This window comes from Puccinia triticina, chromosome 4A, assembly GCF_026914185.1.
Source record: "Puccinia triticina chromosome 4A, complete sequence".
Lineage (NCBI taxonomy): Eukaryota > Fungi > Basidiomycota > Pucciniomycetes > Pucciniales > Pucciniaceae > Puccinia > Puccinia triticina.
Window position 1 is genome coordinate 3,005,197 of NC_070561.1, and position 284,598 is coordinate 3,289,794.

General features: G+C 47.1%; 31 protein-coding genes across 31 annotated transcripts; 16 read left to right on the forward strand and 15 right to left on the reverse strand.

Annotated features, from left to right (window-relative positions):
- Positions 1-1,694: 1,694 nt before the first annotated feature.
- Positions 1,695-3,177, forward strand: PtA15_4A368 (uncharacterized protein; the record flags this gene model as incomplete). The annotated part of the gene is made up of 6 exons (XM_053168244.1): positions 1,695-1,772; positions 1,913-1,924; positions 2,026-2,313; positions 2,406-2,444; positions 2,526-2,783; positions 2,890-3,177. 6 exons carry the CDS (start codon positions 1,695-1,697, stop codon positions 3,175-3,177), a joined length of 963 nt encoding a protein of 320 aa, XP_053019473.1.
- Positions 3,178-15,120: 11,943 nt separating this feature from the next.
- Positions 15,121-17,763, forward strand: PtA15_4A369 (uncharacterized protein; the record flags this gene model as incomplete). The annotated part of the gene is made up of 7 exons (XM_053168245.1): positions 15,121-16,088; positions 16,167-16,237; positions 16,320-16,678; positions 16,749-16,882; positions 16,959-17,090; positions 17,166-17,505; positions 17,599-17,763. 7 exons carry the CDS (start codon positions 15,121-15,123, stop codon positions 17,761-17,763), a joined length of 2,169 nt encoding a protein of 722 aa, XP_053019474.1.
- A 1,280-nt stretch (positions 17,764-19,043) lies between these two features.
- PtA15_4A370 (uncharacterized protein) lies at positions 19,044-20,997 on the forward strand (the record flags this gene model as incomplete). Its single annotated transcript, XM_053168247.1, has 6 exons — positions 19,044-19,145; positions 19,213-19,300; positions 19,374-19,864; positions 19,929-20,267; positions 20,337-20,642; positions 20,707-20,997. The coding sequence occupies 6 exons, from the start codon at positions 19,044-19,046 to the stop codon at positions 20,995-20,997; spliced, it is 1,617 nt and encodes a 538-aa protein (XP_053019475.1).
- A 241-nt stretch (positions 20,998-21,238) lies between these two features.
- PtA15_4A371 (uncharacterized protein) lies at positions 21,239-21,490 on the reverse strand (the record flags this gene model as incomplete). The annotated part of the gene is made up of 1 exon (XM_053168248.1): positions 21,239-21,490. The coding sequence occupies one exon, from the start codon at positions 21,488-21,490 to the stop codon at positions 21,239-21,241; it is 252 nt and encodes an 83-aa protein (XP_053019476.1).
- Positions 21,491-24,279: 2,789 nt separating this feature from the next.
- PtA15_4A372 (uncharacterized protein) lies at positions 24,280-25,414 on the forward strand (the record flags this gene model as incomplete). The annotated part of the gene is made up of 6 exons (XM_053168249.1): positions 24,280-24,422; positions 24,488-24,518; positions 24,586-24,688; positions 24,812-24,949; positions 25,044-25,157; positions 25,266-25,414. 6 exons carry the CDS (start codon positions 24,280-24,282, stop codon positions 25,412-25,414), a joined length of 678 nt encoding a protein of 225 aa, XP_053019477.1.
- Positions 25,415-26,075: 661 nt separating this feature from the next.
- On the reverse strand, positions 26,076-26,947 carry PtA15_4A373 (uncharacterized protein; the record flags this gene model as incomplete). The annotated part of the gene is made up of 5 exons (XM_053168250.1): positions 26,076-26,127; positions 26,254-26,467; positions 26,572-26,715; positions 26,789-26,804; positions 26,945-26,947. The coding sequence occupies 5 exons, from the start codon at positions 26,945-26,947 to the stop codon at positions 26,076-26,078; spliced, it is 429 nt and encodes a 142-aa protein (XP_053019478.1).
- A 938-nt stretch (positions 26,948-27,885) lies between these two features.
- On the forward strand, positions 27,886-28,282 carry PtA15_4A374 (uncharacterized protein; the record flags this gene model as incomplete). Its single annotated transcript, XM_053168251.1, has 2 exons — positions 27,886-28,117; positions 28,197-28,282. The coding sequence occupies 2 exons, from the start codon at positions 27,886-27,888 to the stop codon at positions 28,280-28,282; spliced, it is 318 nt and encodes a 105-aa protein (XP_053019479.1).
- A 25,667-nt stretch (positions 28,283-53,949) lies between these two features.
- On the reverse strand, positions 53,950-58,493 carry PtA15_4A375 (uncharacterized protein; the record flags this gene model as incomplete). The annotated part of the gene is made up of 3 exons (XM_053168252.1): positions 53,950-55,733; positions 55,809-57,988; positions 58,075-58,493. The coding sequence occupies 3 exons, from the start codon at positions 58,491-58,493 to the stop codon at positions 53,950-53,952; spliced, it is 4,383 nt and encodes a 1,460-aa protein (XP_053019480.1).
- Positions 58,494-58,569: 76 nt separating this feature from the next.
- On the forward strand, positions 58,570-59,181 carry PtA15_4A376 (uncharacterized protein; the record flags this gene model as incomplete). The annotated part of the gene is made up of 3 exons (XM_053168253.1): positions 58,570-58,748; positions 58,824-58,986; positions 59,062-59,181. The coding sequence occupies 3 exons, from the start codon at positions 58,570-58,572 to the stop codon at positions 59,179-59,181; spliced, it is 462 nt and encodes a 153-aa protein (XP_053019481.1).
- A 12,210-nt stretch (positions 59,182-71,391) lies between these two features.
- On the forward strand, positions 71,392-73,833 carry PtA15_4A377 (uncharacterized protein; the record flags this gene model as incomplete). Its single annotated transcript, XM_053168254.1, has 10 exons — positions 71,392-71,412; positions 71,497-71,580; positions 71,770-71,851; positions 71,942-72,016; positions 72,091-72,173; positions 72,273-72,431; positions 72,500-72,958; positions 73,036-73,331; positions 73,409-73,685; positions 73,771-73,833. 10 exons carry the CDS (start codon positions 71,392-71,394, stop codon positions 73,831-73,833), a joined length of 1,599 nt encoding a protein of 532 aa, XP_053019482.1.
- A 1,988-nt stretch (positions 73,834-75,821) lies between these two features.
- On the forward strand, positions 75,822-77,543 carry PtA15_4A378 (uncharacterized protein; the record flags this gene model as incomplete). The annotated part of the gene is made up of 5 exons (XM_053168255.1): positions 75,822-75,992; positions 76,091-76,277; positions 76,373-76,706; positions 76,799-77,243; positions 77,406-77,543. The coding sequence occupies 5 exons, from the start codon at positions 75,822-75,824 to the stop codon at positions 77,541-77,543; spliced, it is 1,275 nt and encodes a 424-aa protein (XP_053019483.1).
- Positions 77,544-78,105: 562 nt separating this feature from the next.
- PtA15_4A379 (uncharacterized protein) lies at positions 78,106-80,190 on the forward strand (the record flags this gene model as incomplete). Its single annotated transcript, XM_053168256.1, has 7 exons — positions 78,106-78,168; positions 78,262-78,365; positions 78,458-78,484; positions 78,584-78,611; positions 78,687-79,249; positions 79,351-79,781; positions 79,877-80,190. 7 exons carry the CDS (start codon positions 78,106-78,108, stop codon positions 80,188-80,190), a joined length of 1,530 nt encoding a protein of 509 aa, XP_053019484.1.
- A 3,563-nt stretch (positions 80,191-83,753) lies between these two features.
- On the reverse strand, positions 83,754-84,119 carry PtA15_4A380 (uncharacterized protein; the record flags this gene model as incomplete). Its single annotated transcript, XM_053168258.1, has 1 exon — positions 83,754-84,119. The coding sequence occupies one exon, from the start codon at positions 84,117-84,119 to the stop codon at positions 83,754-83,756; it is 366 nt and encodes a 121-aa protein (XP_053019485.1).
- Positions 84,120-89,582: 5,463 nt separating this feature from the next.
- On the reverse strand, positions 89,583-89,891 carry PtA15_4A381 (uncharacterized protein; the record flags this gene model as incomplete). The annotated part of the gene is made up of 1 exon (XM_053168259.1): positions 89,583-89,891. One exon carries the CDS (start codon positions 89,889-89,891, stop codon positions 89,583-89,585), a length of 309 nt encoding a protein of 102 aa, XP_053019486.1.
- Positions 89,892-91,619: 1,728 nt separating this feature from the next.
- On the forward strand, positions 91,620-92,445 carry PtA15_4A382 (uncharacterized protein; the record flags this gene model as incomplete). The annotated part of the gene is made up of 4 exons (XM_053168260.1): positions 91,620-91,712; positions 91,797-91,850; positions 91,949-92,131; positions 92,320-92,445. The coding sequence occupies 4 exons, from the start codon at positions 91,620-91,622 to the stop codon at positions 92,443-92,445; spliced, it is 456 nt and encodes a 151-aa protein (XP_053019487.1).
- A 256-nt stretch (positions 92,446-92,701) lies between these two features.
- PtA15_4A383 (uncharacterized protein) lies at positions 92,702-92,890 on the reverse strand (the record flags this gene model as incomplete). The annotated part of the gene is made up of 1 exon (XM_053168261.1): positions 92,702-92,890. One exon carries the CDS (start codon positions 92,888-92,890, stop codon positions 92,702-92,704), a length of 189 nt encoding a protein of 62 aa, XP_053019488.1.
- Positions 92,891-102,786: 9,896 nt separating this feature from the next.
- PtA15_4A384 (uncharacterized protein) lies at positions 102,787-104,226 on the forward strand (the record flags this gene model as incomplete). Its single annotated transcript, XM_053168262.1, has 2 exons — positions 102,787-102,811; positions 104,063-104,226. The coding sequence occupies 2 exons, from the start codon at positions 102,787-102,789 to the stop codon at positions 104,224-104,226; spliced, it is 189 nt and encodes a 62-aa protein (XP_053019489.1).
- Positions 104,227-108,886: 4,660 nt separating this feature from the next.
- On the forward strand, positions 108,887-110,215 carry PtA15_4A385 (uncharacterized protein; the record flags this gene model as incomplete). The annotated part of the gene is made up of 3 exons (XM_053168263.1): positions 108,887-108,931; positions 109,010-109,927; positions 110,021-110,215. 3 exons carry the CDS (start codon positions 108,887-108,889, stop codon positions 110,213-110,215), a joined length of 1,158 nt encoding a protein of 385 aa, XP_053019490.1.
- An 8,418-nt stretch (positions 110,216-118,633) lies between these two features.
- Positions 118,634-121,558, reverse strand: PtA15_4A386 (uncharacterized protein; the record flags this gene model as incomplete). The annotated part of the gene is made up of 13 exons (XM_053168264.1): positions 118,634-118,693; positions 118,792-118,933; positions 119,060-119,101; positions 119,193-119,222; positions 119,319-119,336; positions 119,419-119,499; positions 119,573-119,655; positions 119,744-119,883; positions 119,960-120,186; positions 120,286-120,511; positions 120,599-120,658; positions 120,753-120,909; positions 120,983-121,558. 13 exons carry the CDS (start codon positions 121,556-121,558, stop codon positions 118,634-118,636), a joined length of 1,842 nt encoding a protein of 613 aa, XP_053019491.1.
- A 1,441-nt stretch (positions 121,559-122,999) lies between these two features.
- Positions 123,000-123,924, forward strand: PtA15_4A387 (uncharacterized protein; the record flags this gene model as incomplete). The annotated part of the gene is made up of 2 exons (XM_053168265.1): positions 123,000-123,048; positions 123,134-123,924. 2 exons carry the CDS (start codon positions 123,000-123,002, stop codon positions 123,922-123,924), a joined length of 840 nt encoding a protein of 279 aa, XP_053019492.1.
- A 1,121-nt stretch (positions 123,925-125,045) lies between these two features.
- Positions 125,046-126,484, reverse strand: PtA15_4A388 (uncharacterized protein; the record flags this gene model as incomplete). Its single annotated transcript, XM_053168266.1, has 2 exons — positions 125,046-126,238; positions 126,334-126,484. The coding sequence occupies 2 exons, from the start codon at positions 126,482-126,484 to the stop codon at positions 125,046-125,048; spliced, it is 1,344 nt and encodes a 447-aa protein (XP_053019493.1).
- A 6,509-nt stretch (positions 126,485-132,993) lies between these two features.
- Positions 132,994-133,676, forward strand: PtA15_4A389 (uncharacterized protein; the record flags this gene model as incomplete). The annotated part of the gene is made up of 2 exons (XM_053168267.1): positions 132,994-133,178; positions 133,253-133,676. 2 exons carry the CDS (start codon positions 132,994-132,996, stop codon positions 133,674-133,676), a joined length of 609 nt encoding a protein of 202 aa, XP_053019494.1.
- Positions 133,677-141,714: 8,038 nt separating this feature from the next.
- PtA15_4A390 (uncharacterized protein) lies at positions 141,715-143,226 on the reverse strand (the record flags this gene model as incomplete). The annotated part of the gene is made up of 9 exons (XM_053168269.1): positions 141,715-141,792; positions 141,874-141,931; positions 142,002-142,039; positions 142,148-142,244; positions 142,317-142,468; positions 142,593-142,650; positions 142,739-142,770; positions 142,890-142,974; positions 143,102-143,226. The coding sequence occupies 9 exons, from the start codon at positions 143,224-143,226 to the stop codon at positions 141,715-141,717; spliced, it is 723 nt and encodes a 240-aa protein (XP_053019495.1).
- A 1,772-nt stretch (positions 143,227-144,998) lies between these two features.
- On the reverse strand, positions 144,999-146,470 carry PtA15_4A391 (uncharacterized protein; the record flags this gene model as incomplete). The annotated part of the gene is made up of 2 exons (XM_053168270.1): positions 144,999-146,242; positions 146,320-146,470. The coding sequence occupies 2 exons, from the start codon at positions 146,468-146,470 to the stop codon at positions 144,999-145,001; spliced, it is 1,395 nt and encodes a 464-aa protein (XP_053019496.1).
- Positions 146,471-147,183: 713 nt separating this feature from the next.
- Positions 147,184-148,503, reverse strand: PtA15_4A392 (uncharacterized protein; the record flags this gene model as incomplete). The annotated part of the gene is made up of 2 exons (XM_053168271.1): positions 147,184-148,277; positions 148,371-148,503. 2 exons carry the CDS (start codon positions 148,501-148,503, stop codon positions 147,184-147,186), a joined length of 1,227 nt encoding a protein of 408 aa, XP_053019497.1.
- A 595-nt stretch (positions 148,504-149,098) lies between these two features.
- Positions 149,099-150,494, reverse strand: PtA15_4A393 (uncharacterized protein; the record flags this gene model as incomplete). The annotated part of the gene is made up of 7 exons (XM_053168272.1): positions 149,099-149,470; positions 149,536-149,606; positions 149,696-149,752; positions 149,850-149,921; positions 150,056-150,201; positions 150,291-150,352; positions 150,462-150,494. 7 exons carry the CDS (start codon positions 150,492-150,494, stop codon positions 149,099-149,101), a joined length of 813 nt encoding a protein of 270 aa, XP_053019498.1.
- A 350-nt stretch (positions 150,495-150,844) lies between these two features.
- On the forward strand, positions 150,845-152,326 carry PtA15_4A394 (uncharacterized protein; the record flags this gene model as incomplete). The annotated part of the gene is made up of 6 exons (XM_053168273.1): positions 150,845-151,090; positions 151,231-151,377; positions 151,483-151,583; positions 151,662-151,740; positions 151,903-152,039; positions 152,125-152,326. The coding sequence occupies 6 exons, from the start codon at positions 150,845-150,847 to the stop codon at positions 152,324-152,326; spliced, it is 912 nt and encodes a 303-aa protein (XP_053019499.1).
- Positions 152,327-161,183: 8,857 nt separating this feature from the next.
- Positions 161,184-162,597, forward strand: PtA15_4A395 (uncharacterized protein; the record flags this gene model as incomplete). Its single annotated transcript, XM_053168274.1, has 6 exons — positions 161,184-161,286; positions 161,359-161,509; positions 161,641-161,825; positions 161,901-162,013; positions 162,127-162,264; positions 162,385-162,597. The coding sequence occupies 6 exons, from the start codon at positions 161,184-161,186 to the stop codon at positions 162,595-162,597; spliced, it is 903 nt and encodes a 300-aa protein (XP_053019500.1).
- Positions 162,598-165,638: 3,041 nt separating this feature from the next.
- PtA15_4A396 (uncharacterized protein) lies at positions 165,639-167,484 on the reverse strand (the record flags this gene model as incomplete). Its single annotated transcript, XM_053168275.1, has 8 exons — positions 165,639-165,810; positions 165,914-166,017; positions 166,134-166,600; positions 166,682-166,747; positions 166,821-166,890; positions 166,974-167,000; positions 167,078-167,188; positions 167,314-167,484. 8 exons carry the CDS (start codon positions 167,482-167,484, stop codon positions 165,639-165,641), a joined length of 1,188 nt encoding a protein of 395 aa, XP_053019501.1.
- Positions 167,485-266,746: 99,262 nt separating this feature from the next.
- On the reverse strand, positions 266,747-267,431 carry PtA15_4A398 (uncharacterized protein; the record flags this gene model as incomplete). Its single annotated transcript, XM_053168276.1, has 4 exons — positions 266,747-266,781; positions 266,898-266,927; positions 267,022-267,220; positions 267,363-267,431. 4 exons carry the CDS (start codon positions 267,429-267,431, stop codon positions 266,747-266,749), a joined length of 333 nt encoding a protein of 110 aa, XP_053019502.1.
- Positions 267,432-277,246: 9,815 nt separating this feature from the next.
- PtA15_4A399 (uncharacterized protein) lies at positions 277,247-279,755 on the reverse strand (the record flags this gene model as incomplete). The annotated part of the gene is made up of 9 exons (XM_053168277.1): positions 277,247-277,320; positions 277,417-277,803; positions 277,894-277,955; positions 278,032-278,129; positions 278,227-278,336; positions 278,423-278,445; positions 278,519-279,151; positions 279,238-279,423; positions 279,517-279,755. 9 exons carry the CDS (start codon positions 279,753-279,755, stop codon positions 277,247-277,249), a joined length of 1,812 nt encoding a protein of 603 aa, XP_053019503.1.
- Positions 279,756-284,598: the final 4,843 nt, after the last annotated feature.

The window sequence follows — 284,598 nt, forward strand, 5'->3', positions numbered from 1 at the left end:
GTCCCACCATTGAGTGGAGAGTGTATCCACTCACTGACCGGGTGCGGCCATTGAGTGTAGTGTGTAGCCACTTGATGACCCAACTGGGTCATTGAGTGGTGAGTATTGGTTACAATTGGTTACAGTGAGCTGTGTATCCACTTGATGAGGTTGGTCATTGAGTGGGGTGTATGTGTCAGCTGGCTACGCAGTGCAAGCCAGCCTAACACATACAGCCATGTTAGAAAAGCTTGCTTTTGGGCAGGCCCAACTTCTGGGCTGCTGACTTCAGCCTCAAAGCCTGTATGTCAGGAATGCCATTGGAAGAAAAAACCTAGTTTCTTTGTTTTCCACTTTGGGGCCTTGAGGGCCCCACCATTGGATTCCTGGAGCAATTTTACTTCGATCCGGCCCTTCGCCGCCCCTGCCTCCCTCGCCTCTTGCCCGGCCCGGCACCCATGTCAAGCAAAACCGGCTGCCCAAACGGGTTTTGTCTGCCTGTACAGTGAAGCTGTACAGGCCTGTGGCTGAAATGCTGAAATTGTTTCAGCCACACGAGCTGGCAAGCTTTTCTAACATGGCTGTAAAAGCAATTATAAATAATAATAAATTAATATATCACATATGAGTGACTAAGTAACAGTTTGATGACAGATATTGTGAGCCCCCTCCCAAAGTGTCACACAAATATCACAAGACACAGCGGGAGCCATATACTCCCGGCTCCTCCTCACCTACATATTGTGTTTTGCTTAATGGTTGGACTTCAAGAGTGAAGTTGAGTGCTATAGTTATGGGGTTGTCTGGCACAGCCCCAGTTTAATCTCCATCATTCTGCCATACAGAGCCCGCCTGTACCAAAGTGAAAATGATCATGATGATCTTTATTTCACAATGCAAGGCAAAAACAAAAAAAATGGAATTATGGAATGCCATGATTTGTGCACAGCAACAGGACCATCTGTCCAAGCATTCTACAAAACACAATATGTCTTCTTTCTCTCTTCTCATTTCTCCTTCTATTTTACCTCAGTTGTAGATAGGAGAGATACTGATCTCTCAAAGCTAGCTCCTTCCCCTTTTGAAATAAATCACAGTTGGACACTAGAAACATCAAGACAAGTTTCTCAGGGCCTTTGCAAGTCTTTAGTGAAGAGTCCAAACGGGACTCTTAGTTTTTTTTTCTAGCCCGCGAACAAAAATCAGATCATTTTTCTTCCTTCTTGGCTGTCGTCTCCTCCCCTTTCGAAAGAAACCAATCAGCCTAATTAGCCTTTTTCTAACATTGATTGTCGCGCCTTGTGCCTTTTGACCTTCTCAACACTTCCTTTCCTTTTGACCCATTCAACCCTTGCCTCCTTTTTCCTAGCCACTCGAATATCAGTCGCCATTGATCCGTTGGATTTTGGGTATGACCGTCCCTGTCTCGATTCTATCCCATCAACTGATAATTGTTGATGCTGGAATCAATGCCCGAGGGGGAGCTGAAGAACCTTGAGAACACAGCTGTAGGATGCAGATAATTATCCGGCTGGTTGGTAAGAATGCTTCTGCAAGGGATCTGGTAAACCGTAACGTCACGGGCCAGGATAACTATTTCAACCTATTTCAACTCCGCCTCCTCCAGGGGTGATGACATCATCGTCCTGAGCCGAGCTTGCTACATACACTCCGCTCAACCCTAAAAATCGAAATCGTCAGCAGCCCTCATCATCATGGTCTCAATCCAGTCTGAGCATCCTCACAAGTTCCTCAAGAAACCACGCGTGGCAGCGGTCATTCCTTGTCCCTTCGTCAGTCAATCATTCATTCTGCTCTGGGTGACGGCCGGACTAGGGTCCAGGGTTGTTGTCTAAAGGATTCTGATTCTAAAATTACATGCATCTTATGTTTTCGTTTCCCGGGGCCGGGTTCAATGCTCTGCGATGAATAGAGTGGCGGTCAGGTTGAGTCTCTTCTCCGCATCTTATTTCTCTGTTTTCTCCCTGGACCTCCTATATGTATTCGTGTCCCCTGACGGCCGATTTGATGATCGTTACATCACAGCCACGAGCGGGAGTAGACCATGGACCGAGCCATTTGATCCAAGACGGGCTGATCAAAAGCATCGAATCCGTAGGCTACTCGACCGTCCTTGACGAGCTTAACCTGTCCACGATCTTGAAAGAAGACGACTTGGATATCGGGATACTCAAAAACCCTCGGCTGGTCTCAGAGACAAACAAAACCTTAATGAAAATAATCGACTCTCACACGGCGAATGGTGAATTTGTCGTTACCATCGGTGGCGACCATTCTTTGGCCATTGGTACTCTCAGCGGCACTTTGAATGCGGTTCGTGTTTTTTTTGCTCTTCAAATATCCTGCCGATGGCTCAAAGAATTGATTGTTTTGTTCTCACCTCCGAAAAACATGACTCTATGTAGTTTCCGGAGGCTTGTGTGATATGGGTTGATGCGCATGCAGTCAGTCCTACTAAGCTGCCATTTTTCGTTTTGTTTCAATCATTCATGATCTGACCGATGAGTCTTAATGCGCATCACCAGGATATAAACACACCCGAAACAACTGAGTCAGGGAACATGCACGGATGTCCGGTATCATTTTTATTGTCGACCTTGAAAGCGGGGACAGATCTTGAGCCTTTCCAATGGATCAAACCGTGCCTGCAACCAGACCGATTGGTTTACATCGGCCTGAGGGATATCGATATGGGCGAACGGAAAATCTTAAAAGATAACAACATTCGTTGTTTTACGATGCACGACATTGATAGACATGGAATCGGGAAAGTCGTGGAAATGGTAAGCTAAGAGTCTGACCAATAATGCCCCAGCCTCCTTTTTCATGCAGCAATATCTAGTCGTTGACGGGTCAACCCACCTTTGCACAAAAAAAAAAACCACCAAGGCTTTGGAAAGCGTAAATAAAGATTTGAAGCGACCGATTCATCTCTCGTTTGACGTTGACGCCTTGGATCCCAGTGTGGCACCATCGACGGGTACCCCTGTTCGGGGAGGATTAACTTTTCGCGAAGGCCATTACATCTGTGAAGCGATCTACGAAACCGGATGTCTGGTGGCGTTGGACCTCATGGAAGTTAATCCGACTCTCATGTCAACTCAAGCCGATGTGATTCAAACCCTGAGCGTAGGACAAAGCTTGATCCGGTCTGCTATGGGCGAAGCGTTAATCTAAAAAAAATAAGAAGGACATCATCCTTAACCGCATCATTCATTCGAAAAAAAGGCCGGCACCCTTTCGGCCATGTATCTTACATTAGAAGAAAGCATCTCTGTAACTAGCCACTCAAGCACTTCTGAAGCCTCGTAATCTGTAGCTTTCCTCTTTTTAAATTTTGCTAATATTTTCAGAATTAATCACATACTGTGCAGAACAAGGATGCTAATATAAATACGTAGATCTTCCCTGTAATTAACTCTGTCTCATTTTTTTGTAAGGGGAGAGCTGTCTTGGGAATCGGGACGTCAACCCCGGCATTTATTGTCATCAAAATCTCTAGCTGCGTTGTCACATATCTGAATGATTGGGCTTCATCCATTGTACTGATTTGTAAGGCCCTATCATGCCCACAATCTATAAAGATAGTGCAACAGCGGCCTCCGACGCCGCCATCTTGAACGCTATACTTTACCTAACTTGACAAAGTCCACGCTGGTGGGAGTAGCACTGGCGCTGGTGGCCAACACTCCCGCGGGGAATGAGTTTGGCCCAATGTGGGGGCGCTTGCACAGAGACCAGTTTTGATGCTAGCAAGTCCAACTAGGGATGTAAACGGGTCGGGTTCGGGTCGGAAAATGGTGCCCAAACCCGACCCGACGTGAGCACCGGGTCGGGTCGGGTCGGAACAAAACTGCAAATGTACTGCCCAAACCCGAACCCATTAATGAAGAGTCGGGTCCGGGTCGGGTCCGGGTCGGGTCTCGGGCCGACCCAAGACAACATAAGTCGTGCTAAATGCACACCAGATTTTTACGCCATCCTTGAAAAACCTGTGTACACCATCTTTTTTTGGCGTGCAGGGACATGTAAACCAAGACACCCTGGACAATTGACCCAAGTCCAGCTCAGAGAAATACATACCTCCCAGCAAGCTGGACTTTGTCCAGGTCACCGTGAGTATTCTTCCCGGCAAGCTAAGCTTTGACCAGCTCGCCAAGAGGACTACATACCTCTTGGTGAGCTGGTACAAATCCATCTCGCTGAGAGGTATTTATCCCTCTTGGCAAGCTGCTCATAAGTCTAGCTCCGGGAGGTATGCATTCCTCTTGCTGAGCTGCTGACAAAGTCCGTCTTGCCAAGAGGTATGTATTCCTCTCGGAGAGCTGATCAAAGTCCAGCTCGCCGGGAGGTATGTATTCCTCTTGGCGAGCTGGTACAAATTCATCTCGCCGTATCCCTCTCAGCGAGTGATTGAGCATGATGTACATACATACATTTTTGGTCAGACTGAAGCATGGATAGCCTCATTTTGGGTGGCAATTGGGTTCATGGGCCGACCCGAATGGGAAAAACCCTGCCTGAACCCAACCCGATTATCTAATTGGGTCTTGATGGGTTGGGTTGGTTTTTTAAAGAGAGGCCTGAGGGCTGCCCAAACCCAACCCAGAACCCATCGGGTCTTGGGTCTTTCCGGGTCGACACAACCCATTTACATCTCTAAGTCCAACACAGCTAGCAGAGCTTCAATGTAAGCTTGCTTTTTTGCCTCTTTCACCCCTTGCTTTTTTGTTTGATGGCATGTAGTAGATAATTGGGTCATGGGGAGGGAAGCCAGATGCATGCGCGTGTTCCCTCCCACCCTCCCACTCACAATGTTCCAAGATCTTTTGCTGCAAGCATCCACTGAATACTTAGTTGCAAGTCACTTCCTACAGTTGGTGGAACTGTTTTCGTTGATCAGCCCCACATAGGGCGGGGGGGGGGGGCTGTTAAGTCTGATGCTTTAGTTAGTATCTTGTAAAAAAATTGCATAAAAAAAGTAGATATATTAAGTATATACTGAATAGGTGAACACTGAGAACTCAGCAGCAACTCAATTTTGAAATCTGGTAGCTGTTTATTGAAAGAAAGCATGTCAGCTTTTGAAAACCCTAGTAAGATAGACAGCTGATCTCTTGATTTCTTCATTGATGTATCCTATTTCCACTTCCTCTTTGATGAAATAATTAATTTTTTCAAAGGTTTTCAAGCATCCGCAGTCCTTTCTTTTTGAATGATCAGATAATATGGAAAACTGTTTTTGCAATTGAGGAATTTTTGATCTCAATATTTCTGTGTAGCCTTCAACAGTTCTTGCAATGTGAGCTTGTGTTTCTGCTTTGTGTATTTGGACATCCCTGATTTGGAAAGAGTTGATATTTTCAAGCATTCTATAAGCTCCAAATGTCTCTGAATGCCACAATATCAATTCTTTTCTAGCTCTGTATGGCTCAAGAAGATTTCCAGGAATGGTGTTTTCTTCAACTTCTTCTATAATCCCTCTGAAGTGATTTTGGGTGAAATTGAGTAATTGACATATGGCAATGCGCATGTAATCTTCAGAATTGTATCTGATATATTCTGTCTTGGGAAAGAAAATAAACTGAACAATATCAGTTAATCTTTTGGCTCCACATTCAACCTTCTTTCTTGAATCAAGATCTTGAATATTGTCAATTTGGAATATGCTTTGACCATCATGAGATTTTGATTCAATCATGATCAGAGCTTGTAAATTATTGACGTAATCTTTAATCAAATTTAAAATCAACTTTATTTTCTGTTTCAATTTTTTTGGTGTGTTGGGCATTTGAATATTTAGTTGTCCAAATTTGATGATTTTGGATGATAATGAATTAAGTGTTAGACTCATTAAAATTTCCTTTTCCTTGCCAATAACTATATGGAACACAATATAAAAAACCAAACCATAAATTATTGCTTTTATCCAGAATGAAATAGAAAATATGACAAGCTGGAATTACCTTTGAAGATCCCGGGTAGTAATTGCCAGTACCAGTGCTTGGTAACAGATTCTAATACATCAAAAATAAATTCTGGAGGTTCATACATGTTGTATGTGGAAGTAAAATGCATGCATGAATCTTGCGCATAGATAATTGCTCTGTTTGCTATCTCATTATCATGAAAGTAGTTGATCAGGCTTTCTTGCTGAAGGAAGCCTTCCCTGTGGAAAAATTGCATTGATTTGAAGAGGTAGTGCTCTCCTGTAACACCATCTTGATTTTTATCACAGAATTTCAGATATTTCAATTCAGATTCATCATCAATCAAGATTTTGATTATCTCATCCAAAATTGAACAGCTGAATGCATTCCAAGCACTCCTTAATATCTGGCGTAGTGGATCTTCAGGAAAATATTTCAACCAATGCGGAATTGGAACCTTTTCATCTTCAATGGTTCTTGAAATAATTGATGCAATGGTACTTTGTTGATGTGAATAATAATAGAAACCCCCTAACTCTAGAAGCCTTAAATCTTTTAAAATTGAGATCTTCTCTTTTGTTCTTTGAAAGAGAGACTTGGTCAAACTAGCTTTCACCCTTGAATCTTCATCCCAATCCATGTACTTGGCATTAAAGGGATAAATCCTATCCCTCAGTTCAATTTTCAACAATTTTTTCACATCTTTATCGAGAGAAAGGACTTGATCTGAAAATCCACACATTTTTATCTAAATTCAGGCTTTACCCTTGAAGACTCAGGAAGCTCAAAACAGTAAACTTACCATGATTGAGCTCCCAGAATTTCAATAATAGTGAAGCTAATCATCAAATTCATTTAATTAAACAATTTATCCCAAATCAATACATTCCAATCTCTGGATATAACTTTACTGACCTTTCTCTGGATTTAAATTCTTTAGTGAAGGAGATTCCTGGATCAATTTCTGAAACACAGACTTGCAGTGATCTCTTTGTTTGCAAGTGCAACCAAAGTTGGAATCTTTCACACACTCAGAAATCCTCTGTCTGCATGAGCCAATTGTTTCCATATTATTACTGCCTCCTTCATACTTTATAGAGTGAGAAATCTTCTGTATTTTTGGCACTTTCTGTTCCATGTTGCCAGTTAAATCTTGATAATGCAAGCTATAACTTGAAGATATCCCTACAAGCAGTTGTTGTTTGTAAATTAGTCTCATGTAACCATTTTTTGAAAAGAATTGATCAGCAAAGATAGGTGCATTTTCAGATATAGGCTCTGGATATATTGCTCTGCGTACTGATCAGGAAAAAAACATGTTCACACCCTGGATATTCTTTGAATCAATTTCATCCACCTCTGGCTTGATGAGGGCTTTTGTATACCAATTAATTGTGGAAAGTCCAAAAATTACAAGCAGCAATTGGGTTTGAAGTTTAAGTAATACCATATTGGAAATTTTGTCAAGATTGAAGAATTCTTTGGGGGTATTTAAGCTATTCAGGCCCACCACTTACATATCCATTCAAAATCATCCAAATCATACTGATTTGCCTTGCTGAAAATTTACACAAGTTTTTTCTCCCCAAAACCTGATTCTAAAACTTATTTAGTTTGTCTCAGCTTTGCCAGCTATGTTGAATCCAGTATTTTTGAAGTTCAGTTTGTGAGAAGACACCAGAACAAAGAATGATGAAATTCTGTAATGTTTCATTCTTTGTAGGTACTGGGATCAAGACAAGTTGAGATTAATTTAGGCCCAGAAGCAGCTGAGCTTTGGGACATTAAGGTTGTGGCCAGGATATTTTTTCTCAGTAAAATTTTCCACCCAGTCTTTATTAGATACAGCCATTTTGTTGGGCCAAACCCTGTTGATGTAGTTTTGGATAGCTGAGTTCTTTACTGAGGCTAAGCCCCCCTCACAGCTTTTTATGTATGTATTTAAATCTTGAGCAGAGATTAGGGGATTTCAAAGTAGACCCACATCTGCATATATTACCATGAAAAAATTGATGTGAATAGGTTTCAGGTGATGTTCAGTAAAATATGCTGAAATTCAAGTGGTACTCCAGCATTACTCCCCTTGAATAAAAATGGCCCCTTTTTCATCATCAGGGGGTTCTACCACTTTTCCATAAGTGTATGGTTGTGTTGATATGCTTATACCTAGTACATTATGCTTCTACTATAGTTATGCTTTGGTGTTGTATTTAGTCTGTCTGATCTCTGATCCTGGAGCTCTCTCCTCACTGAATACAACCCACATTGTCTCTACGTGCCAACAGCTCCCTGTGTCACAAGACTCAGTCCGTGAACCTCAGTACTGCGACCCTGTGCCCCTCAACAGGTTGGAGTTCAGGCTGCAGTTAGCTTCATGTCACCTACAAACCAGTCCCCTCAGGTTTTTCATGGTTTAGTTCACTTTTCATAATCAAATTTGGCTAGGAGACTTGCATGCAAAAATGGCAAGTTAAAATTCAACCTTTGAGTTGAACATTGGCTTGCCTTGCCAGGAAAGTTTTCCTTTCTTGCCGCTCATCCATTTCTCATCCCCCTTTACAGCCACTAAACCATAAAACAACACAAGGTACCCTTAGCCATTTTCATCAGTTAATCCTTTGCAAAGACATAAAAACGGGCCAACTTGCCATCCTCAAACAACTACTCACCCTTCCTTTGGAGAACAACCTGGTCAAATTTGGGGAGCCATGTGGTGGTGCTTCTTGATTAAAATGAGAGCAACAATGGCATCATCTCAGTCACTGTCTCAGGAGTCAGAATTGGAATCATCATTTAACACTGATTTGATGATAGCTCCCCAGACTTGACCTTGGCTGAGGTGGGTCAATTTTTGGATGTTTTAGGCTTGGTCTGCGGGACATGGCATGGTTGAAGACAGGTGGATGGGTGGGGTGTTGGGTGTGTTGGGCGTTGTTTGGCAGTCTTGTGTGGTAAACCTTGTGTCAAGGGTGGGCAGTTAGGTTACATTACATTACAGAGGGCTAATTTGGATGCCGTAAATTTTCTTTAGTTATCCAAATTAGCCATTTGGGTAACATAACAGTTTTTCTAGTAACGTAACATAAAGTAACTTTTTTCATTTTTGAGTTTTGGAGGTTCTGGATAATGTACCTTTTTGGGGTGAAAATTGTTGTTCAATATTTTTCAAAAGCACTAACAATGAATTTAGCATAATGGTTGGTGCTTGCCCCTTGTATGCTTTGCAACATGCAGGTTGCGGGTTCAATCCTCACTGTTCACCTATTTTGACCTGACACCCTGGGCAGAACCTGGCATCAGTGGCTGTTTTACATCAACTTGAGCCCAATGTGTACTCATATTGAACAAAAAAACCCACAAATAGTCATTTCCCTTGGAAAGTTTTGGCTAAGTACTCAAATTTGGGCAAACCTGTAACTTAACCAATTTTGTTGAAAACTTCTGGGTAATGTAACTAGAAAAAAATAGCCCTTTTTCTGTGGCAGATATTGCAACTAAAATTAAGATATCTGTAACTACCAGGTAAAGTAACTTTAAAAGTTACGTTACAGTTACCTTCCCAATTACGGGTAACGTAACGGCCCACCCTTGCTTGTGTTGCATTGGGTGGGAAGTTCTAGAATGAGTCTATCAAAGTAAAACTCAGTGCTCATCAATCAGTTCTGGATATACACACTTCTTAATTACATCAGCTACATGGCGGGCGTGTTTTGCCGTCAGGAGGACATAGATTTCCCGTACTTGGGACTCTGTTTGACCCACCAGTGGTTGACAACATGATGGTGGGGCGCACAATGTTTGCCAAAGAGCCGGCAGGCACACCAGTCGGATGGCCGGTGTAATAGCAGTGTCAATGACAGCAAGCAGATTTTCCACACAACCAGGGCTATCTTGATGAAAACAGAATGGGTGGCATTTTGACAAGCCCCCCACATGCCATAACCTCAAACACCGACCCCCAAGGTCAGTCATAGGCGGCAGAATACTGGCGCTCAGACCCGGGCGGGCCACAAGCCCAATTGGCAGTCTTATTGATGGACAACAATGATTTTTACTTTAGCAGATTGATTTTATTATGCAAACTCAACAAGCAAAAATATATTTATGTACACCAAGCTGATTAAAAACTACAAACATGACATATAGACTACTATTACAAATTTTTTGAGCTTATCATCCGCAATAATGGGCCAATAGGCAAACAAAAAGAGAGCAAAACAAGAGCAAGAGAAAAGGGGAGGAGCAACGGTGGGCCAGCTACGCTAACTGTAGCGTAGCGGAATTCCGCTAAATTTTAGTGTAGCGTTAGCGGAATTGCGCCTTCTCTGCGCTAACGCCACGCGCAAAGGGTGCGCAGCTAATTTAGCTGTTAGCGTAGCGTTAGCGCAGATGCGCGCAATTGCGCTATCGCTACACACGCAGGGCGCAAAAGAGCGCGCGCTACGGTGCGCCACAGTGCTTATAGCTGAAAAAAGGCCTTTTTTTCCGCTAAAAGCGCTGTAGCGTAGCATAGCGTAGTGACTGTAGCGGCGCGCTAACACTAACAAACAATTGGCGCGCTGTTAGCGCCGCTGAAAAGTAGCGCAGCGTAGCGGCCCTAACAGCGCGCTAACGCTACTCAAAATGGGCGGGCGCTTTTTGCCGCTACGCTAACGCTAAGTGGCCCTGTAGCGTAGTGTAGCGTAGCGGCCCACCGTTGGGAGGAGCGAGCAAGCAAGGAAAAATGGAGGAAGGAGCAATAGAGCAATGAGGGGAAGAGCAAGAAGGGAGGATGGAGGAGGGAGAGAGGGAGGGAGGGAGGAGTGATGAAGGGAGGATGGAGGACCGATGGAGGGAAGAGCAAGGAGGGATGGAGGGAGGAGTGAGAAGTGATGGAGGGAAGAGCGAGGAAGGGGGGAGTGAGGAGGAAGGATGGGGGAGAGGATGAGGGAGACTTGATACTTGGGAGGACAAGAGCATGCCTTTGTACTCTCAAACTTAAAGTCAAGAAGCAGGTGATTTCACCCCTGCTGTTCAAAGCTGCCCCAAGGGCTTGTGCACAGGACCAACTACCATCTGCTCGGGAAACTGACTGAGTTGAGCAGCTCCCAACAGGTCTGGCATCATGACCAATAATATTCAGTCATGATGCCGGTCTCTAGCAAAGCAGACGTGGTTTTGCCAGGGTTGGGTCCGACCTCACGTACTTCCATGACCACCTGACATGACTTCCATGACCACCTGACAGGACTTCCATGACCACCTGACAGGACTTCCATGACCACCTTACAGTACTTTCATGACCTGAAAGGCATAAAGGACCACACAACCTGTATGCTTCTCATGACCCCAATTCTTGCGGGGTGTATGCTACAAAATCTATGAAATGTGAGAAACAAAAATAAAGATCTGTGGTAGACCAAACTTGAGAGACAAAGAGGAGAAATCAGAAATGCAGCTGGCTAATATAGCACCAATGAATAGATATATTTAATCAAAGGGTGGGCAGTGAGATTGCAGCAGCAAATATTTCATGAAATCTGGAGCTTGTTAAATTAATACATGTGAGCTTTGGACAGTCCTGTTGACCTGAGTAAGATGGACAGAGGATCTCTCTATTTCTTCATTTATGTATCCCATTTCCACATCCTCTTTGATGAAATCAATAATCTTTTCAAAGTTTTTCATCCAATATCTCAAATATACATCTTCCTGTTCTTTTGAATGACCATATAATGTGGAAAACTGATTTTCCACTATGGAAAACTGAGTTTGCAATTGAGGAATTTTTGATCTCAATATTTCTGTGTATCCTTCAACTGTTCTTGCAATATAAGCTTGTGTATCTGTTTTGTGTATTTTGGAATCCTTTATTTTGAATAAGTTGATACTTTCAAGCATTCTATGTGTTCCAAATGAATCTGCGTAAAACAATACTAATTGTTTTAAAGCTCTATATGGCTCAATTAGATGCTGAAGAATAGTACTTTCTTCAGCTTCTTCTACTATTCCTTTGAAGTGATTTTGGGTGAAATTCAGTAATTGACATATGGCAATGCGTAGGTAATCTTCAGCATTGTATTTGAGGTATGGTTTCTTGGGAAAAAACATGAACTTCATAATATTAGTTAATTTTTCAGCACCCTGTTTGACCTTGTTTCTTGAATCAAGATCTCTAATGGTATTAATTTGGAATATCATTTGGCCATCATGAGATTTTGATTCATTTGCAATCATGGATTCTAGATGATTGACATATTCTTGAATGAAATTCAAAATTGACTTGATTTTTTGTTTCAATTTGTTTGGTGTTCTGGGCATTTGAATATTGAGTTGTCCAAATTTCAGTATTTTGGATGATAATGAATTTAGTGTGAGAGTTATTTCCTCTTTCTTGCCAATCACTGTGTTCAAAAAAAGAACAAAAATTTCAAAATCAGGTGCTGATTTTATCCAAAATACAATGGAAAAAATGAAATGGAATTACATTTAAAGATCCCAGGGAGAAATGGCCAGTACCAGTGCTTGGTAACAGATTCCAATACATCAAAAATCAAATTTGAAGGTTCATACATGCTGTATGTGGCAGCAGAATGCATGCATGAATCTTGGGCATAGATAATTGCTCTGTTTGCTATCTTGTCCTTATGAAAGTAGTTAATTATACTTCCTTGCTGGAGGAAGCCTTCCCTGTGGAAAAGTTGCATGGATTTGAAGAGGTAGTGCTCTCCTGTAACACCATCTTGATTTTGATCACAGAATTTCAGATATTTTATTTCAGAATCCTCATCAACCAACATCTTGATTATTTCATCCAAAATTGAACAGCTGAATGCATTCCAAGCACTCCTTGATATCTGGCGTAGTGGACCTTCAGGAAAATGTTTTAACCAATGTGGAATTGTAACCTTTTCATCTTCAATGGTTCTTGAAATGATTGATGCAATGGTAATTTGTTGATGTGAAGAATAATAGAAACCCCCTAACTCTAGAAGCCTTACGTCTTTTAAAATTGAGATCTTCTCTTTTATGCTTTGAAAGAGAGACTTTGTCAAACTAGCTTTCATCCTTGAATCTTCATCCTGATCCATGTGCTTTGAATGAAAGGGATAAACCCTATCCTTCAGTTCAATTTTCAACAATTTTGTCATATCTTTATCAAGAGAGAGGACTTGATCTGAAAATTCACACATTTGTTATCAATAGTCAGGCTTTATTCTTGGATTCTCAAGAATCTCAAAACAGGAAACTGACCATGATTGAGTTCCCAAAATTTCAATAATAGTGAAGCTGATAATCAAAGTAATTTAATCAAGTTATCAACCAAAGGTCAAATTAATAAAGCTCAATCTATGGATATCTTACTGACTTTTCTCTGGATGTGCATGCTTTAGTGAAGGGGATTCCTGCAGTAATTTCTGAAACACAGATTTGCAGTGATTTCTTTGTTTGCAAGCACAATCAGAATCAGGAGCTTTCACAGAGGCAGAAATTCTCTTTCTGCTTGGGGAAATTTGTTCCTCATTGGCAGTCCCTGTTTCATACTGTGTAGAGTAAGAAACCCTCTGTCTTTTTGGAGCTTCTTGTTCCATGTTGCCAATTGACCCTTGACAATCCAAAGTGGAGCTTGAAGCCATCCCTATCAGAAGTTTTTGTTCCAAGTTGGTAATGTGACCAATGTTTCATGAGAATCAATTAGCAATAGAGCTTTCTATGTGATCAGAAGAGCTTGTGCACACCCTGGATATTCCTAAAATCAATTTCATCCACCTCTGGCTTGATGAGGGCCTTCACACACCAAGCGGTTGTGAAGAGGACAAGAAGCAGCAATTGGGTCATAATTTTGAGGATGAATACCATATGCGAAATGTTGTCGAGATCAACGCATGGGCTGGGGAGTATGTAAAAAACTATTTAAGCCCACCACATATATATCTTCTCCCTTTCAACCTCCTTCAAATCAGTCCTTGCTGAAACTCTCCACGATTTGTTTCTGCCCAAAACACGAGGCTGAAAATGATTCATCTGTCTCAGCTTTGCCAGCTACATTTAAACTCCAGTACATAATTTTGTAAGTCAGTTTGTGAGAAAACGTCAGACCAAGGAAAGATACCATTCTGTATTGTTTTTGTCTGAATCAACACTCTCCTTTGGCTAAGCAGCAGCTGGGATTCGGGGCATCAAGCTTTTGGCGGGAATGTGTCTTGGTAAAACTTGCCATCAAGTTTCTAGTAACATACAGCCACTTTGTTGGACCGAACCCGGTGACCGCAGCGAATAGCTGAGGTCTTTACTGATGCCGAGCCGCCGTCCATCTATGTACGCCTTGAGTCCCTCTTCAGCAGAGATGCTAAGAATGCAGCGGGCAAAGCGAGCACGTTGGACCCAGCTATTGTTGTGCTAGTTTGATGGATACGGGTTGACACTTGAGCCGAGTTGGTCCCGCGGAACTAATGTTCGGCTAAAGCTTGTTGAGGACAAATAATCATTTCCAGGAGAATGGCTCGGCTTGGTGGAAGCGAGCCTTCAAAGGTGTGCTTCATGGGTCTGCTTGCGGATGGCCGGCATGAGGCCGATCTGCCACGATGGCTTCTTTCCACCATGCCTCCGTCGTCCGTCATGAGCAGAACATCGACTCGGCCATGCAATCCCCCAGGGAATCTTCGACGGGCGGAGTTCGTCGCCTCACCGCGTCCAGCTGCCGAGGCATCAGCTGACAGAGCGCTGCTCTCGCACTGGCCACTGGTCACTGGCCACTGCGAGCGACCAAACAATGAAGATGAATACTGTGGGGGTCCTAGCGCGCCGCCAAACCTGCTTCCCCCGATCATCCACGCCATGAGAGGTCATTCACAACTCTCCAACGTTGCAATGTGCACTTCAGCCCTTGGATTTTCCTAGTATCGACGCTCATGAAGTGTCTGTACATGAACAAATACGTGGCCAGATTGGGCTTTGGAGATCGAATTCAGCCCAAGCTCGGGGCACGTTCAATCCTGGCAGTGGGCATGTGCGGCGTGCGGAGCTATAGAATATTAGAACCTTTCTTCTGATCTGGGTGTCGTGAGATCTTGAACATCGTTATACAGTTCATTCAGCCTGATCTCACAAGACCATCCAGGCCACTTCGTCGCTTTGTTGCATCCCGTTATCAGGCCATCGAACCTTCAACTCCGACCCTCCCCTTGATCACACAAAGTTACTCGCTCGCATGGATCAAGAACCACCGCCGAATCACCGCCCCGAACCCAGTCCGCCCGGTAGCCCGGAGCAGGCTCACACGGGCTATCGAAGCGTGATTGCGTCATCGATCAATCTGGTGCAAAGCTACCGCCGGAGCCAGCTGTTCATTGGCGACAATCTGCCGAACAGCTTCAGCGAGTCGAGCTTCAACGCCAACTACCTCACCTCGCGCCAGCAGCACGGCGTTGATGACGGAGATGAGAGTGAGAACGACGAGGACGGGCGTTCGTATGCGACCTCCTTCAACACCGATCGCGACGGGCAGATCGAGCGCACTGAAGACGACGAGGAGTACTCGGATGAGGAGGAGACCGACCGGGACCTCCCGAGTTCTTTCCTCCCTCCGAACGCCTTCGGCAGCCGCCGCCTGCTTGCCTCGCGATGTTCACGGGCATCCCAGGGGAGCTTCCCGGGCCAATGGGCGCGCCGACCGTCCGGCTCGGTGCGCTCCTACCCGGCCCATCACGAGGGGGGGGATGTCCCGCCCCACTCGCCCCGGTCCACGCAGCAGCAGCAATACAACCGGACCCTGGAGCGGACGCCGACGGCCGAAAGCTCCCAGCTGATCACCCCGCACCTCGCCTTCCCCCGCTACGGCAGTCTGGCCGGAGCGGACTCCTCCGCCCGCCGCTTCTCCACCGCCCGCTCCTCCTTCAGACGGCCTCGGGAGCGCCCCGACTCCGAGGTCGGCTCGGCCGCCGACTCTCACGACACCCGTCAGCCTACCCCCTCCCACTCCTCCAGCATCCATTCCCGCGCCGACCTCCGCCATCCTCCTCCCGCCCTCGGAACGAGCACGTTCGGCCAAACTCTCTTCAATGCCTTCAACATCCTCGCCGGCGTCGGGCTGCTCTCCGAACCCTTGGCTTTCTCCGCCATGGGATGGATCGGCGGCGTCCTCCTGTTCATCTTCTGCGGCCTTTCCACTAACTACACGTCAGTCAAAAATCTCCATCTTCATACAGATCATTATTCCCCTGTGAGATACTGACCGACCTGGCCGACCGTTCGTAGAGCTAAAATCCTCGCACGTCTCATGGCCGAAGATCGATTCCTACTGACATACAACGACATTTGCTACAAAGGTTTCTCTCAAAGACTGCATTTTCCTTATTGTGAGATCAGATGAGTCAAACTGACATGGGGTTTGATTGTTCTTTTTGAAAGCATTTGGCCGGTCAATGCAATATCCGATTGCAGGCCTATTCTGCCTGGAGTTATTTGCACTATCGGTGGCCCTGATGGTGATATTTGGCGACTCACTAGCGACGATTTTCCCGGGGGTGTCAGCGGACTCGTTCAAGATCCTGGCCTTCTTTCTGGTGCTGCCGACGGTGTTTATGCCTCTGCGACTGCTGAGCTACGCGAGTCTGATCGGGCTCCTCAGCAGTCTGACCCTCGTCGGCGCGGTGGTGCTCGACGGCCTCGTCAAGAAGGACGCCCCGGGGAGTATCTTCGACCCGGCCAAAACTAGCCTCAGTCCGAGCCACCGATGGGGCTTGAGTGCTGGCCTCATGATGAGCGGGGTAAGATGCCTTCCGATCCTCTGCCCTTTTCTCTCCCTTATTGAGAATGAATGTGTTTGGATTCAATTAGTTTTCCGGACATTCGGTCATGCCAAGTCTCGCCAGAGAGATGCGAAACCCGCAAGAGTTCAATCGGATGGTCGATTATGCCTACGTTGCCGCCGGATCAATGTACTTGATCGTCGGTCTGATTGGCTACCTAATGTGTGTTCCCTTCCTCATTCTCTAAATCAACATCCGAATTCTGGCATTGATGGTATACTATATTTTTTTTTGTTAGGTTTGGCGATGATGTCAGTCAGGAAATCACGCAAGATCTTCTCCGGACGCCCGGCTATCCACCGTTTATCAACCGGTGCATGATCTGGATGATAGGCATCAACCCGGTTGCGAAGTTTGCACTGTGTACTCGGTTGGTGACCATCGCACGCTCCATCCAAGGTCGAGCGCTAAACCCGCGTCCCTTTTTTTTACCCCTCCTTTGCAGTCCTTTGAACATCACGATTGAGCATTTGCTCAACCTGACTGCGCTGGACGACATGTCGGATCCGCATGCGCCCGCGGCCCCGAAACGGGCCACGCCCGTGCCCCCGAGCCACACCCTTCCCAAGAATGCCGTCTCGAGCCACGCCAACCAGCTCAGCCCTCGCTCGACCCACTCGGACCTCCGCAGCTCGTACCACGAGGCCGGCTCCGCGGGCAAGAACAAGCCGGCCGTGTTCACTAAGGCGCTGGGCAGGACGGTCTCCCGGACTGTCGTTACTTGCTTGGTCGTCATCGTCTCGATATTGATGCCGAACTTTGAACGAGTGATGGCGTTTTTAGGGGTGAGCATTTCATCTCTAATATTTATCCTTCCCCTTGTTTTTTTTTCCAGTTTTCTGATCCACTCACTTCTTCTCGCCTGTTTACAACCATAGGCGTTTGCAGCCTTTGTCATATGCACCATCCTGCCCGTCTCGGCCGAGATGATCATGACCAGAGGCCAGGGAAGAAGCCCGACGACGAAGATAATCAACATCGGCCTGCTGGTAGTGTCTGTGGTGATGGCGGCCATCGGCACCACGTACTCATTCCTGCCCTGATGTATATCTTATTATTTTCAACCCTCTTCGCATCATCAACCAGCCTCGAAACGGGCGCTGGGCTCTTGTATTCTTAGTTACTCCACTTTTTTTTTTGGTGTTTGTCTTATCAATCTTGTGTATGCATCGAGCCGTCGCTGCTTTGCCCGATTGTAAATGAAGTGGTCTTTCCTTTCCTTTGCGAAGTGCCAATCCAGTGAGCAGTATGGAATGTATTTTATTTCTCCTTCCTCCCTGCAACCATAGGCCGCAACTCACCCAACTGGCAGGATGACTGTAAGGAAGCACGTACAAAGGCTGGTGTAAACTAGCACTAAACATTCTTTTTTGTTGTGTGTGAAGGACTTGCCAACAGACACAGTTCTGGCTTGCAAACACAGCAGCAGTCAACTGGTGTTTAATTCTGCCTGAACATTGGGTTCATGATCTCCCAAGCAAATCTCACCATCTATTTTGTGAGGGAGGGAGGCTAGCACATCAGAGAACAGGAAGACTGTCTAGTACATAGTAACAATGGAAGCGGACACGTAATCTTTTGTATGGTATTTCTGAGAATCCACTGGCCAGCCGGATGAGATGGGAGGCCGGCGCCAAACAAAGCCAACCCGGCCATTGATATGAGTGTACTGTATGTAGACAGGGGGATTGTCAGCACAAGCAGCGAGATCAGGCTTGTTGCGGGGAAAAGGCCGAACTTGATTAGATACTGCAAGGATTGCATGTATTTCAAAACATTGTACTGTAAAAAGATGAGAGGAAATGAGCCAGGAAGCCAGCGCTTCATGGAGGTAAGATGAGGGGAAGGGTTGATTTTTGGAAGTGAGATGGTGTTCTGCTTGTTCGGTGCCGCGGGCTTTGCTCGGTGTTGTACATATGTTCTGGGGGCGGGGCCACTGGCGGGTGATGAGTTGAGTTGAGTTGATGAGTACATATGCTTGTACAGTGTCAGTCGTTCTGCGCTTGATGTTGAGTAGGCCGGCTTGAGTGGCTGAGATGAAGATGAGATGAGATGAGTTGAGTGGGTGAGATGAGTACATACATTCCCCTTCATCGGGTTCCCTTGCATGACACAAACAAAAGAAAAGAAAAGAAAAGAAAAGAAAAGAAAAGAAAAGAAAAGAAAAGAAAAGAAAAGACTGCCCCCATCCCTGGCCAGCGACTACAAAAGAAAAGAAAAGACTGCCCCCATCCCTGGCCAGCGACTGCCACACCCACCATATAAACCCACCCCCACCACCACCACCCATCCCCCCCATCCCCCCCATCCCCCATCATCCACGATGTCCATGATCTCCATCGACGAGTGCTTCAGCTGCCCACAGCCACCCAACATCAAGTCTGAGCGCCTCAAAGTCAAGGTCAAGAGCCAGGGGGCCAGCCTCGTCAGTCCCCCCCCCCCCCCCTCTCCCCCCGAGCTCCACCCACCGCTGACTGTCCCATCCCATCCAGACCGTCGCCGAGCTCAAGAAGGCCATCGTCCGCAAGGGCTACCCCAGCCTCTGCGACCCATCCCGGATCACCCTCATCCTGCCCGTCGGTCAGTAGCACCACCCCCCCCCCCCCTCACACTCACACTCACACTCACCCCCCTCATACCCCCCCCCTCCCAGGCCGCGGCTTTGTCCTCGACGACGCCATGATGGCCTCCGACCTCGAGCACGACGCCTCGCTCCTCGCCCTCATCTCCTCCTCCCCCCGCGAGACCAGCATCCTGCACGCCGACGCCGGCCTCAACATCCCCCACATCCTCTACGTCTACCACTCCAGCAACCTCAAGACCTACATGAAGTTCCCCCTCGGCCTCATGGTCCCCCAGGCCGGCCAATGGACCACCTGGCAGACCCAATGGGCCGCCTCCATCCCCGAGATGGTCCACCAGTTCACCACCATCGGCTTCGCCCACTCCCTCGTCGCCCGCGAGGTCCAGCGCCTCGAGCACCGCCGCCTGCCCCAAGACCTCGTCTCCTCCTCCCACCGCGGCCCCGGCATCCTCGCCCCCAGCCTCATCCTCAGGCTCTGGGACGCCGCCGGCCTCAACCGGCTCGTGGCCTCGCAGCGACAGACCCTTCTGCGCAACCTGACCACCCCCTCAGAATTCGAGGTACGTTTCCTCCTCCCCCATCCCCCCCATCCTGCTGGGTGCTCATCGCCCTTTCCGTGCGCAGGTCTACAGCGCCTCCTCCAGCTTCTCGGTCGACAGCGACGCCACCGAGGGCACCGTCCTCGGCGACCACACCCCCCCATCCTCCCCGCCCCGCCCCAGCACCTCCGCCAGCCTGCCCCCGCCCGTCCCCAGCGTCGTCATGGCCTCGCCCAGCGAACACGAGTCTGCCTACGACGACGCCTTCTACCAGTCCTTCGCGCCCCCCGCACCCACCGTCCACGGCAGCGACTGCTCCTCGGACTCCGGCCTCAGCGAGCCCAATGCCCGCATGGAGTGGACCTCCGGCCACGCCGACTTCGCCCCCATGTCCACCTCCTCCCGGCTCAGCAAAATCATCCGAGTCCGTCTCCCCTCTCTCCTCTCTTCCCTCCCGCATCTCTTTCTAACCTATTCTCTCCATCTCTTGCAGAAAGTGGATGACTGCACTCGGCAGCGCGACCGGCTGGTCACCGACTCGTTGTCCGTCAAGCAGTCGGGCTGCACGGACGCCGACCAAGTGGTGGCGATGCTCGAGCGGCAGGCCAAGAGCTTCGAGGCCGAGCGGCTCCAGTACTCACAGGAGCTCTCCAACCTCACCTCGGCGAATGCCGCGCTGAGGGCCGAGGTCGAGGCCGAGGTGCGCACCGTCAGGGAGGTCTTTGAGGCCGTCGACCGGATGCGCGATCAGGACGTGGCCAAGCAGGCCAAGGAGGACACGCTCAAGACCCTCCAAGAGGTCCGTTCTTCTCTCTCTCTCTCTCTCCCACTTCCTAGTCTTACTCACGGAGGTGTGTATCCAGATCAAGGACAACCTGTCGAACGTGCTCACCTGCTCGATATGCTGCGAGCGCTACGGCTCCCTCTCCGACAACGTCACCCGCCGGCCCATCCACCTTTCCTGTGGACACATCTTCTGCGCCAGCTGTCTGCACAAGGACTGGGCCCACCGCACCGCCGCCGGGCTCGAGCCCAACGCCCGCTGCTTCAACCGCTGCCCCAACTTCGACGTCAACAGACTCGCCGAGATCTATCTCCTCGACGACGTCAAGGAGGTCTTGGAGCAGCTCCCCGATACCGAAATGGCCCAGTAACCCCTTCCCCCCCCCCCCCCTCCCTCCCCCTCTTCCGTGATTTGGGTTGTTGTCTCGTTTCGCCTTTCGCCCCGGCCTCCTCGCCTCTTGCTTGCTTTTGTTTAGTCTTATCTTGTCTCAGTCCTCCCCAGAAGTCTCTCCTCCCACCCAAAAGCCCCTGCGGGGTGGTCTGTCCCGGCCTCCAGATACGTTGTGTTGCATAGTAATAGTAGTTTGTACGCGAGTCTTTTAATGCCCATCCCTATCTTGAATCCCACCCTGTCTCGGCCCGAATCGCGCCACCCTGAGCCCAGTCCTGCTGGCGCACCTCCTGCGTGGCGTCGCATAGGGTCGCCCGCAGGCGGGCGAGGGGCGCAGTGGTGCCATTCACGCCCTCGCCGCCGCTTGGCTGGCGTGGGGGAGTCAGAGGCTCCTCGGCAGCCCTGGAGCGGCAGCGGACAGACGAGGACACCGAGCCTCTCCTTGCCCACATCTCCTCTCTCGGACAAGACATCCTCTGCTCCTTTCTTAGTCCAATTAGCACTGTTCTAATCAACTGCCCCTGGCCTCCTTATCCACAAGGAAATTGTCTAGAGATCACTTATTTGTCTGAGAATATGCGCGCCTAGGGACGCCTGCTAAAGTGGCCAACGCATGGCACCTTTGGCTTGCTATTTTCCTTTTTTTTAGTCTTACAGTACATGTTTTGATCATCACAAGCATCAGATTTCAAGTCAAGTCAATACAAAAACGCAAAACTGATTAAAGGTCAGGCCCAAAGATTCTTTGGGTCCCAGAACTGCAACAGCAGGTAGTTAATTTTTCAGTGATGTACTTTTTCTTTGATGATCTGTAACTTTAAAATAAAATTATTTCCATTGGCCAAGTGAACAACTTAACAAGACATGAATTTTGCCTTGAGGTTGGAAAAACTCTTTACCAAGCAAATTATCCCCCATGTTGGATTTCATGGCCAATTTAACCGCTGAGTAAAGTAACTGATTTTGGCTTCTGTTCTTGGATAAAAGGGGGGACTCGGAGAGCCCAGACTAGCCTAAGCTAACTGAGAGTGAAATAAGCTTATTGGAGACTATGGGTGGGAAGAAAGTTAGGCAAGCTGGGAAGTAGGTAGAATGACAAAGGGAAGTGAGACTCTTACTTCTCTTTATCCTTAATTAAACTTAATTTAATTTGCTATTTGAATTATTGGTAAGAGGGAAGAAAGTTGGAGTCAAGGTAAAAAAGGAATGGAGAAGATAAGGATTAAGATTGATGTCTGAAAACCCAGTTGTTGTACAATATCTATTAATGGGTAAAACAAAGGTTGGCAGGCAACTGAGGAAAAAATGTAGAAAGACAGCTCTCCCAAAGAAGAGAGCTACATTATATAGGTTTATGGGAATGTGTCTTCTGCAGGATTAACTTAACAAGATTACCTTGATTCTAAACTATAAGCAGAAGCTTATCTTTTTAGACTTGGGAATATAACTCTCTTTGGAGTTGGACTCAAATCAAACTTAATCTCAGTCCTTAGTGCTGAATTGGCATGCGGGCTCCCCTTTTGCGCAAAGCGCAAGCCTCCAACGGAGGAACTTGGGATTAAGCAGTGAAGCTTGGGGTTAGAGCTGAGGACCACCTCAGCCCATTTGACTGCTTTCCAACTTTGACAACACATCACCAAAGCATCCTGTGAGTCAAATAGGCTGCCCATGACCCATATCAAAGCCCTGCATCTTGTCTTCAAGTCTACATAAGCCTTTTTTTTTCACCCAAACTGTCTTAAAGCTACAAATATTATAACATCATGTCTCTCACTGCAAAAGGGGCTGCATTGTTTTGCAGGGAGGCAGACCTAGGATTTGGGACGATTGAGCCGATATTCCCCTGCAAAATCTGGAGAAGTCTGAGTTACTAGACTGACAGGAAATCATCCATTGGTAGTCGTACACAAGGTTTTCCCAATTCTGTGAGCTCACACATTAGTTGGGATAGACGTAAGCTCAGGCCCCATTTGGCACCGATATAATTATAGGTGATATAATCACTGATTAATTCAATAAAAAATAGAAAATTCAACATAAAGCCTCCAAATTTTTTTTGTAGGCAACCTACAGTGCTGGTCTCTTCAACTGTGAACCCAGAATCAACTTATCCCGCCATCTTCAGCACCATAATACCATTATATCACTTCATATCGGTCAAAAGTGATATAATGGTATTATGGTGCTGAAGATGGCTGAATCAGTTGAATCTAATTTCACAGTTGAAGAGACCAGCACTGTAGGTTGCCTACAAAAAAAATTTGGAGGCTTTATGTTGAATTTTCTATTTTTTATTGAATTAATCAGTGATTATATCACCTATAATTATATCGGTGCCAAACGGGGCCTCAGTTGTTTCTGATACATACAATATCAAATTTTTAAGGTGCCTGTATGGCCTAGCAGCTACCATCACATAAGTTTGGTGTCTCCCCTGCAAATAGTATAATGATGACTTCCTATCACAATCTGGGAGCAATCTGGGAGGCTCCCAGATTCCCAATGCCTAGATTTCCCTGCAAAATTTGGCTCAGATCTAGGTCTGGAAGGGGTTCTCAGATTGACAGGATGTTGGCAAGCACAACCCCTGGCACGCCACAACCCCTTCCCACATGGAAAACTGCACACTCCCTCTTTGATTTGCAAACCCTTTATTTGTCCAATTCATACAGAGAAGGTTAAAAACATCACCCCCCCCCCCCCCCCACTGTCACAACAGTAGATCAAACTGTCCTACATTTCTGCGTATCTACAGAACTTTGAGCACTGAAAAATTGTTACAAACTTCAAAAGATTGTGGTAAAACCTAAAAAGGCAAAACTTACACTTTTTAAAAGAAGCCACTATATACAGTCATTCCGGCAGTGGCAGCCCCAAGAAATCGAACGCAGCAAACAGATAAACTTGGTAAGAGGAGGACCAGCACCCGCATTAGAGTTGGTCTGTGTGAGGAGCTGAAGCAGCTATCAGTTTCATCAGCCGACACCGGTCGGTAGAAGTTTGTTTTCTGTTGCGATCAACGCCATCTGCCGGACGATGTCGGCATGACCCTGGCCGATATGCACCGCTTGGAGTGGCACTCCTATCGCCCGGATTCCACCCCAAACAGAGTTGTCCACGGGCGGGTGTGGATTTTTTGGTTGTGCGGGCTGGGGTTGGCTGCGCTGCGGGCGCTCCAGTTGCGAACAACCTCTCAGGAGCTACATACCCAGACCTCCCGTAGTCCGAAACGGAATCACTTTCTCAACGTTGTTTGTTCCTCATGGGCTCTGCTTCCACCATGGCAGACGCGCTCGAGGGCCATGATCAAGAACAGATTGCGTTGATGGAGGAGAGGCTGATACTCTTGGACGAGGATGACAATGCGATCGGAGAAGAAAGCAAGAAAACTTGCACGTCGTTTCTGTCTTACTCCCTCATTCAGCCACAAAGAGGGATGGATTGCTGATAGATTTTGTTCCGTGATTCAGGTCATTTGATGGCGAACATCCTGCCGCCGCGGTCGCTGCTACATCGCGCCTTTTCTTGCTTCCTCTTTCGCCCGACCGATGGGAAGCTTTTATTGCAGAAGAGGGCCGCCGAAAAGATCACCTTCCCGAGTCTTTGGACCAATACCTGCTGCAGCCATCCACTAGCAAGGGAAGACGAGATGGATCTCACAGACCATATCGGTCAGTAAAATATATATACTCCAATCTTTTTTCATCCGTTATGCCTTTCCTTACACACAGCTCCCAATCCTTCTGTTCGACAACCTTTTCTTCCTTGATTCTTCCCTTCCTTTTTTTTTCTAGGTGTTCGACGGGCAGCTCAAAGGAAATTGAATCATGAACTTGGAATTGATCCCGCACAGATACCAATCTCAGATTTCGTTTATCTCACTCGAATCCATTACCTGGCTCCGAGCGATGGACTGTGGGGAGAACATGAAAGTGCGCACCCCACATTCAGAGACCATGAAATATAACAATCCTCCGATGAACGTACTGACATGATTAAAATGTTGACCTCACAAAACGATGGAAGTTGACTATATCCTCTTTTTAACTTGTGATGTCGACTTGAATGTCAATCCGAACGAGTGCTCAGAGGTGACATGGGTATCACCAGCTGAGCTCAAGTCAATGATAGCCGATCCAAGTTGAGTGTTGCCTTCACAGAGTCAGAACCGATATCGGGATCTTGATCAAGTCTATCCATACTAACCACTGTGATGCTGTTTTGCCACGCTTCACCAAAACAATCCAGATAATCACTTCACGCCGTGGTTCAAGCTGATCGTTGATCGGTTTTTGTTCCCCTGGTGGAACGATCTCTTGGATCGATCGAAAGACCAGCGCGTCAATGCTCACTTGATCGCCGACGCTAAAGATAATGTCATCCATCGAATGAATTAATAATAATCATAATCATGTTACCCATTTGTTCGACCCAAAACGGCACTCTTTGAAATGTTAGTCTGCAAGCAGTAAGATACAGCGTGGATCTTGGGGCTGCTCTATCGGTCCGTATCAGGGGGCGCCAAGGCAAGCCAGGGACCAGCAATATACGGGGAAGCAGTTCAAGTTTAAGCAGAGTTTGGCAAAGCGTTTGCTCCATATGATGGGCCGTTTAGGGCCCAACTTCAGCTGAGCCCAGTGAGTCTGAAAAGTCAAGCGCAGGAAGAGTGCAAAGCAACCAACACAGTCAGGTGATTAACCATGATGCTGTCTAGTAGTGACCGGATGCAGGGGGAGTAGTCAAAACAGGCGATCAGGTGGCTGGTCGACTTGAGGCTTAAGAGCCGAACAGTCAGAGCCAGCATCGGCTCTGGACATTAATTTTCTTGGGAGACTGGCACCGGTGTCCTATTGCGAAGGGCAAATACCAACGTCTCCCTAGTCACAGCACATGGAACACGCTAAGATGATTAACAACGCAAATATGTACAGCTTTCAGATGCAATCCATATTGAGGGAAGTGTGGGACGACATAAATTAAATTTCGGCGTGAAGAGGCCTTGGAGTACAATAGCGTAGCAACTCTTGGACTCCAGTGATGGAAGAAAAAATGGCGCGGTCATTGCTGCAGAATGCTCCTGACGAATTTTTCGTAATCGATGTTGCCATCACTGTAGTTGATGTCAATGCAAGTCTAGTTAGTACGATACTCACAAAGCCGAAGCCTCCAGAATTGTTCAAATGTTTGCAAGCGTGGTAGATCCGGCTGTGGACCTTGCAAGGAAAGAAAAACGCACCCTCCGATCTGGACACCTTTCATCAGCTCGTCCACTTCTGCATCAGTCAGTTTTTCTCCTAAGCTCGTCAAGACGTATCGAAGTTCGCCAGCTCCAATGTACCCGTTTCCATCCTTATCGAATACTCGAAAACCGCGTATGAAGTCTTCAGCCGTACCCGCAGGAGAAAACCCTCCCGGTCGATTGAGGATTGACGAGAAGGTCGGAAAGTCAACTAAGCAGATTTCAAGCATATGGGCAGAGTCAGGTTCCAAGTTGAGTCGCCAAAGATTCAGCGTAGGTTTTTTTTTTTTTTTTGCTTAAAAGGTTCAAACTAACTGTCAGCCGGCGCGCAGGAGGCTAGTTCGGCAACCTCGGCTTGAGTGGGATTCTGACCGAGCGCTCTGAGAAGATCGCCCAAACATTCACGACTGATAGTTCCGGTGCCCTTCTTATCGAACAGGGCGAAAGCCTCTTTGGTTTCTGTTATCGGGATTTATGGGTTATGTCAGTCAGGGCTTGCGGTTATCAAGAGCAGTTGGAAAGAACGGCAAACCGGCTTCAGATGCGGGCTACAAAGATCCGATCGAGAGCATTTCCGCGATTGATGACGTCGGATAGCCGTGTGTGTAAGGCAGTGGGGAGGGGAGAAACACGTCAGGTCCGGGGGCAGTCAGAGACGTGTAGTCAAGCCAAGGGTGGTTGTGCTGACCATGTTGGATTATCCGATGGATGCGATGAAGAGGTGCGAGGCGTTTCTTGGGGAGGAAGTGCGAGGTGGTGGTTGATGGAAATGGGGCAGTGGTGCCTTGCACACAGGCTGGATTTAAACGGCCAGGGCTACTCGAACCGTCACACCGGTGCACCCGCGGGTGCCTCGATCAAACCGAGGCCAAGCCATCTCAGCGACGATCTGTCACAGCCACCTTCGCCTGCAGCTTTACCATGAGCGTCCTCACGACGTCGGTCCCCCCAGGCTGCCAAGAAATTGAAGCTCACTCCGGGGTTGTGGCCTGGGTCATGAAACGTTTTCAGAGAAGATGTATTGGTCTACGGGCCTCCCAGAAGTGCTCTAAGACTAGAGCCCACAAAGCTAGATTTCCCTGCAAGAATGTAGACTTTTTGGGTATACACCACGGGCGCACAAATTTCAAAGTTCGTCGTCAAACCGCCCAAGGCGAAAATTTGACATCGAACCGCCGCAGGTACGGCAACTGTCAGTCCCCATCAGGCAAGACGGCCGAAAGCCATCCACCGACGGGGCTAGGCCAGCCTGCCCCAAACAGACCTTCTAGCCCCGTCGGGCATAAATTGCCGTCGAGGAGCCGGCAATCTGACCACATCACGACGGTGTCGCAATAGAGTGCCCGCCCGCCGTCCAAAACAACATTGCCCGTACTTGTCCCGGCAAGAATACCGCCCCACCACGGGCATGGCTTCACGACACAGCCCCTCCACAGGCACGCATCATACCACGGCCCCATCACCGGCATGGCTCCAGGCCACGCAGTGGTCAATGGTGGGAATGGCTCCCCCGGGGCCGCTGCCTCCCCTGCGGGCTCCCCCGGGCGCCTACCCCCAAGGACCGCCCCAAGCACCACTCACCCCTCAAGCCAGCCTCTTCTCATCTCCATCCGCTCATCCGCAACCACCATGGCCACCACAACCTCCTCCTCAGCACACTCCTCCTTCGCCCACCACCGGCCATCAAACCTCTCCATCGACATGCCCATCGCAACATCCTCAGTCGTCAACAAGACCGCCTCCAGATCCGCATCCCTCTACCATAACTGTCTCCAAACCAGGGCCCTGCTCAGAAGAGTCCCGGGCTTCGAGCAAGGCCCATGGATCACCGAAACGAGAAACCCAAACAGTCTGCTCAATGGTACACCCACCCCCTTCCTCACACAGAAAAAACAAACAAACAAACAACTCACTGACTCACTCACTCATCCTTGCAACAGACTCGCCTACCGACCCCAACACCCCGCACTCCAAACACTCCTCCAATCCACTCGATCCAGTCACCCAGACCCTCGAAAAATTATAGGAGATACTTTCTTCTCTCAGCTGGATGCGGACACCATTCGGCCCCCCACTGAGCTCGAAGTCATGGCAAAGATGGCCATTCTTGCGGAAGAAAGTGCAGTTGCTGCTCTTGCTTCCGGTCCTGCAACCCGCTAAGCGTCCGCTCTCATGTTTCTGGACTGTTTGACCCCCCCACCTGTACATAAAAACTCCTATGTACATATTTCTCTTTTATTTCTGTGTTGCTGTTTGACTCGTGTCCATGTTTCATCCCCCCTGTACACAAAACTCCTATTTCTCTTTTCTTTCTGTTTCATTTGTGTCTATAGTAGCTTTTTTGTATTTTGTTTGTTGGGGCAGATTGCTTTTCTATCCCTGATATGTGCACAATTAACAACTCACTCTTTTGTACTTGTTGGTGGCACTGTGTCATCTGAACACTTTGTGTGCCGCTGCCGCGAGCAAGCGGGCAATTCAACTGAGATTTTTGCAACCTTTATCTTGCCTAAGACGGTCACACGCCGTAGCTGAAGTACAATGCCGTACATATGGCGTGCATTGGTTTCGGCCATTGGACGTCTGGTATGGCCAGCATGTTTGGTTGACGTGATCCAAGCAGTTGGGTAACGTCAGCTGCTTGCGTCTTGTGACGTTGGATTCAGACAGCGGAAGATGCGAGGGGGTGGAAGACGGCTCCACGGAGCCGTTGTGGGGCCTGGCACGGGGCCCGTAGCTTGGCCGTATGTCGTTGCAGGGGAGGTCCTGTCCTGAGACGGGAGGATCAGCCCGTCCCCAGACGTGCTCGTGCGCCCGGTGTGTAAACCGACATCTGCGGGGGTACCAGATTGCATGGGAAGTCCTCCAATCTCACTGCATACAGCAGCTAAGAAGGCTTGCATGAGAGCACCTCTCTTTAGTTGTACTAGAGAAATCGCGGCTGCGCCGCGCAAAATGTCAATGATTGTTAATTCAGAAAATGATATGAAAAAATTCCATTGCAGGAACACTGAACATATCATTATAGATACACAATAACATGAATTCAAATAAAATGAAAAGGTATTTGCATAAATGATATGTTATGAGTTCATTTGAGTCGCAAGCAAAGTTTTGTTCACAACATTGGTGGTCTCTTCAGAGGCTTCCTTGGGTACATAAGCAACTCCTAATCCTGCTACAGATGTAGCCCTGGAAATGGCGACATATAATTGGCCATGAGAAAAAACAGGCCTTGGCAAAAAAAACCCGACATGATCCAAAGACTGGCCTTGACATTTATTGATAGTCATTGCGAAAGCGCTGGCGACCGGAAACTGAAATCGAGTAAAGGTACATGCGAACTCCATATCCGGTTTGTATTTCAGAGTTATTCAAGGCAAAGATTTAATTTTCCCTGCTGCAGTACCTCTCAAAACCTTGACACGTAAAACGGTACGTCCAATGTTGAGGAGGAGAAGCTTTGTTCCGTTGGCTAGACCGTCGGTTTTGCAATAATACTAAAGGCTGCCCAACTTTCAACTCCAGGCTGCATTCAAGAAAATTGGGTACATCAATCTTGTTCAGGATCTCTTCAGGTAAAGCTTTTTTGGAAGAATCAGTCATCTGATCAATCGCGGCTGAGATATGGAGTTTTGACGGCAATAGCCTCAGGCACTGCTTGTTAACCAACTTCACATATTTGTTCAAAGGCATAATTATTGCTCTTGATTTGTAATACCCTGACAGAAACTCTTCCAAAAAGTCCTGACCACCTATGGCCAAACCACCGTATACAAAGTTGATTATGTTGGACAACAGGGCTTTGATTGAATTGTTTCTGAACAAAGTCCCAAAACGCAACGGGATTTGTTCTACAAATTCCTTCTGAATTGTACCTTCACCAATGTTGAGCTGCCATTTGTTGAATTGGACAGCTCCATGTGGGACTGGCACAGACTGAGGGCCCAATAATTGAACATTGTGACACAAGTGATATTTCCATACTTTGTTCCATAATGTAGAATTTAACATGCATAATTTAGATTGCAAAAGCATGTCTCCCAACTAACCACAGGTAGAGTTTGTCAAAAATCACCACCAAAAACAACTTAAGTCTGGCAAAACTTAAAGGATTTTCCTGGCCCTTCAAGTCACAAAACAATCTATCCACTGCTTCTACTGAGAATTGGTTCTGCATTGAAGTATTGTCCCAAACAATTATTTAAGTCTATTTGATACATGTCTTGACGCAGAGCTGATTGAGGTTCCCATGTGCATACTGAGCTAGAGTTGACTTTCAGGGGAATCTTGAACTTTGCATGAGCTGTGGTTGGGTTATGTAATACCAGAGAATCAATACCCAAGGAAGCTACTGCAGCTAATTGGAGGCCTTTTGCTGTATAGTGATCAATTGATGTATTCATGACAAAGGTATTCCAAGTCCCGCCAGGGCCATCTATATAGGCTAGGCAAGGGCCCTGTCTTTGGAATTTCTTGATGATATTGTTGACAATTACCCGCTGGTCTTGGATCAGTCTCTGGTAATTCTCTTGATACCTCTCAGCTGGAATTTAGCTCAGGTGGGTCTCCAATGACAAAGTTTGAGCAAAGTCTGGCCATGAATTATAATCAGGGCAGGTTAAACCAACATCCTGGAGATACTTTGAGTTCTTTGCAAGTTGAGAATCACCAGGAAAATAAAATAGTCAGTTGATGACAAGCGACATCACACCAGCTCCAGCCAGCTACCCAACATCTATCCAAGATCTATCCACTATCTACCCCAATCTCCCAACTGTCTCCTCAACTTCCAAAATTTACCAAGGAGGTCCTGTTCAGTTTTTGATGAGCCCAACTGATTGTAAGCTCTCAACAAGGAGAGCTTCACTGTGTGATGACAAGGGCGAGGGGACGAGGCTGAGGACAAGGCTGCCTTGGGAGGACTTCTGGAACCAATGTTTCCTTTGATTGCGCAATCCTAGCTCAGGAGAGATGGAAGGAACATCTCTGTTAGACTATGTACAAGCTGAGAGGAAAGGAGAGAGAAGAGGAAACTGGGCGGACTCACCTAGCTCAGGAGAGATGGAAGGAACATCTCTGCTGAACTAGGAGGGGCGGGGGAATGGTTGGACTAAGTATGGGTCTGTTTGGGATCCTGTGATCCATCTTGTGACACCCCAAAGGTGGGGGGTTACATTCTCCCCCCCTATAAAAAAAAGGGAAGATAACAATGTTGTGCATGGGGATGGGATAGCCAGGTCCAGAGCTGCTGCCCCTCAAGCTCTCTTTTTGAGGGGCTGGGTACCCAACCGCTTAAGTTTTAGCAGGTGAAAAGTCCCTGGGGTGGGCTATCGGGGTAGCAGTGCTTTTTTGAATTAATATTATGATTTTTTTTTTCATCACAAGGACACCTCCAAAAAATCCAATATGTTTTGGAGAGGGCAGTTGGGACGCCCTCTTTTGATCCATCAAAAAAGAAAATGGGAAAAATACCCTCCTTCTTTTGGGGGAAGTTGCTGTGTGTGAAGTATTTTTTGGCTTGCATGCACAGCAGGCTTGACGTTGGTGGACGGTTGATTCTGTGAGATTTCAAGCCTGAGTGAACGGTACTCTTCAAAAAAAAGTAGAAGAGTACCGGGATCCAAATTGGCTGCGGACAGAGGTAAGCTAAGCAAACCAATTTCCGCAGTCCAAAACCAGCGCCAAGGGATGAAACACTAATCATCAGAATTGATGTTAGCATGAACTTCCCACGGCAGCAAGAACATGAACGTGCTTCAACCATTGCTGAAAGACAGAATCTCTGGAAACACCAAAGGTGAGTGATAGAGTATTTGAAATAAGTCCAGGCAAAGAAAAAGAAAGCTCAAAAGCTAAAACATCCTACGATTATCTTTGGGCAGACAAAGTCAAACCAATAGAAATCAGGAAAGCCGAACTCTCCCTTGATCAAGGTACTGAGAGCGGTAAGCACAAAGAGAATAGAGATAAAAAAGAAATCAGGCTGAAACTGATGTCACACTTGTGAAAACAGTAGACGTAGCGGCTTTGCTTAAACAATTCTCAAGTGCAGCATCAAGCAAGCTTGTGAGCTAGATACTCAACGTCTAGCAATATCGTCAACGGGAGGACAAGGAGCAATCTCCTCAAATAGTTATTTTTATTAAATTAAAACATTACTCAGAATAGAGCAGCCTACAGCCTGCTCCTAGGTAAATCTCACAACAAGATAACATGAACAGAATTGTTTTTCCTTTTATCTTTCTATTGTTTTCTGACTAGAAATGCATCCTAGTCTTCTGCATTCTTTCAGATTCTGTGCGCAAGGAGTTTTCTGCTGCTGCGCAAAGTATGTCTGTAAAAATATATATCAATTTTTTCACTTATAATCATACTTTCCATCCCCCTTCCTACCCCACCCTGCATACACCAGGAAAAAAAAAATAGTCACTTGATGGCAAGTGACATGATGCAGCTTTGTTTTCTGCTCCAGAGCTATTCCAGTGCTGCTCCAAGTCTGCTCCACCAGCACTTGTAGAGCTTGCAGGACTGCACCAGAGCACTCAATGTGGCACAGTCAGCTGATCCTAATTTTTTCCCAGGAACAGCTGATGCTCATCATAATCTGAGCAGTAGGCATTGACTGAGCCTGGGCCAAAGCTGAGCATTGGCTGAGCCTGGGCCACAGCTGAGCATTGGATATTCCAAGCCTGAAACAAATCCAAGTGTCAGCTGGACCAAGAATATTCCAAATCTGAGCATCAGCTTAGCCAACAATGGTCCAAAGCTGAGCATCATCTTGGAAAAGGCTTGTGCAGAGCTTAGGATCAGCTGGGACAATACTGTTCCAAAGATTAACACCAGCTGGGCCAAAAATTTTCAAAAGCTGAGCATTGGCTGAGCCAATGCTGGTACAAAGCTGAGCATTGGCTGAGCCAAGGCTGTTCCAAAGCTGAGTATCAGATTTTTTGAGACTATTCAAAAGATTAATATCACCTGAGCCAAGGCTGTTCCAAAGCTGAGCATCAGCTGAGCCAAGGCTGGTCCACAGCTGAGCATCAGCTGAGCCAAGGCTGGTCCACAGCTGAGCATCAGCTGAGCCAAGGCTGGTCCACAGCTGAGCATCAGCTGAGCCAAGGCTGGTCCACAGCTGAGCATTATCTTAGCCAAGGTTGGTCCACAGCTGAGCATCAGCTGAGCCAAGGCTGGTCCACATATGAGCATAAGCTGTTACAGGAGTGGTCAGACTCAGAATCTGAGCATTGGCTGGGCCGAGATTTATTCAAAGCTGAAAATCAGCTGAGCCAATACTGGTCCAAAGCTGAGCATTGACTGGGCCAATGATAGTCCTAATCTGAGTCTAAGCTGAGCCATGACTGGAATAAAGCTGAAAATAAGCTGGGCCAGGACTGGTTCTGATCTGGGCAACAAAGCTGAGCATGAGCTGGGCACCAAAGCTGAGCATAAGCTGGGAGCTAAAGCTGAGTATCAGCTGACCAGAAATGGGGATCAGTGGTGCCCAGCAAAAACTGAGGATCTCCTGTGGAAATTCTTAAACTGGTTAGATGGTGGGTAGATGATGGGTAGATGGTGGGTAGATGGTGGGTAGCCCGCTGGAGCTGGCATGATGTCACTTGTAATCAAGTGACTATTTTTTTTCCTGGTGATAGCGTTTATTTTAAAAAACAAATTGATAAAGTTGAAAAAACAGAAGTTTATTTATCTTTGTTTGGTCAACTGTGTAATCAACAAACATACTTATTCTTTCTTATCAGCCCCCGCAGAAGCCATGAGCAAAAAGCTAGAGGCCCAAAAGTCTATCTTGGGCCTCAAAAATGACAAAATGGTGTGTCAAGAATTTCTGCAAACACACTGTACCATTTTAGAATAATTGCTCTCTTTTGAGTGATTTGGTGTCACATTTTTTTCAGATTAAAATTTTATGATATCATGGTGTTGTGAGTTTATGCAATTCACCTTTGAAAACCCCTAATAGATAAAATCAAGGGTTTGTCCCAAAATTAGCCAATTCCTCCCTCCTTGGTGTGAAGCAGCCATCTCAAAGCAGGTACTTAGGCAAAGCTGGCACTTTGAGGCAGCATGACATGTTTTTTGAGTTTGTCTAGTAAATTTGGATTGGTCAGACTGATACATTTTGAACTTCAAATGTGGATTGAATTGAGGGACAATGACAATCCAAGACATAAAACCTAAAACAATAAAAGGGGGATTATTCAATGGGTTTGGCTTTAGGCACCTGAAGTATGTTGCCAAGGTTAAGATGATTTTCAAGAAACTCCTTCTCCAAGGGAAATCCTGCAACAACATCAACACTATTGTTGATGAGAATATATCCTCAAAATCCCTGAGCCGTTGGAAGGACATGTTCATTCAAACACACTTGGTGGTACAAGATGCCTCTCTATACGGCTTATGATCTCTGTCAAAGAGTGGGAATTCATCCTGGATATTATTGGTGTGGACCTGGCCTTGTATCTTTACAAGATACAGAAGGCAGTGCTTGAGTCCTTGGGGGATCTGTATGCCATATTGACCATCCGCAACAACTTCCAAAGCCAACTCAGCCTGACACTCAAGGTTGCGCAACACATAAGCCCATCTCAAGACTTGGTGAAGGGAGAAAGATGGACATCAGGATTGCCAACATGCCACCTGAGTATCTTGTCTTTGTTGGTAAGTTTAATGTCTGTTAAATGCACTTGGTGCCCCGCAGAACATTTTTATCTATCTATCAGACGAGTCCTTGATTTTTATTGCCACCCAGCACCAGCAATTTGTACGGGGGTGCAAGGTAGGCCTACCAAGCAAGTGTGTCAGGAGTTTCAAGGCCCTAGGTTCATGCTTCTCCCGGGGGTGTCAACCAAAGGTCTCATAGGTGTCATGTGCCAGCAAGGAGTTAAAAGAAAAAACTTTGAATAATTCCTTGATGAGTTCTTAGTAAGTGTGCCACACTCCAATGGTAACACAGTTTGATGATCCTGATGGCAAGACCGTTCAGTTGCCTTTCATGAATCAGTTTCCAGGCCCCAGGAGCGTTGTTGTAATGGAAAACTGCCAGGTCCATCACCACATCCAAGTTGCCCACCTGTTTGGATGTTGCAACATGCTCCACCAATACCTGCCCCCTTACAGCCCTGATTTTGGTCACCAGAGGAGTACGTACTCCTCTCAAGAATGACCAGGATGTCCGGGTCATTGAGAGGAGTACGTACTCCTCTGGTGACCTGGTTACTCCGGTTGTTGAGACAAGTGAACACTCCCCTCAATGACTGCGTCTGGCAACTTTCCCCTTGCAGGCAGTTGAACCAAATTCATTTTGGGTGCCAATCAAAATCATTTCAAAAACTTCACCCGTGGTGTAGCCAGCCGTTGCTACAGCTACTGAGGTGTTGGGGGAGGGCTTGGTTCTGAAGCCCCTGCCTTCTCAGGCATTGTTCCATCTATAGTGTTGGAAACTTTTTGGCCCCCTAGTCCCCGTCTCTGAGGCTTGGCACCTCAGGGGCTAAGGGGGGCCGCGACGCGACGCAAGATCTGTTGCTCCATGTATCATCCATGGACCACGTGAACTCGCTGCGCTCTGGTTCTCTCCCAGGATGGCACCCAACAGGTGGAGCTGGAAACATCGGAGCCTGTCGGGAGGGCGGAGATCCTGAAACAAGGAAAGGCCCAAGGCCGTTGGGAGTATAGCGGGGTGCTATAGACTACGCAAGACAGGTGTGTGAAGCTGTGAAAGCTAAGTGACAGGCACAAGAAATGACAGTGAAAGCACAAATGTATATATATATTTGGACTTACTTCGCGCACTGCGAAAAACACTTCGCGCACTGCACAGTGCGCGGATTCCCAAACACTTCGCGCACTGCGGGTAAACTACACAACTTTTTGAAGATTTTTCTTGACAAATCAATAAACAGGCTTCTCATTGGCCTCTCTGAATTTTTTGGAAGTTTTTCAAAGCATTCTTCTATGTTTAAAAAAATCATTAAAAACCAGAAGAAATGTAGGATTTGGGCGCCTAAAAAACAAGGTTCCTATAGCCCAAAAATTTCAAATAATTTTTTGAGTAATGAGAAATGTAAGAAAAGCTACTTCAAAACTTTTCAGCCACTTTTTGCAAGCATACAGGTCTGAAAAATGAGGATAATTTAGATGCAATGTGCTAATATGTGTTTATTTTTCAGACCTGTATGCTTGCACAAAGTGCCTGAAAGGTTTTGAAGTAGCTTTTCTTACATGTTACATTACTCAACAAATTATTTGAAATTTTTGGGTTATGGGAACCTTGTTTTTTAGGCACCCAAATCCAACATTTCTTCTGGTTTTTAATGATTTTTTTAAACATAGAAGAATGCTTTGAAAAACTTCCAAAAAATTCAGAGAGGCCAATGAGAAGCCTGTCTATTGATTTGTCAAGAAAAATCTTCAAAAAGTTGCGTAGTTTACCCGCAGTGCGCGAAGTGTTTGGGAATCTGCGCACTGTGCAGTGCGCGAAGTGTTTTTTGCAGTGCGCGAAGTAAGTCCGTATATATTTGCATATATGTAAAAGCATGAGGAGAAAAAGGAAACAATGGGCCTGCAGGGTCTATTTATACCCTGCGGCCAAGAAGAGATCACAATTGTAAAGAGGGTGCTCCCTCAGGGAGAGCCCTGAGGGGCTTGAGAAGTAACAAGAAGAAATGGAAGTAACCGGCGAGGTATCTAAGGAACAAGCCAGGATACAAATCATGAGACGGGCCTAAGGCCCAGACAGAGAAACAGCAAGGGGAAAATAGAAGGAAACCATGTGGCGCCCTTGTTGTCTTGAGGAGAGGCGCATGTGTTGTGAAGGCACCCAAGCCCGGTGCAAGGGCCGAACTTAACCCAAGTCCCTCCCTCACGCACACGCTAAGGGAGGGACTTGCACCTAAAGTCAGCTTACAAGGGGGAGAGCTACCAGCCAAAGGGTGTGGAGTTGATCTCACCCCCCTCTTTTCGCCAGTAGCTCTTGTATAAACCTCTGGCCCTTGGCACCATTAGAAGCGCAAGGCGTCCAGCATACTGATTCCAGCTTGAAAAGCCCAAATATCTCTATCCCCTCCCAATAATCCATGTGTAAATAAAATAACATTGTAACCAATCCGGCCTCTTCAAGCCTGGATATCCCATTAAATATATCCAGTGCTGAATGCAACATACATATTATATTCAATCTAGCCTTTTGCCTATGTACATAAATATGTATATATCACAGATTCCAGAATCTATGGATTTAACACTACCAACTGGCTGTATTGAGTCAAAAGCCTGTGAGAGGGTCCATGGACCAATGATCCAAATGAATCCACACCTGTCAAACTCTACTGCCTAAAAAACCAGGGGATGATGGACTACGAATCACAAGCCACGGGCTATTTTAGGCCAATTGTTTCCAAAAAAAAAAAAAAGAAATACACCTGAGAAGCAAGGCTACAGCTTTGTCTACTCAGAATTATCTTTGAGAGGTTCTGTTATTTTTAAACAGAGGTTGAGTTTAAAAAATGTGAAAATCAGGCCAATTTCTTTCTCAAAGTGCTCAGGCCGCGCGGCCAACTTTTGTCGTAAGCCTCTCCTACGGAGAGTCCCCTTGGGACCCCCGTTTTAAGACTCAAAAGTGTTCCTGAGGACCTTTTGCTGAATGGAGAAGGGGATGATGGAGGTGCAAACTCTGCCCTTCTATACTATCGGATAACAAGACCCACCAAGGTAAGCTTGGCAAGTTTTAATGAAGTGATAGGGTTGGTTGGTTCAAGATGAGCTTGTTGATGACACTGAATAAATTTTTGTTATTTTTAATGTAAGGTTTGTTATGTATGTAGGCTGTTAAGTATATGTAAGATTGTAAATGTAAATGTTGGGGTGACTGTAATTTGTGAGTAATGAACTGAGGAAACCACCACTGAGGGAGGGGAGAGAGCTCCTTATATAGACAAATGTGAGGGAATTTAGCTACAAGGAAGCCCTGTATGAGGGATTTTAGCTTCAGGGGAACTGAATGAGTGAATGTGGTAGGTCGGAAATGTACATGGCATGTAGAGGGTACAAACATCTGAACGAGTGACTATGATTGGTCAGAACATGAGTGATTTAGTGTGGTACTTCTATGATGTCACCTGCAGCTGCCTGTTGTGAAAATCCACTAATTTAGAATGTATGTACATACTATGCAGTGTAATTAAGTATGTGTAACTGTCCAGCAGCTGGGTTGTGTATGTAAAAGTGAGGTTGTAATAGGAGGTTGGATGTATATGTACATGGCCTGTGATGTATATGTAGCCTGCAAGTGTAGCATCTAGTCCTGTAGGGTCCTGTCCTTGCGCCATAGTCCGTGATTCCTGATGAATATTATGTAAAGAAAAAGAAAACAAAGAAATTTTTTATTTTTGATGTAGTGGAACCTTTCCGTCTACCACACCGTTTGAGAGGCTTTGTTCAGCTCGTGCAAGGGCGGGGGTCCAGATCAAAACGTCGCAGGGCCGATAGGCTGAAACGTCCGGAAGGCCCAAGCCCGTTGGGAGGGCGAGGGTTGGGTAAACCTTGGAGCCGGCGTCCGGGTGTCACGAGCCCGGCTACAGGAGGACGAGGGTCGGGTGAATCTTGCGGCCGGTGTCTGGGTGTCACGGGTATCTTCCCCCTGGCAGTGGAAGACCTCGGGTTTTCTACTAACTTAACAAAGTCCCTCCCTATGCGGGAGGTCGGAGTTCGGAGTTCGGGTGGTGGTACGGGGGATAACTCATTTGGGTGGAGCTTAAGTTTGGCTGGTGGCGAAGCCACCCCCTCCCGCAGGGAGGGACTTACGCCTAAAGCGACTGTTTGGGTGGCAGAGCACCCACCAAAAAAGGATGAAAATCTACATTTTGATTTTTCCAGCCTGCAGCTTCAACGCTGCCCCCCCCATTGTCGGGACTTAAGCAGCTATATACATCATTGAATTTTTAAGCTCTTCAGCTCATCGCAATAGCATCAAGGGATTTTTTGATTGGTTTTTGAAGAAAGAGGCAAGCCTCAAGACCACGCTCTTCTTGTGCGGTGCCTGGCCCCGCAGGTCCGAGCGGGGAAATTTGCTTTTCCCTTTATTCTCCTTTGATTTTTTGTTCGAGTGATTCTCTTCAATAACGGAGTCGATAGAAAGACAGACAGGATGCATTCGCATCCATCGATGGTCGGAACCTCATATGTAGCTCGCATAAAGAGCGAGCTACAGCCTCTCAAAGTTCAACCAGATTTCCGCCCGATGCTCTCAGGCGAGCACCCCCGCTTTGGGTATAAGTCCCTCCCTGCGGTCGGCGCCCCCCCCCCCCCCCCAGCCACACGCAGAGGAGGGACTTAGTTAAGTTAGGGTTTTCTAGAGCCTAGGGCCCAGCGCTTCTAGTGTGACGGGCAAAGGTAAAGTGCAGACGCTACCGCCCACGAGACATGTAACAACGCTAGCAGCCCAAGGCCCAGTCCCGATGAGATGAGGCAGGATGAGGCTGCTGGGGAGAACGTGTAAAAGGAGGCGTGGTCGATCAACACTTCTTCACTCATCTACTTTGCCTTACTGCAATCTGAACCTTGGGTAAGGTTCATTTCCGCGTTGCGTGTAATCGTTCCATCACCATTAACATACTATGGTTTTCTTATCTAGTTTTTTGTTTCTCCTACCGACACCTCCCGAGACACGACTTCATCCACCCGAATCAGAGATCCCGCCGATAATTTATAGAGCTGGTACAAAAATAGTTAACACCTCTACATCGCCAGAAATATTCACTCGACAGATCATGCTTTCCCGATTCTTGGTTGTTGCTCTGGTTTGCAGCATCGCCCATGTCTGTGGGATGTATAATAATGGCATCCATCCAACCGAACACGTCCCGCCGATCGTCGAGATCGATCACGCCTCTCCGAACGTCGAGAGCACTCACTTCACTTCGATCGGTGAGGTCGAGAAGATCAGGCCATTTCCATTCATGATGGTCCGCAGCGCGCCCAAGAATGAACATCTCGAAGTTCATTACTCGACAACAACCCCAACTTGGCACAGTCAGGATGTGAAGTATAGAATTTTGAACAAGCAAGCTGTGATCACCGCCTTGGAGAACGAAATAGACGGGGAAAAAGCTATCACAGCACTGAAAATCGACACAGATCTTTGGCTGGTGGTGGATCAAACCTCAGAAACATTGAACAAAATATCTAAGCACTGGTACAACTGGAACGCTAAAGTTGGACTCCGCGGCACTCAATCTTCAGAAATATCGGACTTGATCAATAGGCTCTGCAATCAGCAACTCGCCGCCTAGCCAACCATCATCCTCCTTCCCTTCATTGTCAAGAACCATCTACAGATTCAACACCCGAAGACCGCCCCAAAAAAGAAAACAGAAAGACAATGAACACATGTGCAAACCAAAGAGCTACTCTCCGCCTTGAGCGAAATATGTTCCGATGACGCGACGCTGGCTTTCAGAGAATTTTTTTCGGCCGCCTTTGTAAACTCCGAACGCTGTGATTGTTAAATCTTAAATCTTTGTTTTGAACATCTCAGTATTGGTCATACCGAAATACCGACATCGAGTTTCTTGAGATGAATGATTGCTTGGCAGAAGTAGTCCGTCATTAGACACCACAAGGGGTTCTGGCCGGGTATGCTACATATGATGTGTGTACCATTACGGCTGTACCTTGCCATCTGAGGGGTGTTTCACGCGCCCTCAACCTGGGCAATGCACGGAGACTAGAGATAGACCTCTAGATCTGCACTTTCTCAAGTGTCTCTCAGCCTACTTGGCTTGTTGTTTAACTTGTCAGCTCACATTTTGAGAGCCCCAGAAGCCTGCAGAGAGTGGCTTCCGGCTTCCCAAGACTCTCGTGTGCGGGTCAGGGGGAGTTTGATCCCCAACCCCCTGTACGGGTCTGTCTTTTTAAGTTCACCTTGCATAAGCTTCTTGTGAGGTCAGACTCGTCAGCGAGAAGCTCCCAAGGGATGGACAGTGGGGTAGAAACTCCCGGAGCAGAAAGACACCCAAGGGTGGGAGGGTAAAGGTGCTAGACCCATAACTCCGGCCTCAAAAGCACGGAGCCGGGAAGATGAGCTGTTGCTATTATAAATTCCTGACCTATGGGAATGAGCCCGACAGCACGTTGGTTTCCCAGAATAGAGTCAGGGCAAACCCAGCCATGGCTCTTGGGATGTGGACCATGTTTCCAGAGACACAATCTCCGAAGAGAGAGGTGTCTTGACTTCCAGCGTCTTGGATCATCTTGAGGTATTTCTTAGCGGCAGAGTTGTAGCAGGATAGGGAGCTCCACTAGTCGCCAAGAGAAAAGTGCGTCTGTTGGTAAGTAAGCTATTGGGGTTGAGATCCCCTCCCCACAAGCGAGGTTAGATTGGAGTGCGTGTGATGGTAAGTAAGCTCTTGGGGTTGATGTCTCCTCCCTGCGAGCAAGGTTAGATTGACTCATTTGTCTACTAGAGACATCCAAAGAGGGAAGGAATGTTGAGCTAGACTGGGCTGAGGACAGCGGACACGGTGTGGTGAGCGGACGAGGTTCGTGGAAAGATAAGGTTCATTACACGACAGGATAGTGAAAACATAAGTGGAAAGGAAAGAAGGAAAGAGACAGGAGAGAAGAGAGAGAAAGAATGAAAAGACCCACCTGAGGACAGCGGACACGGTGTGGTGAGCGGACGAGGTTCGTGGAAGGATGAGGAGAGTTTCCTTCCACGTCCGCTGCCTCAGGTACACTACATACAACCTGTGACATGTAAGTGAACTGAGAAGTGTAGAGACTGTAAAATGAAGATGTGTCTGGTGAGAGTTGAACTCACGACCTCAGCTATGTTGAGACACATACTAGAGTGCTGCCTTTACCAACTAGGCTACAGACGCTTGTGGCTGCCAGCTGGGTGGTTGGTTGGTAGTGGTCATGGGTCGATCCAACAGCCCTCCATACTGTGGTGATACATCATGGTAGCAGACTAACAGACAACTCAACAAGAAGGAAATGTGTAAAGCACAGAAACAGAAAACAAGAAACCTGAGTGAAACTCAACAAGGAATGCTTGAGGTTCTGGAACCATTCTTGGGAGTAGGAGGATCCTCCTTAGACGTCTGGGAGAGCGGGGAGCTTTTATTTATTTGGGGAGAGCAAGGTTGAAAGCGCTGCGCTGCACCAAATTACCAATTTTTTCAGCAAAGCACAGTGTTTACACTGGTTTGGGCAAATAACTCAACTCAAAGTGTATGCTTTGCGGCAGAAAGCCCAGCAGATTTGGTTTCTGCTTTGCTGCGCTGAAAGTAGCAGCCCCGGCCGCTGCGCTACCACTTTTTGGGTGAGAGAGAAAGCGGGGACCCGCTTTGGTCTCAAGGGGTCTGATATGTTCTGTATTTATTCCAATCTGGTGGTCTGTCAGCCACAGAGTACATATCACAGTACCTTACATGTATCAAGTACCTGCAAGCGTTCACATTACATATAGTACATTTCTTTTACACCTTTATTACATATGTATATCATTAGATACAAGCTCAAGAATGAACTCTTGTTATACATTACATTACAGAAAACCATAGTTAAATAAAGTTACCATAATTTAATGTTGCTATAAGATTGAAGTTATGTGCAAACAGTAAGATGACAATATACTGTAACATAACTGTACACGTGAAATACCCCCAAGACAGGTTTCACTCATTTATACCCTGTTACGCCTCATTCCCTAATCTATTGATTATGACATAGATACATAAAAAATACATGATGTAATCTAATTCAAAGAGCACTGAATGGAATCACTGATCTCAATGATCAACTAGGGTACACAGCTACTGATCTAGGATCAGTACTGATCATTACACTGCCCTAATCATTTCCAATATTGATCCTCATGAGGATCTGCTTCCTCTGAGCGCTTCCAGTTCCCCGCCTGGTCCTGAAGCGCTGTGGTATGCTTTATGGTCACCCATCTAGCCCATTTCAAAATTTCTTTTTTTTTCTCATATGTACACTCTCAAATCAACCAATATGGCGGCACCACTGGATTCTACGGCCAAAACTACACAGGACACCATGGACAACACACCTTACACCCCTCTAGATCAGAAGATACAACCCCTTCAAGACACCATCATTCAGTTACATACACACAAAACACCATCCTCAGGTCATGTAATCCGTTACATGAACCACACTTACCCAGGACATGTAATCCGTTACATGGACCACCCTGACAACTTGTCTACCCTCTACATACACTTTACCTCATCAGCTGCACTCATTACATTGTGTCATGCAGTGTCATGCAGTGTCATGCAGTGTTATGCACACTTGATGCAGGCTTATGCAGTCTTATGCAGTCTTATGCAGGTGCATGCAGACTAGTGTAATAGGGGCTGCAGTCTGACAGTTGACAGATGACATCATGCAGGTGTCAAGATAGCAAAAACCCCTCATGCAGCTTGCAGATGACATCATTTGACAGGCCAGGCCAGCTAAAACATCTCACCTCCTATCTCTCACTAGCTAAATTCCCTCATATGACATCATGAACTCATGTGACCTGTCAACCACCAGCCAAAATACCTCATTGTAGCTTTCAGGGCAGCTAAAACCCCTCATTCTCTTGTTCCCCTGGAGCTAAAATATCTCACTCTTTTCTATTTAAGGAGGCTCTCCTCCCCCCAGTTGTAATTTCTCTCAGCAGACTACTTGCACTCAGCTTACCCCATAAGAGTACAATACTTGCTCACTCTACAGTATTAGCCCCACTCTATATTGTGGTTTTACACCCTTACATACAAATTACAACCTCATTACAACACTTACACATCAGCTACATCATCATAACCCTTAAGCCACCTGCTCAAAGTAGGCTATCTTTTGATACACCTCCACTATCACTACATTAAACCTTCCAATCATAGATTGGGGGGCTTGTTTTAGTGTCTAGTGACCCAGGAAAGGCAGAGGTAACCTCATTCATCCCTTTCCGCACTCAGCAAAAGGTTCTCAGGAACACTTTTGAGCTTTACAAGGGAGTCCCCAACGTGATAGAGGATTTCTATTTTGAACACATGGCTTAACATATCTCTAACCACTGTTGCGAATTTTATAAGTACTCTTAGTGAATCTAAATTAGTTGGTGGCAGGAAAACTTACCTGTTACATTAAAGTGAAGAAACATATCTCTGTCAAGACACTTTCTGATATCATTATAACAATCAGTCCTTAACATATTCCTAGTAGAACTCCAGATTAATTAGTTAAATACTTGAAAAATCATTTATAAGGTCAGGAGACAAGGACCAATTAGAACTGACGTATTTGTTGTGAGGGTTTAGGATATATATTCAAAATACCAGGTGGTAGCCGGTATAGACTCACTGCGGACAGATTTTAGTTGTGATAACCCTCTACGCATCTGAATATTTGAACAACGTATCATACTATTTAGTTTTTTTAGTATTATTCTTAGTTTAGTATAGTATAACCCCCCCCCCCCCCCCCAACTTGCCCTGGAAGAAACCCAGAGACCAAACCCCTCAGGACAACTACTAGAAAATATCAACCAACTCATCTAACATAAAGGATCAGAAATCAGTTAAAACTCAGACATGGCTTTTCCACAGAATGAAGACTTGGAAAATGTCCTACCAACAAACAATCCAAATCCACTTGGACTATTCAATGGAACTCAAAACAGTCAGAACACTAGAATGAATGTTGATCCACTACCTCCACCACCTATGTCTCACACTCAAACAAGGACATATTGTGGACGGCTGGCCAACAATAGAAATACTCAAGAAAACACTCAGACTCACCCTCCTGGAACCAGCGATGGGTAGTTACAATACGCTACGATAACCAGCGTTATCTGCGTAGCGTAACTTCCATCGTTACTACATAACCCCGCTAACAGTACTAGTAACGGTGAGATACCTGCGTAGAGGCTATCGTACCGCGAAAATTATTTTCCCCCAAGAGAAAAATGAGTACCGTAACTTTTTTGATGCCGGTTAACGCGTTAACCTCGTTAACTGGTAACGTTTTAAGTGCGATAACCGGTAACGTGTTAACCACGCGTTACCCGCACGTTACCCACTAAACAGGGGTTAAAACGTGCCAAGTGCCCGCTACTTTCTGCACAGGGGTGAAACACTGAAAGCCACTGCCTGTCCTGTACAATACCGCCCTTGGTTTCCATGAGTCTGGAGCATTGTACTGGCTCCTTTTTCTCGGTGCAACTTTCAAATTTTTGTCTCATCCTTGGCCCCCATGGCCCCACAACCAACTCAGTCCAACCTCAACACAGCGATTCCCATGCCGGCAACCTAACCGACCGCCAATCGCAGACCCAACACCGCCGGTCAAGACGATCTTCCTCAGTAGTCATTGCACCAGGCATGGTACCTGCACCGACTGACTCTCGTGTGAAACTCACCCGGCCAGCTCCTTCCAAAAGGGTTGTAGACTCTTCGCCTTCGTCAAGTTTGGAGGAATCAACCGTCCAAGGAAAGAAGAAGAAAAAAACTAGAAAGCAATGCAAACGCAAATCTTCCCCAAAGGAACATTTGCAGGCGTTGGATCCTGAATCAAGTGCTAAGACTTCCAAAAAAAGCGGGAAGAAAAAAACTAAGAATGTGGGAAGCACCACAAAAAAGGTTTCAGATTTTTTATCCGCCCACTTTTGCATGTTTAGCCAAGCTCAAGATGCTGATTTTTACTTTGGGATTCCTTTGCATTTCTTCTCTACTGTAGGCAAATCACACCGAAGAAGGTCACGACTACGACCAAGAAACTGATGAAGGATCAGCTGAGATCAAATCCAGAGAAAAAAAGGCCGAAAAAAAATCTTTATACGATGATGTTCTCCTTTACTTTAACGAGCCTGTGTGCAATGAGACTGACAGCCCGGAGAACCCTTTGAGCTTCCAATGCAAATGGTGTCCTGCGATTTGCCGCGGACATGGATTGTCACGAGGAAATCTCAAATCACACCGAGACGGATACACCCAGAAAGGCAAGAGTGACAAAGGTTGCCCCAATCGCCAGAAAGCCATTCTTGCGGGGGACAAACTCCCTCCTTCGGTCGCCGAGGTCCGGGCCGCCACCGTCAGCTCTGTTGATGTAAAACAGCGGGGCATTGCCGCTTTTATGCATGTTGGGACTGCTTTCGACATTAGAGTGCTCAATCAGTTAATCATACTGTGGCAAATTCGACAAGCCTTGCCCTGGTCTTGTATAGAAGACCATTATCTTCGGGCCGCCTTTAAATACTGCAATCGGAAAGCAAATCTCTATAGTCGCCGATGGGCTGCGGACGAAGCTAAAAAACTTTATGCTTTGCTCAAGACCTCCGTCTTCAATGAGCTACATGTGAGCTGCCTCTTCTTCATGCAGCTGAAAGACTAATTGGTTACTAACTCCCTCCCTTTTAAACAAAAAACAGAATCTTGACACAAAGTTTACCCTGATCCATGATGTATGGACCACGAAGGGTAACCGCTTTGCCTTCATTGGTGCAGCAGTTTCCTACATCAATTCCAACTGGGAACATTGTGTTCGTCACTTGGCTTTGAAGATGATACCTTGGAAGCATCATGGGCATCTCTTAGCTCGCCCAATTGCAAATCTTCTCAAGAAGAAAGACTTTCATCATAAGATAAGCTCCCTTTGTTTCTGGTTATGCCTGTATTTGGAATACTCTCCAAAAAACCTATACCAATATTAGCTATTGATTTATCTACATGCTCGCCCAGACCACGGATTCGGGGTCTAACAACAACACGATGGCCAGCCATATGCAAATACTTTTTCATGACACCCCCAATGGCCAAGCTCGTGTCGATGCGTGGGACCCAAGCAACAGTCACATCCGGTGTTTTTGCCATAAGCTTGCTTTGATTGTCAATGCAGGCTTGGCAGCGTTGTCGCTCAAGACCCTCCCTCCGGGTAAAACAAAGGAGTCTATACTAGGGTTTTTTCCTGTCCTCGGTCGGCTAGCTGAGGAACCGGAGCCAGACGAGTCAACATTGACTGTTCCGCCGGCCGATAAGATTGTAGCTGTTGGCGATAGTGATGTGGACCAAGAGCTTGATTCAGATAGTGACTATGGGAATGCGGATGATGAAGACGACGAATCACTTGAGTCTGAGACCGATGCGACAAACAAGACAGACTCAGATGCTACTGCTTGCACGACACCGAGTATACATCTGAAGAGCTTGAAGCTTCAGGAAATATGCAAAAAGGTGCGTTCACTTTCTCTTTTGTTGAATGGCATGCGCTCCCAGTCATTTACTAAAACCTCTGATATGTAGCTCGACACTGTTATAAAGCAAATTACACGATCGGCGGCTCAGCGCGCGAATTTCGAGAAAACAGCCAGAGAAATGAATATAAAAGTTGCACCCTTGATTGCCGGATACGGAATACGCTGGAATATAAAATATCAAAGTTATTGTAAAGCTGTCGATGCCCAAGAGGTCATTGACCGCATATTAAAGGATGATCAACAACCAAATGCGGCCGGGCTATTTGAAGATGCTTTTTTCTTGCCACGCGAGTGGAAGGAGATAGACGATCTCAACTGCGAGCTGGAGGTGAGTCTGGCCATCTTCCTCCCTTTGGGAGCCAAAAATAAACATTTGGATTTCCTCATTTTTTCTACAGGTGTTTGTCAAATTGACCTCCTTCATGGAAGGCAATCAGCCCACCGGAGCTCATGTGATTCCGAAATACCTCGAGCTCAAAGAAAGCCTGACCGGGAAGCTTGATGGGTCCCTCGAAACAGATTCCCTGTACCCAATGTATCACGCAATGTTGAAACGAGTCGATAAATATCTCAACGAGGCAATGCAATGCCACACACTCATCCTTGCAACAATCTTACATCCGTGCTACAGGATACACTTATTTGAGATTGCTTTTGGACCGGACAGCTCCGAAGTGGTTGAAGCCATGGAGTTACTGAATGAAGAATTTGGATACACAAAGGAAAGAATCGAACGGAACCGGCCAGCGGCGGAGGTTGTTTCTGATTCCGACGTGATGGCCATTGAGAGACCAACCAACGCTCCGCCACAATCACTCATGGCCCGACTAGCTTCGCGCATGACCCATCAAACACCCCAAGAAAACGAGATTGACACTTACATGAAGGCCAACTTGACATTCAAGGAAGGAGCAATTGATCGTCATCAAACCCCATTAGAATGGTGGAAGGTACAGCCTTTTTGGTCCTGCTTAAATTGTTCTCTTCATTCTATTTGCTAATACCTTTTTGTTACTGCAGTTCAATCAACAGGCGTATCCGACTTTGGCCGTCATGGCGCGAGAATATTTAGGATGTGTAGGCTCCTCCTGTGCAGTTGAGAGACTATTCTCCGCTGCTGCGGATGTCTGTAGTAGTAACCGCGGGCGCTTACTTCCTTCAACAATGTCCCGCTGTGTCAGTAGCCTCATGTGGCTTCGGGAGGAAACCCCGCTAACTGGTTCATTCGCCGAAGCTGGTAGTTTTTTAGCTACAGTCCTACCCGGAAAAAAGTGATACATATAGCCTATATAGTTTTTTGTTACTAGTAACGCCAAATACCCCCAGTCCTGGGTAACGTAACGTAGTAATTTGACTGTTACCAAGTACCGTAACGGAATCACAGTTACACACCTGAGTCAAAACCTGTAACGTACCGCGCCCGCATTACGGTTAGCGGTAACGGTAACGGAGAAAAAAATGTTACATTACAGTTACGTTACCAATAACCGTACCGTACCTACCCATTGTTGCTGGAACATATGGCTTACCTCAAGAACCCAAAGTAAACAACCCAACCAGGACAAAACCTAAAAGAAAAGTGATAATTATCAAAGCGGCAAACTTATTATATGATGGCAAAAACTTCAAGGAATTTCTGGACCAATTTGAACTGGCAGCGGAATTTTATGGAGCAGAAGGATATGACATGGTTTGACAGATTTGAAGCTTTGTTGGACCTGAAGACCTGAAGCAAGAACTGGAATCGATGGACGGATACGAACAACAGGACTGGAACATGCTTAGGTGTAGCATGAAGGAAATATGGGGTGACACCCATGCAAAAATTGGATTCACCATTTGGGACCTGCAAAACTTTGTGGAAGAACAGGCAAAGGCTGGTGGACCTAAAGGATTCAAAGAATACAAGAGCTACAAATCAAAAAATTTATTAATAACAAAGTATTTGGTTGCTAATGAGCACATTAGAGACCAACAAGATGTTACTCACCTGTTTTTTATGGCTTTTTCTAGAGAATTACAGAAGTCAATCAGACACGAGATGGTCAAACAGGACCTGATTCCTTACGGCAAAGATGGTTATCCTAAGACACCCCACCTGGAAGACTTGATGGATGTGGCTGAGGATGAAGTCCAAGCTGCAGCAGACAAAACATTTGTAGGAAGCGGGTTCAGTGAAGCTAATCAAGCAATGCAAAAGAAGTTAGACAAGAAGAAAGGCGCCAGCAAGAAACAGGAGAAGATGGTTGAAGAGAATCCCCCTGAGGTGCTTCAGAAGCAAGTTGACAGTTTGGCAAAAGCAATCAATGCTTTGACTGGAAAGCTAGCAAAGCCACCAAAAGCGGAATACTCTTGTGGAAATGAAAGGCCAAGTGGACAACTATACAAACCCCAACCTTTTACCTACTGTCATTGAGAAGGACATTCAGCTTTTTCTTGTTATGAAGCTCAGAAGGACAAAAGAGAAGGCTTAGTCAAGCGTGACGGACGTGACTTTTGTCATCCCAGTGGACAACTCAAGACCTATTTGTGCGGTGGTGGCTGCGGACTCCGGGAAACCTAAAGCAAAAGTAACGGCAGCATTCAGAACCAATAATCCAGCAGTATTTTCAATCAACAGTGAAAGAATTCAGCAAGAATCCGACTGTACCTCTTTGATGCACAAGATCGACTGGGAACCTCCAAGGCTTGGATCAGCTAACTTTGAAAAAGTGAAATTTGAATCCAATGTTGCAACAACTAGAGTAGAAGCGCTCCGTGTACAACAGAAACCTCCAGCACAAGCGGATGATTCGGCAATGGACGTGGATCAGGAAGTCGGACCGGCAGAAGTCATTTGAGAAGTACCACCAACTAGGAAGACTCCTGGACAAATCTTGGACCCTAACAGGAAATCAACACCATCAAAGAAGGAAAATTCAGCAGAAACGGCTCTAGTAACTGAACTGGACAACTTGAAGATACCAACTACCTTTTCTCAACTTATGGCAATCTCTCCAACCTACGCTCAAGAAGTAATCAACAAAATCCAAACTCTGACTCCTGGATACAAAACCACTACAATGTCATACGTGAATGGAAACAAATTGGAAACCAAGGTTTCAGCTTTGATGTTACTTAACAAGGAGGAAGAAGATTTGGAATACAACTGTTACTATAGTTGCGCGTTAGGATTTATTGACACTCAAATCTCCAGACACAAAGTACCGTTCATGGTGGACTCTGGATCAATGGTCAATGTAATTCCAAGTCAGGCAGCTATTGATCTGGACCTGAAAGTAGTTAAGGTGGAGATCCCAATGAGAGGCATTGGCGGAGAAAGATGTGATATCAAAGGAGTAGTGGAAAACTGCACTATTGGAATTGGATGATTCTCTGGACCGGTACACCTCTTTGTTTCACCACAAGCTCAGGAATTTATCCTCGGACGGCCTTTCCTTTTTGACTACAATTGCACTTTGGACTATCCGGGAACTGGCAAATTTTTATCCTTTCAAGGGGATATTGGAAGAAGGATTACGGTACCAATAGCTGAAGTTGGACAAGGACAAGGATGGAATCAGTTAAAACATTTAGGACCAGGTCCCTCACAGACTGCACAAACAACTGCTTACATGACACAGCATTCAAATCAGTCACGCTTTTCAAACGACACGGAATCGGTCAAGATTCAAACCAAAATTTCAAAGAAGTTGGGTTGGGTCAAAAACATGTGTTTACATCTCCAGAAGAAATCAGAAAATGAAAAACCGGTACCTCAGATTGTGACACAACCACCAACCCTGGACAAAGATTCACAAATGAACAATTTGTTAGCCACCGGGATAGGCGCTTCAGCACAGAAAGATCTCTGTAAAAGCTGGAAGGAGGAAAACTTGTGGGGTATGATGAAATACAAACCAGCTGCCAAGAAAGTTTGACCTATCAATCAACCCACCTCTTCAACGACCAGCTTTATCACGGCATCCTTACAAAACACCTTTAGCACCTAATCCACCAGAATTTCAACCTACAGCAAAAGGTGTTCAAGTTAATTCTTGAACACTGAGTTGCAAAAGTGCATGCAAGTCACACTTTACTATACCCCCCAACCCTGCTTGAATGTTTTTTTGAATTTTGGTGTTCAAGAAAAGCCTTGAACACCAACTTGCAAAATTACATGCAATTCATGCATGGCAAACTTTGAATCCCCCTAATAATGAAGGTTACTGGCTCCATGGTTTCTCTGCTGCAACATTTGTTTCTTTTGTTTCTCACAGCTGTTTTCCTTTGTGTTGTTTTGCATTAAGGATTGCCAAGTGATACCCTTTTGGCAGTACCCGGCACCCGCCAGATGGTGTGGGTGCTGGGTGGGGTTGCGGGTGATGACATTTGGTGGAAAAACCACCAGCTACTCAGGTACCCATGGGCAACACCTGCCACTCGAGGTGGATAAATGTGCCGCAGCACCCCTCTTAATGAACAGCTGGTGCTGGCAATTGAGAGGATTCATCCTTCTTGATGATGTGTGCAGACCAGTCATTGAGAGCACGCAACCCTCTTGATGACCAGTTGGTGCTGGTCATTGAGAGGATTCATCCCTCTTGATGATGGGTGCAGACCAGTAATCAAGAGGACTTGATCCTCTCAATTACCAGTCTGTCCCATCATCAAAAGGGGAGGGTTTCAAACCAGTCATTGAGGGGATTGAGTCCTCTCAATGAACAGCCTGCACGGTGCACCTGTCATTGAGAGGGTTTTTTCCTCCCAATGAACAGCACTGACTGGTTGTCAAGGGGATCAAGTCCTCCCAATGGCAGGTTTGTAACAGTCAGCAAAGTCAGCAAGAGGATTATTCCTCCCAATGACTGGTCTGTACTGGTCACCAAGAGACTTAAGTCCTCTCCATGACTGTTACAGACTGGTCATTGGCAAAAACAAAATGATACCTGTTGTACCGCCAAAAAACACCCGCGGTACCCGCAAAAAACACCCGTGGTACGCGCAAAAACCACCCACGGTACCCACTGGCAGGTGCCGGCATCTGTTTTGGACAAAAACCCTGCAGGGGGTACCTGCATCCACTACGGGTACCCGGGTTCACTTGGCAATCCTTATTTTGCATGGCAGTTGTTGTGAGGTCTGTGTGATTGTCACGTACAAGGAGAGGATAAAACCTCCCGTACATGTTCTGCTCAGAGTCCAAGTGTGATTCCAGACTTGGAGGATGGGTTGGCAAGGGGAATTTTCTGATCCACAGAATAACCATCAAAGTTTTGATTGATCTTCATTGTTTTTGAGTATTGTGGAGTCTGCTCTGCTGTTGTTTCTTTGTTTCTGGACCTCAACAAACCACCCAAACTGCCGCCGGGCTTCCAACCTTGGTGTATCTCTTGAAATCCAACCCAACCCAAGCTTTCATCTTTGATTACTTTTGTGCATCATTCAAACCATCACAGAGGGCAGCCTAAACAGCACTTTCTTCCCCTCTCCCAACTGCCTCCGCCAAGCACAGACAGAGTCCCATATTTGGTCCCCGGAGCTGGGATTGAACCAGCAACCTCAAGATTTACAGCCTGTCTTAAGATTTCTGAGACAGCTGGCAGTGAAAAGAGGATCTGCTTTCTTCTGTTTTTTTTTCACACTTCTTCTCACCTGTGTTAGGAACTTTGTATTGAGCAGTGCTAGTTTGACACTTCAACAGTGGTTGCTGATCTGATGGACCAGCCAGAAGTGATGAGGATTTAGAAAATCAATTTGAACCCCTTGTGTAAATTTATGGTGTTCAAAGTTGGTTTGCATAATTTTATGCATGCATAAATCATAAAATCATAAAATCTTTTTTGCAGGTGATATGACTGTCTGATTATGTGATACAAAATTTCCTCACCAAAATATTTTTATGATTTTATGATTTATGCATGCATAAAATTATGCAAACCAACTTTGAACACCATAATTAAGATGCAGAAATTTCAGCTTTTTCTGGTATATGTAAACAGGCATCTGTGGGGCCCGCAGAACTAACATGAAGTCCTCAAGTCCAGTGAAGCTGTATAGGCCTGTGGCTGAAATGTAGAAATCATTTCAGCCACACAAGTTGGCCAGCTTTTCTGCTATTGCTGTACCACAGACGAACTTCAAATCCTCAGGAATTGTCAAGTTTCTGTTAGAATGTTTGGAAATCATTTCTGAATCATTGAAAGAGCACATCTACTGTTTTTTTTTCTTCATAAAAATCAAGAGAAAAGAAATCACATTAAGCATAATTAACACAGTGAAAGGACACGAAAAAAAGATATCATGAGGAAGAAAAACATTGAAGAAACAATCAAGAAGCAGAAAGAAAAGATAATTGATGAATTGCGAAGAGAGAAAGAGAAAAAGACAATAGAGGATGCTTGAACAAGAAAGAAAGAAATGGAAGAGGTTTCTCAACGGCCAGTTCTACTGATAAGTTTTTTCATGTGATGATCAAGAGATAAATTAGGGAGCGGGTTTGCAGATTTTGAGGGCGACGGCAAGAAGCCGACTTGGATTAGCCAGGCAAGATAGACAGCCAGGTCGGCAGTCTCGACCGAGCGATGATCCATCAGCTGGTTTTTCTTCAAGAGCAGGGTGGTGTTGAGGTCATCTAACTCGGCCGATTTGGTACTCGAGGGGAGATCGGATAAGACGAAATGCAGCAAAGGGAATAATGCGTTATCTTGGGGATCGTTCTTCATGATCGATTGTTCTAGTCTGATCCTCCACGTGAGGTAATCTTCTTTGCTGACCTCGTACCCATAATGACTTAATGTATCGAGGAACGAGCTAAACCGTGGTAGGGGTCGGGCCGTTAGATGGTAGACTTTCAAAGGGTCTCGACTTTCAAGCGAGGCTAGAACCGTACAACTTGCTACATGATTGACTGGCAGCATGTTGATGGTGTTGTGGATATCAGGTATCGAGCCGATCTGGATACATCCTTTGACTAATCTCCATAAGAAATCATCGGTGTTGCTGACGCCAGTTTCGGTATCCCCCAGCACGTAGGCTGGTCGAATGATTGCGCCTCGCATGCCTCGTCGACCAGCTTCTGAGACGAGACGCTCGGAAACCCATTTGGTCTGGCCGTAACCGGTGGTGAGACCACTTGCCGAAGCTTCCAAATCATCCGATTCCGAAATCCCCTTCTTGCCCCGTTGGATGAGAGCATCGGACAGACTGACGTAGTGATCTTTCTCGAGGACAGCGGTACTTGAAACAAACGTCAGCGCTTTCGGTTTGCCGATTGCCACGAGCTCCATCAGAGTCAAGGTAGACATCACATTGGCGGTTCGCAACTTCGAGTATGGGTAAACCCAGTGCACCAATGCGCCGTTGTGAACTACGATGTCAACTCGTTCGCTCAAGTCATTCCACGCCTGATCACCAACACCTAGCTGTCGTGATTCGAGGTCGCCGAGGACTACCTCGACCAAGTTTTCTGACAACCATTCCTCCTTCCAAAACCCTCGACTCTGACAGCTCTCCCGAAGGCGCGTAAGGCCTGCGTCCTTGGTTTTGGCTCGCAAATGGCAGATCACCGTGCCAATGGTGTCGGTTCGGTTTAGGAGTTCCCGGAGAATGAACACCCCCAAGAAGCCGGTTGCGCCAGTCAGGAGAACCGTTTTCTTGTCGCTTGATTCGATCGGCGCCGAGTATTTTGGCTTCAACGTCTTCATCAACGCCTTCGCATCCGCAGCATAATCAAATGCACTCTGGGGTTGACCTGGAGCAGCCGAGGATGCGCCAGTGGGCTGGGCTGATGGGCTTAAATGGGTGCCATCTTGAGTTTGTTCTTCATCCTCTCTGGCTAAACCAAAGTCGTTATTCTTGCACATGTCGACTTGCTGAGCTAGGGAGCCAATGGTTGGGTACTCAAACACCAATCCTAACGGGATGTTGACCGCGAGAGTCCTTCGGATTTCAAACACCAAGCGAGTAGCTAGAATTGAATGCCCGCCAAGATCGAAGAAGCTTTCGTTTTTGGGAATCGTCGACTTGCTGTAAATATTATTGGGCAGCAAAGTTTTCCAAATCGTCTGGATGGCTGTTTCGGTCGAAGAAAATTGGTGAGGAGTTGAAGACTTTTTGGCTCGGGAAGATGGTTGGAGGGCGGTGTCTGGGAAGGGAAGAGCCGGTTTGTCGATCTTTCCGTTAGGATTCAACGGCATTCGTACCAATGGCACGAATACTGCAATAGGCGGAAGCTCGTCAGCTCACTGCAGACATCAGTAAAATCAACCAGGTTCGTACAAGGAAGACTTACGGGTTGGAACGCTGTAAGCGGGCAGCTTAGTTTTCAAGTATTCTCGGATGTTTCTGATCAGCTTGCGATACTTTCTGATTCCCTTCTCGACCTCACTCACGGGCTCCTCGTCGTCTTCCAGCTCGCTCGCACTAGTAAGGGGGACCTCGGGTGATCCAGATTTAGGCTGGTTGGGTACGAAGTACGTGATGAGAATTTTCTCTTCATCCTTGTCTCGTCGAACCAAGGTAACATTTTCCCGGATTGAGGGATGCTGGGAAAGATGAGTGTCGATTTCGCCAAGTTCAATTCGGAAGCCGCGAATCTTGATCTGGTCATCCGATCGGCCAACACATTCGACAGTTCCATCGGGCAGATAACGACCGAGGTCTCCCGTTCTGTACAATCGATCTCTGAGCCCAAGCCATTTACCGCCCATATCGGCATCCACTGCTCGTTGTTCCGATGGGATGGAGTAGAACCAATTGAGCATGAACTTTTCAGCGGACATCTCCGGCGTTCCAAGGTATCCTTCGGCCAACCCACTCGATCGGACGTAGATCTCGCCCAACTCTCCGACGCCGCATTGTAATCCTTTTGCAACCCGGTTGACGACGAGTAGTTGGACATCTTTCATACCTTGGCCAGCCGGAACAATGTCTTTCTTGGTTTCGAGATAGATCGGATCTTTGGCAATCGACGGAATCAAATGATAAGAAACCGCACGTTGAGTCTCGGTGGTGCCGAACATGTTGATGATATCAACGTTGGGGGCAATGTGTTGAAGCCGAGAGCAATCTCGCTTGGTGAGGACATCACCGACAAAAAAAGCGTTTTTCAGAGAAGGGATCTGTCGGGATGCTTGAGCGGAGAGTAATTGACCCATTGCGGGTGTGAGATGGGTGACCGTAACTTGCTGATCGTCCATCCATTCTGCCAATCGACCGGGGGTTCCGATATCTTCAGCTGTGGGGATGTGTAATTCGGCGCCGAGGAAGAGGGGAGTGAAGATGTCCCTCTGGATGGGATCGTGTGCGATACCACTCAACATAGTGAACTTGCTACTGTTGTCCAAGTTGAATTGTTGGGCCATCCATGGGAAAAAATGAGTGAGACTGAAGTGACGACCTTGAACACCTTTGGGGATCCCGGTCGACCCAGAGGTGAATGAAAGAGTACCGATCGAGTCGGGTCCGATCTTCACTGAAGGCAATTGAGGCGCCAGATGCTGGGCATCGTGCAAGACATCGACTCCGGTTGCGTTTCCGATGTGGCCACCTTTGAGATCGCCAGTGTTTTGTAAAGCGAGGGCGGGGACGGTGACCTTGATGTCCAAGTCTGATTTGATGAAAGCCTCGACTTCGGGAGACAGCTGGCCAGCTCTTTCGAGGATAATCAAACCGCGGGGTTTGGAGACTTCAAGATAAATCTTTTGCCTCTGAGTGGGATAGGCTGGATCGATGACGCTGAAGGTAGCGCCAGCTTTGAGGATTCCCATGATGGCGATCACCAAATCGACGCCTCTGGTTGAGTAGACGGTAACGACTTCCTCCGGAAGAATTGCGTGTTGAAGTAGGTGGTGAGCCAGCACGTTCGACGCCTGATGAATCTGAGAGTAGGTGAAGGTGCGCTCGAGAGGCGGAGAGTTGAGAGTCGAAGTGGGTGGTGTTGTTCCGTCGTAGTGCTCGACCACGCATAGCTTGTCAGGATGTTGCTCAGAGTTTCGAGCAAAGATCTGGGTGATTGGGCCGGGCCATTTTGTCCAATGTAAATTCTCACAGGGATCGGGTAGATAGGGTTGCTGGAGTGGCCCTAAGAGTGGGATGGTACTGATGCAAGATTCAGGTTGAAGAGAGGCCTGGATGATGATCGCCGAGAGCTGTTCGAGGAGGGTGTGTATCCTGTTGGATGAAAACAAGAGGGAATTGTAGAGGATGTTGAGCGAGAGGACCCCGGGAAGTAAGGGTTGGCGGGAGGAAGGGGTAGTTTTGGAAACTTGAGGGTCATCGATAGACTTGACGATGATAGTCAGATCGGTGGTCAGCGAGGTTGAGTGAACGAAGTCTTGACCGGTAGGATCGGTAGCCTCCAGGAATCGAACTCTGAAGAGGGGGGCATAGTTTGACTCGGCTGTGTTGGCTTGGTTTCGGCCGATGGCCTTGAGTAGTTGATCGAATGGGACATGATCAGCTTCGGCCTCGCTGCCAAGTGTTAACATAAAATAAAAAGGGGGGTTAGCAAAATCGAGATATGGAGAATAAGGGAAGTTGAAGCATTTCGGACTGACGCTTGGAGGCTGACGATCGATTTGAGCAAGCTGGAGAATGACTGATCTGAGCTGAGAGAGACCCTGAGTAGAAGTGGGTCCGGATGATCCGCCGACGGACTTGAGGTAGCAATCAGGATATCCGTCTCGGATGTATAGCGATACAGTAGGATCACGAAGCTGGTGAGCAGCAGATGGAAAGGACTCGGCCGATCGATGAGGTCGGTGTCGAGCAGCGATAACCTTGAGATGGCGAGGGATGCCTTCTGATTGAGCTGAGAGTCGATGGAAGCTTGTACGACCTTCTGGTTGATGGACTGGTTGACTGGACGCGGGTGGTCGGTGGGCAGGGCGATGGACGGCAGTGAGCTCAGCCGGTTCGAGATCCTCTGCAGCTTCTCGCTTTGGTTTTCGGTCTTGTCCGTGAGTGGGATGGCCATGCTGGGTGGTGGTTGCTGTTGACCGTGGGTGCATGTCCGCTGGGGATTGTCGAGTGGGGAAAAGTCGGCTATGCATATGCATCTCGCCCGGAGGCGGGTAGCCCAGCACACCTGCTCCGGAGCCTCCCTCCGACCCACCGGTGACCGGCACACCCTCAAGCCGACGATGGCCAACATCCCTGCGCCGGGCTTGCTCCGCTCGATCGACGGCTTGGATGACTCGGACCTCAAACTCAAGCTGAGGACGGCGGGGGTGTGAGTGATTCTTGAATCGCGAACTCCGTGGTTGGTTATAAATGTCTCAACTGACCTGCGCTTCGCTTCATCCAGTGTCGTCGACAGATCGGAAAGCCACTCGAGCATCGTCTTGCGCTCCGATTCAGCATGTCTGATAGTCGATTGCACCATCCCAATGGCAGCTGATTCACTATCAAACTATCTGCCTCGTCTCACCAACCGACTAATTGTCCTTGGTTATCTCCGTCTGGCAACCGTCAGTCCATCTTCTCATCTTCATAGGCTTAGCTGCTTCTAGTCATAACACCTCATACATTCCACTCCACCCCAGAACGAGGAAACCAGACGACATAAACCATTTGCGTGTAAGTATTCACTGGAGGCTTTGATTGTCAAACAAGCTCCAGGACTCAACCTACTGGCCTGGGAGGAGAGTCTTGTCGTAGATTGACCTTGCATCTGGAAAGATCATTAGTTACATGGTCTCAAGGTCTGTATATTAGAAAACACCACGGTAATTCAAGCTAGATTATCCACTTGCAGTGATCACCCCCAATATGTATAACTTGAGCTACCAGTCATGCAGGCTCATACCATCCTGATCACCTCCATCAGCATGTTGAATGCATGAAAGGTATCACAAGAATTGTTAGCACAAGAGGCATAGTTGAGCATCTCATTCTCCATGAACTGTGTATCTCAGGAGAAGCACAGTCAGAACAAGGATAAGAAAAAACAAACCATCCCTGCTGTTCACTCACTAAAGCACACTCCATTATAGGGATCTTGGGGCCCCATTTAGTGGTATAGGGATAGTGCCTGTGGTGGAGTTTCTCTGATGCAGTCCTCATATCCAAGCAAATCCTAATGCAATGCAGCCTGCTGAAAACTCATCCACTTTCTCAAGAGTGTTGAAACTCGTGCTCCTTGCGCTCTCTGCGCGCTCTCCGCGCACTTGCAGCTGTCCTAACTCATGTAGACGCAGCAGTCAACTGGCTGATTAATATCATCATTCTTAACCTACAACCACCAATTGACTACTTTGTTGTTCTCCCATCGATCGCTCACTCCATCCTAAAACCTTATCTTAAACCCTTTCCTTCCGTTCCCAATTGACCTCTTCAATCTAACTCAACTGCAAGACACTTTTGATTGACACTAAATCTGTTGATCACCCTTATTCCCTCTCTCCAAACAAGTCCGGGAATCCTTAACTTTGGACAGCCTTTCTGGCTTCCAACTTGGTGAGAAATGCCTCTCTGCATTTCTGGATCTCACTCTTGATCGGCCTTCACCCTCTCAGCAACGCTAACAACTCTTATTTTCCTTTCTAGTTCCTTTTGTCTTAAGATTGTGTCTACTCTCTTTATTCCTCTTGTTAAAGATTTTTCCTATCCTCTTTGGGTTTGTTCCTTTCCTGTTTTGTCTCCTACATTTCTTCCATTGACTAACTCATGTTCACCATCACAGATACTTCTCAACAAATCTTACCTCTCTCTATCTCCAGTTTTCCTCTCATCTTATATTGCTTGTTCCATCAGGGTTGGTCTCATTTCTATCTCTTCTACTGTTTATTCATTGTTCTTTCCAGTTCTGGTTTTGGTTTCTAGAAATAAATTCTTATAAGGTCCTTTAAAGAGTCCACACACACATAATTTGAGAGGCTGGAGATCCAGAAAGCTTCCTTATCCTGCAATCTACCATCTTTGGATCCAGAACCCCAGACACAAAACTCTTTCTTTCTTTCCATAGACCAGAGCATAACAACAACATAGGGTAGTTACGCTACGGATAACGCTAAAGTAACGGTAACGTAACAAAATTTTATCAGTTATCTACGCGTTACGCGTAACGGAATCAAGTTACGGTGTCGCATTTTTGTTCTTATTTGCTTGGGTGGTTCTTTACTTTATCCATGTGCGGCAATGTTTTTTTTTACGTTATCGCACAACAACTATGGGATTTTTTTACGGATAACGCGCAAGTCAAGCAACAAGAGATATGTACTAGTACTATAGATAGACTATTTATTTTGGTTTGAGGGGACCAAAGCCTTCAATGCCTTCCCCACCTCCTCAAAAGCTCCGGTGAGAGGCACTTCCTCCCGCAACCACATCATGCTGCTTACGCAGCGTGACATGGTTGATGGGAGCAAGCGCCCTTGATTGCTAGTGCATACGTCTGCTGCCGCCGAGAAGAGGCGCTCAACAGCACACGAGCTTCCAGATGCCCCCAAGTACGCTCGGGCCATCTGCGAGAGGGTTGGGTATGTGTTGGCATTCATCTTCCACCATTGCAATGGTGTTGATTTGCGGTCGATGGCATTGTTCTTGAAGGACAAATCGGCCTTCAAGTACGCTTCGACCTCATCTTCATGTGGGGTTGGTGTCTTGGCCATCCTCAACGCCAGACGTGCCCTGAGTGACTGAGGCTCAGCGGTGTGTGGCCTTTCGATTTTGACTACTTCAGATTCGGGTATGGAAGGCTGAGTGTTTGAATTTTTTTCCGTTTTGTATATTTCAAAGCGTCGATTGAGAAGATCGAGGCAGTCGGCAACCTCACTGCTCTCTGATCCAAAGCCAAGCTCAAAGATGAGCATCCGGTAGCAGGGATGCAAAATCGTGGCTAGTACTAGGGTCTCGCAGGCCATTGCTTCATCCAAATATTTATCAACCTTTGGAATCATCGCATAGAACATCGGATACAAGGCGTCCTCGGGATTGGAGCGGTGGAGCTTTTCAGAAAGCTGGTCCTTAAGTTCCAAGTACCTCGGAATGACATGGGAACCACTTGAGTGATTGCCTTCCATTTGCGAGGTCAGATCAACAAAAACCTGGCAAAAAAAAAACAGAAAGCAAGTTAGATCCACTAGTGATGTTGATTTGATTGGAGCAAATATGTACACACCTCAAGCTCACGGTTGAGTTTCTCAATCTCATTCCAGTCGCGAGGTATGAAGAAGACATCGTCAAAGTACCCAGGCTGGTTTGATCCCTGGTCTTCCTTGAGCAAATGGTTGATAACCTCCCTCGCGTCAATCGCCTTCCGGTAGCTCTGGTACTTAATGTTCCACCGGATGCCATAGCCGGCAATCAACGGGGCCACTTTCAAATTCAATTCTTTTGCAACTCAATCAAAATTTGCCCGCTGGGCTGCTGATCGAGTAATCTGCTTGATGACAACATCGAGTTTAGTGAGAAGCTCTTTGAGTTTTACAGTCTTCGTGTGTTGGGATTGACTAGCTGAGTCGTCTGCGCTTTCGGCCGCGTAATCGGACTTCTTCTCATTTGCAGCAGCAGCTGCCTCATCATCTGAAAGCTCGTCGGCGTTACCGTAGTCGCTTTACCAATCTTCGTCATCATCAGCTTGTTCAGGATCAGGCTCAACTGAGTTCGTCTTCGTGCTTGGAGCGGGGGCTAGTTCAACTTCCGGGGCGACCTCAAACAATTCTGCCTTGTCTTCTTCAAGGACCTTTCCAAGCACAGGGAAGAACCCAAGAACGGATTCCTTTGCCTTCCCAGGAGGCAAAGTCTTCAGAGAAAGCGCATTCAAACCGGAATTTACGATCAACGCTAGCTTATGGCAGAAGCACCGAATGTGCATGCTCGCTGGGTCCCATGCGTGTTCGGATTGGTTAGCGGCGTCACTATTCTTGAGGAGTTGATACATGGTACTGGCCATGGTGTTGTTATTCGAGCCAGAATCTGTGGTCTGAGCCAACATCTTCTTGTAGAGATTTTGCTTCTTGAGGAGAGCAGCAATCGGACGGGCTAGTAGATTGCCTTGGTGCTTCCAAGGTATCATTTTGAGGGCCAGATGACGGACAACATATTTCCAGTCTGAGTCAATGTACGCCACTGCCGCACCAATAAAGGCGAACCTATTACCCTTTGTCGTCCAAACATCGTGGATGAGGGTAAATTTTGTGTTGAGTTTCTATTCAATGACAAGGAAGAATTTGACATAAGCACATTTACCGCAGCCCAACAATGAAACTAATCAAGTTCACCTTCAAATCATCAAAGACAGTTGCCTTGAGCCCTAAATAGAGCTTCTTGGACTCGTCGGCCGACCATCGTTTGCCGTAGAGGAGCGCCTTTGGGTTCGCATATAGAAACGCAGCACGCAGATAACAGTCTTCAATCCGGTACCACGGTAATGCGTGTCTTATTTGCCAGATCATGATGATCTGGTTTAGCACACGATTGACGAAAACAGGCTTGGGCTGAAGGAATGAGCTCATTGGAGCTTGTTTTGCGTCGATTAGTCTCTTCTCGGCAATAGAAGGCGGTAGCTTCACGCCAGCGGCCTTGGCTTTGTTGCGGTTGGGACAGCCCTTTGCGTTCCTTCCAGCTTGATTCGATCCATCGCGATGCATCGTTAGATTTCCGTCTGTCGAGCCATGACCACGGTAGGTCTTATGGCACCATTTACATTTGTAATTCACAGGGACGTCCCCCTTTTCGCGCTCGCCGTCCTTAAAATAAGGCTCATGGAAATAATCAGCCACATTGGCAAACTTTTCCTTTATTTCCTTCTTCTCTTTTGTTTTTCCCGATTGAATTTTGACTAAGCCGTCGTCCGAAACTTGGTCGTAGTCATAAGCTTCATCGGCGTCATTGACAGTATCAGGACCCTTCGCTGTAGCTTCCTTCTAAACGTACAAACCAAAATTAAAAACACATGTGTCAATTCTAGAACCAGCAATGTTGCACATAAAATTAACATTCAAGGGGCTCACGGTTTTATCGGGAACAGTATTGTTTGTCTTTCTCTTTGGGGTCTTCTTAGCAGCCAGATCCCCCTTCTCGGTGGCGCCAGCAGCGCCAGAAGATACAACTTGTCGAGGCTTCTTTGCCGCTTTTGCTTTGGTTTTCCGAGGGGTTTTACCAGTCACAATTGATTCTCCAAATTCCGACGAAGGAGCTGGAGGCCTTTTTTGAGATTGTGGCTTGGTGGCTCGTGCTCGAGAGTCTGACGGCGTGGGGATCATATCTGGCCTGATGGATGCCGAGGAGGCACGTCTAGAGCGACGCAGCAGGGATTTGTCAGGTTGCTCACCATTGCCGTCAGCTTCGTCCGCTTGCAGTTGACTGGTTGGACTCGGATCCATGGTGATTGATGGATAAGGTCGATTTCAGGTGGGAAGAAGGGAAAATGTTTTGGACAGGGGTGCCTGACGGGTCAGGCAAGCCACCAAGGCGCCACACAGGGAGAATTTTTTTTTTCGGTCTATCCTTGCAAAGGCAAGGGATGAAACACACCTTCCGACGTGTTATCCGCGTTACAGGCCATTTTTCCAGTTACTTTATCACATCTTAGGGGAAAAACCAAAACAGAACCCGTTACGCTACCCAGGTGATAAGAAAAAGGCCCGTTACTAATAGCGTAACGGGCCGCAGTGGATAACGGGGATATTTACGTTACTCAAATAGGGCAGATAACGTATAGTAACGTAACTACCCTATGTTGATAACAAGCAGCTATAAAGATTTAGCATTAAAAAAACACTGAAAATTGCAGCAATATGCTGCACATGCCTGCAGGAGGCTGAGATCTTGTGTTAAGTTTGTCACCCGCCATTAGTTTGATCCTTAAACTGGCACTCACTCCATGTCAACTGCTGGCAGTTTCTAGAGTTTTTCTTGTAGTGAAAGAGTAGATCTTCCCAGAACTGTTCAGTGGGGAATGCATAACAAAAAGAGATACAAAAAAAAGATGGAAAAAGAAGGATATGAAAACTTGACCAGCAAAAAGAGGGAAAGATAGAGGCAAGTAGCATTTGAAGATTTTTTTTTTTCTTGGATACCTGTCTGGAGTCAAATGGTGATCAGCTTGCCACATTGCTTGACTGATGGGCTCAAGAGAACAGCCTTTGGTGGATGTTTAAGAAAATCCGGGAAGCACTCAGTATGATCAATGGTTTCATCAGCCTTTCTGGGGAAGATTCATTTGGGTTCCAAGATTATCATGGTCATCAGCTTTCTGGCAAAAATTAGACTCTGAAAGTAATCAAGAAAAGATTGAGATGTTACCAGGCCGGATCTGTGAATGCAATTAAAGGAGATCAAGTCAATTGACTGCAGAGATCACAAGCAGGCTGCTGTGAATGCCAAGTAGTTAATCAGTGAAGAGATTGACACAGTGAAACACTGGATATTGTGATTCATATGGGGAACAATGGTACAGTAGATCCATAAGAGCTTGCAACTTTTGTTGCGTGCTTTGGAACGTTTGGCCGCAGTGGCCAAACTTCTTGCAGCAGAAATTGACCGTGCGTGCGGCCCGTGCTTGGGGTTCACGGGGGGACCAGCCCCATGCCTGCAGGCCTGCAAGCACCCAGCTCTCCCCCAACCACCATCACGCCACCACCACCATCACTGTCAGTGTCACTGTTGCCATCACTGCTAGATCCTCCCTCACAGATCAATCTTGTTGGCAAATCCGGTGATTAAACAGTTTAAACAGGTTTTTATTCCTTTTATTGTACCTTGACTACCACATTGCTTACCTAGCTGATGGCACTCCTCCTTTTTAGGTGCAATGTTTGTCAAATAAACCGCATCATTCAAATACATTGTGGTTCAGGCAGCCCTTCATGGAAAAAAAATCACCAAAATAAATGCCGCAAATGCATCTGAGGTCAGTTCCGACTCCCTGCAACGCTGGTGTTTGTTATACAAAACAACCCAATCTGTTGTCACCAATCTGGCTACCTACAAAACCAGGGGTTGTCCCTTGGCTCTCAATAACAAAGAACAGGCCTTTCTCTTGGAGATGGTCACCAACCATCCAACCATCTACCTAGGCAAAATCCAGGACTCCCTCATCAAGCAACGCAATGTTTGAATCTCCTTACAAACAATCTCCAACAAACTTCACAAACGTCTGCGTATGACCCAAAAAACAATGAGAAAGGTCAATGCCAACCAAGACCCAATCCAACAAGCTAACTAAATCATCATGATGGCTAACTATGACCCCCATTGCCTTGTCTTCACTGGTGAATCTTTTCTTTTCCATTTTATTTATCTAGATGTTAGCTTATGGTACATTCTTCCTCAAAGATGAAAGTGGTGTGTGCCTGGAAGGTGTAATTTTTACTTGGGGTTGAGCGCCAATTGGTGAGAGGTAATCAAGACTTTTGGTGGTGTGGGCGACTAATTGATTCAACTTTATCCCAGCTGTGGCTCTCAGCGTTCTGGTTTTGATTATGACACAGCAAAAAAATGTCAAGCGGGTCAATTTTGAGCACTACTTAGAGCATGCTTTGGTGAGTGGAGGACTTCCTGTGCAATCTGGGACCCCCACAGATTCCGGTTTAGTCCCAAAAAGTCTTGATTTTCACAGGGAAATCTAGCTTTTTGGGCTCTTGATCACTTCTGGGAGAGCCACAGACCTTGACGGGAAGTCATCTAGTCTTTTTCTTTTGAAATTAACATTGGCCTCTTGTGACATCATTCTGAACGCCTCAAACTTGAAGCTTCCCAGCATAAATCCATTTCCAGGACCCTGTAGCTGTGCCCTAGTGATGGACAACGCTTGAATCCATCACAATGGTTGAATTGAGGAGCTTGTCAAGGATGTTGGCTGTCATCTTGAGCATCTTCCCGCCTACTCCCCCAAAATGAACCCAATCAAAAAGGCTTTCAGCGTCTTAAAGACCAATTTATGACAATATGGCAAACTTGACAGTGGCAAAACAGACAGGGAGCAGATTGAGGCCTTCACCAGGCTTATACTTACCCCTCAGCTAATGTGAGGCCTTTTCCAATGCACAGGATACACTGACTGATCCCTTCTCTCCGTGGTTCATTATTAATCACCACGGATGTTTGCTCAGCACCTGTTTACAAGTGCCTTCCAAGTGCCTTCACCCCTCTCTTTAGGAACCCTTTAAGATCTCTTGCAGAACTTGACACCAATTTATGCATAATTTTGGATTGAATTTATGCTCAAGTGTGTCTGAATTGATGCTGAATCTTGTATGAATTCATGTTGGACATGGTTTCATATCAACCTGATATCCACCCCAACTAGACTATTTGAGTAATTATATCTTTTCCAGAACCTGTGTTCAACTGCATTGCAAAGCAATCTCCATTTCTTGGAAGAAACAAGATTTTTCTTGATGTAATAATATATTTTCATTGATCATGTGCTTATTATGCCGTCCACACTGCTCAAAATGTGTTTTCATATATGAAACACAAAACTTTTGGCTTGGTAGATATACCTTTGTGATGAAAGTGCATAAATTCAATGAATCTTCTTTCTGTATTTATCACTCGAGATATTTATAGACTTGTGGAAAAAAATTAACATAGTGGATACTTATATCTTTTGTATTGATTGATGCTATAAGCATCACATACTTTGAGAGAAAAGGTGATTTCCTTCTGAACTGAGCTAGCTTCACTCACTGGCTATCCCCTTGATGTTTTATTTTTGCATTAAATGATGAAAACTTGCTATATAACTGATCAATCACCATAACCACCTTGTGATCTTGCAGGTGGAAGATAGGCATCTGGGCTGCAAGCATTCTCACATAATTCTTTTAGCAAATTTTATGATTTTTTTCACAAGAAAGTTGGAAGTCTGGGCTAAGTCCAGGGGAGCCCCAGATTACCCAGGGTTTCTTAGGGCCTGTACCATAGCCCGCGGATTCCAAGGATCTCACCCGGGATTCGTAAATTTCTGTGAAATCCGAGCGACCCAGAATCCGGAGTACCATAGCGCCTAATTGGCGTCCTCATAATCCGAGGAAAATGGTCTGTTTTCCTCAGTTTGGAAAAATAGGTCGGACCTATTTTTTTCACCTCGGATTATGTACGCCTTCCCCAGCCACCCGCACCATCAGACACACAGCACATCCTCGTATCGCCTCCCCTACCCATGGAGTGAGTACCGGCCATCGAGAGCAGCTCACTACACCCTCGATGGCCGGCCGAAGCCAGTCATCGAGCGGAGTGCATACACCCTCCACCGATGGCTGGTCAGTAGGTTCTGCACTCTCAATGGCCGGTGGAGACCGGTTATTGATAGGAGTCCACACCTCCGTTGATGCCCGGTCTGTACCGGCCATCAATAGTCACTCGCCACATTCTCGATGACCGGTTTGTTCCGGTCATCGAGAAGAAGATGTACTTCTCGAGATGACCGGTTCGTTCCGGTCATCGAGAGGAGTATGTACTCCCCAAGATCCGGAACGAACCGGTCATCGAGAGAAAGATGTCCTCCTCAAAACGACCGGAACGAACCGGTCATCTTGAGGAGTAGATAGATGACCGGTTCGTTCCGATCATTGAGGGGGTATGCACTCCTCCCGATGACCGGTTCATTCCGGCCATCTAGAGGAGTACATACTCCTCCCGATGACCGGTTTGTTCCGGTCATCTTAAGGAGTACATACTCCTCTCGATGACCGGTTTGTTCCGGTCATCTTGAGGAGTGTATAATGTATACTTATCTCGATGGCCACTTAAGAGGACAGCCCATTGAAGGGAGCCCTCAATGACCGAACGGACCTGCCATCGAGGGGAATATGTTCCCGATGGCCGGTGTGTACCGCTCTGGCTGACCGTTCAGTACCGGTGACCGAGGAGTTGTTGATGAATCCGCGGTCCCATGGTACGCCTTTTGGAGCAGGTCGGATTTTGAGCTCGGGGAAACCGTGCAGGGAAAATAATCCTGACGAACCGGTATTTTTGGCGGCTCGGAATCCGAGGTGTGAATCCACGGAAAGCTATGGTACAGGCCCTTAATCACTTCAGAAAATCCCAACAAAAGAATGTGTGTACATATAGGTGAAAATATATATAAATCTTTTAAACATTTCATCTAATATTCCGGTGTTGCGTGGGCACTCAGCTCAGCATTGCTTGGCTGTGTGGTAATATAGGTGTCACACAAACAAACGGGTGTACAGTTGTGTGACCAATCCTTCCAGCTAGCCCCTCAGAAAATGTACACCAAATTCAAACCAGATTAAAATCATGATTTAAGAAAAACTGGCCTATTTTTGGCAACAATAAGATACCTTCTCCATATTATACCTTGGCCCAAGGGGACCAAGTTCAAGCAGCATTGATAATTACTCTGTCACCTCACACACCTCCTTTTGAATTTTGTGTGCGCTGAAAATTATAAAAAGAATGTTCCAGAGCAACCTGTAGGGTATGGTTTTACACAGGGGTTAAAAATCATCATGGTCAAAAAATTCTTATCTTTGGTCAAAATTATAGATTGAGTACAACTGATCATAAAGTTGGGCTGGGTTTCAACATAGTTATGGTGTACATTATATGGTTACATTACACAAAACATCTGGCATGATTCCAGGTAAAATCAGTATAGATTGTGCATTACATGACCTGGTCTTTGAACCAAGACCAGACCAACTTCATGAAAATTTTGGAGCAACTGAAATGTTTTCCTTATCTCAATAACTTGTTGTATTTACATTTATTTATATTGAGATAAGAGAAAAGAGATCATCTGATTGAGGAATTTACCTGAAAGCAGCACGAGTGGGTGCTTTGCTTTTAGGGATGATTGTTCTGAGTTGCTTTGTCTGAGTTTGAGCTGAGATGTGAGATGAGACAGTTTGAGGGCGGGTCTATATAATGCGCCTTCATCAGCTACTCCTCTCACTTTCTTTTTCTGGTCTGGGTGTGGTTTCTGAGCTTACTGACGCAGGAGCCAGTCAACAAAGTGGTCTGGTCTTATCCTGTTTGTACGGGTTTGCGGTCTTTTGATCTGCTTGTTGAGCGTAGCTTGGATCAAGTCAGCTGTCTGTGTTTTATCCTTTCCTGGGTCACAGGGATTGGACCACTCACCGGTTGCAGTGCTGGCCGTGATCCTATTGAGTAGGAGGGCTGGGGTCTGATTGCCGGGACGGTCTGCGAGGGATCTACAAGACTAAAGTTGGTCAGCTCATCTAAACCATAACTTTATCTCTCCACAAGCACGTACCTGGAGGCTGAGTCTAATCTTCCTTTCCCCGGTGTGGTTGCCGTTACGGTTTCTGTATCTACAAGTGATCAAGCGGGGCTTGTCAGCTTGAGATTGGGTTAGGTTTGGGTCTGGACTGCTCAAGGGGTCTTACCTCTTTGCGCAGCTGGGTCTGTGTTTCTGGCTAACCGTGCGAGCTTCCTTTGCGGTTGCTGCGGGTGGTCTGGGCTTAACCACACCAGCTTCCTTGGCGGTTGCTGGGGGTGGTCTGGTCCTGTATTCCTACACTTCAAACTGCCTTTGAACCAGTAACTAACAAGGATCGGACCAAACCTTGGCATGAATTGTGCAAAGGCACTTGTAAACAGGTGCTGAGCAAACGTCCGTGGTGATAGCAGTTTCTTGAGAGCTTTGTTGAGCTCAATAAGAGGATACAAGCAATGAGGAGGAATCAAGTCAATATGATTTGATTTTATTGAGGTCTGTGTGGCAAGTTGGAAGGATGACCTTGCCCCAGCAGCTGACTTGTGTTTTCAAAAGATCTATCAATACTGTGCAGTATGGTTTGTTGAATACTGCAGAGTTCACCTAGTTCTTGCAAATTTGAACCAAATTGATATCAGAATCATATCAGAATGGATCTGATATGGTTGGACTTGGAACTCATGGGCCCAAAACTAATCAAGTTGAGGCATTCTTCAAATTTGGATTGCATACCAAATCAAGTATGTTACCCCTTATTATTTTTTCCCAGCTGGTTTTTGGTTTTTCTTGCCTTCAAAACCTGTGGACCCATGGTGTAACAGTTAAGGATCTGGGTGCTTGAAGGAGTCAAGCCACAGGTGCAGAGGGGCTGAAGTTCTACTTTCAGCTCGTATTATCGGCCAAAACGGTAGCCAAACCCTTATCTTTAGAGCATCATCGGAGCTGTAAGGGGGCTGGCTGAGTTGCCTACAAGTGGACCATTGTGTGGTCAAGTAGTCTGCCCCAATCGGAATCGATCAACAGAAAAAAGAGAGTTAAAACCCTGCACATTCGACCCGGTTGATCGTGGTCAATCTCTTTATGTGTTTATTTAAATATATGTGTCTTGGGCTGATGTACTCCTGATATCACCAGAAAACGATTTTGAGGAGATACTCTAGCGGACCTCAGCAAAGGTTTTGGTCGAGGTGCGCGGAGTAGCAGGCAAAAGAGGTGGAATTGCCAGACGATATCGCGGCTAGAGAGGCTCTACTCATGCTTGATGGAATGTTCTTCTGGTTGGGTACTCTTGACAGACAGAACTTGTCTACATACCTAATTGTCGTGAGGGAGAAGCATACTTGAAGATTATGTAAATACTAGAGAAGATGGGGGTAACGAGTTTGACTTGGCAACGACTGGAGGGTCTTGATCAGGCATACATAAAACGTGGGGCGCTTGCAGGGTTCCGATTACTCCCCCCCCTACAGAAATCCATCCCGACTCCCGGTGAATACAAACTCCACCTTACAACCCGCAGGAGTACATACCCCCTACCGACCTTCCCCGAGCCATCCATCCTCAGCTTGAAAAACCCCCCAGCCAACCCAACTTTACCCTCCGCCAACTCGTACTCGTTTTCTCCATTGCTTGCGTCTATCTTTCTGCTCAATCGACCGATTGATCTAGCTTTGACCGCTGTGCCGAATCAGCCCACCCCACTCCAGTGAATTTCCCAGCCATGAGCTTGTTAGAAGCCAGTGTAGGTTCAACCATATCCAAACCATGCCTACCAAACAACATTAACGCGAATCACTAACCCAGCCAACCCACTCCTTCTGCACAGAACAAAAGCCAATTGGAATGGCTCGCCGGCCTACAAATCCCGCCCAGGGCGCCCCACCAGCTGAATGCCAGCAATCTCAGAAAGGTGAATAATCCCCCCGGTTATCTCAGTCGCACTCAGACTTACTCCGCCATTCCGACCCGATCGGATTCGATCGATCTGCATTCCTAAACTTGGCCGGATGTTCTCAGTCGAGCTAATGTGTTTTTCTTTGCCTCTTCTTTTTTTCACCCGCCTCTTTGATGATCGGAAAAAAACCGAACCGCCCCGCAGACGGCGATCATCGGTACGATTGGTCCGAAGACTAATTCGCCTGAAATGATCAACAAGCTCAGAGCACAGGGACTGAACATTGGTGAATATTTATTGTCCCTTCCCCCTCCTCAAAACAAAACCAATAACTTCCTGCAATGTTGAGCTCACTAATCCTTCTTGCCTTGACCAGTTCGAATGAACTTCTCCCATGGCTCTTATGAGTATCATCAAAGTGTCATCGACAACGCTCGCGCCGCCGAAGCAGGTGATTGATATATTGCCAGTCCACAACAGAACAGATTCTCATACTGAAACTTGATATTCGCCTTCTTGTTCTAGCTGAACCGGGGCGGCCGCTGGCCATCGCACTGGACACTAAAGGACCCGAGATCCGAACCGGATTAATGGCCGATGGTCTTGATGTAATTATCTCGCTTGTCCATCCGGAAAAATCACAGCAGTCTCCAAACTTACTCAGCAACCCACCCTCCCCGATCATCTTCCGTCTATGCGCGTTGTAGATCAAAATCAAAGCTGGTCATCGGATGAGGATGTCCGTGGACCCAGCCTACGCTGAAAAATGTGACGACAAGGTCATGTATGTCGACTACACTAACTTGCCCAAGATCATCTCAACCGACAAGCCAATCTACGTCGACGATGGTATCTTGAGTTTCAAGGTACGTCGTCCTTTATCTCTCGTCCTTCTATTGGTCACAATCTGATTGATTTCTTCTATCCCTCACAGGTGTTGGAAAAAGACCCCAACGGTTCTTTTATCGAGGTTGAAGCGGTTAACGATGGTGTCTTATCATCAAAGAAGGGTGTCAATCTACCCGGTACCGACGTCGATCTACCAGCCCTGTCCCAGAAAGACAAGGATGACTTGCGGTTTGGTGTCAAGAACGGCGTGGATATGATCTTTGCCTCCTTCATTCGTCGAGCTCAAGACGTCCGCGACATCCGTGAGACCCTTGGTCCGGATGGCCAGAGCATCAAGATCATCGTTAAGATCGAAAACTTGCAAGGCTGCGCTAACTTCGATGAAATCTTGGCTGAAACTGACGGCGTCATGGTCGCCCGTGGTGATCTTGGAATCGAAATTCCTGCCAGTCAAGTATTCATGGCCCAGAAGATGATGATTGCCAAGTGCAACCTTGCCGGAAAACCTTGCATCTGCGCCACTCAAATGTTGGAATCCATGACTGTAAGCCTCCTCGCCCACAACATTCCTTTTATAGTTGATAACATTTGGCTGAGATTCATGTCTGCTTTTATGTGTAGTACAACCCTCGTCCAACTCGAGCCGAAGTGTCCGATGTTGCAAACGCGGTTCTCGATGGTGCGGATTGTGTGATGTTATCAGGAGAAACCGCCAAGGGATCATACCCCGAGCTGGCCGTCGCCATGATGGCCGAAACCTGCTTCTTGGCCGAATCCTCGATCTGCTATCCCCCCTTGTTCAACGAGCTCCGCATGCTCCAACCCAAGCCAACCTCTACCACTGAGACTGTAGCCATGGCTGCCGTCGCTGCAGCCCTCGAGCAGAACGCAGGAGCCATCATCGTTATGTCCACTTCGTAGGTTCTCATCTGCTTCGTCCAAGTCCTGTACCAAGTCGAACGCACTATTGACTTGATTTAAATTTGATGTACAGGGGAAGCACGGCCCGATTGGTCTCCAAATACCGCCCAGCATGCCCGATCCTTACCCTGACTCGAAATGCCCAGACTGCCCGTCAGATCCACTTACATCGTGGATGTTATCCTTTCTACTTTGCTTCGCCACGCCCTACCAACGCTGCTGGATGGCAAGCAGATGTCGACAACCGGATCAAATTCGGGCTTTCTCGTGCTCTTGAGCTTGGCATCGTCAAACAAGGCGATACCGTTGTTGCCGTCCAAGGATGGAGATCGGGCAGTACCCACACCAATGTCAGTACCCAACCCTTCCCTGGCTGTTTTCCTTGATGACCGCGCTGACTGACACACATGACCCGTACTCCTTTTCTCTGCTTAGACCATGAGGGTTGTAACCGTACCGTTGAACCCAGCCGACTTAGTCTTATCCCCTGTGTTGTAAATACCCCCCACCCCCTTCTCCCCGGCTTGGCCTCCTCTCACTCCTTTTTTGATCCTGTAAGCCCCCAGAACTTGAAAACCAAAAAAAAAGGCTGCCTGGCAACTGTTGTAAGCGCAAAGTGCAGTTTTATGTGTGGTGTGACAGTTTGGGTAACTAGAGATTGGTGTTGGAAGACTCACTTAAATGTGTATGACCTAGATACCCTCATGATGTTCATTTGATCGATTAAGTAGAGCCTGAACCTTTCTTCATCGTAATCTAGTATGCAGTTCATCTGAAAAAACCCCGGAAAGGAGATCCCTATGCCTATTTCACCTCCGATGGCAACTCCTCATTACAGTTAGTGCTGACTTAGCATAAGAGTTGACCATTGGGTAAACAAACATATTCCATTGGCCTGTCCGGACGCCTGGTTTGACAGCTGTGTCCATGAATCCCCAAACATTGGGGATTCTTGTGCTTCTTGCTGTCATTCTGATTAATGTGAGGTTGTATGTACCACCTCATCTTGATTTCTTAAAATTGTCAAACTTGTGGTTTCCTCACCTCCCAAGTGCAGATACCATCCAACTTCCAGTGCTCAACCAAAAAAAAGAGGCTTGGAAAGACAGCCAACAACTTCCGTTTACGTTGAGAAGACTGACTTGGGACCCATACATCCACTGGGGCCCCTTTTGGGGTCATGACTTTTTTGGGAGTTGTGGGCCAAAACCGGCAGATATCAAATTTGTGAGTTGTCAAATAATTTTTCCCATTTATTTAGCGGATCTTTGGGAGCCATCCAGTTAATTTTTGGGAGTTGTCAAACTTAAATCATCCAATTATTATTCAGGCCCTGTTTGGACACCCAGTGTGATATGATAAATTGTGCAATAACATAAATCACACCCAATGTGAAATCCAACTTTCATAAATGCAATCAAAAAATAATACGCCTCAGGGGAAGCATTTAACTTCTACACCTTCAGAAGTTCAGGGGCAGGAAAGAGGGTAGGAGAGGTGATTTTGAGGGCAACATAATGTGAAGCACAAGAGATAAAACCAAGAAAGATGGGATGGTTATTGCTTGGGGGGCAGAAAGAAGTAAGGAAGGTTTGAGACTAGTATTGAGAAAAAAATAAAACTGGCGTCTTAAGGGCATTGGCCATTGCTTCACCTCTTGAAGGCATTGACATCAAATCATTGAGACCACAACCACTGAGAGAATTGAATTTTACTTTTCAAAGCTTTGTAAATCTTCTGGGGAGCTACCATATGTCATTTTGTACCACTGGTGACATCTGGTGATTTCCTGGATAATTTCATCTCACATATACTTATAATCCCCCTGAATACATCCCAAGGACCACAATACTGCCCAGAATACACTATTGCTTTGGCCTTGTCCACTTGTCTGGCATCTGCTACTAGCTCTAGCTTTTGCTTTTTGGTCCTTGTGGCTGGTTGATCCTCATTCTTCCTTTTATTCTCAATGTGCTCAAATCCAAACACTTCCCTTTCTGTTGATTTTGGTTTGCCAAGAGCTCCTTTGGGTCTTCCACAGGTGGTCTGAGCTTTTGTTGGTTTCTGGATAGTGATCACAGTTCCAGAGACTTCCAATAGGTGGTTCACAGCTTGTAATTAGACTTTCATCTTTGCAGGAGTCATTTCAAGGAGTCTATCTCTGATTTGGTTGACTTGCTCAAGTTGGGCTATAACCCTAAGGGGACCTACCCATAAGGTCCCCTTTTGTGTCCAGTTCATGCAAATCCTGGGGAAGGGGGAAGCCCCCACTTTTAGTGGGGTTTCACAAGGACAGTCACAGGGCTACACAAGTCCCAACTCACGGACACTTCAAACCCCTGCTGCTGACACGAGACCCCCGGCCAAAAAAAGCCAAGTCAGCGCTGGAGGTGATCGAAGAAAACCCAACCAGAACGAACACAACTGCCCGGAATTCGATCGACAGACAGGAATTCACTCACTAGATCGAATCGCCACTTTTCAAGATGGCCGCTAAACCTATGACCGCCGCTGCAGTCATCATGGCCTCGAATGCCAACCGACAAAACGCTCCTTCGCCGACCCCCGCTCCTGCAACAAAAATTCAAGGAAGCCAAAGCCAACTCACCGAACTTGAGCCTGAACTACCGGTTGAAAGCTTGAAAGTTGACAGTTTGGTATGTGGTTCTTTCCCTTTTCACAAGCCGTGCTCATGGGGTATTTTTTTCTTCGAAATGATACATCGATTATTTTCTAATGAATGTCCATCTTTCAGGCTGTCATGAAAATCATCAAACATGCACGGGAAGTCGCTTTGTCCAGTGCAACCTCTCCAGCATCCGGTCAGCTCCTGGGTATCGACAACGCGGGCGTCTTGAACGTCAGCGATGCTTTCCCACTACCATCGGGCAGCTTAGGAAGCAACGCCGAAGGCGAAGATAAACAAGCCAATCAAAAGACCAGTACGCCAAACCTCATACCCTTACTTCCGGTTTTTTGTATTGTGTAGCACCATGGAGATATACTGAATCCGTCTGTTTTGTCACGTCCTTTTCAGCTGCCCGGTATACTGCCTCGATCCTTCCCCGTCTATCTGCACTAGGGGCAGATGCTAACGTAGTGGGATTCTACTGCTCGACCGTCAATGGCCAACATTGTGCGACCCCCGGCTTCATCGAAACCCTGATTGCAATGCAAATCGGTGCTCCACCTGTTGCGAACCCCAAGAGCAAAAACCTAACCAGTGCCAGACCTAACATGGCTGGCGGTAAAGGAGTCGCTCTGGTTTACGATCTCGCTAGTGCTACCGAAGGCACTGTTCATCTGAAAGCTTACAGACTGTCCAAAGAATTTGTCGAGACTTACAAGAGCGGGAAGTTTGACTCGCAAAAGTTAGCACAGCTTTCCTGTCTTGATTATTCATATACCGCGGCTTACCTTTGTTCATCCCTCTCCCTCTCACTCTTTTCCCAAAACAATTAAGCCTTGCCAATCACAAATTGACAGCTTCGAATTTCTTGCAAGAGATCCCGCTGAACATCCAATCATCAGCTCTATTGACGGCCTTCCTTGCAACTCTGATTGCGCCTTCGAAGACAGGCGGACACAACAGCTCGGTATCGAACGGTTCGTGGGGCCAGACGAGCACGGGTGGCACGTGCAAATTGGTCGACTTCCTACCCTCCTACTCGGCCCTTGGTGCACCCTCGTCGAACTGTGCCGAGTCCCCCTTGTCGCTATCCGATAATCTTGCGGCTACCATCTCTAGCATCGATACTCACAACACTGCCTTGAGCACCCTCAGCTTCCAGATCCGTCAGCTAGCTCGTGATCGGGCTCGTCTGGAATCGGTCATTAACAAACGTAAAACCGAGAATGAAATACGTGCTCAACAAGGCCTTCCACCCCTCCCACCATCTGCTGAAGAGGTATGTATGAATCCATTTCTCAAACCGTGCCTCATCGATAAAATCGGTTGATCAACTGACAGCATTGCCATTTATTTTTATTTTTATTTATTTTGGTTCTCACCCCTCTTTCTTGCTTCCCTCGAATCTTGGATCCACATGTACTCGCTCGATCTAAATCAGGCTGCTTTGAAGGAGCCTTCCAGGTTAGAATCGATGTGTGCATTGTCCGGGGTCGATTCGGCGGCCAAGAAGTTGACCGAAAGCAGCGGCTTAGGCGTCGTCCGGGCCTTTGGCGCCAAAGCTGGTCTCGCAAACTAGTTCAATCATAACCCCAAACCCATTCAATAAAAAGCTTCTCGCCATACCCTCCTCACCTTCTTGCTCCCAAGCAAATCTTTCCATCACTCAGTTTGTCTCTTATATCTTTTATTTTCTTGTTCAAGGGGTATTTTTTCCCACTACTGTCACATTGATAGATTTCAATGAGACAATTGAGTTTGCCTTATTGTTTTTTGGTCTTGCTTGCATAAACACTTCTGTTTTCTCTGTCGGTATATGTAAGTAAGAAGCTCGACTGGGTGATTAAAGACAAGAACTGAGGATGAATGATCTCACTGGACCCATGGGACAGAGAATGGAGGACTTCTCTTCGGTTTAGAATACCAGCTAAATGCTATGTCTCTTGGAAACTTGTCCGCTGATGGCACTTCAGCAGTCGTTTATGAAATACATATCGTGTCCCATTTGTGCTTGTCCGGCTCTCCGTACATCTTGCCAAGTTCGATGTCCGCCGATCCCCGCTCCGGCCGCCACAACTGGCCCGCTACCTCCCACTGCTAAATATCGTATGTTGGGACGACCCTCGGCCTGGCTTGCGTGAATGGCGATGGCATCGAAGACGGTATCGAGACTTCGTCAGAACTTCGCCTACATTCCCCCCGAGGTCGGTTCTTCTCTCCCGCGCTGTTCACTCACTTAAAGGCCATACTGGGATTTGTGCTGATGTTGATGCTGTCTATCGGCCGAGATGTGATAGGCTTCAGTCGACCATATGGTCATCGGCGCCGGTGTCGTCGGTCTCGCCATCGGTCGCGAACTCGTCAACAAGTTCAGAAGTAGATCAACTTTCGTTGTCGAGCGGTCAGTCCACACACCTCATCCCCCCTCAAGCTATTCTTCATCGAATCGCAATCCTGAATCGGCTTCTAGCACTCTACCTCCTATGCGTTCAGGAATCCTCAGCCCGGTCAAGAAACAAGGTAAGTATCTTTGACTTTCCAAAATTCTTCCCCATCTGGTTTATGTTCCCCTGTTCTTAGCTTGCCTCTATCAAATTTTTTAATCCCCCTTACGTGCAGCTCGAGAAATAGTGAAGTGATCCACGCGGTGAGTTTAAACAGTAGCTGGGAGTGGATGCAAACAAACCAATACTTAAAACTACTGCGACATTACTCTTCTAAGGGTATCTACTATCCTCAAGACTCATTGAAAACCGCAATGTGTCTTCGAGGTCGAAAGCTGTTGTACGAATACTGTCGGAAGCACGATGTACCACACAAGAAGATTGGGAAACTGATTATATCGAGGTCACAAGACGAGACCGACTACTTGCAGAAGCTATACAAGAAATGCCAACGCTTGAATAGAGACAAAGAACTGACAAGAGCGGTGATGTTTGGTCGAATGGAAGATCGGGATGAAGAGTTGGCCCCGTTAAGAGTGATCAACCAAGCCGAGGCACTTTCCTTAGAGCCCAATCTAAGCCAGGACGTTCGCTTTGGCCTGTTCAGCCCAGAAACCGGGGTCCTGGACTCCCATGCGTTCATCTCCTCGCTCGAGAACTCGATCGAGAACAGTGAAAACGGCGAGGTCGTCTACGGCACTCATGTGGTCCGCATCGACCGATGCTCCAACGATCAAGGCTGGGTCGTCCAGACTCAAACCAACGCAGATCAGCCCGGCGATGCCGGCGGTGAACGAAACAGTGTGCTAGCTAAGTGTCTGGTAAATTGTGCCGGATTGAAGTAAGTACTTTAGTACTTTACAACTGCAGCAAAAAACAACATTCATTTGACTGTCTATGTAAAACACTGACTTGATTGCAATTTTGACATAATCGCGCTAGTGCACATAATATTTACAATCACATCCTTTACCCAAGCTCGCGTCAACTGCAGATGGGGTTTTGTAAGGGGAGTTACTACTCGTACGGCTCTCGCAAAGGTGTAAATTCAGTCAAACATCTGATTTACCCAACACCAATCCAGCAGCCCAGGGGAGAGAGTTTTGTGGGTTTGGGCACTCATTTGACTCTGGACATGAACCAGAAGATCAAATTCGGCCCAGACGTGGAATGGTTAACCACCAAGATGGTCCAATCCAACCCGAGTTTTCTCGCCAAAAGTGGCCCAGCTGGGCTCCACGGAGACGCTTTGGAGGAACTCCAAGATTTCTGGACCGAGCTCTTGAGCCCCAATGACCAGCGACTTGAAACCACTTTTCAATCTGTCCAGAGTTATCTGCCCGGCGTAGATATCGATCACTTTTCACCCGATTGTTAGTCAACATCAGCTTTGGAACTTTCTTCAAGATCTTTCCTTCCTTTGAATGTTCACGCCATTTTTTATCTCTTCTTAAAAATGGGCTTTTAGATTCAGGAATAAGGCCAAAGCTACGGACGACGGACGGGCTGCAAAACGAGGCCAATCAGGAGGTCCTGAGTGGGAACACTGGGGCGGAAGAAAACCGTCGACCTAGCCTGGACGACTTCTACATCCGGCAGCCCGAGCCGGGCTTTGTGAACCTACTCGGGATCGAATCTCCCGGCCTGACCTCCTCCCTGGCGATCGCCGAACACGTTGCCAAGTTGGTCCAGGAACTTCCCCATGGTCTCTCCCTCAAGACTCGTCATTCCACCGCCCACGAGCGCTTTAGTGCTGTTGGTCAATTGGATGACTGGGCCTAAGCTTTCAAATAGAATTGCTCTGATTTGTTTCTTGCCTCACAGAAGCTTGATTAAGCTCCCTCGGCTTGTAGATTTTCTGGCCTAGCATACCTGAGATCGGCTTATCCTCAACCTTTGTGTGATTAATTTCATTTGGTGTAAATACATTGTCCGGAATAATATTGTCGCGATGCTTTATTTGGCTGGCAAACCCACAAACCTCGCACGTGACCCTAGACTTTCGAGAAGAGGGTCCAAAAGATGGATGTACAGCCAATCCGAAAAAGCTTGGCTTCCTTGGGAGGAATCTCCACCGAAACTATGTATTGGATTTGCCAATAATTGCTGTCAAGGTTGGACATATGTATATTCATGCCCACCTCATTCTTATATGCAGGTTGCATATACAGCAGCCAAGTAAATCCAATAGGTTCATGTTAGCCTGATTTCGGCTGCTCGTCACGGATGGTTTCAAATCTCATGCACGCTTCCTGCATAAACTTAAAAAAAATACTGCATAAGCATTCCCTTCAGCAAGGCCTTCAAAGGGGAGGTCTTGCTGAGAACTCTATTTATTTTCTAGAATATCCTTGCATAGACCTGCATGAGCAGCCATCAATTTTTAACAAGGTTTTTTGACTGATTTCGAAATCAGCCTAACGTGAACCCCCCTAATAAGCCACTTCCTTTTATTTTTTCTCCATTCTGATTTCAGAATCAAGTGATTCAGCTGATTTTACTCCGGATGCCCCTCCACCGCCGGTTGCGAGGTTGGACGGTGCCGGTCCCAGTGGCAGGCGTGTTTTTTTTTCACTACCAAACAGCTTGGTTTGTGGCATCCTGCAAGCGACTGTGCTTGCAGGTCTGAATATCATGTGTCCAACCTTGATGTTGGATGCACATAGGTTGGCAAATCCAAAAGGAATTTCCAGCGGCTTTTTCGGATTGGCTGTAAGTAGGGTATTGGTTATATGACTTCCAAGAAACGGAGAAACAACTCAAAATTACTTGACGCCAACCGTGGCAGTAATTCACCGCTGCTAGGCCCTCGGGGCCACTATGGAATGCGTTCAGAGGCAGAAACTGGAGGACTTCCCGCCAATCTGGAAAGTCAGATCTGAGCCGCCAGATTTAAAATTTCACAGGGAAATGGTGGACTTCCCGTCACTTTTGAACAGATCTGGAATTTCAGATTTTGCAGGGAAATCTGAAATCTGGAACTCTGAATCACCTTGGGGATCTTTGGGGACCTAGATTTCCCTGTGGAATCTGAAATCTGGGCGCTTAGATCTGACTTTCCAGATTGACAGGAAGTCCTCCAATCTGGGTCCCCGAAGATCCCCAAAGTTCAGATTTCCCTGCAAAATCTGAATTCCAGATCTATTTGAAATTGACGGTAAGTGGAGGACTTCCCATCGCAATCTAAGAGCCTCCCAGAGTCTCAAAGCCTAAATTTCCCTGCAAAATTTGGCTCAGATCTGGGTCTGGAAGGGGTTCCCAGATTGACGGCAAGTCCTCCAGTCCTCCACTATTGCATTTTTTGCATGTGGAAGTGCATGTTTAATGGACTTGGATGCATGTCTAAAGAGAAAAAGAATGGAGGACTGCCTGTGTAATCTGGGACCCCCGCAGATGTTGGTTTAGACCCAAAAAGTCTAGATTTTAGCAGGGAAATCTAGCTTTTGGGGCTTGCAATCACTTCTGGGGGTCTTCCAGATCATGTTGGGAAGTCATCCAATCTCAACAAAGAAAATGGCTTTTTCACTTTCATGAAGCTCATGAGTCATCAAGTGAAAATAATTTCGTCACAGGAAACAAGATCAAGGTCAACAGGTGGCTTTAGGAAAATAGAAAATATGTATCTCTAGATAAAAATCAATCAATAGGGGGCTTCACAATAAGGAAACCCAGGAAGGAGTTCAAGCGCTTGCAAGTACTGTTATGAGGATGCTTGGGGCAATTTCTTGCAGGACTTCAACCTAAATTTTTAAGCAAGTATGTCGCCGCAAGTAAAGAAACTTAGTGCTGAGAGAAGCAGAAAAACTTATTGTGAAACCCCCTAGGACAAAAACCCTGCAGACTAACTTGGCAAATGTCTTTGTTTTATTGGTAGAGTTTGTGTATGTCAAATGTGTCACTGCAGACAGTTGAATGAGTTTTTTTTTTTTTCAGTTATATTAGGGCACAATTGAAATTTTTGAAACTTTAGAGACCACTAGAGACCTAGGCGGCTTTGCCGCTGCAGGAAATTAGTCCAACTCCTTCAAGCCTTGAAATGCCCAACCTCTACCCCCCTCCTCCAGCATGGGTGGACAAAAACTGTTTGAGGGGGTTTTGAAAAAAAAATAGGTTCCTGTAAGGCTCATTTCAAAATCAGTTGTCAAATGCAAGCAAATAAAGCCTTTTCCTATCCTGAGAAGCCAAACAGGCTAGGTGGGCAGCTCTCCTTTGGAAGCACTCCTAATGCATAAACATTACTCAAAGATTCTTGAGCTCAAATAAGAAGTCAAATAATCCAAACATGACCCCCTGTATTGGTTGCATAGTGTTTATCAGAACAAAATAGGCCTTAATTTGGTTACCCAACTTCCTGACAATATCCCACAGGTAATCTATATTTAATCATTAGCTCTAATGGCCACAAACCCATCAAGTCCACCCTTTTCATAATCTACTTTTCCAATCACAAGCAACCATCAACAATTCAAGACCTCAACTCCTCTTTTCTATTGAACAGCTCAAGCTTGTGACAAAGGCTAATATTCCAAAACTCCCCTTAATGTCTTGTTACCTGTCACCACAATTGACCTGAACCAATTTTGCATTTGCTCATGCTTGGTTTCTTTTTGCTTTGACAGCAACAAATAAGCCATCTAATCAAGGGCATGGGGTTGGCTGGCTATGAAGAGATTGATTCCAATGTTCAAATATAAAAAAAAACATCCACTTTTCTAAGTATATGGCATAAAAAAGGATGAAAAAAATATTTCAATGGAATATCAGTCGATCAATCCTCAATAGCCATAGCCAACAGCAAAACAAGAGCAACCAAGATAAAAATAGCAGACTGAGAAACAAAAGTAGACCAAGATAACAATAGCAGCCCAAAAAGGAAAACAGCAGACTGATAAAGTAAAATAATTAGATTCATTGAGGGTGAGGGCTTCAACCAGCAGGAATCTCCCAAGATGTTGATGTTTGACCAAATGTTGAGGTTCGACTGATAGGAATCTCCCATGAGGTTGGTGATTGTGGGTACAAGGGAGCATGATGACCCATCCCACTTCGCATCATACTGGGTCGCTGGGTTGTTATAACTCCATTTGGAATTGCATCAGATTAATCTGATGTCGTCAGTCTTGATTTTTGGCCGTCTTCTCAGCGAGCTCCTTTTGAACTTGTTGGAGTTTGTCCTGTAAGCGAAGAAGCTGAAGGTTGTTTCCATCACGGGGTCGGTTTGCCTATGTCTGCAAGCGGCTGATGGACATGTTGGCATCCTGCAGCTGTAAAGAATACAAATGAGACATGCTGGTCTCACGATGCTGGGTCGCGCGTGCCTTGGGATAAAAAAAAAAGCCAAGGCGCTATGAAGGCCGGCCTGAGATTGAGCTGTTCTTGAGCAACGAGAAGACGAGTTCGCTGGGGCTGTGTTGGTAGGTAGGGAAGCCGGGGTCGCCGATGGGACCAAAGGTTGATTCTGAACCGCCGTTAAGCGGCCAGGTGGGTTGGGTGTTGCCAACGTACTCGCAGATGGATTCGCCGTAATCAAATTCTGGTTGGACGATTGTGATGCATTGCCCGCATCTTGAAGGGCCTTGTTGCTGGTATCTCCATTGATATGAGCGGGGTCTTCTGGCAGCTGAGATTGAGTCGCGCTCCACCCTGAAAGGTCCGATCAAAGATCTGATGCTTTGGTTCAAAGATCTGGTGTTTTTTGGGCAAAGATCCATTAGCGTTGGTGTTGGTGCTCGTGCTGGTTTGATGATGGGTGATGTGGTGATTTGGTGGAACAGCCAGAACCAAAGCTGAGGTTTTAGAAAATTGATGAATTCCCTCGTGAAGATCCAGATATTTTAGCTTTTTCTGGTCTAAATTGACATCTGCGGGGCCCGCAAGTCCTCCAATGAGCTTCCAAGCCCCCACCCGGGAGAGGGGGAAGGGTCCGAATATGGCCAAGGTCAATACAGATAGGTCGCGTGCGAGACCGTTGTGGATTAACAACGAGGTGCGACGTGTGACAGCGGGTTTGTTGAGGGTTGGGTGGCAACCCGCCGGCTATTTAATAGGGGAGGGGGAGGGGTGTTTCCCCCCCAGGGGATCCGGTTTCGTCCTACCCCCTCCCTGGAGCCCACTAATCATTTGATTAGGGCCTTCTTGATATCATTTTTGACCGGCCTTTTTTTGCCTGTTGCTGCTGCACTGGCTGGAAGGTCAATCCGAGGCTCCCTCCAGGAGTTTGGGGATTATTTTTCAACATTTGGGGGCTTTTTGCTAAAGAACACAGGCCAAAACCATGTACTTGCCCGCGGTGATTCTGTGATTTTAATATACTTGGATTTTATGGTGTTTATGAACAATTTTCTTAAAATTTGACAAGCTGTACTGATTGATCAGCAACAAGCAATCACATACAGCTTGCAATAATTTCAAAATGTTGGACATATATAAAGGCCTTAAATTTACCTCCAAAGTTTTTTAGATTTCAATTGTGAATTCCCCTATTGGGATGGAAATTCCATGTGAAAAGTTGGAAGATTCAAAAATTGATAAATGGGCTGCAGATAATCATTTGCCTCCTATCTACACACTTTAACAGAAAATTATTGGCTCATATCTACAATATGCATGCACAAAGGAAACCAATGTTGAAACAAAAGAAAAAAATAACACAATCAACATAAAAAAACTGTGTAGGATTTCATCAGTTTCATGATTCATATGAAGTGTGAAGATTCAAGTCTCAGGCACTGTAAGGAAAAGCCAAGCAACTGCAAGCAGTTTACATACAAGAACTCCAAGAAAGCTTTTTGTATTACACAAGCAACGGTGGGTAGTTATGTTACGTTGCATTATCTGCGCTTTTTGCGTAACATAACTACCTGCGTTATCCAACGCGCCCCATTACGTTACAAATAACCTGCCGTTTAAGTGGCAAATGGTTAGCGTAACAAGTCTTTTTCCGACGCCGTTACACTACGTTATTGCTTGGATAACGCAATAACAAGCCCTCAAAGGCCGTCTTGGCGCTGAAATTGGCTCAGCATCTGCGCGCCGCGGGCCCTGATAACATAACAAGCAGAAACAACTGATTCAAGAAGTGGTGCAATAACGTAGCGCACCACCGTTACAAGTAACTTCAACGATAACAGCTTAAAAACCGTTACATTACCGTTATGGGTAATGTAACTACCCACCGTTGACACAAGCCTTTGTCAAGGCTTAGTGCTGATCAAGCTCCAATGCACACAGTCACTGTGCAGAAAAAGCTTATGTATATTTGGGTGGAGCTAGAACAGCAGTTCCACAGCAGTAACCAACATTTCAACTGGTAGCATTTGTTTTTTTCTTTTTTCTTTTAGTGAAGAAATGAAAAGACAAAGAGAATGAAATCAAAAAGAAAGATCTTTTTAACCAGATAAAAATCCATTCAAAATCCTGTAAAAACAAGTTTTAATTGCTTGTATGTGTGCTGATTTTCTGACTTTCCTTGCTTATACATTTTTTGTAAGATGTGATCAAGATCACCATTTCTTTATGGCACTGCTCAATTGAATTCTGGTTGCCTACCTGGGGGAATGCCTTTTGAACTGTGTTTTTGATAAAATGTAGTTCAGATTCATCCAATGCACTCAAGTCATTACTAGTTAAGGTCAGCTTTACATATTCTTGCTCCAGACTTCGAAATTTCCAGTATTTCTCCTTTGTAGAGTCATTCAAAATTGCAAGGAAATGGTTTTGGCAGTGATATGATTCTATCCACATTTCTAAATCAAACTTGGTTTGGCATTGAGCCATCTTTGTGTACCGATCCATTTTAACAAACTCATGTCGCTCATGATCACTCATGCTTTTCAGAAGATCCACTAATTCATCTGGAGGTGAAAAAAACACAGCTGAACTTATATCTTATTTATATATATATATTTAATATCATTCATATTCAAGGATCAGTAGATGTATATATGCTCACCAGATACATTGGATGCAAAATATGAAATCCCACTTACTAATTTCCTTTTTCATTTGGTCTGTAAGTACAGGTCTGGATGGAAATGAAGGGAAAGCCTCCTTATAATCTTTAACAAATTTCCAAACAATCTTCTTCTTTGATTCAAGATTGCCAGAAAATCAAAAAATTCATCATGAAATTTTTGGATTGATTCCATCTTGTTGTCTTTGTGATTTTGATGAACTACCAACAACAAATTCTTTTCATCTTCATTAAAATATTTATTTATATTTTCAAAGGCCTCCTGGAAATTGGCCTTTTTCCCTTTTGTGTTTGCACACATCATGTCTTTGACTGCTGGCAACACTGCAAGAGCTACGCTTCGCTACAAAAAGCGGCGCTTTTGCGTAGCGAAGCGGAAACACGCTACTCTGGATCCAGAATAGCGTTAGCGCTAGCGGAAAATCACTACTTTGAGCGGTAGCGAAGCGCCAGAACCGCTACTGCAGTTTTGGCCTGCGCGTAGCGAAGCGCTTTTTTTGCCGCTTCGCTACAGTATAGCGCAGCGGAAAAATTGACGCTTTTTGGCGCTAATAGCGCTTTTTAGCGCCAAAAGCGTAGCGAACCGGGTCGCTTCTGTGTCAAAAGTGTAGCGGGCATCTCTGCCTTTTGGTGGAAAATGCCAGAAATAGTACACAAACATCAATCCTCCATCATTTTATGATGTGCAGTATTGATGTTTGACTGGTGCTATGGTAGCGCAGCAAAATCGCTACAGTAGCGTTTTTTCCGCTACTATAGCGAGAAGCGTAGCGAATTGCCGCTACTCTGCGCTAAAAAAAGCGTGCTATTTTCTTTAATTTTTTCCCCTTAAAAAATGTAGCGAATAGCAAAGCGCCAAGTCCGCTACAAAAAGCTTAGCAAAGCGAGGCTAAAACCGCTACGCTTTTGCTACGCTGCCGCTTTTTGTAGCGTAGCTCTTGCACTGTTGCTGCTGGTAGGGATTGTTGACACAATAAATTTGAACTTGAAATATCAACACTTGAATTCTATTTAATCAGGGAAAGAGTGAATGATGTGCATATATAATCAGACTTGCCTTTATTCATTTCAACTGATTGTTTGGGTTTGCATGAATTTTATGAAGAGTCAGAACTCCTCTTCCATTTTTACAATCTATTAGAATAATATTATATAACTGACCATCTTGATTGAAAATGACTGCTTTCTCCTGAGCTAAAGAAGTGATTCATCTCCTATTAGTATTCAAAACATACATCAAGGAGTCAAGATGGTTCAAATCTGGGATTGGAACCATTGCAAGACTGAAAGCTTGACATACATATCTCTTGCCTGCCTTGGTCTGAATCTGAAAAATCAGAGCCTTGCATTAGTATTAAATGTGGGAAAGGAAAGAACTGTCATTTTCAACAAATTCCCTATTGTAAATGACACACTTTTTAGATTTTCCCCTTCTCCAAGTGCTTTTGAAAACTCAGAGTTGTGAATATTGTTCAAAGACTGATAGCTTCTCTTGACAAAAGATGTTGAGCTTAACAGTGGGTGTGTTAAAACACTATAGTAATGCAACAGCTGCAAGGAAATTAAAATCTTTGTAAGCAACATAATCATAGTTTGGGTATATTGGCTGGTTTAAATCAGGGAAGATGGTGGTGAGGAAGTGAGTTGGTTGTGGTGAAAATAGGGAGACTGGGGGGATATTTATAACCTGACTGGTCAGTCTTGGTCAGAAAAACAGTACTTCCAGTGGCAGCACTGGGAAATCTATTATGCTTGAACTTAAGTTGAATCACCTCTGTACTTTTGCAAAGTATTCTCTTCAATGTTTCAGTGGCAAAACCGGGAAAAATATCAGATGTGATTGAATCACTTATTTACTATTGCAAATCATTCTACTCAATGTTTCACAATCAATAAAAAAAATACATTATGTGAGAAAATTGTACAGTGGTCACAATGTACTTAAATATTGTGGAGACTCAGTCTCAGAGATGGATAAAATTATCCAAGTATATTAAAGTCTCAGGTTCGTAGAAAAAAAATTCAAGGGTTCCCCCTACAACTTGGCAAAATACAAAAAATAATAATCAAAGGTTTTGCCTCCTACAAAACATGGGACACCAGGGCATGAGGGGACAACACAAATAATAAATACAAAAAAAAATGGACACAAACAAATCCCGCTCCCTGCCACCCAGCGCAGCAAGCTGGCGCATCGTGGCCCAACACCCATCCCTGTCTAGCAGGGTTAAAAAGCGTTGGGAAGAGGACCCCCAGCCCAAAAGCACAGGGGGGTCCCCGAATATCCCCCGCCGGACTGCGCAATTGCAACAGCGGACGGGGGTGAGGTGACCACCTGACTGGAAATACAGCCCGGCAGGTCGCCTGAAGCTAAATCCCTCCCCCCCCCCCCCCCTTTTATACCCGACATTCACCAAACCCCCACTCTCATTATCTCATCATACACGACACCGCCCGCCGCCCAACAACCGCCGCCCCACCAACCGCACCACGCCACAGCTCTTCGCCCGAGTATCAGACCCATAAAACTCCCCGCCACGCCCCCTCGCCTTCATAATTGCCTACGAGACGCCCGCGGCCAGAACTACCGTCGAGACGCCCCCAACACCAACTACACACCCGGGCGAATCGGGACAAGCCCCTGCGCCCACCTGACGCAGGAGTCATACATGCGCCAGGTGGGCGTTACAGGACGCCAGCGTGACCATGAGTCACGCTGGCGCCACCGTCATACACGGCGGGCCGCCCGAGCCTAGAGGGCGTCATGTCAACCGTGATATTGACAGGTGCCGCTGAGGGCGTGGGCCAGGCGCCTCCCCGGGTGGCCAGCCATGCGTCACGGTTGAGCTGGCGTCAGGCTGTGCCGCGAACTGGGGTCGGCAGCCGATCGCACAGCTCATCCTGATGCCGGCTGGGACCCGCAGCGAGCGGGCGTCCGCATGTTGCCCGCCGGCCTGGTTCGCCGCTTGGGCGCCTCGAGGGGGCGTCAGGCCGGGTGGCTCGTTGGGTTGCGACCTCTGGCCGGTCAAGGGGCGATATGATGGGGGATCGGCATGATCTCCTCATATGCCCCTATCCGCCTGCCAACGACCACCCGTCATCGTTTCAGACGACGGCGACCTCAAACGTGCAACATGCACATACATACAAAACAGGGTCGTGTCACACCCCAGCCCCGCCCCCAAGAGTGCACTTGGGTCGGTTACCTCGGTTCCCCGCCTGGGGGGGAAGAGGGTTGGAGAAGAAATAGACCGGTAGAGAAGAGGCCTTCGGTGGCGCGGAGGAGGACGATAGGGCCGAGCAGGGACAGCAAGGCGGCCGGAGGGAGCCATTGCTCGGCGGTCATGGTTGTCAACCTCTGCGGCGCCCCGTCCGCGCCCGGCTCGTTGTCCCCCATCGCCCCCACATCAGCCGCCGCCTGCTGTTGCTGCTGCCGCTGGTACGCGACCGGTTGTTCGATGTCGTGGACGGGGACCGTCGAAAGCCGCAGCGCAAGGAGATACGTCACCATCTCTTGGCTTCCGTCTATCTTCCGTTGCGTTGGCCTCTTGCCAATCTCTCAATGACTCCTCTTGGCGAGCAAGCCCCTCTCCCGGTTGGGCCCCCAAAGCCAGCCCCCGCGTCTCTCTCCCTTCCCTCCATGATCACCCCCCACCTTGCAGCAATGCCGAAGAATTGCAGCACAAGCCCATCATCCATAGCTATCAAATATCAATATTTAAGAAAATGAAATAGAATAAATATAAATCAATAGCCTGTGAATCATAAAGAAAAATTACAAGTCTTTTGGTAGTTTAAGAACTACTTTTATTTAATTTAGCACAACTTACTTAAGAGGATAGCAGTCAGGATGAAGCATGAATTTTCTGCAAACCAGCAAAACTTTATGTGAAGTTGGAATATACATATCTCAGCAGCTGAGAAAAAATAAGCTACCAACACATTTTAATCCTGATAAGCCCTCATGTCATGCATAGCTGGATGAAAACTACTTGTAGATTAAGAGTTGATGACAGTAGGAAGTTCCCAGAGACTAATCTAAAAGGATTAAAAGACATAAAGAGCCTAAATGGAGACATTTATTTTTATTGAACTTGGTTTAAGTAGGTGGGTGGAGAGGAGGGCTTTCCCCAGGGAGGAAAACCAAAGGAGTTGTCTAAAGAAATAATGGGAAGTCTTTGTGAGAGATTTCAGGTAGGCATGGGCCAGAATGTGAGCTGTGAAATCTGGCTAGAAGGGGGGATTCAAAACAGGACTGAAGGAACTAAACATAAGATCTGCAGCGGCGAAGCCGCCTTGGCCTCTAGTGATGAATGAATCATGAAAATTTCCATATGAGGCTGCAGTGAAGGAAAATATACGCTGATGCACAGCAGCAATCTTCAGCCAAGAAAAACTATAACCCAGATCACAAAAAATAATTAAAAAAACTTTATTATTCACCTGGGGAGATAGGTTCCCACTCCCCCGGGAGTGCCAGAGCTGAATTTGATGTGAGTTTTGGTTGGATGTGAGCCTGATTTGCATCAGTAACTCATCCCTGAATGAATTGAAGTGGATGCAGAATTGAGTCAAAAGTCAGTCAGAATTGATTTGGGAGTCAACACAATGTTGTGTAGAATTCTTTTGTTTTCTAGGTACAGCTAGAGGAAAAAATATGATGAAATGATATTTCACCCAAGTCCAACTCATCAATTGCTCCTGTTTGATGATGTCAGAGGATAGGAAAGCAAAATTGCCATTCTTGAATGTAATTCCTGTAAAAAAAATGAGTTTCTTGTAATCCCACTTTCTTAAATCCACAGAATTCTAGACCTGCAGATCTAAGTTTTGGGGTGTTTTTTTTCTCACAAAATGGGGCAAAAAATGCCCCATTATTCTCACTTGGTATGTTGAATATCCCCAAAGGCCCGAAGGCCCTATGGATGACCCTCCAGCTGTGCCGGAGCAACAAGCAAAAGTGGGCCGGTTGGTAAGCTGTCCAGGGAGGGCCTAACCAAGCAGTTAGGGGGCTCCGAGGGTGGGGGCGGACGAAACCGAATCCCCTGCGGATCACTCCACCCCACCACACCCCCTTTAAATACACCAACTTCCCACTGGCCCCAACTCACCACACGAGCCGTCGTTTACTCAGCTCCCAGCGCCACGGCCGCCCACGTTTCTAGGGCCACAGTTCCCGCCTTGGTGGCGCCACATCTTACTAACCCCCAGCTCAACCCATTCGCCACACCAACAATCTATGTACGAGTCCACAACAGACCCTCTCGAGACTCCGCCACCACACATTTCAACGGTAACCTCGATTGCAATTCCTGCGCTGGCAGTTACGTGGGTAAGGCATCAACGCCACGGGCTATGCAAAGTCAAGTTGCAACTGATACCTGATGATCTTCCTTATACAGTTCTTGTCACCAAGAACGCCAAGCCCCGCTCGGACGACGACACCGAGGCGTTGACGTGGTGGCTCGACGTGCTGTCGCCAACGGACCAGGAGATGAAGCTGCTCAGCAAGCTCTTCCCCCTCCCCCCCCCTATCTTTTTTTTTTGTAGATGCTGACATCCACACAGGTCTTTGGCATCCATCCGCTGACCACCGAGGACATCCTCATGCAGGAGACCCGTGAAAAGATTGAGCTCTTCCGCAACTACCATCTTGCCTGTTTCCGCTCGTTCAACCAGGACCCCTACTCGCCGACGTATCTCAAGCCGCTCAACATCTACATCATCGTCTTCTGCGAAGGCACGCTCTCGGTGAGTATCCTGGCCCTCCTTTATGTCCACTCGAAGAAGGAAAACCCAACTAAAGGGCTGAGAGCGGGTGAGAGACAGCTCCATTTCCGGGCGACGCCGCATGCATGCACAAACACTTACCACACATTTTTTCCAACCTCACTGTTTTGTAGCTGCTCTCGCTAACATATTTGGTCCATTTACAACAGTACAGCTACCTCCAGTTCCCGCCTTTTTGGAAGGAAGCCGGCCCTCTCCAACTCCTACATTTGGCGCTGGTGCCGCGACTGTTTTGGATCCGACATGTTCAAAGTATTTCTCCCCCTCATCCTTGACCCCGAAATGGTCCTGGAACCCCAGAGCTGGAAACTATTCAACACACTCAATGGTCCTGGAACCCCAGAGCTGGAAACTATTCAACACACTCAAAGTCCAGGTCCGTCTCCCCCCTCTCTTTCTTGCACTACTCGCCCCTGGCTTTATTTAACCCCTTTTCTTCTGGCCGATCTATACCTAAATGCTCAATCAAAGCGGGCAAGAAGATGCCGACTCCCAAGTCTTCCCCAACCCCTTCGTCAAAATATTGTCGAGCTATTCCGTGCTAGAAGTGCCCGCAGGGTCGGAGATCGAGCTTGAGAAGCTCGCCACAGTGTCCAAAAGGATCTTGGTAGGAGCGGCGAGCTGGCGCCTGAGGTCCTGACAAGGTCTGTAGCCTTCGCCCATGTTGGTCTGATTCTTGGTTGCCTGGTGGCGCAGCATGAGTTTAAGCGTCTCTCTCATCTTGCTCTCTCATCTTGGCAGCGCCTCACGCCGCCAATAGTGCCATCAAATTGCTCTCTGCTCCCCGGTTCAGCGAGTGCTGCTGTTGGCCGCGAGCCCACTCCTCCGGACACTCCCTCCTCTCTCAACTTCTGCTCTTTCTAGCTCCTACTGGCCTACAAGCACGCGGGGTACTCAGAATTATTGGAAAATGATCTGCCCATCTTGCCCACCCTCTTCAACATTTATGTCACCCTCTTTGATGTCGCTGACCGCCCGCCTCTTTGTCCTCCCAATCAATAAAATCTCTCTTTAGCACAATTAACACTACAGCACAACGATAAATATACTGAATTCTAAGTACAGTTCACATTTCACATAAATTTGAATTGTGACTAAACACAATAACTTTTGGGGAATGTGAATGTAACATTTCCTGGAATGGTAGACAAAAAATTTGATTGCCTTCATAATTCAAGTTAAATCAAAAATTTATTTCTCATTTGGTTGACTTCCATCTTCAATGTGCAGCAGCAAAAAGCAGCTATCAACATGTGGCTTGTGGAATGTCCAAAAATTTGAGCCTGAATGGCTTTTGTTTCTGCTAAGGCTTGGCCTGAAGCATGTTCCAGTTAAATATGAAGTATTTTTGGTTTTCCTATAGGCACAATTAAATTTGGCTATTATAAAGGCCTTTCTCACGTTTTTATGAAACCATGTGCCTTGGGAGGTTTCACTGCCTGTGTATGTTTGCAAAAAATCAAAAATAATTGCCATCCAACCATTAAAAAACAGCCACCAGATAGTAATAATCATGATGAGTGAGCATTCCCAGTTTTCTAAATCCTGAGGTGCATGAGACATGAAATTTACAGTCAAAGTGGCAACTGCAAAATGTTCATTTCTTGCATCACCTTTGTGAAGCAGAATTATACATATACCAATGATGATTTACATTCCATGAATTTCAAAATCATGAGCCTCTGTAGAATTTATTACAAGCCTATAACCTGGAGAAAAAAAGTCACCAGGGGGCTTGTAAGGGTGGAGGGGAGGAGTGTGTTTGTTAGAGGCTTTTTCCCTGCAGCGGCGCAGCCGCTTTAAACTCTAGTTCACATTATATGCCTCATGCACAAAATTAAAGTAAAAGTCAACTTGGTATTATTGGGTTTAGAATTTTGGAATGTGGTAATGTTGCTAAAATTAGTGAAACCCATTTTCTTGGAAATGCTGTAATTAATTTGAATTTGGCTAAAAAAAAATGGTGATAAACTATTGTATTGGGGTGAAAGTCTGAGGTAAGTCAAGGTTGGATTGCAGTGCCACCCTAGTTTGGCCACATATCCTGGCCTCTTCACAAAAATGATTGTGTGATTTTTTGTTTTTCAAAATCCACATGTGCACATGCAAGTGAAATTTTTTGCACTTTGCTAATAGTCACCCTAATGTACGCGCGTACATTGAGGTGGAAATATTACAGGATGGGCCTTTCACAGCCACATGAAAAGTAAAAACTTTGTGTTGAGACACCAATTGTCCCCCTGATGTACGCGAGTACATGAGGGGGACAATATGACACACTGCGCCTTTCACATCCCCATGAAAAGGACACACTGGTCATGGAGCCAAGAAAGGCCTATATTTTAGATGAGTTCTGGATGAATTCCAGATGAGTTCTGGATGAATTCCAGATGAGTTCTGGATGAATTCCAGATGAGTTCTGGATTATTCCTTGGCAAGTTATGGTTTATTCAGGATGATTTCCAACTGATTTCAAGCTGACTTCCAGTCTTGTTCATACCTATTCAATATTTCTTTACCAAAGGCCTCCAGCACAGTTATGAGTGGGAACATATCTCCCCTGGTGATTCCCTTGTCATTGCTATGTCCAAACGTTATATGCTGATGGTTTCATCCTTCAAGGAGGAAACATTACTCAATACATGTACTTTTCAATGAAAAAATGCAACTCAATTAATGATTGAATGGTAGCACTTGTTTTAAATTGGTACTTTTCTTGTTGTCCTTCAAATTTTGTACACTAAGCTGCAATATGTGTCCAAATTAAATGTACCAAAGGGTTCATACTGAGAGTTCACAGTCTCTTGTATGGTGGATAATGGATGTGTATTAATTTCCAACATTTGCTAAGCTCCACATACAGGCACCAGGAAAAAAAAGTAGTCAGTTGATGACAACTGACATAACACAGCTCTGGTTTCAGCTCCAAAGCTACTCCATCTGCTAGTTCAGGGCTGGCTGGCACACAGCTCAGTGCCCATTTTGGCACAGCTGAAGCCTCTAGCTTGCAATTTTCACAAGCTGCTCCTCAGCTTTGTCCCAGGCAAAGCTGCTGCTCAGCCTTGGCCCAGGCCCAGCTGCCCCTCAGTCTTGGCACAGGACAAGCCACTGCTCAGCCTTTGCCTGAGCAAGAACGGGTGTTGATGAACACACACCCGTCCCCCGGAGGCAAGCCCTCGCCCACGCCCTTTGAAAAGGGCGTGTGGGACCGCACACCCTTGATAAAGGGCGAAAGGGCATGCACACCCCTGTATGGGCGTGCGAGGGCGTGCACGCCCCCACATGGGCGTTCACAGGCGTGCACCATGGCTCGTCGGGAGCTCCTCGGCGGGCAGATGCAAGTATACCTGCTCGCCGAGAGCCCCTCGGCGGGCAGTTACAGATACCACCTCGCCGAGAGCCTCTCGGAGAGCAGGTATACATGCACCTGCTCGCCGAGAGCCTTGCCTGCTCGCCGAGAAGGATAACTCTCGGCGAGCAGGTATACAAACACCTACCCGCCGAGCCTGCTCACCGAGAGCCCCTCGGCGGGCAGGTGCATGTATACCTGCTCGCGCAGAGAAATCCTCGGCGAGCAGGCATACAGATCCCACCTCGCCGAGAGCCTCTCGGCGAGCAGGTATACATACACCTGCCCACCGAGCCTGCTCACCGAGAGCCCCTCGGCGGGCAGGTGCATTTATACCTGCTCGCCGAGAGAAATCCTCGGCGAGCAGGCATACATATCCCACCTCGCCAAGAGCCTCTCGGCGAGCAGGTATACTTGCACCTGCCCGCGGAGAGGCTCTTGGTGAGCAGGCTCGGCGGGCAGGTGCATGTATACCTGCTCGCCGAGAGAAATCCTCGGCGAGCAGGCATACATATCCCCGCTCGCCGAGAGCCTTGCCTGCTCGCCGAGAAGGATAACTCTCGGCGAGCAGGTATACAAACACCTGCCCGCCGAGCCTGCTCGCCAAGAGCCCCTCGGCGGGCAGGTTCAAGTATACCTTCTCGCCAAGAGCCCCTCGGCGGGCAGGTTCAACTATACCTGCTCGCCGAGAGGCTCTTGGCGAGGTGGGATATGTATGCCTGCTTGCCGAGGATTTATCTCGGCGAGCAGGTATAAATGCACCTGCCCGCCGAGGGGCTCTCGGTGAGCAGGCTTGGTGGGCAGGTGTATGTATACCTGCTCGCCGAGAGGAGGTGGGATCTGTATGCCTGCTCGCCGAGGATTTCTCTCGGCGAGCAGGTATAGATGCACCTGCCCGCCGAGGGGCTCTCGGTGAGCAGGCTCGGCGGGCAGGTGTTTGTATACCTGCTCGCCGAGAGTTGTCCTTGTCGGTGAGCAGGGATACATACACCATACCCGCCGAGGGGCTCTCGGCGAGCAGGTATATGTACTTGCGCCTGCCCACCGAGGGGCTCTCGGCGAGCAGGCACGGTGCACGCTTGTGCACGCCTATGTGGGGGCGTGCACGCCCTTGATAAAGGGTGCGCGGTCCCACACGCCCTGTTCAAAGGGCGTGGTCGTGGGCGTGCCCCCGGAGGACAGGTGTGCATTTATCAATGCCTGTTCTTGCTCAGGCAAAGGCTGAGCAGTGGCTTGTCCTGTGCCAAGACTGGAGGCAGCTGTGCCTGGGACAAAGCTGAGGATCAGCTCGTGAAAATTGCACTAGAGGCTGGATAGCCAGCTGGAGCAGGTGTCATGTCAGTTGTCATCTAGTGACTACTGATTTTTCCTGGTGAGGAGAGGTAGCAAGCAACAAAGATTTTCACAACATGAAGGCTTATTGATTCTCTTTGCACTCAAGCATGGCACTGTGGATCTTAAAAGAATGGGCCTGCAAACCCACCACCTGCCAAAAGAGACTTGCAAGCTCTTTCTAAACTACAGCAAAACTCACAGCTACAATCATCTGAAATTTTGCCCTAGAAAATATGTCAATTGGGTTGGGCAAAATGACATTTTCTTTACAGATTTACTTCACGTGCCGCAAATAATGTTTTGCACACTGCAGGAGCCTTCCACTCAATTTCTCAGCCCCAGTGTGGGGTAGTGTAAAGCAATTCACACACTGAAACAAAATATGATTTTTATTTTATTTATTTTTGCTTTCAGCCATCTCTCTCCCCTCCAAAAATAGTTTGGAAAATTTGACACAAAACAAGGGTAAAAAATAAATGGAAATTGATAGGCTGGCTGCCCCAGTAAAACTCCCCCTGGGATATCTAACCTGTCACAAATAACTTGTATGGGGACACAGCCCCTTGAAAACACAGTTTGAGTGGCAGAAGTCATCTTATGGGTGGTGTGTACTCCCCCAATGACCAGCAGTTTTGAGCTGTAGCAGGACTCCATGTTTTATACAGAATCTCACATACATGTTACAGTCACCTTTTACAGGAGACATGGCTATTCAATTCATCGGTTCTAAACCAAAAATAAATTTGCCATTATCTGCGGTTTGGAACCAATGGGAGGGCGGAGCTGGATGGAGCTGGGAGGAGCTGTGTCAGAACTGCGGAAAACAAGGTTACTACACGCTTCTGACCAGTTTTGCCTATTTTTTTTTTCATATGCCCCCTAATCTCTAACCCTTAACCCCTAATCCCTAATCCATATTGCCTGACCCTTAGTCCATAACCCCTAACCCCTAACCACTAAAAAACTGCCCCCTAACCCTCAAATGGGAGATGGGGGCAGGGGGGATTGAACCAGAAACCTGCCTGTTAACAGTTACACTAGGATATGAAACATTTTCTGCCAAGGGCTGTTTGGGAGATTTTATTGCACAGGCCAGCTCTGCTCAGCTTCATCCAGCTCCTCCCTCCCATCAGTTCCAAACCAGAGATAATGTCAAATTTGTCTTTGGTTTAAAGCCAAAGAAATAGATTGAGATAGGTGTTTTACAGCATGCACACTCATAGCTCCACAGATTCTGGAGATCCAGACAGCTTCCTCATCATGCAATCTACAAACCTAGGATATAGAACACCAGAACCTATCTTTCTCTCCCCCAGATCAGACCATAACATATTGCAGGATCTATATCACGTAGATGAACATATTGAACCATTAAAAGAAAAGAAAGAAACCAAACCCCTCCACTGCAAGAAAAAGTCCAGAAACTGCTAGCAGTTTAAATTTGGTTTACTGCTGTGGAAATGCTGTTCTAGCTCCACCCAAACACACATAAGCTTTTTATTCACAGTGACTGTGCATTGAAGCTTGGTCAACAGTAAGCCTTGTCAAAGACTTGTGTAATGCCACAAGCTTGCTTGAATTTCTCAAATTTCAACTGCTTGCAGTTGGTTGAATTTTTCTTCAAGTGCTCCAACTCCAAAACCTTGAAAATAACACCTCCAAAACCCTGTCCATCCCCACTCTGCATTTCCTCAATCCCAACCCCCTTCCCTCATCCCTCAACTCTCTGACACAAAGGCAGACCCCATATACCAGGACAACAAAATATAATCCCCCAAAAACAACTGAACAAACCAAAATATCTTCAAGTTTGGGACCTTAAAGATTGTGACTTCAACCCTCCAACTATCCAAACCTTTTCCCTTCCCCCTCCAACTCTCTGAATTCAACCCTATGACTTTCCGACTCTTTCCCTTTTGCCAGTTGGGTCTGTACCAGCCATTGAGTGAAACAAAACTTGATGGCAAGTTGGGTCTGTACTGGCCATTGAATGGGTGGCACTCACAAAACTCAATGGCCGGTTGGTTCTGTACCAGCCATTGAGTGACATACCACTTAGGGCTGGCCCCTGTTCCCTGCCTCTCTGGGTATATCCACAGTCTGCCCCGCGGTTATAGGGCTCCGGGAAACCTCTTTTACTGGAATGTACTTGGCCTAACCGGCGGGTACAGTCCACCGGCAGCCTCAGAAATACCTGCGGGTATAGGAAAGTCATGTTCAGGTGAGCTGCGGCTACCAATCTGCGCCCGCTTGGAGGAAGTAAGGAAAAAAATGCACATATCAGAAGTACAAAGGTCCCTCATGGCTCATGGGTCCATATTGGGTGCAGTAGATCTGGGCCTTTACACGCCTTACCCACGGGAATTTGGAATGGGTTGCAGGTATACCCATAGCCCGTCAGCCCCACAGGTACCCTGGTCACTTTCCCAATTTTAGCAGTTAAGGCTTGGGCTGCTTGATTTTGGTACCCAAGTGATAGGTATACCCGCAGGACGGGCACCGGGCTAGCTCAAAGTAGCCAGGTACCCCTGGGATCCAGCCCTAATAACACTTGATGGCTGGTGAGGTCTGTATTGATCATTGAGAGGGTACTCAAAACACTCAATGACCAGTACAGACCTCACTGCCAGAATAATTGGCTGGGTTGAGGTCATGTAAGGGTTCTGTGAACCCTCACCAGAAGGGTCGGAGAGACAAGGGCCCAAACACCAAGAGTCTATCAAAAGAGTACTATTTCACTATGTATCATGAGTTTGTCAAGGAGAACAAGGAGAAGGAAAACCTAGGTTGAAGACCAGCTTGAGGAGAAGAGAAGAGAAGTTGAGTACTACAAGCTTTATAGAGAATCCTTAAGTGTAATTGCATATGCATGTGTGTTCTAGCTTCAGTAGGGTGAAGCCTTAGACCATCCGCACCGGGCGCTAAGTTAGCCTGGATTAGGGCACTTATTTCAACCCCGCACCCCCATTGGGTTGGATTAGCCAGGGATCAACTTGACTCAGAGCTCCGTTTGCAGCTAGTGGGGTCTAAATTTAGACCCCACTAATCCTGGGACTAATATCAAATTAAATATTCATCATGCTCTTCAGCATGAACTTTATGTGTTTAGGTGCCAAACACATAACATATAGGCACCTAAACACATAAACTCTGACAGCTTGGACCCGCTAATCCCCACCTATGCGGATGGCCAATTGGAATTGCCTTTTCCAATTTTAATCCAAGCTGGTTAGCCCAGGCTAATCTAGCCACGGATGCGGATGCTCTTACAATTGGAATAGGCTAAGCCAATTGGCCATCCGCATTGGTAGGGACTAGCGGGTCCAAGGCTGTCGGAGATTATGTGTTTAGGTGCCTCTATGTTATGTGTTGGGCACCTAAACACATAGAGTTCATGCTTTCAAGCATGATGAATATGCATTTTGAGTTTAGTCCAAGGACTAGTGGGGTCTACATGTAGACCCACTAGCTCCAAGCAGAGCTCCGGGTCAAGTTGATCCCGAGTTGATCCAAGCCAATGCGGATGTGGGGGTGGACCAAGTGCCCTAATCCGGGCTAACTTAGCCACAGATGTGGATGCTCTTACAGACAAAAGTTGTTTCTGCCTAAGATACTCCAGGTTGGAAACTAGGAGTTTTTTGCATTTGGGAGCATTCAAACTAGAGCCCCCAGGTTGGTGTTTTTGGCAGTGAATTTGTTTCTTGGAAATTGGCCCTGTGCAAGGTCCTGTGCAACCTGATTTCAATTTTGAAACCCCCTACTTGCAAGATGTGAAATGCAGCCGGATGTCAAAGCAGAATACATGTCAGCCACATAAAAGGAATTTAACGGCCACCCAAGGCCCTGAAAAATAGTTGCAGCATGTACAAAAATTCTTCACAATCTTGTGCACCTTTTGTTCCCCAAGGTTTCTTTGCCCAGTGATAATTAGTGCATCCATTAAAAAGCATTGAAGAAATGCCAATTTTCTAATTTTCTACTCCTGCTGTAAGACTCAAAAGTGGTTGTGAAACCCTTTTGCTGAATGGAGAAGGGGATGATGGAGGTGCAAACTCTGCCCTTCTATACTATCAGATAACAAGACCCACCAAGCTAAGCTTGGCAAGTTTTAATCAAGTGATAGGTCTGGTCTAGTTCCAGATGAAGTTGTTTGATGACAGGTATGTGGGATTTGAGAGTGAGTTCAGTAGTTATTTGCAAATATAAGGGCTGTAGTGATGGGTGAAGGTGATGGTAAGTGTGAAGGGTGGTATGTAAATAACTGGGGAATACTGAGCTGAGGGAAAAACAACTGGGGGGGAGAGAGCTCCTTATATAGACAAATGTGAGGGATTTTAGCTACAAGGGGGACCCTGGATGAGGGATTTTAGCTGGTGGGCTGCGTACAAATGGTGTCAGAAGATACTAAATACAGGCAAAAAGTGGGGTGAGAAATGAAAGATGATGTCATACTATGCAAGGAGTGCATAAACAAAGCGCGGAAAGGTCAAATACAGGGATACCTCATGCAAGGGGTGCATGAGTGGTGTCAGACTAATGCAGGGAGTGCAGAAATGGGGTCAGAAGACTGCATGCAGCTGCAAGAGGTGCATAAATGAAGCAGGGACATGTCAAATACAGAAGAAATGGGGTTGGTCCCCTGCATATGCAGTGGAGATAAGAGGGATAGAAAAGAGTATGTGTTTGGCTGGGGCTGAGTATGTGTATACCTGGGAAAGATGACTTGAGGGGTGTGACAGGTTGATGACTGGGGCTGGCCGTGTCCATGAGGGTCCAAGAGGGTGTAACTTCCAATCCAGCGGGGTTCCAGTGACGCTTCCAGTGGTGACTAGGGGTAAAATTGGCCGTAGAATCCATTTCTGAGGTTCATTTAGTGGTATCTTGAGGCCTAGGGTGAGTAAATATGTGTATGAGAAAAACTTTTGATTTTTCACTTTTCTGTCTACCACACCGCGGGGTTTGCTATGGCTCTGTAGAGTCTGCTTGCTGCAGAAATTACTTTCTCCCAGCCAGATTGGCTGGGGCTCAAAAGTGAAAAGCTTCTGTGCTTATTTGAAATCTTTGCTTTGCTGAAAAATTTCAATTGTGAATAGAGGGACTTGATTACAGAGGAGGGACTTTCACCTCCACCGGCGTGGACAGCTCCCTTGCTCCAAGTAAAAACATATTGTTTTTTTAATAATGCTTGGACTTTCCAAGAATTTTTGGATGGTAAGGTTATGGACTTTGGGGCACAGCACCCGTTTAATCTTTGGGTTTCTGCCATACACAGCCCCGGGGGGATTGCTGTGATTGGATGACTGGCTGAAGGCAGCTGTGCGGTCAGGAGCCGGCGCCCATCATCAATCCCACCAATATCCATCAACATGTATTCCGCCAATCAATAACAACAACCTCCACCAACCAGTACCTCCAATTTTATGTCTTATCACATGTACACCCCATAAATCAAGGTCGCCGTGGTCTGCATGGCGCAAAAAGAACAGTGATTGGCCAAAATCTGATGCTTACTGGAGCTTGAGGTATCTCCACAGTTGTTCCGTAGATGGCTTCAAACTTTCCATCCAAGCCGTCTCCGCTACGTTTCACTCTTAGCACACTTTTCTGGCCAGGACGTTGCTGCCGGGGGCAATCAAAACCTGGCCGTAGATCCTGGTGGTCCCTACTGGCGTGTAGGTTTTCACCGGTCTCGGTGTTTGGGTCTTGGTGGAGAGCTCTCTGGGAAAAACCTCTTTAGGTTTTTGTAGATCATCCGGTGTGACTGCGCCCAAGGGTCAGCCTCTTGGGTCGCAGGATTGTGATCTGAAGAGAGACTCTCCTCCTGGGGCAGAGAGGAAACAAGGGGCCGCTGTCACAGCGGCGGAGAGATAAGGGGGGGTAGTGCTACCCCCCCTAACTCACAACTGAAAGGGTGGGTGGGTGGTCACAAAAAATGGAAACTGCTATCAGCAGTGATGGTGCCTATAGTGAGGTGGCGGGAATGTCGGGGAGAGTTGTGGATGGAGGATGTGGACGGGGACTGAGAAGCTTAAGGTTGAAGCTTAAGCTGGGGAGGAATGCGTGTCTGGTTCGCGGGCCGCGTCACTGACGTCATCTCTCCCCTCCCCGGTTTGGCCTGGCTCCACAAGCTCGCGTGCTTGGACCTAGGCAACCTACCCTTAGCGGTCCGGTCACCATCAAAGAAACCCAATGCTTTGTGAAGGATCCGACCTTTTATGAGCGCCGCGGCTGACACTTCATGATTGAACTTGTCCGCTTGGAACCGGGTCTCTTTCTGCACAAAATAAAAGAGTGTCTCTATGACTTGTCTGGACTCTTGCTCAGCACCAAGGCCGTTCACTAAAGCCTTGTAGAATGTTTGTCAATAACTTGGTAAGTACTCAAGCACTGTGGCTTTTGTTTTCCAAACAACTGTCCCTTAATCTCCCTAACTTCTGATCTCATCAAAAGCATTTTCATCTTAACCATATCCACTTGTATTTCAAATCATGACACGTGCAGTCATCTCACAAAAAATTAGCCCTCTGGTTTTATCTCAATACAAGTCGGTGCACCATCAGCATTATTGTCTATAGCATAGTTGTCTTTATTTTTACTTCTGTACTAGTAGCACCATGCCATCTAACAAAAGCCTGTGAACCTTTAATCCCTACCAAAATATCAAGTTTTTCAGGATTTTAGAATTAAGATTGGAGAGATGAAAGACACGGAGAGATTTACTCAGGACTGCCCGAGGGCTTGGATGCAATGTACGCGGATGTTAGGATCCGCGTCACAATATCAATGAACAAAAACCCTGGAAGACAAAAAAAGAGAGAAATAAGGAGTTGATTTAATTGTCATTTGAGCTTCTTAAATATATTGAGATGAACAAACCCATCAAAAAACTAGCTTATAAACTTTTCGAGTGTGATTTTCCTTCAAGCACTTGCTTTTCCCATTTCGGCCAGTTTCTGATGAACCCAGTCGCCATGCCTCCACATGCAACCTCTGACAACCCATATTCATACTCTAGCAGACATGAAGACAAATGACCTCCCCTCCAGGGGAACCCACCAGAGTAAATTTGACTGCAATGTGTGATGCTCTCTTGCCTTTCAATCATCCCTTTGTTCTTTGTCCGCACACACCACCACCTCCGCACGGCGTGGATTGCGTCAAAAGGGAGGAAGTTAGCAAACCAGAGGCTTCGCGCCTGCTTGGCCCAGCTAAAAGCCATGTAACCACCGAGCCTGGCGCACTTGCAGCTCAATCAAGTTCAAAGCCGTTGATCGGCGCCAGCCTGCACGCGATCAACCTCAGTGCTCCACAGAGCCTGGAAATCAAACAAGTTGGTTTCATTGCCGTCCTGTTCAGCCTGTTTTGCTTTTGAGTGGCTTTTGGAATTGAATATTGACGGAGGAAGGAGCATCACAAGATTTGCTTCAGCCTCTTGCTTTGATTTCATCTGCTTGGGGAACTCAATCAGTTTTTCCGGGTGAAGGGAACCGGGTCTATTGGTGGGCAAGCCGTCCGCGGATCTGTGGCCGCCAAACCAGGGTGTGCTAGAGGCCGCTAGATAGACGGTCGGGGTAGTCGGAGTGGCGCCGCAATTGATGGTCACAGTATGTAACAGTTAGTGATGGATCCAGTGATTGGCAAGGTGGAAATCGGTATCCGTCAAGGGTAGTAAACCAGGAAATGGTGGAGGGGGATTGATTTGCCGGTTGAGCATCGGAGCTGTTGACCATTCGGAAAATTTAGCCACAGCCTCACAGGAGTGGTACTGCTGTGGCCGCGATGATTGTTGCAGGATCATGGCTTTCGAAGGAGGATAAAAAATGTGTAACTTAAAATTGAAATGCGAGGATTTTGGCAAACCTTCCTGCCAATCAGTCCAAGCATTCTTGAAAACACAATAAATACATATTGGCCTTCAGGGCACAGAAGGTGACCTTAGGTCAGCATAGTTTGTATGTCAATCAGCATCACCAAAGAAGTTGGGCTCCCATGCTACCTGCTTCCACAATGCATTTAAAGTATTAGCACTGTTCACGTAAGAAATCTATGACCATGTGAGAGATATACATCAGCATACTTTCCCAGCCAAATTGGCTGGCACAATGGGATAAACTTTATTTCAATCTTGCTGATGTTTAGCTTACGTAAACAGTGCTATTGTGTTTTCCAAGAAGCTTGGATGATTTCAGTAATTTTTTGTTTCATGTTATGGATTTATTTTCAGCTTCCAGATAGACTTTGGGCTTAAATATCCCACAGCCCTCATTTGATTGTAGCGTGTGTAACAGTACTGAGCTCGGTCGGTCCCTCCGTTTGGGCAGAGGGCAGCAGCCCAGCTACTTGATGAGGGGCTGGGAGGGTAACAAAGCCTCTCCGGTTCCGAATATGAGCTTCGTTTTTCCAAAAGTCTACTCCCTGACCATCATCTGGAGAATGATGGCGCAGGGATTATATTTAGCCTTGGGCCTCATCTGACACCTGTCAAGACTAAGCGTGGAGTAAACTGTAATAATTGAATATACGTACAAACAAGAACGTCATATTACGCACAATTTCCAATTTAGCAAAATGACAGGATAAGTTTCTCCACGGATCAAGGACTTACAAGTTGATCTTACCTCCGAGGATCAAAACATTATTGACTCCAGGGTTATCCAATTATCTTGTGGTTTCCTTTGTTTTTCTATTTTATCTATAAATACATCAGTATGCGCGCAACAGATTGTCTTTCTCCTCATCGTAATATTTTGTTTTCTTTCCATCATCAAACTTTCACAAATCATATCATCGTACTGTCAAAGAAAAGAACCTCATCAAACATTAAGAACATTGCCTTTGTTATCATTAGCCTGTCTGCAATATTCTGAAACAAACTTAGTTTCTGGCACGTGTAGTAATCTAGTCATTACAAAAATATTACGATCTTCATATATTTTTCCCTTTTTGCTGGTCTATCCCTTATATCTTAAAAACTTCTCAAATGGATTTCAATCAAGACAAACAAGTTCAAAACTTGGCCAAAGCCCTCAATAATCTTTAACTTCATCAACAAACTGAATCACAAACCATAACCGGTCAAGTTACTGCACTTCAAACGGATATCAATAACATCAATCATATTCTTCAAGACATTTTGCAACAACTTCTTCTTTTTCATCAACAAATTCTCAATATTCAAACCGCTCCACCACCACCTCAACAACATCAATTCATGGACGTCGGTGTAATGACGCACGCTTCTTTTTCTGGAAACCCAAAGGAAATCAACAAATTTCTCTATTTTATCAAGGATTGTTTGGTTGAAGTGGAGGCTTGATTTCTGACGGAGAAGAGCAAGATCAACTGGGTGGTTCGACATTTTTGACACTCTAATGGCAACATTTCCGACCCAACTCCTTCTTATAATTGGTGGATTTCAATACTCAAGGAGAATGCTCGAACCCAGAATCTCGACGCACATGTGGCTTCAGCTGAGGATCCCTATGTCCTTCCTTGTCTTGCTTCTATCCAAACCTTTATGGCAAAGTTAGAAGAAGTCTTTGCTGACCGAAAGGGTGTGGAAGATGCAAAGCGAGCTTTATACAGTTGTTGACAAGGCAATATGCCTCTTGACGTTTTCAATTCCCTTTTCAGTTCTTTAGTCTATGCGGTCAATTTAACGGAGGAAAGCCAATGCGATTTGTACAAACGCGCTCTCAACCCCAGAATTTTGGAAATAGCTATTGTCAAGGATTCATGGAAGGGATTGAACACTCTTTGTGAAAAACAGGATTTGGTGATTTTGGCTTGCAACGTTCTGGATGAATTAAATCAAATTTGCAACAAGATGACCGTTTGAAAACCTGATTATCAACCACAACTTCCTTCTTCAGCAACCCCGGCACCGGTTTCGATGGATATTGATGCCATCACAGCAAGTACCGCTTTCACTTTTCCATTATATCGCTCACTCTGTGTCAAGAACAAGCTTTGTCAAAGGTGTCACAAAGCGTACGATGCCAGCCATATCACCAATTGCTCGTGCCCCAACGTTGAGGTTTCTATGAAAGACAAGCTTGATCTCTTCGTACGACTCAATTCCAAATCATCATCAACTACCCCCATCTCTCAAGTACAGGTTTCAGCCATCAATCCAACCACCAACGCAATCGCCAGTTCATCCACGGAGGCGGCCCCCCAAGTTCAGGTTTCGGCAATGGATCCATTCAATGTGCATTTGTGGGATGGCGTAGGCTCATACAGCCTTTTGGACATGTTGATGTATGGATGTGATGAGGAGGGGAACCCAATCGATAATGGCGATTTCTTTATTCGTTTATCATCTATCCAATCTTCTCCCTTTTGTTCTTCCAATCCAGCTCCCTCTAGATTAGTTCTCCCTTTTCACCTTTTTCGACCCGGTCAAACTCCTATCCTTGTTCAGGCGTTGATAGATTCCGGCGCTGGGAGCTCATTCATCAATTTAAACTTTGTAAAGTCCCATAGATTAACGCTAATACCATTATCCATCCCCTTTTCCTGTAGAAGTTTTGATGGCTCATTAGCTACTTCGGGGGATGTCACTCATTGTTGGCAAGGACGATTGGTTGGCACAGATTGTCAGAACCAGGCTCAATCCTCTAATGTTTCTTTAAATGTCGTTTCTCTTTCTTCAGTCGATGTTATTTTAGGCCTACCTTGGCTCAAGGCAAATCAGGCTTGGGTTGGGGGTCCTAAAGGGCACCTTGTATTTTCTTCTACTAGTAATTGTGATCTTTCCTCTCTGTCCATGAGCTGGTCACCGAGAGGAGTGAGAGGAGTGTGTAATCCTCTCGATGGCCGGCACAAGGACCGGTCATCAAGAGGTTGTTATGATGTACTGTGGTGGCCGGCTGTCCAAAGGCAAATCAGCCGGCCATGTCGCTGCAGCTGATGCTGCCTTCTGACATGCAGCGTCATGATGTCGCTGCGGCCCGCAGCGACAGCGAGATGCCCGCAGTGGCAGCTGTCAGGAGCGGCCTCTTAGTTAGTTCGGACCACAGACTAGGCTGGTTCGAGCCCCGCAGTAGCCATATTTTTGGCTTCGCTGGCCTCGGGGCTCCCTCTCGGCCCAGCGGAGCTGGCTCTGGGTGGCGTCACAGTTGCGCCCCTCAAAGTGAGAAACGCATCATGGGCGACCCGGCGGGGCGCTCCTGGGACCATTAGACTCGCCCCGATGCGCCCCATCAGGGCATCTGGGGGGCAGCAAGTTACGAAGCGCCCTGAGGGCGTTCCATGCCCGCAGGGTCCCGGCGACGCCCCGGAAGCCGCCCCCGGGACGTCGGGTTCGACCCGCTGTGTATGTCTCAACCGGGACCTTCTTCTTTTACGGCTTTGTTGAAAGCATTCTCTTCTGTCCCTCTTCTTTCTCATTTTTCCTTTTCTGCGGATTGAATAGTTCATGTGGATAGCTCTGGCTTCGCTATAGCTGGAGTGCTCAGTCAGCCCGATTCCACGGGAAAGCTGCATCCAGTTAGTTTCTTTTCTCGCAAGTTAACTGACCAGGAGCGCCAATGGTCTATATATGACTTGGAACTTTTGGCGGTAGTCTCAGCTTTCGAGGAATGGAGAGCATGGTTAGCCGGGACAGCTAAGCCAGTTTTAGTTTTCTCAGACCATGCCAATCTCCGATATTTCATCACTGCTACTTCTCTTTCTCCCAAGCAAGCAAGATGGGCGGGATTTCTTGACGTTTTCAATTTTAAGTTAATCCATCTGCCAGGACCTATCCCAAATAAAATTTTGTGAATGTGTCCAAGCTTCTCGGAAAAGACAATCCCCCGGGTCCTGGTGAGGATGGATTGGAGAACATTTCTGTTGCTGCAACATGTTTCGTGGTGGTCGTGGCAACGAGGGCTTGTCGGGGTAGAGTGTTGCCAAGGGAAGGATATGATGAAACAAGGGACAAACCCAGATAACCTCCAAGGGCTGGCTGGCATCCCCCCTCCTCTCCCCACCGTTCGCTTCACCACGTCGAGCACATCGTATACCCCCAGATCCGCACGCATTCTCCGATGGCCTTCCTTGGTCTCTCCCTCGTTACGTGGCAAACCCTTCTGGTGAGTATCTTTGAACCCAGTACATACACTCTGTGGCACACACGAAACTGACATCTAGGGGATTTCGACTTGGAGTAGATCATAGGCCTCCCTTTCATCTGCGGCTCATTATCCCGAATCCGCGCCATTCTCCTATTCCTTCGCCACCCCTTCAAGAAGTCTCAAGCCCCGACTCCAAACCCAGGCAGCCCGCCCAAGAAAAAACCTGAAGTTTTACCGCCACGTCGGTATCTGCGACCGCATACGTTCTTCCTTGGACTCCTCCTACTAGCTCACTCGGTGCGCTTTTGGAGCACGAACCCGAGGAAAATCAACCCGTTCCGACAGACGAACCTGCTGCTCAACGTCCCCTCGACCACCTTGGTGAGCTCTCTGGAGCGGTACTATCGCGCGAAGGGCATCGAGGAGACCCCGTACGAACAGGCCCGACTGGTCCGGAGGTTGAACACGCTCGATGCCCGGCTAGTCTACTCGACCGTCGGCCCAGAGGCCTTCCTCCACTGCAGCTGGTGTCGCACCCCGTCGAGCAAGTCCAACGGCTCCGACCATCTCTACTTCACCCTTTCCCGCCTCGGTCTCCAATACGCCACCTTACTACTTGCCATCGGCATCATGACCACCGGGGCCAGTCGACTGGGGATGAAGCGTCGGGTCTGGCGCACCCGACTGGCCATCCTGAGCATGTTCTACTTCGCCTTCGAGGCCGCCACACTCTCCTTGCTCGTCTATGTCCCCAGTCTGCTCACTGCGATGGACAACAGTCGGATGACCTGGGACACTCTCTTCCCCCTCCGAGCCGCCTTCTTCCCCCTCATCCTCATCGCCTCGTGGTGGGGCGTCATCTCCGAATCTCCCAAGGAACCCCTCTCTCCTATCGCTAAAACCGGCCTCGGACTCGCTACCGTCGCCGCTGAACTCGACGGATTGGTCAACCGTCTGAGACTGACTGCCCTCCAACGCACTGCCCTCATGAAGGATGGCAGCTATCGAGCCCAGGTATAGTCATAACATCCTCTCTTTCTCTCACAATCTCCCCCGAAAACCAATCCACACAACTTACCATCAAATCTATCACTTTCTACATATCAGATTAATCAATTTTGGGAAAATGTCGAAAGTCAAGCAAGTCTAGCATCATCTACCCCTTCGATCCAAAGTATGAAAGACTCAATGGGCTTGAGTTCCTCTGAGAATATGAACCATCAATCTCGAGATCAACTACGGAGCTGGATCGACAACGTCTTTCCCGAACCCACCTTCACTTCCCCAACCCCTTCTCCTTAACCCTTCGTCCCCTCGTGTTTCATTATACCTCGTCTTCTTCTTTGGATCCTCTTCTTGAATATTGTCTTCCTCTTGTTGTTCTCTTGGGATTTCATTCTTGCTCTCTAAATACATCTTCTTGTTTTTAATCTCAGTCTGTCTTTCTTTGTGAATATCTCCTGCTTTTCATTTCGTTCTGCCAAAAAAAAACCAGCAATACATGGAATCATGATCTGTCATTCTTCTTGATTATGACAATTTTAGACCTTTTCTTGTTTCTTTTTTGCTTCCTTATTACAAACTCATATGTCAAGTCCATTGAGATCATACCTTAGATAGTTCACAAGGTCAATCAGCAAGATGTTTTTTTTTGTCTTTCTGCTCGAAGATCTGATGTTACATCAAGAGAAAAAATTCAGGACAAAAAGAGTAGGGTTTTGGCTGAACAACTCATGACATTTTGAGAAAAAACTTCCAAAGCTAGTCGATGTCGTCCGTAACTCATCTAATTCTCTCTGCAATTGAAGAAAGCAGTTCTAACTGCACGAAGTACATTCCTCCTACCACAACACTGGTCACATTTTGTGTGCACCAGAGGGAATTCAGAAAGTGCAAGCAAAAGCATTGAAATGCTTGTCCTGAGTCTTGATATCAGTGGGCTGTTGGTCAAGGCAGTGAGCTGACAAAGCGGCTACACCCAAAGGGCTAACTTACCAAGTCCGCTATGTGGACCCTGTGGGCAACAGTAGCGAATTAGCCCTTTTGGTGGGGATTTTTTTTAAATCAAGCTTGCACCTGATTGTCTGTACCTTTTTTGCTCTAGTTTTCTTTCTAGGATGGCCAAGGCTGTCCCCACCTGTGTACTATTTTTTCAAATCCTCAACAAATCTTGTTGACCTGTAATCAGGATTGTAACTTCATTGGTTTTGGATTGGGTCAACCTTTATGCACACCAAAGAAATACCATAACCACATGCACACCATTTTTGGTGTGCACACCGATGCACTCCAACAAATTTGAGTGCACACTCATGCACTCCAAATAAAATGGAGTGCACACTCATGCACACCAAAAAGTTGTAGTGCACACCCATGCACTCCAAAAAATTGGAGTGTGCACCCATGCATTCCAAAAAATTGAAGTACCCACTCATGCACTCCAAAATGTTGAAGGGCACACTCATGAACTCCATAAACAACCTGAATTTGATTCCATGTGTTGTCACTCCAAAAACCATGATCAGCACACCCATGCACTACCTTGTTGGTTGGTGCATTTCTCTGTATTCATTTCCCTTCAATCCATCTTCCCAGCAAAATTGGAGTGCATATTTTTTGACTCACCCTCAATTTAAATGCTGATTTTTTTATGTGAATCATCATCTGGTTCATGGTTTGAAAAATACATACACAGTTGATGCACTCCAATGATAACCTAATTACAAATAGTTTCACCTGGTGTATTTGCCAGCCACCCAGAAGCACTAAAACACTCATCTGCCTTCTCAAAAACATACAACCATTTTGTCTTTCCAACTCTTGTTACCCAACCTTCATGTTCCCAGCTTCCTCATTCAGATTCTCTCCACCAAAGATATCTTGAATAAAACCTCCTCTGAACAATTTACAGGCCTCTAATCATCAAAATCCACTCTACTCATTAGAAATATACCAATGAACAAAACCAATCACTTCCTAGCATTTTTGGGGGTGCTTATTGCTTGTCAGGCAATGCATAACATATGGGGGCCGGCTGATACTGGTCTTCTATCCAGTCATGAAGCTCAGGCCCAACAGTCCAACTCCAAATATATTTGTTCTGATCTCTCATCCAGTTTTCAGATCAAGGGCCAAGAAACTATAACGCATAACTCATTAGACCAGTTGGATCATTTCAACACTGTCTCCCCACTAATTAAAGGTCTTAGAAGTATTGGTGGCAGTTCAGTATTTTCTTCAACAGATCAGCCTTGGGCTATAACAAACAATCTGCAGGCGGACTTGGAAGTTCAAGAGAAAATAGATCATCAAGAATCTGGCCTTGTCAAATGTCCTTCATCATTTTCAGTAGCCATGAAAACCAGATCTCCAGAAATATGTCTCACCAGCAAAAAATCATCAGCATGCTCCCAAAGCTCAACCAATAAATCTCAAACCCAGAATAAAGTGGATCTGGAAGGCAATTTCTTGACATCATCCTACATTAAAAGTGCATTTGACCCAGTGCAGGGAGAGAAAGATCAGTGTAACAAATTGAAATCAAGTGAAATAAAAAATATTGGAAGATCCATGACAAATTCTAGAATTGGTAAATCAGGTCCTGATAATCAGTTTATTTCCCCAGTAGCCAAGAGGATTAAACCCACTCAGCCTTTGTCAAGAATTGCTGCACAAATAAACAATTATGACAAAATTGCTTTGGGACAACCAAATAAAGAAAGCAGGTTTATTGAAAACTTCAGCACTTCCAAAACAGAAAAAGTATTGGATGATCCTTCCCTGAGCAAATCTATACATTTTAAAAAGCCATTTGGCTCTAATCCAATTCAAGGAGGTAAATCAAAACAATCAAGACTGGTAAATTCCAAAAATCTTAATCCTCCCCCTTTGGGAAATGCAAAAGTTAGGAAGGGATGTGATGATCAGCTTGAAGAAAGAGTCTTGAAAAAAACTAAAACCATGGACCCATCAAGTTTTTCTCCTGGAAATTCAAATCAAGATAAAAACAATATAATGGTCTCATCCCATTTAAATGAAAAATCATGTATAGCATCATCAGTTCCCCTCAGAGTCAAAGGAACAATCAGAAAGAACAGTTCTTACATTGGTAGGCTCACAAGATTAGAGCCTGGAATGAGCTCCAGTCTCTCCAAAGAACAAGGAGAAAATTCATTACCATTGAAATTAAAAAATGCTAACTTCCACCCTGGTTCAGTTTCTAAATCAAACATGAGAGGTTCTGAAAATAAGATGATATCTAACACAGTAAAAAGGAAAGAGAAAGTTCAACATTCCACAAACTTTCTCCTACAATCTCAAGTTAGCCTGAATGATGGTACAACTGTTCAGCTAAAAAAAGATAAGAATATCAAACATAGAATTCAACACAGAACTATCAAAATATCATCTGCAGAAAGTGGAGAATCAAGCAGTAGATTGAAGGAATTTTCACTCCTCAACAGGCAATCAAAATCAAACAAAGTTGCGTCTTCCAACCATTCCATTAAAAGTGATTTGGAGTCTTCTGAATGTAGTAGAGAAAGAAATAAAAAAAGTCTGACAGAAAAGTTAATCAAGAATACCAAGTCAAGCAGTGAGGTGTCAAAATTGATTTCCATTGCAATCCTCCGCAATAAAAGACACAAATTTCAAACTAGCAAGATTTTCAATTCAAATATAATGATTTTGTACTTTAACCAAAACAGTCTTGTTGCTGAAGACCCATTCAGGCATGTTCAAGACAGATTTCAGCAAATCTTCTCTGCAATGCCATTGAGTAAAATGGGAAGTATCATGCTGAATTCTAATAATTTCTCCACATGACTTAATGCTATATTCTCAGCTTCTAGTATTTCAGTTTATGATGACATGGTGAATAGTGGATTGTATGATAGGAAAGGCTTCAGCAAAAGTAGCCAAAGGAGAAAATTTACATCCTTTTTGGAAAATAGGCAAATATGGTTCAAATTTTGGGAAAGACAGGCTGACATTAAATTTGCAGAAGAGATGGAAAACACAATATTCAAATTTGGAATCCTCAAGGAGATATTTCCATTGTTCATATTCCATGTTCAAATGATTGATCACATAATGAATCCTTGTGAATCTGTGGAAAAAAAAACCAAGAATATCCCAGCTATCATGAAACAGGCAATAGAAGTTTTCAAAGCTTACAGTGCCCAATTGTTATTGAATGTGCACAATTTCAAAAGTCATAGTAAACTGCTATATTCTGGTCAAATTTGGAGCTTGTTGAGATCCTGGATGGAGAGCTCTTTCACACAGGAATTGAAAGAGATTGCTTGGAAAGGAGAAGGCAATATCAGCTCAATCTTCAAGGGATTTTTCAACCTAATATTCATATCATCATGTGATCAGTTGACCAATCACCTGAGATTTCATTGCAAATTTCAGATGAAACAAATGTATTTCAATCAAGACAGCCTTTTTCTTGAAGATTCAAATCAAATCCGTCAAAATAAAGTGAACAGTATACTGAGGAGGATAGAAATAGATCCAAGTACAGGCAGTATCACGTTGAATTGCAAAACTGCCCCCAAATGGTTTGTTGAAGTTAAAAAACCTTTTTCAGTACAATTCAACCATGGGGACAGTGATTTAAAACATGATAAAAACTCAAAGAAATGCACAAGGATTTCTAATCATTTGCAGACAAAAACTGTTGAAGAGTTCTTGGGGGAAAAGAATCTATGGATGACCTTCTGGGAAAGACAGACCAACATTAATCTTGATCTCAAAATTGAAATAGAATTTCTGGAGAAGGAAGAATTCTCATCATTTGTTGCAGAAAAAACTTACGCAGTGTTTCTTTTCTATGTACAGATGATTGAAATAGTAATCATACCAATTGGATCTGGCAAGAAAAATAAGAAATATTTTTCAGATCTTTTGAAAAATGCAAAGGAAACTTTTGAAAAATTTATAAAATATCCCTTCATAAGCTCATACACCAAGAATGAGACACAAAATGTGTCCAATCTCATATGGAAAGCTATAGAATTTTGGATGGAGAACTCATCAAATGAAGAACTACAAAAAATTGCTTTTGGACCAAATAACAAGATAATTCAAAGTTTTAAAGTATTTTTCAACACAATATTCAGAGCCTCAATCAAAAACTTAAACAACCACTTGAATGTTTTTGAAGTTTAGGTAAAAACAAAATCCAATTTGACTGAAATTGACTGCAGGTTACTAGCAGATAATCTGAAAACAGAAAAGCTGAGGGGAAATCTCACTGGAATTGTTAAAACAAATGTTTATCCCTATTTGTACTTGGTCTTCTCTCACATTGTTCTGCAGACTGCAAAATTCACATACAATTTTTTGATTTGCCATTTTTATGTCCTCTTCTGAGGTGAGGAAGATGGATTCTGGGGTTTCTGGGGTTTCTGGATCCTAAGATGATAGATTGCAAGATGAGGAAGCTGTATGGATCTCAGCCTCTCAAACTATGAGTGTGGAGGCTGTGACATGTATGTCATGGGCTAGATACATACACCACGGAGCGTGGTCCACTGTGGCTCAACACAAAAACTGGGGTTGGGCCGACCCTCCCGCCAACAATGGGCCACTACGCTACACTTACGGGCCAATATCCGTTAGTGTATCCGTGGTTATTTGGCGAGACAAATGGGGTATTTTTATCCCCAATTATAGCTCAATACACCAACAGTTAGTGTATCCAAAGTTCCTCATTGAAGATCTTGGGTATTGTTATCCAGAATACACTCAAAATATACTAACAGGTGGTGTATTTCTTTTGGATAACCAACATTTCCCTGAAATTTAGTATATTAGAGTTAGGATAACAATCTTCTGCACTACAGTATCTGTTATTTCATGGTTTTTAGCCTCTAGAAAATGATTCTCAAAAAATTATGTCCCAGATTTTTTTTTTTTTGTAACACAAAACCAACTTTACTACCAAAAATATCAATACACTGAAAGTAATTTTATCATTAATTGTAGAGATAAACAGACATTTTTTGTATTTTTTATCAGGAATAACAACAGATAACCATCATGAAACTAGAATTTGGTTATTGTTAACCTGGTATTTCAGCTACACTACCAATACAATAACAGCCAAAAAGAATAACATCAAAAAGATGTATTGTTATTGAAATAAAATCAAGGATAACAGTATTATTTTTGTAGTGCAGTGGAAAAAACTAACAATACAGTTAGTGTATCAGCCTACCGTTGCTCCCGCGTCCCACCAGAGATTTGGGCGGGCTTTGTAGCGGGAAAAGATGGCACCCACGGTTGGCTTGACTGCCAGCATAGGGTCAACGTAAGACCCTCGCGTACACCCACCGTCATGCAAACCAACAATGCTGGCCTTCCGTTGGGGCAACATGGTTGGCCGCTGATCCAACGTGGGCCGGCCATGACAAGTGCTGCAGTCGGGATTGGGTTAGCAAACTGGGGTCTGCTCAGCAAAAATGACCTCACCCTGGCTTGAACACAAGTCATGCTAGTTCAGCCTGAACACCCAGGCATCCTCCAGAGCAGCCCTTGCACTGTTCAACTAGGAAACAGTTATTAATTGAAAGGGCCATTGGAGCATACAAGTACATTGGATACTAATTTTGCCAAGTCTTCTCATTGTGGAAGATGCTCTCATTCTTAAGATCTCACATGTATTTTATTATTTTTTGTAAATTATCTCCTATGTAGCCTTTTTCCTCACAAGGAAAAAGGCACCAAAAACTTAATTAAAAAATCTATATTTTTTTTTCTTTTAATTCTGATTGGCTTGATGTTGGCTCAACCAAATAATAAGGTTGGTCAATGAGGGAATGATCACCAAGGTGTTCATTACCTTGGTTTGGTGCAGACTCAACCAGCCAACAGTGTTGGCTTGCTCAGTTGGGCAAGCCCTTGTTGGCTGACAAGTCCTGGTGGACTCGTGCTTACTGGTTGGTAAAGCCAACGTGGATTTCAGACCGGCCCCACCTACGGATGCTCTTGGCCTGCTCCCCAGGGCCGGATAGTGTTGGTTAGGTAAACACATCCCCCCTGGTCAACCCAAGTACAATACCAACGTGATGTGTTGGCAGGGTTGGCATGACACTTTGATCAGATGGGTCAGACCAACGTACATCTGACCCATTGCTGCGGTTGACCTGCCCCTGCTGTCAGATGCAAGGCAGACAAGTCAAGCCTGCCCTGTTTTAGACCCCGCAGCCAAGCCAACACAGTGCATCCCAGGAAACAAACCTGTAGTGTAGTAAAGTGCCCAACACTGCTCATAAAAGTCATGCTCAATAGTGTCTGGAATTTAGGGTTGGCCCAAATGCATACCAAGCTTTTACTGCTTGGACACACCAAAAAAATGTGTCCGTGGCCCACAGACTTAGCACAATATCCCAGTTCACATTGTGGTATTTTAAGACCCCAAATAAAACCACACTTGCTGGTCATTCAAATAGGGAGCTTAGCTGTGGGAATTGAATTTTTAAGCTAAAATGTTGTTAAGTGTGTCTGATTGTAATTAAAAGTTTGCTGGCTGAGGCCCAATTTGAACCCAGCTGATGTTTGGTTGATACCAGCCAATTGTTACCATCAGGTCAAGACAATACAAATGATTGACTATAAGAAAAAATCTAGACACTGCCAGCAGTTGACATGCGGCATACTCCAGTGTAACTGCCATTTCAACACCACATAATTACATCATACCCTTTCATGCACAGTCACTGTGTAATGTGCACAGTGACTGTGCATTGAAGCCTGGTTGAAATAACCTTTGAGAAATGCTTGAGTATCACATCAAGCTTCTTTGAGTTGCTGCATCTCAACTGCTGGCAGTTTCTAGAGTTTCTCTTGTAGTGATAGTATTCTTAAAATTTAGCATTGGCTAAGAAAGCAATTGAATTTCAACAGATATCTTTTTTTATGCACTCCTTTGATCCTGGGCTTATTGGAGGACTTCCAATCAGCATTTAGAGACCTCTAGATACCCCTTCATAAAACCATTGATGAACACACCTATCAAAACTACAACCAGCCCATATGAAAGCAATGAATTCCAGGCTAGGAAAACATATTCTGTTCACCAAAGATGAAGAGTTATGGTGTAGAAATTGAAATCTGAAGGTGTTGGAGACCCAACAGGAAGTTGAACATTGTCTCCTTTGTTGCTTCCCCTCAGCTTTGTTTGTTTCCCCATAACAGTTTTTGTACTAGGGCTGAGTTTTGTTTACCGCAGCTGAACTTGAGGTATTTTTGATTGAGCAAGTATTTCCAGTCTGATCCATTGCATTGCACAATGAGAAGGGGGGCCATTGCAACCAAAAAAACAATCAACAAAAATTTGAAACTTTTTCTTCAGCCCAGGGCCGCGAGAATGGTCTCCAACAGTGCATGGAGTATTTTTTGTTAGTAGGGCTGTAAGGAGTAATAAAGTAACCCAAAACAAGCAATAGATCAAGCCAGAAAGCCACAAACAAATTAACATATGGAACGGGTCTACATATATATTATTGAAGTCAAGAAGAAAAGGATCTAGAGCGAAAAGTTCAACGAAAGATTGGTAGATAGTTGTAGATATACGATTGGTTGATTGATACATATTTGATTGGATTTGGATCAATCACTCATAGAACCCAGCTAATGTGTAAACAAATTAGTGTATTAATGTATAACTTTTTAACCGGATTTGAAGGAAAGTAAATCTGGGCGAAGCAGGGGCTAGAAGTAATCCATTGAATGCAAGTTCTCGGGGTCCCGATTCAGCAGTCTGGAGTATTCCTATCGAGCAACAGATGGGGATAAGAGAGACACGGGTTAGATAAGGCAGGAGAGCGATTGGAGAGTCTGATGAGGAAGAGCACGAGGGAGAGACGAACTAGGAGGAGGAGATACATGTACGCCTGCATGTCGGTCAGCCGCCAAAACTCTTCTGTCCATTCGTGGCCTTGTTGTCCGATTTGCTTTCCGATTTGATCGTGCGCGTTCAGGCCATTCGAGTCGCCAAGAAAGAAGCCCATTCTGGAAAGAAAGCATACACACACAAAGCAACAGATTGAGTCTCTCTTTCGGAAACAATTTGAAAACCGTCTCTTTTGTCACGGAGTACCAGTCTGTGCATGTGCATATTTTCTGGGCGGGACTTACATGTCGTAAAGGTCTTGGTAATCTACTTTCACGGGGATGTAGCTGATCGGCGGGGCAAATAATTCGTAATGATAAAGATATTTATGAGGAAAGCGCGGCGCGACAAGTGCTGGAAGACACCAAAATGACGTACTGATGCCAAGGCTGGATTCGATCAGCATACCTAAGAATCATATAAAAAAGGGTTAGTCTTGTGCTCCTTTCGCTTGTCGTCTGTATTTGGTCGATGCCCTGTGGTGAGTGAGTATGGGATGTTTACCATTCAGGAAAGATTGTGCTGTTGGGACCGAAAAAGAAGTTGGTCAGCATCAGGTAGGCAGAATCAGAAGCTCAATAGAGGCTTGATGCGACTGACTAACCTTTTCAAGATCGCACTTTTTGTTGACATCAACCTATGAAATCTGCCGCTCCACCCGTTTCCATCGACGTCCAAGAGATACCTGATTAATTATGATGACTGTCAGTTGCTTATCATCAGAAAATATTTATCAAAGAGTATAACTGCAGACTGACTTGAACGTATTCGTCGTGGAGGGCTCGGCATACGGCTTGAACACGTAGGCGTTCCGGACAGCTTCACAACTCTGGTCGCTATTCTGGAAAAAGTTTGAAATAGCCAGTCGTTCGAGAATACACCAATCAGATGAAATAGCTTCCAAATGAAAAATCAGGTGATTTACGGACATCACATTGTACGGGCGAGTTGGTGAATCCGATATCGAAATATCTCTCATTTAAGACTCTCGTATCCGCTTCGAAGTATTCTAGGTGATCCTTCGAATCGGTCGTTCGGACGGAAACGTTCCCTCTGGGTTCATTAGAGACTGAGAAAATTAATGTACCCGGTCAGAAAAGGAAAAAAAAGGTAAAACCATTGAGATAATAAAGAAATAACCTTACACATCACTAGTCGGGTTCTCTGACTGCGTCTCCAGTTATTGATACGCGAGAAATACGTGCCCGTCGTGCTACCTCTCCAAAACAGCTTATTTTTTTTCTCCTCCCAGGGCGGATCATTGCCGACCTCTTGGCGGAATTGGGAAGGCGGCGAGAGAGGTAATTCGGCGAATCCGTTGAGCTTGGTGAAACTGAAGAGAGGGAAAAATGGATGCACTTTCGGCTGCGTGCTGGTGGTATCTCACCCCAGGAAGAACAAGGAAAACAAAAACAAAATGTGGGTTAGTTAGGGGCCGATGCCTGGGGGAATGGACAGTTTTGAAATTTACGCAGATAGGAACCCGTTCAGTTGGACTAGATCTGGATGGTCACAGAAGTTGGACGCGGCGACTGGATCGTGGATGTAGCTCTGTCCGAGGTGGGGATTACTACTTCGCGACAAGTCTTGAAGGCCATCGAGGTGTCTGCGTAATTCTGATTGAGAGGAGCATGTGTTAGACCAACCGTAGAGTCCGGGTTGATCCTCGATGACTTCCATCTCTTGAGGACCCGAGACTGTATCGTACAAGTATCATACATGGAGCGACGAGAGGTTTGGGTAAGAATTGAGGTTCCTAGAGGTGGCTCAGTTGGTGTACTGACGAGTGGAATTTCGCACTGCTTGGATGTGGTGTTCGTAGTTTCTCGCAGACACTGAGACGGCTGGATTGTGATGAAGATCGAAAGAGGATAGATCAGCCTTGTTGCGTATAAGTAAGGAAGAGAGAAGGGCATGTAGGAAGAATATTATCTGAACCTGGTAGATCCTCAGCGGAGATCGGTATGTCCATGTCTGGGAGTAAGTGAGCGATACCTTTCAGTAGTTCGATCATTTCATTTGGCCGGAGGCCAATGTTGGCTTGTTGGCCTGATAAACTCAACTGGCCGTTCCTGATCGATACTACAAAAATCATCTGTGGCAGCACGGGTAAGATTTACATTTACAGTCTAGCAGAGCGAGAAGAGTGCTTTACGAAATCGGCTTACGATTGACCATTTGGTTTGACCTGAGACCAGAGCGCTTGCGCGTTGTCTGAAGACCTCAGGCGGGAGGGCAAAGAAGGGTTTGATGGATTTGTGGAGGTAGTCGTACTCGTCCAGAAGCTTGACGTTGTTGTCCGAAGCCCACGCCCACCAGCGATCATACCCTTTGGGAGGATTGCGATGGTTCCGCCGTCGGTACTCTGAGACGGCTGTGGAGAAGTGCTTGGATTGAGATTCTAGTTTGAGGGTCCAAGCCCGGGTGGCATTATTGATGAGGGAAACGATCGGATGGAGGACTGGTTGACTGGTGCCATTGGTCGATCGATGGACCTTGTCGTCGAAGTAAAGGTGGCCGTCTTCGGAATGATTGACTTGAATGAGTTCAGCATCGGATGAAGGATTTGATTTCAATAACCGGAGTGGTGAAGGCCAGTTGAGCCGGCTCGGTTTGACTGGGAAATGTGTATAGGAAGACGGGGTCGGCTGGCGGTGTGTCAAATAAATGGTCAGGATGAAGATCGGGAGGCCGAGGGTGGCGATGACCAGACATCCCCGCCGGCGTGTGGGTGTATGATACATGGCCGAACTCGAAGCTGCATAAACCGGCTGTCAATCAGACTTCCTCTCTCTGAGTCCCTGGGATCACTTGGTATTCAATCGTTTTTTGTAATGTTTAAGTTGATCTCCAAGAAATAAATCCGCGTATGACAACTTGCACGGGCTTTGGTGATTGTTCTGTCAACCAAGCAGACCTTGAGAGACGTCTGACAGGAGGATGAATAGGGTCTTGACGGTTTTGGGCAGCCTTTTATGTTGATGAATGCATCCAAGCTAGTCGGATAGAGGGATTGTCGGTCGATGTATGCCCGCTCCTATGTCGTCCGCGTCGAGAACAGCTTCTATTAAAGACGAGTATCAAGGACAACTTGGAGGATGTTTGAGGTGCGACTAGCGATGGAGGGGTTGGGAGTGGTGTTTGGTCGAGGATGGATGTCTCATGAGTCCTGCCATCCCTTGCTCCTGTTGCCAGGCTTGGCCCAAGCAGGCTGAGCAGAGAATGATCAAGCCACAGTTTGCGTCTCTGACGGGTTCTCTTGTGCATCCGTTCCAGTGCCACCCTGCCCCCTGGCCAGCTTCTTTGAGCCGTCGAAGGCCGCCGATACAGAAGTCATCACCGCGCCCGATGTCTGCCCATCCAAGCCAAAAGAGGAGGCCATCATGGGCGAGATGAGTCACGCTGCTGCTGGACTGACCTGGGTAAAGTGGCCGAGAGTTCCATGTGCAAGCTTCCAAACTGACGGTTGTCTCTACTCACATTCTGTTGCGTCTTACATCCGAGAAGAGAAGTGCACCGCATCTTCCGGGCGGAGGGTCGAAACTTGTCGCATTGCGCCGACGGGAGGGAGTTCGGAGGCTCCCTGCGGGACGGCGCCCCCCCTCTGATCAGGGAGGGACTTCGCTAAGTTAGCATGTGTCCGGGTGGCTCGTCTTCGAGAACTCAAACAAGCCATACCCACAGTACATAGAGAAATAGGAACTGTGTTGGTTATCGGTGAGCGAAGACACGAACCGAAGCGAAACGAAACGAAACGAAACGAGGGCCAAGACGGTCCTGACTCAGAGGGCAGCAAGCGGGGTATCTCGTCAAGGCCGGGATGCCTGGCTCTCTAGCATGCAGGAAGGTACGATGAGAGCCCGACCATTGCTATCCCTCTTTCAAGACATCGCCCCCCGAGTAACTCCGCGAGTGTGCATGGATCACAATCATCCTGAACGGCTTGGGCTCACGTAGCAGTAACGATGGCCTCTGGCTCTAGTCTTGCAGGCTTCAGCTGAGCAGTCGATGTCTCCCCAGCTTGTTACAATGCAAGTATAAACATCCCAGTCCATTGCCGAGCCATCGTCCTTCCTAATTATCTTCGAGTCAGCCAAGCCATCCAGCTCTTTCTAATTATTTGTACTCTCAGTCATTCCTTTCAAGTCTCTTGAATCCACGCGCTTCGCCCAAGAATAAGCAGTCATGACGCGTATCAGCTGTTTCTTTGTCGCTGCAGCTATCAGCCTCCTCGGTAGGCTCGTCTCGCTCACTGCATCTTCGTCAGCTCACATGGCCTGCAAAAACTGAAGGAATACTGATCGTGTTTGTCTTGTCAGTCGGCCAATCTTCCTCACTTGTTACGGGCGACTTGGTGCCCAGCGTCGTCACTACCTTGGAGCCGGTCCCACTAGTCGAAGGTTTGGTCAATCACTTGCTAGCTGGAAACTCAGAACCGGACAAAGAGGATACCGGCTTGGACTCAATAGTCATCCCCGGCAAGCGCAAGCGAGACTTGAACAGAATCAATAGCTCCCTCCAACGCCGACAGAGGGCATTTTTACTTGGTATTCTGGGCGAACTCAGTGGATCAAGTACTCCAACTACTACGGCTACGCCTACGCAGGTTTCCGCTAAACCTGCCCGCCACAAGCAAGCGATCCCCGGCACTGACACGGCTTCCGCCGTGCTCTCGCAGCTTCAATCGTCCAAAACTACCGATGCTAGTGCACCGGCTGCTGTCGCCAGTTCCGTGGCTGTTACTCCCCGCCCTGCATCTTCCACTGTGGTTGCCAAGCCGGCTCCGTCAACCTCTGCTGTGGAGATACCTCAGTATCCGCTGGATGATAGCACTGTCGAATCTCATGCTATTGCAGAGGATGCTTCGCCCCCCATCCACGTTCTCCCATCGTTTTTGTCCAGCAGCATGCCTGGTGTCAGCACCCTTCCAGCAAAGAATACATCATCTTCAGCGACGAAAGCTTCGCGCGCCAAGCGCCACGTGCCCACCACTGTTATCACTGAACTCGCACCAATCCCACCATCGATTCAATCCACACTATCATCTAGACCACACCGTCAATCCCATCCGCACCATAAAACCCATTCAAAACCCCATCCACGCCAATAATCCCACTCACACCATCCCGTCCTATGCGTTATCCGCTGCTGGACATCCCATCGATTCCAGCCATTCCGTTCATTCCATCGATTCCATCCATCCCCTCGATTACTTCGACCCCTTCCTTCAAGCAGCTGGTTTTAAGCTTCTCTCGACGTTTGATTTAATTGCTATTGCTTTATAGCGATCTCCAATTATTTTATTTTCTATTGATCATTGGATTGATTTCCAACCGGTCGTTCGCAGATGATCTGTTGCCTGTTTGTCGGAAATGTTAACATAACCAACCATCTTTCTTGTATTCCCCTCGCTCTTTTCTTTCATTTGCTGTTGAACACGGTTAAAACCGACTAGTCAGTTTTCTGCTGTGGCGTTATTTTCCTTAGCGTCGTCGGGTCTGCGCTCCTTAGTCGAGACAAATGAGTGTTGATCCAACCGCGCCCAACACCCGTGAGTTTTACGGATAGAGCTGCAAGCAGCTCGCAGGCGGCTTACTGTCGAGGGTCTGATTTACTCCATCATTTTGTACACCGGATGGACATCACCAAGGCGATCCGTTTGGCGAAAGAAATAACACTAATATCCCCATGAGAGACACGCCACAATACCCAGCGACAACAAACACACGCGTGTTGTAAAATAGCTGTCAGACTCAGTGGCATATCTGGTGAGGAGTCCGAGGTCAACACTGTGCTCTATTATGCAAAGCCATCCACCTAATATACCATTGGCATTCCTATTACTGCCTGATTACTTTAGTGAGTTGAGTCAACTGACAAGCCAAGTAATCGCGATGGGATGGTACCTGTCTTTACGACACCACTCCACACACAAAGTGCAATCACCCGCGTTGTGATGGGCAGACATCGTGATTCCTCCCAAATTTGCCTTGATGCTTACATATCCAGTCTGTATTGGCGCGCTCGGAGTCAAACTGCACTGATCTCTGGACGCACAAACTCAAACACGGTCCCCATTGGAGCCCTTTTGGCAAGACAAGCTTCAGAGTTTACACAATCAAGGAAAAAAAAAAAAAAAAAAAAAAACAGGAAAGAGACAATCAATTGGGAATAATATTTGTGAAAAATACATCTCTACTGATCAGGTTTTCATAACAGTTCTAATCTTTATCAATCCATGCCAAAAAACCGCCTATGAGAAATAACCCTCTCAGTCTCATCGCCACTATCATCATAATAAGGGAATTCAGCATCATAACATGACGCGAGTTTCTTTTTGAAATTTGAAGCAGCAGTCTGATATTGAACTGTCCATCTTTGACACCATGCAAGAGCTTTTTGAACGAGGGCCGAATCATCTGGATTATCACATTCGCAAGCCCGTAAGTAGGATTGATTTTTCTGTAAAAGGTATCCAAAGTTCGCGAAGGAGTCCGCCATGCGTTTCCGTGCCTCTCTAGGGCGGAGTTTTAAGACGGCGATGGTAAACATCCTAAGCGTTTGTTCCATTTGTTCTGTTTGTGCGTATGTCCCATTCAAAATGTCCATATCGTCTTCGAGAAGTACCAGAGGTTCGCTGCTGGTGGGCCTGGATAGTTTATTCAACAGGATTCGACAGATCTTCAACACCGGCAAAAAACTTTCGAGAACGTCGGCTTGAGATTGATCCATCTCTTCTCTTGGAACCCACTCAATCCACTGGAGATCAATTCTGCCGTCTATCCCTTCTGGATTGATATTTTCGCGTAATTCTTTGGGCTTCGAGCATTTGATTACGGCAAGTTCCATTAGTTCGATCTCCCTCACGACCCGTTGCCACTTAGCTTGGACCATTCTGCGCGGATGTTGCAAATCGGAAATCATCTGATCGATCAATCGTAACAGGTTCCCTAGAGCTGCTTGTCCTGATTCGACAGGCCAGGGTTCTTCATCTTGTAATGAGATCATGTGAATGACGAATAGATCGACTATACCGATCAGTATCTGATCGACTGTCCAGACGATTTGGGGATAGTAATATGGATGTAGAGTATAGTAAGCCCGAGATTGACGCCTAGGTTCGATGGACGCCTGGCGCTGCTGTGTAAAGACACTCGATAGAATTTCGCATGCGTCGCTAGCTATCTCCTGGAGCCAAGTGATCTCTGTTTCTGGGTCGTCCGAAAAACGCACCTCTTCGAACCGAGTCGGTTCTAGGGCATCTGCCATTTCGAGAAGTTGAGAACGCAACTGTGGTAGAAGTGCTCGGTGCAGCCGATGATTTGAGCCCGCAAAATTGAGAAGTTCTGGATCTTGCAACGGTGTAGATTCTCGAGCTTCTTCTATTCGCTCCACCCCCCGATCTAAGCCTTGGACGTAGAGGGCTGATTTGATCAAGGAGTCGGACAGAAACGAAGAAAAAAAAAATGAATTCAAAAACAAGTTTTCTTTATTCATGAAAAATTTTGTTGACGCGTACCACGAATGAGCAAAGATTGTTTGGTCAGTTTCGCATTCGATGTTCGGATTGATGCTTCCAGTTTTTTGTTTTCGAGCTCATAGAGTTTAAGCGTTTCGCGGGTAGATTGAAGAGCTTCGTAGGAGTTGCCAGCATCTTTTCGGCTAGCCATTGAGTGGTTGGTCGGTGGGAGGAATCAAACGAACTTAGCTAAGTCCCTCCTGGGCGCGAAGCGAACTTATAGTCAGTCCTCTTCTGAGTTGGCAGGCTGGCGCCCTGTAAAAGAACATGCACACTTTGATGGCTTTAAATACTACACGCCGGGGGTACACGCCGAGGGTACACTTCCTCGCGAGCAGGTTCGTGGATCCGACAAGGAGCTTTTGATCCGTGGAACCGACGAGGATCAGCTCGGTAAGTGCTCGGTGAGCTCGTCGTTTCCACAGAACATCATTTTCCCCGTGGAACCGACCGAACTTAGTCAGTCCCTCTTCTGAGGGGCGGGCAGGGGCCCCTCGCGCGAAGCGCGAGCCTCCGAAGGAGCGAACTTAACACAAGTCCGAACTTGACGAAGTCCCTCTGCTGCGGGCGTGTGTCTTGCGAAGCAAGCCTCCGACAGCCCTCGGCAGGAGGGACTTGCGCCTTATCGCCCCTTTTTGCGGGGGCAAGATTCTAAATTTAGGTGGCAGGAGTTTTCAAACCTCTATAATTCCTTGCTTCCATGTCTTTCTTTGGAATAAAGTTGCTTAGGTGAAAGATTAGCTTGTGCCTGTCCAACCTACAGAATTTGGGTAACTTCACGACATTCCTTCTGGTCCAAAAAAAATCTTGAAATATACACAAAATGAGGATTTTGCACGGAAAGGGTCTGTGCTCACCAGCACACTTTCCACAGTTTGCTCTCCACAAGAATGTAGAGGGGCTCATGGGAGATGTACACATCCGTACTCTTTTCTCCAGCATGTTCCAATGACATTGAGCTAATAAACAAGGAGTGGATGTGGTGGGTGAGCTGTAGAAAAAATAAACAAAATACCTTGAAAATACATTCTTGGTGCGCGAGTTTGGGGAGCTAAGGGGTAAGTCCCTCCTGACGGAGGCTCGCTTCGCGAGTTCACCCCCGAAGTCTCAAGGGACTTTGTTAAGTTCGACACAAGTCCCACTCCGTGCACGGGCGAGCAGCATTTGGCTGGTCGCGAAGCGACCCCGACCGGAGGGAGGGACTTGCATACTAAAACACCTTTCTGGTGTGAGCCAGATCCGAGGTTTGGCTGGGAGCGGTCTTGTTTGCGTCACTACGCCTTCACTACTCTCTAGTTTCTTTCTACGTTGGAGTACATAATACTTCTGTATATCCTTGCAGTTTTTTTAGTATTTTTTTACTACAACATTTGCATGCATCGAGGGGAAAAAAATTATTGAAGTTTGTGATTTTGAACTTTGCTTCTCAAGGCTCACATCACAAGGACCGTGCGCACTCGCACTAGAAGGATATTTATGCTTAAGCAGGACATCGGTCATGAAGCTACCGAGTAGCTCACATCACTCGGTAACTTCGGCAAATCCGCATACAACTTGCCCCCTTTGCCTCCATCCAATCGCTCGATCAAAATAATCGATCATGTTACTCCCTCTAGGCCATCGGACAAGTTCACCACCCTTCCGGCTCCAGAAAATCAGAATGCTGCCGCCTCCGGACCGGCCTGCCAACCTAAAATCCAAGGCATCAAAGATAACCTACATTTGCGAGGTCATGAACTCACTCGGCCTGACCCCAAAACAATTTCTCCTCGCGTTTGTGCAGCAAGATGAAACCAGCATTGTGAGCAGGCATTGCCTTTGGTCAGACAATGGCTGGGACTCTACGAGGACCCTACTGGAGGCGATTGGAAGGATGATCTGCGGCCAAGAACCTGGCAAAAATAACTGGAGTAATTTCATACTTGGGCAGGTATGTGTTTGTGAAACAAAAAAATCTGATTTATTGGTTCAACACTAACTTCTTTTTTTGGCTGATTTTTAGGCCCAAAACATCCTGAAAGTCGACAAGAAGCGCGAAAAATCTTGAGGACTGTATTACAATTCAAAAAAGATCAGGGCGGATTTTTTCAGCCAGGAAAACCGAGCAAAACAGGACAAGCAAATGACCACCGAGGAGCACCCTTTTCTTTATCGGCTCCTCAAGTCAAAGATAATGCACCAATCCGCTTTCCAAGACAAAGATTCAGATGGCGAAGACGATGACAAAGATGATACCGACTCTCTCCGGGGCGCCTTTGATGAGCCCGTTGAACTGGATGACAATGGCAAGACTGCTGCCAAGTTGCATCGAGCCCATGTAGTATGCATGCTGCCATCTCCTTCTGCGCTTATTTTATATTTTTATTAAAGTTATACCCTTATTGATTGGAATGTGCAATTTTGTATACATGCAGATTGCAAAAACGGTGTGCTCAATGATCACGTTTGCATCCAATCGGCGCAAAAATGCGATGCAGCTAGAAAATGTGGTCACCTTCGTAGCCTGCGAAATCTCCGATTGAGTCAATAAATATCTGAATTTTATCGGTCTAAGCTCCTGTTGTCAGACAGCTCATTCGGCATTGGGAACACTTGGGAAAAATGCCGAACGAACAATCAAAAACCGCATGAAACTGGGACCCCCGGGATCACCCAACTTCTGCCCCCTGATCTGTATTGACAACCTCGATTTCCAGGAAGCTGTTCACGTGAAATCTGTAGAAAATCAAAGCAGTATGTTTCACGGAACATGGGGGTATCTCCATCATCCCAACCCCAAACTCTTAGCTCGCGTGGATCCAAAAGACTTGACCCTTGAAGCTTACAGGACGGTGTGGTGCCCCATTTGGTTGACCGCTAGTCAGAAGCATTCCCACCGCCGCCAGCCTTGATCAGCAAGATCCCCAGCAAGTAGCAAGACCTACAATCACCCCTCAAGAGTTTCATCCATCCTCAAGACTTCAAGACCCTCAAGATTTCATCCTCAAGGCTTCAAGAATTCACTCCTCAAGACATCTCAATCTCAAGATTTCCCTCATTCCCTCTCATCCTCAAACTCCTCTCTCTTAAAGATCCTTTCTTCCTCCCCCCTTCTTTCTTCTTTTTCCTGGTTGTTTTTCTTTGTTTCCTTTCTCAGTTTTATTTTCTCCTGTCCTCCCCTGTTTGTTTGTTTATTTCTCCTCTTGTGCGCGTTGGTAGGTTTCAGAGTGGAGGGTTGGTTTTGTTTTGTGTTTTGTTTTGTTTTGTTTTGTCTTTGCGGGCATCATGACAGGTCCGCTAGATGTCACAAACCCCAGACTCTGAGTTCAGCCCAAACTCAGAGGATGGGGCGGCATGAACTCTGTACTGATCCAAGTCAGAAATTCATCAACTCTATTGATCCTGATCCTTCCTCATCTTCCCTGAGCTTCCCTTGATCCCTTTTCCGGATCACTTCGCCGGCAGTATCCCCGGCCCTCTTCTCAAACACCTCAACCGCCGACGCGCGCTCAATGCCGTCATAAAATACCCTTTTACCTCTTCGCTTACATGATCCTCATCACTTTTCCGGACCACCCACGAGGGCAGCCTCAACAGCACCCATCCCCTCGACGCTCTGCCTACCGCCTGGCACGGTAGGAGTTCCACAACGGCCATTGCAAATTTGGCCGAAGACAACATTTCACCGGCTAAGTTTGTCTTAAATAAGGAAGAAAGCTTGCACCACCAATCAGTCCTGAAGAGCCAAATTGCCAGTGTTTTCATGACTTACATTGCGGAGACCAGCGATCAAACACCACATATTCCACTGAGTCCACCACCGATTGATGTACTCAACGCTCAGAAGCCAGACATCACGATGCTCAAGCTGATGGTCGCGTCCAACAACAGCTCTGAGGGTGTTGGCGAGGTACTTGAAGGCCTTGCAAGGCAAAGCGGAATGGCACCTGCAAAATTCGCCTCTAGACTCATGGTCCTTGAAGGCGATTTAGGCACCTGCCTCAACATAAGCAGTTTGCGCGCACAACGGAAACCAAACAATCTCTCTGAAGAAAGTCTCTCAAACATTTTTTCTCTACTAGGTGGAGCGCACACTCTCTGGAACGTTGCACAGGCCATAATTTCCCTCCATTTTGGGGACAGTTCCGACTCCAAAGACCTCGGATGCTGGCACTCCCTGGAGGCGCTCAGAGTGAAGTCAAATCAAGTCCTAAATAAGAAGGACTTCTCCCTGATGCTCGTCCAAATACAGAAGGTACACGAAGCTACAATTGCTTATCTAATCCTGTACGCTTTTCTCCTTCTCTTCCGAGCTGTTACTTGTAGCTAGTATTAACGGAATATATTATCATTATGATATTTCTTTTAGATTGCATATGGGAAAACAGACAGACACTTTCCCCCAGGAAATTTTTTTGATGAAGGCCCAGGATATTATCACGGTCATCAACTCCGTTTATGAAAAGTACTTCTCCCCTCAGGCAACAGTGCAAGAGCTACGCTACAAAAAGCGGCAGCATAGCGAAAGCGTAGCGGCTTTAGCCTTGCTTTGCTAAGCTTTTTGTAGCGGACTTGGCGCTTCGCTATTCATTAAATTTTTTAAGGGGAAAAAATTAAAGAAAATAGCGCGCTTTTTTTAGCGCAGAGTAGCAGCAATTCGCTACGCTTCTCGCTATAGTAGCGGAAAAAACGCTACTGTAGTGATTTTGCTGCGCTACCATAGCACCATTCAAACATCAATACTGCACATCATAAAATGATGGAGGATTGATGTTTGTGTACTATTTCTGGCATTTTCCACCAAAAGGCAGAGATGCCCGCTACGCTTTTGACACAAAAGCGACCCGGTTTGCTACGCTTTTGGCGCTGAAAAGCGCTATTAGCGCCAAAAAGCACCAAAAAGCGTCAATTTTTCTGCTCCGCTATACTGTAGCAAAGCAGCAAAAAAAAGCGCTTTGCTACGGGCAGGCCAAAACTGCAGTAGCGGTTCTGGCGCTTTGCTACCGCTCAAAGTAGTGATTTTCCGCTAGCGCTAACACTATTCTGGATCCAGAGTAGTGTGTTTCCGCTTCGCTACGCAAAAGCGCCGCTTTTTGTAGCAAAGCATAGCTCTTGCAGTGTTGCCTCAGGCGCTCTCCACCGCAAAGAATCCGAAAGCACCCTGCCTTGCCAATATGCTACTCCGGCTCCGCGACTTCTCAGGTATTGTTGAATGCAACCGTGCAATGAAAGCTGGCGATATTGGGCGGGTAATGAATGTTTGGAAACAATGGTTGGTAACAACGGTGGGCCAATGCGTTACGTTACGATATTTTGGCCTAAACGCGTAACGTATTGACCGTTATTTTTAAGAAAAAGGGGTTAATTTTATCGAAAAAATATCGAATTTTCAATACTTTACAATAAATTACAATACGTTTTTGGCTGTATCTATGAAAAATGGCCGATATTTGCTGTTATTTAGGATATTTTTGCGTATTTTTGCACCCGCAGGTGTTATAGTTAACTTATTTTATACACTCGATAATCTTAATTTTCTGTATTTTAACTTATTTTTCAATACTTTACAATACTTTACAGTTACGGTTAACTGTAACGGCCCACTGTTGTTGTTAATGGCCATGGGAATCCAAGGACTAAACAACTATGCCATTGACCTGCCCCGCATGTATCTCCTACTCACAGAGGTACTTCCTCCAGGTCTGCGACTGCTGCTCAAACATTCCCTTCTTATTTCTCCAACGGGTAGAGCCAATCACTTCATGGCTAAAGACTTTTACTTGGAGAATCAGAACTTCTTCTTGAAGTATCCAAGTTTATTAAAGACACAGTTTTTCCAAAATTAAAAAAATCAAGATCAAGGGTTTCCCCTTAAAGTTACACAAAATGAAGAAAAAAAAATCATGGATTTCCCCATTAACAAAATCTCAAAAAAAAAAAAATGCTGGGTTTCCCCAACATAAAAAAGACACAAGCAAGTTCTCAACCCAGCCTTCCAACAGTGGCAAAGCCGTGCTCCCAGGCTCAACACCTAGCCCGTGTCAAGTGCATGGTCAAAAGTGATGGACATGAAGGCCCCCGGCCCGCAGCAAAGGCTGCAGACCCGTGGGGGGCCCACTCTTTGCCCCTCAGGGGTTGAGGACAACGGATAGCTGGAAGTGCAGCATCTCCAATTGCCTGGGGAAACAACGACACCTCCAAGATATCCGCCTTTTAAGCTTTCCATTGCCCTCAACCTTGACTTTCCCCCACCACCTCCTCAGGCCTGATTTGCTTCTGCCCGCTATGCCACACCAAATAACCCTGGCCGTGGCAAAGCGCCTTCATCCCAAACTGCCTCGGACGCCTTCCACCTCATCAGCAAGCTCGCGTAGTACTAGCTGGTCCTCCTGGAAACTATGCCAAACTCTATCTAAGCCCTCTGCACAGGTGCCACAGGCCATCTCAACTGTTGCCTTCCACGTCAAACGGACACTCGCGTAACCTTCTCTGCAGGATAAGTTTCCAAGGCGCTTTTGTGACCCTAATCAGCTTTGATTCACATAAAACCAGCTAGAAACCCCAACACTACGGCCCTGTACGATCTGTTACCACCAATGGTCATCTGGACATGTAAAAATTTTCCGCTCATTTGCGGTACGGTAAGGTACATATTCTCGTCCTCCGACCAGCTTGTCCAGAATGTCATCCACAACAACCCGGCCAACCCGACCAGAAAACATGACAATCTGCTCCTCCTCCTCCTCCCAGCACAACCAAGAAGACCCATCACCCCAGGACATCAAACGGTTCCCCTGCCCTTCCCCAAAGACGCCCCGATTCTCCGTTTTCTTCAGCACCAACCCAATGCCCCATTTCCCATACATGTAAGTGAACATAGGATTGGGAGTCTTCATCATGAACCAGAGCGGGATAACTGACCTCTGTCATCTCTCCCCAGATTGGCGGGTCGCTGGCCAAGGTCGTCTACTTCACCCGTGCCGCCAACCACAAGGAAAACCCGCCCAAGTAAGCTGGCAGAGCAGAGCCTCCCCCAAAAGCTGATCTCGACGGAGGAGAAACTGGGCACCCGGGAGCGGCCGGCTGGCAAGCAGTGCTCTCGCTCCCCTTCCCCCCAGTCCACCGGCCTCAAGCCACGCAACCTGCCCCACTCCTCCACCCAATCCTCCGTCAGCCACCCCCACAGGATCCTAAACCCCACTGTTGTCCGCGAAGAGCTCGATAACAGCAGGGCCAGATCATTTGACCCGGCTCACCGCCAGCCCCCCAGCAGATCCGCTCCACCAGGGCTCCTCTTCTCAGCTCACCAATGGCAAACTCGCCTCGCTGACCAGAATCAAGCTCGAAGACCCGTTCCGGAATAAGAGCACAACCACCTCTCCAGCTCCTCCTCAATCTCCTCGATCCGTCACGATCACCCTTGCCGGCGAAGGCGCTGACATTTATGCCGATGTGATCAAGAACACTCTTGGTGGGGACGTCGAGGTTGGCTCCGGAGCCTTGATCATCAAGGTGACCAACTTTGGCAAGTTCGAGCAGATCTCAAGAGTTACTGACTGCCATTTGTCACCTTTGATAGTCAGGCAGTTTTCGAACAGGGTGAGTGTTGCTACATGGCTTCGTTAGATGAGGTTATGCAGTACTCGAGATGTGTTGCTTTCTTTCACAGCGATCAACCACGACACACTGAGAAGCACAAGAACAAGTGTTAATAACAATCTCTGAAGTCAGTTGCTTTGCCTCATGCCCGTCATAGCCCGAAAGCATTGGTCCCAATGTGTTCAAACACGAGTCTCCTGGTTGGCGCACCCGGCACCATCGTTAGTCGCGGCTGTCAGGTTATTTTGCTCAAAGGGTGAGAGTTTTCATTTCTAAAAAAAGACCTGGTGTGTTGGAGTAAATGAAACAACTCCTTTCCTGATATGATTCAATTTCCTCCTTAGCTTTTCATAAGGCTTTGTTTCTTATCATGTTAAAGCGCAAGGAGAACATGTTGCTTGGCTAGACGCCCAGCGCGTCTTGAAAAACCGGAAGCAGACCATAGGATGGTCAGTTGCATGTTGTATGGCTACATGAGGCGGTGGCTGTGCCGATAAGGCCCAATTAGATGTAACTTCAGGCTCTGATTTATAATTTTCTCTGCAACCTAATCTTCACACCGTCTAGCCAGCAATCTAGGCAGCGCTGGCACCTTGCTGGTTGGGGGGGATCCTGTGGGGCCTGCTCTCATTACTTACAGGCTCAGAGCTTCAACAAATTGCTTGACCTGTCTGTGAACGGCAATTACTCTAAGCTCTCTCTCTCCCTCTGTATATACAACCAAATGACCACATTGTTAGATTTATTTAGATTCTTGTATTCCTTTTGTTCCTTTTTCTCACTGTGTGAATGAAATTTTGGCCTCATCCAAAGCATGTGCATAATAACAGCACTCGGGAAGACATCCATCTTGGCGGAAATATCATCATGGCACTCCTGTTGGTTGAGGGAGAAGCAGCCTTCCAGATCTGCCTGGAGCCATTCTTTGTACGCAGCTCTCATGTGCCAGGATTATTTGGTGTACCGCTTGGCCAGACAAAAGAATCCAGCACACTCACCAAAAGTATGTTGACCCTACCGTTTTGAGTAACAAAGCACAACATCCTATTTGATGACACCATACAATTTCTGATCAAGACACCTCTTGCTTGATTCAGCTCAGGTTCATCCTGAAATTAGAAAAACACTACATGCTTGCATCAAGTACTGATGGGCCTTTGTACCCGGGTACCCGCCACGGGTGCGGGTACTACCCTAAATTATAACCCAAGTTAGATACCCGCACCCGCACCCGCACCCGCTAAAGCGGGTCAAAGCAGGTACCCGGGTACTGTTTTGCAGGTACCCGGGTTCAGGCGGCGGGTACCCGTTGTTTTATCCTTTTTGCTCGCAAGAAACTGCTCCTGAGTATTTATTACTAACTAATTTAAGGGCTATCTACCTCAACAATCTCCTCATTCTTCTTACCTTTTCCCTTGCCTTTTTGTATCTCTTTTCTCCTCTGTTCCATCTTCCATGTACGCAACATGCCAGTTTGTATCTTACCGTTTTTTGAGTAGAAAGAAACTGCCATTCCTCGAGTGAGAGAGGAGTCACTGAGGCGGTGACGCCTCACCAAAACATAATCCCGACCGAAGTTGAATGATCGCTCGATGTCCACCGTAGTTGCTGTTTCATACACAAGTTGTCAGATGGTTGTTTCAAAAATATAAGATAGAGAAAAAAACATACCTGGACAACTGAGGACATCCAGTGCCATCTGGAGCAGGCCTCCATGATTATTTCCCACACGCCCTTGGGCAATCCACCACTTTAGAGGGTTCACCGGCTGCCCTTCATCATCCAAAGTTAACCCTCCAGCAAGCCACATAGTGAGTGGATCGCTCAATGCAGTGCCTGTGCGTGCTTCAGAAGCACCACTCAGCCGGGCAAGAACACCTGTCTGAGGCTGGCGTGCAGATATTAGCAAGATATTAGCAGGCTAGAATAACAGTAAGATTGAAAAAAAAAAGAAAGTTGCTTTGGTTTCACTCACCTTTGGGCGGGGATTGGGTCTAGTCGGAGGTGGCTGAGTTAGAGGTTTGTACTGACTTTCCCACATATCTCTGGCAAGTCGCACGGCCTCAGAAATCCACTCGGGTTCCCACTTTGCCAGTTTGAAATATTCATCTTTAAAAGATGGGTGCAGAACTTGGGAATTACAAAGTAAGTTGTGTTTATCAGTTTTTATGTCAAAGGTTAATTTATAATAAAACTTACTCATAGCAACCCGGTACAGCAGCGAGCAATCCTTAAGGGTATAGTATTTGTTTGTCAGACGAAGGCCTGCACGGCAAGCATTCCTCAAGGCCGCGGGGTATACATCACGCTGATCAGAAATGATGCTCGATAAGTGACTGGTGATTTGGTCGATGAAGACAACCACTTGTGATATTTGCGCCCCGCCGCGAGTTGAGACCATAAGGGTTATTTCATAGAAGGGTTCTAGTATGTTGACGAGGTTGCGTGCCAAGTTGAGATCAATTTGGTTGATGTGATAAGCTCAATCAGTTCCGTGTCGCTTATCCTTCTGCCACTCAAGACTGCATACCAAAATGTTAGTATGTTTGGATTGAGTGGGAAAATAAATACTCACATCGCCGCCGAGCATCGCTGGATACTGGAGAGTTGCACCAGAGTAGAGTTCCACCTGGTCCTGACGTCCCGCTCGACATTGTGTGGCGTCAAACATTCCTTCTCTTGACAGATCTCCACATAGAGCGCCTTGGAGTTTGGCGACTTGTTCAGCTTCCGCGAAATTGCTCGGAACTAGCGATACATATCAGTAATTTTCTGGAATTTTGAAAACAGGAAATAACGGAATACCTTCGCCAAGCTCTCCTTGCATGATTGGGAAGTGTATACATCATCATCGTCTTTGTCGCTCAAATCATTGATGTCGCCAGTTTTCAGTTTGAGTTCTTGATCATTGATGGGATTCGTAATACACCCAGAGTTGATTGGATCATTGGATAAGTCTTCATTGGAGTCTTCATTGTTCACATGGGTACCTTTGTTGTAACTGTGTATGGTTAGCAAAAAATCAGCAGAGTTCACCTGCGAAAAGAGAAGAACATACATACAACTCAATCTGGTGTTCTGTGTCCTCTTCATCATCTTGGTCGGATTCATCCAAGTCCATGCTCTTGTCAAAGTTGTCCTGCCCACTGTTTTTCTTCTTGTGGCTTCCAAAAGGGTGCAAAATGACTTGAACGATCAAATTCAAGATATGCGCAAAACATCAAACCCATTCGGTCTCGCCGTGGAATCGAGCCCACTTGAACTTCTTGATTTCATTCACCATTGTTTGATTATTTGTGGCGTTATCGGTGACTATACCACAGATCTGCAAGAAAAAAAGCAATTAATCCAAGTAATAGATCCAAGTAATAGCTGAAGATAGTAACTCTGACATGCTTACCTTGTTTTTTAAACCAAATTTTTCAACAATTATCCGGACGGTGTCGGCCAAATAGGCACCTGTGTGTCTGTCTTTTAACCTAACAAAGTCAAGAGGCATTGACTCCAATTCAAAGTCCCCATTTTCTTGTTGAACCAAGCAATATATTACCGTTCCTAGGATATCAAACCCATTAGGGGACTGCAAGGCATCAAGGCCTAAGTACATGGCGCCTTGATGACTCTAGCAACAAGTAAAAATATAAAAATTAGTAAAAATCAGCAACATAAAAAAGAAAAAAAGAACGAACTTTGAATGATTCTATGAGAGACTCCTGTACCAATGTATAAAGCCTGAATATGTCATGGGACACCGTCTTTTGTGTAGGCAAATTTTTCAGGACAATCGGATGCAGAATGTTTCAATGTGCGCCCTCGCCAAGAGCTATGAAAGGTCGAGCAGTTTCAGCCCACCAGATTGCAAAGAGCTGGGGGACCTATTCAATAAACATTCAGTCTGTATTGAGTGAGATGAAAAAGAAGCGATTGGATTGACTTACCTCTCGCGGATCTATATCACTGGTTCCAGATACACCAAGCGCGGCAAGTTTGACAGTATCATTCACTGCTTGTTGCTTCTTGAGGCAACCAGCAACATGCTTCGAGAGGTTAGTCGGAGACGTATTGTATGTAGGGCGGTGGATTTTTGAGCCACAGCTGCCGTTTACGACATGAGAAGTGATGAGTGGAAGTAATTGGAAAGAATTCGAGAAAAGAAACTACCCACCTCTTACACAAGAATGCAATCGTCCTGCGCCCGTGTTTGTTGAGTTGGTCAGAAAGAATGGGCGGGTTGTAGTACGCATAGGCTGAACTGTTTGAATTGCTGTGCAATTTACGTGCCCGATCTGGAAAATGAAAAAATTTGTCAGTTCTTCACTTGTTTAGCAATAAAGATTAGAGGTGGAGCTTGCGAGGTACAAACTGAGCTCTTGATCATCAGAAATTTGATGAGTCGTTGACACTTGAGTATTTGCGGGAGTCGTGCTATCACGGTATGTCCGTCGCTGTTCTTGGTCTGAATGTTCAGTGAGATCGGACACAGTCGGTTTCTTTCTTCTAGCGACTCTTTTAGAATTAGGAGAGCTACTGGGGTCGGAGGTTTGTGGAGACGATTTGTGGCGCTTCTTGCTTTTGGGCGCCATGACCGTATTGGATTTGTGCTGAGGAGGGTACTGAGTATATTGGTTGGTGGGGCCAGGACCCGGTCCCAATTGTGGTTTCACAGGATATGTACATATATGTCACAGGAAAAATGCATATACTTGGTCGTTGCGCGACAACCACGGGGCCCCAATTGGTTCCCCCGCCCAGTGGCAGAAACGGGCAGGTACCCGGGTGGGTACCTGCCTCTTTTTTTTTGGCAAAACCAGATACCCGCACCCGCACCCGGCACCCGCTGGCGGGTACTAGGACACGTCAGCAGGTACCCGCCAATGGGTGCCTAGTACCCGCCAACGGGTACCAGGGCCCATCCCTAGCATCAAGTTGAGGTCTCAATATGGTTTCACAATGTTTGAAGCTATTCACACACCTGCATATTCAACCAGTTTGATGGTTTAAATTTTACAGCAATTTTTGTGCATATGCTGGTGGGGTTTTTACAGTTTGAACCCTTAATATTACAGCGGCACAGCCGCCTTAGCCTCTAGTCAATTAGAACAAGGATCATACCCATGAATCCCAAATTCTTTCTACCCTGCAATCTTTGTGCATTGCCTAATTTATGCAAGACTGAGTTGCCTTTCATGTGTAAATACCCCTTTCATGTGTACATATCCCTTTCATGTGTAAATATCCCTTTCATCATTTTTACATCACCCTTTCATGTTTCCATACCCCTTTGATGTGTACATATCCCTTTCATGTGTAAATACCCCTTACATGTGCACCTATCCCTTTTTTGCATACATACCCCTTTCATCATGTGGACATTCTCCTTTTATATGTAACAACACCTTTTGACATTCCCCTTTCATGTGCACATATGCCTTTCATGTGTGCATACCTTTTTGATGTTATTCCTTTCATGTGTAAATACCCCTTTCATGTGTAAATACCCCTTTCATGTGTAAATACCCCTTTCATGTGAACATACCTTGTTCATGTGAGCATGCACTACACCTGTAGATGAAGGAATGAACCTGGATAAATCCCAAGAAGGGCCAAAGTATCAACCTGGATGAACTTGGTTAAAGATCAAAGTATGAACCTGGTTCTTGCATGTCAACTGACAGCAGTTTCTTGAGTTTTTTTCATAGTGCTGCTTGATCTGGTGGGGCTCTGCGTCAATTGCTGACGTGGCTAAGAGCATTCACATCAGTTGCGGATTAAGGGAGGATTAGCGTAACTAATCCTCCTCGGCAACCACATTGGGTCCGATTCAATTGGACTAAACTCCTCCTGGGAGTACGATTTGGAGTAAGTGGGAGTAAAGTTACTCCTTGCTAATCCTGGGAGTAAGCGCTGCATGCAGACACTCCTTCCCACCCAAAAGTATGCACCAAACACAGTTTAAATAAGCTGTAGGTACATACCACATACTTACACAGCTTTTTATCCCGCACCGATGCAGTTGCTGGCCGGGATTAGTGCTAATCCGGGAGTAAGCAGATCTTTTACTCCTCGAGTTACACCTGCACCAATGCGGATGCTCTAAGGGGGAGCAAAGATGTCAGCCAAAGCCTATTCATCTGCCTGGGACAATATGCATATGCATAGTCTGGGAGAAGTGGTCACTGACCGAACTTCCTGATTGGGTTAGGTTTATCACCGGGCCCTCTTTGCCTTTTGTGCGCACGCGCGGCACTTGAATTTTCACGGTTTTTGGCGTGGATAGGTGGGTATGCCAATAAATTGGCGTAAATGGCCCGATAACGCCAATTTTTTTGTGCGCCGGGCCGCGAACGCCAACTTTTATGGCGTATGGGGCCCGGAACACCAATTTTCCGGGAAAAATTGGTGTACCGGCCTGAGGATGCCAATAGATGTGGCGTACAAAGCATCAGTACGCCTACCCTTTGGGCGTGTGGATTTGTTGCACGCTGGATAAAATGGTGTGGCTGTGAAGACCTCGCGCACAGCAAGGTTTCACAAGAGATCCAAAGGCCCCGGTGTACTTAGTTCAGCTCCTGCTTCCACATCCTAGCCGGTAGAGATCCTTGTTTTCCCATCTCTCCCGGCTAGGTAAGTTAATTCATTCTCTTTCTTTCCATTCTTCCCTTCTTCTTCTCTCTCTCAGCCATGCCCCTTCCTGGTCCATTAAATTTGTACTCACAGAGAGATCCTTGTTTTCCCATCTCTCCCGGCTAGCCCCTTGCCTATCTGCAATTTCAGAGACCCGTGAACTAGACATCGAGTCTCTGTGCCCTCCTCGAGCCATCTCAACAGTGAAGGAGATCCCAACTCCTTACAGTGGCCACGCCATTTCACAACTCCACCCCATCTTTCTCTTGGCGAGCTGGTGCAAGCCCAGCTTGCCAAGAGTTTTCCTCCTGGCAATATGGTCAATGTCCAGCTCGCCAAATATGTATACCTCTTGGTGCTGGCTCGCCGGGAGGAATATGTACCTCTCGGCGAGCTGCACAGCTGTAACAAGCTCACCAAGAATGTTTCTCCCGGAGAGATGGTCAAAGGCCAGCTTGCCAAGAGATATGTATTCCTCTCGGCGAGCTGGATTTGCACCAGCTCGCCGGCAGGTAGACATTTCTGTCGGCGAGATGAATTCAACCAGTTCCCCGAGAGGAATGCATACCTCTTGACAAGCTGGATTTGTACCAGCTCGCCGGAAGGTAGGCATTTCTGCCTTTGGGATGGTAATCAACCAGATCTCCGAGAGAATAAATACCTCTCGGAAAGCTGGACTTTGATCAGCTCTCCAGGCAAAACACTCACGGTGAGCTGGTCACACTTCAGCTTGCCGAGAGCTCTCGTTGACCGGGTATGTACCAGTGCCGTGATGTGATCCAGGCAAGGGGAACGCACTCTCCGCTTGCCGAGAGCTCTCGGCAAGCTGGATTTGTATCTATATGCCATGTTTCTTGGGGAATTGGCTTCTCCGGTCCCAGACTCCCGCAGATTTGGCGTACAGGACTGGGGGCGCTGGGTTTCTGGGAGTAAACTTCCCTGTACGCCAAGATGAAGAACAGATGGCGTACACGCCTGTGCACGCCTTTTTGGCGTGCATTTAGTAAAAATTTGGTGTGCATTTAGCACGACCCTTTATTTTTTCAAGCTTAATCTTGCATAATGTAAGTCCCCTTTTTGCAGGATGTGTTTTTAAATTAAAAAATATGGGACATATTCTGCAGAATTTGCTAGCCATACATTTAAAAAGATTTTTTTTTGAAACAATGATTTGTAAAATTATAGCGGCCTGCGAATAATTATTTGAAATCTTCCATTTCTACCTTGGACACCCCCTGGTAAAATCATACCAGCTGCCTTAAATGCAATTTTGATTCAAGCCACCACTGTTAATTCCATACATGATTCAATTTGACAGAATATTGAATCCTCACTCACTGTATTACTACACTTTGGAAGGAGCTGTTTAAAGAGTGGTGTAACAGTTTGTTTGGTCCTGTTAATTACCAGATTAAATTGCAATTTATTAGAAATCATTAGATTTCTTCTAAATTAAAAATACTGACATTGTCATTACTGATCCATCTGATGAGTATACAGCCACCTGAAATATAGAAAATATTGAAGAGTACAGTTAGAATTTCAGGTTTTACCAATTGCAAGTGGAATTCCCAAGTTTAACTCAATAGTAAAATCAATGCCACAAACTTACAGAGCAAGATTGGAAGGTTGAAGCCTGAACATCAACTGGGGATTGTTGACTGTCAACAAAAACTCCCTTGTTATTTGTGGGGAGTCTGTCATAGGCCCTACTCAATTCAAAAATTGGAAAAATTCAGTGATACTGAATGATGAAGGTTAAGTCATCTGATCCAGCATACGTGTTACAATCATCTGGTCGTAAAACTGTTGAAGTTCTATAACATATTGGCACTTTGAATGGGGCATCCATCTCAACTGTGGGAAGGGGCTGTCGGGATCTGATGATCAGTGCAACTTTGTCATTGGGAGCTGTCAGATTAAAATAACCAGACTGATAGTAATTTAAGATCAGTGAAAGAATTCCATTTTAGTATAAGTCACATGAGAATTGTTGCACAAGGAGCAATCCTTGATCCACGCTATGTAGAGAAAATAAATCAAGTTAGAAAACATACATTATTTTTGCAATGTCCCAGAAGTTTATTGAAACCATCTTCAATGGTTTGCTTTGTTCTAATGAGGAGGAAAGTTTTTTTGGAAATTAATATTTGGCTAATTTGCTGTTTCAAAAATGGACTCTGAGAGAGATTTTATCACCCACAGTTTATGAGTATTGGGATTATCCACCATGATCTTGAGTGGAGGAATGGGGGAAGAATCATATTGTCATGATGAGCTGGTATCAAGTGTTTGAACCCATGGGTTGAACACAATATGGAAAACTAGCGGGAAGACATGACTGGATGACTGACAGCGCAGTTTCCAAAAATTCTTTCAACGATATATTCCGATGTGTCAAGCGTCAAATCGGCTTCGTATATAATTTGCCGGTATGCCCTTGTAAATTTAATTCAATGTGCAATTGTAGATGAAGTAGTCCGAAGCCAGTGAGCGCGGGATGGCTTGATAGTCCGTAGTCGGATTCATGATAGAGCGATCGCGAAGGGAAAACTGCAAGGCGTACTTGTTACAATCAGCTCGCCCCGCCCTGGGTAGAGAGCACTTGACATTGGGATCAGATGTGTCATAGGGGCTACAAGCTGGTAGCAGGCCGATCAGGATAATAACGAAAAACAAAATATACAACATGTTCGTCTTTGAATGCAGCTTTCAGCCAGTAGAAAATAGAATCAAGGTGAATGTCGAATTGGGTGGGAGATTTGAAAATTACAATTTTCAAAGGAAGTTGTTAGTCACAAGTCCCTCATGAAAGCTGGGCCGAGGGCCTGAGGGACATGGTTGGTGGTTGGTTACCGAGGAAATATAGAGTCCGGTGTCCATGGATGTAGCGAAGAGCGGGGAGAGAGCTGAAATGTGGCCTGTCAGTTTTGATATATTCATATTTACATACTTCAACTGTGACTCCCAGCAATGGTCTCCACAACTTTCTCAAGTCCCCTGTTTTGACGATGGCCCAAACTGGTCGAGTAATGGTGGTATGAGCAGCAACGGCAAAAAAAATACAATACATGTAATATCTGTATCTGCCTGCATTTGTATCTGTTTTGCACCCAATACTATTTATTTGTATTGTGTTCAAAGACCAATACTATACAAATGAATCCAAACTTTGGTATCTTGTTGCAAATACAGCCCAATACAAGATACTGTATTTTTATGTTTTTTGATAGTTTTTCTGTATACAGTCCACAGTGGCCAAAAACAAGAAAATCAATTTTCAATACTTTATTGATACAATACTATGGTATTGTATCTTCAGGCAGATACAATACATTTGTATTTTCAATTTTGTATTTTTCAACAGATCCAATGCACAAGTATCTGAAGATACTGTATTGTATAGTATCTGTTTCACTGTTGTGAGCAGTGGTCACGGGAGTGTGAATGTGTTTATCCCAGATTATTCAAGACAAAGACAGAGAATCACAGCATCAAAGATCAAGGGATTCCCCTATACTTTTCAAAAGGCAAGAAAACAAGATGTCCGATTTACAAATTAAACAGAGGAAAACAGAGGGAAAAAACATTTAAACAAATCAAAATATACATGAATATTGGTCCAATAACTCAAATTGCACCCAGCCAGGGATCAGGGATCCCTAGGCACAATAAGACAGCAGACAGATGCATACTATAGGTATCCATATTGTAATTCTGCTTAGCCTTAAGCTTGAACAATTCAAGATTTTCAGCGGGCTCAAGTTATGGCTTTCCAGTCACAGCACTGGTAAACACTTGGTTTTCTGCCATACCCAGCTCCAACCTTGCAACATCACCCCTATTATTGCCAAGCATAAAGTGATAAAAACCTTGACTGAAATTTTAGGATCCCATGATTTTGAGTGCACAGATTGAATGTCCAAGCTTTCCTGTAATTACAATACCATGAGTGCACTCATGCAGCACAATGTATTGACCACAGGTGAGTCAGCCCAGGAAATCTCAATTCATCAACAGCCCAATGGATGAATGCAAGATCCAGTACATAGTCCTACCAGACCCTGCTACAAAGCATCAAAAGTGCTTAATTTGTAATGAGATATTGGAGGACTTCCCGTCAATCTGCAGCCCCCTGCAGAGTCAGATCTGCAGCTAGAAAACCTTAATTTTTGCAGGGAAATGTTGTCCCAGGGGCTGCAGATCTGGTTCTGCAGGGTCTGTAGATCTCGACGGGAAGTCATCCATTACTCGGCTGCTTTGACCAATGAAGTGTTTGAGAAAAAGTTTATCAATTTCCATTGGGATCCCAATCAATTTATCTAGTTCTATCGTCTTTATTCTCAGATGAATCAAAGCTCAGTTATCTTGCATTGACATTGCAAAAAACAAGCGACTCTTTTTAATTCTACATAAAGTTCAGAAGATTACATTCCAGCTAGTTCATAATTTTATTCGCCAGCTTATCTCAATGTTCGAGATGGGCCAGAATACTCAGAATAAGAAAGAGAATCCGTATCCGAGTCGTCCTCTTCGCTATCACTGTCGCCCATTATGATGAAGAGTGAATTAGCCTTCCGGACGAAAACCTGAAGAGCAAATTGATGTTGAGCTGTCCACATTTGACACCATTCACGAGCTTTTCGAAGCTGAGTTGGGTCAGCGCCAGGGTCGAGTGTATTCAAGTGTTTCTGAATCTCATCAACAATCAATACGAAGTCCTCGAAATAACAGTCGATCTGATTGACCAATCCTCTCAAGCGGCGTTTCAAGACGAGAATTGTCAATTTTCTGAGCTTGCTTTCCATTGCTTCTGTTTCCGTGTGGATTTTTTTCAGCTGTTTCAACTTCATTTGGGAAGTCATGAAGGGTTCGCTGCTGGTAGAGCTCGATAGTTTGTGCAACAGGATTCGGCAGATCTTCAAGAGCGATGTCAAATCTTGAAGGAGTTCGACCTCAAGGTGGCTCATATCTTTCCTTGCAGTCCAACGATGTAGCCGGAGATGATCTCTATCGCAGATTCCTTCTATCTTAGTATTCTTGTGCGAGTCAGTGGGCTGCAAGCATTTGACCACGGCCAGCTCCATGATTTCGATCTCTCGTACGTTTATTTGCCACTGAGTTCGGAGTACTCGCCGTGGATCTTCCAAGTCCGCAATCAGCCAATTTATCGATTGTAGCACGTCGCGTAGTGCCTTTTCCTTTCTTCCGACAGACGGAGATTCTGTGCCTCGTAAGGACTCTGCGATTGCTTTAAAAAGCTCAGCTATGCCGTTTCGTATGCGATCAACCCCTAAGTGGATTTCTGGGTAGTGATATGGGCGCAGCCAATAAGTCGCACTTTTCGGTATCTCGATCTGGCAAGTATTCTGGGATTGGGCGGAGGTCCAGAAAGGCGTTGGTTCGGATCTCTCCCAGTGAGACCACGATACAATAATGCTCGATTTCAGCTGGGATGCATCATTGGTAATGATATCAATCCAACCGATCTCCGTGGACGGGTCTTCAGATAAAGGTAAATCTTTCAAACGAGAAGGTTCTAGAGCATCTGATATTGCGACGAGGTGACGACGCAATCGGGGTAAAAGTTCTCGCTCTATTCGATGGTCCCAGGCCCAGCGAAGCTCCTTTTTCTCTCGCCATTCATGCGTTTGACGACCTGTTTCAAGCGTTGGTATAACTTGTCTTAAGGCGTGCATGAAGAGGGCTGATTAAATAACCGATTCGCAAGTCAGATAATAAACCTATTTCCCAATGACTGCAGTGAAGTATCTCGAAACATACCAGCAACGAGAGAAGACTGTTTTTCCGATTTTGATTCTGAGGTTTCGATTTGGTTTTGGAGTTCAGGTTCGTCCGGGTTGGGTCTTTCGCGTCTTGCATGCAATCCCCGTCCAAGTTCTTGGGAATCGCTATCTTTGGCTTGGCTAGTCATCTGGGGATCGCCTGGGGATAATGGTTCAGAGCAAATTAGAGATGACAGAAGGGGAACGTGCCAGATTGGACTTCTTGAGGTGTAGGTTGTAGTTCTGGGCGAGACAAACTGAGGTTGTACCCCCGGCGTGTACTCAGTGTAGTCCGGCCATCCGGCTAGTCCACGGATATCCGATCCGCGCGCTAGCTCACAATCCTATTATTTTTTCGAACGACGCTTGTCTTCGTTTGTTCTGGGCAACAAACAAGCCCACTCGGAGGGACGTGGGGCTAACCAGCATCCAGGGTTTCTCCAACCAAATGAAGCTTTGTGCATGCAATGTTGTGCGCCAACAACCAGTCTCACTTTTTGCATGCTGGACAAGACTTCAGACTCAGTTGACCTTGCAGCAAACGATTAGGTTTGGTCACTCTCTTGAATCAGTTAATACCTTTCTGTTATTCAAAAAGCTAAGCCTACATATAGCCTATGTTCATTTGAGAAGAGAAACAAAACAAAAACATGCTGTACTGCCTAGTTGAGAAAAGTTAGAGAATGAGTATTGATTTTTTCTGTTGTTTAAAAAACATGTCTTGGTAGGATATTGCAGCATACATATTTACATCATGGGCCCTATCGTGGTGAGCCCTAAGTCAATCATTGATCAACAATCATCCATCTCTTGTTCAGTCACCATACTGATTATCATCGTCGTAAAAAATACCTTAACGAATTTATAACGCTATTGTTTTATGTTTCGGTGAGAAATTTCGAATGGCGAATCGGTATTGAGTTTTCCACATCAGACACCATTGACGAGACTTTTCGACATGAGCTCGATCGTCAGGCGAAGTAAGAGTGGCTAAGTGGCTCTCGATTGTCTTGATGATGTAATTGAAGAACTTGAGGAAGGCATCTAATTGTCCGAGTGCTCTTGTGGTCAGTCGCTCCAAGATCATCGTCGTATACTTTCTAAGGTCCTCTTCTAGTTCCTCAGTGTGGGCGTAAAAGTCTTTCAATTTGCTCATACTCATCTTGTGAATCAAGAGGGGTTCGCTACTTGGATTCTTACACAATTTGACCAACAGGAGTCGGCAGACCTTCAGGAGCGGGATGTAAGCTTGAAAGATTTTGATATCCGCTTTACTCATGTCTTCCAGTGAAGGCCAAGGGTGGACGTTCCCATCGTCATCTCGACCTTTTGGATTCGTATCTTTACAGGCCGCTCGGGGCTTTAAGCAGTTACCGACAGTCATGTGCATAATTTCGATCTCTCGAGTGACGTATTTCCATTTGGCTTTGAGCACTTTACACGGATTTTCGAAGTCCCCATGCAACCGATCCACTGAGTCCAACATTTCGCATATAGACGGTTGTCTCAGTTCGCCAGCCGGGGGCTCTTTGGATTTTAAGGTTTTGATGTATACTCTGAATGTCTTGATTATCTCGTCTCGGATCTGATCAACGTCCCAGGGAACGTCGGGGAAGTACCATGGGTCGAGGGGATAAGTAAGGTTTTCAGAGCCTTGACTCGAGCTCCAGGGTGCAGTCACGCTTGATTTTAGCCGGTTCATCTCGTTCGCGACTAGCTTGATCAAATCGGTCTGCTTGACTGGGTTTTTGGAAGATAGCACCTCGTATAGTCGATCGGGTACGAAAATATCGGAGACTTCGACGAGGTGTTGACGCAATCGAGGCACGAGTGTCCGCTCGACTCTATACTCATGGGACTGGGCTCCTAAGCGAAGTAGTAACTCTTGCCACGCTTGACCTTCCGGGCCATTTTCAAGTAGTGATATAGCATCTTTCAATGCTTTGATGAAGAGTACTTATGTGATCGAGAAAGAAAGCAAGAAGGGTTCCAAAATCAGCCGATTATCAACAATAAAATGAATATGTATTGAATTATCTCTCTGCCTACTTCGAGCATCTGCCAATTGTTTCCACCCTGGGGCCGGTGGTGTTGGTCGTCCGGCGTCGATTTTGAGTGATTCCACCATGCCGCGTGCGACGTTGAGCTCTTTTTCGATTTCTTGGGGACTTTTGCTAGACATCGATTGACCTGTCGAATCGTTTCTTGAGTGGACGAAGGCTGATATCAAACTTAACGCAAGTCCCTCCTCGGGGGAGCGGTTAAGCTCGGGGGTGGCTTGGGTCGATCCACCCACGCAGTCACCGGGGCTGACTGACGCGAGAGATCGGAGGCTCGGTCCCCGAGGGTCCCCGAATCCATGTACCACAAACCCTGGACTGTTGGACACAAGAGGCAAGTTCGAGGATTGCTATACATATGGGCATCTCCGGTGTTGCGAGGCAACCCAGTATGCTGCACGTCTAATCTTCCTAAGCCTTTTTATACTGCTAAGTATGCAATTACGATTAGCCTTGCTCTCAACGTGGTGTTAGAGATCGAATTTCTCAATTGCAACATTCATGCATGATGAATTCTAATCTACTTGGAATCTTCAAGCAGATCAAACCTTTTCTGGGATGGATGGATGCTTTCTACGCGCCTGCTGGTTGATCTGATGTAAGGATGTGTAGGAATATCAAGGCCACATCAGTGGGGAAATAAGCCTTGAGATCCGGGATAATCCTGGTATGACACTTATGATACACTTGAAAAGGATAAAAAGATTCCACGTGTTTTCAATTCTTGGAGCGTTTACTTCGACGAGGTTGGGTTGTTCCGGACTGCGTCTTGCGTTTATTAGATTGGGGGTTGTCCAAATTAGTGCCATCGGATTGATCAGATGAAATCTTTGTTGGTTTGCTAGCTAAGTTGACTTTCTCTGTAGACAGCCATCCGCCCTTGACGCCCAAGTTTCTAACCACCTCAAAAGCTTCTAAAGGTACCGGCTGTACAGATAGTCTGCCTCGATTTAAGAGCGGCATGTCTTTGATGGCTTGTAAGTCTTCGGTGGTTAAATAATCGGGCAGGCTTACTTTTCCGCTGATTAAATTCTGTAGCAGTTTGAGAGGGACGAAGTTTGGGAGACGAGAAACGAATTTGACATCGACCTAGAGATGGTGTATCACTAAATTGAATGAGAAGGTGCAGTCTCATGATGATGGAAAACACTGACCATGAACCAAGTCGGCTTACTTTCCATTGACTTTGGGTCGTGGTATGGATGGGATGGATCGAAGGCAGTGACTGCAAGACAGGTTAATTATTCTAATGCGTCAGAATTCAAGATCAACGAAAACCAGACAATATCAGCATGAGATGAACATTCAACCGACAATCCGGATATCCCTCTTTATCAATCTCAGCTATTCCAGCGATTCCGGGAACTTTGCCTGCGAAACAAAATGAGGACGATGATCCAGTTTAGGAAAAGCTTAAAGATTACACGGAAACTATTTTCGAATGGTTAGAATACGGGAGACAACTCACAATTGGAATGATAGAATAAAACACGGTCCCCCTTTCTCATCTTTTCTTTCATCAAGTTCTTAGCCTCGTGATCTGAGGCAATAGCGCATGGATGAATTGGAGCATGATGGATAAAAACAGTGGTAGTCGAGTTCAACACGACAATCGTATGATCATCTCTTCATCGAATGGAAATATAGTGGCTCATTGTTTCGTTCATACTCAACTCCGTACGCCATCCCAGTGTTCGATTCCTACCTTTTCAAGATCATCAATCTTATTGTGCATATTCACAAACGAAGAAAAATTTAGTGGTGGAATTGAAGAGCTGAGCAGGGGAGAAATTACTAAACTGAAAATGCGACATCCTTTCCTGTTAATTGTGCATGCAACGGGAGCAAGAAAATAGTAGGTAAAACGCATCAGGCAAGGGGATCGTTTTATTCTCCTCTATGCGTTCACTTGTCGTACAAAGCGCGTGATTCTTCGATTTTACGGTTTAAGTCATCATACCTTTGACGATCCTAGGTTCGGGTTCAGCCTTCCGAGAGAAACATTTATAAGTGGCCGAAATCTCAGATTGGTAACCGTGGGCACCATTTGAATGGACAAATCAAAGCGACTGACGCTCACTTTCATAAGCCAGGCGTTACGCGAAGACTCCATTTCTTCTTATGATTGTTGGTTCCTGTGGGCTGCAAAATAGAAACCATTCCAGCGTTGTGAGCTATTGATAAACCAAGTCAAGAAAAACAGACACAGGAGAAAATGCTTGGGCCGTACTTCTTTGCTCTCAGTCGTTGTGTCCTATCCTGTCCCAGTTCGTTTTGTATGTCTTCTGGTTTTGAGTGTATCGAAAAGCAAAATAAGGGTGGTTGAATGCGGCCAAGCCTTGAGGTGGTGAGCTCCGTGCGGATGCTTTGACTTTGGAGTGCCGATTGCTCTCCTCAAACTAATTCACCCGGCTGGCAGAGCACACATGACCGAGAGCCACGGACCACATACATAGTATCGGAATGTCGATGGTCAAATCTCTCGAGTCGCACCAAGACCTCAAAAGCTTTATCGACCGATTCGATAACTTCCTGTTCGACTGTGATGGCGTAATTTGGCACGGAGAAGAGCTCATCAAAGGTGTTCGGACAGCCTTGGAACTCCTGCGAAAGTCGAATAAGAAACTGATCTTCGTCACCAACAATGCAACCAAGAGCCGGGAAGCGTTTAAAGCTAAATTCGATCGACTCGGTATTCAAGCTGACCTAGTCTGTCATGTTGCTTCCTCTCTCCTATTCACTCTGTTTTGAATACATTCGATATGCTCAATTTGCCACACTGGAAATCATGGAAACTGACATCTGTTTTCTTTTGTTCGTCTTGACATGAAATCGTGTATGGGTTGTAGGATGAAATCTTTGGCTCAGCTTATGCAACTGCACTTTACCTCAAACGGATCTTGAAATTTCCTGACCATAAGAAAGTATACGTAATCGGCGAGAAGGGTCTTGAAGATGAATTGGCAAGCGAAAACTTAAGATTTTGTGGGGGCACTGTTAGTTGAAAAACATCTTCATGAGCAAAACATTCAGGAAACTAATTGCTGAACCACGTGCTTGGTCTTGGCGTCATGGAATTCTCATGGATTGATTCCCTCTAGGACCCAGCCGATAACGAGTTTATTGACCTGATGGATTTTTCCTCCATTCAGACTGATCGAGAAGTGGGTGCTGTGATGTGTGGATTTGACATGCACATCAAGTAAGCTAGCCAACTGATTTTGCCCATATACATCATCCCCTCATCACTCCGCTCTTCATTCACATTTCGTCTATTTAGCTATAAAAAACTTGCAAAGGCACATCGGTATTTGCATGAAAATCCGGACTGCCATTTCATTTTGACAAACGACGATTCCGTAAGTAACCGACTAGTATATTTTCTTTCTACGGAAGACACCATCCACTACCCCTTATCGATGTACACCAATGTCGACCACAAGCAAAAAATGAATCAACCGTTGATTTATTGACACTTTCTGATGTGCTACCCGAACAACGCTGGCATGGATAATATCTAGACCTTTCCTACTGACGGTTCACTCTTTCCTGGCTCCGGCGCTATTTCAGCCCCACTGAGATACGCCATGCTGGGCAAAAAGGATCCGATTGTCGTGGGTAAACCCAACCAACCCATGCTGGATTGCATCCTAGAAAAGTCAGTCTTGATTGGGCAATCCACATTGTCAAACTCTATCGGCAGAGTTAACTAAATCATCGTTTCTTCCCGCACCGCCCTACAGACATAAGCTTGACCCATCTAGGAGCTGTATGATTGGTGATCGATTGGATACAGATATCGCTTTCGGAATTAACGGCGGTCTTTCCACCCTCTTGGTCTTAACAGGCGTCGTCACTAGAGCTGACATAAGCGAGACCGCTGCAAAGATTTTGCCAGAGTATGTCATCGACAGTTTGGGCGACTTTGCGGTATTGTCACCTTGATCATGTATATGTGGTGCCCTCCTACTCCGACGCTTGGTCAAATTTTCTCTTGATTATTGAACATGATCTTCTTTAAATGGGTCGCACCTCCTCTTCACATTTATCCTTACCAGGAAAAAAATACCGTATACTGCGTTGCTGGAAAAAATAAACATGAATAACACACCTTGCACCAAGATCCAGGTCCCATTTGTCAGCGGTATATTACAAGCTTATAATGTTTTTTTTTTTTTGCATGACATCCTGTGAGAAACTGGACCAAGTCCATTAAACCTTCATCAGGTGTCATGAAAATCCACATTAGGGGGTATCAAATATAAGAAATCCACAATTAGAAAACAGCCATGGCCACAATTGCATCATAACACAATTTGACCTGTTTGTTGATTGGGATGATTTTTTGGGGTTCAATTTATATTATTCACATGCTCATGAAGGTGTTCATTGTTTTTACTTTTCTAATTTTTCCCTCATGTGTGTGCATAAGAGGTTGTTACAAATTGCAGGCTGGGCCTCTTTCAGATCAACAACACGTACAAAAGGCCCACCTGAATTGTCATATTTCCCTAAAAAAAGGCAGGTATCATCTATAATTGAGCCAAAAAAGGATGAAGATAGGGTGAAAGTATGTTTCAAGTCAAGCTTGGAGGTTTGTGGTACCAGATTTCAGCTAAACAACTTGGCTTCTTAACACATATAAGCTTAGGGGGTTAATAAACGTACCCAATTTTTCCGCATCTGTACCCGGTTTTTGCGTACCCCCTTTTCCGCGTGCGTACCCGGTTTTTTTCTACTCATTTCTACGCAACACAAATAATATCAAAATTCATCTAAAATGATGAACATAATTATCATGCAATCAGAACTTCAAAAAAACTATTTTTTGATGAATTGATTATTTTTTGCATACCCTCTTTTCTGGGGTACATACCAAGGAATAACTTTTTTGTTACATGTCCCAGACGCACAAAAATTTCAGAGCACTTATAATTGTAAATATTTTGCATTCCCTGAAATTTTCAGGATTTTCAGGGAGTGCGCGGCGGGCTTAGTAGGAAAATTCTTGCTAGCTGAATAATGTTTTTGTGACAGTTTCAATCAGTCTAAAAATTTCAGGGATTTTTAAACTCTGTATTTTCTCTGTGCCCTGAAATTTTGAGCAATGGGGTGGTATAAAAAAATGAGATATCAGGGGTGTGCGGCAGTCTTGATAGGAAAAATATGTCTAATTGAATAGTTTTTTTGTTACATGTCACAGCAGTCTAAAAACTTCAGGGAACTTTCAAATATGCATATTCTCCGTGCCCTTGAACTTTCAGCAGTTTTTTGGCATCAGAAAATGAGTCCTATGGGGTGTGCACTAGTAGGTATTATGACTACTGCACATCCCTTAAATCTCAGGTTCTAAAGCCAGAACATTGCTAAAAATTTCAGGGTACTTAGAATATGCATATTTGAAAGTTCCCTGAAGTTTTTAGACTGCTGTGACATGTAAAAAAAAACTATCCAATTAGACATATGTTTCCTATTAAGACTGCCGCACACCCCTTATATCTCATGTTTTTATGCCACCACATTGCTCAAAATTGCATCCCACCCCAAGGTGCCATTTTCCTTTGGGGGAGAATTGTAAATGATTGAAGTGGCAGGACGGGCAGGCCAACAATGTAATTTCCACTTCCCTGCCAATTTTTGATGTCGGGCAGCCATCTAGTGCCAGTGGGATTGCGCAGATCAGGTCATGCCCGACCGGTGCTCGACCTCAGAATAGCGCGAGGTCGAGCCAACTGGCGGCCACACGGATTCAACAATAACTTGACACAAGTCCCCCCTGGTGGGAGGCTCGCTGAGGCTGGCCGCAAAGTGGGCCCTCCCGCAGGGAGGGACTTGTGCACAAAGTCAAAAATTTGGCTGAGAAAGAAATCATGAATGGCTGGAGGAAAAATACTTAGCATCACCCAGCCTCCCCCTCAGCTCCTGCGGACCTGTCCCAGAGCCAAAATATACTTCAGAACCTCAGCTTTCAACTGGTGCTGGTCTCATCTCCTCAATCCCAACCGTTTTCCTTGTACTAATTGTTTAAAAATACAAAAACACAAAGAAATGTAAACCAAGGAATTACAACTGTCATGCCTTGTGGATATTGGATTCACAAGCCTGCAGATATGTGCAGATCCTACACCTGTAGCCATTCAATTGTTGCAGATAGGATATTCAATTGTGCATATTATCAGAAAATCCAAAATTGGATCTTCAGAGCAATGGATTATCCTTCAGGATTCCTTTGACCTTCAAAACAGGTTCCTTCAATCAGTTTTGGAGTTTATGCCCAAAAACTTGGGCAAGGGTGCGCATCAGTACTGCTGAGAGAACTGCCTGTCAGAATTCTGGCTCATCTTCTTTGCTCACAGTCTTCCTTTTTCCATCACTGATTAGTGATGCCCTAACCCCCCCTTTTTTTTTAATCTATCATCTTCCATCACAATGTGTGATGTGGTATTTATTTCCATCAATTATTTATTGATGCTTTCCATCACAAGATTGTGATGTGTATTTTCTCTTTTCATTGTTAAGTTACAATGCCTTCCACATGTTAATGTTTCTTTAACATGTGTCTATCTCTCCTTCCATCTCATGTGAGATGTCTGTTTTGTTTGTTTTGTCACTTAGGCCCCCTTTGGATCTTGCAAGGGGGCTCTCTAGTTGTGACTACATATTTCCTCTGCTTGTATTTGAAATCAAATCATCAAGTCAGAGCACAAACTACTCAGACCCATCTTTGCTCCTTGGTCCAATCTCAAGACCCCTCAAGATTGAAACTCTCACCACATTGAGCCCCTTTTCTCTGACTGAAAATCTCACACTGCCTACTCAGATTTCTCTGTACATGTGTTGTTGATTTTTAAATTCTGTTTTTGTGTTTTTAGGGTTGAAAATCCTTCCCTTGTCTGCCAGCTTTCAGACATTATGCATGAGCCTCTCCTACGGAGAGCCCTCCTGGCGGGGTCCCCCGGACCCTCCGTTTGAGAGGCTTAGGTAAGCTAGGATTCAACGTGGTGCATGGGCCCCAGGGCCACAGGAACTGCGGTGGCTGTGGTTTCGGGACCCGCGGGCCGGGGCCCTATATGGTCATGTAGGGCCCCGAATAGGGCCCGCGGTGGAGATGTTTGCCCGACTCATCATTTCATTTTTTTTATTTTATTTTTAAGTGTAATTTGGCCGTATGGCATTGCACACTATGAATCTAAGTGACAACTGTGTGAAAAATGAAACACATGACTAAACAAACACCACTACAAGGACTGCTAGTGTTTTAGACAAGGATAGGAGCTGAGAACAGTAATCGGAGAAGAGGAAGACAATAGAGAAAGAACAAGGAGAAAAGAAAAGTTGAGGGCGACAACAAGGTGGATGAAAAGGGGTTATTTGGGGAAATGATTCATGAAACGGCTTGAGTCTTGGAGGAATTTTGCTAAAGCAACTTCGGCCTTTCGGTTTGAGAGCGTGAGGTCCAGGCGTTCCGACCTGAATCTGATCCGCAGAGATCGCAGCTGCTTCCGCAACATCACCCTAAGACTTTTGACCCCCGGGCAGAAGTTCATGAAGTGAATCACAGTTTCCCGGGCCCCACAGTTGGGGCACAAAGGATCAAAAGACCTGCGTATTCGGAAGAGGAAAATTTTTAGTGTACAATAACCTGAAGCTAGTTGATTAATCAAAGAGCTGAATGCAATGGGGAGATCCGAGGGGATAGGTCTTTTCGGGGAAAGACCAGCGAGAACGGTGCGTTGAACCTTCTTCAAATTGCTTTTGACCGAAATGCGTTGCGCTGAGGGGGACTCCAGTGCATCCTTTGCTAGCTCGTCAGCCAATTAATTCCCAAGGATATCCCTGTGGCCCGGACACCATACAAAGATAACCTCCAGGTCACCCGGCAGCCTTGTCAATGCCTCATCAATATCCAAGAAAAGTTGCTGTCCAGGTTTGGGGGCCGAGGGGTCATTGATCCTCCTAAGGACACCCTGGTTGTCAACTAATATCGCCACACGGCGAGTGGCCGCCGTGCGCAGTGTGTTTGCTAATCCTAAGGCCGCGAGAACACAAACTGCCTCACTTTCATGATTTGACACCAGAAAGTTGCCCCCTAAACGGAAAGAGCTGTATTTATTCAGGGCCGGGCATATTGCTGCTCCAGCTCCTCCCTTCTCCGGGTGAAAAGACCCATCGCTGAAAATGACCAGACTCCCCGGATCTCCACAGTGAGAAGTGATGAAAGACTTAACCGAGTTAACCGCGGTTTCCTTCGTTGCGTCCAGATTCCAGAATTCCAGGGCTCGAGAGGGGCCCGTCTTGAAATCGAACGACAGCTTGACTGTCTCGGGATCAGTAGCCATGGCCTCATCCACCAAGCTGGAGGCAAGGCCGTTACTTGCTGAGTCCGCGAAACGAGTCGCAGAATCAGCCCTGCTAGATAATATAAGGGAACGGATGGTGTTGTTAGCCTTGATCACAACCAATTTCCTAAAGAAAAAGGAGAAACATGTCCTGGAGACTTCAGCCGTGAAATCAGGGACCGCAGATCTCCTCTGGATGAAGCTGATAGGGGTATTCTTGAATACTCCAAGGGAGAATATCCCAGCCATCCTGTTAACCTTGGAAGCCAGCGCCGCGGTTTTCGCCTTGTTGGTGACGGTAGCCCAGAGAGCCGCGCCGTATAAAATCCTGGGAAATAGAACGCTACGGATCAGTTTAACTCTAGCAGTTTCCCTAGTTCCCCAACGCGAATTGCCGAAGATTCTTAGCTGATTAATCGTCTTGTGAGTCTTTTCTTCAAGAGCTTTGAAGTTCTTGTTGAAAAGCAGTTTGCTGTCAATCCAGACTCCTAGCCATTTGACTTCGGATGCTGGTGTCAAACGGTGATCACCAAAGGGAAAAGCACCGTCAGGAACTTTTCTCTTGGTTAGCCAAAGGAATTGGGCCTTGGCCTGGTCGAAGATCGCCCCATGAGTATCACCCCACCGTAAGAACCGGCGACCCTCAGCCCTCAGCCCTTCCTTCGCTTCGTCCGCCGACTCGGCCGCAACTAAGTGTACTACATCGTCCACATAGCCTAAAGAAACAGAATCTTGAGAAACCGTAAAGTCTTTTATCAGTAACGTATTGTTGTAAAGAATGTATAATATCACAGATAGGGGGGACCCCTGTGGAAGACCGATTTGTATCGGAAAAGCCTCTGATACAAAATCATCGAGTCTGATAGTCGTCGACCTGTCCCTTAGAAAGTCAGCTATGATCAGCACCAGGTAAGTCGGGCATTTCAATTGAAAAAGATAATTAATAAGCCTGGTTGGGTGAACAGAGGGGTAGGCCGATTTCACATCTAGAAATAAGGCCGCCACCGTCTTTCCCTCCCTCCACTTAGCCTTAACCCAGTGTTCAAGAGCAAACAACGCGTCCTCCGTGCCTGATCCTTTTCTGCTTCCGAAGTGGCCGTTAGCGAGCACTCCCGACTCCTCGGCCCACGCAGTGAGGCGTCGCGCTAAGATGAGTTCGAATAGCTTGCTCATGGTACTGAGCAACGCAATCGGTTGATACGCGGTCGGGCTTGTGTAGTCGGGTTTCCCGTGCTTCCGGATGATGGCAGTGACCGCTACCTTCCAGGCCAACGGAAATTTACTTCTGGTTAGTATATTGTTATACAGCGTAGTCAACTTCCCAGAGAGGGGCAAGGAGAAGGACTTAAGGATTTCATTGGCTAGACCATCAACACCAGGAGCCTTCTTGGGGCTGATACGTCTTATGGCGGACATCACCTTGGTCTCTGTCACCGGTGGGTAGCTAACAAACCTGCAAGACAGGTCCAACTGAATGTCTGAAAGATCTATCGGGACAGAGGTAATTGAAGTCCCCTTGAAAAGTAACTCAGCTTGTTCATTTTTGTCGTGAACAATCGTCCCGTCCGGGCCTTTGAGGGGGAGAACCTCCCCGCCAGCCGACCTTGAGGAGAACCTAAGAACCCGGTAGAGATTGCCTTCACCCGGATCCTCCAGAAGCTTTCGCCAGCTGCGTTGCTTCAAGGAGTCGACCAAAGAAAGAAAGTAATTATTCCATTTTCTGTAACACTCAATGGACTCGGGAGACTTAGCTAAAATCATCCATTTGCGGGCTTGGTTACGGGTCTTCAAGACTGGATCCAGGGTCTCGCGGCACCACCACGGTTTTGCCCTGGCCTTGTTCGATTGGACTCTCTTGCCTAGCTTCTCCTGAGCAGATTTGAGGAAACCAGTTAACTGTTCGGCTTGGGAGTCGGGGGACCCCTCGGAAAGGAGGTTAATGGATGATAACTCAGCTGCTAGAGGATCGATTTTTGCGTGGTCTATATCCCGCCAGCGAGGGGCCCTCCAATGGAAGACCGGCGAAGGGCGCCCGACAGATAGTTGGATGTGGATCGCTTGGTGATCTGAGCCGAGGTTCTCGCCCAAGACCTTTACCGTTTGAATGAGCCTGGAACCCAAAAAATTTGCCCAAACAAGGTCAATAGTTGACCCTTTTCCTTTGATTGAGTAGAAAGTCGGAACATGCTTCGGTGACGATAACCGAAAGCCAAAAGAAGAGAGATAACTTAGCAGATTTCTGGCCTCAGGCTCAACCTTCCTAACCCCCGGCGGGTTCCAGTGCCGGTGGTGCAAATTGGCGTCCATGAAAATCATCGTCAACTGCTGCCGGGAGTAATGGGAAGTCAGCCAGCATTTGAGCTCCTCAACGGCTGAGAAGGAAGCTGGAGGATTATAAACATTGAGTAAACGAAAAACTTTCCCAATCAGGGATACTTCAATACCGGTTAGGGTTTGTGAACCCCCCTCTAGTAGTCTTAGCGACTCAGAGGGAATCAACCGTCGGACGTAAATTACCGCCTTGTGCCTCTCACGCCAGCAGGTCGGAGAGTGCTCAAATGCTACAAAAACACGCCAAGCCGAATGGCTTGGCGGGCGTAAATCTACAGGGTTAATCCAAGGCTCCTGTAAAAGAAGGAAATCAAAGGAAATGGAAGAATTTAGGACACTTAGTGTGACCGATTTTGAGACGTGGCAGTTGAGTTGGAGACAGGAGAGAGAACCGAGGTTGAGATTGGGGGGGGTAGGGGACGCAGCTTCTTGACGAAAAATGTCAAGCGCGTTGGGCACAGAGGAGAGAAGCTGAGGAGTGGAAGGGATGGACGAGTGTTGAGAGTTAGGGTTGTGATCGTGGGTTCCTAAGGTTGTATTAATCATTGAAGGGGGAAGCGTTTCTTCTCTAGCCACGCCTTCTTGAATGGACAGGCAGGGTTGAACGGAGTGTGGTCGGCGTCTCGGATTCCTTCGATTTTGTTCTTGAGGCCTTCTTTGCAGAGCACACAAGATTTAACACTGCCAAGACCTTCAGGGCATTCATTCGTCTGGTGGTTGCTGCCGCATTTGGCGCATCTTGCTGATTCACGGCACCATTTGCCGAAATGACCCATCCTCAAACACTTGAAGCACTGCGGGGGGCGAGGCTTGAAGCGTTCGGTTCGGTGAAAGTCGTAATTCAGGAAGATGCCTGCTTTCTCAATTGTGTAGGCAAGGTCCTTGCTGACAAAAGAGAGGACTAGGGAGCCCGCCTTCTTGGTTGATGGTTTGTTGGAACCCATCCATCTGACGCGCGCCAAATCGGACGCTTGGAAGTTATTTTCAGACGCCAACTGCGCCAAGTTCGAGGACTTCGAGATGTCGAAAGACTTCGGGATTCCGTGTGTCATGACTGAGAAAGTACTAGGAGTGGCTTCAAGATCAGGATGCACTACCTTGGACCAAACATGTTTGTTCTCCATCAACCATTTTTGGTGGGCTCGGTTCTTGGTGTAGAAAGAAACGTCTCCCGATGGCATCACACTAGCACCGCGAATGGCAACGAGCTCGCCGTCTACCTTGGCGTCGAGTCCGAGCAACGCGTCGTTTGCCCTTTGGACGAGTGCCCCGCTGGGCTCGTTTTTGAGGGAAGTGTTGGCCGGATTGGAGTGTATTACCACCCTTTTCGGTTTCAACGAGGCAATGGTTGGGTTAGATGGGGGGCGGATGGCCGGCGGCGCGTGAATTGATCCGACAGGGGCCCTGGACGCGGCGGACGCGAAAGAGTACTTGGTGGACGCGTTCGGCATGGGTCCCGACTTCAGGAGGGTTTCGACTTCCGTCAGGCGTTTGATGACCGGGTCAACCTTGGCGTTGAGTTGATCGACAGTAGTTTCCAAACGACGGATTAATCTCTCGTTGTTCGCCGAGAGCTCCAAAAGCAAGTCCACGAATCTGGCATCCAGGAGAACCGCGCCATTTGCGTCTCGTTCGCTAAGCGCCTTGGTGAGCAGAATGTGGAGGCTAGAGGCGGGGGGACTGGTGGCCGGGCGGGGGGGGAGCCGTAACTCCAGATCATCCATCATGGCAGCGTCGTCCGTGTTTGACGCGGGGAGCGGCCGATTGGGTTCGGGGGGGCGGTGAGTGGGGAGCATGAGCTGCCCAGGGGAAGGGGGGGGAAGGAGAGAGCTTTTCTGATGCTGAGGGGGGGGGGGGGGGGTGAGTTATCGGAAAGTCGACGCGTGAGGTGGGGTTTTTTGTGGTTCGCGGCAGAAAAGTGATTCAAGAGAATGATGTTGTCTTCATATTGGTATTTCCATCTATGCCGCCCGCGGCGTGAATGCCTTTCAGCCCCCAATTGGACGTCGTCACAGGTTTTCAGGTCTTGCAAGAGACATGTGAGTCGTCTATGCCTCTCCCACAGCAGGAACAGCCCAAGTCGCATTTTCTACCTAACCCTTTTGCGCTGGCCACGTATTTCACATTACAGCATGGCGGATCCAGCTCAAGACTCTTCATGGAGCTCTGGGCCCAGTCCACGCTTAAAATTTGAAGCTCCACTCACAATCGAGAGTCGGGTCACGCTGAATTCTGGTGAGGCTTGAAATGTTGTCAGACTGACTAGTCGAGCATCAAGTCATAGTCATTCTTACGTTAGACTCTTAGGTCACCGCATGCCAATTCTGGGGTTTGGAACTTGTAAATTAGACGAAGCCGAGGAAGTATGCAGCCAAGCCATCAAGATTGGTTATCGCCACCTAGACTCAGCACGTGTCTATGGAACTGAAGCTGACGTTTCCAATGCGGTTCAGAAAAGGTGAGTCATCGACCTTTATGGCAGAGTACCAATCGATCAGTTTATCAGTACCATCCGCCCCTCAAAAGTCGCATTGATACAACAGGTAGAGGAACTGTGGATTTGTCTGATCTGCCTGCCTCATCTCTTAGCGGAGAGGATCGCGGCATCATGTTTCTGACAACCAAAATCAGGCAAAACGAACATGGCTACGAAAATTGCAAGAAAGCCTTGCTAAATTCGGTTACTGCTCCCAAACCAGGTTATTGGGATTTAGCTCTCCTGCACGACCCGCTCAGTGGACCGGTGGCACGTCACGAAGCGTATCGCGCCTTAGGTGAAAATTCGCCCCCACACTTGATTGTAGTTATTTGAGCCTCATGAGCCTTTATTTTTTGAAATCAATCCTTAGCCGAAGCCCAGGTAATTGGGAAAGTCAAATCCATTGGTGTTTCGAATTTTAGTGTTGATCACCTGAAAGGTTTGGAAGCGGCTGATGTGGGACCAACACCCGTGGTCAATCAAGTGTGTCGTATCCATCTACTATACATCTTTTGACTGATATATCACACATTACTATTTACCAAATGATGCTTCATCTAGCTGACAGTACCGGCCTTGCCTGCTTTTTTTTTCAGCTTGAGCTTCATCCTTGGTGCCAACAAACATCCATCGTCGAATACTGCCGGTCCAAAGGGATCGTGCTCCAAGCATATTGTCCACTTGCCAAAGGTAAATACATGTCAGATGAGACATTGGTAAAAATTGCACAGAAAGTAAGTGCGAAGTACCAATATGATATTGCGGCTGGCATTGTACATACATCATTGGTTCATGGGAGATGGTGAACAGAATTGAGACAAAATGACGTGATCTGTGTTAACATCCTTGAACAGGTACGTAAGACCCCAGCCCAAGTCCTGTTACGATGGTCACTTCAGAAGGGCTTCGTGCCGCTACCAAGATCAAGCAGTGCGCAACATATCAAGGAAAATGCCGATGTATTTGATTTTGAGTTGGAGGATCACGACATGAAAGAGTTAGATAGCCTGAACCAAGATGATAAAGGTTCAGTTACATGGACTCCTTGTTTTAAAGGAGTAAAGTAATGTCTCTAAACAATATATCTTCCATGAACATATCATTACTGCATGTCCATGAGACACCAACATCATTCTTCCTCAAGCCCTGTTGCATTTTGGTTTAACACAAGTATTGGATCAACCCAGCTCAACACTTCCTCCATAGTAGTGATTTTTTCATCTCAGCTGCAAGGGTGTTACCACTACGTAGCACTAAAAAAATCACAACTTTGCCTAAGAGTGAATTGATAAATGGGGTGGGTAAAATGATAAGCATTTTTTGTAAATGCCTCAGAAGTAAAAACTGAGCTAAACTGAGTATACTCTGCCAAAGAAAGAAAAATCTGCAAATGGTGCAATGATGGTTTTGGCTGGGTTTCAGGAATTATTTTTTTGTTAGCTGAGTATACTCAGTTCAGCTCAGTTTTTACTTCTAAGGCATTTTGAAAAATGTGTATAATTTTACTCACCCCATTTGTTGGAGCATCTCCACCGCAGGTGCTAAACTGTGTTGCCAAATCTTTGAGTTTGGTGACCGGGGTGCAGTTTTATCAACCTGCAGCCACTAGGCAGCTTTGCACCACAAGTTGCCATAACTGGCAGCTTGCAGTTGTAAAATGCGTAGTTTGGGTTTGCTGTTGGGGGAAGTATCACATGAAACATGTGTGATACTTGCAAGGGTTGCACGCAGCTGGGGTGCTATCCTTGTTCAAAAGTTGCAAAAAGGATAGCTCCCAAGAGATAAATTTTACAATTTGACCAGGATTTGGCACCTGCAGTGGTGTTGCTAAGGTGGGTTTGGGGTGCTCTATTTGATTTAGCAACCCAGTGTATCACCTGCGGTGGAGGCACACCTGAGATATGAAAGACAACACAGTGAGACAAGAGAACAAGAAGAGTGATGAGAGAAAACACTGTAGGCATACCTGTGGACAACCGGATGAAGGAAGAATGATTTGATGATTGATATAAAGAAGAGATGAATAAGGTACAACATGGCGGAAAGTAGTTAAAACTATATACATCTGTTTAGGTCTATATCTATCACCAACTAGGTCTGTCCGCAGCAGGACGCTCACGCCGCCAGTCAACCATGTGCCTCAATATCACAGTGTGAGACTGATCCTCCCCAGAGCTGTGTACATATTAAGGTTGACAATTGGGCCGGGCGTCCAACAGGCTTCCCAAACCCGGCTGGGTTTGAGCCCGGCGCAGAGAGTGCTTTTGTGAAAATATTGAGCTTTGGCCTGGCCTGTTAAAGTTGCTAAGCGGCGCGGGTTGCCGCGGGCTGCCTGTTGGGCGCCCGTGGGCTTTACCTTGCTCATCTGGTCCGGCCAGAAGTTCAAAATAAGTGTGCCATCCCGGAATATGTACAAGACCTGGTCACAGGAACTCTGAGAAAATCTCACATTTCTTCAGGGAGGCCATCCTCAATTTATCTGCAATGTACTCTCTGGTCTCTGCCACATCCAAACCACAAGTCCAGGCGCCATTGAGCCCAAAAACAAAAGCCAATGAGGCTTCTTTCCTCCAATACATGAATGACACCACAGACAGAAGCCAGTCCAATGCACTGGGTATTGCACAAAACCATTTCTCCTCCTAGGCTCCTCTGAAAATACCTTTTTTTGAGAGTGCTTGTAGCTGGCCCGTGGGCCACCTGCTTTGGCCCGCTGGCCATCTGGCCCGACAAGGCGCCGCTGGACAGCCCGTGTCCGTCTCATTGCGGACACAGGTTTGGGTTGGACAGCAAAATCTGATGTTTTTGCCCGGCCCAGCCCGGGCTAGCCCGTGGGCGGCCCGAACCCGCCCAATTGTCAACCCTAGTACATATATGTAGCAGAAACCCAAGGATTAAACAAGCTTAACTAAGCCTCTCCGAGGAGGCGCAAAGCGTCTCCGAAGGAGAGGCTTAGGACTAATGTCCCATATTTGGCCTGAGGCTGACGGGTTTTTTCAATGAAAATGTGTGATTTTGTGTTTACAACTCTCCTACAACTTGGTATCACCTCATAATCCAAATCCCAGTTGGCCATGTCTAGCCCTTGATCTCAGCTGTCTTGTACATGTTTTTTCAAGTAAATTCATCAAGAACTGGCCGCTCAGCAGCCATTCTTGTAAGGGCATTTTCTGAGCAATGTGACAGACCCGCCGGGCCATTTGCAGGTCAAGTACAGACACTTTCTCACGGTTTCAGCCTTGCAAGGCCTCGCAAGCCATGCTTTTACAACATTTTTTTTTTCAAGGGATGGGGGTAGGTGTTGTGTTAAACACACCAGAATATGTAGAAAGAAAATCTGATTCTAATGATGCCAGAGGCGGTGAAGAAATCCAATGGGTATACGGTGATATGGGGGATATAAGGAATTTTTAGATGTTTGGCTGGGCAGCCTCAGGCCAAATATCGGACATTAGGCACAAGTCCCTCCCGCAAGCGGGAGGGTGCTCGCGCCCCGCGAGCACAGGGAGGGACTTGTGTTAAGTTCGAGGATTAAACGGATGCTGTGGCCTGCTGTGTGCCAATTCTCTTGAAAAGTCCAAGCATTATGTAGTAAAAGCACAATACATGTACAAGGATTCCGGGATCGGGATTGGATCCGGGATTCTAGAGCAAATGGCGGTAAGCTACAGTACAGAGCTGCCCTCGCATGCACAACCTAATCCCACCTCTACAGCGTAGGGATCGGGAGTCCATAGGTGACGAGATATAGACATTTGAGATGACGAAAAGGGTCGAGTATTGAAACAAAAGGTTCCACATCACAAATACGTCATGGTATTACAACTAGATGCAACACTGATCATATGGGATTCCTACACGAGACTCGAGCCTTTGATTGCAGTCGTTGGCCCGTACACAGTTTACGTAAAAAAAGATAGACGGCGGGGAGGTTTTACAAGATAAGAAATCTGACATGATGGAAGAAAGAGCCATGCATGGAAGCTAGCACGTTGATGTGGGGAGCCCCCGAAATGCATTCGACGTGACGAAACGGTCGATTGGCAAGAAAAATTCCCATGACAAGTCCTCCCGTAACTACAGATTTATAAAGTCACCAGTGAGAAAGTTACAGGTCCAAAATTTGGACCTTGATAGATCCAGATGCAGGATCCGCCGTAGTGTGGAATGCTTCTATGGCTTTTTCTAACGGAAGTCTGTGGGTGACCAAGGGTTTCACATTGATTAATCCTCTGGAGACCAAAGAGATGGCTTTGGGATATTGATTGGCGTATCGAAATCTTGTGAGTTAGAGGTAGGCAAAATGGAAGAATTTCGAAGGTTAGTCGTGCGTCGGTCGTCGTATCCAAGAAGAGCAGGGGATATCGTTGCAATGGAACTTACTCGAATTGTAGGTCTATTTCGTTGGCGCACATATAAGCAAAGGGGAACATTTGTTCGTCCTCACCGCAACCGATCACAAACACTTTCCCCCCAAACTTCACGCTCTGGAAGAGTCGTTTTATCACAGGTGAAATGGCGAGATAGAATACACAGGACATTAAGCCAACCAATCAAACAAAAAAAGTAATCGAGATAAACCTTGAGTCTAGGGAAAACTTACGAAGATCGCAGACCTGACCGAAGACTGATATCCGGTGCACTCAAGTGCCACTCGGGGCTTCTGTCCCAGAGCAGCTTCAACTCGCGCGGCGAGCTCTCGTTCGGATTGTCCCGGCTTGATGTGTACTGTGTGGACAGAGGGCACTAACTTTTTGGCAATGTCAAGTCGGCTTTCGGTCCTACCAGTGATTGCAATGGGACTGGCCCCGGCAGCATGAGCTGCGAGCAGGGTGACCAATCCAATGGGACCGGTACCCGTGATCAAGACCGGATCTCCCAGTTGCACGCCAGCCCGCTCGATGCCTGCGAGAGCAACGACCAAGGGTTCAAGCAAGGCACCTTCCTCGTAGGTCACGTTCGGGGGTAGTTTGTGAACCCAACAAGCGGGATGCGCATGGAACCGGGTCAACAAGCCATGGTAAGGAGGTGTAGAGAAAAACACTACGTCTGGACAAGCGTTATACCGACCTGAGAGTGAAGAAGAGCCCGCAATCAGTTGATTGACATGTCATTAGAGTTCGATGATTGCGAGAACTCTGTTGTGCTTACCCGTTCGACACATCTCACAGGTGGGTTTAGAACATGGCACACCGGCTTCAACGGCGACTCGATCACCTGTGATTAGAAAGATGAACACTCAGCACTGATGGTCAAAAAAAGCGATGATGAGAACGCGGGAGATACTAACCAACTTGAACGTTGGTGACTCCCTCGCCAACGGCTATAACTTCACCGGCCGATTCGTGACCTGCTCCGCACTGAAAAACCGTGGTTTGAAGGGCAATAATGGCAAAGGGGATCAATATCTTGGTTGTACCTGAAGAAATGAGAACGTACGTACCACATGCTTCACCACCTGCTCCCCTATCTGAGAAAAACGTATTGCTTATGTTAGAGGCACGGAATCCAAAATGTTCGACGTTGTTGTGCGCCCTGAAAACCTACTCTAGAATGCTTCCAAAAGTGCACGTCACTACCGCAGATGCCAGTTGCACGAATGTGCAATAGGACCTGACCTGGGTGGAGTTGAGGCATCGGCTTCTTTACCATGAGGATCTGTTCCGCGGGAGCCCAAATGGAACCAAACTTAGTAAAACATGCAAATATTGATAGCAAGAAAGATCAAGAGAAAAAGCAAAAGCAAAAGGCACAAAACAGAGATAGGATTAAGAAAGACTAGCCTGTTGTTTGTCATTGTAGCAACAAGCAATGTTCTTCTTTGATTCGGAGTACTCTTGCACTTTAGCAGGATCATTCAAAATTTCGAACTCGGGCGAGTCTAGGACTTGCTTGGGGTCATACAACGCTTTGTTGATTGAGCTGAAGACCGGGTCGATTGGGGCTTGGTTCATTTTGTGTGGGCTTTCTTGGTTAGATTTGTTTTTGTGCGTTGTTACTAGATTGTGGAGTTTTGGAAAGGAGGTTGATATATCTTTCTGAGCGTGGAAGAATGTGTCTCGGAGGGTGTGGTGGTGCAGTAATAAATACTTGGGCGAATGCTTTATAAGGACGGGGCAGGGGGCACTGGCGATTTGAATTTCTAATGACGTAGGTAGGGTCGGTCCCGGAGGGTAACAATTACAAGACGCACGTTGTCCGAGTGGCTCCACGCTCCAGAGAGTTCCATCTACATATGTACTCTTTTCCTCCATTTTCTCAAGGTTGCTGGGGACACGTCCTGACACGCCTCGGGATAAACCGCAGGCCGGTCGTCACCTGTCATCACGCGATGGGTCCGCTGACAGAGGACTGGCTTCATGTCAAAATAATCAATGTGTTGTACAGTTTGTGTGCATGATCCATCCAGTGCTAATCCTCACCAAGGACCGAACGAATCCAACAAACGAGGTATTGAATTCTTCTGATCAGGGCCTACATACTTGATTGAATGTCAGCTTTGAGTGCCGATTTGATAGTCTCAAGCTGATAAATATGTTACCATGAAGTAACTGACCACAGGGCAAGGCCATGACTCTGTATGGCACCCTCCTTGAGGGCGCGAATGTCTCGACACAGCCCGCGTGCGTATTGCCTGGGACAAGCATTGGAAACAGCGAGAACAGCAAGCTGCCCTCAGGCTCCAGCCACGTTCACCCGCAGCTTCCATTCCCGCTTGCAGGGGGCTGTGAACAAGGAAACATGAGCTCAGAACCTGATCGGACGACGGGCGATGGGGAGCCACCTGCGCCAGGCTGCGCCTCCTATCTCGGCGCTCTGTAAGCCTGGAATTCCCGAAGTGCAAAGGGGGATTCGGTTGGCGATGCATGTCAATTGTACTGGCGCAAATGCGATGAACCCTTCATACCTGCCTTGAAGCCTGCAGGGGCGGATGCTGGCTAGTCCCTGGCCCGTCGCGTTGCCTTTTTTTTTTTTTTTTTTTTTTTTTTTTTTTTTTTTAAGTGAAATTTGGCCTATGGCATTGCACACTATGAATCTAGGTAACATCTACGTGACATGGGGCGTACACAATACTTATGACAAACACAACTACAGGATTGCTAGTGTTATGAGAGGTGGGGGTGGATATTGATGTAAACGAGATAACAGAAGAGAAGGGGAAAGGAGAATTGAAAGAGAGGGGGTTGTGTCTGGGAAACCAGGGAGGTCGAATCAATGAGGGAGTTGTTCAGAGAATCGGTTGGAGTCGATGAGGAATTTTGCCAATGCCACCTCAGCTCTTCGATTGCCAAGAACCAAGTCGAGTCTATCCGCTCTGAAACGGATTCGTAAGAGCCGCAGGTGCCTTCGCAATGCCCTCCTCTGAACTCGAGCACTCGGGCAGAAGTTCATAAGGTGGAAACTTGTTTCTCTTGCTCCACAATTGGGGCAGAGTGGATCGAATGACCTGCAAATTTTAAAAAGATGGCTTTTCAGTGCGTTATGACCAGAAGCCAACTGATTTATCAAAGAACTAATGGCAATATGTAGACCCGACGAGACTGCGGGTTTGGGAGAGAGGCCTGCTGTTGCAGTCCGATGCACTTTTTTGAAATTTCCCTTGACGGCTAGATTCTGTGTGGAGGGGGACTCCAATGCATCCTTAGCAAGTTCATCCGCGAGTTCGTTACCCAAGATGTCCCTGTGACCGGGGCACCACACAAAAGTGATTTTCAAATGCCCTGGCAGCTCTGACAATGCCAACCGTATTTGCTCAAAAAGCCATTGACCTGGTTTAGGAGCTCCCAAGTCGCCGGTTCTTATGAGTACACCTTGGTTGTCCACGAAGATCAATAGGTGAAGGACCGATGAATCCACGATCATTTTAGCCAATCCCAGAGCCGCCAGGACACCTGCCACCTCGCTTTCGTGGTTAGACACAAGCCTGTTGCCTCCTAATGCAAATGAGCTAAATGCATTTTTGGCCGGGCAAACAGCCGCCCCCGCACCTCCCTTCTCAGGGTGGAACGACCCGTCACTGAAAACTAGCAATCTTGTTGGGTCAAACTGATACATTGAAACAAGGGACTTAACCGCGGTAATTGCTTCCTCCTTGGAAGCTTCCAGATTCATGAATTCCAGCGTTCTCGGAACCAAGGAGCCGAAATCAAAGTAAAGATGGACCATCTCCGGGTCCATCCCCATCGCCTCTTCCACCAAGTCAGACGCCAGACCCACTCTTGCCGAGTCTGCAAGGCGTGTCGCAGGATCGGATCTGCTACGTAAAACAAAGGAGCGCACAATGTTGTTTGCTTTCAGTGTAATGCATTTCCTGAAAAAGAAGGCAAAACAGGTCTTTGAAATTTCATTAGCGAAGTCCGGTACAGCCGATCGATCTTGAATGAATTTGTTTGAGGTTGACTTGAAAACACCAAGGGTGAAGATACCCGCTAGTCGGTTGATCTTGTGTGCCAATGCTGTAACCTTGCCTTTGTTAGGAATGGTCGCCCAGAGAGAAGCCCCATACAAAATCCTAGGGAAGAGAACACATCGAATCAGCTTAACCCTGTCCGCTTCTTTAGTGCCCCAGCGAGAGTTGCCAAAGATCCTCAGCTGGTTTATTGTTCTTTGGGCCTTTTCCTCCAAGGCCTTGAAATTCCGATTGAACAGGAGTTTGCTATCGAGCCAAACTCCTAGCCACTTCACCTCGCTTGCCGGTTTGAGGGTCTGACTGCCAAAAGGGAACAAAACATCAGCAGCTATCTTTTTCTTGGTTAACCAAAGAAACTGGGCCTTGGCCTGATCAAAAATTGCACCATGGGTCACGCCCCACTTCAGGGAGCGGTGACCCTCCTCAAACAACGACGCCCTTGCTGAATCCGCCGTGTTTGCCGCGACAAGATGGACAACATCGTCCACGTAGCCTATTGACACTGTGTCTGAAGAATTAGAGAATGTTTTGTTCAGCAAGGAGTTGTTGTATAGAATATACAGGATTACCGAGAGGGGAGATCCTTGGGGGAGGCCAATTTCAATAGGGAACGCTTCGGACACAAAGTCATCGAGTCTGATTGTTGTCGACCTGTCTTTCAAGAAGTCTGCGATGATCAGCACAAGGTAAGTCGGGCATCTCAGCTGGAAAAGGTAGTGGATGAGTCTGGAGGGGTGGACAGAGGGGTACGCCGACTTCACGTCAAGAAATAGTGCGGCAACCACCTTTCCCTCCCTCCACTTATTCTTAACCCAATGTTCCAAAGCAAATAAAGTGTCTTCTGTGCCAGATCCCTTTCTGCCACCAAAATGTCCATCGGCCAACACGCCTGCACCTTCAGCCCATGCCGTGAGTCTTCTGGCCAGGATAAGCTCGAATAGCTTGCTCATGGAACCCAGTAGCGCAATCGGACGATAAGCTGCGGGGTTTGTATAGTCGGGCTTCCCCTGCTTCCGGATGATGGCGGTGACCGCAATCTTCCAGGAACGCGGATATTTGCTCTTGATTAGAATGTCATTGTACAAATCGGCCAGCTTTACTGATAGGGGTTCAGAAAGGGACTTAAGAAGCTCATTCGCCAATCCATCTATTCCCGGAGCCTTCTTGGGTCTGATTCGCCGGATCGCCGATAGAACCTCCTTCGTAGTCACTGGGGGGTAGCTAACGAACCTGCAAGATAAATCAAACTGAGTATCCGAGATGTCTATGGGTACTTGTGAAACTGAAGTGCCATCAAAAAGTAACTTAGCCTGTTGTGATTTCTCATGAACAACCGAGCCTCCTGGGCCTTTGAGTGGGAGGACTTCTCCTCCTGCCGACTTTGCGGAGAAACGGAGGACCCAATAGAGGTCGCCCTCTGAAGGGTCCTCCAGTAACCTCCACCAACTGCGTTGTTTAAGGGAGTTCACGAGGGAAAGGAAGTAGTTGTTCCATTGACGGTAACATTCAATGGACTCGGGCGACTTAGCTATGAGCATCCACCTTCGGGCGCTGTTCCGGGTACGCAAGACGGGGTCCAGCGTCTTACTGCACCACCAAGTTTTGGTCTTGGTCCTGTCGGCTCGTACTCGTCTACCCAACGTCTCCTGCACAGATTTGAGGAAGGTCGTCAGCTGTTCGGCCTGCCCATCCGGCACATCACTTGCTGGGGGGTTCAAAGCAGATAACTTAGCAGATATAGATTTAAGTTTATTGCCATCAAGTTCCGCCCATCTGGGGGGGCACCAACGAAAAGGCGGGGTGGGCTTTTTGACCGAGAGGAGAGCGTGGAGGGCCTGATGATCCGAACCAAAATTCTCGCTCGAGACTGACACTGCTCTGACCAGCTTCGCGCCTAAGAAATTAGCCCAGGTCAGATCGATTGTTGATCCCCTTCCTTTTGTCGAAAAGAAGGTTGGTACATGTTTAGGTGAAGCCAAACGAAAACCAAAAGCTGAAAGATAACTTAGCAGGTGCCTTGCTTCCGGTTCGACCTTCCGAATTCCAGGGGGGTTCCAGTGCCGATGGTGCAGATTTGCATCCATCGCAATGATTGTCGCGTGTTGCCTGGAGTAGTGCAATGTCAGCCAATTTTGCAGTTCCCCTACTGAGGAGAATGAAGACGGGGGATTATAAATATTAAGAAGTCGGAAAACTTTCCCGGATTGGGTCACTTCCAGTCCAATCATGTTCTGTGATCCACCCTCCAGTAGCCTAATGGCCTCTGATGGAACTGATCGCCGAACGTAAATAACAGCCTTATGCCGCTCCCGCCAGCATGTCGGAGTATGCTCATAAGCTACAAACGAGCGCCAAGCCAAATGCTGCGGGGGGCAAAGATCAATCGGGTTAACCCAGGGTTCTTGGATGAGGAGGAAATCAAAAGAAGAGGAGGAATTGAGAAGACTTAGCGTGACAGCTTTCGCGACGTGGCAATTTAACTGTAAAAAAGAAAATGAGTCAGCATCAGGGTGAAGGAAAGAGGTTGCCGCCAAGGTGTCTTGACGAAGGGGATCAAGGAAATCGGCCGGAGGGGGGCAGGGTTGAGAGGATGCAGTGATGAGAGGTGGTTCATTTTGGGGAGGATGACGATCGGGGGTTCCGGAGGTTGTACCGATCATTGAGAGGGGGGGCGTTTTTTGTCGAACCAGGCCTTCTTGAAGGGGCAGGCCATGTTGAAAGGGGTGTGGTCGGCGTTGGTGATGCCTTCTAGCTTGTTCTTGATGCCTTCTTGGCAGAGGATGCAAGTCTTGACGCCGCCGATGCCTTCTGGGCATTCATTTGTCGGGTGGCTACACGCGCATTTAGCGCATCGCGCCGGCTCACGACACCATTTACCGAAGTGTCCCATTCTCAGGCATTTGAAGCATTGAGGGGGCCTCGGCTTGAAACACTCGGTTCGATGGTAGTCGTAGTTCAGGAAGATCCCTGAATTTTGAAGTCGGCGAGCCAAATCCTTGTTGGTGAAAGCCAACACCAAGGAGCCGGCCTTCTTGGCCGACGGCTCGTTCGATCCCATCCAGCGGACGCGGGCTAAGTCGGTCGCCTGGAAATTGTTTTCGGAGGCCAGCAAGGCGAGGTTAACAGGCTTGCTGATGTCAAAGGACTTAGGAACTCCGTGCGCCATGATCGAATACGTGCTAGGAGTTGCCTCAAGATCGGGGTGAACTGCTTTGGACCACACGTGTTTGTTGTCCATGAGCCACTTCTGGTGAGACTTGTTCTTCGTGTAAAATGAAACGTCACCGGATGGGAGCATGCTGACTCCTCGGACCGCGACAGCCTCCCCATCAACTCGTGCTTCAAGACCGAGGAGGGTCTCGTTCGTCTTCTGAACCAAATAGGCGCTGGGTACATCTTTCAAGGTTGTATTCGCCGGGTTGGAGTGGATGATGACCCGCTTCGGTTTCAGCGATGCCAGAACTTGTTTGGGTGGGGGACGCGTCGTTGGCGCGGCGATCAGACCAGCAAGCGTCGGCGGCGCGTGGATAGAACCATCAAGATTGGTCGACGCGGCAGACGCGAAGGACTTTCCTAAGCTTGTCCCGGGTTTGGGCCCGCTCTTCAAGAGTTTCTCGAACGCCGCCATGCGTTCGATGATCGGATCAACCTTGGCATCCATCTTGGCGTTGAGCTGATCGATGGTGGCCTCGAGGCGGTGAATCATCCTCTCGTTGTTCGTCGAGAGTTCCAGCAATAGGTCCACGAATTACGCGTCCAACAAAACCGCGCCATTCGCGTCGCGTTCGCCAAGTGCCTTGGTGAGCAGGATGTGAAGGCTGGATGCGGGGGGTTGAGTGACCGGGCGGGGCGGAAGTCGGACCTCCAGGTCGTCCATCATCTCCGAGTCGCCTGCGTTTGGCGCGCCTCGAGGTGGGTCGGGGGGGCGGTGGGCGGGAAGCATGAGCTGCCCGGAAGGAAGGGGGGAAGGGAAGAGAGCTTTTCTGATTATTGGGGGGAGGGGGTGGTGATTTGTGGAATTTTCGGCGCGTGGGGTGGTGTTTTTTGTGGTTCGCGACGTAATGTCGCGTTGCCTGATCCTCTACTTTGAAAGTTTGTTGGGGGAGATGAATCTAGCCTAAGCAATTCTGCTTTGGTAGAATCACCATGGTTATGTACACACAAAAAAAATGGTCAAGTACGTATCCTCCCACCCAGCCGCGGGCGGATCTCATCCAGTATGACCAATACCAATCGCCGGCGCGGGTATTGGTCATACTGAAACGGACCAGAATGGCCGGAACAAAACGTCCATTGAGGGGAGTAGTTTGATCCCTTCTCAATGACCGGTCGGGGTCAGCCATCGACGGCTTGGTTGGTGAGTTGTTCTTGAAGGCCGGATGGCAGGTCGCGAAGGGAGTGTGTACCTGACAATGATCAAGACAAGGTTCACACTCCCTTCAATGACCGGAATAGACGGGCCATCGATGGGAGTGTGTACCTCCTCTTGATGGCCGGCTATCGAGTAGTGTGTTGCTCTCGATGACCTGTACAAGCGCCGGCCATTGAAAGGACATTTCGCACTCCTTTCGATGGCCGGATGTACGAGAAAGTAGATTATACACACCCGGCATCAAGAGCTCTTCAGCCTTGATGACCGGTACGGACCAGCTACCCGGCCATCGAGCGTGATCGCCAACACATGCTGACACATATGTAGATGAGCGCCGAGCGGTACAACCGGCCACGGGGAGGGGTAACACACAAGTCCCCTCGATGGCCAAGTTGTTCCGGTCATTGAGCCTCGATGACTGGTCCGTTCCAGCAGTTAAAGCACCCGCTTCCCGAGGAGGCTACTCGGCATGTCGGTTGCTTTTTTTTTGTTGCACTTTTTTTTTGCTGTTGTTGCAAATCCACAACCAAATTAAATTGGTGATCTTTGTTTAGGCTACATTCAGGTTCGCCCACAGAGTGAAGCCCATCAAATGTGTCTATGTAGTGAGGGCAAATCATTGACAAACTTGTAGCACAGCGCAGCTATATTGAGAAACCGCTTCCTGTTTCTTAAGGTGGGCAACGGGTTATACATGCTTCTGCATTGGCGCCTAGTAGAAAACTTGACACAGGCCCCACAGGGCCCCACCTTCTTGGTTGGAGATAAAGACCGCACGGGGTTGAGGAGCATCGGGAATCCTTCCGGCTATTTAACTAGTCTCCATCTAGCTTATCTTAAGGCCCCGTGACAGTGACTGCTGCTAGTTTTCTTGCACTGCACTGCTTGCTTTGTTTCAAAAATCTCTGAACTGGGTGACTTCCCATCACATCTGGGACCCTCGAAGATGTTGATTCAAGCCCAGCAAGTCTAGATTTTTGCAGGGAGAGCTAGCTTTTGGGGCTCCAGATCAGCTCTGGGAGGCCTGCAGATATTTACAGGAGTCATCCACTGGAGGACTTCCCATTGGGTGAAATGCTTAATCTAGAGTGACAGGCTGAACCTTACTGGCTGGTGAAAGTTGATTGATATCAAGTTTTCACCAGCAAATAAGGTTTAGCGGCCTGCTCTAAATCAAGCCTTTTAGGAAATGGGAAGTCCTTCCAGCCAAATTGGCTTCAACTTGGAAGCAAAAACCTTAGGCCCTGTTTGGCAGCAATCATGTTATGTGATGTTGTGCACTTACCTAATGTGATGCACATCACTCTTGAATTTCATATCTTTCAACATAACACGAGTGTTTGGCTGCTACTTGCGTCATACAGCTTGCCTACATAACAAGCTCCATGGCCGGTAAATACCGGCCATCGAGCGTACATACCGGCAAGGCCAATTGAGTGTTTAACTCCTCTCGACGATGGCCGGTACACGGTCATCAAAGGGAATACAGAGTCCCTTTTGGGGAACACATAGTCCCATTGATGACCATTGGTCATCAATGGGAATACATGGTCCCTTGGATGACCAATGGTCATCGAGGAGAATATGTGCACAGTCCCTTCGATGACCAATGGTCATCAAGGAAAGTACATAGTCCCTTTGATGACCAATGGTCATCGATGGCCAATTGTGTTGGATCGGTCATCAATCTCGATGACCGTTTCCATCGATTGGAGTGTGTACTCCGCTCGGTGACCGGTACAAAGTCTGTACCGGCCATCGGGGTGAGTAACAGAGGTGGAGTTGGGGGTGTGTTGTGTAAGGGTGCCGATATCACCCCAAATACACCCCCAGGGGTACTATGTCGGAAATGGCGGGGATGATGAGGAGTGATGAGGAAACTTGTGATGACCCTCATAACTCCTCAAATCTGCCAAACATGCGAGTGATACGATATGGGCCTTGGTGAGGCCTGGTTATGGAAAAGCAGTGGTTATTACATAACATCACTGCTGCCAAACGGGGCCTTAATTGCTCTGCTGATTTGAAATTTTCTTAAGGCTGAAAAATTTCAAATGTGAAACCCCCTATTTTTACACCACAGGTAAGGATGCCACCTGGTGTGTCGGGCTTGGGTAGACCTTGTCCAACATCCAAGCCCGGAAAATCAGGTCCCGGCGCCAGGTACCCGCTGGATCTTAGCTTTTCAACTTGCGCTGGGTCAATTGTGTCCTGCACGCAAAATTGAACCTTGGACCTTTGGAATTTTGAAGTACCAACTGTCCCAAATTGTGTTAGAATTAGCATGCCAAAGTGCCCATAGGGCTTGGGTAGAGCTTGTCTGACATCAAAACCCGGCAAATCTAGTCCAGACACTAGGTTGCAGTTACACACCAGGGGTACTTCATGGCAAGCGGGTTTGTGGATACAACGGGTGACACCGTCTTGGTGAAACCCACACAGAATTCACCTTGCCCCCTGTTGGTATCACCATCACTTGAAAAATGAGTGGACACACCGGGATACCCAGTTGTCTCCACCCAAGAGGGCTCTCCTTGCCATTCCAATGGGGAAACTGACAAGGAATCCACGGCTATCTGAAGGATCCCGGTTGAGCCAATGATAACAGTGCTTGGTGAGTCTCCCCCGTCATTCCAACAGGTACACTAACAAGGGATCCAATAGCACCGGATCAGTATGCTTATTCACTGATGGGAAAAAGTTTTCCACCAGGACCCAGGCAGCCCTGTACCCTTGTATAAATCCTGGGAAATTGGGACTTTGGATACATGTGAAGATTTGATTTGTGTGTGAAACCTGAGGCTTTTCTACAAGGTAGACAAGCATGGTTTTTTAGAATTTTTCAGTCCAGCAATTGTAGATACTTCTCAGTGTCACACAAGGAACATTTTCCATAAAAACCATTTCTGCTGTAAAAAAAGCACTACTAGTTCAGGGCAACAAAAAAATTACCACTCATTTTAATAACTTCTGGATGTTTTTGATATTATCCCAACTGACTTAAAAGAAACAGGACTACTCATTTCCAAGAGCATGTTATGGAATGCTGATGGCACCCATACATAAGCTACTTTAACCTCTGGCTGAGTGAGCTCCAATGGATTTTCTGTGTTAACTTCCCCAGTGGAGAGGAGGGCATGTTTCAAGTGAGAAACTGCTTAAAATATTGTGTCTCAACAGCTCCCTCTTCTCCCTGTCTTCCTGGCCTGCTGTAAATACATATATGTAAATTTTTGCTTGGTGCATGCCCCAGGTTGCTACATGTTACACCAGTGTCATTTTTGTCAATCTCAAATATTCAAAAAAAAATTGAGGCAAACAAGTATCATATTTTGTTTCAACCTCCAGTCTACTACGTATCCGGCCATCTGCACAAGTAAAACTTCCAAAAAGAAACCGGTTTTCCTACGTGCTACAAAAGCCGGCTTAGGAGGGACTTGCCTGGGTCCTTTCCCACCAGTTTGACTTTGGAGGGACCACCTGCAGCTGCTTCTGTTAAATTTTGGCACTCATCTGATTGTGTGAACTTAACACAAGTCCCTCCCGTGCTCGCGGGGTTCAAGCACCCTCCCGCCAGGGAGGGACTTGCACGCAATTATGTTGAGGTTCTTGCGTGAGCAGTCTGCCAAATGGCTGGAAAAACCATAAAGCCCCTCAGATGACCCCCAACCTCTCCCAAATTTTCAAAGCCAATGGCACCTGAAGAATCCTGACAATTTCCTACATATTCTGGAATTTTGAAAATTTAAAAAACAAGCCATCAATCAGGTTGAAATCACTTGTAAATTTTGACAATATGTCACAGGCATTAGATTTCTTGCGGGGGAAGACCACCATTAAACCCCTTTCACAACCCTCAAAGCCCCTTTAGAGACAAAGAAACTGGTTTATTGAAACACACACCAGGGGAGAGTTTGACGCACTCTCCAGAGAGTGCCTGACTGTAATTTTATGTTGTTCTGGGTCTGATGTCAGTCAGAAGTGTATTACACCAGGAAAAATAAATTGTCACCAGAAATCAGGTTACATCAAGAAACAATGAATGTCACTTTGCTCCTGCTCTGGTGCTACCACAACCAGGCTACAATGGCCCCTTTTTTTCCTACAGGGGTATTTTTATGCGGCCAGCTGTGCAGCTGGTGGGTAGCTCATTGGACTTAGGCTGATGTCACCTGTAGTCTAGTGACAGTTTATTTCTGAATAATTTATCAATCATTTCCTAATTAGGAAATGATTGATAAATTATTCAGAATTCAATGGGAAGTCTGTCATAATCTATGAGGAAGTATCACAGGACCTCATGCAATGTTGTATTGAACTGTTTCATTCTTTAAGGATAACTCAATTACAACCTATAATGAAATGATATTTACTCAATGCCTAATTATCAATCATTTATGGTGAATTTATGTTGAAAAATTTCTCTATGTGCAAGGGGTTTCACACAACCTTAATTTGACTAGCTGGGGCTTTAATGGCTTTCTGGCCAGTTTTTACTTGTCATGGATCTGTGAAAGGCCCCTCCAGTGATCTGTCACCCCAATGTACGCGCGTACACAAAGGTGACATTGTCAAAATGGAAAACAGCTCACATGCATGTGCATGGAGAAATTGGAAAACAAAAAAACCAAAAACCATGAAAATTACTCATGAGCTTATGTGTGTTAAGAAGCCAGGTTTTTTAGCTGAAATCTGGTACCACAAACCACCAAGCTTAAATTGACACTAGAGATGGCAAAAGGGTACCCTTTTGCAGGTACCCGGCACCCGTGGGGGGGTACCTGCCTGCACTGACAGGTAGTAGGTGCGGGTGCGGGTGTTCAGCTTTTGAGGGAAAAAAATGGCGGGTACCCGCACGGGTACCCGCCTTGTTTGGCTGGAGAGCCCCTCGGCGGGCAGGTACAGATCCCACCTCGCCGAGAGCCTCTCGGAGAGCAGGTACATGCACCTGCCCGCCAAGGGGCTCTCGGTGAGCAGGCTCGGCGGGTAGGTGCATGTATCCCTGCTCGCCGAGAAGGATAACTCTCGGCGAGCAGGCATACAGATCCCACCTCGCCGAGAGCCTCTCGGCAAACAGGTATACATACACCTTACTTGCACCTGCCCGCCGAGGGACTCTTGGCGAGCAGGCTCGGCGGGCAGGTGTTTGTATACCTGCTCGCCGAGAGTTATTCTTCTTGGCGAGCAGGCAAGGCTCTCGGCGAGCAGGTATACATACACCTACCCGCAGAGCCTGCTCACCGAGAGCCCCTCGGCGGGCAGGTGCATGTATACCTGCTTCGGCGAGGTGGTATCTGTACCTGCCCGCCGAGGGGCTCTTGTTGAGCAGGGATGTGTATGTTGGAGTATGGAGGAGCCAACAGGGTAAACTTTAGTCATCTTAGTTTATCCTCAAGTTATGCATGTATCAAATCATGTAGATACATGCATACCTGCGGCACAGTCCAACTTGTACTTAGTCTAGTCAACACGGCAGTACCGGTTCCTGTTGGAGTGCCTCTGGTAGAGGCATAGTAGCCAAGATTACATAAACACAGTTTGAGCATAATCATGTACTTGGACTCTAAACCTAACCAGTGCTTAGTCATCATCAACCGGTTAGGTTTAGACTATATAACCTGGCCGGACCCGCACCCGGCTCCAATCTCTTTTCCTCACCAAGATTGGAGCCGGATTTGTCAGTGCCAAGACTGTTCCGACCAGGTTAGTACATATTCTCTTATGCAATCATATACCGAGATTGGAGCCGGATTTGTCAGTGCCAAAACTGACCGCGACGGGACTGTTCCGACCAGATCCCATTTGCCTACATTCATTGAGGCATCTTATAGTTCCCTTCTCTCTTCACCAAGTTTGGACCCAATACTGCCCGTGCTTGAGCTCACCCGCGACACACTTCTTATTGTCAGATCTACATTCGCTCCCTGAGCGTCTTATAGGTTAAAAGCCGGCTCTGAATAGTACAGCGGTTCGCGTCCATTTTTTGGGAGACAATCTGATTGATGGTTGGTCGAGGAGGAAAATCGAAACTACAAGAAATTCAAGAGAAAGCAATTGAAGAAACGCTTGAAAAACAAAACAGAGAAAAAGAAATTGAAGAAAAAGAAAGAATTGAGAAAATCAGAGAATTTGAAGAACGATCTCGAAAATACTACAAAGAAATTAATCAACCAGTTCCATCAAACTCAATTGCTACAACAATGGCAGCGGGACCGACAGCTGAAGACTTCTTCCACCTCAAAGGAGAAATTCAACGACTCAAAGGCCTACTCAACAACGCCAGCCTACTCGGCCCAAACCAACAAGCGCTGCCTGATGGAGGAAACAGCGTAATCCAGAGTTTCCACAAGAAGCCGCTTGACCTCCACTATATGCACAACCCCAAGAAGACACGACTGGCAAAGGGGAAAGCAAAATTTAAGGTCTGGGATTGTGAAATCAACCGGATGCTTAAATATGTTTTCAAGAATGCCGGCGTATTCACGGCACAAGAAGCAAATTTCAAAGCCCAATTGGCAAAGGACCAAGCGGCCATTGCTTGCCTCCTCCAATCCACCATCAAAACTCCCCTCCTGGACATAGTCGATGGGAACAACTCAGACAACCCATGGACTGTCTTCAAAAGCCTCAAGAATCAATGTGACCGATCTGACAGACAACACAAGTTAAATCTAGTTAACCAATTCGCAGATTTAATGGCAAATCAATCCCAACCCGGCACCAACAATGATCTGGCGAAATGGAGCAAAGTATTGGCTGAGATGTTGCAGTTGAGGATCTTGTTCGAGGAGATGGGAGGCCTATGTCTCCAGAATAGTTTTGCAGCACCGATTGGGATCGACTCGAAAACCTTTGAATTTGTTGTGAGCCAGAAACTAGAGGCTGGTTGACTTGCATGACGTGATGACCGTGATACAAGCGGCAACCGGAAAATCTCAACACAAATCAAGCGCTGTTGCGGACAACTCCTACGTGCCAATGGACCTAGACGCCATCAACGCTATGCGCACAAACCCCGGCAGAGACCCACCCCATTGCTGAAGCCCTCAACAGCCAATGCAGAACAGCAAGAACCAGACACAGCAACCTAATGGTTTACCAACACAAATTCCAAGAAACCAACTGTCAATCAAAAAAGCTGCAGTGTACCAAGGAGTTCCGCTCAACAGCACTCTTACTGGAAAATGGGGTATCCAATGCCACTACTGCAAGCAGAACGGGCATTGGCACAACAATTGCAGACTTTTCTGGGAAGACGTTGAATCCGGCATAATAGGACCACCCCCTGATGGACACGACACACCAGGCTCAAATTACCTGCCACCAGATTGACCTTTTGGGAGACATAACCATTTACAACAGCTCGACGTGCCAGAGGTAGACAATGGGAAGATTCTGCTTGATTCAGGTGCCTTGACTCATGTGAGTGGCTCACTTACACTCTACACGTCAACCAAAGAGCTACAACAGCCTCGGAAGATATTGTTAGCGGTAGCTGATTGCTCCGTGGATGTTAGAATGAAGGGGACAATCACAATCCCGACGAAGCAGGGCCCAGTCATTGTTGAGGACGTCTGCTACTGCCCAGGTGTTGAAGGCATCATCTCATTGGTCAGAAGGCTGACATTGGCGGGCTGGCAAATCCATTTCAAGGATCAAGATGCGCTGTTGACTAGTCCATCTAATATTGTTTTTAAAACGTTGTACCAAAACTACTGTTGGTTTCTGAGCAATATAAAAAAATCTTTAACCATCAACAAAATCACACAAAAACCATTGTTTGATCCATTTCTATGGCACCACCGACTTGGCCATGTATCTGAAGAAGTTGTGCAAAACTACTTCAAGCAACACTACCCGGACGAAATTGAAGGGAAAGTTTGGGCTTCTTTTTTTTGCCAATAATGCACAACTTCGAAGAGTATTGACAAGAAGTCGCCGGGTGGGAATTCCTTAATACCTTGTCATGAGCCGCTGGACTTCCTTGTTTTGGATGTAGCTGGCCCGTTCTCATATGACATGTCGGGAAAGCGGTATATTTTGACTATGCAAGATCATGCGTCAACATATATCTGGTGCGACGTCATGGCGGAATGTAGCGAGGTACCAGGAAAGATAATGGCATGGCTGAACCACATCAAGAACACCCTTGGCAGATACCCCAAGAACATTTGATGCAACAATGCGCCGGAATATACCGCATCTCTGAAAAAACTGCTTGTACCCATAGGAGTATTGTTAGCGCCAGTACCCTCATACATCCCAGAACATAACAGAGAGGCTGAACAGGTTAACAGGACTCCAGGAGACATGGCGCGAAAAATGCTAAGACCATACTGGAGCTATGCATACCGTATGGCAGCACATATCCGTTACAGGATCCTGAATAAGAAGATCACCAATTGTCCCTTAACAGCACTTTATGGAATTGAAATCAACCCAAATGCGCTATACCCTTTTGGAGCTGAAGCCATAGTCCATATACCGTTGGAAAAACGTGACAAGCTGTCGAAAAGCGCACATTTTGGAAGACTCATTGGTTATCCGGCATCAGGAGGCGGCTGGCTGATCCACTCGTCTCACAACGGCAGGATCCTTCACTCAACAGCTGTAATTTTCCCCGAATTTCAATCCCTACCAGTGAAAAAGAAACCAGTGACCAAGGGAGATCTCGATTTCATCACCAGCCAACTGGTACTCAGGCTGGGCGAATAATACACAGAGGAGAACGCAAAGGCTGAAGAGAAGGCTATGTCTAACCTGATAGTTAACAAAGATTGAAGATTGCCGTTGAACATCCGAGTAGCGCTGAAGTCTACCAATTCTAAAGAATGGTTTGATGCGGCGGTCTAAAAAGTAGACAAATTCTTTGAATTGGACGTGTGGGAAGCCGTAGAACCATTTCCGGGGGTTAAAGCTTTAGGATGTTGATGTGTTTTTGCGATAAAAGACGGGCAAAGAACAGGTGATCCAGAAGTTTTCCGTGCCCGGTCCGTGGCAAAAGGTTTCAACCAAGTAATGGGAAGAGACTGCAAAAAAACATATGCGCCAACAGCGTTGCTGGTAACATTGCAAATCCTAATTTCAATAGCCGTTAAATACCACTACCCTATTGCTACTTTTGACGTCAGCTCTGCATATCTATACAGCCCAATCAAAGAAGAAGTATACATACACCCTCCCACAGAGATACAGCCAGAACTCAAAGGGAAGATAATGAGACTAAAAAAGGCAATGTACGGCACCAAGCAAGCGGCAAGATGCTGGTGGAAATTCTTCAAGAACAAGATGGAAAATATAGGTTTTTTAGCTTCGGAGCTAGAACAATCCCTGTACATCTATCAAAGTGGGGGAGACTTCATTATCATTTGGTTGCATTTAGACAACGGGTTTGCAATGGTGTCCAATGACAAATTGATGGACAAGCTGAGGACCGCGATGGAGAGAGAAATGAAAATCAAGTGGTCAAAAAATGTAGTTAAACTAGTGGGCATCAAAATCAAATTGACTGCAGACAGTGTAGAGCTTGATCAAGAAAAACTGGCTAAACAAATAGTCGTCAACTATCCTAGGGCAATCTTCCCGCAAAGGAGCACGTTACCAGACTTAGCACTAGAAATCCATGCAGGATAACCGGTGGACCAGACAGAATATTGGTTGACAATAGGATTGCTGATGTACTTGGCAGAAGGGACAAGACCTGATTTGTTGTGCGGAGTAAACCTACTAGCAAGATACAGCCAGAATCCATCGCAAAATCATTGGAAGGTGTTGGATTTTTTGATTGGGTATCTGAAGTCAGGGTGTAAATGGGTCAGGCCAACCCAAAACCAACCCAAGACCTGTTGGGTTTGGGCACATTCTTGAAGAAAATGACATGACCCAAACCTGACCCAACCCAACTTGTGAAATTGTTGGGTTGGGTTTGAGCAGCCTATTTCCTAATTGAGTCAGCCTGCGACCCGGCTATGACGCCTCCAACAGTCAAGTTGGGGGCTTTTGGCGCCTATGAGGTTGGGTCGACCCAAGACCCAACTGACCCAACCCAGACCCGACCCAAAGCAGTATGACATTGGGTTGGGTTCGGGCAGCATATTTTAAAATCTGCCCCAACCCAACCCAACCCGCGCTGAATGTTGGGTCTGGTTTGGGCGCTGTTTTGTGACCCAAACCCAACCCGTTTACACCCTGAATCTGAAGCGGTGTAGGACTCCAGGGATGGATGGGTAATCGAAGTTCCTTTGAGAGGGGAAATAAATTGCTAATAGGTTGAAAGGCTACTACAATCTACGGGTGGTTTGAAAGACCTGCCCCTCTAATAGTACTATGCAAATAACCAAGAGTCTTGTAATCAATATTTAAGAAAAATGTGGCAGATTCCAAGATAGCTCTTACTTTTATATAGTAATCTCTATCAGACCTAAATATCTAATTCAATGTGTTTTTCAGACCGGTTATAGCTAAGGATAACGTGGTTTGTTATGGTGAAGTTACTCTACTGTTGTTGATGTTATAATTTGTACTACTACTTCTACTTATACTACTACTACTACTAATATGCTAATAAGGAGAATGGGTTGTTGGTTGGTTGGTTGTTGGTTGGTTGGTTGTTGATTGTTGGTTCTACTACTGCACTAACACTCTACTGACTGACTGACTCTACGCTACTCAAGACTACTACTACTAAACTACTACTGCTAAACTACCATATGTGACCAGACCTCTGTAGGTTGATGGTGAAAAAGAGAAATTATGGGGGGGAGAAGAGCTTCTTTTATATTGAAGAGTGAGGGATTTTAGCTCCAGGGGAATGTGTTTGAGGGAATTTAGCTGCAGGGAATCTCAGTTGCACAGCATATGTACACCTGTACTGCACAGCCACCCAAACAATGAGGGAATTATGCTGCAGTGACACTATTTGTACACCTTATCTGCCTGCATATATTGCGCTGCCTGATGTCATGCGTTGCTATGTACCCAAGCCACCTTCCATATCCTTCAGAATATGTTGCTATGTAACCAAGCCACCTTCCATGCACGCTGCACCCAACTAGAATACTCCTCCTTTCCACGATTTGGGGGTCAAAGCCTCTCTCTGGTCCTCCTTCCTTCCTCCTCCCTTGTCCTCGTGTCAACGTCGTGTATTCTTCCGTCCAATCTGCCGCGGTGACCAAAGGGTGTATGTATGTAAATGTTGTAACTGGTCCTCCTTCCTTCCTCCTCCCTCGTCCTTGTATCCACATTGTGTATTCTTCCGTCCAATCCGCTGCGGTGACCAAAGGGTGTATGTATGTAAATGTTGTAACTGTTGTGTAAGATTATCTCCTCCTCTTGTAATGGGTTCCACCTGTATGTAACTGTACTATCCCAATACCTTTGCATATGTCCTTTTGGCATTGCAACAGGCACAGCACACCACAGCGGTCAACGTCGAGGAAATTGGTAATGAGCGGCAGCGGAAATACATTGGATCTTTGGTTGGATGCGAATTGGGGAGGTGAACACAAGCGGTTGACTTCCGGTTTTGTCATCAAGCACATGGGCGATGCCATTGCATGGGGAGCAAAAAGGCAGACGGTGGTAGCATTGTCAACTTGTGCGGCGGAGTATGTCACATTATCTGAAGGAGCACAGCACCTGGCTGGGCTAGCAATTCTACTTGAAGACATACAACACCAGCTCAAAATGAATATATATTGCAATAACAAAGCCGCAATCCTGATAGCTGGCGACAATGCATCAAAGAAGAAAACAAGTTACTTAATCCGGGCATTCTACTTTATTAATGAGTTTGTACAAGAAAACAACATCAAGATAAACTGGACCAGAACACAACACCAGCAGGCGGACATCTTTACCAAGAAACTTGGCCCAAACAAAATGGACGCGGCATTGGTGAATCTAGGGTTGAGAGGGTGAAAGTTTACCATGTTGGGGGGGGGGGGTGTTGGAGTACGGAGGAGCCAACAGGGTAAACTTTAGTAATCTTAGTTTATCCTCAAGTTATGCATGTATCAAATCATGTAGATACATGCATACCTGCGGCACAGTCCAACTTGTACTTAGTCTAGTCAACACGGCAGTACCGGTTCCCTTCTCTCTTCACCGAGTTTGGACCCAATACTGCCCGTGCTTGAGCTCACCCGCGACGCACTTCTTATCGTCAGGTGAGTAGTAATCCATCACCGAGTTTGGACCCAATACTGCGCATGCTTGAGCTCACCCACGACACACTTCTTATTGTCAGATCTGCATTCGCTCCCTGAGCGTCTTATAGTGTATGCCTCCTCGCCGAGAGCTATGTGCACGCCCGTGCATGCCCGTGCAGGCTCATGGGCATGCATGCCCATGCACGCCCATACAGGGGCGTGCACGCCCTTTTAAAAGGGCGTGGGCGTGGGTGTGCCCCTGGGGGACGGGCGTGCACTTATCAACGCCCGTTACATTGGGGGGTACCCCGGGTACCTGCCTTCCACACCCGGTGTGAGAAAGTAGGCTGGTTAGCTGGTGAAGAATGTCCGCTGACTGCCTTCTTCAAGAATATTGATGTCCGGGCTGTGTGATTGTCGGTAACTCAGCTCTGCACTGCTACTTTCCGCTAGCCTTCAGCGCTCCTCTACTGAGCCTGATCTATAGCGTAATAATCCGCAAGTGAATAAAGCTCCGCACTTCGTAAGCGCAAAAATCCGCAAGTAACTCTCCAATAAGAATAAGAACACCGATAATCTCCCAATAACTCTCGTACGTCCGTAGTTGTAAGTACAATGATCAGTAATCTCCTCAGATTATAGGATAAGGATAATGGGATAATAATCATAGGATCCCGACCCCAGAAAATCATGAGCCGCCCCCCATCCTTCCCTCCACGCGTGTCACCGTTCCCACCCGATCCCGCACTAGTCCTCCAGCTCCGCCCGCTATCCCGCTTGTCACTCTCCCAGACTCCGCTCCTCTCCAACGCTTGTCCTCCCACCGTCCTCTGTCTAGCCCCCGTCAGTTGTTCTCTCGCCACCGCCTTCACCCCGGTTCCACCCACTGGTGGAACCCGCTCCGGCTGTCATGGCTCACCCGCTGACGCGCCGCTGCTACCAGTCCACGTGTGTAGTCCCGCCGCAGTCCAGCCCTGTCTTTTCCGCTCCGATCCAAATACCCAATCCGAAATCCGCAATCCGAAATCCGCGTTCCGCAATCCGCAATCCGTGCATTCCAATCCGCGCGTGACTTTCCGTAAGCTTTCCTGACCTCATCCTCAGTGCTTATGTCACCGGAATGCACTCTGCCTGAGCGGCTTTGTGCATTCCCCGCCCGCGCTATCCCCGCGTGGACATTCTACCGCGCTTGCCTATATAAATCACCACATCCGCCCCAGTTTTTTTTGAAGTCCTGCCCCCTGGATCTTCCCACACATTCGCCCGCTCCCACACTCGTCACACATACCCCATACACCTCAACCTCCTTTCCCACACATCTCCTCCCGTTCAATATGGTAGCTTGCGATTGCTGCACTCGACTCGGACTACCCTGCGTCTACTCCCGCGCTGGTCGCGTGTGTAACAACTGTAGAGATTCGAAACGCCGCTGCTCCGCCTTTACTCCCAAATCCGACAGCTCCCGCAGAAACCGCGAATCACAAAACCGTCCACCGCCGTCTGGATCCCAAAGCTCTCGTGCGGAACATTCCCCGTCTGTTATCTCGGTCAGTTCCTGCACCAAGTTGCCCTCTGCACACGGTGAAGACCTTATGACGCCGCCACCCAATTGTGCCGACTGCTCCAGCGCCAAAGAATACGTCCAACAAGCCCAGGCGTGGGCCTGTAAACACGGCGTCAACAGACCTTTAGTCAACAAGCATCTCAAACGTCCTCAAGAACCCGCATCGACCCCTGCCACTGGACCTTCATCCGCTGCCAGGCCTTCTCCCACTAGTGGTTCGAAGCGCCCCTTGGCGGATTCTACGGATCGGTCCTCTAAGCGCCCATGCCCATCCGGTTCACAGACTCTGGGTCTCGCAGCCCGTTTTTCCGCTTGTCCGCGTGACCCAACACCTATCGTTCTTTCCCCAGAGCCCACGTTCCCCCATGCTCCCGGTAGGTAATCTTTCCGCTTCTACTTGTCGCGTCACCGCTAATCATTGACCGCTTTTTCCGCTTCAGCCACCCCAGCAAAGGACACCGAGATGGCACCTGAAGACCCGTCCCATACTCCTTCCGGCTCACCGCCCAGTTCCCCGCAGTCCGTTCCGCACGCCGAGATCCCGCAAGCCAGAACCGCCCGCGCCGCCTCAATCCACACGTTGGAGTCCACGGACCCGCCTTCTCCGCCGGCCGATACCACTCCAAAGGCACCTCGACTCCTTGCCCCGCCAGCCGCTACTGTTTGAGCCGCGTCTCGTGACTCTCTGACTCCACGCCCTCGAGCCTCGTCGTTACCTATCCATCTACCGCCGCCTGCCGAGCCTGCCGCGGACACCAAAGCTGGGTTGCTAAATCGCCAACTCGCGGAAATCTCCCGCGACCTACGCGACACCTTCCCCGACAACCCCCTCTGGGAGCAAGCCGTGTTCCCCGCCGCCGCCGTACTCGACTTCGTAGGCGCCTTCCGCAATATGTACCGCGCCCTGCTTCACATCTCCGCGATAACGCCGGCACAACGCCGCCGTAGGTACGCATTCTTCCTCGTCGGCATCAACCAGCTTGTCGAACGACTCGAGCTAGCCATTGTCGTTCCTGCCAACAAACGTACTCTCCAAGCTCAACAGAACATGGAGGACGCGCTACGGAACGAACCGCACCCCGCACAACCTACCACCGCGGACTATGACGCTCCTATCCCTGTGGAGCACATTTGTACGGAGCGTACCCACCGCTCCTCTGACTCCCGACTTCCCTAGCTTCCCTTTTTCCGCTTTCTCTTCTCCTTCTCTGTTGTTGTTTCCCCCCTTGTATATAGTCCTATCCTGCGGAAACAATGCTCGAAATACACGCGCATCCTGAGCTCCGCCCCCGGATAATTTCCACCTAGAGAGAGAAAACTACTGAGAATCCACAGCAAAGTGAGCAAAAAGGTCCGCCATCCTGAAAAAAATATTTTTATAAGTGCCTGGACCGCCCCAGAATGAGAACCACTTTAGTCCCCGCACTACGTTTTCCATTTTATCCTTCTTTTTTTTTTTTTTTTATCCACCACCCTTTTACCGTAACACAATCCAGAAAGAAACCGCAATCCACGAGAGAAAAATTCCGCAAGGTACCTGGTCCGCCCCAGAAGGATTTTTCCGCACAAAAATACCCGCACCCCGCACCTAGAAATACAGATAGACAACAAGCCAGTGAAACGTATAACAAAACTGAAACCAAACTTTATAAGATAACAAACATTCTGGGGTGGCTATGTAACCTGGCTGTAGACCAGATAGCGCACCCCCTCACCAATAATCACTTGTGGCTTTTGCCTGCCACGGCTTTCCCCGCCCCAGCCTTTTTACCGCTGTCCCCAGCGGTCCGCAAATACTGACTCCGTCGCAATGGCAGAGGTGCCTGATCCGCACCGTCCTCTTCCGACACCGCTTCCAAACCAGAATCCTCATTGCTAGATGCCGCATCCGTGTCCTCCGCACCATCTGAGCTCGCTGAAGACAAGACTTCCTCAGGGACCCAAACCTCCTCCTCAGAGTCATCAGATTCCGCGGTCTGGTCAAAATCCGTAGAACCCCGTGCATAAAACCGCTTGACATGCGTCGCCGCCGCCCGCCGCTTCAGAAGCGTCCCGTCCAGTTCCTCCAGCTCATAACTTCCACCAGGAAGTTGCGACACAATGCGATAAGGACCATTCCATTGGTTAGCAAACAACTTACCCCACTGAGACTCAAGGCTACAATTGTAAAGGAGAACCAATACCCCCTTGCGGAGAGAATCCCGCAAGCAATGAGAACACCAACGGTCCCAATACCGGACCCCCTTAGCATGACTCTCCTTAAGGCGCGCCGCCGCCTTTGCAATAACTGAATCCCGCCGCAACAGCTGCTCTGCTTGCGCCAAGAGCAATTCGTCCGCCGATTTAACTTTCCACCAGTCTACCGCCAGATACGTGAACATCTCTATATCTACCGGCAAGACCGGCTGACACCCAAACAACATCTCGTACGGCAAATACCCTGTCGTCCGCTTAGTGGAAATCCGATCGGCGAACAAAACGGCGGGCAGATACTGCTGCCACTTCTTACCGTCCTCGCCACACAGTTTCGCCAGAGCGCTCTTGATTGGCTGATTGCCACGCTCAATCATTCCCGCACCTTCTGGGTAGTACTCCGTCACTTTACCAAACTTAGCGCCACACGACTCCACCAATTTCCGCAAGCCGCCACAAAATTCCGCACCGCCGTCCACCGTGATAAGTCGCACACTCCCGAACCGCGCAAACCAGTCCTCTTCCAAAAACTGCTTGACTTTTGCCGCCGTAAGATTAACCAGAGGTCGCGCCTCCACCCAACCGGAAAGGTCATCTCGCACTACGATCAGGTACTTGAATTTTCCTGCCTAATTAATGTGCACCGCATCCATAGATATCTTACTGAATAGCGTGTCCGTTTCCATAGGCTTCACGATTTCTTTAGGCAGACGCTGACTACGCCGCTGGCATTGCTCGCAACTCCGCACCCATTGCCGCACACTCCTCGTAACACCCGGCCACCAAAACCGCGACTGCACTCGCCGTCTAGTTTCCGCTTCGCCTCGATGACCCAGCTCCTCGTGCAAACTCCGCAGGACAGCTTCCTGATCAATGCGCCGCGTCACTACCACCAAGTGCACCGGTGCGCTCTGTAAGGGTTCAGTGAACCCTCACTGGAAGGGTCGGTGGGACGGAGGGCCAAAGGCCAGGAGTCTATATAAAAGAATGATATTTCACTAATGAGTCGTGAGAAGGGATGGAAAGGGGAACCTCGAGGTGAAGACCAGCTTGGGGAAGAAGAGAGGATGAGAGCAGTCAAGTACTACAAGCTTATATAGAGAATCCTACAATGTATATGCATATGCATATATGCATCTAGCTTGACTTCTGTTTCAGTAAGGGAGAAACCCTTACACGCTCCGACACCATAGTTGACCCTCATGCACAAAGAAGTTCGCCGCTTTACGCTTGATCCAGCGCTGAACTGTTGGCCCAATTCCCGCAGGATAGCGAAGATTCGTCAGGAACACCACCAAGTACTCGTACCTTGGCGTCTGAGTCACTGGCAAGCCTCTGCCCCCCTTCACGGCCGCGTCCTTTGCCATTCGCACATCAAGAATCCGCCGCTCCACGTCCAGCTGTTCCGCCAGCGCGAATCAATCCTCATTGTCACCCAGGGGAATGCGGGAAAGCGCGTCCGGAAACGTGAATGCCTTGCCTGACACGTGCACCACTTCAAAAGAAAACAGCTGCAAGAATGCCACCCACCGTGTCATAGGGGCATTAGGCAACAATGGACAGTTGATCATCCGCACCAACGCCTCCCCATCAACCAGTAATTCGAAATAGAAGCCCCACAGTATGTGTTGCAATCTCCGCACAATTTTCGCCACTCCGCACAGCCACAACTTTGGCTGAGAATACCGCGACTCCACATCTGTAAATGTCACCGATTCATACCGCACGGGCCGACCCTTCCCGTCCTCTTCCTGGGTGAGTACTCCGCCCGCACCAAACTCACTTGAGTCCACTGCCAAACAAATTCTGCCGTTATCGTAGTTGAGTTCCTTTAACAAGATCTTTTGGCCTACTATGTCCTTCAGCATTGCAAACGCCTTGTCACACTCTTGGGTCCAGTTCCATTCCGCATTCTTGTGTGTCAATCTCCGCATCGGACTCGCAATTTCCGCAAACCTCTCAATAAACATGCGCACAAAACTACATAACCCAAGGAACTGCAGGATATGAGACACCGTGCGTGGTTTTGGCCAATCCAGTATCTTGTTCCGCTTAGGTTCTGCAACCTGCCGTCCGTCTTTAGACACCTTGTGCCCTAGGACCTCCAGCGCCGGTATACAAACCGCAAACTTCTTTCCTGAAACCGTAAGGCCCGCTTCCTCGATCCAAAACAAAACCCGCTCCAGAGCCACCGCGTATTCCCAGATAAACCGACAAATATTAGGATTCTCCGCCAAAGTTGCTCCGCCGTAGTAAATCCTCGGTCCTTTCACGGCCGCATCATCGATAAATATCTGCGCCGTGTGAGGTAACTCATCCTGAAGGATCCAGGACATCTGCGCCTGATACACCGCCACCGAATTTGTAGCCCCCTGCGGAAGCCGAGTAAGCTGCAAGCGCCTCAATTGCGTCTTGAACGCCGTCAGCAGCCTTGACTCCGTATGCAATTCCCGCTGGTCATATCCGCCCATTACGTCCACCAGACCATAGCAAACCCGCCCCGCCATAGTGGCAATGAACTCCTCTATGCGTGGCGGCAACCCGGCGTCCCGTATAGTGACCAAATTAAGCCGTTGCAAGTCGTGCAAGATGCGCAGACTCTTCTTGTCTTGCTTAATTACCGCAAAGATCGGACTAGAATAGCTGGAGCATGATTGCTCATACAACCCCGTCCGCAACCGTTCCCGCACCAGCTCCGTCATCTCTCCCCGAATTGCCGCTGGTATAGGGATGGGCCGTATCTGCCATGGCTCATGCGGAACTGTGGGTATTTGATAAGGATCCCCAATACTCCGCTTGAGTAAGCGCCGATCTTCCGGTCCGAATGACAAAGCCTTCTCCCGCAACATGATGGCTTTGGCCAATAAGTGGAACTCCTCCTCGTGGAGCCATTCCGGTGGCCCAAAGTTGAGACTGGCCATCCGTTCCGCTGTAATCCGCTTCGTCGGCTTGAACCTTGGCGGAACCCGATGCAGAGGTGTCTTGAACGGATCCCGGCTCCACTTGATCTCCCTCAATGGCGGGTTGAGCTCCTGCAGCATCGCCACATTCCGCGGCCGCACCTTCTTCGCCACCGTTTTATACCTCCCACCGTTGACTCGGCCCATTCTTGCTTCACCGTCGCCGCCAATTGTCCTAGCCACAATCAAACCCCTGCGCGGACGTCTCATTTTGCTCACGACCGTGGCACAATGGTAGGGTTTCGTAAAAAGCCAACTCGGAAGTGCATACTTGGGAGGACTTACTTGTACACTGCTCGCCTCCGCCGCGCAGTTCCCAATTTCCGCACTTGTCCATTCCCGCTTTCCACTTGTCACTCGTCCCTGTCGCAGAGTAACGGCTCACCACAGTGGCGCTGTGGTAGTGCTTTGATCCTTCCACACTCAGAGATGCACACGATGGAAAGCTCACTTTGGTATTGAACTGCCTCGCCGTACCTTCGCCAATACCCTTCCGCTTCTTAAATGTCGACCGTCCAGGCTGAGTCGAAGCTTCCTCCGCCCGGATAGCTCGGCCGACAACTAAAAATCCTCCGCGGGAGGCTCCGCACAGTGCTGCGGTGCCCCTTCGCCCACCTCCTTCACCCAATCTCCACTTTGAGGCTGGCAGATGATCGTCTCGTACTGCTTCCCGTGAGTCCCTTCCACCCGCATCACTTCCTCTTGCCTTGCGGGACAGAAACGCAGTTGCGCTCAAAAGGCAAAGAGTGCTGGTCGACCAAGGATGATCTTGTGAGACCTAGTCACCAAGAACAATAACTTCTTGACCACTCTCGCCACCTCCACGGTCTCCGCCTCCACTATCCCGTCCACTTCACAAGTAAACCCACCCATCGTGCGGATTTTTATGTGAGTCTTCCGCAGCACCAAGTTAGCCTCCGACGCCAAATCCGCCGGGAGAATGTTGATCATGGACCCTGTGTCAATCATAGCCCATTTCGTGACGTTTCCTACCCTCATACTCACGTATCCCAGTGGGCAGGACACGGCCGTAGATGGTAGAACGGGAATTGAATCCAGCGAGTGTCCAAACTCCGCACACTTAACCTCCGCAGTTTCCGCATTAGTGGTGACAGCCGTCGCCGCTGGCTTCCTTTCACCTGACACCTCTTTCAACACGCTGATCATCTCATCCGCCATCACCGGGGAAATTGCTGTCAGCTCCCTCAAGGTAAGGGCTACCGTGGTTTCCGCGCCCATTGCTCACCGTGCAACTTCTGCCGCCTTTTCCTTGTTGCCCCCCGCCACCGGAGCTACCGGAAGCTGCTCGACTGGCTCCGGTCTGGCTTTAGGAGCGGGAACGGGATCCAAATCCATCTTCTCCAAACGCTCCCCCAAGAAGACTTCCCCCGTTTGCACGCACTTCACACTGCTGGCCACTGCCGGCGGCTTCCACACCATGCCCTTGACCATCCCAATATTTACTTTCCCTTCCAGCTCTTTTCCTTTCGCCAAAGGTTGCCCGTCCCACACCACGTCCCTCGGAACCGGTCCATCCACTGGCATACGATCCGGCCAAAAGAAAGCGCGCCCCCACGAGGAAACTTTTCCCGCAGCCCGATCCGTCTCGAAGTACTCGCACTGATTCCGCATATGGCCAGTTTCCTTGCAGTAGTCACACACCGGAGGTCCTCGCCTCCACGACGGCATCCCGCCAGCCTGCGGAGCACCATCTGTCTAAGGAGCCGCGGGAGCGGCTGCTGGTGCCACGGCCGCCTGTTGTTCCTTTGGTTGCTTGTGCGCCGCTTTCTGCATGAACAGCTTCAATTCTTTTAGCGTATCCGCCAGGTCACTCACGTCTTTGACCGTCACCGGCGCCTGCGGAGCCAGTTCCGTCCTCACGACTGCATCTCCTTGGCTGTCGTTCATGAGCTCCAACACTTTGAGTTCCGCCTTGACAGCGGAGCTCCTTCATGCTGGGCAGCAGTTTTGGCCCACCTAGTCGTGGTTTGACCATCAGTCCTCGCTCGTTAAGTCCCCAAAGCACCTTCTCAGTGAAGGTCCGGTCGAATCCCTTCAAGAAAATCCGCTTTGTCGTACCCATATTGGCCGTCACAATCTTGTTCCGCTCAAGATACCGGAGAACCTGGTCGAAACTGGTAATGTAGGATACATACTCCGCTCTTGTCCGCACACCGCCCTTTTCCGCACGCTCCAAAGCCACTTTCTCCAAGTCACTCTCCCAATACCTGGGTCCACGATCTTCCCACCTCTCAAGTATCTCCTCCTTGAGCTTGGTCCAATCCTTACTCTTGAACCCCTTCATGTCCTCCACTTCCCGCAAGTCCTCGCCTTCCGGAAAGAAGTTGACCACCTGGTACACTTTATCCGCATCCGTCAGACCTTCTTGCAAAGCCGCTCTTTCGAACCGGTCAATAAAACGCTCCACCTCCGCCTCTGAAAACTTAAGGTGCGGATAATCCCTGGGCCGTATCTTTGCTCCGCTCGGCGCAGGAGCCGCAGGTCGTTTTCCACCTAAGACTTCTTCCATGGTCTCGTCTTCTGTCTCCTCTGGTCGAACTCCGTAAGTTCCGCTCGTCGTTCCTCCCGCTGGCACTGCTGGTTGATTGTTCAGGGTGCTCCGCTGGTACAACTGTCGCCTCCTCGCTGCAATTGACTGATTAGGTGAAAACTGACTCCGCGCCGACGAAAAAGATATCTGTCCTAGTCTCGGTCCTCCCGCTAATCCCAACCACGATTGTCTTTTGGCTGGTCTTGAATAAGAACCTTTTCCGTTTTCCGCAATTACTGTGTCTCCGCTGTCCGAGCCGCCTGATCCAATCTGAGATTCTTCGTCACCTGGAGTAAAGAATTCGCCTTCCAAAGGGTTCATTCAATGTTTCCGCGCAAGTCTAGTTCCCGAGTATCCGATAACGACACAAAGTTGGGTTCCCGGCCAGACCCCCACTTGTGAGAAAGTAGGCTGGTTAGCTGGTGAAGAATGTCCGCTGACCGCCTTCTTCAAGAATATTGATGTCCGGGCTGTGTGATTGTTGGTAACTTGGCTCCGCACTGCTACTTTCCGCTAGCCTTCAGCGCTCCTCTACTGAGCCTGATCTATAGTGTAATAATCCGCAAGTGAATAAAGCTCCGCACTTCGTAAGCGCAAAAATCCGCAAGTAACTCTCCAATAAGAACAAGAACACCAATAATCTCCCAATAACTCTTGTACGTTGTGAGAACTCCTTTGGGATGGGTTGGCAGTCCTTTGAGGGGGAAATAACAATATGATATTCCAGCTAAGTAATACTACTGTTACGGGTGGTGTGAAAGACCTGCCCCTCTATTATACTACACAGAATTCTGACAACAAATTTATTTATTGTTGTGGCGTGACTTTTATGACAGAGAAAACTTGTATGTAGTAGTCTCTATCAGACCTAGATCAGTTTTAACAAGTACAAGATGCGTATACAACTTCTATATGGCGAGATGGGCAAAGAATATAATCAAGTGAGAATATGTTTTGTCGGGTTTTTAATGGTTTCAGCAGAGGGAAATGATGATGGAGTGTGGTATGAGATTTCTATGTTAATGTATGATGACTGTGTCTTCTGTGATGATGGCAAAATGATGACTGGTGACCACTGAGCTGGGGTGCCTGGGTGATGATGTTAAAATGGTGGGAGGAGGGCCTCCTTATATATTCTTTTCTGAGTTATTTTTGCTGGTGAGGGCTGCACTCAAGGCATTTCTGCTGGTGGTGACCCTGTGGATTGCACTGCCTTCTGCAAGGGGTGCATAACTTAAACTGATGTTCCGCATGACCATGTGTGATTTGTACTTTTTAAGGCAAAGTCCAGCTAGGTTGGTTGCACTGCCAAAGTGGAGGCTTTCTGACCGCATGCATCGATGTAAGGTCCGCGCAAATCTGTTGAGTTGTTGAGTGGAGGCCTAGTCAATGCAGTTTCCAACGCGCAGGTTGCGTGAGGTGATCTGTAGCTAATAGTGGAGGCCTGCCTAACTAGTAAATCTAACTATACTCATCTATATATGCATGCCTTTTATGATTTATATGAATTTCCACCTGGGTATGGCCTGTACTAAACCTATAATTGTAACTAACTTATAAACTAAAAGAGCTAGCTGGGTAGTTGAAGTGAGTGACTAGGGTTAAGTTTGTATTTAGAATCTATTTCTCTAATAATATTCTATCATATGCTAGTATTGTAGGCTGTGAGTTGAGGTTTTGGCAGTTTTGTTGCGGGCCACAGATCTGGATCACCACAACGTCCGTAGTTGTAAGTACAATGATGAGTAATCTCCTCAGATGATAGGATAAGGATAATGGGATAATAATCATAGGATCCCAACCCCAGAAAATCATGAGCCGCCCCCCATCCTTCCCTCCACGTGTGTCACCGTTCCCACCCGATCCCGCACGCCTGACACTTTCCCGCACTAGTCCTCCAGCTCCGCCCGCTATCCAGCTCGTCACTCTCCCAGACTCCGCTCCTCTCCGACGCTTGTCCTCCCACCGTCCTCTGTCTAGCCCCCGTCAGTCGTTCTCTCGCCACTGCCTTCACCCCGGTTCCACCCACTGGTGGAACCCGCTCCGGCTGTCATGGCTCACCCGCTGACGCGCCGCTGCTACCAGTCCACGTGTGTAGTCCCGCCGCAGTCCAGCCCTGTCTTTTCCGCTCCAATCCGAATACCCAATCTGAAATCCGCGATCCGTGCATTCCAATCCGCGCGTGACTTTCCGTAAGCTTTCCTAGCGTGCTTTCCTGACCTCATCCTCAGTGCTTATGTCACCGGAATGCACTCTGCCTGAGCGGCTTTGTGCATTCCCCGCCCGCGCTATCCCCGCGTGGACATTCTACTGCGCTTGCCTATATAAATCACCACAACGTGCCCAAACCCAAACCCATTTAGAGGTCGGGTTGGGGCGGGTTGGGTCAAAATTCCAAAAGACTTGCCCGAACCCGCCCCGAGACCCAGCGTGTCTCAGGTCTCTCTTGGGTCGACCCAACCCACTTGCATCCTGAGTAGTGCCTGATTTCCCAAGTCCAGGTGGCATCCTTAACCACGGGTCCAAAATTAAGTGTCTTGAACTATGGGGGGGCTCACATTTCCTCCAAACCAAAGAATTTTCCTGGATGTTTTCACTGCTTGCACACACTTCCTGCATAAAATTCAAAATTTTCACATTTTGGTTGAAGCAACATAATGTTATTTTTTGAGTTCTTGTCCTCTGGCCTCATCTATTCCTGCCTTCTGCCTCCTTTCTTCTCTTCTCTCACATGGTTCACTGATCTCATGGTCTCACATTCTTATGTAGTTGTCATCCATTATGGATTTCTTTTAGTCATGTCATGCCATCATTGCCATGCTAGCCTTGTGACTTTGTTCCCTGCCTAGACTAGCTAAATAGCTTTCCTGAATACTGACTTCCTCTTGTGTGCGAGTTCTCTGCATGTGACAGATCTGTTTTCTCCTGTGATATCCTTGTTGATAGTTCCATTTTTTTCTATTCATTGTCTTTCATATTAATTATGCCCTCACCCACAAGTTGATGAAGTGTACATAGCCTATATCTAACTAGCCTAGTCCACTGCAATCAACAATTGATTCTTGTCATTCCTTCTGCGCACCCACAACTGAGCCGCATCTGGTGAAACACTCATCCTCACTGTCTTCCCTCTCTCAAGCCACTGAGCTCACTCTTGTGCTCTTTTTTCTTTTTTCTGTCTTGGAGAAGTCCAAAATTCAACAGTATTATGGTGCTGAAGATGGCTGAATCAGTTGAATAAAATTCCAAATTTGAAGAGACCAGTACTCAATGGTGGGCCAATATAGTGTATCCAAAACCAGCTAACAATAATAATGTTTTCTGTTATCTATTTTTTTGTGTTGCTAACAATACAGCAACTTACCCAGGAAATAGTGATGGATAACAGCAGTAATTGTTATTGTATCCTGCTAGTAGCAATAAAAGGCCTGTTATTGTTGTTATTGTTGTTTTTTCCTGTTATTGTTAGTATGTATACTTTTATCTGAGATAACAAATAACATGAATTTGGGAGTCATTAAAATGGTTGACCTAACAGTTATTGTCCAATAACGTTAGTGTAGTGCAGTGGCCCTGTAGGAAGCCTACAGTATTCAGTACTGTAGGTTGCCTACCAAACAAGGATGCTTTATTTTGAATTTTGTATTTTTTTATTGAATTAATCACTGATTATATCACCTATATTTATACAGATTTACTTTGCGCATGGAGGGAAACTCATTGGGCACGGGGAATTTTGGTTGGCTTGATGTCACTTGATGTCAGGATCCCCTTGGTTTGCTCCACTGGCTCCCCTCAATAAAATCTCTGCACATGGGAGGTGCCCACAGGTGGCCGGGTTGAGAAACACCAGCCATCTGTAAGGACTCCAATTTTGGGAGTCCTTCACTGTCCGTTATGGAACTCTGGCCGGTGCTAGGCCGGCAGCAGTTCGGGGAGGGGAAAGAAAGAAAAGAAAAGAGACTAAGGAATATGCCCTCCGGGTGTTTGGCCGATAAAGAGCGCCGAGATTCGTGTAGCGTTGGGGGGGGTTTGATTTTACGACGGCTAGAGATGCGCGTCGGCGATTTTGTTTGAGAGAGGAGCCGGGGATACTGCCGGCGGGGTTGTGATCTAAACCAGAGAGTTGGAAGAGATTGGCGTTGCGGGGAAATTGAACTTTAACGAGCTGATACTTCGGGCAGACAGTTGCCAAGACGTGAACTTTGAATTTTGATGGTTTGACTGAAATTCTATGGTTCAGAGTGGGTCCATGCCGCTCCAAAGCCTGAGTTCAAACTGAACTCAAACCTTGGAGTTGGTGACATGTAGCAGACATCTCATCACAACCTAGCGCGCACGCGCGCGCAACAACAACACGAGACAAAAGACAGAAACAAACCCAAACAAAACAGAAATAAAACAAACCAACCCTCCTCATACAAAACCTATCCAACGCGCGCAATGTGAAAGAGGAAATAACAAAACATGATGAAAGATAAACTTAAAAGAAAACAGGACCAAGAAAGCCAAAACACAAGGAAGAGGGGGGGGGGAAGAAGACCTGAAACGCCTCAAGGATGCGCGCCACGCCGCGCCGTTGAACTTGAGGAGGCCTCGAGGGCTGAAAGCTGAATCTTGATGTCTTGAGTCTTGACGTCCTCTGGCGCGCGCCGTGCGCGGCAAAAAGCTTGATTCCTCCGCGTGTACCAGATTGCCCACCACACCGTTCGAGTGGGGCACAGAGGGTGAACTTCGAGGAGAGTTCTGGTTCACGGGGCTATGTATTGCTCAGGGAAAAGGGGGGAACACTAGCCGGGAGAGATATGAGTCAGGGATCTCTCTGAGTACATACAATAGATGATAAAGGAAGGGGGGAAAGGAACAGGGGAAGTAGGAAGGGAAAAGAGGAAAAGGAACTGGGATGGCTTACCTAGCCGAGAGAGATATGAGTCAGGGATCTCTGCCGGCTAGGCGAAGTGCGAGGACCGGAAGATATAGTCGAACGGGAAATGCGCCTGTGATTGTCCTTGTGAAACCTCGCGGTGCGTGGGGGGTTCACAGTCTCCCCCCCTATAAAAAAATGAGGGGAAGGGTCCCTCCAGCTCAAAGGTGACAGTGGATCGGCCGGGCGGTCGGTTCTTCTTAGTTGCAGGGCGTTTGGGTTGTGGCTGGCCGATGGGATGGTAACCCCGTTGGTCTTGTATGGCAAGGGCGGCGGGAAAAGGTCCAGGGAGTGATGGGAATGGGCGGCAGGGTGGCGTCCTCAAGGCACAAGAATTTAGCGGGGACAACCACGCCTCAGTTGTGGTTATTGACGGCATCGAAGACGGCCGCTTCAGGGTCGGTCTGCGGGCCCGCCAGTCCAGGATTGGTGGGGGCGATCGCGTTCTCTGAGGTAGTGGGAGCGAGTGTATTCTCCGAACTATAGGAGACCCTTGTAAGCACCGGCCTCTGTGAAATTGGTGGGTCGGTCTGAGGGGGGACTGTACATACTTGGCGCTCCTGCTCTCGGCAATGGCGCCGCAGGCCTCAAGGAAGGAGGCTTCATCAAACTGAGGGGCTTCAGGGATGAATTCATTGTCTCGTGTTGCCGATGAGACGGCGAGCGTTTTGATCGCGTCGGGGTCACCAGCTATAGCTGCCGCCTGCATGTCGTCTTTGACGGCCGTCAAATGCCAGTTCGCGAAGCCGGGAGCCAACCCGTCCAAGTGCTCGTCCACACGGGCCAGACAGGAGGCGGACAGTTCGTCTAAGTCGGGTGCTTCGTTCGTGAGTCCCGCAACGCCTGCGGGGCGACCAATTGGGCGGCCGGCAGTCGACGGATTCGTTTTCGCAGGCCCGCTATTCTTTGATGTCCATGCCACTGGGGGGGTGTAGTCGGCCGGTTTCGGGGGTGGGACAAACAAGGCCGGTATCTCCACCTGGCTCTTGTCCATAGGATTGGGGCAAGCTCTGTGGGCGCTCCCACAGTGTTTCTTGCAGAAGTGGCACAGCCCGACGCTGTCCAGGTAAGCGTGGAGTCGCCAGACGGTGTCCACCATCCTGTTAGAGGCAGTGGTTGTGGATGCACTCCGGCGTAGTCGTAATGCGGACAATTTAAGCAGGTTTGAGTAGAACCCGCTGGTGCGACTCTCGAACTCGCCGTATTTGAAGTTTGCCGACCGCAAGGTTTGATGATCGTCAATCTTCGCTTGAAGGACCTCTGGGAGGCCGAAGGTTACCGCTTCGGCTAGTTCATAGTCATCGAGCAAATGTTTGTCGAAGTTGACCAGGCTTTGTAACGTTCGCGCACGGGTACTGAACTCCAGGAAGGTCTTGGCTTCAGTCATCTTTAGCTGGGCAATATTGCGCTTGAGGGTCGGTGTCCATTCGACGGGAAGGGCGAATTCAAACATTTGTTCTTTGAAGTCTTCCCAAGACTTCCCTTCATATTTTGCGAATTCGTTTGAATAGAACGAAAGAAGATTCGTCTCAGAGATGAGTCCGCCCACAATGAGGCGCTTATCGTCTGCGTGGGTGACCGATTTCGTTGCAAAAAAAATCTGTAGCGCTTGGATCCAACAAAGGAACGCTTCAACCTCTTGAAAGGAGCCTTTGAAGTACGGCCCGTCCGAAATCTTGAATTGCTGCAGGTCAATGAGGCCCGGGGCGAGTTGTGGGGTTGGAGTAGATTCGATCTTTGGAATCACATTTTTACTCCAGGCGTCCAACGCGGCCTTCACATCGGCCCGAGCTTGACTTTGAACGGCCTTCAATTCGGCTCAAGCTTGCGCCTGCGCGGCTTGCGCCGCTTCCTGTGCCGCGAGAAGTTGCTTTGCTGTGTTCTGCTGTAGGACCAGAATTGCTTGGATCAGATTGTTGTTGGACATCTCCTCTGGCGCCGAAGGGTCGCCGGAAGAGCCTTGTTGATTGGACTGGTTCATCGAGGTGGTGCTGGGGTCGATGACCAAACTGTGATCGGTCGAGGCGTTTGGTGATGGGATGTTGATGGCAGTGGGCGCAGCAAGGGTGGCTTCCAAACAAGCGCAGCGTCTGATTTCCCGGGCAAGCTGTTCTGGGTCTTGTAAAGGGATGAGGGGGTTGGTGTTCGACTGTCGGGTGCTCATAAGAGGAAGGTCTGAGTCGTCAATCGTTTCCGTAAGCAGTTCAGTGATCAGGAGAGGGGGGGTTTTTGCAGTGTAAGTGTGCTGTGAGGGGCAGTTGTAATGGCAGTGGACAGTGAGGAGGGCAGTCGCAGTGGCAGTGAGCAGTGGAGAGGGCAGTCACAGTTGATTGAAATTTTTTTTTTTCGCTAGCCGAGATGAGGAGTCGGCGAAAGGGTGGAACCAGAAAAAAAAAGTGTAAGGACTCCAATTTTGGGAGTCCTTCACTGTCCGTTCGAGTGGGGCAAAAAGGGTGAACCTTGAGGAGAGTTCTGGTTCACGGGGCTATGTATTGCTCAGGGAAAAGGGGGGAACACTAGCCGGGAGAGATATGAGTCAGGGATCTCTCTGAGTACGTACAATAGATGATAAAGGAAGGGGGGAAAGGAACAGGGAAAGTAGGAAGGGAAAAGAGGAAAAGGAACTGGGATGGCTTACCTAGCCGGGAGAGATATGAGTCAGGGATCTCTGCCAGCTAGGCGAAGTGCGAGGACCGGAAGATATAGTCGAACGGGAAATCCGCCTGTGATTGTCCTTGTGAAACCTCGCGGTGCGCGGGGGCTTCACACCATCCGGAGGACACCACCTCTCAATGACCGGCACAGAGCGGTCATCAAGAGGACACATCCCTCTCAATGACCCTCTGGATGACTAGTCTGTGCCAGTAATTGAGAAGGATGTGTCCTCTCAATGACCATTCTGTGCCGGTTATCAAGAGGGATGTGACCGCTCAATTACTGGTTTGTGTAAAGATGGCACTTCGCACCCGGGTACCTGTGGCGGGTGCGGGTACCTGTCCAAATTGTACCTGTCCAAATTTTCACAAAATTTGGACACCCGCACCCGCACCCGGCACCCGCTGGCGGGTACCTGCCACGCCAGACAGGTACCCGCCTACAGGCGACAGGTATCTGCAAAATGGTAACCAGCGCCATCCCTACCCTGTAGGATGGCACTTTCTGCGCAGGTACCTGTGGCTGGTGCGGGTACCTGCCTGAAATTTCACTGATATTGGACACCCGCACCCGCACCCGCCACCCGTTTCCAGGTACCCGCCTCCCAAAGGAGGTACCCGGAAACAGGTACTGGGTACCCAGAAACAGGTACCTGATGCCATCTCTAGGTCTGTGCCAGTCATCAAGACTAGAGGGATGTGACTGGTCATCCAGAGGTTCATTGAGAGGGATGTGTCCTCTCAATAACCACCACCAGGAAAAATCAGTAGTCATTAGATGACAACTGACATGACGCCTGCTCCAGCTGGCTATCCAGCCTCTAGTGCAATTTTCACCAGCTGCTCCTCAGCTTTGTCCCAGGCACAGCTGCTGCTCAGCCTTGGCCCGGGCCCAGCTGCTGCTCAGCCTTGGCCCGGGCCCAGCTGCTGCTCAGCCTTGGCCCGGGCCCAGCTGCTGCTCAGCCTTGGCCCGGGCCCAGCTGCTGCTCAGCCTTGGCCCGGGCCCAGCTGCTGCTCAGCCTTGGCCCGGGCCCAGCTGCTGCTCAGCCTTGGCCCGGGCCCAGCTGCTGCTCAGCCTTGGCCCGGGCCCAGCTGCTGCTCAGCCTTGGCCCGGGCCCAGCTGCTGCTCAGCCTTGGCCTGGGCCCAGCTGCTGCTCAGTCTTGGCCCGGGCCCAGCTGCTGCTCAGCCTTGGCCCGGGCCCAGCTGCCCCTCAGTTTTGGCACAGGACAAGCCACTGCTCAGCCTTTGCCTGAGCAAGAAAGGGCGTTGATAAACACACACCCGTCCCCCGGGGGCACACCCACGCCCACACCCTTTGAAAAGGGCGTGTGGGACCGCACGCCCTTTATCAAGGACGTGCACGCCCCTGTATGGGCGTGCGAGGGCGTGCACGCCCCCACATAGGCGTGCACTATGCCTGCTCGCCGGGAGCCCCTCGGCGGGCAGGTGCAAGTATACCTGCTCGCCGAGAGCCCCTCGGCGGGCAGGTCCAGATCCCACCTCGCCGAGAGCCTCTCAGAGAGCAGGTATACATGCACCTGCCCGCCAAGGGGCTCTCGGTGAGCAGGCTCGGCGGGTAGGTGTATGTATCCCTGCTCGCCGAGAGCCTTGCCTGCTCGCCGAGAGGGATAACTCTTGGCGAGCAGGTATAAAAACACCTGCTTGCCAAGGGCCCCTCGGCGGGCAGGTGCATGTATACCTGCTCGCCGAGAGAAATCCTTGGCGAGCAGGCATACAGATCCCACCTCGCCGAGAGCCTCTCGGCGAGCAGGTATACATACACCTGCCCGCCGAGCTTGCTCACCGAGAGGCCCTCGGCGGGCAGGTGCATGTATACCTGCTCGCCAAGTGAAATCCTCGGCGAGCAGGCATACAGATCCCACCTCGCCGAGAGCCTCTCGGCGAGAAGGTATACATAAAACTGCCCACCGAGCCTGCTCACCGAGAGCCCCTCGGCGGGCAGGTGCATGTATACCTGCTCGCCGAGAGAAATCCTCGGCGAGCAGGCATACAGATCCCACCTCGCCAAGAGCCTCTCGGCGAGCAGGTATACTTGCACCTGCCCGCCGAGGGGCCCTTAGCGAGCAGGCTCGGCGGGCAGGTGTTTGTATACCTGCTCGCCGAGAGTTATCCTTCTCGGCGAGCAGGCAAGGCTCTCGGCGAGCGGGGATATGTATGCCTGCTCGCCGAGAGGTGTATGCCTGCTCGCCGACGATTTCTCTCGGCGAGCAGGTATACATGCACCTGCCCGCCAAGGGGCTCTCGGTGAGCAGGCTCAGTGGGCAGGTGTGTGTATACCTGCTCGCCGAGAGGCTCTCGGCGAGGTGGGATCTCTATGCCTGCTCGCCAAGGATTTCACTTGGCGAGCAGGTATACATGCACCTGCCCGCCAAGGGGCTCTGGGTGAGCAGGCTCGGCGGGCAGGTGTATGTATACCTTCTCGCCGAGAGGTTCTCGGCGAGGTGGGATCTGTATGCCTGCTCGCCGAGGATTTCTCTCGTCAAGCAGGTATACATGCACCTGCCCGCCGAGGGGCTCTCGGTGAGCAGGCTCGGCGGGCAGGTGTTTGTATACCTGCTCGCCGAGAGTCATCCTTCTCGGCGAGCAGGCAAGGCTCTCGGCGAGCAGGGATACATAAACCTACCTGCCGAGCATGCTCACCGAGAGCCCCTCGGCGAGCAGGTGCATGTATACATGCTCTCCGAGAGGTTCTTGGTGAGGTGGGATCTGTACCTGCCCGCCGAGGGGCTCTCGGCGAGCAGGTATACTTGCACCTGCCTGCCAAGGGGCTCCCGGCGAGCAGGCACGGTGTGGCGGCGTGCACGCCCTCGCACGCCCATACAGTGGCGTGCACGCCCTTTGACTCGCACGCCCTTGAAAAAGGGTGTGCGGTCCCACGTGCCCTTTTCGAAGGGCGTGGGCGTGGGCGTGCCCCCGGGGGACGGGCGTGCGTTTATCAACGCCCGTTCTTGCTCAGGCAAAGGCTGAGCAGTGGCTTGTCCTGTGCCAAGACTGAGGGGCAGCTGGGCCTGGGCCAAGGCTAAGCAGCAGCTGGGCCAAGGCTAAGCAGGAGCTGTGCCTGGGACAAAGCTGAGGAGCAGCCTGTGAAAATTCTAGAGGCTTCAGCTGTGCCAAAATGGGCACTGAGCTGTGTGCCAGCCAGCCCTGCACTAGCAGATGGAGTAGCTTGGTAGCTGAAACCAGAGCTGTGTTATGTCAGTTGTCATCAACTGACTACTTTTTTTTCCTGGTGCACTCACTATGAAAAAACTCAAGAAACTGATGTCAGTTGACATGCTAGTACTTTGATCAGTACCTGGGTTCTTCCAGCTTTTCAGCCTTAGAGTCAACACAGCTGACCTAAAGTCTGCCTTTTTCTACTTTTTACATATGAATTACTTCATATCTTTTTCATCTTAAGAGATATCCCTGTTTTGACTTCATATTCTGTTTTCTCATGCAATTTTAACCCTAGTTACAACTTACCAATTCTTTTTAACTCTACTCCTTCCCTGAGTTCTTGAGTTGTGGCACGCATGCGCAGTTGTGACGTGTCAGCCCTACAAGGCGCGCCAAACCACATGTACATATGTAATTACATAAGCAAACTGTGAAAATTTTCGAAGTCAGGATCCCCCTTGCCTGAGGAGGATCTGAAGACTTCAGACAACCAGAACCACGCCCCAGATAACCCAGGATCACCACCAAAGAGGATACCACGCTCCCAGTACACCTACCGTCACTGGCGCCTAGGATATTGACAGTAAGTATACTCTTTCTTTGAACCTTGATTATACAGAGTGCTACTCTGTGTCTCTTGATTGCTTCTTCTTCATTTCTCATCACATGTTAAGGTCTGGATCTGGGGGAGGAGGGTTGGAACCGGGTTCTCTAGCTAAGTAGGTTGATTACTAGATCAGGAAAGCATGATGATCTTCCCTCCATCTCTCCCTAAGCCTGGAGAGCTGTGACATGTATCTACAAGTGTGACATGTCGTTGGAGTAGGCCATGGCGCGCGCTGGAGCGGCTCATAACACTACTCCCCCCTTAACGCCCAAGCCCCCGGCTCTGCGCTCTCTCCACGGTGAGGAACTCCGCTTGGTGCTAGGCCGGCGGCAGTTGGGGGAGGGGAATGGAAAAGAAAAGACTGTGAGTTGCGCATGCCCTCCGGTGATGATTGGCCGTAAAAGAGCGCGGTGGGTTGTGCAGCGTTGGGGGGGGGGGGGGGGTTGATTTTACGATGGCTAGAGTTGCGCGTCGGCAGTTTTTGTTTGAGAGGGAGCCGGGGATACTGCCGGCGGGGTTGTGATCTAAACCAGAGAGATGGTGGAGATCGGCGTTGCGGGGTAATGAACTTAAAGACGTGAGACTTCGGGCAGACAATTGCCAAGACTTAGAACTTTGAATTTGATGGAAGACTGAATTTTCTGGTTCAGAGTAGGTCCATGCCGCTCCAAAGCCTGAGTTCGAACTGAACTCAAACCTTGGAGTTTGTGACATCCAGCAGACATCTCATCACAACCTAGCGCGCACGCGCGCGCTACAAAAAAACAAGACAAAAGACAGAAACAAAACAAAACAAAAGAAAAACCAAGACCAACACTCCTCATCCAAACCTGTCCAAAGCGCGCGTATAAGAAAAGAAAATAACAAACATGATGAAAAAGAAAAGAAAGCTGACAGGAGAACAAAACCACCAACACAGAAACAAGAGAAAAGAGGATAAAGGGAAACCTGGAACACCTTGAGGATGCGCCACGCTGCGCCGTTGAACTTGAGGAAGCCTTCAGGGCTGAAAGCTTCGCCATCACTTTGATTGAGTCGCAGGACTCAATCAGATTACCTAATCAGCATTGATTGAGTCGCGGGACTCAATCAGATTACCTAATCATATTTGATTGAGTCGCGGGACCCAATGATGGCCGCCAGCACGCACAATGCGCAAAGAATCTTGATCCCCACGCGTGTACCCATCTGTCCACCACATCCACACACGACTTGAAGTCTGTCCCTAGACTGCGTGCCCAGTATCCATGCCAAAAAGAAATCCAAGTCCTAAAAAAGAGAAAGGGAACCAGCCGGGCGCGTATGCAGTGCTCACAAGCGTGGCAAAAAGTAGAGTTTCAAAAGTTGCGGTAGTAACTACCCAGGAGATGAATACTTGGAGGGGGAACTTACTTCTGGTCAAGAATGTCCCCATGGGAATAACCACGACAAACCACAACTTCTCCGCCAACCAAATGGAAAGAGCCTAGTACACCCCACTTGCGGATTGGAGTTGAGGGGGATGATTGAGGCGGAACCGGGATCCGGATAGGAAGATCGGGGAGCATTGGAATGAGCGGCAACAAAAGAATGGGAGCTTGAGGTGAAGTAGAGATTGAAGGGGAGTCCAAAGCCGTCGAGTAAGAAGGATCAAGTGGTGGGGATGAAACAGAGTTACCAAGCGCTTGGTGCGGCTCCGTAATACAAGGAAGCTTTGAATTATTGCACGGCAAAGGCGATAGTTTAACCTCGTCTCGGAGGTTAGGAAGCGGAATTGGGTGCTCCAACCTCTGGCGGGGTGGGTGACTAGAATCGAGATTGGAAATCAAAACCAAAGAAGAACTGGGGTGTAGTTTAACCTCGTCTCGGAGGGTAGGAAGCGGAACATTGGTAGAGTTGGACAAGTATTGATGAGGCAGGTTTGGGGAACAAGATTTGAGATCTGAAGACGCAGAGAAACTTTCCGCCTTCAGGCGGCGCTGTTGACTAGGAGTGGCCTTGAAAACAGAATCTGGAGTAGGTGGAGCTGCTTGATCTTGACGCGGACCCTTAATTGAACAAGCACTGAAATTGAAGCCTTCTTTTTTGGCACCCAAACCAGAATCTTCAGCTGCAGGAACCAGCTGTAAATGTTCAATGAAGTGAAAAGAATTGTGTGTTATGGGATTTGAACCCATGACCTTCTACATTCATGAGAGCTGCTCTAATACCACTGAGCTAAACACACATTGGTCTTACAGGTAACTATTGGATGATACAATGATAAGGCTCAGCCACACATATTGGGCATGAAGCACATATTCCATCAATTCCAACAGCCCCCCTTGCTTCATGCCCCATTGAATCAATATGGGAACACAAATATAAGTAACAAGGGTTTTTGCCAATGTTCAATTCAGTTCACTCATGAGCTACAAGACTGTAAATCTGTAAATGTTCAATGAAGTGAAAAGAATTGTGTGTTATGGGATTTGAACCCATGACCTTCTACATTCATGAGAGCTGCTCTAATACCACTGAGCTAAACACACATTGGTCTTACAGGTAACTATTGGATGATACAATGATAAGGCTCAGCCACACATATTGGGCATGAAGCACATATTCCATCAATTCCAACAGATTGAACATTTACAGATTTACAGTCTTGTAGCTCATGAGTGAACTGAATTGAACATTGGCAAAAACCCTTGTTACTTATATTTGTGTTCCCATATTGATTCAATGGGGCATGAAGCAAGGGGGGCTGTTGGAATTGATGGAATATGTGCTTCATGCCCAATATGTGTGGCTGAGCCTTATCATTGTATCATCCAATAGTTACCTGTAAGACCAATGTGTGTTTAGCTCAGTGGTATTAGAGCAGCTCTCATGAATGTAGAAGGTCATGGGTTCAAATCCCATAACACACAATTCTTTTCACTTCATTGAACATTTACACCAGCAAAGTCTTTCCTTCCGCACGGCGACGTCGAGACCGCTTCTTCTTACCCATCGTCATTGCGGGAGAAGTGGCAATAAGCTTGGAACTAGAAAGCCCAGGAACCAAAAGATTGGCAATCTTCCCAAGCACGGAGTTCACTGCCTCAACGGATTGATGATAAGGACGGGAGCGGTTGAACGGCGGAGCTTGAGAGGAGCTTGAATGAACTGTCGGATACCATGGCTTAAGAGAGCCACTGTTAGTCTTATATGGCCTGTCAGGAAGATGGCCGGAGGGGATTGGAGCTTGAAAAGACTCCACAATGCTGCGGATGGGTCGGCTAGGATTGAAAGGGATCCGAGCGCCACTTGGGAGGAAAAAACTGTTTCCTATCTGTCCAACAAGCGTGGCCTTCTTGTCTCTCCGAAGATCCGGGCAGCAACTGAAGCGGTGACCATCACAATGACAATAATAACACCTAACCGGACGTCGACTCGTGGAATTAGGGGCAAATTTGGAGGCAGAGGCGCAGCCGGACGGCGCTTCCATCTTCTCTACAGCTTCGGATCCTAATTTGGCTGATCTAGGGGGCTGAAATCCTTCCGTTGGTCGCTCGAAAGGATCAGGAATAGCGCTTTGTGTGTGGCTTGACTCTTTGATTGACTGTTCGGAAGGGTCCGGCTTGGTGCTTCTGTCCTGTTTATCCAACATGGGGGCTGGGAGCGTAGAATCTTCAACGGAACAAGGGCCCGAAACAGATTTGATAGAAGGAGATTTCCCAGACTTTGAATCTTCATGACATTCTTGGGCAAGAGGGAATGGATAGTTTTCCGCACGAGAGGAGGAAGCGGTCGAACTAGAAAAGGAGGAACGTCTAGTTGATTCCATGTTGACGTGATTCAGATCATCAATGGATTGTTCGGAGGAATCCGGCTTGGAGTCCTTGTCTTCTTCGTCGATAAACTCTGTCGCAGCGCGACAATCGAAAGACCAGCTCTAGTTGTTCTCTTCCGCTGAAGGAGGAAAGCGAGCAGCAAGAGACCTTCGGCAGACCCGAAAAAATGCTTGAGAGCAAAGATCCTGGATGTCTTGTGAGTCCCAACCATCGTTACTGAGCATACATGAAGCAATCGGCTCGAATGATTGCCAGAAAGTCGGATAATCTCGCGGCCAATAGATGAATTCCCTGGCTGACCAGTTCTTTAACAAATCTTCCAGATCTTGAAGAGTGAATCGAGGGGTTTCAGGTTGTCCCCAGTACGCGAGCATCGACGCTCTCAGATCATACCATCTACGACTATTGAATCCGTCCAACGTTTTTATGACCTCGAAGACTTCGTCCGAACGGAAGAAAAACAAAAGTTGCCAAGCCTTATCATATTCGGGGGTGCCGTTCCTGTTGGCCATCGTCTCATACACATCCAAAAATTCTTCAACGTTTGCACCATTGAAATCCAGCTCCAGATATTGGTAGTTGACTTCTATCGGAGCTAGACTGGTGAAGGCGACCATGACGACCCGATTGGACTAGACTAGCCACTAGAGAAGAGAGCCAACGGATCCGAGTGGCTCACAAGCGTGGCAATTGTAATGCTTTGAAAACTTGGTAGAATAACCCGCGGAGGTGCACTCTTGGGGAGGACTTACTTCTAGCTCCCTGGGCCTCCGCTACTGAACACACTAAGGAAAAGGATCCCACTAAAAGACGACTCGGATCCGTCCGGAAGAAGGGCCTAAAACAAAGAAAGGAAGAAGGAAAACCGCCAAGCGTCTCAAACCGTCCAAAATCGGCGAGACTGTAAATCTTGAGGTTGCTGGTTTGATCCCGGCTTGGGGGACCAAATGAGGAACTCCGCTCGGTGCTAGGCCGGCGGCAGTTGGGGGAGGGGAATGGAAAAGAAAAGACTGTGAGTTGCGCATGCCCTCCGGTGATGATTGGCCGTAAAAGAGCGCGGTGGGTTGTGCAGCGTTGGGGGGGGTTGATTTTACGATGGCTAGAGTTGCGCGTCGGCAGTTTTTGTTTGAGAGGGAGCCGGGGATACTGCCGGCGGGGTTGTGATCTAAACCAGAGAGATGGTGGAGATCGGCGTTGCGGGGTAATGAACTTAAAGACGTGAGACTTCGGGCAGACAGTTGCCAAGACTTAGAACTTTGAATTTGATGGAAGACTGAATTTTCTGGTTCAGAGTAGGTCCATGCCGCTCCAAAGCCTGAGTTCGAACTGAACTCAAACCTTGGAGTTTGTGACATCCAGCAGACATCTCATCACAACCTAGCGTGCACGCGCGCGCTACAAAAAAACAAGACAAAAGACAGAAACAAAACAAAACAAAAGAAAAACCAAGACCAACACTCCTCATCCAAACCTGTCCAAAGCGCGCGTATAAGAAAAGAAAATAACAAACATGATGAAAAAGAAAAGAAAGCTGACAGGAGAACAAAACCACCAACACAGAAACAAGAGAAAAGAGGAGAAAGGGAGACCTGGAACGCCTTGAGGATGCGCCACGCTGCGCCGTTGAACTTGAGGAAGCCTTCAGGGCTGAAAGCTTCGCCATCACTTTGATTGAGTCGCGGGACTCAATCAGATTACCTAATCAGCATTGATTGAGTCGCGGGACTCAATCAGATTACCTAATCATATTTGATTGAGTCGCGGGACCCAATGATGGCCGCCAGCGCACATAATGCGCAAAGAATCTTGATCCCCACGCGTGTACCCATCTGTCCACCACAACGGGCGGCATCAAAAAAACCCTGTGGGTAAAAAATCCAACCCTCATTATTACCAAAACCTCCTTCGTTGTTTGGGCCGCAACACCGCGTCCGGAAATTTTTTGTCAAATTTGTCCTTCAGTTCTTGGCAATGCTTGAGGTTGTCCGCTGGTTCCCACGAATTTTCCTCCGCGCCATATCCCTTCGATGCCACGAGATACTCCATCTTTCTTTGCCGTCGCCTGCAGTCCAAGATTTCCCCCACTTCCCACTCAATTTCTCCTTCTACCTCCACTGGTCCCGGGTGTGCCGCTATCCTTCCCGCTATTGTATCCGTCATGTGCTTTTTAAGGACAGACACGTGAAATACAGGATGCAACCCTTTCATAGAAAGGGGCAGCGTCAGTTTATATACAGAATTCAAGATTTTAGCGAGTATGGGGAAAGGTCCTAGCCATCTGTGTCCCAATTTCAGGCATGGTCGGGTTGTTGCGATGTTCTTGCTATCCAGCCACACCATATTGCTGACGTCCCAATTCGGGGTATTCCTCACTCCACGGTCGAACTGGCTCTTCATTGATGATTGTGCCAGTTCCAGTCCCGCTGACAGCTCCTCCTGTACGCGCGCGATCTGCTGGATGCGCGCCTCTACCAACAGGAGGCACTGATTGCTAGACGGGACCCCTCCAAATGCCGGTTTGAAGACGTAGTTGGCCTTCAATGGGGACATGCCGGTGGACATGTGGTGTTGTGGGAGAACTCCGCCATCGGTAATAAAGGTTCCCAGTCGTCTTGATGGTACCCCACAAAGTGCCTCAGGTACTGCTCGACTACCTTGTTGGCAATTTCAGACTGTCCGTTAGTTCAAGGGTGATAAGCTGTCAACGGTTGAAGGCGGGTTCCCAGGCGGCGGCAAAGTTCTTTGGTTATTTGGCAGATAAATATCCTGCCCCTGTCAGAAACAATTGTCTTAGGGGTCCCATGCAGTCGCCAAACGTGCCAAAGCATCAAATCCGCTAATCCTTCCGCCTCAGTGGACTTCTGGCACGCGATGAAGTGTGCCATTTTGTTTAGGCAATCCACTACCGTGAGAATGCTATGACTGCCGTTTGACGTGGGGAGATTGGTGATCAGGTCGTACAATATTTCTGTCCACGGGCCCGCCGGGATTGGAAGCGGTTCCAGGGCCCTGAACGGCTTTTGAGTGACCAGCTTGGTTCTCTGGCAGGAGTTGCAACCATCAACGTACCGATTCACAAACAGCTTTTGGGACGGCCAATGGAAAAACTGCCGGACTAGCGCCAAGGTTTTTGCTCTGCCGGGGTGTCCGGCGCGTCAACTATTGTGCGGACTCTGTAAGATGTCCATTTTCATCTCCTCGTCCGCCGGGACCTCGATCAGTCCCCCCCTGTACACCACGCCGTTCACGACGGCGTATCCCTCCTGATTTCGGCTTCCAGACCGTGGTTGTTGGCAGTCAGCAATGATTCCCAACAGTCGGTCATCCCGTACTGTAGCAGATCTGATTCGACTTATCAATTCTGTGTCCAATGGCTCTTCCCCCTCTTGCCCCTCCTTGGCACCTGTCTCTAACCCCTTGTCCATCCCTAATACATCCACCTCAAACCAATGCGCTGCATTGTCCAGGTCAATTGACTCGTCCAGGAACCAATTGTCCGCTTCCTCTAGCTCTGAGATTTCGGCAAACATCCGCGGTGTGATGTTAGACGGTCGCAGGAGCTGACCAAATGTGAGTTTGGCCCCAGTTGTGGGGGCCAGATCAGGACATCTTGACAGGGCGTCAGGTTTAGTGGACTGCCGACCCGGGCAAAAAATAATTTCAAAGTCGAAGCACCCCAGAGTTTCGGCCCACCGGGCTTGGCGTTGAGTTAGAGATTTTGTAGTCATAAAACTCTCTAAGTTTCTGTGGTCTGTGTACACAATTGCTGTGAGTCGGTTTGGGTTTCCCTCCAAATATTGCCGCCATTCCTTGAACGCTGCCACAATGTCCAAGAGCTCCTTGTCAAATATTTCGTAGTTGCGTTCCGCCTGTATGAGGGAACGCGAGAGATACGCCACCGGATGAAGTTGCTGATCCTTTGTGCATATTTGAGATAGCACTGCTCCTAACGCAAAGTCCAAACAATCACACTCCAGCACAAAGGCCCGGTACAGGTTGGCTATCTTGAGTACTGGTGCAGTTGTAAAGGATGTCTTCAGGGATTCGAAGGCCTCCTGGCATCTTGCGTTCCACAGGAATTTTGAATCCCCCTTGGTGAGGTCGTGCAGAGGCCGCGTCGTCCTGGAGAAGTGGTGTATAAACCTGCGATAGAAATTCGCGAATCCGATGAAACGTTGTAGCTCAGTCACATTGCGCGGGGCGGGCCAATCCGCGACGGCCGTAACTTTAGCAGGGTCCATCCGGACTCTATTGCACGAAATCAACAGGCCCAAGTATTCCACCTCGCTCCTCGAGAACTCACACTTCTCTGGCTTTAGCCATAGCTGGTGCTTGCAGAGGATGTCGAGGATACTACTGACAGCCTCTTCGTGGTCGGACCCTTCCTGGGTGTAAATCATGATGTTGTCCAAATAGGCCGCTGCGTCCTTCCCAATGCGCCCTAGCAGAATATCCTGCATGAAATACTGAAAGAACCCCGGTGCTCCCGTTGGTCCGAAGGGCATTGTAAGCGGGGCGAACTGGCCTGCTTTACAGATGAACACCAATTTTTCCTTGTCCCCCTTGGCGACTCTCAGGTTTCCGTACGCGTTCCTGAGGTCCAGCTTGGTGAATAAGTTTGCGTCAAGTAATCTGTCCACCAAATCCATAGTTAGTGGTAACGGATACTTATTTTTCACTGTGACCGCGTTGAGCTTGCAGTAGTCAAAACAAGGCCATAGTTTCCCGTCCTTCTTTCCTGTGAAGAGCACCAGGGCTGCCCAAGGCGATGTTGTTTGCCTGATGGTGCCGTACTTCAACCCCTCTCTGATGAGCGTGTCTAGGGCTTTGGTCTCCGCCGGTGACAAGGGGATAATGCGGCTTGCTTGGGGGGTGGCACCTGGAATCAAATCTACCCTGAAGTCGTATCGCCTCCGAGGCGGCAACTTTTGGGCCCCGGATTTGCAAAACATGTCGAGGAATTGGTGGTAGCGGGCCGGGACTAGGTCTTCAGTGGTCTTCGCGGGTCCGTCCTTCTGAGCTGCTTGGGCCGCTAGCCAAGCCAATGTAATCCATGACGCCCTTGCCATCGCCACGGTGGCGGATTTCTTGGCCTCCTGTATCTGTTCTAAAGGAAATGTCCGCTTGCCAGTGGCTCTTAAAGGGCACGGTGGGTAGGGGAGGCTGTGGGACTCACATCGCGGGGGTGTTATCGCACATGAAGTGCGCACCCCCTTGTCAAATTGCCTCGCTGGCCCCACAGGCTCCTCCCTGTCTGTCGAGGCTGGTTTTGGCAATGACGACGCCGCCGTAGCGGCCGCGGTGGTGTCCTCCATGGAAGTTGTCGTCGCTGTCCCGGGTGTCTGGGGGTCCTGTTCTAGAAAATATACCTGCTTGCCAGATGTCTTCATCTCTGTCAACGTAGGTGCGGATGGGATGGGGGACTCACATCGCGGGGGTGTTATTGCACCTAAAGTGCGCACCCCCTCGTCAAATTGCCTCGCTGGCCTCACGGGATCCTCCCCTTTTGTCGAGGCTGGTTGCGGCAATGACGAAACCGCCGTTGCGGTTGCGGAAGGATCCTGGGAGTTGGCTTCCGGTGTTGTTGAGAGCGCCTGTGGGACCTGTTCTGATAGAGGTACCCGCTTGCCAGATGTCCCTATTTCTGTCGCGGTGGTTAATGGAAGGGTGGGGGACTCACATCGCGGGGGTGTTATCGCACCTAAAGTGCGTACCCCCTCGTCACGTTGCCTTGCTGGCCTCACAGGCCCCTCCCCGTCTATCAAGGCTGGTTTTGGCATTGAAAAAGCTGCAATGGGTCCTCAGTTGGCGGGCATCCCATCTTCATTGGTTCTGATTCGGCATCGTTGCCAGTCAATCAAGTGTCCGAATCGGCTAATCCACGGCATCCCCAGGATGCCGTCATAAGAGTCCTTTAGTCTGGTCACGATAAAAGTGGTTGGGTGGTCGTCGCCTACAAGGCGCAGTCGGATCTCACATGAAGTGCGGCTCTTCAAGCCATCAAACTCGGATATGGTTCTCTCGGACAGGGTGGGCGTGCACTGCAGGCCGACCCTGTGGACAATTCTATCGCTCATGACGTCGTGGGTCGCCCCCGAGTCGATGAGAAAGGTAGCGGGGAAGGTTATGGCTAAATGAGGGAGTATATGCTGCATTTCAATGTGGATGAAAACACGGGAGTTGGTAGTATGCGGATAACTAAAACTACTGGCCCCAATTTCAGCTAGTACAAACTCATTATTGCTCAGGTGCGGCACAACTGTCACTCCTGAGCGGCAACATTTTTTGACTGATCGGCGCGTCCTGCCTCTCCCTGTAAGGGTCACGTGGACCCTCACTGAAGAGAGGAGGAAACGGCGCTTGGGACGGGCCGGAGCCGACGAGTTCTAGTTCCAAACGGTGGGGCTTTTGGATTTCAAGGGCTAGCCGGGAGAGAGGGAAGCTCTCTGCCGGACTAAGGAAGCAGAGGGTGAAGACTAAGTACAAGAAAGAACTAGGCTTATGTAATCTGGTGACATGTCTGTGTAAGCCTATGAGGAGCAGGGCTTACACTCCCCCTGTCCCCGCCTCCGCTGTGAGTCGTCGTACCTGCTCCTCCAACTCCAATATTCAAATCGCCGCCTTCGCCTTCCCCTCTGGTGGTTTGGTTGGACAGTCTTGTGCCAGGTGGCCTTGCTCCACGCAGCGGAAGCAGAGGCCCGCTTTCATCATCCTGCTCCTCTCCCCGGCCAACAGTTGTCCGTGCATTGCCAACAAGTCCATGGCGTTAGGGTCAGATGGGGTTGCCGCGGTGGTTGAGCTGCCGTCGAAGCCGTTGATCTCGTTTTCAATCCGCAACGCCATGTTGGTCACGTCGGCCAACGTCGCGAACTGGGTACGTGAGATTACCAAAGCTAGTCGGACCTCTCTCTTGAGTCCTTGACAATACTGGCTGATTAGCGTGGGCGCCTCCCAGCCCGCATTGTGGGCACAAAGCGTGAACTGGTGAGTGTAGTTGGCTACCAATCGGGTCTGACGTAGGAGGCGAAGGGCCTTCTTCTCCGTATTGTAAAACATGGCCTTGAAAGCTTGAGTGAACTCGTGATAGGTGATAGGCTGGTCGTGGCACACCTTGATCAACATGGGCTGTGCCCAGCTGCTGGCTTTCCCGGTGAGGTAAGAGAGTGCAAAGACAACCTTCGATTTGTTGTCCGTAAATGCCGCCGGGTTGGCGACTATGTACAAGCTGACCTGATTGGCGTACACCTCTGCTTTCGCCCCCCTGGTCCCGTCGTACTTATCCGGTACGCCAATCTTTGCACTTTGGTTCGGTAGTGGGGCCGGTTGGGCGGGTGCTGTGTTCTGGTCCACGGGGGCGGCCGCTTGTTGAAGGGCTGCTTTGGCTTGTTGACAACCGTCCTCCGCGGCTTGTCGCGCCGCCTCCGCCTGTCGTCGCAACTCCCGTTCTTTGTTTACTACCGCCATGAGATCTGCTAACTGCTGTTGTAGCGCGGCGGGGTCCATCTTAATTTCCTATAGATTTGTATAGATTTGGTTTCTGTGATTCTTTTTGTCTTCGTCTTCCGGTCCCGGTTTCTTTTCTGTTCTGAATCGTTTGTTTTCTGATTTTCCTCTGTTCTGTTCTGTATTCCTGTTTGATCCTCTGCCCCAATGATGTTGATCTAGCAATATGTTAAGGTCTGGATCTGGGGGAGGAGGGTTGGAACCAGGTTCTCTAGCTAAGTAGGTTGATTGCTAGATGAGGAAAGCATGATGATCTTCCCTCCAGCTCTCCCTAAGCCTGGAGAGCTGTGAAATGTATCTACAAGTGTGACATGTCCTTGGAGTAGGCCATGGCGCGCGCTGGAGCGGCTCATAACATCACACCAACCCCTCTCAAGATCAAGGTTCCTCTGTTAATCCTAGACTTAGTCTAAAAATCAGAGCAGATTAGTTTACTATTCTGTCTCCTCCCACCGTCTCCTTGGTGCGCGCAGAGGCTGTAGCCCCTGTTGGTCTGGAACAGCTGTCCTTACCACTTTTCCATGTGGTTCAAGTTGACTTTGAGGATCCTCTTACAAAGAGTAGATAGACCCCCTCCAGATCATATCTTTCTCATTCTCATCCTCCTTCTCTCTCTCTTTCTCTCTCCTTCTGTTTGTAGTTCTTTATCCCAAGAAATACAACCAGTGTCCCCCATTTCTCTTGTGTCCTGCAGTCACTTTACAGGCTCAGTCTCACAATTGGGGGCCTCATCGGGAAATATCCTCCCCTTTTCAACTGCTTAAAAGCCAAGGACTGATCATCCTGATTAAACTAAAACAAAAAATTTGAAAATTTGAAAATTTACAAAAACAAAATCTACTTCTACATATTCTACTAACACTCTAATTGCTTTTAAACAACTCCAAACTGGCTCTAATTAATTGATAAAATATCTAACTGAACCCTTGAAAATGTTTTTTTACATCTCTTCTACTTGTGAAAGTGCAGAACCGCGACCCTTCCACAGATCTTTTTATCCCTTTGTCGGACATATCTTCACTTGGATCCACTGTCCCTTTGGATCAAGAAGAGATATCAAAAAACGGAGTAAGCTTAAAAGATTCCTCTCCTTCCAAACCATAATTGCCAGTAGTGATCACTGAACTTAATCCAACGCCGCAGGATAGCGCAGAAGAAGAAGGCTACAACAACAAGCGCATAGTAGATCCACATAAAGGAAACTGGATTAGTAGTTCCTCTTGGACTCCTATTGCCACGACAAAATACCCGAAAGTTCGTCGTAGAAAGGTCACTGCCGCCTTCAACATTTCTGATTGGACCTCTGGCCCTCCTGCAAAGTCTAGCGCAAAGGAAAAGAGGAGGAAAACTCCTTCTACTAAGCGCAGAAGCAAAAAGACTTTCTACAAAAAGCTCCAGGTACTTAGGAACTTTAAACTCTTTCTTTTCTTTTTTATCTACTCTCTAAATTTCCTATAAAAATCTAACTACTATGCCTCCTCACCTCAGAAATGGCAGAGACCTCTCAGCAGAGCAGAGATTCCAATACCAACTCAGCCCCGCAGCCGAGGAGAGGCTTCGAAGAGCTAGAATCAGCTTTGCCTCCGCTGGAAGAGGATTTTCTTGAATTCCCCCAGGAGGAAACCTTGCCGCCAGACACAGGAATTCCCCCAGCGCTATACAACTCAAGGGAAAAATCCCTAGCTCTGGCGTTGAACAGGTCCACTCCGGTGCCAAGACCCGTTGAGAGGGAGCAAATGAATCTGTCAGACAATTTTCAAACAACAAATCTGCAGCCCCCCCAGCCTACCTGCCACAAAGGTTTGAGACCGGGGACTCCACCGGACTTGGCCCTTCATCCGTTTGCTCCGAACCAACCACCAGCCCAACCGCCGGCAGAACCGCACGTCCCAATGGAAATCATCCAGGAAGAGAGCAAGATATCAAGCCTGGTGAATCTATTCAACAACAAATTCAATTTATTTTTCAGAGCCCGGGAGTCCCAGAGCGTGAGGACCATGCGGATTATTCTCTCTCAAGCCGCAACCACGTAGGACTTGATAGAGGAGTTAGTAGGGTGGGAGGATTCTTTACGCCTATGTCAGGAATGGATTCCTCGCGCAGAACTGAACGAGCTAGAACGGTCTCTATACAACAGACCTCAAATAGACCAACCCCCGCCGCCAATGTACGCTCCTCCAGCCGCTTTGACAGCTCCTCCTACCACAACGAGCACATCTTTAGCGCCGCACCCCAACCACAGGCTTCAAATAGCCTCTCCTACGCCGGCGCCTATGCAACACCAACAGCCAGACCAAAAATCCCAGGTACCTACTCATCAGCAAGGACAGAGGGCCCCGCCGCCGCCGCAGCAGCAGCAGCAACCAGTAGCTATACGCCCGCAAGCTTCTATACACCAAGGTGGGAACAAAGCGCCGCGCCACCACCCATATCAACATACCAACGCGTGTTGGATTTTCACATCTCTTTCACTCACTTCTTTCCTGTCTCTTCCCTGTAACTCCCTTTCTCCTGCCAGTTGCATATGCAAATTCCATCTTCTGCCCAAATCTCGTCCCCTGATGTAATAGCTTAAATATCTGCCTCAGATAGATAGAAATAGAATCATAAGTCCTCTGTGCCTTAGGCTTTTCCCTGAGACCAATGAGTCTCTTGTAGTGCGGAGATTTTTTTCCTCCCCACAAGCTAGCAGTCTAGCCCCTTTTTTGGGCTTCTTTGTTCCTCTCTCCCGGCCGCAAGCTTTTTTCCTTGGGCCGTTGTTCCCTCCTCCCTCCGACTCGGAGGCATCATTTCATCAACGCGCAATACCATCAACCTCAACCCCATTATCAACAATGGGACGGTCAAGCCGCACACCAACAGCACCAAGCCCCTTTGCAAGGCTGGAGAGGATACGAGAGGAACAGGGATCAGGGTGTAGCGGAGACTCACAGGATTCTCACTGTAGGAGAGTTCCTGATGAGAATCACCAGCGGCAGGAGCCGCAGAAGAGGGAGAGGGAGAGGCAGAGGAAATTCTCATTAAACTCTGACTCTCCTGTAGGCTTAATTCTGGACTCTGATAATCTCTCTAGCCCCTCTAGTAGAGAATTTTTTCTCAGTAACTTAACTAACAATTTGTCTAATAATGGCCCCTTATTAGTAGAAGAAAAACTCCAAGTCCTTTTCTCTAAATTTTTGTCTGATTTGACTGGAACAGTTGAAACCATTCCTGGTACCTTGTTAGACTCTTGTGTGAAAAATTTCAAGTAAGCTCTAAATAATTCTGTCTTAGAAATATTTAAAGAGGAATTTATGCTAACTCTGCTTGATTATATCCTGTCCCACCTAGGTGAGCATACTAGAGAAAAATCAAGTGTGAATTACCTTGAACTGGAACAATTGAAAAAACACATTGATGAGAAACTAGAGAGTGTCCAGGATTTGATCCTAGTAAATGAATCCCAATGCCAATCAAACATGGATACACTTGGTAAGAGCCTGTCCAATATGGAAGATAAAATGAACAACAAATTATCTTCCCTTGAGAATCAGATGAGTGACCTTCAATTCAATGAGCATAACAGATTTGAGCAAGTGAAGAGGAGATGCAGTGACATATCTTCTGTGGTTAACAGTGTGAATTCTAGACTAGAAGCCCTAATAGAACCTGTGAACAGAGATCACCCTCCTCATATTAACTACAACAATCCAATGCTCAATGTCCAACAAGAGCAAATCAACCAAGAGCATCAGAAACATCCCCATCATTCTGACTCACATAGACCAGCTCCTAACTGGGACAGTACTCCTTTACCTGACCCTCATCAACATACCAGAGCCAATTCCTACAAGCCAACTAGTAATGACAATAGTCCTAATGCCAATGATGAATTCCCTCATATTGATCATGGACCAATTGATTATGACATGAGGAGAGAGCTGTGGAAGAGTATTGTGAGCCCGCCTCCCGCGAGCTCACAAGGACAATCACGGGAATGTCACAGACCCAGTTCCGGCAGGACTCTTAGACCTCAACCGCCCGCACCCTCTTAGCTCAGCAGGGAAGGACTAACCACTTCCCCTGAGCTAGGTAAACCTCGACCACTTCCTTTCATATCATCCTTGTTTCCTCATTTTCCTCTTCAGTTGTACACAGCAGGGAAGGACTAACCACTTCCCCTGAGCTAGCTCCCCTTTGCAAATTCAGAGATACAGTGGTTCTAGAATCCCTCCAAGGCATAGCTGCCTTGCCCCTGCCCTGCTCCTGCCCAGCCCTGTGCCCCAGACCCAGAAAGATCAGCCCCCAGCCCCAGACCAGTGAAGAGGATCATTGTGGCCTCTTACAAGTATACCAAAGAATAGTGACTGGGATAAGTTCTTAGGAGAATTACCCTACAATCATGAGCTTTGGATTAAGAACAAAGACATCCTTGTTAGAGATTACTTGATGCTTGACAGCATGATAATCAGTAGATTGACAATACTTCTGACTGAAACTGCAAGAAATTGGTATCTTGGCATCAGAGATAAGTATGGGAACAAGTCTTGGGCCTGGTGGAAGAATGCCATCAGAAATAAGTTTTGTACTGAGAACTGGAAATGGAAAATGCAACAAGAGTTTGAAAGTGATCACTTTGCCTATGATGGGAGGAAAATCCATAAATGGTTTGGTACTCAAAGAGAAAGACTGAAAGCTTATCAACCTGAACTCAGTGAGTATCTCATTTGTGAGAAGATCTTAAAGCAATGCCCTCCAAATCTTGAGCATGCTGTTAAAAGCAGATATAAGAGAGATGCTACTGAAATGAGCTTTGAGGACATGATTATAATTGCTGAAGAAGTCATAGACAGAGTCATGAAAAGGAACAAGCCTGTAACAAACAATTATAATGCTCCAAACAGATCCCAATGGAGAAATAATCCTGCCCCTGAGAAAACTGATAAGCCAACTGAATCCTCTTCAAAAAGGAATCCTGTCTCTGCCCCTGAAAAGGAGAAACTTATATGTAATTTCTGCAAACAAACTGGCCACTTCTCCAGGGAATGCCCTAAGAAGAAGAACAGGATTAACAATGTAGGAATGGATGATGATGATTATCCCAAGATTGAAAATGGAGAAGATCAAGGTGAACCACAAAAGTCTGAATCAGAACTAGATGAAGAAGAAGAGAATCATAGAACCAACCACATGATCCTTGCTATGGACAATGGAAATGGTGCCAATTATGATCCTTGAATTGATTTTGATTTTGGAGCACATGCTGTAGAGTTTGAGATAAACCAAGACTTCTCCATTGCTGAAATCCAAGCTGAGACTCATCAACCTCAGACCTGGGACAAATCCTGCCAGTCTTCCCATGTGGAGGATGCTAGACTGATGAAATGTAAAACTGATAGAGGAAAAGCTCATCTCACTGGGAAAGCAAATCTCACTACTGTCCTTATTGAATCCAAAGAGCACTCATTTCTTCTTGATAGTGGAGCTTCTTGTTCAATCATCAGCAACAAATTGCTAGATTCTATAATACCAGAATGGGAAAACAAACTCATGCCAATCAACCATGCTAAATTCCACAGCTGTAGTGATCAATTACATCCAATGGGCATACTAGAAATGGCTTTGATTTTTCCTCACACCAAAGATTCCATTAGAATTCTAGCAGAATTTGTAGTTATGAGAAATGCAAGAATAAATTACCTTATACTGGGAAATGATTACATGTCTCTGTATGTTTTTGATATCACAAACAGTAAAGAGAGATTCTTCACCATTGGAAATGAGAACAAGAGTAAGAAATTCAGTTTTAAATCTCATCATCTGGAGAAAATGAGTCCTTCCAATGAAATTTCTCCATCCTCAACTGCAGCAATTTATTGTAGAAGAACTCTGTGAAGCCAAGTTCAGTGATAAGCTAACCATTGAGCAGAAAGAGAAGCTGCTTGAAGTCCTCTATAATAACAAACTTGCATTCTCTAACACCAACCAGCCCCTTGGTGCCATTAAAGGCCATGAAGTTCATCTCAAGTTGACAACTGAAAGTGTAAGTACTTGTTGAGTCCTTCACTGAGCTTTGCACAAGGAGCAGGCACCGAGGCCAGAGACATTCTAGGTCCAACTTTTGGGGGGGCTTTATTACTAGCGTTGGCAGAGAGAAGGGGAATCCAAGTTCTCTCTTCAGTGAATACTACAACTAGAATGGGAAGAAAGAAAGAAGATAATGGCTTACCTAGCGTCGGCAGAGAGAAGGGGCATCCAAGTTCCCTGCCAAGCTAGTATTGGAAAAAGGATCTAACTATATGTACGGCGGAGGAGGAATATGTGGAAGGGTCTGTGACATGATTGTGAAGTCCGCGCAGCGCGGGCTTTACAGAAAGGCCTTACCCTCCTCTTCTCAGAAGACCTCCTTATCCTGCCAGCCCCAAAAGCAGGGAAGCTCTTGAGCAACATATTGAAGAGCTAGTAAACCTGAATGTTCTAAGGAAAGTTGGCCATAATGAAGTAGTTGAGATCACCACTCCTGTAATCATTGCCTGGCATAATGGGAAGTCCAGAATGGTAGGAGATTTCAGAGCTTTAAACTCCTATACTGCTTCAGACAGGTATCCCATTCCCAAGATCAGTGAGAGTCTGAACAACCTAGCCAAAGCTGAATTTCTGACTACCGTGGATGTACTCACATTCCCAAGATCAGTGAGAGTCTGAACAACCTAGCCAAAGCTAAATTTCTGACTACCATGGATGTACTCAAAGGTTTTCACCAGAATGTCATTGCAGAAGATTCCAGACACCTGCTCAGGATTATTATGCACAAAGGAATCTATGAATATCTGAGAATGCCCTTTGGAATCAAGAATTCCCCCTCTTATTTCCAGAGGATGATGGACATTTAGTTCAGAAAAGAAATTGATGAGAAGTGGGTCATTCTCTACATTGATGATATCATCATTATTTCCAATACTTGGGAAGAACACCTCACTAGGATAGACAGGATACTACGCTACAAACATTTATTATTTTGCCCAAAAAAGAAATAAAAGTCAACATGAAAAAAATAAAACCAAAATTTCACCAGGGGAACAAACTGAGCATGCTGAGCCAAAAAAATAAAATGTCCCAAACTGAGCAAAAAACTTTGGACAATGTTTTGGGATGGTTTTTTTTCACGGGCCTGGAGCGGGCTTGAGCGGGCCTTGAACGGGCCTGAGACGGGCCTGCCCCAAAAGCACATTGGGTCAGTATTAAAGGAGTTTTGCCTTGCCCTGGGACCTTCTTGAGCTTTTGATGGGCCCAAATCTCAACATGGGCTTTTGGTGGTCTAGAAGTATCAACCCGGGCCACTGAATAGCCCATGGGCCTTTGAATTCCCAGAAAGCCCACCATGAGCCCCCACATAGCTAATGGGCTCTTGGTGGCCCATGAAGATCCCTATGGGCCAACAGATACTTCCAATGGAAAATTTCCATCATGGGATCCCATGGGCTTTTTGCTTCCTTTCTGGGCCACAAAAAGCCCATGGGGAGCTTTTTGGACCACCAAAAGCCCATGAGGATATCTGTTGGCCCATGGAGATCTTCATGGGCCACCAAAAGCCCATGAGGGTATCTGTTGTCCCATGGAGATCTTCATGGGCTACCAACAACCCATTAGCTATGTGGGGGCTCATGGTGGGCTTTCTGGGAATTCAAAGGCCCATGGGTTATTCATTGGCCCGGGTTGATACTTCTAGACCACCAAAAGCCCATGTTGAGATTTTGGGCCCACCAAAAGCCCAAGAAGCTCCCAGGGCAAGGCAAAACTTCTTCAATACTGAGCCAATGTGCTTTTGGGGCAGGCCCGTCTCAGGCCCGTTCAAGGCCCGCTCAAGCCCGCTCCAGGCCCGCCAGGCCCGTTAAAAAAAACCGTCCCAAAAAATTGTCCAATGTTTTTTGCTCAGTTTGGGACATTTTATTTTTTTGGCTCAGCATGCTCAGTTTGTTCCCCTGAGTGAAATTTTGGTTTTATTTTTTTCATGTTGACTTTTATTTTATTTTTGGGCAAAATAATAAATGTTTGTAGTGCTAAAAGTTTTCATCAATATGAACATGAAAATCTCCCTGAAGAAGTGTAACTTTGGATTTGACCAGATCAAAGCTCTAGGCCATCTTGTCTCTGGAATTGCTATAGGAATAGATCAGAACAAAGTAGCTGCTGTCCTCCAGAAGCCTGTTCCTAGTAGTAGGAAAGAAATGAAATCTTTTCTTGGTTTTGCTGGTTACTACAGACAACACATTGAGAAGTTTGCAGAGATAGCTAAACCTCTTACTGAGCTTACCAGGATTGATGTTATATATGAGATGACTTGTCATAGGATAGTAGCCTATAACTTGTTAAAAGAGAAACTGGCCACAGCTCCCTTGCTACTGTTCCCTGACTGGATCCATCCCTTCACACTATATGTAGATGCTAGCATGACTGGTCTAGGTGCTGCTTTACATCAAGTCCAAGTCATTGATGGAGTGAGAAAAGAGGGACCCATTGTTTTCATATCCAGACAACTGAAGGACAATGAAACAAGATATGGTGCTAGCCAACTTGAATGATTATGCCTGGTTTGGGCCCTGGAAAAACTCCATTACTACTTGGATGGCATTGTATTTCATGTTGTAATAGATTGCACAGCTTTGAGATCACTGCTGAACATGAAGACTCCTAACAGACACATGCTCAGATGGCAGATTGCTATTCAGGAATACAGAGGCAATATGACCATAATCCACAGAGATGGGAATATTCACAAGAATGCTGATGGACTTAGCAGATGGGCTTTGCCAAATGATCCAAGTAACCCTGCCTATGACCCTGAAGACAAAGATGATGATAGATTCCCCATCATGGGCATGCATGTCTCTACTTTCAAGAATGACTTCTTTGACTCAGTGAGAGAAGGTTACCAACAAGATAAGAACTCTGTTATTTTATCTGAGCTTTTGCTGAAAGATGCCAAAGATTCCCAACTGAAAAACTCTCTGCAGGAACTTTGGAGAAAGTTATATGATGAAGGAAGATTCTCCCAATTTGATGGCCTCATCTACTTCAGATAAAAACACAATTCTGTCCTAGTTCTAGCTGACAAAGACAGCATTAACACCATCTTGCATGAATGCCATGACAGTGTCTACTCTGGTCATCTTTCTGAAGACAGGACCTTGGAGAAGTGGCTGATACTGTCTGGTGGGCTAATTGGAGACAAGATACTGGTGATTATTGCTCCTCTTGTGACAGATGCCAGAAAGCCAACAAGGCTACAGGAAAGAGATTTGGACTACTCATAAAGATAGAAGAACCTTCTAAACCATGGGATGTGATAAACATGGATTGGGTAACTTCCTTGTCTCCTGGAGGAGCTGCTAGTTTCAATGCTTGTCTGGTAATAGTAGAAAGATACTCCAAGACTCCAATATTTGTGTCCTGCTTCAAGGATGACTCTCAAATGGACACTTCCATACTGTTTTGGAACAGAGTAATGCCTAGAACTGGCATCCCAAGAATCATCATCTCTGACAGAGATCCCAAATTCACATCTGAATTCTGGACTGGCTTGCATAATATGCTAGGAAAAAAACTCTCCTTTTCTACTGCTTGCCACCCCCAGACTGATGGTCTAGATGAAAGGATGATCCAGACACTTGAAGATATGATCAGGAGATTTTGTGCCTATGGACTGGAATTCAAAGACAATGAGGGATACACTCATGACTGGGTCTCACTTCTACCAATTCTTGAGCTAGCTCACTGCACCAGTATACATTCAACCACTGGAAAACCTCCTGCCATACTGGAGAAAGGCTGGATCCCAAACCTTCCTAGAAATTTCTTGAAACAAGACTCTGTAGACATTCATCCTACTGCTCTTGCCTATGGAAAAATCTTTGAGAAAGCAAGGAAACATGCTGAACAATGCATAACAGAAGCTACCTCTTACAACAAAGAGAGATGGGACAAGACTCACAAAGAACCATCCTTTAAAGTTGGTGACAAAGTCCTGATATCCACAGCAAACTTCAGCAACTTGTCTGGCCCCAAGAAGATGAGAGACTCCTTTGCTGGACCATTTCTGGTGTAGAGATAGCACTTGGCACCCGCCGGCGGGTACCCGCCACACTTCAGCACGTAATTCTATGCGCTTGCTGGTACCCATTGCGCGCGTGCAGCTCCCTGCATGTATTTTTACTAGAATGGAACCCCTGGCACCCGCCATGGGCGCCTTCAGGCGCATAAAATTATGTGCTGAAGTGTGACGGGTACCCACCGGCGGGTGCCAAGTACCATCTCTATCCTGGTGAAAGCTTTACATGGAAAGAATGCTTTAGAGGTAATACTGACTGAAGAGTTCAGCAGGAAACATCCTACATTCCCTGTCAGCTTAGTGAAACCATACAGAGACCCCAATCCAGATAAGTTCCCCTTGAGACAGAAGGTTAAAGTTGTTATTCCCCCCATGGATAAGACCCCTCAGAGTAAAGTAATACAGAATATTCTCAGAGAAAAAATACTGAGAGTGGAGAACAGAGATGTCATAAGGTACTTAGATAGATACAAAGTGAGAGTGCTGATCATGATGAGTGGCTCCTTGAGAAGGACATTCCAGACTCTGCTATCCTTCTCAAGAAGTTCAGAAGTGAGAAGAGATCTACCCCTATGGTTTAATTTCCTACAGAAATCCACCCTTTTTGGTGCTAGGGAATGTCAGCCTTAGAGTCAACACAGCTGACCTAAAGTCTGCCTTTTTCTACTTTTTACATATGAATTACTTCATATCTTTTTCATCTTAGAAGATATCCCTGTTTTGACTTCATATTCTGTTTCCTCATGCAATTTCAACCCTAGTTACAACTTACAAATTCTTTTTAACTCTACTCCCACTGCCAGCATTTAAGCCTTGGATGCGCGCATCCCCGTTAATCTGGGATGCACGCAACCGATTTAACATTGGTTGCGCGTATCCAATGCAATCCGCATCCAAGTTGATATTGGGGGACAGTAACCCAAGGGTTTTGCCACCCGATTCAAACTCGGCTGGTCCGCGGCCGAGCCAAAATCGGCAGGCTGTCTGACCGACGAAGTAAATTCCTCAATCAGTGGCCAGCCGAGTCAACCTTGGCCGCCACCAACCGAGCAATGGAAGCTTGGTTGACAGCTCAAGCGAGCTTTCATCTGATATGAAAGCTCGATTACGGACCCACCGAGTAAAATGAATATTGGTGGGTCAATCACCGAGGATTTCAAATGATCGGTGGGTAAATCACCAATGATTTCAAATCATCGGTGAGTCAAGAGCCGATGATTTTGAATCATCGGCTGTTCCACCCTCCTCGGAGAACTTTCCCGGGGAGGAGCCCTCCGGCAGTTAGCACGTCGAGCCACAGTGGCTGGAGCAGTCTGCTTGCTGGTCCAAGAACTCGACTCGCCGGTCCAAGCAGACTGCTCAGACTAGCGAGCAGTGCTGCCCGATCACGTACAGGTACAAGCTGCTGGCCGGGCAGGTCAACCTGCAGACCAAGCAGGTTCAGGTACCTGGCCAGCGAGCGGGTCAACCTGCTGGCCAAGCAGGTAACAGTACCTGGTCGGCGAGCAGGCTGACCTACTCGCTGAGCAGGTAAAAGCTTGTCGAGCAGGTACTTTTACCTGCTCGGCCATTAGGATAACCTGCTTGTCGAGCATGTACGGTTACAGGCACTTGCTCCGACTCGGGCAGCAGGTCAACCTGCTGGCCAGGAAATAGTACCTGCTCGGCGAGCAGGTTGACCTACTTGCCGAGCAGGTAAAAGCTCGCCAAGCAGGTATTTCTACATGCTCGGCCATCAACCTGGTCGCCGGGCAGGTACAGTTACAGGTACCTGCTCCGACTCGGCCAGCGGGTCATCCTGCTGGCCAAGCAGGTAACAGTACCTGCTCGGCGAGCAGGTTGACCTACTTGCCAAGCAGGTAAAAGCTCGCCAAGCAGGTACTTTTACCTGCTCGGCCATCGGGATGACCTGCTCGCTGAGCAGGTACAGTTACATGTACCTGCTCCGGCTCGGCCAGCGGGTCATCCTACTGGCCAAGCAGGTAACAGCTCGCCAAGCAGGTATTTTTACCTGCTCGGCCATCAACCTGGTCGCCGGGCAGGTACACTTACACGTACCTTCTCCGGCTTGGCCAGCGGGTCATCCTGCTGGCCAAGCAGGTAACAGTACCTGCTTGGTGAGCTTTTCCCTGCTCGCCGAGCAGGTATTTTTACCTGCTCGGCCATCAGGATGACCTGCCCGCCAAGCAGGTGCTTTTACCTGCTTGGTAAGCAGGTTGACCTGATCTTCAAGCAGATACCTGTAGCCGCTTCGAAGCGGGAACAAGTACCTGCTCGCCCAGCAGGTACTGTTACCTGCTTGGCCAGTTGACCTGCTGGCCGCGCCGGAGCAGGTACCTGTAACTGTACCTGCTCAGCGAGCAGGTCATCCCGATGGCCGAGCAGGTAAAAGTACCTGCTCGGCGACCTTTTACCTGCTCGGCGACTATGTAGGTCATAAACTGCCAGTGCTAGCCAATTCCTGAGGGCAAATCTCCGCAGGCAAACTGCTAAAACTGCTAAAGCAATTTTTCCTGGGAGCAAAACTCCACAGGCAAACTGCTAAAGCAGTTTTCCTGGGAGCAAAACTCCACAGGCAAACTGCTAAAGCAGTTTTCCTGGGAGCAAAACTCCACAGGCAAACTGCTAAAGCAGTTTTCCTGGGAGCAAAACTCCACAGGCAAACTGCTAAAGCAGTTTTCCTGGGAGCAAAACTCCACAGGCAAACTGCTAAAGCAGTTTTCCTGGGAGCAAAACTCCACAGGCAAACTGCTAAAGCAGTTTTCCTGGGAGCAAAACTCCACAGGCAAACTGCTAAAGCAGTTTTCCTGGGAGCAAAACTCCACAGGCAAACTGCTAAAGCAGTTTTCCTGGGAGCAAAACTCCACAGGCAAACTGCTAAAGCAGTTTTCCTGGGAGCAAAACTCCACAGGCAAACTGCTAAAGCAGTTTTCCTGGGAGAAATTTGCCAGGCATTTGCCAGGCATTTGCCAGGCAATGCCAGGCAATGCCAGGCAATGCCTAAGAATAATTCTAAAAGATTGTGCCACACTAAATATTCTTAGTGTGCTAAAACTCCCGAACTTATTCAAGGAAGGCAGCCCTTCAGGCACCAGTTTATCTTGTCAATATCCGTGACAACTTACATTTCCCTTCCAAGCTCCTAAATCCCCGCATACAGACGCAGGACAAGAGAAACGCGGCCCAAGCGTCTGAATGCCCGGAGACGAGTGACGGTTATATGTAATGAACTCCGAATAGCAGAGTTCTTTCCCCTCACCGAAGTTCCACAGCGTTTATCAACGCCCAAGCGCAAGCACCAGCGGCCTAGTGCTTTGAATTTGTGCAGCAAAGCCGTGTAGCGTTGAATCCGGTGCGGGGAGTCAAGTTTTCCAATGGGGGGTTCTGGGTTTGCAGTGCCGCAAAGCAGTCTCATTGGAGCTACAGGAGTTCATGGAATGCAATAAAATGTTGTGCAACTGCAAGCAGTTGTCATGCACAAACTCTGAGGAATCTTGGGGTAGAGATGGCATAATTTGGGACCTGGATACCTGCCGTGGGTCTGGGTACCAGGTTGTTTTTCTGCCTCAAATCAGACACTGGTTACTGCACCGGTAGCCACCTGAGTAACGGTGGTATTTGGGTGGTGTACCCGCTCCCATTGGGAGAGCCAGATCTGCTGGTGGCGGAGGAGATGTTCCAGGAGGGCAAGGAGCTCAACCAGGGTGCTGCAAACATTGATATTTCAGGTACTGACAATTGAGAGACACAAACACTCTCTCACTGGTGAGTACTGCCAATTGAGAGAGAAAATACACCCACCCAGGGCCTCTCCTTTGGGCCAGAACCAGGTAGAGTCCATTTTCTCTCTCTACTGCCGGCCTGGCCGCCCAAGTTTGGGATGGGCACCCACCAGGTCATTTTTTCATCAAAAACTGACAACCAGTAACGCACCCAGTTTAGCTGTTATTCCTGTGTTTGCAGGTGGAAAAATTCACAGTTTTATTTGTACTCACTATTATATAAGTCTCAATATTCCACCAAACGGGTGTCAGAAATTATGGAATCTACAGCCAAAATAAACATTAGTCACCCACTGTTACCATCCTCATATCTCTACTGGATCAGAAGATACACAAATTACACCTTTCACATGCCAGTCTGTGACAGTTCACAAAGGATTTCACACACAGCTTCACACACAACTCAGCTCTAGGATACTTTGCATAGGATATTGAATATGGCATATGAATTTCTTTGTTTCTTTTATTGAATTCCTTTTATTATACTCAACCACAAGTTGGCCACTGTTTTCATATTGCCTATATATGATACTTGTCAGCCTGTAGGTAACTAACCGTGTAAAATGAGGTTGTTACTAGCAGTTTGATGGTGTAAAGTACCAAGGATGGGCCAAGGTGACGTGATAATATCTGTAAAAGATATCACTCAATCAGTATACTTGGTACTGAGAGGCTTGCTCAATGAAGGCGCATCCAGATCAACACAAGGTGCTAATAGGCATCCAAGGAATAAATCACTTGGGTTTGTGAATTTTACCTACAAAAGGTAAAGGGTAATCAAGAATCTATGGAGTTTCCTGAATTAAATGATGGTTGAGAATGAAGCCACTGTTTAACTGTTAGTATGTTAAACCTTGCTATAAAATATTCTAAGCAATAAACAGTCCATGAGGGGCTGTTTATATATTGAAGAGTGTCCAGGGAGGAAAGAATGGAAGCTCCCAATGACCAGTGGGGAACTGGGATCGCTTCAGAGGACAGATCCTCTGAAGGATCAGTAATACAAATGATCTGTGCAGTGTAATGATCAGTAAGTGAGCTACTGGTCTCCCACTAGATCAGTAGTATCTGTATTGTTGTATAATAACAGATCTTTGTTGATTACTTTCATTCCATTCAGTCTCCACTGAATAGAAAAACTTCATACACATTACCTCACTGCTTTGGCCAGCCTGTGGTACGTGTATGAATCAGAATTTTCACATGTAAAGGGAAATAAGGGCGTGACAAGGTTCTAATGAGTGATACCTTGTCTGGTACACATTTCACGTGTACTGTAAGACCTAACTGGGGCGGGGTGAAAAAAGGTTTCCTGATCGGCGGGGTTGATAGGTAAGCTGAGATCGGCTAAATCCGGTGGAGTTGTGGTTCCGGGTTGGCTGCTGCAGGCCAGTACCGGTTGCTCCTTGACCAACTAGGTTTCAGCGCTTGACCGCTGCGAACTCATTTGCGGGGTGCCGCGCCTCCCCCGGGGGAGGCGCTGCTGATCAACCTCCGCCTGCACTCTTCGGTGCGCCTTTGCGCAGGGTGCCACCTCTCCCGTTAGCGCTCCTGGACTTGAACCACCTACTGCTGCGCTCCCAATAAGCACACATCCAGTCTGCTGACACTCCCTAGGTGTCTACGTGGGCCAGGGATAAACCCATGGCCTCTGTTGGTACTGTTTATGTTGCTCAACGTGTGCTGAATTCATGTGGGATTCCACTGTGATTCAGGTGACCCGGAATTTTCTATCCTTCCTCCCCAAGCCACCTGGGTATGGGATAAGGGAAGAGCCTCTTTTCTCCCTCACCCTCCCCCTTTTTCCCTTCTCAGCCCTATAGGGCCTCTTGGGATTTGGGAGGGGTTGTAGGGAGTGGTAGAGTGTCCTCACGCCTCCCTCAATGGGTAGTGTGATACAGCTCCCCCTTAGGAGCTCTTTAGCGGAAAGGTCTGAGCCCGTCCCACAACTACAGTGGCCTGGAGCCAGCTCAGACCTAACCAACCCCTATCCCCTCTAACTGCCTTGTCTGAGGCTAGCCCTAACTCCAGGCTCTTATCTAACTGACGTCTAGTTCTGCTTGTTATGGTATTACTGTGCAATGCACTCAATTCCTAACCTAATCCGTCTCGGTGACCTGTGTGATTAGCTCTTCCAGGTCCCTTGGGAATTCAATCCGCAATTGGTCCCTGTTTTGGTGGCTCCCACTCCCCTAGATAACGTGTCCGCCCAATTTTTGGCGGAGACCACCTGCTTTGCTACCAGGTTGATCTGATGTTCAATCAAGATCTTCTGGATCTTCTTCCACTCGTTGTTGACGAGGTGGTCCTTTGATTTCCGTTTGAGGATTACACCCTCCGTTGTGGTGTTGTCTGTCCACACAATGAAGGTTTTCCCTCCTCTTTCGCCAAGTTTCAGGAGCATCAGGAGGCCTAATCTAACCGCAACTGTCTCTATTCGGGCAATCCGTTCCTCTTCTTTGTCCCCTTCAATCCCCTGGTCAAGAGCGTCCATTGATCTCAACCGGAATTGTGCCCAGCGTTTCCCTACTAGTACCCCAATTCCGTAGCTAGTCGAGGTGTTGTCTACCCATCCTATTTTGGTGGGTTCTTGGCGCAGGATCAGTCTGGTGGGAGTGAAGTTCTTGAGAGTTGTCAGCCACTCATGGAGGTCCTCCTTGGTGCCTCTCGAAATTGGCCGCCTCTTATGTACCCACTCCATTAGCCATTGATAGATTCCGCACAGGAAGCACCTGAGTTGTGGTAGAATGTACAACACGTGGTTGAGGCGTCCTGCAATGACTTCTACCTCGTTGTATGAGAAACTTGCACCGATCTCCAGGAAGTGTTGGACTTGCACCTGATGTGTTTCGCTAGTTTTTCTTCAGGGAGTCGGACAGTTTTGTTGTAGCCATTCCAAATGAAACCAATTTACTTCTGTTCAAGCAGGAACGGGGAGTATTTTGTTGTACTAGTTTTCACCCCAAGTTTGTCCAACCTTTTCACGACATCCGTCATCAGGGTCTGGGAATTGACCCTCTTCACGAAGAGGTTTTCATCTACCCAACGGAAAATGTTCATCACATCAAATTCTGCTAGCATCACTTTTTTCCAGGCGTCCGGGGGTCTGCCAAAGGAGCCGCAGCCTGCGACACCGCCAAACGTTATTCTTGTATCCAATAGCAGTTTATCGTCAGAGTCCCTTACCATGAGGTAAGGCCATTGATCAGGGGCCGTGGGGATTTGGCAGTATGCCTTTTCCCAATTGAAAAGTGCCAAGAGCACTGGCTCCTTTAAGTCTTTGAGGAAGTTCGCCACAGTGTTGAAGTCATCCCACGTTGTCTTGAAGTCACAGGCATCCATGAAAGAGTTGACCGACGGGATCTCCTCCCTACCGTGCGGAAAAGATAGGTCATTTATTGGCCTCAGCGACCCGTCACCGTTTATTATGGCCCCTAGAGGGTTTGTACGGAAGAATGAAAACCGTTTGGCTACTTGGTCATAGGTAAACGGTCCAAACATCCTTCTGGCTTTTAGTTCTTTTTGGATTGACTCTTTGATCTTTGCTTTTGCTAGCAAGGCGGAGGTGTGCAGTAGGTTATGTTTCCTGCCAACCTGTGTACCGGGATGCCCTGGTCAAAACCAGACTGGAATCCTTCTAGCACGTCCTGAAACTCTGGTAATAAGCCTGCTGTTTCCAAGGCTGTTTCCCACGCTCTGATGTTCATCTTGCATGATATGGACACGGGCCAGTCACCTAATTGGTCTTCCGCGTTCTCTTCCTGTACGTGCTCCCAATTTCTCTCACATGTGGGGCGCTCTTACTGCATGGGACACATTTGAGATTAGTCAGAAATTGCTTAACATGTTCATTGCTGCTAAGACTTAATCTTAAATCGCCAAGTTAAATGTACCACTGGGTGGTGAGGTGTCTATTGACAACCCCCCTGAAGCCGTGAGTTTCAATTGAATAAAAAATCAAAATGAACCCGCTAACTAATAAGATTTCCCCTTATTTTAAACCCTTCCTGCATTACCTCCCCCATTCCCGGTCCCACCATGATTCCTGCTTCCCCCCCGTGTCCGCCATTGCCTTGCGCCCCTCCTTTGTCTTGATTGTTGATGCTAGGCCCCAAATGATTGCTTTTGAAACCGCCTTATTTAGAGTGTTGATCTTTGGACCCGCTTTGTCCCTTTAGGATATCTAATCCTGGTCGCGTAGAAAGAGCTCCCCCTTTCGGCGTAATTTGTTGAAGGTGGAGAGGAATCTTGCTTGACTGGTTGTCTTTCTTGGCCGTCGGTTGGCCTGTGATTGGGTCCCAACCAAACCTGCAACCCCCTACGACGTAAGGGTTATCTTTGCACTCGTCCTCTCCAAATCAGAGCACTTTTGAGTGTACTGTGGATACAATCTACTTCTGGTAAATTGAAATGTTTGCCACCGACAAGGACCCATCCAACATTGTCACCCGGTGCGTAAGCGCGTTAGTCCGTACGTGGATATCATAGGGTAGCGTTGTCATAAATCCTTCTCTTTTGATGATTTGATCACAATTTTTCTTGTGGAGTGGTAGCCAGACTGCGAGGTTGGCTTGGCTGGGTATTTTCACTACCGCTTTGGAAAAACCCTGATGGTTCACTGACCATTCTTGGTAGGTCTGGAGGTATTTGCATGGGTATGGGTACCCGTTGTAGCAGTCTTTGTCCCCGTTGTCTGACTTCGTCCTCTTTTTGGCTTGATAAGCTAGCGCCCGATCCTGCCAGACCTCGTTGAAAATGGTCAGCGGGAGTGGCGCCCTGAAAGCGAGGAGGTTCCTCTCAAAAAACGGCGTAAATCCTAGATCGTCATTGGTTGGGATTGCGTTGTCGTTGAAGAGGACCGGTGTTCCGTTCGGGGAGGGCCGAAGAGTGCAGGCAGAGGTTCATCAGCAGCGCCTCCCCCGGGGGAGGCGCGGCACCCTGCAACTGAGTTCGCAGTGGTCAAGCGCTGAAACCTAGTTGGTTGAGGAGCAACTGGTACCGGCCTGCAGCAGCCGACCCGGAACCACGACTCCACCGGATTCAGCCAATCTCAGCTTACCTATCAACCCCGCTGATCAGGAAAACTTTTTTCGCCGACTAAGGAAAACTTAGGACCCTCGCCGATCAGGAAACCTTTCAACTGTTAGGTGGATCAGGAAACTAACAGTATGTCAAATTTGATAGCAGCAGCGACGGCGACTGTGAAACAGATCGCCGGCATCAGCAACACTCAGGCGGATACACAAGAACAGAGGGATACAACGGAGCCGAGGCTGACTCAAGATTCGTCCACGCAGGTGCAAGACCAGCAGGACAAAGTATAAGTGGAAGGACCTACCCACCCAAAAATTCCAGCCCCGCCTTCCAAAAGACCAAAGAAGGTCACCATCAAAGCCTCAACGAGGAGAATCCGGACCAGATTGACATCGCGGGCTCCAGAAGGCAAGGAAGGAGAGATAGAGGAGGGGTTTGATGGGTTAGGGAAAGAAGGATCAAAGGGGGTAGAGTGTTGAAATATGCGCGCCAAATCGACACGACTTTTCATTATGCATACGCAGCAAAGCCGGCAATTCTCACTTGCATCTGAAACCTAACCTCAAAATTCCCCCGACAACAAAACCGGCTCGTTTTCCCCAAAGCTTGCTAGTCTTTTTCTCACGCGTTTACATTATTTATTCGTGAGGAAGAGACTAGTAAGCCATTTTTCCCTCCACTAACTCAAAATCATCCATTGACAAACTCAACAACAACTAACAACATTCTCATTCCTTTTTATCCTATCATCTCATCAAATGTACATAGAATTAAATCCTAAAGAACCTAATATTGTATTTCACTAAAGAATAAGACCAGAATCTGGAGAGAAACATAAACGTGAGAACAATGAAGAAAAACAGAAAGAAGAGCAAAGCAAATAATGAAACCAACCCTGAATATAAAGCAGTAAATCTAACAATAAGGAATTTGATGGGGAATTGAGACGAGTCTGATGAGTCTGGAAGTGATGGATAAGGAAGGATTAATTGTGGATATTGAGGAATGTTAAACACGAAATAGACAAACCCTATGACAATAGGAAACAAGAGAAATAAGATTTGAAATAAAATAGAGCGCTGAGAGATCTGAGATATAACTGATGGAAGAAGGAAAGGAGGTTAGTATTGATGATTTGAGGGGTTGAGATGTGAGAATGATGTATGGAAATGCTGGCTGCATTTCTCACCAAGTTGGAAGCTAGTGAAGGCGGTCCAAGTTAAAGCTTCACCGGACTTGTGCGACACACGAGAGAGAGGAGCGGCGTCGAGAATATCTTGATCTTTTGAGGGAGCAGCGGATCGACGAGAATTGGAGAGTCGGTATTTTTGATGTTCTTGATTGACTCTGATGAGTTGTGGAGGGGCTAGCGTTCCGGGAGTACGAGGAAGGTTTAGGTTAAGATTGATGATCGTGATATGCGCAGCAGATCCGCGAGGCGCGGAAATGAGAAAGCAGAGACGCGCAAGTTTTAAAAAAAGCGGAGTGCGCGCGATGAGGAGCGCAAGTTTCAACACCCCCCTCAACTTGGTGAGTAATGCACCATGAAGCATTTTGTGCGAAGACGGTCGAGGGATTCAGTGTTGCTGGCTTTTGTTAATGTGTCTGCAATCATGTTGTCCGAGGGAATGAGGGTGACTGTGATCTCATTGTTATTTTTCAAGTCTTGCAACCATTTCATTTTGATGTCGAGGTGTTTAGTTTTTGAGTTTGAGCCGAAGTTCTTGATTTTTTCATTGAGTCCTTGATTATCAATGTGAAAGTTTGAGGGTTCCAGTGATTCGTTCCAGAGTTCTTCCACTAGGAACTTTATCCACTGATTTTCCTGGACTCCATCTGCCAACGCATTCAACTCGGCTTTGGTAGATGATAGAGTTATGTTCCGTTGCTGCTTGCTGTTCCACGCGATAGGACAGTTTTTCCAGAAACAGATGGACCCGCTCCGAGATAGACGTGTCTCCAGATCATCAGCCCATGTGGCATCAGTATAATGCTGAAGTGATTTTGATTGTGTTGGATTCGGTCAAAGAGTGAGATGGAGATTCTTGGTGCCTTGAATGTATTTCCAGCAGTGCAGAACCTCTTTCCAGTGGTTTATGCCAGGATCATTGTTGAAGCTGGATAAAATGGATACCGCGGGTGCCAGGTCTGGACGAGTGCGACACAACAAATAATTGAGTATTCCGGTAAATGAGCGATAATTGACGTTTAATTTAGCAAATTCAGTTTTCTCTGCTTGAGTGGCTGGTTTGAGTTGAACTGCCACCGATAACGGCGTATTCACCGGTTTGCAGTCTTTTATTCCAATAAGCTTCAGGCCTTTCTCTATAAGTTTTTCCTGAGACAGAGATATGGCGTTTTCAGATATTTTGACATCCATTCCAAGTAGAGTGTTGGGTTCGTGTGCTGTTGAGTTTGGAAATCGAAGCAGAAATAGACTTTCAAACACGTCCACATTGCCGACTACGACCAGATTGTCAACATGAAAGAAGATGAATGAAATCTTGTCTTGATGTATGTATAAGCAAGGATCAGAGGTGGATTGCTTGTAGTTTATTTCTTCAAACCACGAGGTAAGTGTTTCGTACCAATTTGCCGGTGCTTGTTTGAGACCGTAAAGAGACTTTTTGAGACGGAGATATGGAGCTTTCCTTTTTGATCCTTCTGGAGTTTTGATGTACAGTTCTTCCTTCAAGGGTGCAAACAGGAAAGCACTCTTGACATCAAATTGACGGATGGGGAGCTTTTTATCAATAGCAAACATTAAGATCACCAGCATGGTTGTAAATTTACCAGTTGGTGTGAAGGTGTCGCCGTAGTCTTCCCCTTCACGCTGTAGAAAACCTTGAATACACAGACGCGCTTTCTTCCTCTCTTCAGCGGAGAGCGTAGCCGGTTTCGTTTTGAAGATCAATAGAGTGTGCAAGAATGAGTCGGGAGTGTCAAACATATCGTCCCATACTTCGTGATGCTCGATGTTGGATAGTTCTTCATCAGCGGCTGTGGCCCATAGTTCTTTCTCGGTTGATTTCATTGCATTTTTGAAGGAAGACGGATTGGTAGCCAGATACGAGTATTTGACTGGCTTGACTTGAGATGTACGATCACGGAGAGTTTGGCTAACGGCGGGTTCAGGGTTTAAACTAGCTGCAACCTCTTCATCGCTCTTGTCCGACGTTTTTTCATCTTCAGATTGCGTGCGTTCTTCGGATACATTTGAGTCTTCAGCATCATCTTCACCAATAGCAATGTCCCAGTCTGAACTTTTGGATAAGGGAGGAGTATAGTCCAAGAATCTGATGTTCTTTGTCTCAACAATTTTCCCGTCGTCAGCTAGAATTCTATAAGACCTTAATTCGTCCTTGTATCCAATAAGTATCCCAAGTTTTCCTTTGGGTTTAAGTTTGGAGAAGGACTGCTCAGGAAGAATTAGAAATGACACTCTATTACCGATTGGATAGAAGTAACTGAGAGGAAGTGATCTGTTTTTGAACAACTCAAAAGGGGATGATTTGGAGCGATGAGTTGGGATTTGATTCAAGGTTAGAGAGCTGACTTGGGCGATTTCGTTCCAGTATTTTCTGTCGATTCCAGTATCTTGAAGAATTGTCCTCATTGATTTGAGTATAGTCCTGTTAAAGCGCTCAGCCAAACCATTTTGTTGAGGAGTGTAAGCGTCCGATGTCCGTTGTTTTATCAGATGATTTACGCAATATTTGCTCAAACTGGAGTTCAGAAATTCTGACCCTCTATCCGAATGGAATGTTGTGGGATAGTGACCAAATCTCTTAGCTTCAACATCAACCAGAAAAGAGATAGTACTAGGAGTGTCGCTTTTTAGTTTCATCGGTATGGCAGTGCAGAAACGAGTGCAGCTATCTACGGCCGTTAGGATGTATTTGTGTCCTTCATGCGATGGAGGCCAGATTGAGCCGATTAAATCAAAGTGAAGTTCCTCAAATGGTCGAGAAGCATGCTTGTGATCGGATTTGAAAGAGGCTTTGGTGATTTTTCCAACTGCACATGATTCGCAGTCGTTGACTATTTTCAAGGGAATGCCGAGTTTCTTTCTCAAGCAATGATAACTCACATGTCCTAATGATTTGTGTAGGAATTCAGCGGACGAGAGATGACTTGAGTGTTCAGAATTTTCAAAGTCAAGACTTGGAAGGTTTCTGATATAATTGCCTTTCATTTTGATTTCATTGTTTTTTAAGATTTCAAAAGAGTTTTTATGAAAGTTGACAACATAATCTTGAAGAAGAAGACATCAAACAGAGAGCAGGTTTACAACAATGTCGGGAATATATAGAACATGATTTAGAATTAGTTCACCGTATTTGTTTTTCAACCGTATTGATCCAATTCCTTTTATCTTCAGTTGATCATCTGATGAGCTCGTTTGTACACATCCTAGTTCTTTGAGTTCTAGGGTATGAAACAGATGAGAGTTTGAATTCATATGAGCTGAAGATCCTGAGTCGATAATGAACACATGAGGCGATTTGGATAAGGAGGTGTGAAAGCTACTGACTGAGGACTCGTTTTTCTGAGCTGCGGCGGCTTTCTTCTTGTAATAAGCGGTTCGCTTGCCGGGGTAAAGGTACCAGCAATTTTCCTTAAGATGGTCGGCATTTGGATTGTGGTATTCTTTCTTGCATCTCTTCGACTCGTTGGTGTATAGAGTGATTGGGTTTGATCTCGATCCACTCCCGCTAGCTCGAATTTCAGAGTTGTGTTTGTGAATACGAAGATGTTCAAATACAACATTGATTGAGGGTTCCTTGGCTGAATGCGTGATTTGGTTGACGATGTCATTCATGTCAGCAGGGAATTTATGAAGGACCATGTGACCAAGAGTGTTGTCTGAAAAGGTCCATCCGACTTCGATGAGCTGAGTTTGAAACGTTTTCATTGAAGTGATGAATCCAAGGACATTGTTAGGAGTATAGGGAGCTCGGAGAAAGGATTGAAACACTCTCGACTTATTAGAAGCTTGAGTTGAGGCAAAAAATTTTACGATCGAGCTCCATATCAACTTTGCATTGTCTTCATTGACGGAGTCGATGACATTGGCTTGAACGGTGGACTCTAATTTTGCGACTAGGACGGCTTTGAGGTAAACGTTGTGATCAGCACTAAGAACCCGTTTTTCAGAGATAAGATCTTCCTTGAGTTTGATAACATTGAGAAAGTTGATGACTCGTTGTCTCCAGAGGGTGTAATTGTCCATCGATAAGAGAGGGATACCTTCGACGGTGGTCTTGATCAAGGAGGACTGAATGGGGTCCATGACTTGAGTCGTAAGAGCAGGTTTCTGGTCTTTAGGAGTGATAGTGGTTGATTCTCGCGGTTCTGATTTCAAATCGCCGGACATGCGCGGTTTGGTAGCAGCGTTCGACTGTTAATTGTAAAGAACCTAATACTGTATTTCACTAAAGAATAAGACCAGAATCTGGAGAGAAACATAAACGTGAGAACAATGAAGAAAAACAGAAAGAAGAGCAAAGCAAATAGTGAAACCAACCCTGAATATAAAGCAGTAAATCTAACAATAAGGAATTTGATGGGGAATTGAGACGAGTCTGATGAGTTTGGAAGTGATGGATAAGGAAGGATTAATTGTGGATATTGAGGAATGTTAAACACGAAATAGACAAACCCTATGACAATAGGAAACAAGAGAAATAAGATTTGAAATAAAATAGAGCTCTGAGAGATCTGAGATATAACTAATGGAAGAAGGAAAGGAGGTTAGTGTTGATGATTTGAGGGGTTGAGATGTGAGAATGATGTATGGAAATGCTGGCTGCATTTCTCACCAAGTTGGAAGCTAGTGAAGGCGGTCCAAGTTAAAGCTTCACCGGACTTGTGCGACACACGAGAGAGAGGAGCGGCGTCGAGAATATCTTGATCTTTTGAGGGAGCAGCGGATCGACGAGAATCGGAGAGTCGGTATTTTTGATGTTCTTGATTGACTCTGATGAGTTGTGGCGGGGCTAGCGTTCCGGGAGTACGAGGAAGGTTTAGGTTAAGATTGATGATCGTGATATGCGCAGCAGATCCGCGAGGCGCGGAAATGAGAAAGCAGAGACGCGCAAGTTTTAAAAAAAGCGGAGTGCGCGCGATGAGGAGCGCAAGTTTCAACAAATCCCTCTTGCGCGCGTCCCTCAACCGAATCAACCAAAAACATCAAAAACCATCCAACTGCGTTTACCGCAGGTGTGTGTGCTGAGAGTCATCATTGTCGTTGTTTATCCGAGAGTGTCCATCTTATCTTTGTCCATCATCTTTAAGGTGTGTGTGCTGAGAATCATCATTGTCGTCATTTATCCAAGAGTGTCCATCTTATCTTTGTCCTTCATCTTTAAGGTATACGTCAAACCTTCAATCATTGCTGTTCAGATTCTGTCAAATATTACATAGAGGAGATATGGGAAGAAATAGGAGGTGGAGGAGATCAAGGTACAAAAGCAACCAAACCCTTGGCAGGTAAGCTCAGCGAACTCAAAACAGATTCATAAACGGGAAAGGGGTCATGATGCTGAGATTTTCTGCAACACTTACACCGTCCAACAGAGAATCCAGTAGGAGTAGCGGGGAGAGTGGAGGCAGGTTCGGCAGGACAGTGGCTTGGGAAGATGGACATCAAAGTGGCGATGCTAGAAGCATTCAAGAAAGGGATGGCGGCAGAAGCAGAGGAAAAGTTGGGTCAGGCAGACGTTTTCTACCAAATCAGCGCCGGTCTTGGCGGGAAACCAAGAGGGGAGAACACCGAGCGATCAAGCCCAACTACCACCCAGACAGCCACTACCGCCAAATCAGCGGCCAGCCCCATCGACAAGGGTACAGACATCCCTCACCAACCCTCCTCACACCATCCAACCTCCCATCCATTCCAGGGTTTAAAGTACCAGTCCCTGTCCCAGCAATCACCCGTCGAACTCAAGACTTCAAGGAAATGTCAATCGGTTTTGCGCAGGATGCCACCTCTCCCGTTAGCGCTCCTGGACTTGACCCACCTCCCGCTGCGCTCCGGGTAAGCACACAGAAAATGCCTGGCAATGCCTGGCAAATGCCTGGCAATGCCTGGCAAATGCCTGGCAATGCCTGGCAAATGCCTGACAATGCCTGGCAAATGCCTGGCAATGCCTGGCAATGCCTGGCAAATGCCTGGCAATGCCTGGCAATGTCTGGCAAATGCCTGGCAATGCCTGGCCATGCCTGGCAAATGCCTGGCAATGCCTGGCAAATGCCTGGCAATGCCTGGCATTGCATCCACATCCACCAGGGGAGATATGTTCCCACTTCCCAGGGAGTGCCTTACCATAAATTTTTTCCATAACTGTGCTGGAGGCCTTTGGTAATAAAAATTGGATAGGTATGAAAAAGACTGGAAGTCAGCTGTGGAAATCAGCTGGAAATCATCCTGAAATAAACCCTAACTTGCCAAGAAATCATCCAGAACTCATCTAGAATTCATCCAGAACTCATTCAGAATATAGGCCTTTCTTGGCTCTGTGACCAGTGGGTCCTTTTCGTGGAGATGTGAGAGGCCCAGCCTCTGATATTGTCCCCCTCATGTACTCGCGTACATCAGGGGGACAATTGGTGTGACGATGCGGTCACAATGAATGGAAAACGCTTGGTTTCGGCGAAATCTATGATTGAATTGAGGACAAATGTTTTGCCCGTTCCGCCGGGTCCGTCCAAGTAAAACAGGCGAGGTTGCTTTTTGGTCAACGATTTTTTCACGTTATTGAAGAAATCGAGTTGTGCTGCATTGAAACGTGTTTTATTCGCGCGGAGGCGAGCATAGACATCCGCAAAATCTTCTTTCCCAAGGCGTTCATGTTCGAGACGTCCGAGAGATCGCTTGTCGGCGCGGCTGATAGTGATCCCGCATGTTTCTAAATTGCTTCCCATTTCTTGAAGGATTTCCTCCAACCGGAATAAGGCGAGTACACGTCGTTCCTCTGGTCTCAAGGTGCGACTTGAACGGTTCTGCATGTCAAGCCGTGGAGAATCGTCCGTGAACGACTCAAAGTGCCTCTCGAACAACTTTTTGGGGTCTGATGGCGGCGAGTGTATGCACATCATCGCATACATTTCGGCGAGCTTGTAACCAGTTTGAGCTGAGGAAGCTTCGTGGAGAGTCCGGTCATAAAGATAATCGTCTACAAGCAAGCCGAGCCAATTGCATGCGATCTGGTAAGTATTGGCACGACGCCCGTCAAGAGTCCGTAGTTCTTTGTGGGATCTGCATCCTTTACGATGAAGAAGTAGAACACGCAAGTAGAACTTCTCGCCTGCGAGAAAGGAAACCGAGAACATCCTGCCGACCGCTTCTGATTTTGTTTTGCGGGGAAGCCACGCCTTCTTGCCTTTGTCCCACCAAAAAAAGCAAGGGATCTCCTCGTAGAGCAGGGATCGCGCCGGCCGGCCTTCCGCGCCGATCGAGTTTTTCTGGTTTAGCTTGAAGTATCCGATTAAGCTAGTCTGAGAAGCTTTTCCCGACTTTATCTGCCCTTCAGCGCCCTCATTTGAATCGAAGTAGACCAGTTGTTCACCAGCATCATGAATTGCCAGCCGTGTTACGGCGGGGGATCGGTCGGATAAAGGAAACTTGAATAATCTCCAACATGCTAGAATCACGTGTCAGAAAAGTGGCTTGGAAAAAATGGATCAAAAAACAAACCTTCAGGAGGGCTGATGTAGCGCGCATCAATGTACGCCTGGACTTCGTTCGCTACGTCGGCTGCCATGTATGATCGATCATGGCCTTTCGTAATGTACTTGTAAAGGTATTTGATAGCGGTACTATTAACCGGGATCTCAACATTGATATGGCATTCGAACATTAAAGTCAAGAACTTGTTGAAAGGAACAACATTCCCATTGGTGAATGTGGTGGTGTGTTTCGTGACTGTTGCTCCGTTGTCGCGCCTGAGGTAAGCTGGGTATGCTCCATCAATGATTACGGTGCGAGGAGTGTAAGGTTTTGGGTAACCGGATTTGCAATTCTCGCCAGTCCAGCAAGAGCGTCCAATGCAAGGCCCGTGTAACATGAATTGCGTCACAAGTTGATGAAGGCGAGGTTCGAAGAACTCATCAGGAATTTTGGCTGAAACGATGCGGTCGACTTCTTCAGGGGTGAGAGGTCAATCGTTGGGGTCAAGAGTTACCATCAAATGAAGGTGAGGAAGACCCCTCTTCTGGAATTCTATTACGGACACGTAGGCGAGAACCTTGCCGAGACGGCCCATCTTTAGCAGTTGAAACATGAGGGCCTTCATCTTGAGGTGAAATACTCTTGATACAATAGTTGGATGGTCGGCAGGTGATTCTCCAGCTGGAATGATGAGTAAGATTTCGGGCCAATTGGGATTTGCGGTCATTGTGATAAACAATGATGGAGGGCCATACTTTCAAACTATTGCCATCGCGTCGTGGTATAATTCAGACATGCATCGTGGACTGCCAATGAAAGTTGAGGGCAGTATCACCCTCCTACCCACAAGTACGGCGCCGTTTTCGAGGCTTCGCATCAAAGAATGAGGTTTGTGGCATGATAGGCAAAAGGTAAGTATAACGTATTGAAAAACGACGACAAATACTCAAGAGCGCTTCATGCGCTTGGCCGCGTCTTTCAGGATGTCCTTGCGTGGGCGACCACGTTTCTTGGGAGCCACCTCTTCTTCGCTTTCTTGTTCGAATTCTTCTTCAGAGGCAGTTTCGCCATCTTGAGAGGGCTCACTGGGGGGTTGAGCCTTGCCTTTCCCTTTTGAAAATGTGGAAGTGGAAGTGACTGCAGCGTGCGTTAAGCAATTTGGGTGGGGGACGGCTTTCGTGTCAGGTTTTTTGGGGGAGAATTTTGTCCTGTACAGGGGTGGTTAGATAGATGATGTTGCGATAAATGTGGATAAAAGGCGTACGGGGTGCGAGTGGGTTTGCCGGTCTGCGATGTGGAACCGGACGAAACAGGAAGCAGGGCACCTGTGCCAAGCTGGTGACCAGATGTGACAGCGACGTGCGAGACCTGCGCAAACAATTCAGTTGATGGCGTGAATCATTTGGGTTTCACGAGATTGGAAATCACCACGACGACTGCCATATTGGTGTCCATTTCGAAATCGACCAAACGGCCTGTGATTTTGACCTCACGACCAACAATGAATAAGTTGAATGTTTTGAGCTGTAATTTGGACCCTGGCACAATATACTTGATGGAGAAACACTTGTGTGCGCGTTCCTGAGGAAGGGGTAAGTGATGAGGGAGTGTGCGTCGAAAGGGGGACAAAGCGTACTTGCGGGTCCCAATTGTTATGTGCAACTATTACTTCGAGGTTGGCAGTCCCATCGCCGCTTGCGGTTACAACCTCCTGGCGGGATGTCACCATGCCGAGGGAGTTGACCGCGGCTTTGTTAGTGAGGTTTAGGTTATTATCGGCTATTGGCATGACCGGGGCGGCCATCTCTTGGACATATATGAGTTTTGGAGTAGAGCCGTCGTTGAGAGGAATGAATTTCCCGGTCAAATAGTGAATCGACGAGGAGTCGAGAACGTTGGTAAGGGCGGTGTTGGTGGTGAGTGTGATCTCGAAGTCCTCCATCTTGCTGTGGAGCACGCCGGCGCACTGCAAAAAGCTGGGGGTGACAACGTTCCCATACTGGTTAGCCCGAACTGCTTCGGGAACAGACTGCGATTTGATGTCAGCGTGGGTTGGAATGTGCAAATGAGTGGAGACGCACTTCGCCTAAAGGCTCGAATAAGGCGGTCATGCTGGCAGGGTGATTGGGAGTTCGGTTAATGGACATGTTACCTTGCGAGGGCTGTTTGTAAGTATTGGGTGGGGGGGAGGCAATGGAAGTACAAGTTGTGTGGTAATGTTGTGTGGTGATGAGGGGTGTGGATTGTGTGGATTGTGATGAAGTCGCAGTATTTAACATCTTGATTGGGGTGCGTAGGGAGGTTGAGCGTGGGTGGACGGACGTGCATAACTGAACATACGATAAGTGGTTGTAGCCGGTCCGGTCGTGGTGGGGGGGTATGTACGGTGGTGGCGTGGACTGGTTACTTGCGAGATGGTGGATTTGTGCGTGAAGAGCGTGGATGTGGTGACCGTTGGGGAGGTGCGTGGCGGCGTAGATTGGGCTGTTGCAGGGCGAGCTCGTGCCTGGTGGTGTCAGACCTGCCTAGTCTAACCGCGAGTGCTGCAACGGGAGATTTGTTCAGCAACGAGTACGTGGAGAATTTGTGGAGAGGTAGTGTCAAGGCGCGGACTTTGTGGGACCCTGAACAGACCTGTAGGTGTGTGGATCTGGCCTAGTCGAAGAGTGTCAGCCAGGGCGAGCGATGCTGTTCAGTAAACTGAACCGGGTACGTAGACGTTGTTTTGCGTGGGGTCTGGGAGGGGTAAATTTACGGCCGGTATTGGGGAAAAATAAGGTGAATGGTGGACTGACTGGATGGTCGTGAGATCGGGGAGTGAGCGAGCAGCGGGGCGCTGGCAATGGCGTCGAGGGAAAACAAGAGTAGGCAAAGAACTCCGGTGGAGATATGGTGGGACGGTAAGCTGTAAGAAACAACCGTGGCGAGCTGTAGGAGGCGTTGGGCATGTGGTTAGCAACGGGGGGGGGAGAAGGGTTAGATCAACAGGTGTCGACGACGCCGAGGCTTTTGCTGTTTGATGGATGGGTATTTAAGAGGAGTGCTGTCAGTCATTAGGGCCCCCAGGGGATCCGGTTTCGTCCTACCCCCTCCCTGGGAGCCCCCTGACTGCTTGGTTAGGCCCTCCCTGGATAGTTTACCAACCGGCCCTCTTTTGCTTGTTGCTCCGGCACAGCTGGAGGGTCATCCATAGGGCCTTTGGGCCTTTGGGGATATTCAACGTGCCATTTGAGATAAGGGGGGAATTTTTGCCCAATTTTGTAAGAGAAAAACACCCCAAAACTTAGATCTACAGGGCTAGAATTCTGTGGATTTAAGATAGTGGGATTATATATCAATAATATTCATTTAAATCCTCCCCATAGATCACATTCTATGGAGATTACCCGGATTTCTAAACTAAGTGTGTTTAACTTTCTTAATTCCGGCTGAGTTCAATTATTGTCTTCAAATCTAAATTCTAATCTTCTTCACCCTTCACACAATCACTGTAAGGGTTCTGTGAACCCTCACTGGAAGGATCGGTGGGACGGAGGGCCAAAGGCCAGGAGTCTATATAAAAGAATGATATTTCACTAATGAGTCGTGAGAAGTAGTGGAAAGGGAAACCTCGAGGTGAAGACCAGCTTGGGGAAGAAGAGAAAGTGAGAGAAGTCAAGTACAACAACTTAAATAGAAATCCAACTACGTAAATGAATATGCATGTGTGAATCTAACTTAGTTCTGTCTCAGTAAGGGTGAAACCCTTACAGTCTCCCCTCCTATAAAAAAAGGGGAAGGAAAAGAAGGAGAAATCAACCGAGTTACACCAGCTATAAATCAATAAAACTTCATCTTAAGAGTGATCTGATTTCTTCAATTCCACCCCGAGTCCACCGTGCTCTCAACCTGAAGGATCATCCGTTCGCAAAGGATTTGTTCAAGGGTCAATACCGAGGAACCGAGAATCGTTTGTCAAGTCGAAGGGATATCCATGTTGAGATTCGCTTGCAAGGTGGTGGGTGGAGGATGTTGATATCAAAACTGTCAAGAATAGTTTAACTTGAGGAAGGCTGGGTAGGGGGAGTGTTCTGAAAAAATGCAGGGAGGAGTGAGGAAGAGAGGAGAGCGGCGAAGCTGGTGGCGATGATGAGGGGATAGAGGTAATGGTGAGGGTCTAGAGACAAGTATGGTCAGACGGAAGAGGCGAGGGCGGAAAGCGACTACGATGAGGCTGAGGCAACAATAATTAGCCGGAGGCGATGGAGTCGAAAGAGGAGGCAAGGGCAGCACGCAAGGCGCAGAACCTTGTGGGGACGACGAGGGTGGTGACCGGATGTGGAGGATGGTGTGAGCTGGTGTGCCTGTCGGAGACACTCCTGGCTAAGGAGATGGTGGCATGTGAGGGCGAGATCGAGGGCTAAGAGAGAGGAGATCGAGGGCTGAGGAAGTCGTTGTAAGCTGCAATCAGGACTACGATTTTGCTGAGGTGATCAAGGGGTCGGTGGGGCTGGCGAGGCAATGGGGAGAGAGTGAGGGTGATGGGTGTCGGCGAGGGATCGATAGTGCCGAGTGCACTATGTAGCTAAGGGAGATAGACCTGTGTGGCCTATGTGACGAGGACGATAGACCCGTGTGGTCTATGAGAACGTGGTCGTGCGAGGGAGGCAATAGATCCGAACGATCTATGGAGGTTTTGAGGAGGACGAGGAGGGACCGGCGGAGGAGGCGGCGGAGGAGAGCAAGTCGCAGGAGGCATCAGAGGTTGAGGACCTTCCGCGGCTCTCGGGTTGTCCGGGGTGTGGAGCCTTTCTTCTCAGAGGGACCCCATTGACCCCTCTGAAGAAGAAAGGAAGAGTTCGAGGCGAGTTGGTGACCTTTGGGTTGTTGGTCCTTTGGGATCAAGACAAGAGAGCAGAGAGGCCGGCGACCGATTTGTTGTCTGGTCCTTCGGAGGAAAACGTGTCGAGGCTGGCAAGGGAGCGATGTGGCCACCACAAGGCGAGGTTGAGGCTGGCCTGAAGTTGATGTCGGCGGCGGAAGAAAGAGGAGCAGCGGGGCGGGGAAAGAGGACGACGAAGAGGGCGTGGATGGTGGCGGCTGGTGCGGGGCAGATGGGCGTTGGCGGATGAGGAAGGGCGTCCAAGAGATCGAGAAAGAGTCAAGGGGCCAAGGGTGTGGAAGGGATCCAGGCAAAGGGCCAAGAGATCGATGACTGGCGAGATTGAGTTCGAGTTGTTGGTCAGGGATGTGTCCGTTCAATTGATGAAGCGTCTCCGAGTCCACAAGGATGAAGCTGTTCCGAAAATGAGGAGCCTCCGAGTCCTACGAGGATGAGGCTATTCCGAAATGAATGCCTCCGAGTCCAGCGAGGATGAGGTTGTCCCGATGATGAAGAGCCTCCGAGTCCAACGAGGATGAGGCGGTTGACAATGAAGATTTTCCAAAGACCACGATGATGTTTCAAAGACAATTCGGAGCTTCCAGTGGCGTTGCGGGCTTGGAAAGGCTGATGGAAGTAAGGAAGGAAGGAGATTGAGTGAAAAATTGATCTTTATATAGAAAAAAAAAGTGTAAGGGTTCTGTGAACCCTCACTGGAAGGATCGGTGGGACGGAGGGCCAAAGGCCAGGAGTCTATATAAAAGAATGATATTTCACTAATGAGTCGTGAGAAGTAGTGGAAAGGGAAACCTCGAGGTGAAGACCAGCTTGGGGAAGAAGAGAAAGTGAGAGAAGTCAAGTACAACAACTTAAATAGAAATCCAACTACGTAAATGAATATGCATATGTGAATCTAACTTAGTTCTGTCTCAGTAAGGGTGAAACCCTTACAATCACCCTGTCAACTCGTTCATTTCAGCTCGACCAGTTCAACCCCACGTTCGGATTCTGCGACTGATCACTCAATTTCGCCGGCCGAAGATCATCGCCAAGGATTTCGCAGCGTCAACGTAAGCCATTTCTTTTTATTGATAGACACTTCATATGTACTAGTTTAACTGATGATTCATTATTTCATTTGGGGTTCTTTTCAGAACTTCGCCGTAATATTGGTCCGTTCTTAAGATTTCATGAAGTCAGATGATTTGATTGCAGCTTTCCGGGAGCGTTTGCTGTTCGCTAGTTCACAGCTTTTTCTGCTGATCATTCCCACAGCTCAAGTTCTTCACAGTTCGAATTCTTCTTGGCTCCCTTCAAAACCAATCATCAGCGCAACGTTCCTCAACTCGCCACCGCTTTTACTAGTAAACGTTCTTTTTTTCTTGATACAAAAAGCTTTTCACGAATGTACTGATCTTGATTTCACCCACGGTATGCTTTTCAGGACTTCACCGGATCGGTCCTCTCGTTATATAGGTTGACTATGATTTGAGCTAATCGAGACGATTCGTGTTCATTGACCACCGCTTCTCCGCACAGCTTAAATTCTTCATGATTCTTTTCGAATCCAATCGGGGAGTGTAGAATTGAGTGCTTTTAAAGACATCGTTGCTTTGGTCTATCACAGAAATTTTTAGCAACAAACAGTTGATAATAAGACCACTAATTGAGCTCGATCTTTTGGATTAAATATATTTTTTAGTTGATGAGTTTTAAATGTTGAACAGTAGATTAGCAATCTGCAAAACAATATTTCTAGTCGTCGGAAGTAGCCGCCAACGTGTAGTAACTGCCATCCGAGAACAAGAACAGGACAGAGGTGTGCTTGTAATCTTGTCTTTGAATCATCTGAAGAATCATACGTGTAGCTTGAGAAATCTTGAAGGAAGGAAAGAAGACCGACGCTGTAGACTCCACGAAGTTGCCTAATCTTTTTTGTGATCCAAGAAGGGTCCGTACTTAATGTTGCTGTCATCTGGCTGTATATTCTGATCGCCAAAATAAACAGTATACTGAGAGCATCTCCACCGCGGGCCCTAGTTTGGGGTCGCTAAAATTCAATCTTCGGGACTGCGCAGCAGGTTTTACCGCCCCAAACTGCTGCGGCATACACCGCGAGCCTCCAAAGGGAGTCTCTAAAAATCACTGACACGCCACCGATGTACATGTATTCCATGACGGGCACAAACCGGTCATCCAGAACAAATGCACTTTGTGCGATGACCATCCGAGGTGGATACATAAATAACACTCCTTAATGGCCGTCACTAACCGGTCATCCAGAACATTTGCATGTTTTTTGATGACCGCCTTGTTTGATGGCCTTCCATGGCGGTCATCGAGAAATCATGAAGTGGACTCACCTCAATGACCGGTACGAACCGGTCATTGAGGATTGATTGTTGTGTGTGTGGCTGACAACCGGTCGGTCGCTGCTGCAATGGCCGGTTCGTTCCGGACATCGAGAGGAGTAATAACTCCCCTCGATGGCCGGAACGGAGCAGTCATTGAGAGGATAATAACTCTCCTCGACGGCTGGTTTGTTCCGGTCATTGATAGGAGCAATAAATCTCCTCGATGGCCGGTTCGTTCCGGTCATCAAGATGAGTAATAATTCTCCTTGATGGCCGGTTCTTTCCGGTCACCAAGAGGAGCAATACATCTCCTCGATGGCCGGTTGGTTCCGTTCATTGAGATGAGTACATATTGTAAGATTGGTTCCGTTCATCGAGGAGGTGACCAATGGAGTTTCACAATGTTGTTGTTATGTGACAGTGTCTTTTGGGTCGTTGGAGAGAGTCTCTAGGAGTCCCTACATGTACGGACTCGGGCATGAAATTTGGGGACACCTGTAAAATTTTGACGCCAATAGCGCCCGCGGTGGGTCGGGTTGAGTCGGTAAATTCCAACTAGAGACCCAATTTAGGGCCCGCGGTGGAGTTGCTCTGAAGCTTTCATTTGACCGTCTAGAATCGAGTGGAAATTTGGCTTCGAGAGGGTTTCTAGTGAAATCATCCGCCTGGAGAGAGTAAATTCCAAACTCTGACCGATCAAGCTTCATGAGATTGAACCAGATATAATTTAAAATACACCCTAATGCTAGGTATGCGAAATGGACCATCATCCTTTCATTTCTCCATCTTTTCTCCTCGCTGAAATTAGAATCATCTAAAAATAAAGCCCAGCTATTTTGATTATACTCTACTTCGTTGTTTTCATTATCTAAGTCTAGTTGCCTTGTGTAATTTGAGCAAAGATATTCTTGTGAGTTCGCCGGAAAAATCTCCCTACCGTGATCGCTGTTGTTTTCTATAAGATCTTCTTCGCTTTTATCGACATAATGTTTTGCGGAAAAGTTATCAACAAGAGGAATTGCATAAAAATCAACAGATTCCTCCCCCAACTTGGATGATGGCCCCATCAGCGCGACTGAATAGGACAAAAAGAGAAGAATACAGCCATCCTTGCTTAATAATTCTTTGACAGGTAACGGAGCTGAGTTAAATCGAATAGGTTCTGTCTCGTAACTTTCTAAAATTTCTGGGCAGCATTCCTCAAGCTGACCAAAATAAGATGAAACTATATTTGTAACAGGTAGCTTTTGATTGAATTCATTGTTGACGTCCTCCATCACCATGTCCTTTGCGCTCTCTGCTTGCTTCCCGCCAGCCAAATTATCTGTTTCTTTCTTCAATAGAGTCCGTTTTCCATTGTTCACAATGTAGGTTGCGCATTTGTCCGGCTCGCATTCTTCAAGTAGCCCAAAAGAAGAAGTTACCACATTCGTTGCTGGTTCTTCAAATTTATCTACTACTTCTTTGATAGGTCGCCGAGTATTCCATGGAATGAGTGTATTATCCAGTAAATAATAATCTCTTCCCTCCTTTTTAACTTTTCCACTAGATTCATCACTGACAAAGACGCTACAGTTATTACTGCCGTGAGTCTCTTGAAAACAATAATAACACCTAAAATCTGGTCGTCTGTACGGCGCATTTGCTGGAGCAGAGCCTGACGCTAGATGAGGTGGGGTCCTTTTACCGGCAGTTAGCGCGGCGAGCTGTTTAGTTATTTCTTGAATCTGTTTCTCAAGAGGATTTGGCACGGGTTTTTCTACGACGCGCTCGACCACCCGCTCGACTTTAGGTTTAATTTCAGGAGATATAGAAGGTTTGGAAGAGTTTTCTTGTGCTTTATTCTCATTCCATAAATCTTGTCTTTCTAATACAGATGCTGATTCCACTTCTTTCTGAATATAACTTAGAAGTACTTTGGTTTTTGGCAAGATTTTTCCGCCGTCTTTTGTTGATTTTATTTGTCCGAATCGAACTAGCTCCCGCATTACAATTTTTCCTAACTGTTGGCTGAGCGCCTCCCAGAGCAATTCGCGGAATTCTTCAAGACTTTCGTTATAACCCATTCGAACCAAATAGTGTGTAATAGTTTTGAATTTAGTTTTAAATATTTTCAATTTGGCAAGCGTGTTTACTCCGCCCTTTTTAGCCGCGGCGCTAACTAAATTCTTTAAATCTTGCTTCGTGTATTTAACTAGAGGGAGAGTTTTCCCAAACCGGTTTAGAAGCTCCAGTTTCAGACCTTCCCAGTCGCGGTTCACGAATCCACGCATTTCTTCAATTTCGTCCTTCAAATCTTCTCCTCTAACAAAGAAAAATTAATTTGTTTCGCTAGATCCACCGCGCTAGCTTTGTCCGTCCAACGGGCGTTCTCGAATCGCATAATAAATTTTTCAATTGTAATATTAGATCCATCGAAATAAATTTCTTTATCCATAGGTTTGATTTTAACGACCTCCGTGCCGACCGCAGGTCCTTCATATTTTGGTAAAGTTGCCTCTTTTTCTAGATGGCGCGCTCGTGGCGGAGGTTCATAAGATTCTAGATCTTCAGAAGGCGGCGAAGGCGGCCGTATTTCTTCTAAAGGGGGTAAATTACTATCTGTTGAATTAGAATGATCTCTAAATGGACCAGTATTTCCGTAAAGGTTAATTGGCAGAGGGAGGTTTTGGTGCACCATGATAGAATAAGCTAATCTAAATATTTAAAATAGGATTTAAATATGATTCTAGATGTCTTTAGCGCGTAAATTCGGCGAAAAAGACGCGTAAAAAAGCAAAAAGACGTGTAAATCAGGAGAAAAGCGCGTAAAGTTTGGTTTTATTTAAGGTTTAGAAGTGTAGTTGATTTAAGAAAATATTCTAAAGGAAGATTTAGCCACTGTTGGGACACCACTTGTGGAACTTCTGCGCAATGCGTGATCTGAGCTTGGAAGGGAAATAGCAAAAACTAGGAAGTTTAGGCTACAGGTGCTTGAAGGGCTGCCTTCCTAAATAAACTCTGGAAGATTGTACACTAAAATTTATAGTGTGGCTAAATCAGATGAATTATTCTTAATTTAGACTGCTTCAGACCCTAAGAACCAGGAATCTTGTGCTTGGGATGAGAGGTGTTATAAATTTGATGTGATCAAGTTTGTTATCAAAGTAAGTTATGTTTATAATTATCAAGTTCTAAATTTAAGATCTAATATTATAATACTATAATAATGTAATGGATGCAGAAGTAATTTCTTAATATTACTATTTATGCAGGCGTTACTTTACTATAGTGGTGTGATGAATGCGGAAGTAATCTCTTAATATTACTATTTAGTGCAAGCATGGGGAAAAAGGAAACAGGAAGGGGCAAGGAAGGCCTCCTTTTATAGATGAAAACTTGTCTGAGAGTGGTTTTGGTGATGTACAATAATTTATGTAGTGTGAAATAAGAAATCAGTGTGTGAAAAAGAAATTAATATAGTGTGAAAAGAAATTGATGTAGTATGAAAAGAAATTAATATACTGTGAAATAAGATGGCTACTTTGGGAAAGATCATCACGTCTAAGATGAGATTTACCAACATGTGAATGCAAATCTTTGAGGAGAAATATGTGTGAAAACAAAACAGCCTGAAGTGGCTGTGCGCCTAGTATGAGCATGAATCTACGTGTGAAACTAATGATTAACTATGCTATTTTGTGGCGTGATTCATTCCTGCTGAATGGACTTTCTCAGGTTTTCTGGGTGATAAAAAAGATGTGACATCTGAGAGAAAAAATTTAATGTAAAGGATTTGTACTAAAGATATTTAATATGTAATTTGTAATGTACTATCCAAGTTTATTAAAGACACAGATTTACCAGAATTTTCAAAAAAAAATTCAAGTGTTTTGCCTCTTATTTTCCAAAATAAAAATAAAAGGGTATGCTCAAATGCCAGAACAACTGTCATAGTCTACAATTTAATTATTTCAACAAAAATAAATATTTCATAATCGTAATAGCCTTCCAAAATCAGCAGAAGTGCTGTGCCACAGGCTCAGCCCCCAGCCCGCGTCAAGCGCACGGGTCAAAAGGACTGGACATGAAGGCCCCCGGCCCGCAGCAAAGCTTGCAAACCAGTGGGGGGCCAACTCTTTGCCCCTCAAACTGCGCACATGCAACAGCGGAAGGGTTGAGGGAGAAGGATAGCCTCAAATTCAGCATCACCAAACTCCCTGGGGAACAACCGACGAGCGGCTGCTTCTATTTATCTATCCGACACCCGAATCGCCTAATCGCCCGCTGAACCCTTCCTCCTTCATACTGTACCCGAAACAACCACATCCAACCTGAAACTGCCGCCATGACATCCCCAACCTAACCCAGTAACCACGCATGCTTGTACGCACTCGCTCAACCGACCAAACACCTAGCGCTAGCCCCGTCACACCCACAACAAGATATTTGCTTCCGGCAAGCCCGTTGCCAAGGGTTTGCAGAACCGCAATATCGACTTTTGTACGTAATCTGACCAACCAAGGCCAAGCCACTCATACGGTGACCTTGGCCAAGCCAGGGATCATGTAACCTAGACATTCAAGTCGCGCCCAGCTAATTGCCTTGCCTACTCCACTTCAATCGCAGACGCCTCGGCCCATTTTACGCCCGACCGCATTGCGCCCAGCCAGCCCCGCGAGATCAGACCCAGTCCTAACCATCAACCCCACCCGCCACTTGTGACACCTTTAGACCGTCGGGTCATGAGTCCCTGATGGCTCTTTTTTGCCTTTGGTCTGTTGGTTATGACATGGTTATTTTTGGCGGAGGCCCCGTGTGTTTTTAATTGCCGTTTGTTGGTGTGTGGCGGGTCTGTTGGCTTTGTGACATGTTCCTCATCTGTGAATGGTGGCGGGGATCGGTGTGATATTAATATTTTCATAGTTAGCAAGCGCAAAGTACTTGTTAAGATAGCCTACTGTAATTATTGAAACATCTGACTAGCTCAAGGTTTGCCTAATGTAAACTCTCTGGAACTGTAGAAGGAGGAGACATAAGTATTCTGGATATAGCGAGGGATGGCTGTGGTGTAGCTGGTTATGCTTGTGTCATATAATGCATGCGTGAGCTGATTTGGAGTTGGCTTGTAATTTCAATTGAGTTTCAGGCTTGAGCTAAACCCCAGAGCCTAAGCCCCGAGCCCATCTGCAGAAAACAGCTCAAATAGTTTGGATGGTGGAGGCCTGAGCCTGCAGCGGGGTCTGGGTGTGGCGCACTCTTTGGGTGTAGAGTTACTGGGACCTGATCGTGCAGCGGCGAAGCCGCCTTGGCCTCTAGTAATGTTTAAAACTATACTATTTTAATGCTGTTGATGGTTGATTGATCTCACCACACTGGCCCCTGCCACAAACTCCCCCGCTGCGGCAACAAATACAACCAAACGCCAAGGACCCAATTTCACCACGGAGGAAGACAAGCAGCTTGAAAAAAGCTGGGTTAGGATTTTGGAAGATGCTATCCAGTCTAATAATCAAAAGATAGATGATTTTTGGTCTAGGATACTTCAAGATTTCAATCAGTTCAGCCCGGGACCTTCACGTGGTGCTGATGGTTTATTAACCATGACAGTGGACCGCCAAGGATGGTTGATAATATTGGATGGGTCAACATTGCCATTGACTCGAGTCGGGTGAGGACCAAGGCGGAGGATGAGGCGTTGAGCAGGCCGGGGAGGCCCCTGTTAGTCAAGGTCGCTACCCACTGACATGTCTGACAAGGAGGAAACATCAGAGTCCAAGTGATCTTCAGGATCGAGGTCCTGTCAAGGATCCTCCTCTTCATTGCTGTCAAAATTGATGAGTGGGAGAGGTGGTTGTCCGGAGAAGTCAGGTAGTGGATCAAGACTAGGATTAAGCGCGGAGAATGAAGGGAATTGTGACTCATCGAAGTATGCATTTCTCGTCTTGATGATTTTCTTGTCTGAGGTCCTGATGACCCTATAAGAAGAATAGTCATTGGTGTACCCAATGAGAATGCCATCCCACAAGCTGGCGTCAAATTTGGATGTGCGGAGTTGGTTGGGCTTGATCACCCACATTTTGCAGCCAAAGGGTTGGAAGAACTTCATGTTGGGAACCTTGCCAAAGAGTTGTTAGATTGGGCTGATCTTGCTTTTTCCGAGAGAAGGGAGGCAGTTAGTGGTCGCCATCGCAGTGAGAACGGCTTTGCCCCACCATTCCTTGGCAAGCTCAGACTGCACCATCATACATCTGTCCATGTTGATGATGGTTTTGTTGGCTTGCTCAGCTACGCCATTGAGATGCGGGGTGTAGGGAGGCAAGGCGTTGTGTTGAATTCCGCTTTGGTGAAGGATACCCAAAAGAGAGTGATTACAGAATTTCCCGCCCGGTCGGTGATCATCTTCTTGATGATGACTTGGCCAGTCTGGCGCTCAAAGAATTTTTGAAAGTCCAGAATTGCAGCAGTGACATTGGATTTCTTCTTGGGAAGAGTGATGCTGATAAACCCAATGTGTGGATTGATCAAAGTGAGGAAGTAGCATGATCCTGCGTTTGTAGCCTTCTCTTCTCTCAATTCTCAGATCAAAGATTTCTTTCTTCTCTCTATCCAGCCGTTAGGCAAAAGACAAAGCTAGCGTGTTCCTGCTTTCAGGTGATTTCTATTCACTATCCAGACGTTTCTCTTCATCATCAAAGATTGTCATTCGCTAGCGGAGTTTTTAATTAGAAATATTATTTTCAGTTGCTCCTTTTTTTTCAGTTTGCCTGTGAAGTTTTGCTCCCAGGAAGACTGCTTTAGCAATTTGCCTGTGGAGTTTTGCTCCCAGGAAAACTGATTTAGCAGTTTGCCTGTGGAGTTTTGCTCCCAGGAAAACTGCTTTAGCAGTTTGCCTGTGGAGTTTTGCTCCCAGGAAAACTGCTTTAGCAGTTTGCCTGTGGAGTTTTGCTCCCAGGAAAACTGCTTTAGCAGTTTGCCTGTGGAGTTTTGCTCCCAGGAAAACTGCTTTAGCAGTTTGCCTGTGGAGTTTTGCTCCCAGGAAAACTGCTTTAGCAGTTTGCCTGTGGAGTTTTGCTCCCAGGAAAACTGCTTTAGCAGTTTGCCTGTGGAGTTTTGCTCCCAGGAAAACTGCTTTAGCAGTTTGCCTGTGGAGTTTTGCTCCCAGGAAAACTGCTTTAGCAGTTTGCCTGTGGAGTTTTGCTCCCAGGAAAACTGCTTTAGCAGTTTGCCTGTGGAGTTTTGCTCCCAGGAAAACTGCTTTAGCAGTTTGCCTGTGGAGTTTTGCTCCCAGGTGGAGTTTTGCTCCCAGGTGGAGTTTTGCTCCCAGGAAAACTGCTTTAGCAGTTTGCCTGTGGAGTTTTGCTCCCAGGAAAACTGCTTTAGCAGTTTGCCTGTGGAGTTTTGCTCCCAGGAAAACTGCTTTAGCAGTTTGCCTGTGGAGTTTTGCTCCCAGGAAAACTGCTTTAGCAGTTTGCCTGTGGAGTTTTGCTCCCAGGAAAACTGCTTTAGCAGTTTGCCTGTGGAGTTTTGCTCCCAGGGAAACTGCTTTAGCAGTTTGCCTGTGGAGTTTTGCTCCCAGGGAAACTGCTTTAGCAGTTTGCCTGTGGAGTTTTGCTCCCAGGGAAACTGCTTTAGCAGTTTGCCTGTGGAGTTTTGCTCCCAGGGAAACTGCTTTAGCAGTTTGCCTGTGGAGTTTTGCTCCCAGGGAAACTGCTTTAGCAGTTTGCCTGTGGAGTTTTGCTCCCAGGGAAACTGCTTTAGCAGTTTGCCTGTGGAGTTTTGCTCCCAGGGAAACTGCTTTAGCAGTTTGCCTGTGGAGTTTTGCTCCCAGGAAAAATTGCTTTAGCAGTTTTAGCAGTTTGCCTGCGGAGATGTGCCCTGATCAGGAATTGGCTAGCGCTGGCAGGTTATGACCTACATAGTCGCCAAGCAGGTAAAAGCTCGCCGAGCAGGTACTTTTACCTGCTCCGCCATCGGGATGACCTGCTCGCTGAGCAGGTACAGTTACAGGTACCTGCTCCGGCGCGGCCAGCAGGTCAACTGGCCAAGCAGGTAACAGTACCTGCTGGGCGAGCAGGTACTTGTTCCCGCTTCGAAGCGGCTACAGGTATCTGCTTGAAGATCAGGTCAACCTGCTTACCAAGCAGGTAAAAGCACCTGCTCGGCGTGCAGGTCATCCTGATGGCCGAGCAGGTAAAGATACCTGCTCGGCGAGCAGGTTGACCTACTCGGCGCGCAGTGAAAAGCTCACCAAGCAGGTACTGTTACCTGCTTGGCCAGCAGGATGACCCGCTGGCCGAGCCGGAGAAGGTACGTGTAACTGTACCTGCCCGGCGACCAGGTTGATGGCCAAGCAGGTAAAAATACCTGCTTGGCGAGCTGTTACCTGCTCGGCGAGTAGGTCAACCTGCTCGCCGAGCAGGTACTGTTACCTGCTTGGCCAGCAGGATGACCCGCTGGCCGAGCCGGAGCAGGTACCTGTAACTGTACCTGCCCGGCGACCAGGTTGATGGCCGAGCAGGTAGAAATACCTGCTTGGCGAGCTTTTACCTGCTCGGCGAGTAGGTCAACCTGCTCGCCAAGCAGGTACTATTTCCTGGCCAGCAGGTTGACCTGCTGGCCGAGTCGGAGCAAGTACCTGTAACTGTACATGCTCAACAAGCAGGTTATCCTAATGGCCGAGCAGGTAAGAGTACCTGCTCGACAAGCTTTTACCTGCTTGGCGAGTAGGTCAGCCTGCTCGCCGACCAGGTACTGTTACCTGCTTGGCCAGCAGGTTGACCCGCTCGCTGGCCAGGTACCTGAACCTGCTTGGCCTGCAGGTTGACCTGCTCGGCCAGCAGCTTGACAGGTTAACCTGCTGGCGAAGCGGGTATAGTACCTGTACGTGATCGGGTAGCACTGCTCGCTAGTCTGAGCAGTCTGCTTGGACCGGCGAGTCAAGTTTTTGGAACAGCGAGCAGACTGCTCCGGCCACTGTGGCTCGACGTGCTAACTGCCGGAGGGCTCCTCCCTGGGAAAGTTCTCCAAGGAGGGTGGAACAGCCGATGATTCAAAATCATTGGCTGTTGACTCACCGATGATTCGAAATCATTGGTGATTTACCCACCGATGATTTGAAATCATCGGTGATTTACCCACCAATGATTCGAAATCATCGGTGATTTACCCACTGATCATTTGAAATCCTCGGTGATTGACCCACCGATATTCATTTTACTCGGTGGGTCCGTAACCGAGCTTTCATATCAGATGAAAGCTCGCTTGAGCTGTCAACCGAGCTTCCATTGCTCGGTTGGTGGCGGCCAAGGTTAACTTGGCTGGCCACTGATCGAGGAATTTACTTCATCGGTCAGACAGCCTGCCGATTTTGGCTCGGCCGCGGACCAGCCGAGTTTGAATCGGGTGGCAAAACCCTTGGGTTACTGTCCCCCGATGTCAACTTGGATGCAGATTGCATCGGATACGTGCAACCAATGTTAAATCGGTTGTGTGCATCCCAGATTAACGGGGATGTGCGCATCCAAGGCTTAAATGCTGGCAGTGTCCTTCCCTGAGTTCTTGAGTTGTGGCACGCATGCGCAGTTGTGACGTGTCAGCCCTACAAGGCGCGCCAAACCACATGTACATATGTAATTACATAAGCAAACTGTGAAAATTTTCAAATTCAGGATCCCCCTTGCCTGAGGAGGATCTGAAGAGTTCAGACAACCAGAACCACACCCCAGATAACCCAGGATCACCACCAAAGAGGATACCATGCTCCTAGTACACCAACCCTCACTGGCGCCCAGGATATTGACAGTAATTATACTCTTTCTTTGAACCTTGATTATCCAGAGTGCTACTCTGTGTCTCTTGATTGCTTCTTCTTCATTTATCATCACATCAACCCCTCTCAAGATCAAGGTTACTCTGTTAATCCTAGACTTAGTCTAAAAATCAGAGCAGATTAGTTTACTATTCTGTGTCCCCCAACCGTCTCCTTGGTGCGCGCAGAGCCTGTAGCCCCAGTTGGTCTGGCACAGCTGTCCTTACCACTTTTCCAGGTGGTTCAAGTTGACTTTGAGGATCCTCTTACAAAGAGTAGATAGACCCCCTCCAGATCATATGTTTCTCATTCTCATCCTCCTTCTCTCTCTCTTTCTCTCTCCTTCTGTTTGTAGTTCTTTATCCCAAGAAATACAACCAGTGTCCCCCATTTCTCTTGTGTCCTGTAGTCACTTTAGAGGCTCAGGCTCACACAGCTTGCTTCCAGCCTAGCTCAGCATGGGCTGGTGCTAATCAGCCACAAGGCACAGCTCAGTACTCAATTTTGAGCACTGTGCCTCCTGGTGTCCTCAGACACTCAGCCTGGAAAATGGACTGCACAAGCCCATAGATTCCTGCTGCCTCATGGACACATCCCTCCCAGCAAAGAGGCCACCCACTTTGACTGGGTAAAAGCGTGTCAACCGGGAGCAATTCCTCCCAGCCAACATAATTACATGATGACCGGCACAAACCAGTCATCAAGAGGGTACACAAGCCTCTTGATGACCAAAACAAACATACCGGTTGTCCAGATGGCCTCAGCCAGCCTTGTGCCAGTCATCAAGAGCTTACACAGCCCTCTTGATGACTGGAACAAACATACCTTTCATTGAGAGGGTCTCAGCCCCCTTGATGACTGGAACATACCGGTCATGAAGAGATCTCAGCCCTCTCAATGACTGGCACACAAATTTCCATTGAGAGGGTGCACACAACTGGTCATCAAGAGGGTAGACAACCCTCTCAATGACCGGAAAACACCGGTCATCAAGAGGGTCTCAGCCCCCCTTTTGATGACCAAAACATACCAGTCATCAAGTGGTCTCAGCCCTCTTGATGACCGGCACACAACCGGTCATAGAGAGGGTAAACAACCCTCTCAATCACCAACCAGTGTGTGCCAGTCATTGAGAGGGTTGTGTACCCTCTTGATGACCAGAACATATTGGTCATCCAGAGGGTCTCAGCCTTCTCAATGACTGGCACACACCATCCATTGAGTGGGTCTCAGCCCTCTCAATTACAGCAAAATAACAGTCATCAAGAGGGTCCCAGCCCTGTCAATGACCGGGAATTGAGAGGGCTGAGACCCACTTGATGACTGGTGTGTGCCAGTCAGCAAGAGGGTCTGAGCCCTCTTGATGACCGGCACACACCATTCATTGAGAGGGCTGAGACCCACTCAATGACCAGTGTGTGCCATTCATCAAGAGGGCTGAGACCCACTCAATGACAGGTATGTTCTGGTCATCAAGAGGGTACACAACCCTCTCAATGACTGGCACACACTGTTTGGTCATCAAGAGGGTTGTGTACCCTCTTGATGACCGGTTGTGTGCCAGTAATCAAGAGGGCTGAGACCACTTGATTACTCCATTGAAAGGGTGGCTGAGACCCTCTCAATTACTGGTGTGTTCCGGTCATTGAGATGTGTGCTGGTCATTGAGAGGGTTGTGTACCCTCTTGATGACCGGTATGTTCTAGTCATTGAGAGGGTTTGGTACCCTCTCAATGACCGGTGTATTCTGGTCATCAAGAGGTTACAAAACCCTCTCAATTACTGTTATGTTCCAGTCATCAAGAGGGCTGAGACCCACTCAATGACCCGCAGTCGTCTACATTATCCTGTTGACCGGGAGGGAGCCCTCCGGGTCAACTGGTCTGTCAACCGGAAGGGAGCCCTCCAGGTCAACTGGCAGGGATTCCCCCCTGTTGACTGTTGTGTATAGTCGTTGACAACAAGGGATTCCTCCAGGTCAACTGGATGTGTATTACATGCATCCTGAACTGCGCAGGTATGGACTGGGCGCCTATGACCCCCTTATATGACCAGACCAGAGGGCCTGATCTTCACTGAGCCTTGACAGGGCTCAGTCTGTGCACCTCAGTCAAATCAGTCTAGTGTATTGTGCACTAGACTTAAGCTGAGGAACTTCCAAAAATTCCAGGGTGTACCACCCTGGGATTAATTTGTCTAAGCCTGGTATCAACTAGAAACCAAATCAAGTATGCTGCATGTCAACTGACAGCAGTTTCTTGAGTTTTTTTCATAGTGGCTCTGTGCCGGTCATCAAGAGGTGGTGTCCTCCGGATGGCTGGTGTTTCTCAACCCGGCCAACTGTGGCCACCTCCCGTGTGCAGAGAGTTTTTCAAGTGGAGCCAGTGGCCCGCACAGAGGGGAGCCAGTGGCCCGCATGGAGGGGAGCCTGATGTCAAGTGACATTGAGCCAACCATAATTCCCATACGCAACAAGTTTCCCTCTGCACGCAAAGTAAATCCGTATTTATGGCCAAACAAATTGGACACAAATTCAAAGGTTTTTTCTTTTTTCAACTGTCTCAATTTCTCAGAAATCAGCTCAAGATATCTGCTTGAGATCATTTTTGGAAATTGGGTCCTCATACAACAACATACATGTTACATTCTCCTGATAATTCTCAATACATTTCTTTCACATCTCTTTCCTTCTGGAAAGTTCAGCTTATTCCGCTGCATTGGGTGTAAAAATCATGTTTCAGTTTGTCTTCAGAGTCAAGGATAATTTAGCTGCAGCTTTCTTCTGATGGATCATCTTGTGTTTTCAATTGATCATGATTGAAATGTTTAGAGACTACAAAAGGGTTTAGTTGAGGCCCCAAAAGAGGTAATGCTGGCAATTTTGCCTGATTTTTGAAGGGTGTGAGGGGTCAGACAAAGACCCTGAGAGTGCAGTGGTGTAACTGACTTGGACTCTAGCTGTACCATTAACAGTGGGCCGCTATGCTAAACTACGCCAAAAGGCCCCCATGTGATAGTGTAGCACCTTTTAGCTTTGCCATAGCGTTAGCGGCATAACACAGCGTAGTGGGCTTAGTTTTTGTTTGCCGGTGGTTAGCCCTTTAGCTTTAGCAAAATTAAGCTATGCTATGCTACACTATTGCTATTGATAGTGCAGCTGGCCCAGTGTTGGCTGTACTGATACATAGGTTCTTACTTGGGGTTGAAAGCTTCACCACTCCTGAGTCCCCTGAAGCCATCTAACAACAGACCTCTCAATTGTATCTGTTTATCTGCACCAAGGACAGATCTTTGGAATAAATCCATTGATACATTAGTCAACGACAATCAATAGCTATCAATACCAATTTCCAAAAACTCATGATGTTCTACCAATAAGCCACTGTCATATCTAGCTTAGTGCTGCCAAACTATAAACCCCAAAAAACCAGACGTCAGGAAACCACATATTCAGACTGTAACAAGTTTGAAGGATTCAAGGGACATGATTGTTGAAGATAAGCAAAATACATAGGACCGGAGAGTGATGTGAAATGCTGCTCATAATTTTTATTTATTTATTTATTTTTATTCACAAAAGGGAGCAAAGTAAGAATGGTATGCTGTTCATGCTTTCCTCCTCGGAGGCGAATCGTGCATTTTGACCATCGGATGATTCGGTTTGTCAGACAAGTTGAAAACTGTGATGGGCAATGCGATCGGTGAATGAGACTAGGTCCAAATGTTGATAAAACGTCGAGCTCAAGAAAGCCCCAAAGAGTTCATATGTTCCTCAAAACACGCTCTTGGCGGTCGAGCAGCTACCGACTGCAATAGAAAACATCGCATTCCAAATTGATAAATGAATTAACAGCGAATAAGGGCTGAGTTTCTCCATGCTCATTTTCAAAAGGAGTAGGATGCATACAATCGACCTTACTTACTTGGTTTAATAATGCGCCCGGCACTTTGAACTGCATCGGAATGGGTCCAATATTCAGATAAAACCATTAGTTTCAATCCGAGTTCATCAGGAACCGGCATCATTTCCAGGTGGCTTCAACTTACCGAATGCTGGATTGGGTCTACATCCACTTGATTTGAATCCAATAAGTATGGATGCAGCGATGGCGAGGAAGAAATTTCCGAATTTCATTATATTGGCCTTTTTTGGATGTTTCTTTTTTTCAGACAAGGAAACTGGACTTCTGCGGTGACTGTAGATAAAGATATTCTTCAAGTACTCGGGCGGCTGGTTGGTTAATTCCTTATCAAGAGGACATTTCACACAAGTGGGGACAAGTAACAAGAAATCATGGACTTTGCAAGGCAAGATGGCCGAGGGTAGAAATATTCACGAGCTGAAACGAGTATGAACGTATTTCTGTGTCGTCGACACGTCGCCATACCAGTTGGATCGTTGTGCGACTTTGAAATCCTTTGAATGGCGGAGGAGCTCTCGCTATGACAGTCTTCATCGGTTCAAGGCCAAGGAAATATAGAATGATCCAACTTCCGTTTTAAGTATGAATATTTATGTAGATGTACGGTGTTTGTCGAGCCCGTCTGGTATGTACCCCCGGCGCGAGCGTAACAAAGCCCGCGGCACCGCCAAGCCCTAACTTAACAAAGTCCCTCTATTTGAGGGGGGACACTGTCCCGCCGGGACCCTCCGAAGGAGGGACTTACACCCAATGTCCAAGTTTGGGCTGACAGAATCAGAACTAGGTCTTTTTTCAAACGTTTCTGGCTTCACCCTTTCTCATTGGGCAGAAAAGGATTGGTGGAACAAAAGATTCCCAAGATCAAGGAGAATCTCTCCAAATTTTTCCGAATTTTTCGAGGCCTTCAGAGCCCCTCAGATCCATTTTTTGTGACTATCTGTGGTCCACTTCATCCTATATTACAAAGTTCACAGTGTACAGAATCCAAAACTCATGATGTTACAAGGGACATTGCAGATCAAGAAGACAGGTTGGGGATAGGTGGGTATAGTACATGGATAAAGAAGACTTTGGTCATCATGGAAATCCAAACAATAATGAAGTTGTTCAGGAAATGGATGGGTGAGAGAAGTTTTAAAAAAGTCCCCACCAAAAAACCAAATGCTGTCAGCCTGTAAGTCCGTTTAGCGCGTAAGTCCCTCCCTCCGGTCGGCGCAATGCGACCAGTGTTTTACCACTCCACCTGTAGGAGGGTGGGACTTAGTTAAGTTAGCGCCAAGCCGTAGGTGCAAGCGGAGCTTACGACTAACACTGAGATTCTCGCATGAGAGAATCTCGAAATGAAGCATGGGAATTCTTTCTCTTTCCACTGCGGCGGCCGCTCTTTGCCTGGTACTTGCTGCGGCTCGTCGGCGCTGCCGTTGAGCCGCAGCAAGTGCGGGTGTAAAGGTAGGAAGGACCAAAATCCCTTCCTAACCTTGACCAGGAGAAGAGGCTGCGCCTGCACCTCATCTCTATGCCAAAGAACATGGAGGTTTCGGGGCTTCGGGTGTAAGCCCGAACCCTGAGACGAGAGGGGTGGGTGGGTGGTTTTTGTGAGAAAGGTGAGCGGCTCTAGATGAGCTGGCTGGCTCTGGGCGATGATGGGAAGAAGAGCGCTGAGGGAATCAAACCATCAGCACTGAGGGTCATACTTATATGACTCGCAAGGCTGTGCATCCCAAATGCGCATGACTTGTTGTCGGGCCTCGCGCCGAGGTGCGCCCAGGCCTTTGCCCGCTCATACCGCCTCCGTGGACAGGGGGGAACTTTGTCCCTCACTTACTCCCCTGCAATGATTATAAAAACAGGTTTCCATTTTCTCCCATCCATATTCTATCCCAGCTGAGCGCCAGCATCTTGGCTACAATCCTACATAGGTAGCCACCCCCCTGCAAGTGTTTTCATTTATTTTCTATCTTTTTTGGAAATTAGTGATTTCTTGAAGACTTGTCCAACTTTTACAGTTTTATCTCCCACCTAAATTAAATCTTAATTAAAAACACACCTCCCTTGCCAGTAAGCCACCAAGTATCTCAAACTTTGAATATTTTTTGGGAACAAGGGCAATGATTATGGAATGCCGAAATTCTGAAGAGACAGTTGGATTCAGAAAAATACAAGCTTCCATTTGTTAAGACAAAAAATGAACTTGTCAAAAACTGTGGTCGGCAGGTGGCAATTACATCGGTCACCACAAAACATCCAGATTCTCTCAGGCCAAAATGCCTGATAATTCATAAGTCCTCTCCCTGCAGGAGAGATCTCGATGCTATGCATCTCTCCCAGGCCAAATGGGTGCCCCCCCCCCCCGGCCGCTTTGGGGACAAGGGCTTAGATATGTTCGCCCCCGGAGTGTATGTTTGTTGGTGCCACATTTGGAAAAGTGCGGGCCCACAGGCGCGCCTACGGCGCCTTTGGCATGGGGCGCCAGTTCCAATGTGTTTTTTAAAGAGGGAAGAGGATACTTTTGTTTTCATAAGGCCATATGTACATGCAAAAAAAGGAGAAATAATAGCAGGGAATGAAATTAAGAGAGCCAGTGTTCTTGTGAAACCCAGTTGGATTCATCAGCTTCATTATTGTCTTCAATTGTAGCAATGTTGATCATGTCGCTGGGCTGCTCAGGAGGATGTCCCATCAAATCAAAGTCAATTTTGCATCCATGAACACATCTTCTCTTGAATTAAGTGTTGATATCCGGCTATTGGTAAAGATTCCTTCTTCAAAGAGTATGAGTACGTGTGTGGAAGGATTCATTGCAATTAGAAAGAAAATAAAAGAAGAGAAAGAAGAGAAAGAAGAGAAAGAAGAGAAAGAAGAGAAAGAAGAGAAAGAAGAGAAAGAAGAGAAAGAAGAGAAAGAAGAGAAAGAAGAGAAAGAAGAGAAAGAAGAGAAAGAAGAGAAAGAAGAGAAAGAAGAGAAAGAAGAGAAAGAAGAGAAAGAAGAGAAAGAAGAGAAAGAAGAGAAAGAAGAGAAAGAAGAGAAAGAAGAGAAAGAACATACCTAACTCAACGGACAAAGGCACTGCCAACATAATTGGCTGGGTTGAGGTTATCCCAGTTAAACTGGGATGCACTCAACCAATTTAAACTTGGTTGACCTCAACTGATGGAATATAAATCCAAGGTACCCCCCTTGGTTTTATATTTCATTGGATGGGATCAACCCGTTTTAAATTGGTTGAGTGCATCCCACTTAAACTGGGATGACTTCATCCCAGCCAAATATACTGGCAGTGAGGAGATGAGTACGTGCATGGAAGGATGAGGGTAAGGATCTTCCAGGCATGCCCGTTGAGGTAGGTAACTACATACAAGATTTTACAGACAGATGAAAGATGAGTGATAGGTTGGAAGCACACAACAAAGAGAAAGAAACAGAAAAGAGATAAAACCTCAACAAGCCTTACTCCAGGTTTGACTCAAACCAAGCTTCAATGCACAGTGACTGTGCACCGGTCCTTAACCAGGGACTGTGCACCGGTCCTTACGCCATGACTGTGCCAACAAAGGCACTTGTACATTCAGGTGGAATTACAATGGCCACTTGGCTTGAGTCAACAGTGGGCAGTTATGTTACGGTACGTTACGGAGGGCCAATTGGATACCATGATCATTTTTTATTTATCCAAATTAGCCATTTGGGTAACGTAACATTTTCTTTGAGTGACATAACGTAAAGTAATTTTTTTTTTTTTTTGAGTTTGGGAGGTTTTGGATAACGTAACTTTTTTGGGGTGAAAATCTTTGTTCAATATTTTTCAAAAAATTGTCTTTTGAATAATGCATTTAGCATAACACCGCCAGCAAACAGGTGACATAAACCAGATTTCTTTGCGCTGACGTAATCCAAATTCAAATTCAACTTTGCCCCCCGGCCCAGTTGTCACCTGGCTGGGATTTTGTCACCTGCCATTCTCAATGGCGGGTGCAAGAGCAAAGCATAACAACCTCAATGGCCGTTTAGCACCTGTGTAAGAATAAAAAGTGGTTGTGAAACCCTTTTTCTGAATGGTGAAGGGGATGATGGAGGTGCAAAACTCTGCCCTTCTGCTATCATAACAAGACCCACCAAGCTAAGCTTGGCAAGTTTTAATCAAGTGATAGGTCTGGTCTAGTTCCAGATGAAGTTGTTTGATGACAGTTATGTGAGATTTGAGAGTGAGCTCAGTAGTTATTTGCAAATATGAGGGTTGTGGTGAGGTATAGATGTGATGGTAAGTGTGAAGGTGGTATGTAAATAACTGGGGAGTACTGAGCTGAGGGAAAAACAACTGGGGGAGAGAGCTCCTTATATAGACAAATGTGAGGGATTTTTGCTCCAGGGGGGCTGTGCAAATACAGGAGTGGCTTTGGAAAATTTATGCAAGGGGTGCGTGCATGAGTGAGGCTGGCTTAATTTATGCAAGGAGGTGCATAAATGAGGCGGGGAACAATGGGGTTGCAGGGCACAGCCCGCAAGGGCAGTGCTACATGATGTAATGCAGATGTTAAACAAATACAAACTAATATATGCAGTGGAGATACCATGGAGTAGGGAAAAGTATTTATGTATTGGGGAAAGGTGGCTTGAGGTGCGTGACAGGGGTTGACAGGGTGCTACAGGTTTTCCGGAGGGTCTAACTTCCAGTGCAGTGGGGCTCCAGTTACACTTCCGGTGGGGAAGAGGGGGTAATTTGGCCGTAGATTCCATTTCTGGGGTCCATATGTTTGTATTGTGAGGTATTCTATGACTGATTACGCAAATGAGAGAAAAACTTTTGATTTTTCCCATTTTGTATACCACACCGGTCAGTACCGGCCAACAAGAGTAAAGCACCACCTGTACTCTCAATGGATGGTACTAACCAGCCATTGAGAGGTGATACACACACACCTTGATGGCCTTTCAGTACGCCGGCCATCAAGAGGAAAGCACTGAGCTCTCAATGGCTGGTACTAGCCGGCCATCAAGAGGAAAGCACTAAGCTCTCAATGGCCGGGACTAGCTGGCCATCAAGAGGAAAGCACTAAGCTCTCAATGGCCAGTACTAGCCGGCCATCAAGAGCAAAATTTTGTAGTTGATGTTTACACACACCTCTATCAATGACCTGTCAGTACTTGCCATCAAAAGGAGCATACTACATACACTCCTGATGGCCTGCACTGATTGGCCATCAAGAGGACAAGCAAGATGTGTATGTCATCTCATCCAGCGAGGTGAGTATAGTGTCAAAGATCAAATTTTTCTCTTGATTGCCAGCTAGTACTGGCCATTGAGAGCTTAGTGCTTTCCTCTCAATGGCCGGCTAGTACCAACGGTGGGTCGCTACTTTACGGTTATTGGTAAAGTAGTGTTATCGTAGTTTTTTTTGCTCAATAACGCTACTACTCTTTCCGGGATCCATTTTTTGGACTACTCTACAATAACCAGACTTAACAATTTTTTTTTGCGTGTAAGGATACAATAACCAGCAATTTTTTTGGATACAATAACCAGCGTGAGGATTGGGGAGGGGGAACAACTAGGTGCTGGGTTTGCAACCCAACCCTTTTATAACCTCTCCAGCCTTGGTGAAGTCTCCTGTTAGGGGCACTTCCTGACGAAGCCACACAATGTGACATTGTGGAGGGGAGCAAGCGGCCTCGGTTGCTGCTGCATACATCGGCCGCTGCCGAGAATAGTCGCTCGACCGCACAGGAGCTACCTGGAGTCCCCAGATAAGCACGGGCCATCACAGCCAGGGTTGGGTACCTCGCTTGGTTTTCCTGTATATTAAATAGTAAATCAGTTTCTTGGATGCAAATTGATGAAAGAAGGTAAAAAAATGAATAAATACCTTCCACCAAGTCAAAGGTGTGTTTTTATTTTGGATTGCACCGTCACCAAATGTCAGATTAGCAGACAAAAATTGATCAACCTCATCTTCCTGAGGTGTTGGTTGTGCGCTGATACGAGAGGCCAGACAAGACATCAGTGAGTTTCCTGCCGATGGAGCCTTTGAGGGTTTTTCCGTAGAAACCAAATGCGGATCCGTGGTCTACACTGTCTTCAAGTTGGCTTTTCTTTTGAGCTCGGCTTCAGTTGTACAGAATTCTTGCTTGAGTAACTGGCGTATTCCAGTAACCTCAGTGCTTTCGGCCCCAAAGACAAGCTCAAAAAGATGCATCCTGTAACATGGATGCATCAATGTAGAAAGCACAAGAGTCTCGCATTGCATGGCCTCATTGAGATATTTTTCCACACGTGTTCTCATCGCCTCGTACATTGGGTATAACGAGTCCGTTTTGGCTGAACTCAGGAGCTTTTACGTGAGGCTTTCTCTCAGATTGAGGTAGTTAGGTATCACATGTGTACCTGTCGCTGAATCACCCTCCATCTCGGAGGTCAACTTGACAAACACCTAGCAAAAAGTACAGAAACAAAGAGCGGTTTGTTAGAAATGCAATCAACGAAGTGGGAAGTAGGAGATCAGATTACCTCGAGCTCAGAATTCAATTTCTCTATCTCCATCCAATCACGCGGGGAGAACAGTATGTCGTCAAATGAGCTGGCAGTTTTTTGTTTTTGGTCTTCTTTAAGAATCTGGTCAATTACATCGCGGGCATCAAGCGCTTTTTTGTAGCTATGGTACTTGATGTTCCATCTGATACCGTATCCCGCGATCAGAGGCGCCACTTTGATCTTCAAGTTTTCAGCAGTTCTCTCAAAATTAGCCCGCTGAGCTGCCAAGCGGGTGATTTGTTTGATCACTGTATCAAGCTAGACGCAACAGCAAACAACGCAAGGGCAAACAAATCAGACCCAAGCTCAACTAGAATAAAAGGACGGCTTACTTTTACAGTTAGCTGCCGAAGTTTCTCAGACTTGGCATGTACAGTCCGAGTGATCACATCCTCGTCTTGGTCCAGAGTGCTAGCATCATCCTCAACAGAACACGCTTCAGTGGGGCTACTGTAGTCGCTTTTGGACGCTGCATCGTATTCCTCAGGATGCGGCACCTGCTTCTGGGCCGCCTCCTTTTCAGTTTTGGGGGTATCCTCAGGCTCCTCATCTTCGTTCAGTCTACCTAGAACTGGGAAAAATCCCAAAACAGACTCTTTGGTTTTTGCTGTAGGCAGGGTACCAACAGACAGTGCCTTGAGTCCTGAATTCACAATGAGGGCCACTTTGTGGCAAAAGCACCGGATGTGCATGGTTGAGGGGTCCCATCCAGGCTCTAGAAAATCTTTTGAAATTGTTCCAAGGTCTGTTGCACATTGGGTAACATTATTGAGTACAAGATTGTACATGGTCCTTGCCATTGTATTATTGTTTGAGCCTGAGTCGGTTGTCTGGGCCAACATGTAATGAAACATAAAATAATGGTTAGCACAGGAACCACGGCCAGCAAAGAGGAAGCAACTCATCTTTTTGTAAAGCTTGTTCTTTTTAAGTATGGTAGTAATTGGTCGGGCCAAGAGGTGACCGGCATGTCTCCAGGGGAGCATCTTCAATGCCAAATGCCGAACTACATACTTCCAATCAGCATTGATGTATGCCACTGCGACTCCGATGAATGCAAACTGGTTTCCCTTTTGACCTGGCCTGCTGGGGAGATAATGAATAAAAATGATGGATTCAGACCAATTGGGCAAAAACTCTCGCTCACATGGAAGAAAACAGTCAGATATCATTACCTCACTGGTCCAGTTACCCTTAAGTTACCCAAGTTTGGCCCAAAATGTAACGTAACCCATTTCATGCAAACTATGCGGGAACGTAACTTGCAAAAAAAGCAGGCCTTTTGCTCCAGTGGATATCGTAACTGGAATTAAGTTATCCGTAGCCTGCAGATAACGTAACTGTAAAGGTTACGTTACCTGCAAAGTTATCCATATGGAGAACGTATCTGCCCACCGCTGTCTCAATGGCTGGTCAGTACCATCCATTGAGAGTACAGGTGGTGCTTTACTCTTGTTGGCCGGTACTGACTGGTGTGGTATACAAAATGGGAAAAATCAAAAGTTTTTCTCTCATTTGCGTAATCAGTCATAGAATACCTCACAATACAAACATATGGACCCCAGAAATGGAATCTACGGCCAAATTACCACCTTGTCCCCACTGGAAGTGTAATGGTCGACGTACTGAAGGGCCATTGAGGTGGGTGTGTATCACCTCTCAATGGCTGGTCAGTACCATCCATTGAGAGTACAGGTGGTGCTTTACTCTTGTTGGCCGGTACTGAACAGCCATCAAGAGTGTGTAGTGTGTTCCTCATGATGTCTGGTACGGACGATCCATCGAGGGAAATGTGCATGTCCTCTTGGTGGCTGGTGCTAACCGGCCATTGAGGGTGTTATGCTTTGCTCTTGCACCCGCCATTGAAAATCGCAGGTGACAACTGGGCCGGGGGGCAAAGTTGAATTTGAATTTGGATTGCGTCAGGGCAACAAAATCTGGTTTACATCACCCATTTTCTGGTGGTGTAATGGTTAGTGCCTGCCTCTTGTATGTTTTGCCACATGCAGGTTGCGGGTTCAATCCTCACTGTTCACATATTTTGCCCTGACACCTTGGGCAGAAAATGGCATCAGTGGCTGGTTTACATCAACTTGAGCCCAATACGTACTCATATTGAATAAAAAAACCCACAAATTGTCATTTCCCTTGGAAACTTACGGCTAAGTTACCCAAATTTGGGCAAACCTGTAACGTAACCTGTTTTGTTGAAAACTTCTGGGTAACGTAAGTAGAAAAAAAAACAGCCCTTTTTCTGCGGAAGATATCGTAACTAAAATTAAGATATCTGTAACTACAGGGTAACGTAACTTTAAAAGTTACGTTAAAGTTATGTTCCCAATTACGGGTAACGTAACGGCCCACCCTTGCTTGAGTATCACTGCATGAAGTAACTCTTTGCAACAGTGGGTAGTTATGGTACGGTTATTGGTAACATAACAGTACCATAACAAATTTTTGTATGTTAGTGTTACCAATAGCCATAATGCATGCATGGTATGTTACAGGATTTTATTCAGGTGGATCTTTTTTATTCCGTTACAATACTGGGTAACTGTGGAATTACACCGTTATGTTACTGATTTCTTTGTGTTACTAGTAACAAAAAGACACATGTATATAGATTATGTATATAATGTTTTAACAGGTTTAGAAGGTTGGACTGCTGCTAAAAATTTGCCAGCTTCGGAAAATGAACCAGTGAGAGGGACCTCCTCCCGGAGCCACATCAGGCTACTGACACAGTGGGACATTGTAGAAGGAAGTAAGCGGTCGCGGTTACTGCTACATACGTCTGCTGCGGTGGAGAAGAGTCTCTCCACTGCACAGGAGGAGCCTGCAGATCCTAAATATGATTGCGCCATGACAGCAAAAGTGGGATAGGCCTGTTGATTGAACTGCGGGAGCACAGAGTTTCAGCCAAGGTAATCAATGAAAAGAGGGCAGAAGATTTATTACCTTCCACTATTCTAATTAGGGGGTTTCATGACGGTTGATTGCTCCATCCTTGAATGTTAAGTTGGCCTTCAAGTAAGTGTCAATCTCGGGCCTTCAAGTAAGTGTCAATCTCGTTCTGTTGGTGTGTTTAATGGGACACGTGCAAGGCTAGACGGGCCTTGAGTTATTGTGGTGAAGCGTTGGCTGATTTTTTGATGGCCATCACCTCGGAATCAGACACGGTCTGCGCCACTGGCCGGTTGAATTTGATTTTCTCCTTTGTGTGTCCGAATTCTTGGTTCCATCATTTTCAAAGTTTTTGGCAAAAGTCTATTGCGTTTTTTGGTTCTCATTGCCATCATCATTGAAAACATCCATGGACTCCCGCAGCGTGAGTTACTACTACACTCTTGAGGATGCCGATGGCTCTTTCTAGTGATTCCAACTTGGGTTTATCACGAGTCAACCCAGCCTGCTAGAGCTTGTTGTGGGTAAATTTGGCAGCAACAAAACATTGACAGTTACATGATCTGTTGATTACTCATATCTTTATTTCAGCTAGACTAGAGTTTACAACACAGAAAAAGGCCCGGCCCTTTTCTGCTGCAGACATATTCAAAGTTCTGCGGCATAGAATCTGAGAATGTATATTGCTTTTGTTGCAGACCAATTTGAAAAAATGGTTATATGGAAGGAAACACTCAAACAAATGGAATGATCTATTGAACTAAAACAAATGCAGACAAAAAACAGTGACAAAGACAGACTAGAATATAGAGAAAGACCGGAAATATTATCAACAAAACAATTGTTTGATTAATTGCGGGGTATCAATTTCCACCAATAGGGGAGATTGTTTTCTAGAGCAGTCTGAGCCATATGAAGCCTATTTCGTCTTCTTATTTGTGGGAGTCTCGACACTCAGCCGGCCCAGTCTTTCGGGCAGAGTAGGGTGGGAGTCTAGAGGCGAGCAGTCCAGACAATGAATTCATCAGTCAACTAATCTGATTTCAAAAGGTGATCGGGAGGGAGGGAGAAAAAAAAGGGGGTACGCACGATGAAAAGCGGAATATAGCCAATCGCAGCTGGTGGTAGCTTTGTTCTCAGCGCTGATGCGAACCAGAGCCCATTTAAGATCTTGAGCGTAATCACCGCCAAGGTCGGCGGCGAACTGGTCGGCCTGGAACTCAAGCTTGCGACTGAGGGCGTTCGAGGTGAAGGAGAGGAGCGAGTTCAAAGGGGTGAACAGGCTCTGTGCAAGGATGAAGCCGATGATCAGCGGGTACTTCTCTGCACCGGCCAGCGCTGGGACGCCAAAGGAGTAGAAGAGCGCTGCATTCCAGATGAAGAACCGGAATGTCGACAGGCTAAGGGCGATCTGAATCTGGGACGAGCCGAGTAGTAGTACGGTGTGGTTCAGCTTCCAGTGTCCAAGCTCATGGGCTGTGTGGGCAGGTCGAGTCAGGAGCAGGCATTGAGAAATCAGTCATCACTTAAAGCAAGCAAACCTGACTAAGAAGAATGAACACGAACCAAGTACGGCCTCTACTTCTGCAGGAGTACTTTGCTTCAACAATGTATCGTAAAGTACAATGCTAAGTGTGAGCCAGCCAATGAGGAGGCGCGTCAGTGAACTTCTTCTGTTTAAAGTAGATAACATATTAACGCAACTGTTTGGTGAACCCGGGTAAACCAAAAAAGAATGCATTTGAATGGGCACTTCTTTTAGATCCGTCGATGACCCAGAGTCTTCCAAGTGGAAAGTTGATCTGAAGTGGCGAAAATAAGAAACTCATTAAATAATTGATCCAGCATCATATGTGTTTTTCAAGTTTTGAAAGCTTTCGGGGGAGGGGGCGGACTAACTCGTTTGGCCAAAGCCTCCGTGCGGGTCTTGACCTCTTGGTACTCTGGGAATTCGCTCAAGTGTCGAAACTTGTTGAACAAAGGCGCAATCAAATACGGATATCCGACGTCTGCGGTACGACCAAGAAGCTTATCAGTAAGGTCAGGAAAGGAACTAGAAATTATCAGCTGATCTCAATTTGATAGCGCTACTGACACATAAACAGTACTAGACCCATCCTGTATGATAGTGAAAGAGAGAGTAAATGATCGGTGGAAGTACAGGAGGAAAAAACATAGGAAGTGCGCCTACACAAGCATCATTACATATTGCACAAACGATTCCCCAGCCCATCGGACGGTCCAGAGGAAGGCCGCAATGAGCGGCAGACCGAGGAGGGCGGACAAGAGGGTAGTCTTGATGTAATCGGTGATCCAGAGTCCGAGAGTCTGTTTGTTGAAGCCGTGCTTTTCTTCCAAGACGAAGGTCTTGTAGAGGCTTGAGGGGACCGAGGTGATCATTCCGGAGAGTGTGAGCAGGCTGACGAAGAACAAGGAGGTGGCGATCTCCCCGGTGCCGATGTTGAGGAAGTTCGGGGCGATTTGGGACGATTTCTGGCAGAGGTCGATTGCCAGGTACCACAGACTGGCGATCCCACTCGCCGGCTTAGTACCATCAGCGCCGAAGTAGACGGCCACCAGTGGGGAGAGCAGGGCCCATGTTTCGAGCTGGTCGATGAAGCCAGCGACCATCGAGAACTTGACCTTGTCGAGGGCATACGCCTGTGATTTCATGAAGGTCTCCTGCGTCGAAGGCTTTTCGGCATCCCCGCCTTTCGGACCGTCCTTCTTGTCGGCCTCGGGCTTGGGACCATCTGCAGCGACGAGATAGGGGGCAATCGAAGGCGGGGGCACTTTGAGCTTGAGGTGGGGCAGCTGGCGGATACTGGAAGGGAGACGATGGCCAAATGGCAAGACCGGTTAGCTGGAGGAGGCAGAAATCGGCAAACAGGTGAGTGAAAAGTACGTTACTTGAGATACTGCTCGAATGCGAATACGCCCCCAGAGAGGGCAAGGATGATGGACTGGTAGGGGATGGAGTTCTGCTGCAAGAATTCGAACATGTTGCTCAGCTGGTTGGTGGTTTGGTGGCAGCAGTGGTAAACAGTTACGTACCACCACGCGGAGAGGAAGTACTTAAATATTTCGCCTGCCAACCTGGACACGTGGAGGTGTTGTCATCGCAGCAAGGCCAGCTGTACTACCAAGTACCGCTCAGCCCGACCAGTCAGCACCTCGAGTCTCACTGACCTTCCTCTTGCACATGGTGTCCTTCTCAAGATCACATTCAACATATTTACGTAATCGCAGCTTCTTGTCAGCTCATCAACTCGCTCCTTTTCCTGGCACAGGTTCTGGATACCAACTGGTGACGGCTCCGTAAAAGGGGGCCGACGTCGAACTGCCCCGAGGTTCAGATTCGGGCCAGCCCAGCTGAAGTCGAACTTTTCCGCAGGTCGGACCAAAAACCCCAAGAAAGGCATGAACATAAACTGTTTTTGCACGCGGTGAAGAAAAGGTACCACCCAACTACACAATCGTAGCGGACATCAACTCTCCCCTGGAGGGGTATAGCACCAGGCCATAACACTCCCCTGCAAGCCAATATCACTGACAACAAAGGTGATATGGCATTGGACACCAGATAATTTGGTGTGAAACTGCATACATACTAATCTAGGTGTTACTCCCCAACAGACTGGAGGACTTCCTGCCAATCTGGAAACCCAGATTTTCCCAGATTTTGCAGGGAAATCTAGGCAGATCTAGGATTTGGGATGATCAAGCCCAGATTTCCCCGCAAAATCTGGAAAAATCTGAGTTCCCAGATTGACAGGAAGTCCTCCACTTGTTAACTGTCAACTTGCACACATACTGGCTACTATACTAATACTATTTTCAAGACTATACTATGTTTTATCTTAAGATGGGACTTTTGGCACTCATGAAGCATGGAACTATTTTTAGGCAACCACACTCCTAAATCAATAATCAATAACATGCTTATATATAAGACTAGGAGTAGCTAACACAGTTATTATAATATTTCACAATACTAAGATATATTTCGTGATTAAAATATGTTTGGTCTATCTGACAAGTTCAGAGACAGAAAAATGAAAAAGACAAAACATGTACCTAAGAGCGGAACAGTAGCCGACTCTGGTATGAGAAAAAGTAGGGATGAAGAAAGACTGCTTTAGCAGCTGAGACCATGATATCGTGGGTAAAGGGCAAAAGCCTAGGATGAGCAACTGGATCATGCATCAGTGCCTGAACTTCCTATGCGGAAGCTAAAGAGATTTGATTGATCTCTTACTTGTGCTCGATCAGGCTCGGTACTTTAACGTCCGCCGATGCGAGTGAGGAGTGTGCCGGAACTGCAACGGTCTGACATGATAGCAGAACTCTCAGTCATTTGCCGGCTACACTCTGGTGGCTCTGCATCAAAGGACTTACCACTCGTAGAGTTGGAAATCCTATCGATGAGGCTGGAACCGCTAGGGTCTGGGTTGACTTTGGGCGTATGCTTGCTATATTCAAATGTTTAATCATTTGATCAGCCGCTCGCTCCTCGGTTTATGACGAACCCAAGGAGCTCAACTTACCTGTTCGGTGGAGTGCTTCTCTTGGGACGCTTAAGCTCTTTGTTGGGTGTAGACGTGGCTGAAAGGTAGAAGAACAAAGTTTCAGCTGATGCCTACTCCTATTGTCTGGGGTCACTTGCATATGCATGTGCCTGGGGGTTGCGCGGACTCACCATTTCCCCTTGCAGGGTTAGGGTTTCGCTCCTTGCGCTTCCTTTGCTCTGGGGCGTGTCCTGAGTCTTGACATCCCGCCATGCTTCGATCTGATAGGGTTGAAGCAACTTGTGACGAAGGTTTGATCCCAATGACTTCAAGGGCCCGTCTGATGATGACCCTTCCGACCGGTTTGGTGAGGAAGTCGGCGGCATTTGCCTCGGAGCGAATGTAACTTAGTCAAATTAGCTTTCTGACGATAAGTTCACGAACAAAATGGAGTCGGATTGACATGTGCTTTGTGCGAAAGCTGTTTTGCGAAGTTTTGCTTTTGGCCAAGTCAATCGTGCCTCTGTTGTCGACTGAGACTTCGATGTCCTTTGGTTTGGGTTGCGTTTTGACTTCCGATAGTAGGTTAGATAACCAGGCTAGTTCCCGGCCTAAGTCTGACAAGGCTTTGTATTCAGCCTCCGTTGTTGACAACGACACCGTGGCTTGCTTTGAAGATTTCCAAGCTATGAGGTGAGATCCCGCCATGATTGCAAAGCCGGTGGAGGACCTTCTTGTATCGGGGCAATTTCCCCAATCCGCGTCGACATAGGCCTTCAATGCATTGTTGCCGTTCTTGAGATAAGTTAGCCCAAGAGTTTTCGTGCCAGCCAGATATTGATACACTTGTATTGCTGCCTGATAGTGCAGAATGCCCAGGCTCTCGAGATATTGAGACAAGGAACTGACCGCGTATGCGATGTCAGGTCGAGTTAGCACGCTCAAGTAGTTGAGTGAGCCAATGAGTGCCCGATAGTTGACACCAGTCTTTCTGAACTCGGCTATCTCTTGTGCAGTCGCTTTTTTCAGGTAGGATTTAGGATTGAGTGGACAGGATGCCGGGTGAAGTTTTTCAAGACCAAATTCTTCCAGCTTCCGTTCTATAAACTGTGACTGATTGATGTGTACACCCTTTTCACTTCGCTCAATATTCATTCCTAATAGAAATTTTGCCTCACCCAAATACTTGATTTTGAATTCGGTTTCCATCTCTTCTTTAAATTGTATCGGTTTCTTGCTGATAAAGACGAGGTCATCGACGTGTGCATAGACCAGAGTGTCTTCCCTCCCCGCGACTCCAAGGCGATAGAAGACACAAGGATCGGCAATTGAGATACTGAAGCCAATCTTCTTCAAGTAGGTTGAGAGCCGGTTATACCACACTAGTGGAGCTTTTCTCAGACCGTATATCGCTTTCTTGAGGTCCAGCACAGTATTCGGTGGCAAATCGAGTCCGGGAGGCGGTAGAAGCGTGACTTTGTCTTCAAGTGGACAAGTTAGAAAGGCGCTCCTCACATTGAGTTGGTGAATTTCGAGTCCATGATTAACAGCAAACGAGATGAGTAGCCTTAGCGAGCACGGCCGGCCCGTGGGTGCATAGCGCGCCTCGTAGTTTAAGCCGTAAGTTTGTCTGAAACCTTGAGCACATATTCGGGCCTTAAACTCGACCACCTGATTATCTGGACCTAGCTTTTTCCAAAAAGCCCAAGTAGCCGGGATCGGCGCATCTTCAGGTTGGCGAAGCCGTTGTAGCCAGACATTGTGCTGAATCATATTCGCGACCTCTTTCAACTCTGCCTCTTTCCAATTGAGCAATTCAGCAGAGGTCATTGCTTGCCGATGGTTTTGAGGCTCTGTGACAACAGTTGCATGGTACATTTGACAGCGACTGTAGTTGCGAATATTTGCCGGGTCAATGTCACTGTTTATCAATGATGGATGCCGGGGGCCGACGACTCGTAGTCGAGGAAGCGATGAAGGTTGCGGCGGATGTTGCTGCTGCTGTGGTTTGGCCGTGACTTCTTCAACTTCGTCTCGGCGGTCTTCATCTTCCTGGTCTTCCCCACCTAGCTGCGGACCTGGCGCCAGTTCTCCCAGGATCCTCTCAATGTCTTCTTCTTCCTCAAGTCCTTCATCTTCGGCTTGCTGATGTTCATTCAATTCGTCTTCCTCGGTGAAGGGCATCGGGTCGTCTTCAGTGAAGGACGGTAATTTATCAATGCCGAAGACATTGTGGCTCTTGTTTATCGCAGGGCAGACGGGAAAGGTTGACTCATCGAAATAAACGTGCTTCGATGTCACGAAAGACTTGTCGTCTAGTCGAAAGATTCTGTAGGAAGAAAAATCGTTGTCATAGCCCAGCATGATCCCGTCCCAGGCTATTGGGCCAAATTTAGTTCCGCGATTTTGCTTCGGCTTCACAATCCAAGCGCGGCATCCGAATGGCCTGAAGAAGCTCATGTTCGGCTTGATTTTGAACATGAGTTCCATTGGCGAGGCTCGACTCTTGCTGAGAGAAGGCAAGCAGTTGGTAGTAGCGGTGGCAGACTTGACGGCTTCCCCCCACCACTCCGGAGCCATATTGGCCTGCATCATTTGTGTGCGGGTCATTTCGATTATTGTCCGGTTGGCTCGTTCAGCAAATCCATTGTGCTGAGGAGTATAGGGCGGAGATACATTATGTTGAATTCCGGCCTCCTTGAGCGTTGCGCCCAAGTCTTTCCCAACAAATTCGCCGCCACCGTCCGATATCAATTTCTTGATGGTTCTGCCGGTTTGCGCCTCGAAAAAGGACTTAAACTCCAGGATGGCTTTTGGAGCTTCACTTTTCAACTTCAGAATTTCCGTGTGTATATAACCAGAATATTGATCCACTAAAGTAAGAAAGTAACGAGCGCCTCCGTTTGTCGCAGGCGTAATGAGACCGACCAGATCGGCATGAACAACCTCAAGGGGACTAGTTGTGGCTTTGAAGTGGCTATTAAATGGAATTCGAGCGACTTTGCCCTTCATACACGCGTCACACGCTTTTGAGACTTCAGAGGACAGCGATTTGTTGAGCATTACCTCAATCCTCTTGCAACTTGCATGTCCTAACCGTCTATGCCAGAGATCAAAACTGCTTGGCTTGGCAGCCGTCGTAGCTTCAGTGAGGTTGGCTGTTGGCGCCACTTGCGGTACACAAACACCCACTATCTCAAAGATTGAGTTGGTGGTGTCGATATCAATTGCTGTTTGGTTGTCGATCTTCACAGTAAAGCCGCAGGGAGCTGGTGATATGTGCGCATTGTTCTCCATTAACTGGGCAAATGAGATTAGACTCCGAGTTAGGTTAGGGACGTATAGGGCATCCTTCAACACAACTGATGATCCGTTTTCCAATCGCAAAACCGCGTTTCCTTTTGCGACTGCGAACAACTCTCGCTGGTCCCACTTGTTACCGGTGGCGATGCTGATTTTAACTGGTGACGTGGTACTGAATAGGTCGAGAGCATTGAGCATATGGTGACTGGCACCCGAGTCAAGAACCATGCTCATTTTCTCTCCAGCGGTGTCCGGTCCCGTTAAATAGCCGAAAGACGGTCTGACAATGTTTGCGGATTCTGAGTTTCCGTTCACAGTAGTGGTGACTAAGCCGGTTGGAGGATTTGTCCGAGCTTTCTTATAGAGGCCAGGATGCAATGTCCAGCAGTCCTCTTCAGTATGCAATGTTGCCAGCGGATTGTGTTGTTTGTTGGAGCACGGATGAGGATTGTAACGTCTC